At 46.7% G+C, this 288358-nt stretch overlaps 5 protein-coding genes across 8 annotated transcripts; 3 read left to right on the plus strand and 2 right to left on the minus strand.

Annotated features, from left to right (window-relative positions):
- Positions 1–14836: 14836 nt before the first annotated feature.
- On the minus strand, positions 14837–47774 carry LOC8040312 (caspase-1). 2 transcript variants are annotated; one of them, XM_040212419.3, is made up of 7 exons: positions 47452–47774; positions 47085–47127; positions 46879–47011; positions 37859–38006; positions 31607–31782; positions 22807–22930; positions 14837–19165 (listed from the first exon to the last, which is right to left on the minus strand). In XM_040212419.3, exons 1-7 carry the CDS (start codon positions 47498–47500, stop codon positions 18927–18929), a joined length of 912 nt encoding a protein of 303 aa, XP_040068353.1. In that variant the 5' UTR covers positions 47501–47774; the 3' UTR covers positions 14837–18926. The 2 variants fall into 2 exon arrangements, with proteins under 2 accessions (XP_040068353.1, XP_040068354.1); XM_040212420.3 differs by having other exon boundaries at positions 46879–46993; positions 47452–47703.
- Positions 47775–48162: 388 nt separating this feature from the next.
- LOC115329280 (MOB kinase activator 1B) lies at positions 48163–60491 on the plus strand. Of its 2 annotated transcripts, none has more exons than XM_029990836.3 (4): positions 48163–48274; positions 53972–54138; positions 55206–55433; positions 58600–60491. In XM_029990836.3, the coding sequence occupies exons 1-4, from the start codon at positions 48261–48263 to the stop codon at positions 58863–58865; spliced, it is 675 nt and encodes a 224-aa protein (XP_029846696.1). In that variant the 5' UTR covers positions 48163–48260; the 3' UTR covers positions 58866–60491. The 2 variants fall into 2 exon arrangements, with proteins under 2 accessions (XP_029846696.1, XP_029846695.1); XM_029990835.4 differs by having other exon boundaries at positions 48176–48274; positions 53935–54138.
- A 3385-nt stretch (positions 60492–63876) lies between these two features.
- LOC115329281 (roquin-1) lies at positions 63877–130761 on the plus strand. 2 transcript variants are annotated; one of them, XM_042292625.1, is made up of 18 exons: positions 63877–64331; positions 68034–68430; positions 70556–70848; positions 74211–74318; positions 75370–75570; positions 77024–77156; positions 78318–78543; positions 80025–80117; positions 87451–87503; positions 90637–90749; positions 99190–99276; positions 101660–101796; positions 112030–112235; positions 114801–114961; positions 116750–116848; positions 122654–122782; positions 123781–123907; positions 127110–130761. In XM_042292625.1, exons 2-17 carry the CDS (start codon positions 68058–68060, stop codon positions 123847–123849), a joined length of 2481 nt encoding a protein of 826 aa, XP_042148559.1. In that variant the 5' UTR covers positions 63877–64331; positions 68034–68057; the 3' UTR covers positions 123850–123907; positions 127110–130761. The 2 variants fall into 2 exon arrangements, with proteins under 2 accessions (XP_042148559.1, XP_040068352.1); XM_040212418.3 differs by having other exon boundaries at positions 63893–64331; positions 116753–116848.
- Positions 130762–222021: 91260 nt separating this feature from the next.
- On the plus strand, positions 222022–222723 carry LOC120841528 (zinc finger BED domain-containing protein 5-like). The gene has a single exon (XM_040212447.1). The coding sequence runs from the start codon at positions 222022–222024 to the stop codon at positions 222721–222723; it is 702 nt and encodes a 233-aa protein (XP_040068381.1).
- Positions 222724–277947: 55224 nt separating this feature from the next.
- LOC120841527 (protein ALP1-like) lies at positions 277948–278470 on the minus strand. Its single transcript, XM_040212446.1, has 2 exons — positions 278456–278470; positions 277948–278361 (listed from the first exon to the last, which is right to left on the minus strand). The coding sequence occupies exons 1-2, from the start codon at positions 278468–278470 to the stop codon at positions 277948–277950; spliced, it is 429 nt and encodes a 142-aa protein (XP_040068380.1).
- Between the last annotated feature and the right edge of the window lie 9888 nt (positions 278471–288358).

Consider the following 288358-nt stretch of genomic DNA (forward strand, 5'->3'; position numbering starts at 1 on the left):
TGGCAAACCTCACAATGGAGGCCATTGAACGCAAGGCTCTCGACACTTTCAAGCCTAAACCCAGAACGTTCCTGCGTTACGTGGACGACTGTTTCTGCGTTGTTAAAACCAGCGAGGTGGATCGTCTTCTAAAGCACCTGAACTCGGTGGATAAGTCGCTACAATTCACGGTCGAACGCGAAGACAAAGGTTCCCTTCCCTTTCTGGATGTACTGGTAACCAGGAGTGGCAGTGGGCTAAGCTTCTCTGTTTACAGGAAGGCAACTCATACTGGCAGATACCTGGGGTTTGATTCCCACCACTTCCGATGTCATAAAGCGTCGGTGGCCTCTGCACTCTTCAGGTGCGCCTTCGCTAACTGCTCCACAAAGAAAAGTCTCCAGGAGGAAATCAAGGTCGTTACATCGGATCTTCGCAAGAACGGCTACCCTAAACGGTTTATTCGTTGGATACTCGAGAAATCAAGGCAGCCACCCCTAGGGTGCAGGGGTCCCCCTTCCGATTGCGTCTATGTCCCCTACATTAGCCGCACCAGCGAGACCCTTTCCCGCGTCCTCGGTCGCTACGGGATTGCGGTGACTCATAAGCCTGTGTCAACAATCGGTCACCGCCTCCCCCTCCCGAAGGATCGGCCCCCCAAAGAAAGGGCCCAAGGCTTGGTCTACCGCATACCTGGCAAAGATTGCCCGGCCTCATACGTTGGCGAAAGTAAAAACTTCGCAGAGAGGCGTACGTGACACAAATATGATGTCCGGAAGAAGGATGTGGAGGTGAGCGCCCTCGCGGAGCACGCAGAAGCAGCCGGCCACACTGTCGACTTCGAGGGAGGCACGGTGCTGGCTTTGGAGAGGAATTGGCGAAAGCGGCTCTTCGTTGAGTCCTGGTTTATCCAGCACACAAAGGGGAACATGAATTGTTCTTTGGGCTCCCTGCCCAGCAGCTACATCTCGGGACTGCATGACGTGAGCAAAGCCCCCTACATCCGTATGTGCACTTAGGCGACACGCATTCTTTTCTTTTCGTCACTCACCCGTGAACAAGGGACCGAACTGGTCCCGAAACGTCGGGTAAATGTTTATTAAATTTTTGGTTAGACTCCCTATTTTTCGCTTCCTGTCTTGCCTTGTCCGTGTTGACTACGTCTACCTGATTTTTAACTGTTCTGTTTTGCTGTTTCCCAATCACTGCGTGTCTCGCCATTTTGTCGAAGTATTTCTGTATAAAATATGCATTCCTACAACAATAATTGCATGACTCAATGTTTTCGACTTAAAACAATCACATTATTCTATAGACGTTTTGTACGCATACCTCGTGCCATTTCGTACCGATTATTTAGCGGTGTAATATTTTGCTCTTGTAATAAAATGTTTTCTAGACCCGTTGCTATGTGCAGCTTTCATTTTAGCCAAGATGACACGCGTATGTGACTAAAAACGCGTTACGACGGTCGATCCATGCGCGTTGCCTTCGCTTCGACGCGCGCCCCCGATGGCCTTCCTTTGCGACGTCACGAGAAGAGTGCTACGGCCTTGTCTTCTAGGAGGTGTTGCTCCATGCCCCAAGTGAAAATGTGCAGCGGTGCAGTGATTGGAAGATATCGTTGGTGTGAAAGTGGATAACATACGCACACAGACACAGGTCTACACTACTGCCGCTTTTTGCTGTAGCGTTCGCGTTCGCCAGGATGGAAGGGTGTGTTTAGGCCTAAGGACCTGCGACCGCAGCCAGTGTTCCGAAGTTATTTACGGCCTGGAAATAAACGTTACTCGTTTGGCTTTCGCTCAAACGCCCAGTGTAGGTACTAACTGCCCCAATAGCTCGCCGCACGCGTCATGTTTCTGCTCTTCGCCTCTACAGGAATCACGCCCAGTGAGGTAACGTGAATAGGCAAGCGGTGATGCGCAACACATCTACACGCGATCGATCTTGATCGCGAGTGGTGCCTTGAATTGTGCTTTGCATAGTGCCACTCTCACACCTGCTATCAATCGCGCTCTACGCAGCTAGTGGCGGTGGAGTAGTGCTCCATCGTGACTGTGCTCCGCTGGAGAAGGTGCCTGGACGCAGCTGCTCCGACGCTTGTTTGTGTTCCGCGAGCACCCGAGGGGCTTAAGCATCTGTCCGCAGGCAGCGTGATCGCACTCGTACCCATGGGCGTTGGCAGAAGGTGAAAAAGAGGCACTTGCCCCTCCCCCCAAGCCAAAGTGCCTACCCCTCCCTCCCTTCCCCGGCTCTCTCGTGTACGGGGGATCGAATGATGTCGCGAAATAGCTTTTCCAGCAAACAGAGAAACCGAAAGCTATCCTAAAAATAAAATCCACACACTTTTGTTTCCTTTGGATCCTTCAACAATAAACACAAAAAAGAACAAGGTCTCCACTCGGTCAGTTGCGATCAGCCACGCCCAGCTGAAAAACAACAAAAAAAAAAAAAAACACATGGGGAGGAACAGTTACTTCCGAGAACACCGCAATCCTGTGTTGTGAGGAATCACAATCATTCGGGTGAAAGTTGGTGAAATGCCCCAAAATCAGAGCGGGATTCTTCCGAAAAGCCCAACAGAACAAATCGTCGTAGCTACGAGTTGGAGATCGCGTGCTCCCCCTTTGCTTCGTCTGCGTAAGGAGTGGAGCGAGAAGGGGGCCCTGGGGGAAGAGGGAGAGGGGACAGGTAGCTTCGGCATTTTTGGGAGGTTTCAACCCCCCAAACCAACCCCCTGTCTATGCCAGTGCTCTGTTTTGTATATGTGCCTTTGGGTTTTTCTTCTCCTTTGCCCGTATGACTTTTTTGCGAACAAATGACTTTTTAGCGAACAGCGACATTTGAGCGAATCGACGTTTTAGCGAATAACGGAGGTGCGCGTTAACCCATCCGCCATGCTGCGCTTACGCCGCTTCGCGGCGACAGTCTGCAGCGGCTCATTACAAAAATGTGAACTCATTTGGCCCACCTGAAAATGACACTTTAGCGAATAGTGAACTCATTTGAAGTGTGAAGTGTGAACTCATTTGGAAAGTGTGAAGTGTGAACTCATTTGGCCCACCTGAATGACACTTTAGCGAATAGTCGGACGCCGCAAAACGGCGTCCGACTGTTCGCTAAAGTGTCATTCGGTGAAACGTGGGCGTTCGCTAAAACGATCATTCGATCAAGTGAGTGCCTCCTGCCCGTAGCATGTTGCGGTCATGGGCAAGGAGAAGAGGGAAGTCAAAATTTGGGGCCAGGCGTCCTCTTTTGCACAGTGCAGTTCTGCGAAATTTTATTTGCACCATGTCAACAACGATACTCCCCCGGGCCACAACTCGCGCAAAAGAGGAGTGTCTGACTGTCCTCGTTGACGCCCCCGTGTTCACACACGTGACACTCGAATATCTGTGACAGGGTGGTACTTTGCTGTTGCTGGCTTTCTCTTGGCCCAGTTGCTTGATTGGGCCACATTCCGCACCCAATCCCACTTTTTTATATAACCGTGGGCTGATATGGGGGGGGTCAGGAGTGAAAATGGACATCAGAAGCTTTTTTTAAACGGAAAGCTGACAGTGATAATGACAATCTATCTTGTGCAACGAATAAGCATGTGACCTCAGAGCCGTGTCATGACCCGGAATCTATCAATGCACCTGTTGTCTCCGTCACACCTGATCATCCTCTGGCTTTAAAGAGCCAGCTGGACATTGGCTTTGCCCTCAACTCGACTCTCACAGGTACGTCAAACTCTTCTTTAAAGGGCAACTCCTGCCAAAACTCAAAATGAAATAAATTACTAGTATCGCTGTAGTGACACAAAATACGACCCCAGCCAAAATATTACAGCCGTGGGACGCCGCATTCTCAACTAATGCCGATAATAAAAATGCGACCGGCCGCGAGCCGCTGCTCCTTAGCGGGTGGCCAGCGGGTTGCCGATCGCTAAAGCAACATTGGGCCGTGACGTCAGTTTCATTCCCTCTTTTTTTCCTCCGGTCCGGGCATTGTGCGGAGTACGCTTCTTTGAGCCGCTAACACCACTTCTTCGGCTTGTGATTGGCGTGTTTAGCCGTTGTTTTTATCCGTAGCCCGTGTAGCTTCGGTATGCGGAGGGCAAGTTCGTCTGCTTCTTGCGCAGGGGGTAGCGGTGACGTCAGAACGCCGAGCCCTGATTGGCTGATCGCGACCCCCTATATTGAGTGTCGTCTGCTCACAACGTCGTCTGCGTCTGTCTTACCTTTCCTGCGACTTTCGGAAGTGCAGAGGCCAGATTCACGAAATGATCTTACGCCAAAAATGTGTGTAAGACAAAACTTTAGAACAAATTCGTATTCACGAAACGAAATTTTCGTAAGTTTTGCGCAGGTTACGACGAAATCCTACAACAACTCCAAAGCCGTCTTACGCACTTCTTACGATCAAATCAGCATGGCCGACAGCGTCGCGGTCGCGACGACCCACGGACGTTTATTTTTCTACGTGCGCTTCTCACGCGTCCCGACTTCAAGCAGCAAGAAAAAAGCAAAAAGTACTTGAAACGGACCTCTACGAACAAGAACGCTGGATCCACAAACTCCCGGGAAAAGCACCAACGGCCACGATTCCACCGAACGTGACCAAGCGAGCTTCGGCAGTTAGGCCTAGCAGCCACTCGGCGACCGTCTGCCCACGACCGGCTGGCGTGTTGAATGGAATATGCCCGCGCGACCCTTGTGAACCCTTCGCGTATTATACTTTGATCGCTGACCTCAATTTTAGATTAAGAGGTCAATTTCATCCTCTTGTTATCTCCTTGTTTCCCGAGGCAACGATGACTCTCGTCGGTGAAAAAGCGGTGAATCTCCGACAGACGCAGGAAAGGTAAAGCAGCCATCGCTTTGAATAGCAGACGTAAAGCAGATGACGTTAACTGCGCCAACCCGCCGACGCCGTTAAAGAATGAGGGGTCTCGCCGCACACGAAAGGAGGGAAAAAGGATTTGGGAGGGAACTTGCGGACACTACAACGCTCACCTCTTGGTTCTTAGCAAACAAACCTCGGCGCCTCGGGACACCTCGCCAGTGAGTCCTTTGACTTCCCTCCTTAATGCGCGTCTGCTAGTTGTTAGACACAAACAACGTGCCGTTCGAGTTATTTCGCCTGCCCTCTCTGAAAGGCGAAGTCAAGCTCGCTCGTAAAGACCTGCACTTCCGAAAGTCGCAGGAAAGGTAAGACAGACGCAGACGACGTTGCAAAGGAGCAGACGACGGTCAGATAGGGGATCGCGATCAGCCAATCAGGGCTCGGCGTTATGACGTCACCGCTACTTCCTTTCTCGTGCGCAGAAGGCGAAAATGAGCCCACTTGCGAGGCGTATAGCCTTTTGTTTTATTTGCTTGTGAGGACTCCAAGACTTGTTTTGGAATCCTGGGTGCTCCAACTCGGAGCGCCCAAGACTGCCCAGCTGTTCCTCGAAAGATGCTGAGCGCAATTTGTAGCGCTGTGGGCTGCTCAAACAACCCGCTGCGCAACACGGAGGTGCTTTTTCACGAGTTTCTAACGGGCCGGAAATTGGAGAAGGTGTGGGTGAACGCTGTTCGACAAGTGGACTTTAGACTTCGGCTTTTACGCGCCCAAGGAATGAAGAACAAAAAAAAAACACGTGTACAGCCAAGCACACGTGTGTTCGGGCGTCGCGGCCCGCGCCGGAGAGCTTCGAAGCTTCTTGTCTGGAACCGACCCGTAGCGCGAAAGCGAGAGGGCCCCCAGTACCGTGCGTCACTGGTAGCGCGGCGTAGAGCAACGCCGCTCCATCCATGGAGCCCCGATGACAATTTAGGCCTAGCGACGAGTACGGAAGACCGCACACACGGCGACAGCCGCTGAGTACGGTACTGAACGAGTTCACTCGTTTTCCAGTCGCTCGCTTTTGGGTATACAAGCGACGAGTACGGCATAGCGCACGCACGGCGGCGGCCGCCGAGTACAGCATCGTACGAGTTCACAGGTTTTCCAGTCGCTAGCTTTTGGGTTTACACACTAACTCTTGCTACATATGCTAGATAACTACCACGTATACAAAATTAAAACAAAATCAGCTTACCTCCTATCTTTAGACGGCTAGTGCAACAGAGGTAGGTGCCGCTCGGCCTGTGTACTTGTTGAACGAGAACGATCCTGACGTCACGTTCACATAGCGGCTGATTTCCAGTGTTGCCGGAGCCTCGAGCGCTTAGTTTCGGTTTCGATGGCCGTGCCCCAAACAAATCTTTGAGGCGTCGATATCTTTAAAACTACGCACAATAACGAGAAAAAAATTACACCTTGCAATTCAGTGACCCTGACTGCACTAAAAACAGTCATAATCCCAAAATCGAAAGTGTGGACCGGAGTTGCCCTTTAACTGTGGGAGTGTTCATGCAAAGCTGAGCTTGATCAGATATGTAATAACCAATATAAAGATAGGAACCAGCAGGCTAAAATTTTGCTCCAGTTCTGAAATGAGACAGAGCGAGCATGGCAAGCTAAGGGAACCCGCGTCGAGGAAATACAGAAAGTTACAATGGCAACTAACCCTCCGGCGGTAGCCCCGCAGTGCTAGCTTTCCAACACAGCTAACGCAGCTTTCAGATGTCTTACACGGACCACAACCCGGGAAATGCTTCGAATTAATATTACGAGCGAAGACAATTTTGTGCAGAAAATTAGAGTTGTAAATTTGAGCAGAGGCCAACTTGGGACGTAGCTTTTAAAAACTTGTATAAACGTCAAATACTGTTCAATATGGAAATAAAAAAGTATTGTTCATTGCTGTGACTTGCAACTTGTCTATAAAATCTTTGGGCTTTTTTATCTCTGAGAGAATTATACACTAAGTGGGCTGTTCTGTTGTTTTCCCACGACATATACCAAATGTTTTTTCTTTTTTTTTTTTATTTTGCCTGTACGTATCTACAAAAATGTTTTCGTTTTTACGTTAAAATTATTGATGCATTGTACTTTTTAAAATAATTGTTCCATAAAAAATGTGTGTATCTTGCAAGCTGTATTTAGGTCTTTTGTATTTTACTGTGGGACCCCCCCCCTTTCCTTTTGAGTGCACATGCCCAAAAAGGGCTGTCAGTTTGCCCCCCCCCCCCCCCCCCCAGACAAAATCCTGCCGACACCTGTGATCCTACCGCCCACAGTGGAACACAAAAAAGCTGATGCCAAGTGTAGTGCTTATTTTACAAATTCAGCGAATGAAGCGGAGTGTGAGGAAACATCCCAAAAGCCGACTTGCCATCTGCTGTCATCGTCTTCACCTGCAGCGACGATTGGGCACGTGCGTGAATAAATTGGCCGATGTGTGTGCTATGGCAGATATCAAGGGTGGTCTTTGCTGTACTTAGTTTAGCCCCTGCAATATGTGGTATGCACATATGCCCTCTATGTGATGTGCGACGGCAGGTGGGTTATGTTCGACAAATGTTTTGTTTCTCCTAAAAAGAAACGGAAGTGACGATATCGCCTCCGATTGGTGACAGGCTCAAACGATGAAAGAGGGAACTTTCGTCATTTGAGGATCTAGCCAATCAGACGCGATATCGTCACCTCCGTTTCTTTTTAGGAGAAACGAAACATTTGTCGAACATAGCCCCGGTGTCAGATTTGTCCTAGCTATGCTCACCTTAGAATGTCTGCAATGAATAGTATGCACACATGTCCACAACCCGCCGATAGCCACGCCCAAGTAACTTGGAGCCTGTGCTAGACATACTTCAAGCACTGGCTTTGCCTTCCTGACCTCCATCTCTCAATTGCGACTACAGAAAGCTGGCCCGACTGGCACCCACCATGGTGAATAGGATGAAGGGAGACCGATCGGGCAGTATGGACATTGCTTCAGCAACAGGATTTCAAAATGGAGCTGCAAAAAGATGCACTGCATGTTGAGAACCTACACAAATAAGCACTCTCATCTCAGTTTGTCCTCTTTTCAAATCCTGGTGGTGGTATCTTTTTCCAGAAGCTACAAAAATAAGCACTTTTATCTCAGCTTCTGGTCTTTTCAAATCCTGGTGGTGTTACCCACTTGCGAGGCTGTAGATGCACTAATTATCATTACAGAATATGGGCTCTTCTGGCCGCACGCCCTTCCCTGAGCCATATGTGCAGTCGAACTATGATATGCCTAATTTTTCTGAAACTGGTAGGAAAATATGAGTTAAGATAGTCTCAGGTGATCAGCATGGTCGACTATATGCAGCAGACCCGACACTAAAACTCCTTGGTGTATGACTGGTCGTCATCCTTGCACACTTTACAAACTATTTATTTCAGGCACAATACACTGGCGAGCAGTCATGCACAAAAGCAGTACACTGACAACGTGACATAAGGCATGCAAATAGACCCAACAAAATATATGAAAGAAGCGTAACGAGAAACTGTTGGCTAGCACTCTAGGAAGTATTTAGATAATGGTGCACAATCTGTCTGCAAGGATTATGCCACAGAAACTTGAGAAGCAGCGAGCTACTTGTGAAGGGACTGTCTCATGCAATTGGCCCTCTGGGACTTCTCTGCAAAGCTCCTTTGAGTCTGAGGACATAGTGTTTGTAGTGTGGACGAAACTCCGAGAGACAATAATCACAAATGGTGAGACGACGACAGTGGTTGTGACATGGGAGACGGCCGTAACGGTGCGACCATGGCGGGGCGGCCAAACGGCGCCAGTCACGTGGACACCGCTGAGTGCCGAGAGGAAACGTTGCTGACGTCACCCATTACGCTTTCCCGGAGTAGTAAAAATAAGCAAAAGAGGGCCATGGCGATGGCGTTTAGCTCAATATTGGCTACGCCCACGCCATAGCCTTGACTTCGCTGTTGGTTGCGTCACCGCCACAATTCACCCACTCGAGTCAGCCGATCTCGGCAACTTGGCGAGTTGCAAAGTTTGCCGGACTGTTTAAGAAACATTTAGACCGAACTCCGTCGTAATATTTGACATATGGTCTTCCTGGGTGGTATTGAAGAGGACTGCATCGTTTTTTCAAAAACAAAAATGAAGTGGAGTCGCCCTTAGACCAGCAGTCGTAAAATAGGCACCAAAAGAAATTTTATGAAACTAAAAGATGACATGTGCGCAATACATAAATGAAAAAATGAAAGACGTTTACAACCTTCTTGAACTCCAAATTAGAGCGCACCTCTTGAGGAGGGAAAGGGAGAGGACGGTACGTATAGGAGGGTATGCCCCTCCTCCTCATCCGTACCCTCCCTTCCTCCTCTCCTGCTCCCCTCCCATTTAGTGGTGAAGTTTTCGCTAAATTTCCTGCTAGATTTAACGGAAAAAATTCCCCGCTAAATTTAGCGGGAAACTTTTTTCCGCTAGCGGGGAAATTTTTCTGCTAAACTTAGCGGGGAATTTTTTCCGCTAAATTTTGCGGGGAAGTTTTTTCCCCTAAATTTCACAAGGAAATTGTTCCACTAAATTTAGCAAGGAAATTCTTCCGCTAAATTTAGTGGGGAAATTTTTTCTGCCAAATTTAGTGGGGAACATTTTCTGCAAAATTTAGCGGGGAATTTTTTCCGCTAAATTTAGCAGGGAATTTATTTTGCTAAGTTTAGCGGGGACATTTTTGCACTAAATTTAGTGGGGAACATTTTCTGCAAAATTTAGCAGGGATTTTTCCCACTTAATTCAGCAGGGAATTTTTTCCACTAAATCTAGCGAGGTATTTTTTCCGCTAAACTTAGCGGGGAATTATTCCCTGCTAAATTTAGCGGAACTCTGACGTCATTATGGGAAGCTTCCCATAATACAATGCGCAGTTATGCCAATGATGAAGCTGTTCAAACCGGAAATGGACGCCTAAGAACTGTGCACTAAAACAAATTACAAAAAAAAAGCACATCAGATGAAATTCACACAATAGTAAAGGCATATTACACAAAAAGTTAGAACCTCACTGAAATAAACGCTAAAGAAAACATCAATTCAACAGAATTTGGCGCTTAACGTGGACAATTGGGTATGAAATAAACATTTCCCATAAGATGCTCACCAGTATACACCTTTCCAAGAAACACTCGACCCCAGGGGCAGCAAACCGTTTTCGAGCCCAATCACTGGGTTTGAGGCTAGACTCTCACCTGCTAACCCTAAACGAGTGGACTGTGATTTCGACAGGCACAGCCTGCGTAGGTGCAGAAACGCTGCTAGCGGCTAGATTTTCGTCTTTTCCCACTGCATTTTGTGTTTTATGGTGAATGTATTTTCCCTAGGACATGAAGAAAGCATTGTACCACATCTAAAAAATCCAAAAGGCAAAAAAAAAGATGAAAAAAAACTGTAAACTATTTTTGTTGGGTACGCGCGTGACAGAACAAATATGCGACTGGGATGTTAGCGGTCGTTTTTCTTTTTTACGATGAGTTTTGACGGCGCCGCACGATTAACCGCATGTCAAATGACAGAGCACTTAGCTGTCGAAAATATTTGACAGCAGAAAATAACCGAAGGTATGCATTTTTCACGCTCACAAATAACGTGTTTACTGATGGACAGGCCAGGGACATACAGTTTAGCAAGTTTTAACATTCAAACAATTTGAACAATATATCATACGTACCACATGATGCAGCGTTATCCGAAAAGATTTTATTTGAGAAAGATCTCAAATAACACAGTCACAGTGGACGACAGTCACATCTTGACGATCGGACGGAATCCAAGATGACTTCGTTTTGGGGCACGTTTCAAGGAGAGCTTCCTTTTTTCACGACAGCACAGCACCAAGACAAAGGAACGAACGCGACTGACCCGTTTCCCACCCCAACCCGGACAACCATTTTTGGAGATGACTGAGGATTCTACGCGGATTATCTCTGGAAGGGGGGAGAACAATGTTCGCAAAATCCCTTCAAAGGTTGTTCAACGTCCTTCACCTCCTCCGTTTCCCGTGAATGTCGAGCAGAACAGCTTGAATGTCAGGCACTTACCAGCCTTATTTCTCCCAATAGAAGATAACACAAAAAGGGTAACCAGCACGCATAAAAAAAAATTAAGTGGAAACTTTCAAGAGGGGCGAGAAAACTTTGAATGCAAAACTGCAAGAACGTAGGTAGAGAACTGATGAGCAAGTCTTTACAGTCCAAGAGGGTGGCAGAAAATTTCTAGCTGATAGAGGGCGCAAGAGTTGCACCAGCCGCATCAGCAACATGGCGGCGGCCTAGGAGCGGTTTTTAGAAAGGTGTATACTGCCAAGTTAAATACCCTGCTACTAAGCTGGTTAAAAGTAGTGGGCAAAGTATGTTCCGTACTTTGGTCGCTGTACGGCCGCGTTAAGAGTTTTTACAACTGTGTAACGCGAAATTAGAGTGCAGCTCTTGAGGAGGACGAGGGGAGAGTATGCTCCTCCTCCCACTCTGCTCCTCGTCCTCCTTTGCTCCTCCTCCTACTCCGCACGTGACGTCATTTTCCTGCTAGATATAGCGGAGAAACTGAATTTGTTCATAGGTGACGTGATACCAAGTAATGCGACGACATTTTCCCTGCTAAATTTAGCGAGGAAACTGAATTGGGGTCGAGATCACGCGACGTCAATTTTCCTGCTAAATTTAGCGAGGAATTGAGTTCGTGTCGAGGTCCTGCGACGTCAAGTTTCCTGCTAAATCTAACGGAGAAACTGAATTTGTTCATAGGTGACACGACACCGTCATGTGACGTCATTTCCCCCCACAATTTAGCGGGAAAACTGAATTGGTGTTGGGGTAACATGACAACAATTTTCAAGCTCAATTTAGCAGGGAATTGAATTGCTGTTGAGGTCACATGACGTCAATTTGCCCGCTAAATCTAGCGGAGAATTGAATTTGTTCATAGGCGACGTGACACCAAGTCATGTGACGTCATTTTCCCTGCTAAATTTAGCGGGGAAACAGAATTGGTGTTGAGGTCACGCGACGTCAATTTTCCTGCTAAATCTAGCGCGGTTACGTTGACGGCGACGCCTCTCAACCCAAAACGGCACCTAAGAGTTGCAATCTAAAGAGGGTACTTCCCAGGGTTCTTTAATTTGGTATGCATTAGTTTGAATGACACGCAACCTTGGAAAAGAGAGTGACCGCCCTTGAAACTGGCTAATTCTCGATTGGCAGTTTTCGGCCAGAAAGAATATAAATTTCGAGCCGCAAATTGTGTTCTGGGTAGATGGGCTCTTGCTGGTCATGTTCAAATGAAAACCTCGGCAAGCATAAATACCCTGTCAGTGTCCCTTTAAGAGACACTGACAGGGAATTTATGCTCGCCGAGGTTTTTATGGCATTTATGCTCCGATCCATGTAACATGGACCAAGGTTGCCCTTTAACACGCGACATGTACACTCTTTAGCAATTCCTGAAATGGAGGAACCGGGGCTAACCCGGGTTTCAAGAACGTGTGACAGGATGTTAAGTAGCTATCTGCCGGACGTAAAGCGGATGCCCCGCAGGGCTTTCCGCCAAATGACACTTCAACTCACGGTAATGTGTCGTGACCAAAATGTGTGGACTTATTTCTTTGCTTAGATCTGGTCTATGTTGTGCCCACAGCCCAGAAACACTGGTCTAGAGCAGTGTTTCTGGACTGCCGACAGAAAAGCCAAGAAAACAAATTTTAAAACGAATGAACAAATTTCAAGATTGGGCCTGGTGGCGGTCTGTGAAGCTCCGTTGGAAAGTCGCCCACGTCAAGAGCCCATGAACCAGCATCAGTTCGCGGCAGCAGCACCACGGTGACGTCACGTCGCGGCTAGATGAATGGATGTTAATGGCTCTACCCTTTGCAACGGTCGGTAGCTTGCGCCACCTAGCATAATCTTCCCCCCGACGAAGAAGTCGCCAATTTTCCTCTGGTCAAACCTTTTCGGCGTTACCCCAGCACCGGACCCACTGGGAGACAGGGTTGAGACTTTGGGCGGAACCATGTGGGACGGAGTCCCAATTTTCATGACACTGCTCGTCAGCTGTACGGCTGACGATCAGCATTACCATTCCTCTAGCAGACAGTCTAGGTTTTGCCGTAGACGCCCAAAACCAAACTGAGCCGTGATATTTATAAAACCGTGCAATATCGAAAAAAACTATACCATGTAATTCAGGGACACTGCTCTCGCTAAAAACAACTGTAACTCAATTTTCAAAAAAATAAAATATTCACCAGAGTTGCTCTTTCATTAACTTTTAAAATTTTTGGTTTTAGGGTTAATGTTGAAATTGCGGTATTGACAGAAATTACTAATAAATGGCAGTACAATTAAAAATAATTTAGAAAAGGCAATTGTATTTGAGATACTAATAAAATAATATTCCCCCGATTTAAGAATTGCACTGAAGAACACTGCAAGCTCGGAAGAGTGACATAGTCGTCTCAATAATGTTGTCATGATCTCGGCAGTATCAACGTTGGGTGCACCGATGACACAAGTGACGATGTGATTGAAATGACCGTCACTCTTGTAAGCGTCTCTGTGGGCTGGGCTTGCGGCACTTTTATTGCAAAATTCTTAATAGGGGAAAAGAATGCGGAAGTTGATTAATATCTGAAACACCATTACATTTTTGAAAATTTTTTTTTTATATTGATGTGGCCTCCCAATAGTAATTGCCATCAATACTACAATTGCAATATGATCCTAAAACCAACAGTTCAAGTTAATTAACAGATTTCCTCCGCTGATTATCTTATATCTAATGTTCGCCGAGCTCAATAAATACATGGTAAAGACAGCACGCCCCCTATAAGAGCAAAAAAAGAAAATGCAAGTAAAATCATACAATCTTTAGGTATATTTGCATCCCTCATCTCATCAACGATCTCCCGTTTGTGTTCTTTCCCTCCCAAAGGGTGTACTGACTCGATCCTAATGGCTTAAAAACCAGAAGACGAGATCTATTTTAGGGTCCCTATCACATGAGCGAATGACGTTTTAGCAAACAGCGACATTTGAGCGAGTCAACGGTTTAGCACATAACAGAAGCGCGTAAGTCAAATCCCCCCCCCCCCCCCCCCCTTGCGCTGCGCTTATGGCGCTTCGCAGCGACAGTCTGCGGTAGCTCATTACAAAAATGGCAACCCACCTGGCTCACCCGTAAACGCTGCTTCTTGGCGGCCGACTATTCGCTATTGGTGAAACATGGGCGTTGTCTAAAACATCATTGGATCAAGTGAGTGCCTCCTTTTAAAACTGGTAAACGTGGTGTTGTAGTTGGCATTCCAGTTGCCTGATCTAGCTTTTTACATTCAAAGTTGCTCGTGCCCAATTTGATCAATGGCTGGTGTTTACAGGTTTGACCAAGTGTCTCAACCAAACCTCTAAGCTGTGTAAAGAGGCCTCGTGAATAAAGTGGGCATTTTATTCCGGGTCAGTGTAACATAAAGCTGTATATTAATGTTTCTTTCCGAGAAGCACGAGTTTTTCATATTGAAGGTCAGCTCCTATTCGAGCTTTTCAGATTTCCACGATTTCGATAAAACTGGTTTGCGTGTTACTTCTTGGGTTCCATTGGTATTCACATTTAATGCAGAACCCCAATTTTAGTGTCCACTGATACAAAAGAACTACCCTCGCTAAAAAAAGGAGCACAAGGGGTTTTTGTTATTACTGAATCTTGCACGCTAGTCCTCATATTTCTGACAATATTAGTGCCGCATGAAAGAGCAATTGCATCTATCGCCAAAAACATTACTACGGCATAAATCGTAAGGATCTCGACTGTAAAACTCTGTAAAACTGATCACTAACATAATGTTGGCCCACAGGCGAAATAGTCTGCCAGTGAGTCTGCAGTTTGTGTAAAACAAAATTTCATGCAAGTCACAGGGCAGAAATGGAGTGGAAGCCACAACACAACCCTGAGAAGTTCCAGGACACTCACAATTTTATTAGAATAAAAGTCGCTACAAATGTCTTTCATATCCTGCAGACCAGATGGTTTTTTGATGGCTTTCCACAAACCACCGCACAGAAGTACAGGGGTTAGGCCAACACCCTCTAGAACCTTGAGACCCGCACGCAAGTTTCGCGATGTCAGCTATGTCACTAGTTGTAGGCCATGCATGGAGCGTAAGCGAACTTCACCGCCGAACACTTGCAACAAAGCTCGCCAGCCTGCCCGGGTGCACTACACAGTTTTATTGACTTTGTGTGTCGTTATTGCCATTGGTGAGTAAAAGTTTAAAGTGACAAAATAATTTTATTGTGGACTGTAAAAACACACAAAAAAAAAAAGCCAAGAAGATTGCTCAACATGATGAAGGGGGAGCTTTCAGTTTTCACTTCATTATTCTATAGTCAGTCATTGTAACGGTTTTTGTTGGAACATTTCTAAAGCTAAACAGTTGTACCATACTTTCCGGGCTATAGTCCGCGCCCAGTGTACAGTCCGCAGCGGGCCAGTCTAGGCCAAAACAAAAGTTTTTGCTTACATGGTCTGCCCACCGTGCATATCCGCACCTGGTACTTAGTCGACAGGAAAATCTTCTCATACACGGAAGACCTTGACAGATGTCTGATTTCTTAGCTCACAAAGAAGCTTGTATTATACATAAATCATCATTAACATACTCTCTCCTTCACAAATTTCGTCACGTCTCCTCACAATGAATGATCTTGAAAAATAAAATTCCTGTTTAGTCCCCACGGATAGATAGTCTGCACAGCCAGAAATATAAACTTTTAAACATGTACAGCCGCAAACTATAGCCTGGAAAATACGGTAATTTGATTACTCCTGTAACCCACATATAATAACCACGCTAGCATTCCCATATGAAAGTATGTGCCACTCCGCCAGTGCGTCGGACAAGCCAAGCCGACTGTGCCATTCCTCCGTGCAATGGTCTACTACAGTGACGTAATGAAGCCGGAGTGCGGGCCTTATTTTTCTAGAAGGCGTTGGTCGAGCGCAGTACAAAAATAACCATCCACTCCAAAGAGCAAATGCTTATTCAATCATTTAGAGTAAAGCACCACAAAGATCTTCATGCAGCACTTCAAAGCAAGAAAATACTCTCCTCTCTAACCCTTTACAAAAGTGATAAAGGGAAGGAAGAACAAATTTATACAAAAGCAACTTCTATATACTTCGTCTTGCAAGTCCTGTGCAGCGCTATCAACGACGGAGGTGCACAGCATAGCTTTCCACACTGCTCTTATCGTACGAGCACAATGCTCCGCAGAATTTTCGAGAATGACTATAGAAACGTTCAGCCATCCAAAATCTACCAATAAGGTACTTGGTGGCACCCATTCCGAAAGACAATGAAATACAAAATGCCCGAAATTAAGACACGCCGCTCCTAACTCTTGCCGAGCTGACGGGCATCTGTATCAAAAGAGTGCCGGTTGGTGTAATACTAGCATAACTAGGGAGGCTGCCAGAATAACGGTCTAAGCAAACCAGTACTAAGCCTGAATTGCTCAAGTCATTCCTCGGAGGCTGTCTTCGAGGCTAAGTTGTGCTCGTCGCTTTTTCAAAAAAGGAATCCAGACTATACGCTCCCCACAAGGTAAAGTTGCTTCTCCTTTGGTGTTGCTAGCACTAGATTATTACGAAACAAAGACACTTGGGAACGAGCGCCAGCGGACCTGAGAAGTCGCTTCACGACGGACTGCCATCGAACAGGCAGGGTGAGTACTGCCTTAGAAGATGAAGTGCGTGAGCTAAAAATGCAGACCAGTCTGAACGTTGAAGGCACTCCCGTTATACAATGTCCCCGGTAGTTCCGAGACAAAAGTGAGCAATAGAAGGCAGCAGCAAGATAGTTCCAGAATATAAGGCCCCCTCGTGACTCGATGAAAAATTCCCAGCACAGTAAACTCGTCTCCGACCGTGGGGGAGAATTTGCAAGTTCCTCACAGCCACGACAATGCCCCTCCTTGAGCATGTGGTCAAGCAGGCTCGGAGTGTACGAGTCAAATGTAGTTGGACAAAACGAATTCAAATGTGCCGAAATTCAATGTCAAATTAAAAAAGCCCACACATATAAACTTGTTGTTACCGAAGCCGTGCTAGACCCACGATCGTCCAACTTGTTCGAAACAAAATGGCACGCTTACCAAAATCGTCAATTCTTTTAGACACTACGGACGAATACAACATTTTAAAACTGCCTGAACTTCAGTATCACAGCAAAAAAGGACTCCGAAAATCAGCGGTACATTCCCTCATAAATATGGCAACTTCACGCTATCAAGAAAAAGTTTGAAGCGTGTCCAGAGCATCCACACTGTTTCCAAAAACAAGACCGGAAATTTCGTAAAGTTCTTTGCGAGACAAAAGTTACAACAGTACTACAAAGACAATGCCAGGCCCAATGCTGAACTGTATAAAAAAACGAGAGACGAAGATTCAACGGGGTTTTCTCCACACTATAATGCTTTTGTCACGATACAACCAACCAGAAGATAAAAGAATGTCAAGCAGGTACCAACTAATTAAGAAAGCCAACACTACCGGACAAGGCACATTGAACGTAGGGCATGAAGCAGCCAATCAAAAATTAAGTCATGTAGTTCCGTTTTTCTCGCACAACAAATAAGGCGAAACTGCGACGAAATGTGTGTGTGTCTGCAGCACCGACTTGAGCGGTAAGGTTGGCTCTTTCGTCCCAATTCGCACGACCAAAACACGCCAAACTGCCGAATTCACGCTAAATACGCCCTACGCACCCAGCTCGCCTCTCCACGGACGGCTTCCCTGTAATTGGAGAGGACCGATTTGGAACGCTGCCCAAGAATGGTGCCCAGACGAAAAGCTGGAGCTAAAGCCGTTTGATAAGCAACGCTTCGGAATAACGAAACTTCGACCATCTTGGAGGTTAAAACCACTGTTGCCAGTTTTCTGGAGCATAATCTCAAGTCGCAGGAAACGCTGTTCTGTCCTCCGAAAACGTCGAAGCGGTTCATGACGGAGCAAGACGACTTTGCCCAAGCTCCCCGGAGTCGTGACCCAGACGGCCGCGTTTTCTAATCGTAGGCGTCGCCGATTGCGCCCGCTGGCAAACAGCATGGCAGCGTCCGGGAGACATTCGGGAAATGGAGTGTACACACTTTAATAGGTGTAGCTGTAGAAGGAGGGATACAACATTGGCTGTTTCAGATTGCTAGTACCCCTTCTTCATGTCGGATTTTACCCACTTCACTGGGACGAAGGAATGCATCGAAGGACAAAAACAAGGATGTTTAACCCAGCAAACGGAGAGAATAAATCCGAGATTTGTTCCGCATATTGTTCATTTTTCCAGATTGCACATCCGAGTGTCGCAGACGACCCCCACAGCCCAGAACGGTTGCCCTATGCGGCGCATCGGGCAGTAACACCCCCGGTCCTCTTCCACTCGCTTCGGCCGTGACAGCCAGGGGTCTGGCGTCTTTTGCGGTCTGACAAAAGAAACCCGGACTGTGGTCCACCTCTGTCTAATATCTGAAATCAACAAAGATGCTCCACAGTCTCTCATAGCTCCTAGTACGCTAGCTGTTGGGTCCCAATGTGAGCTTTACAATAAATCTTAAGACTGCAGAAACATGAAACCACATGAACCAATCAAAAACAAGGTCGCAATCCTGCTTTTTGTAACAGCGAAGTGATTCATCATAAAATCTCAAAAAGAAATGGGGGGAGCCATCTTGCTCAGCAGTAGGACTCAAATACCCAAGGGGCCCTTTTCAAAAGGAAGCCCGCTTTTCTACAGTTATCGTTAAAACAAAATGAGATTGGACAGAATCGGTTGGGTCTTCAGGAAATGACACGCTTCAGTTTTTTCTAAAAATGACGAACGCGCAGCAACGCTTTGTTCTGGCATGACTCTGCAAAGGGCGGAAGCTGCTGCCCTGGTGAGCCAATCGGGTAGTGGGATGCGCTGTCGTTACACGCTCCCTCTGCGGAGAGCTGCCACGTACCGGGTCGTGCCGAAACAGAGTAGGGCAGTCGACACGGCAGCGCCGCCCCTTCAAGACTTCTGACGGAAATAGACGAGGCGAGTGAGGGTGGACACGATGGAAGGTACTTGTTTCTTGCGGTCCATGACGGTGTCCCCCGGCACCGAGGACTCGTAGTAGAGCACCACCTGGCGGCACACCACCGTCATCATGGAGAGGAGGTCCGTGTTGCGTGCCCGCTGCTGGAGCACCTTGCACAGCGACTGGACGAACCATGAGCCCTGGGTGGTGTTGCGCCACGAGTAGAAGCCTGCGCAGTCGAGGGGTTCGCGAGCTTGGACCTTCGGAGACGAAGCTTTTGCGGCAACATGAAGCCGTGATAACTATAATGAGCCGCTCGCCCGTTGCAGTGGTAGGCCATGTGATTAAGGGGGGACACTACCCAGAAAAAAAATTTCTGCAAAAAAAGTTGATTTTGAATATTGCCGCCATAGTTGCATCCACCAACATCTAGAAAGTGTTCCCACAGTTTCCTTTGTTTACATTGCACAGTTATTATTTTATTAATTATTTTCAGTCCATTCATGGTAAAGAAAAGGTAGAGGTTTGAACATTTCGAATACATTTTTCTGAGTTCAGCTAGAGACTTAATATTTGAGGCTTATATGCTCAAATTTTATGGAGACGGTTACTATGAACTTAGATTTGGCATTTTCATGTTCCTTTATTATAAAAAATTGTAATTTGCAAAACTAGGTAAATGTGAAAAAGCTTCTTTTTTTTTTCATAAATTTATTTTCACTTGAAAAATGCATATTTTCTGAACTTACTTTTCATAGTAACTGGCACACAGGTATTCCAGTGTGCATTCCACCAGAAAAATATGTGGTTATCAACACCATTTCTCAACAATAGATTCATTGAGCAGATTCCATGCAAAGCTATGCCTTACTTCATTTTTGGGGTATAGAACCTCATAAAATTGGTTCACAGGGCTAAAACTTTTCATGCCCTCCTCCTATATGGCTACAAACACCAACTGCAAATAATCACGGCGATTGGGTGAAGGGTTCATAAGTTGACATTCCCAGGTAATGTCCCCCCTTAATTAAAAAAACTACTGAAAAGGAAAAAAAAAATTTTTAAACAGTCTTTAGGACATGCATGTCAAAAATAAAATTAATGCGAAAAAAAAAAATTTTTAGAGCAATATTGACGGTGCGAGATTTATTTTAAAATCTGCACGCAAAGTCCATTTCGTCACGGAATGGTCATATATTCTTTCCACCTCAACGAGATGGTCATACACTCCCTCCACCTCAAAGTGATGGCCAAGCCGATCCACCTTCCCTCCATGCACCCGAAAGGCCGAGAGAGAAAAAAAGTGGAAAGGAGGTGACTACAAACTAAATTGCGTCTCATGCCAACAATATTGCTCTAAAAAATTTTTTGCCTAAAACTTATTTATAAGCACACATGTCCTAACCCAGGGATGGGCAGTATTTCAAATACAAGTATTTGAAATACGTATTTTAAATACTTTTTGTATTTTGCATTTGTATTTAATTACAAATTGGGTAATGTATTTGACGTGTGTATTTAAATACTAAAACGTGGGTATTTCAAATACAATTGTAATTAAATACATATTTGTGGGCGAAAATACATCCCTCAAATTTATTGTCACTGTCCAGAGCAGGAAGAAAACTACGTTCTGCACCGAATGCAGTGTCTCTCAATCAAGCACAAGCGTTTAGTGACTTTGTGATCACGGTGCTAGTCCAGGGCAAGAATAGTGACGAAATCGACGTTCACAGGCAGACTGGCTAAATAAGTGCCTGTGAGAACTTGTGATGCTTTCCAGCCTGATTTCCATCCATATTTTTGCCTGGAACATTCTAAATGCGCGGGTCATCCAGATTTTCGTAGCTGGTGCGAGTTGCAACAATAAGAAATTCTCTAGCTAGTGCTGCGCGTCTTGGAAGTCTCGGTTCTTTGTTGGTCTATACCAAAATTTAATCGCCAAAAAAAAAAAAGCTGCTTGAAGCTCTGTACTTTTTCCACCTATTACGTCCAAGCTGATTACATTTATATTTCTATTACGTTACTAGAGCCTCGCACACTAACTCTCGAGTGTGCGATGCAAAATTAAAATGAGATACCCAGAAACCCGTTGCAGGTGCCCTGAAGTCGCTGACGCAAATTTTGAGGAATGTATTTGGAAAAGTATTTGGAGGAGGCCAAATACATTTGGTTGTATTTGTATCTTGTACTTAAATGCTTTTTTGGAAATGTAATTAGATTTGTAATTAAATACATTTTTGACGAAGTATTTTGTATTTGTATTTGAATACATATTTGCATGTATTTTGCCCATCCCTGTCCTAACCAAACTGTTTATATAATTTTTTTTTTCTTTTTTTTTTTTTCAGTGGGTTTGTAAGGAGCGAGAGTTCCGTGGCAAATTATCGCCAGGGAACAAGGTATTTTTTGTAAGACACCCATTCGCATTATCCTGCTTTTGTGACACTTTAGACTTCGAAACCAGCGCTAAAACACACCCAGCAATAAAAAGCTTTCGTAACTCGATTAGGCGCATTAATGGCATTATGAACGTGGAGCTTTATGATGATGCACAAGCAGAATGGGCATGGCAAATGCGCCCTTTTAGAACAACTCCAGTTCACAACGTCATCGAGGTAACTCTCAGGCTTCCGTTTCTATGCCGCTAGAGCTCATTAAGCTTTAATTTAACCTTCATTGACCACGCCTTCACAAGATTAAGGCATGTGCCTTCCCTCTGCTGCTGCTAGGGACTGTATCCACACCACCCAGAAGGCCAGCGCCCTTCCACCTCTGACATCACCACCATACTCCTATCACCTCTCTGCCGAGACTGCAGCCAAAGCTGCAAGCGTGAGGTAGCCCGCACTTGCAAAGCCAGGAGCGCGGGCTACCTTGCGCTCCTGGCTTTCAGACGTGCACTTCCAGCGCGAGCGCTCATTCTGCGGAAGGACGTTTCAAGGCGGTGACCTTGTGCTCTCGTGCTCGTGGCACTGACTGCGGTCCCAGCTTATGGGTGAAGGGAGTATGGCGGGTTCATGCAGCCCCGCCCATCTAGCGTTTGCATCGCCGCGGGCTTGTCTCGCGGCATCTTGCAACGAGCACGATGCTATGGTGCAGCGACACCGAGACGAACGTGTCTGCGGCTTTGTCAGAGACCCGCCTTCAGCATGTGCATGCTTGAAAGCTTGGGGTAGGCCAGAAGCCACCATCGATGACATAATGCGCAGGCCTCATTTTCTAGGCTTTACCAACTGTATACCTTTAGCGGAGGCGCACAGAGCGTGGCTGGCAACCACCGGCACTATGGCATTCTCTGGTAAGGAACCAAAAATAATGTTGGGAACGACGCTTCCGAGGACAATTTCGAGATCGCGGCTCAAAAGCAACGTTTACAATTTTGGTGACACAATGGGACGGTGGTTCTCAACCACCGATGTTTTGGGGACACCTTCTGGATCAGCAAAAGCGACGGGGGCACCATCCAGCAAGAGGGGAGGGGGGTACTAAGCGATCATGATGACAAAAGGGTAGGAAACGAAGAAAACTAATTCTGCGCAAAAAGACGTCGAAGCCCTGAAACGGTGAACAAGTCAACCCTACTCACTCAATGCACATAGTTTGCATAGCATGGTCTCTTTATCTTCGTAAAACAAATGGTATTACTAAAAAAAAAGAAAAAATGAAAGATTTACTTTTCTATTGGAACGAAAGTCAAGAGCTTCAGGGAGCCTAAGAAGACCTTTGGAGACGCCGGAGCGTCCGCATACCCCCGTTTGAGAACCACCGAGACAGAAGCTATCCCGATTTTTCTCGGTGTCAAAAACCCGATCCACGCCGAAAAAGCACCAGGAAATCGGGCCTCCACGTAACCGGAGGAAAGTTTACCTGGCACAGTGGAGAAGCACGTCAGGAAGTCGGCGTGGGTCGGGATTCGGAAGACCTGGGTGGGCGCGTCTGCGGTGTCCACGACTACGGGAACGCCGTCGTCCAGGCGGTCGCCGCGGCAAGCCTGCGCCACAGAAGTAGACATGCGTGCTTCTAGGCAATCTGTCACGTTAATTAGAGAACGGATGAGTGTTCTTTATGCATCTCTACCATAGATGCAGAAGCCCCTCTCAGTCGGGCTTCCATTTCCATAGGATTTACTGGTGAGGTTTGAAAGTGGATTCTGGGGTGTAAGGTGTACGGTCATGGTCCACTAAGTTTAGGGGAGAACTGTGACGTCTTGTTACGGGACATCACCATGGGGCATTTTCCCGCTAAACTTATTGGAAACATTTTTCCGCTAGGTGGGAAACTTCGATGTCACATGAAGCGTTTCTCTGCTAGATATAGCGAGGAAATTGTGACGTCACAAGGAAGCGTTTTTCGAATTATAACGCGAAAATTTACATACTAAGTTTAGTGGGGAAAGTGTGATGTTATGCAACACTAATGTTGCGCTGTCACGTGCCACGATTTCCCAGTTAAATATAGCAGGAAGCGGGGAAATTATGGTGACACATGGCAAAGTAACTTTTGCACCTCTGTCAAATTTTCAGGATTGTGTGAATATTAAAATTTTTTAATAGTAGTTTTTCTAATAATATGCTATTCCAGGGGTCTCCAAACATTTTGGCTAAGGGGCCAGGTTGGGGATCCGTAGTAGTCCAGAGGGCTGGAAAATAAACAAGTATTGTATTTACTGGCATAACAAACACACTTTTTTTCCAAAAAATTTACCCATATTTCGGGCGTTGGGAGGGGGGCATCGGCTTGGCCTACGACCCCTGCGAGCCGAGCGTTCATTATGCGGGGTAAAATTTGTGCATTTACACACTTTGCGCAAATGTCATTTTAGGTGCCAATATCACATGGCAGGGTACTGCGGCACGTCCCCCCCACTGACAGAGGTGCGCCCATGGCTGGTCGTGGGCGCACCACAGTAATCCATGCTGTATAAATTCCAAACCTTTTGCCGAAGAAATAGCACCCTACGAAGCTCACTCAGCACGAAGAGCAAGGTGACCGTTCTTAAGCCTAACCACTTTCAATCACTGTCCGAAAGCAGACCACAGACGACGGCGTGTTTGTTGACATCAATGCGTTTGATAGGCGAAGAATGTCCGGGGCTGGGCAATTCCTCGATTTAAGCTTCGTCAAGTGTGCGCGCCGCTCGGTTTCAAGGTTGATTACTCCCACAACTATGCAATTGCGGCCGCATGCAGCAATTACAAGAGGGGATTGGCTTGCTTGGCCTGACCATTTGGCGGCTAAAGAAAATTGACTTGGCTGTCTAGCTAAAGTGGACGCAATTCGAGACTCGTGGCACCAAAAATTGGAAATGCGTTCATTACGCGAGGGAAAAAACAAAAAGTCCAAATATTGGTACCTGTTTTGGAGGCTGTGTTCATTATGCGAGTAAATTCGGTAAATATAAATGAGGAAATACTAAATAAATAAACATAAATATGCATCTAAATACAAAATCTTAAACTAAAGTTAAAAGAAGTAATGTGGACGAACACATATTCCTTATTTTGAAATTGAATATGTTGCTAATTATGACATTACAAAATAATTGCGACCCAGAAAACTTACCACACATAGGAAGTTTCGCGTATTCATAAAGAGCAGAAGAATAATGAGAACAGTTGACTTGACAATGACAATATGCAACAGTTACAACACAGGACTCTAAGCATGATATACGAGAGAATACAAAAGAAATTTTGACACAGTTAAACAGACACGAAACAGGGGTACATTATAATACGGCCAAGAAAACTGCATTTCAATTAAGTTTTAACTCGTTCTTCCAGATATCTTCGTTCACCCTTTTGGTGCACGTATCAGCACTGCTTTTTTATGCGTGCTTATTTCTGCGTTGGCAGCAGTGGGCCACGAGCCGAACGTCGCCGGTAGGACCAAGGCTATCCACAAGCCTGCCGGAAGGCCTCGGCGGGCCGAACCTGGCCCGTGGGCCGGGGTTCCAAGACACTTGCGCTATTCATATATTTTGAAGAGTTGATCGCAGCGGGTCAGCCCCGTTGAGCGCACTTCTCACAGAGCACCAGTGTAGTGTGGAGAAGCAACATTTGCAGAGCTCGCTTCTGCGGGTGTTGCTTCTTTGCAGTGTACCGGTGCGCAGTAAGAAGCGTGCTCAACAGGGCTAACCTGCCGCTGCCAACACTTTGACAAATATGAATTTGCAGTCACGCGCTTAAGAGGAAAACACCGATTCAAGGTGGGATGATGCATGTGTGCACCTGGCATATTTAAAAAGACACAGAAACTTTGTGAATGTTATTATCTACAGCGTCTATCCCCAAAAATATTTACAGGATTGTTTTCACCACACAATTTAACTGCATTGCCGATCACGCTCATTCTCCGCCCAAACATAGCGCTAGTGCTTCGAACTAGATTGCAAAGTTTCCAAACTAACCGTTATCTCATTCAAAACTTAGAAGTGATTTTTCTGAAAATTTCAATCGGAAAATATGGCCAGGTTTTGCCCGTTTTCGGCTTATTCAGCTCCATGTACTCAAAAGCTCTGTCGGCCGCTGTTTTAACATTAAAAATTTCAGAAAATCACTTATAACGCCTGAATGAATTAACGGTTGGTTCTGCCACTCTGGCGGGACGAAATCGGGGTCTCCTGGTCTCGACAAGATTGTGCGTTCATCAGATCAACCGTGTACTTTCATGCCACGGCACTAGCGGTGGTGCTCGCGCCAAGCACTAGCGCTGGTGCTCGCAGCCGTGTACTGAAGCGTGCCTCGGGCTTCACCACTTTGCACCGGCGCGCTAGGAGCAGCAGCGGATGCGAGAAAGCGCGTCGGCAAGCTTGATGAGCTCGGATATTTTGTTCACACTTGTACATACCTGTCAACCTGTGGGCTTTCAAATTCATAAAACTCCCGCGGCCGCAAGGGGGAGTGTTTACGTGAAGCGATGTGCAGCTTAATGTCAGCCTTGCCACCATGCGAAACGCTTACATCACACGTGCACGTGCTACAGAATGCAAACTTCTCTCCCTTTTTGGACGGCATAAAGCACGGGAATTCGGACGTGTAGAACTTAGGAACACCTGAAAGTATCTCTTTTGAGGTTTGGAGTTTGCCATTGTGCCGCGAAGCCACCGCGACAAGGGAATGCTAAGATTACACGTGCAACAAACACAGACGCCGCACTTCTCGCCTCGAAACTGGCCGAAACAGAAAGACCCAACCTAGTCCAACCACGTCTGAACACGCCGAACACACAAAGTCTTTGGGCTTTGGATTGGTTTTGAATCCGTGGCCACCGGACAGACGGATAGTAAAAACCACGACGCTGCCGTGGACGGTACCTACCTCCCTCTTGGGGCGGTGCAAAATACCGCCAGCAACGGCCTTACAAAAAAAAAAAAAAAAAAAAAAGTAAGAAAAAAAAAAAAGATTTAAATTTTTTCATATACTTTTTTTTTTTTTTTTTAAATTTTGAATCAAGATTTGTAAAATCGTAAAATTAGTCCCAATTCATACATCTTACGAAAAATTCGGAAGAGTTGGCAGGTATGCTTGTAGGTCAACATTCCTTGGACACCAATTACGGGTCAACCCCTACTTTGGAAGTACCAAAAACAAATGTCAACACATACTTGAATAAATACACAGCCATGAAAGTTTAGACGAAATGAATACTAGTTGCCCAAGAGTCATTCCTCGTCTTGTCTCTCATCACGCAAGGGCACTACCAGTTGCTATGTTTTTTTAGATCACACTGTTTTACCGTGGTGCCCAAAAATGTTTAATCGGGCTCTGCAGTATTAAAGGGACACTGACACCCCAAAAAATTTTTTTTTTATTTTTTGCCAGGTGTTTTATTATGGTGTCGGAGGACTACCCAATTAATATTTTGCAACAGAGTCGCATATTTTTTTAATAAAGCCAAAAGACGCAACTGCTCGAAACCGAAACCCGACGGAGGTCGGAGAAGTGGAGAGAAGAGAGTGAGTGGCGGAAGTCACGTGGCTACACTTGACCGTGCGAGTCACTGTGGTGCGGTTTTTTTTTTTTTTTTTTTCTCTCCTTTTTGGTAGCAGACGACACGACATGAGGCGTGCGATGCGGCGTGCAGGAACTGCTCGCCGTGCGATTCTTTTGCAGTTATGATTGTTCCGCTCGCTGTTCTGTACTCCAAGATGAGTTATTTTGTACATTGAGGAGTTTGAGATGAGTAGTGAGTGCCCGTGGTGGGAATTTCCATGATCGGCTCCGAAAAGAATACACCCAAGATGTTGCGTGAAGAGCTGGCTCACATGTCCTGCATCCGAAAAAAAAAGGGGCATTGTGCGACAGAGTTTCCGAAAGATCAACGGGATCGGGACCAATGGCTGGCTGCAATTCCTGTAGAACATATACGGGCACCTCGGAAAGCGGACGCTACCTGATTTATATGCTCCTTGCATTTTGTGGAAAGTGATTACATTGAGTTTGCAGGTGTCAAAACAGAAATCCCATACCATTTAATTCAGCGAAGTATCGTCCACAACATTTGTTTGTTTCTTCAGTGATGATTGTAAAAAAAAGAAAAAGATATGTAAACATCGGAAAATGTTTAAAAAAAAATAAAGTTCCACGGGGGATCGAACTCGGTCCTACCGCGTGTGAAACGGACGTCTTTCCCACTGAGCTACCTGGGCATCTCTATTCTAGTGGATCTTTTTCCTTAGTAATAATTCAGCCGGTAAACTGTAAGTTGGAAAGTTTGCTGTAGATTTTTCTCTAGTAAAAGCACTCCCGGGTCGAAGTCGGGAAGCACCACGCTTTGGGGACATTCGCACCTAGTAAAGAAATCATACGCGTGCATATTCAACTCGAGGTAGACACGTCGTGCTTGACGTTTGCGCGAGCGATGTCTTCAGCCACGAGAAGGGAGCGACGGCTCGGCGACGTCTTCGTGCAAATCGGCTTGGTGGCCGGGCGTGTCGTACGGGATGAATACCAATTCTTTTGATCAGTCCCAAATTTCTCTTTTAACGGTAGACAGAATTCGCCGGTACCGCGAACGACAGTTCTGAAATAGAGGTCCCACGCCCGTCGTCCGCTGCCATCGCCGTCCCCGCGAGTCCCACGATACGCGAAACGACGAACGCACAGAATGCTTCCGGTTGTCTGTGGAACTTTTTGTTTCAATCAACGTATTTACAGCTTTTTAGAAGCCACAAAGAATGGGTTTCAAATTTTTTTCTATTTTTAATATTGAGTGTGTGCCTTCAGTGACCCACGACGTTGATTAAATTTAGTGGTTGCATCGATACCTTAGAAAACGGCCCGTGACCGCGAAAAAGAGAGTGAGCGAAACTCGAACCGGCCAGTTCTTGATCGGCGGTTTTCGGGCGGGGAGAAACCGAATTTCGAGCTGCAAATTCTGTTCTGGGTAGTTGAGCTCTCATATGTCACGTACAACTAAAAACCTCGGCGAGCATAAATACCCTGTCAGTGTCCCTTTAAGCTTCCGATACAACTTCTGCAGCATTACTTTCTCCCCAGTATGCAAGACTGCAACACCTAAACCCTCGAGCCAATGAACAGTACAGAAGCAGTAGGTTCAAGAAATACACTAGTCTTTTCAAATTGCCATCTTGCCTCTACATACAGCTGCTGCAGTTAAGCTTGAGTTACAAACGGCACAGTTCAGCACCGCAAGCCTAACCTGCTCGTCGAAGGCCTTCGGAACGCTCAGAACCGGTCGGATCCTCAAGCCCGTATACGACTGCAGCGCCGCCGCATACATCCGGGACCTTTCTACGCTCGCCGCTCATCGGTGCCTGATCCCATTGCCCCTTTCTAGCATGTGCCGCCTTTTCCACTGCTTGGTGGCGGGTATCTCGACGAGTATTTCTTGTTTCCGTACTTTATAAACTGCATTTGTTTATTTTCTGATCAAAAATACTGAACAAAAACTACTCTCATAAAAAAAATTTAAATAATTTGTGCCACTTATATTTTGTATTTCGACTAAACAGAAGGTCTTAGCGGCTCTGACTGCTAGTAAGCCCAGGACCAAAGACTTCAGATATTGCGCACTTTCGGCACCGCGGGTTGCCCCCGTACGTGGAGGAGGTTTCTGTGTCGTCCGATTAAAATATGACGCACTGATATTGAGTTACTGTCTCCGTGCCCACTGGCTTGCCCGGACCACAAGAGACGTGGAAACCGCAAAAAAGGTAGACGCTTAAATATGATTGCAGGGCCCCTTTAAAACACCGAGCATGCATCCCGTGTCAATAATAGGGAGTTTTAAAATAGCGCACGCTAAAGATTTGTGTACGCAAAGAATAGCGTCGTCACCACTGCGCATGCTCCGAACGCAAAACAGGTTTTGCGCTTTGCGTGTGCAATTTCAGCGTGCGCTATTTCTCGGAAATAGCGCACGTACGCAAACAGTCTTTGCGCTTCTCCAAGGAGGATTCGTGATGAGAAGTTGGCTAAAGCCAAGACGAGCACAGTTAAAAAATGGCGGCTTCGAGGATTATGTTGGCGGCTGCGCGGCTGCTTCGGTGGCGTCGTGAGTGCGACGGCGGCGGCATCCTCGCGACTGCGATTTTCAATACGAAACGACATTGTATGCAGTTTGGCAACGACCCCCGCCAACTTGATGCTTGCGACGCGTGAACATTTTTTGGCGGAGGCACGATGTGCGAAGGTCAGTACACGAGACCTCTCTTGCCGAGGCGACGCAAGCGGACACGACCTGTCAACCGCTCGCGTCGCATCCTCGTGTTTAAACAATTCTAAAATAGTACTCTGAACCAAAAAACTTGTTTGTTTCTAAAGTTACAGCATTTCGTGTGTGAAATAAAAATTGTGACTGTATCTTGGTGGCGTTACAAGCGCGAGCTGCTTGGGCTTTTGCGTCACGGCGGAGAAACGCTATTCTAAAACTCTCTTGCGTCGCGTGCGCTAATACAAGCACTAAATTTAGCGCTAGCGTGCGCTAAAATTGCGTACGTTATTCTAAAACTCCCTAATAAATCATTATTGCAATCCCTGTACGTTTAGACAGCCGGAAGTTAGCCTCAGTGGCCCCCTGCCGTCTCAGCTCTAGGTGAGAAATTTAGCCAGTGCAGTATCGCAGCTAGCCTGGAATCTTTAGCGTGCATCACGCAGTAGTGATGCACCCATCGCCACAATCATACCTCGGCAAACCTCACTCCTGAGGGCTCTCACTCACCCACATCTTCTGAACCATGAAAATTCACGAGTGTGAGTGAGGACCGTGAGGCAGTGAGGGCTATGTTGACCGTGAGTGTGTGAGGGGCGTGAGGGCAGTGAGGGTCAGTGAGGGTGAGTGAGGGGCTGAAGGTGAGTGCAACTGTGAGGATGAGGCTGAGTGAGGGGCTGAGGATGAGTGTAGCTGTGAGGGTGAGTGAGGGGCTGAGGAGAGTGTGGCTGTGAGGGCAAGGGCAGGTGAGGGCGACCTAAAATGCCAACCTCTGATCACAATAAGCACCCACCGACTCATTTTTAAGAGTTCGGAAATTAAGTAGAAGACATATCAAGTCCCTCATCCAGACACTAGCGCGCACCTGGCTAACCGAGACGCTCCCCCGTACCAACTGCTTCCCCAAGCACGCCAGTGCAAGTCGGTGAAGCCCACCGCATCACGTGTGCCTTCCGCATTTTCACTCTCTCGGACCTAAGAAGCACCCACGCCCCAGTTTTAGAGCGCAGCTCTTAGGCGCCCGTTTCCGGCTTGAGCGGCGTCGGCGTCGGCGTCGGCGTAACCTCGCGGTGCATTATGGGTAAATTTTCCCGAAGGAACCCGAGGTCCTCCCGAGGTCCTCCCAAAGGAACCCGAGGTCCTTCGGGAGGACCTCGGGTTCCTTCGGGAGGACCTCGGAAGGACCTCGGGTTCCTTCGGGAGGACCTCGGGAGGACCTCGGGCTCCTTCGGGAGGAGCTCGGGAGGACCTCGGGTTCCTTCGGGAGGACCTCGGGCTCCTTCGGGAGGACCTCGGGTTCCTTCGGGAGGACCTAGGGGGGGGGGGGGGGGTCACGTGACGATGACGTCATCAGAGATGATGCCGATGACGTCATCAGTGACATCACTGATGACGTCATCAGTCATGATGACGATGGCGATGCGAATGCCAATGACGTAATCGGCATCCGCATCGTCATCGTCATCATCACTGATGACGTCATCGTCACGTGACCCCCCAGGTCACGTGACCCCTCCCCTTGAGGTCACGTGACCCCCGAGGTCACGTGACCCCCCCTTCCGAGGTCAACTGATCCCCCCAGTACCCTTCCCTCCTCCTCCTCAAGAGCTGCGCTCAAATTCGGCGTTACAGGGAGTTGTAAACGGCTTTCATTTTTCAAGATTGTCTTAAAATTTTGGATAGACGCTTGATCGGTATTTTACGGCAACGACCTTTACCCATCACTGCATCTTTCCAAATGAAACAGGCACATGACCTCGGAAATGATTATGCCCACGTGGTCACGGCAGATTTTCTTTAATACACTCGCGCAAAACAGAAGTGGTACTTCCTTTTGAAAATCTGTTTACTGCAATACCCCAACTGAGCTTCAGCTGTGCAATTCAATGTCTCAAAAACAAACCGGGTTCGCATTTGTGTAAAGCAGATATGAACTTGAGTTAAACAAATGTCAACTTGCATGAAGTAAGTGTGAATGCAAGCGTGAACTCGCCTGTATGAAGAAAAGCTTCGGCTTCCCCACAAGACTAGGGCACTTGTCTCCCCGAAATGGCTCGAGCACGCTGTCCACCGGGAACTTGCCGTCCGTCCCGAAGATGACGTCCTTGTCACCGTGGCTCAGGATGCAGCAGACGAAGCAGTCGCTGCGGCTGTGGTCCTCGTTCCCCACTGCGAGGCAAGTCGCAGTGCCGTGAGGCACCTTGGGATCACCGCGACATCCGGCCGGCCGGTCATATCTGCTAGCTCGTTCTAGTCGGCAGCCCATTTGCCAATGACCTCTGACGCATTTGTTTGGTTCACTGTTCACCGTTACTGTACCACTGAACAAGCACCCAAGCAAAAGTTGGAGAGAGTTTCAGTAGGTTATTCCAATACCTCCCATAAAAATACCCGATAACGATATGATGCATACGCAGAGGCATTAACAGAAGATCAGCTATCATTATTGGATTAATTGCAATGATCCACTAAAACTCTTTAAGGGGGGACACGGGCTCCAATTCCCGATTTTTTTTTAAAAAGTGCATTTTTCAAATTTGTTATATCTGATTTCAGAAACTAATAATGCACCCTTCCATAAAATTTCATGCCCGTACGTCGAGTATTTAAGCAGATATAAAAGATTTTCGACAGGTCGGCGACGTGCCTCCTATCCCCGAGTCGTTCCGTCGCGCGATCGGTTGACAATATTCGCCATTTTCAAATGCCGACCGCTCCGCGCCCATTTGGCCTACCGCGATGTTGATACCCTCGTTGGAAGCGTCGTTTCTTCGGGCTTTTGTGACGATAGTAAACTTCGTTCGAGAGTAAGCATGAACAAAGCCAGAGCCCCCTAGTTGTCGGCTATAATTGGCTTGAAAACGAAACTCAAGCCTGGATTGGCCCGTGACACCCCAAGTGATCCGCTCGCCCGAATTGTTGTTTCGTCTCGTTGCTTCGGCCGAACGTTCGCTTCTTTTGCTTGCTCGTTATATATTTCTCAGTTTTATCGTTTTATCTACGGTCTCGTCGCCCCGATGCCGGCCGTTAAACGGCATTCCCTCCAAGCGCTTGGAGCTCGCCGCCGTTCTGTGAAACCAAGAGGCTCGTCAGGTGGACGCGTACGATGCGCTAACCCTAACGGAACCACGTCGGACGCGTCAGCTGCTTCGCTCTTGAGCGCGTCACCATCTCCCGGTTCGTCGCTTCAGGACCTGACCTCCGAACAACCAGCCGACGTTTCTTCGTCTCTTCCTGAAGATTATGAGGTTGTGGAGGAGCTCACGGCGATAGAGCGCGAGATCTCGCTACTGCAAGAGAGCGATCCCGCTGTGGATCCCACGGACGCTCCCGCTGCTCCCGACGGTGCCCCAACCGAAGGTTATCGTCTGGTTGCTTTATCTGCCATCAAGACACTCGTGTCCGCTCTTCTGTGCCCAGTGTGCCGTGGATCAGACCTTCAGCTAAGCGAGAGTGGCAAGGGAGTTCAGGCGCAATTCGTCATCGTCTGCCCAGACTGCGGGGACGTTGCTCGGACGCCGCACTCGTCGACCATCGGACACTCGCGGCAGAATGAATTGGCAGCATGGATTTCTCTTGCGTCTCGTGAATGTGGAATCGGATACACGAAGCTTACTAACTTTTTTGCCGGTATCAATGCTCCTTCGCCCATGCATCTCCGATCTTATCAAGATCTGGGAGAAAAGGTCCACGACGCCTCAGTGAGAGCAGCCAGCAACGTAATGAGCAAGGCAGCAGAAGCTGTACGAGAAACACGCGAGTCAGATAGCGGTGATTTGATGGACGTTTGTGCGACATACGATGGCACTTGGCATAAGCGTGGGCACACTTCACACTTTGGTGTTGGAGTTGCCATCGAGCTTGAGACTGGACTAGTTTTGGACTATTCTGTCCAGAGCAATTATTGCCATGGATGTAGCCTTGGGACCTGCGCAGGGATCTGGCAGCCATGAAGACTGGGCGGAGAATCACAGGGCAGTATGCCAGAAAAATTTTGCTGGGTCTGCAAATGCGATGGAGCTACAAGCAGCAGACGAGATCTTCCGTCGGTCCGTCCAACTCCACAACCTGCAGTATGTGACAGTGCTGTACGACGGGGACAGTAAAGCCTTCAACCATTTCAACCATGTTGCGGGACTTGATCTTTACGACAAGGGCATGAGGAAAGAAGACTGTGTGAACCACGTCGCCAAAAGAATGTAAGCTGGCATGGAGGCCCTAAAGAAAACAAAAAAAGGTCTCGGTGGAAGGGGCAAACTAACGAACCTTGTCATGAAGAAATTGTCCAGCTACTATGCATCTGCACTGAAGACCAGTGCCCCAGACGTTCCAGCCATGCAGAAGGCAGTGTTTGCCAGCCTCCTCCACAGCTACTCCACCGATGAAGAGCCCCGGCATCAGGCCTGCCCTCATGGAGAACATTCCTGGTGTCACTTCAATCGCCAGAAAGCGCTGGAGGCAGCAGGAGAGCCGACGAAGCCACAGCCACACCGCCCTGCCTTCTCCAGAGACATCGCAAAGGAGTTGGTGCCCCTCTACAATAGACTCTCAAGGCGGGACCTACTCGAGAGGTGTGCTAGGATGGGAACGCAGAACAACAACGAGTCGTTCAATGTTCTGGTGTGGAGGCGGTGTCCCAAGACGGATTTCGCCTCTCGAAGAGCTGTGGAAACTGCCGTGGCTCTTGCCGTCCTGGAATTCAACCTGGGCCCCAAGGGCTTTGAGAGGGCCCTTCATGAAATGGGAATCGAACCCGGAAGCCACCAGGTTCAGCACGCTGACAAGGCCCTCCAAGCCAAGGTCTCCAAGGCGAAGCAGAAGGCCCTCAACTCTTCGAAAGTGGCCCATAAGCAAAGGAAGCTGGCAGCAATCGCCAAGGCACAGAGGGACCAGGCAGCCGAAGGGGAGACCTACTCTGCCGGCGCCTTTTAGTGGACACAGACTGGGCCAAACTAATAAAGTAAAGGTGCTCAATGTTTGAATGCGTTTTTCTCAGTTTCACTTTTTTGCTGCAAACTTTGTAGCAAGGAATCTATCGTTTGATGGTAAACATATCCAGGTGCCTCGTTCAAAGTGTTTCTGAACTGAAATTTACTGGGGAATTGGGCTATCTACTTCATTTTGTTTTAAGTTGAAGTCATCACTGAGAAAAAGTGACATTTTGGCAAAATGGCATTCAAAGAAAGTGCATATCATTTTTGGAGACAGAATTCCTCTCCGAAATATTTACATTTTAATCATACAAATTAGATAGCCCAAAGCCACATACCCTCTACTTCATATCCAAGCAATAAAAACAGTGGTTTAACATTTCGTTTTCATACGATAGATTTCCTAAGGAAAGGTGCCACAGCCTCATACACAAATATGTAACTTTTTACATAATTCTCCTATAGAAGTCAAAGTTTGCACAGTGCCCCTGCATCTGCTCATAAATGCACTCTCCAAATTTCATTAAAATCGGACGAGGAGTTCAAAAGTTAATAATTACGCCAGTGTCTCCCCTTAATCACAAAACAATGGAGTTCTCTGACAGCAGAAGAGGCACACGGTAGGGTAGGTCTTTGTTTAGTCAAAGTGAATAGTATAGGAGTGGTATAGGGGTCATGCAGAACCCCTTAGAAGCAATCACACCCCTCTCGTCGCACCTGCTTTGCGCCTGCGATCTTGCGTCAAGCTTCACCCCTTTGCTCCAGTGCACATGCATAAAGCTTCAACGCTTTGCACCAGCTTCTTAGAGAAGCATCTGACACAAAGAAGCACGTTGGCTAGCTTGATGGGCTCAGAAGTTTGCTGGGGTGGTTGCTTGATATGTCTTTTGTCTCCATATCAAATGTTTCAAAAGTGTGGGGTGGGCACTTGTTGCAACATGGGTGCATGCCTTGTACTTTATGATAGGCGGAGAAGCTCGCTATAAAAAATAATGCAAGAGGTTCTGGCCACACCAGACATTTGAACGTAACTTGCCTTTCTGTATTGGTTTTCCACACAGTGAAACATATTTATAGCAAAACTGCCTAAGCTTTTAGACATCCCTTACCCTGGCACCAGGAATCAACTCAACCATATTGTTGTGGAGACTGCTTAGTATTGGTTCACGGAGTGTCAAGTGGTACGGGATGCCTTTTGTCCCGGAGGAAAGGGAACTATATTTCCCAAACTGAAGCTGGTTTGGCAGAAATTCCACGATTTTACCAGACTTCCCAATTTCCCTGACACCTCCTGGTTGGTGGATGCTTCCTCATTGTAATAGCAGAACAAGCATTCAAATCACCGACACAGCAAAGATACTGATGTATTAAGGAATTCCTTTTGTGCAAACTGACCTTACCGTACGCAGGTCAGTACCGGCAAATAAAGCATGAGCACTTCTGTGGCAACTTGATTGCTCTGTAGTGGATGTGCAACTGCACATAGAATTAACAGATGGAAAAGACAGGTACCTAATTGTCCTGGCTTTGCAAATTACGCTGAAACAACTTGGCAGATAATATACTATTGCTCTTTGAGGTGAATGGAACTCTCTAATGTTGGTGGGAACTCTCAACTTTTGTTTCTCATCCAAATGGAAACCTGGTTTAATGGTGCCTCAGGACCTTCAACTGACATGTTTGCCTATGCCTTTAAGCTATTTTAAGAACGTATTGACATCAAAACTGCCTCAAGATTTGTAGATATTTTTAAAAAGTTGTTGAGCATTTTTGTGTGTATAATATTAAAGTGTTTGATGTTTTTTTTTCTTTTGTCTGTGTTGTGACGCTTTACTGGGAAGGATAGTTGCTGCTGGCGGGCATCAATCATTAGGAAATAGGCTAAACATAAACATATTTGAGCGTAAAAAAAAAAGGCTCCAAGAAAACAAATGTTGGATGATCCTAGTGTTTTCCATAACCTTGCTTCGGTGTGATACGAAAAACTGCAGTGTCCACTCTGGGGCTATAGCCTCTCTGCAGTGCACCTGTGCACAAGAGAAAAGAGTGCTTCATGGAACTAAGCTCTCCTAGAAAGACCCCCAATAATGAGGAACTTCCAAGTATCGTCAGTGTTCGATACGAAGGTTGAAATAAATACTCCGCGCTCCGGATTGACCATCAAGTATTGGAATTTTGAACAAGCCTACTGTGAACATCCAGCTGTGTAGAGGGCATGAATGTGATTTCAGCGCACAGACTCTAATCAACCTTTGAATGAAGACGACGCATCAACGTTTACATGGAGCCGCACCAAGTCCTGGGCAAGTCCTATGCGAAGGTGGCGCCACACCGTGTCAAATCTCAAAGTTTAAGTTGCGTTTCCGGCACCAGCTGCACCACGTGACCACGTTTTCCAGTGCTTCGCACGCGGGGGGCCCTCTCGACGAGCGTAGAGATTACACCTGCCGTCTTCGACGTTGTGCGAGATGTTACAAGACGCAAAAGACATTAAAACCCAAGTGCTTTGGGCTCTGGGCCGGGCCGCCAGGTCAGCCTGGAACACAGGCGACGTGCATGCGCACGCCCTGGCAATCGAGTTTGTTTCCGACCGCTCCGAGGACACCTTCGCGCTTCGCCTCGCCAACCACGACCGGACCCCGAGGCCAAAAGGCTCAGGTACGAACGGCACCGAGATAGGGGGTGCTCGTTCTGCGGTACCATACAATGCTTGGAGCTCTCGGAGTCATTCACGCTTGCGCCAAAGCCTCTAGGGCTCCCTTGGATCAAAAGTCCTAATTCGCGAGACTTGGGCGGGGGTGGCCCTCGCCAAGCAGCTCGGCTATATTCCGCTCACATATGATGGCAATAAAAGCTTGTGTTTTTCACGGAAAAAAACTGGGTGACCACACGGGACTGCTCTCCGCCGCCGCCAAGGTTAACAGCCGTCATGTTCTCAGCTGTTCACTCGCTCCTGCAGCGAGTGCCTTCCCATAATCCTCTTCACTCCAGAATGCAATGTGACCTCCGTGTACATTGGGTGAATACGCAGTCCCGATCCACCTTTGTCTAGTGACTCGAATGTGATGCACTTTCCTAGCGCATTATGCCATTTACATGACCACATTAAATGCCAAAACTTGATTCAATGCGACTAAGTTGCATTCATGTAAATGCGTCTAGTGTCAGTATTAAGAAAGAGAAATTCCTATCTGGCACGGTGCTAACATCAACTCCTCACATTTCGGTGAAATGTATCAGAATCGATTAGGATGAGCATTTGCAATCACACTGTTTTAAGGCACTTGATGGTATTGCGATTCCAGCACACTCACGTCTGTCCAATTCAAACAGCATCTGCTTGACCTTGAAGTCCTGGTGTATGACGGTGTCAAACCCCAGAGCACTGAAGCGGAGGTAGAGGTTCTCAGCATCGAGATCGGTACCCCTCCTTTCACTCAGCTTCGTGTGGAAGTCAAAGGTCTGAAACAAAAAGAATAAAAAAGAAGTACTCCATAAGGAAATTTCAGTGAACTAGATCCAGAACCAACAAATGATCTTTTATGTGCGTCAGATGTAAGAAGATCGGAGGTACAAACGAAGTAGCAGGGCAAAATGAAATATGTGCATGATGCATCTTACGACATCTTGAAGTTAACACGCTGCAGAATGGCACGTTAGTTCGATGCACCTGATTTTAAAAGCTTACATGCCAAGCTTATTTCCTCTGAACTGATTAGCAAACATGAAATTCCGAAGAAATGTAGGAGCATCGTCTAGCTGGTTTTAGTACAATAAAACCATATTTTTAGAAGAGATTGCAAATATATCGACTATACAACGTAGAAAGCTTGAAGTTTTCTTCCAATGTGTATCTTACAGGTTTGACTGTCTGTCATATTGAAATTTCAAATATCTACTTGAGCCTGTGTCAAGACTGAAAAAAATTTTTGGATCGAGGGCTGAGCAAACATGGTCTCTATATCGACAACTTTAGGTTAGTCCCTTGGAACTTGTTGATAAAGCAGGTAGTATTTTTCAGAGGCATATGAATGGGTCCCCCTCATCTGATCTGTGTTTACTGGCTGGCATCCCGACACAGAAATACACCTTTGTTCTTAAAGGGGCAATGAAGACGATCTTATTAAATTTTTTTAAATGGTGTTTTATGCTTCTTGGGAACATAGAATGCTGCCCAATTTTTCGTAGACATTTGTGACGCTTATTTCTGTGCCTACAAAAGAAGTAAAGAAACCGAAACTGAACAATCTCCATTCTCGTTTCTGGGCCTCTGAAAACGGAGGTGACGTAGGGAGTGACGTCAAGTGTGAATAGTCGGTATCGGTAGTATTTAGGAGATCGAGAGACCGGTTACCGCGGTGGGTTATAGCAGCGCGGTGGCGCGGTCGTTTCATCGAATCTGTCAACATGGACGGCAATGCCGCTCTCGCGAGCGAGTTTGAGCTTCCGTTCAGTGACCCAACACAAACGGAACGGAAATACCTGTGTGGCGGCCTCCGCCATCACCCGACGGAGACCGCCCAGCCGGTAACGAGCGGCCCGCATGCCAAAGTGCCCATAGTTGCTCGTTGGCCGTTTCACGTCCAGCGTGGCAAAGAAAAAAACAATTATGCTGCTTTATTTACGGTTTAGTAATCATTTCCGGTCCGATTTATACTTGTTATGGTTATTCAAGCGGAAATTAGAACAGTATTCATAGAAATCGCGAACCAAAACGTGATCGAGGGCACGCCTCTCGTTTCGACCGATCGCTGACGCGTCTCTTGTGACGTCGCACTTCTTGGCCCCGCATCGGTCACGTGAGCTCCGCTTCTCCTGGCTTTTCCCGCAACTCTCGGGGCGTCGCCCCAGTCGATCTCGGTACGATTATTACCGCGACTGTCTAATTGATTTGCGTGGCACACAAGCGCCGGTTTCGGCTGAAATTTGGGCAAAGTGGTCTGAGACGTGTCTGGAACCCAGTTCAATCGCCAAAAAGATATCCAAAATTGCCTTCAGTGTCCCTTTAATATCTGAGAGTTAGTTGATGCTCGAACCAAAGCGGTCCTAGACTTTCATTATAGTATCCAGTTACAAAATGTTACGGTGTAACCTCTATTCAATAGGAGCCCCCTCCTCACTCTCGATTTGAAGGCCCCACTCTGACCAGCAATAAACTTCGGTTTGACAGGCAGCACCGTCTTGTGCTAAATTTTTGCAACTTCGCGACAGTCCACGGCCGCAATCATTGGATCCGATCAGCGACCCCGGAAGTGTATTTTACGTGGGGGGGCTAGCGGTCGAAATAAAGGGTGAGGTGTGTGTGTGTGTGTGTGGGGGGGGGGGGGGGGGGGGGGGGGGGGAGGGGGAGGGGGAGGGGGGAGAAAAGGGGGAATTAAAATTGAAAAAAAAAAAGTTATTACCAAGATCTCACTGTATATAGAAGGTTAATTAACATTTCGTGTACCGTGTGTCCCTACATTAATCCAAAATTCTCGTCACAAAGCAGTGACTTGTTAACACACAATTATTTTTATACATTAAGAGAAATGCGACTTTCTTTAGAACACGTCACCACATTGCAATGCTTTTGGAAATTGAATCCAAAAGCCAGCCGTCTCGGTGGCTCCGAGGCAAAGCGCCGCCTACGGATCCCCGGGTTGCGGGTTCGGATTCCCGCAATCTGACGGAGGCTTATTGCAGAGAAGGCGCCCAAGCTTTTGGTTGCACGTCAAAAGATCCCCAGGTGGTCGAAATTAATCCTCAGTCCTCCGCTGGGGCGTGGCAGATGCCCGTCGTTGGTTTGGCATGTAGAACCCCCAAATTTGACTTTGAAAACCAAATGCCCACCAAAATCGGTCAGGGGATTTGACATACTTTACCGGGAGTTCACGTACGATGTTTCGTTAGCCCTTTGAAGTGACAGCGCAAATTGGCGTGTTAACGTAGCGTGCTACGATTTAGTACAGAGGTACTCAAAAATGGTGGATTCATTTTTTTTTTTTTTTTTTTTGGAGAATGAAGACATAAATTTTTTTAGTGAAAGAAAAGAAGCATTTTTCTATGGGTAAATTTCTGCAGAATCTCTTTTTCGCGAAACTATCAAATACTTTTCTGGGCCACTAAGGCGTTTATTATGACTGAAAGAATGGATGGAATAAAAATAAAATACAATAATACATACCATTGCCTTCATTTCGATAGAATTAACGCCACAGTGGCTTAAAATATTATTTGGTGTTTACACGCAAAATTTTAAAAAATAAGTTTTTTTTTTGTTTACTTGAACTACCTTTATAAAATTTTACAGATTACTTCTACTATCTAACTATGTCTGTGTGCTAAATACCTTCGCAATCTATTGCAAAACTGTTTTAGGCGGTTATTTCATAGGGCCAACGAAACATCGTGAAATCCCTGGACTCCCTGCAATGCAGTTCATGCGACCTAAGATTTCACAATCCCTTCTTGCTTTGCTACCCATGCGCATACACAAAATTAAAACAAAATCTACCAGATTTTCGTAAATTCTGGTGACTCTTGGTACGATACAGTCCATTGCTGTCTGGCCGATATTTTCGGATATTGGAGAGTTTTAGTAGATCGCTCCCATGACTCCGATAACGATATCCCGATACTCTGCCACCGCCTCTTTTGCGCATGCATAGTATCGTTATCGGGGCTATCGGAGGTATCAAAACGATCTACTAAAACTCTCTATTTCCGGTGGCTGCTCCCCCTGACAAACTGCCAATTTCTTGTGTCCCCGCAACCACATATCAAGGAAAGTCCTTTCGGTCGCCATAATGATTAAAAATGTAAAACTTTAAATACTGTTTTTTTTTTTTTTTTTTAGCCTTGCACTTGTTAAAAAAAAAAAAAAAATCCTCTGATGTTCAGATGTTTAAAGAAACCGTCCGCGGATTTCAATGACAGATCTACAACCGCAGTTTCAGTGGAATGACAGGGCGAGGACAAGGAAGGCTGGGGAAGAGGAAGCAGGTGAGCTGCTAGAGACAAGGAAAAAAACATCCCTCTCGTTCCAGCACCTTCACTGGCGATGCCTTTTTTTTTAGGGGCGAAGCTCCTTAGGGTCTAGCCTTGACCGTCCGCCGTCGTGCTCGCATCGATCTTGTTGGTGCTCGTCCTCGTGAGCTCACGTGCTCGTGTAGGGGAAAAAAAAAAAAAAATTAGTCGACAGGATTTGTACTTGTGCGGGGAGACCTCGATGGATTTCGAGTCCATCGCCTTAACCACTCGGCCATGACTGCAAGACGAGTAGGGGCCTCTGAGATATGGTGGTAACTCAAGAGCTGGGGATGTCATGGATGAAACGTTGCATGTAGCCTCTCAACGTCTATACAGGAGAGGGCGCTGCGGTCAAATGCGTATATAATCGCGTTAAACTTTGCATGCATTGGCTCAACGTTTATTCGCGACTCCAGCAAAACGGACGCCGCCAAGCGGGAAAACCGGGAACCAGCCGGTCCAGGTCGCTCCGCGCCCCGCCGCGTCTCTGATGGCTTTCGCGGACGCGTACTGTCGGCGCGGCGGCGAGCAATGTAATTTGACGAAGGTCCAAAAATTTCTTAAGTTTGCCTGAGTGTTCATTAGTGTGGTGAAGCCTCAGTAGATTGTTTCTTTCCATCACGTGTTTGAAAGCCCGTTTATTTCACAACACACGGTCGCGTGCTTTCAATTTTTTGGATGGGGAGGAATCACGGAAAAACGTTTTGATTTCTCGTCTGTCTCTAATCACAATCAAAGTGACGACCGCTTGGTAACTGATAAGCGGTTTCTTTATAAGGATGTAGAACAGTAGACTGAGGTCGACAGACAAAGTGTTTTACTGGAGGGGACACCAATGTTGCAGTCAAGTGAATGGGAAGGTTCGATAGCTGCTTTCCTTGAGTTTGGTTGTGCTGGATTAGCTTCAGGTTAATTTGAGCCACTAACGCCGGCCGGTGCGTTGGCTATTCATCTTGGCGGCTTTTCGCCGAAAAAGACCACATTGAAGGAGTTGGGCTAATTTCGCAATTACTTGATTCAGAAAACCTGCTTGCTGCATATGATTAATGAGAGAAATTATCTGCTTTCAAAAGGTGGGGGACGCGTCTCGCAAAGATAGAAGCTGTCACGTCATTAGGATCTATCGCGCCTCCAATACTTATAACCCCTGTCGAATCCAGCAGCAATATACGTCTAAATTGCTCAGGTTGACCGGCCACAAAAAAAAAAAAAAAAAAAAATATTAATTTTATTTGTTCAGGATTTAAAGTCAAGCTCAATGCAGAGAGGTCTGAGTGAATCTCCGATGAAGACTCTCCTCAGCTTGTCCGCATTCGTCTCCGTTCTACCGGCTAGAACCATTTGGCTAAGTTTAAGTAGTATCTCTCTGTCTGTCAAATATACTTTTATTCAGCAGTTCACCCTAATAGTTAGTCAACTAAGTTCATATTTCAACCCGAAGAACATACTAATATCGCTTTAGTGGGACCATAGTATGTAATATAATTCATAACCGCATATTCATCAAAATGACTTCTCGATTGCTACTAAAACCTGAATTGAAATACGAGTATCAGCTGCTTAGTGAAGTGCCAGCGAGTTGACATGCTCCTTGGCTCAAGAAGCGCTTGCTTAATTTTCGTAATTTTCCTGCAGCCTGTGTTCTTGACCGAGCACACGACTGCAGCTGTTTCTTGAAACGCGGACAGGCACAAAAGCTCAATTTCGCGGACAGGTAAGTCGCATGATCGAGGCAATGCGAGTTAGCTAAACATTACTCTTGGTGGAACAATTTTGTAGTCATCGCCGCTTTCCTTAGATGATCAAAACTAATTAGAGTCTATTACTGTTTCTCCGGAGCCCATAGTTTCGGTTTTGATCGAAGTCTCCGCAGCGAAAGTTTGACATGAAAAGAACAAAAAACACCGGCAAAACAAAACTATGCTCGGCAAGTTTATGCGCACTGGCTAAACTTAACTGTCTCAGTTCAAATACCCATAAAATTGGGCATTCAACAAAAGAATAATTGTTAAATTGAATGCGCCACCCATTCAGGCGGCCCGGCCAAGCCGACGCGACCTGGACTCAGCCGCCATGTTTGTTTGGTGGTGGCACCCCCTATAGGTCGCTGGAGTCGCGAATAGACGAGAGGGCGCTGCGGTCAAATGCTCAAATGCGTATATAACGACGTTCCATACCACACATTCTCTTTCTGACATGAATGTAAACGAACGAAAAGCTCGGCATGCTGCGGCTCAGCGTCTACGCAGACAAGCACCATCAGAGCTTCACCCCAATCAACATCATTCACCACGTGGAGATGCGGTCAATTTTTTATTTCAGCATGTTTCCAGTTTTTATGGTCGTCTTTGAAAATAGTGTAAAACCGTCTGGGTGTATAATAGTGCGCCCGCCTGAACATAGCAGGCTGGCTCGGCAAGAACCAAATGGTGTTTCGGAAACCAGACACCAAATTACAGGCGAGAATGCCGTGATTATTTGATGTCTCCGATGACCACTGTGGTAGCAGCGCTTCAACACAGACTGCAGTGTGATGTCTCCCCTTACAACCTGTGTCGCTTGCTAAGACCTCCTCCTGCCTTGGGAGTTTGGGAAACTTTTTCCCCTCAACTTTCTACATCTGTAGGCAGTCCCCCATTCAAGAAGGGCTTTCTTCTCGCGCAGACCGTCTCCCCGCCCCGCGATCGGCTCTCCACACGGAAGCAATTACCCGGCCTTCGTGGTTACCTAGACCCCCAAAACAACAACAAACACAACAAAAACGCAGTTGCAAAAAAAAAAAAAAAATAGCTAGGAAAATATTTTTGTACTTTCTTTTTTTTTTTTTTTTTTTTTTTTCGGGGGGGGGGGACGTCATTCCCAATAGAAGCAAAACGAAGAAGCCGTCTGGCCGGGTGGACAAAAACAGTGCGCTGCGCGTTCTCCCGCATGGCCAACACGCCAGTGGAGTATGGGAGGGCCCCAGTCCCTAACTGTACTGCTATGCAGGCCGCAGGTGCCGGCTTTTTTTCTTCTTTTTTTTTTTCCTCCCTCCATTTTTCTGAAGCTGCCGCATTGTCCGCGGTTTACTGACACTTTGCTTTACTCCATTTTTTTTTTTTCTGGAATTTTTGGGCGAATGTCGTGCCGTGATTCGGTGGGTAGCCACCCGTAACAAAAACAGAGCCACGTGCTTGCCCTTAGCCAAGTACGTGGCTTGGCGGAGCTGAGCAACAACGGGAACACGGAAGGGAGTGGGGAGGGGGGTGCAGCATTGTTGAGTACGCCTCGAGCCAAACGCACGGGGGCTCATCATATTGCCCAGCACCCCCTGGAAAATGTCAGTGGGTGCTCAAGCCCCCGTTAACCCCCCCGGTTCCGGGGACCCTGGATCCGATCTTGAGTACGATCCGAAGCCCCTCGACAAAATTCAAGCTTCATGTTTCTTACCAATACCAACAACTTTATAGTATATACGTGCAAGACACGTGACACAAGCGAGCGCTGTTGCGCCATTTGCTTTCGAGAGCCAATCATTTCAGTGCTGCGCTGCCATTCGTTACCGAGGGCCATACGAAGAACAGACCTCAAGCGTTGGCGCATCTGACGCTACTCGTAAGGCAAACACATTGAGGTGGTTTAGATCCATCGTCCAAATGCCCCGCCAAACTGTTAACGCAGTGCTTGCGCCCAATCGTTCGGTAGAATGACCTGCTGACAGTTGCTCTTTTTAGCCACCCGCTGCATTAACGAACACCCGATGGTAAAGTTCCCGAATAAGAAAGGCAGCTACATATTCACCCTTCTCCTCCAATGCACACCCTTTTACCTTTAGTTTTTTTTCCTTCGCACTCATGTGTCAACTGAAGCGCCGACCGGATTGTTCCAAAATGGCAGGTGGCCCTACGCTTAGTTTCAACTCGAGTCAGAGCACAGGCACAGACTAAAGGACATGTAAGCATGCATACACAGACTAACAGTGCACTGTCATCGTGTACCTTTTGCGTTTGATTGGACGAGCCGCGAAGAATACACTCAAGGAAAAAACGACGAAACCTGAGAGTCTGCGTTTTCAGCATTACTCGATCGGCAACGTGGGACCGCACAGTTCACTGTGCTCCGACAACACAGGCACTGCTCCTCCTCCCTCGTGCATGCTCTTTTACCTTTATTTTTGCTCTTTTGAGCTCGCACGTTGAAAGGTAGTGCCATTGGATTTTTCCAAGATAGCAGGTGGTGTTCTTCCAAGGATGTTGTTAATTTTCCGTATAGACGGTGTTTAGCAGACCGAGGCGCCTCCTATTCATTTCCCCGCAGCAACCAACTTTAGAACTTCACCCATGGGGACAACAATGACGCAGCACGCCTCTGCCGTAGCCGAACACCGCGCCGGCGTTCAACTGGGGCTCGTGCTCTCCCATCGCCCAAGGAGATGTTCCTTAGTAGCCGCTCTGGCTCGCGTGAACAATGCATTGTGCACTGTGCACGTTTCCAGCATCTGTTTGGCACAAAGGCCGAAGTGGGTCAAGCTCGCATCCACTTGCAAAAGCAGTTATCTCGGCCCATCTTGTCCCGTCCCCCCGATGACACTTTGTTTTTAATGCGTCGGCATTAGTACCCACATGACAAGGAAAACCCAATGGCGTCCGGCTGTGGAAAAAAAATGGTGGAAAGAAAAGCACCGCGTAGAGAGGAGTTGTGAAGGTCAAAACCGAGAAGGAGGCGATGTCATGGGGCGGAAACCAGTGCGCACACGGATGCTGAGGCAAGTCTGAACATGCAGCAGCGTCGGGCAGCGGATGCCGCTGCCAAGCGTGCGAACAAGACAGAGAAGCGGAAGCAGCGCCTAGCTCAGCCATCCGAAATGCGGCGCAAGAAGTGGCAAGTCGACGCGGGTCTGCGTGTGACAGAAGCCGGAAAAAATTAAAGGAAGATCCATTGGTGGATCCTTAGGGAATGCATCAGCATGATCCACAGGAAACACTAACAGTAACTTTGTAACGAAGCCAAAGAGAGGCAGCAAAAAATAGAGGAAGCAAAAGAGAAAGCCAAAAGTGAAGGGGTCAGCGTTTGAGTTTCTCAAAGAGGTATGTATGTGACGTCCTGTCAGCACATTCTACGTTACACTGTGCCCGCGCTCCATCGGAAAGATGACGTAAAAAATCAAGTGCAGAGGCCTTGTGTTGGGTAAACACTGAGCTGTGGGGAAATCAAGTTGGACTGAGAGCCCTTGGAAAGTCGCAATCGAAGCAGCGGTATTTGTTTGCTTTCGCTCCGGGACACCGAACCTTGTTCGATAACGCGCCCCCATATCCGGCAGCGCGTTCGCACCGAATTGGGTCCGTACCCTGTTGTTGAAGATGACGCACTTTCCCCTGCGCGTGTGCTCCATGTTGTACTCCTCGCTCTCCAGCGACGTGGGCAGCGCTTGGAAGGCCGAGTCGCTCTTCTTGGGGAACAGGCTGAAGGAACAGCAGCCGCTGCACTCAACGCGTTCACTGGCAGCGCTCCGCTGAGGACGGGGGGCGGGAAGCTCCCGTAAGGTGTACTTACCCTCCGAACAGACCCTTGGCATCGGCTTGGCTGTTGCTGTTCGCTGCGACCAGAGAAGGAGCACCGATCTTAGAAAGGCCGAGATGTCGTTTCATTTCATTTCATGCACGCTTTCGGCTCAAACCTTTCGGGGACTGGCGTCATCGTGCAAAATGTCCGGGGAATGTCACAATACCGGAAAACGCGCACAAAGGTAATCTATCCGACGCCGGCAGGCAGCACAGGGGAGAGCCAAAAATGTGCTTTAAAGTAAAAACGTCATAGCCCTGGCTAAAAAGAAAGTCTGCCACTACAGTTGTGATGTGAGAGTTGAAGATGCGTTAGCGATGAACGCGAAGCATAGCGTGCGAGGTAACGGTATACTAACCATTTCTATCGTTGTTCTGCCCGAAAGGATCGTCGTTTTGATCTGCCATGTTGTCAACGTCCGGAGCACTAGAAGATGACGCAGATCACAGCTCACGATGAAGCGCTGTAGATATTATAAGCTCTTTTGAGCGTCGCGAAGCGCTTGACAATACAAAACACTCTCTAATCACACTCGTACGGTCGTACAGTTGCCGTCGCAAATGTGCATGTCCGGAGGCTGGAACCCAATATAAAAGGAGACTCGCATAATATGGGAGACAAATTGTGAGCTTCATAGTTTCTATTATGCCTTGCAAGGTGGCGCAACGTATAGAGGTGTTCGGTAGCGTTCGGTGAAGGTTCGAGGTAGTGAAAAACTAATCGTAACTTGGTAACTGGTAGCTGTTTGATTTGTAGCTTGTCTTACATAATTCTTTTAATATGGTGGCAATGCTTTTGGGACTTTTGGTCCTTTTGGTGGCTATTGTGCGACCTGCTAATACACCCTAAACCTGCTAAAGTCATTAGAGTCATTAGCGAGAGCTCGCGAGACACAGCGACACAGCTTTGTGTTTTTGTGTTCGATAACAATTCATTTAAGCGTCTAACACATATATTTAGTTACTGTTGAGATAATTTAAAATGTTTTAGATCAAAGTAAGTGACATAATAATAAAATAAAATAAAAAGTATTTTTTTCCAACACTCCCCCGGAAGTCGGCTTCGGGTCGAGATTATGAATCGACGCTCACTTTCGAAAATAACATGGTCACTTCCGGATAACACACCACCTTCGTGCTCGCTGAAGAACTCAAGATCTTGGACGAGATGAGCTTCCTTTTGTAAGTCCGACGAAGCAGCCGATCGGTACATCTCTGCTCGTTGGCCTTCGCTATCGGAGCTCGGCCACGGTCGCGCTGCGAGCCCGGGCGATTCATTTGAACCGCAGCGCTCGGATAGGCCTACGCCGAGGAATGCGTTCGGTCGGCTGCTGCTGTCGCAGCTGTAACTTGTGCCAAGGTTCACCGGCCGTTCTTCCCACATTACCATAGCCTTTAGCGCGCACTCCGCGAAGGTTACACGCTACACGGAGAGTTTCACAGTTTTCCCCGTCGCCTGTGACGTTCGAACTCGTAAATTTCTGCGTGTGGTCGAGTAATGTGAAGTGAGCTCTCTCGTCTTGAAGAGTACACAAAGCGTGACGAGAAAGTTTCCTCGAGTTGCACAATGCTTTGACAACGCTCACGTCGTGACAACCTCCACAGCGCGTGAAGTTTTAAAAACGTTTTTGGTAAAATCGCGTTTTAGCGTGCTTAGCAGTCGCCGCGATCAGTCGCTCATCGATGAGCAGGTATGAGCACCCGCTTTGGTCACGATCGCGTGAGTCGTATTTTATTTCGTGGCAGATGGTAGTCTTTTGTTGTTTTTTGTAGTTTTTTTAGCGTTGCGTTTGGCCGATATACGGTAAGATAGAACGTGCTTTGCATCGCACTCAAAGCAAGGGGTTAATTAAACCGACAAGAGATGCAACGTGATCCCTTGGTCTTTTTCGGCCCGTGTGTAGGGTTCTGCTCCGGCGTCACTGAACGGCACGTTCTAAACAATCTGTTTCATCCGCCTTATTAGCCACTTCTCCACCGAAAACGCGCACTGCCGTCATACTGTTTGTGCACCGGAGGGTTCGTGTTTTGTGTGAAAACGTAAGGGAGACTAACCACCAGCTCTGCGAAATGACACGTCGTGTGCAAACTAAACGTTATATCTCGTTTTATTTCTTCGGTATCTCCATGAAGACTTGAACCTTGCTTATGCCATCAAAGTAGTAGCAAAAATTGGCATCAAAAAGTGCACTCTTTTTTTTTTTTTTTTTCAAGGGTTAATTTTAGTTAGAAAGTTTCATGATGAAATTTTTGCAAATCTGAATGAGGTTTTAGTGATTGTGGCAGTGTAGACAACTACGTCTCTATAAAGGAGCAGAATGAATGCAGGTTCGTTGCCCACACATAATTAATGTTATACATTTTTTCTTTTTCTCTTGGAAACGACGCACCTTTTTTTAAAGTATGTGACAGTTGCTTGAAAAGCAAAGCTATTGTGACACTGATATAGCCGAGCCCGTTTGAATTGTGCGGTGGCTTGTGCCACCTAAAGAATGTTTTTAAGTTCAAACACCACGCTACTAAATTCAAGCACTTCAGGAGAGCTGTTTTGCCCAGTTTGTATCTTGACGACAAAGGTGCCTCTACGTAAATATTTGCGCACTTGTCCTGCCCTCTATTTGCGCCACCAGTCGGATGACCTCTGCCTGACTATCTCTACCTTTCCTGCTACCACTCTATTTTCCAGACCATAGTCCACCACATACGGTGTATACGGCGTGCAAGTTTGTCTGCTCTTTGCGCACCACGTGTGTTTGTTTACCTGCCAAATGCGTCCACATGTTTCTGTTTCCCCCTGACTTCAGCCAGCGATGGCATTCGCTGGCTGAAGTCGCATTCTCTATGCTGCCCTTTTGTTGGTACCTCGACCTTTTATCATACTGAAATTATCAGTGACATAACCTGTCGTTCAGAAAAATCATGGTGGCAATCATAGTGAATGATAATGACAGACAAATTCCTGTGCGGTCTGCACCGCAAAAAAAAAAAAAACAGACTTTTAAACATATAGTCTCTGGACCTAAAGTCTGCAGAATATGGTACTCTTTTTCCCTTGTTGTCTCATACCCTTGTGGTTTCACAACTAAGCCACCAATTCCTTTAGCTACTGTTGGTTGAAGCCCTTTGAAGCAGAGAACCGAGTGCGTGGCCATCCTCCTCTCCATATGCTTTATGCACTATCGATTTATCTAGCTCTGTACTTCTTGGTCCGCAGCGCTCTTGTTCTAGCCTCCAACACCAAAATGCTTTCACTCGAATTGTCGTAGATAACCTCCCCGGATGACTGCATCCCCATATCTGTCTTCCATGTGTCCTTCTCTGTTGCTTTGACTTCCTTCTTGCAGGGGGGTTGATAAGGCACATATCAGTGGCTTCATTTGTAGGGAGACCTATGTGTAAGGGCCCATCACTCAGAGAAAAATATATATGTAATTCAATTTGTAGAAAGAGTAAATAAACAGGCAAGCTGGTTGATGTTACATTTATTTGGAAAAACTGGAGACAACGGACGAAGGGGACAAACACGAAACGTCTCAATAGTCTGCCAATGAGACGTTTTGTGTTTGTCCCCTTCTTTGTCCGTTGTCCCCGGCTTTTTTCAAATATGTGTGTAATACAATGTTATTACAGCGTCAACTGTTAGTGGTTTGTTCCCCGGTTTTTCGACAATGTGAGCGTAAACTAAAAGTTTCCCTGCTAAATTTAGCGGATAAATTGACGTCACATGACCTATGCACCAATTCAGTATCCCCGCTAAATATGGCGGGAAAACACATCACGACCTTATAATCATTTGTTTATCAACAATGTATCGATGCTACATCAGCGCAACGTCATTTCAATATCAGATCACCGTATGACGCATGATCGGTGCAGTGTCAATCGATTGTCATCGTCATATCGTCGAATCAGCAGCACAGCTAACGCCATAAACGCATCACGCCGTGTAATCGTCGCTCAATTTTTTCTGCTTTTTGCACAGCGACTGCTTTTCTCGCTCTCTTTTCCTCACTTGCGCACGATAGGGATGCAGAACTTTGAATATTTGGGAAGTAATTGGCTGTCTGCAGCACATTTTCATTAATAAAGATGATAGAATCTATGAAACATCATTTTTGTGACCACCAAAACGCCGAAAACATGTTGATTTATAGAAACTTTAATGCATAGTCGCGGATAGCATGTGTTCTATTGGATCCACATCGAAAGCGCCTTGTAGACAAGTTAGAAAAACTCCAAAACCGTGCAGCAACATTTGTATCAAGTACTTATAGTAGAAATGCAAGTGTAACAGAAATGAAACATTACATTACCTTTTGTCCTTAAGACAGAAAAGTTTTCAACTGGAACTTTTGTCTGCAGTTTTTAATGATTTCATGTGTATTGACAAAAGTAGGTAGCGTAATTTCTCGAGAGATAGCCCGCCTAAAATCAAAATCAAATCGGGTGAAAATAGGGAGCAGGGTAACTTGAGTGTGCGATAAAAAACAGCTGAAAAAGTGATCGTTTTAGATTCTGTGACCTGTGGAACTTGCGATTATGGGGAGGGGAGATGAACCAAAGATGACTGTCTCTGTCAGTCAGCAATGCTTGCTTATTTCCCGCCATGGCTAAGGAACATTATTTCTACCAAGGTCCCCATTGGCCTAGGCCCAACACTGGAAGTAGCCCATCTTTTGTTATTAAAAAAAATACCATATCGCGCCAAAAATTGGGGGCGGGTTATCTTTTGGAGGTGGGGCATCTCTCGGGATATTCTGGTACTTTAAATTACCAACCTACGTCTCAAGTCGCATAGACCATTCGAGGAAGATAAAAAAAATTTTGTGTCATACAAATTATAAGAAACATTCACTTTTTCCTCAAACAATTACTGGGTAGAACGACTTATTTGAAGCCTATTTTATCCCTAATGATGTGGGACCATTCCTTTTAGAAGGTTGTCCCTATATTAAAATTTTTGTCTTTACATACACTTTTAGAGCGCAACTCTTAGGCGCCTGTTTCCAGGTTGAGCAGCGTCATTATCGGCGTAACCACGTGCGTTGCTTTATGAGAATAATGCAACCGGGCGTGACCACACATTGCGTAATGGAAAAATTTCCCTGCTAAATTTAGCAAGGAAATTTTTGCTAAATTTAGCAAAAATTTCCCGCTAAATGGAAGCGAAGGAGAGGAGGGGGAGAGGGGACATACCCTCCCCTTCTCCTCCTCAAGACCTGCGCTTTAATTCGGCATTACAGAAAATAGTAAACGTCTAATTTTTTTATGCGGTCTTTTTTTACAGTTTTTACTGTATATGGCATTACTGTCGTATTATTGTGTTTTGTTTTCTTCTTGAGGGCTCTACCTTCTATAATGGTTCGGTACTGCGGGTCTTTTCTGTAAAAATGAAAGGCGTTTACAACTCCCTGTGACGCCGAATTGGAGCGCAGCTCTTGAGGAGGAGGAGGGAAGGGTACTGAGGGGAGGGTATACCCCTCCTCCCTCCTCCTCCCTCGTGATCCTGCCTGCTACTCCTGAACGAAAGGGCTCCGGTTCGAGGCCGGTCGACGGACAAGAGATAGAAGTCTTTTCAAATCATTTTTTCGGAATAATGAAAATTCGGATTCATCCCCCCTGCTCATCCTCCCTGCTCCCCTCCTTTCTCTTCCTCCCCTCACGGGGGTCACGTGATTTCGGGGAGGAAGGGGGGGTCACATGACCTGGGGGGGGGGGGGTCATGTAACCTCACGGTTACGCCAACGGCGACGCCGACGCTGCTCAAGCCGGAAACGGGCGCCTAAGAGCTGCGCTCTAAAAAATAAACCCAAGTGGCTCTCAGCAACTCCTGGCATCTCCAGTATCACAGTTCTGTGCACGTGTGCTCTGGTTTCGGGTCGACTTTGTATGTTTCTCTCGGCAAATGCTTGACTGCACCGAAAAAGTTCACGGGTGGTGTCTTGGCTGTAGGACTCCTTTACAGGTAGCCTGCCTCTAGGGAATGCCCCCAAAACTTGCAGAAGTTACCGTCCCCTCTAGGTGCAGAAAATTTCAAAACTGTTCCATATTTTATTGAGAAATAATCACGGTTGGGAAATCTTGGAAGACGAGTTATTTGTAGAGATGGTGCAAACTTGGGGTGAAAAGTAAAAAAAATGCTCAAACTTGTTATTTTACAGAGGTTCACATTTGACTGAATCTTTATGAGGCTTGAGTTCCACAAGTCATACATTTTTAAACCCCTGAAAATACTTAAGAAATGAAGAGTGACGTGCACAGCTCTAACCATCACTGTATTTCAAGAGGTGTAGTAATGGCATGTGAGGAGATGTGAAAGGTGGAGTGATGGCATGTGCACCCCAAAGGTTGATGCATTTACCATGTTTTGTATATCAAGGCAGATATTAACTCTTGATATCAAAAACACTGCCCGGGTGGTGCAAGCCACCGCCCGATTTAAAGGTTTTAGCAGCATGCGTCCATTCACAGTTGCCTCCTTTGCTTCCAACGGAGGGCGATCCTCCAGGTTAACTCTCGACACTAAAAGCGCTACCCAGGTGGCACAAGCCACCGCCCGATTTCAGACGCTCAGTATACATAACCATCAGTTCCTGGTTCTTGTTCCTTTGCCCCCAACAGAGGGCGAGCCTCCAGGACTTTGGTTAACTATTGATTTGATAAACACTGCCCTGGTGGCACAAACTGCCGCTTTATTCAAGGGCTTTAGTTGTGTGCATCTGTACATGGTTGCATCTTTGTTCTCAGCAGAGGGCAGTTCCTCAAGACCTAGGCTTAGTGTTGATGTCAAAAACACTGCCCAGGTGGTGCAAGCTGCCACCTGACTCAAAGGGTTTATCCAGGTGTAATCATGCTTCCGTGGCTGTGTCCTTCCCTTAGCGGAGGGCGTTCCTCCAAGACCTTCAAGCCGAAGAAAAACATCCCTGAGGGCACCCACCAGTATGACCTGATGAAGCAGGCGGCGGCTACGCTGGGCAGCGGGAACCTGAGGCTGGCTGTCATGCTGCCTGAGGGGGAGGACCTCAACGAGTGGGTGGCCGTCAACAGTGCGTGAGCCTCTCTCTCTCCGCCCCCCGAGCGATACCGCCTAGATCCACTGAATGAATCACGCTCAAGCTATGCGGAGAGCAAGTCGTCTGCTGCTTGCACAGGAGTTGCGGTGACGTCAGACTTATGCCAAGCTCTGATTGGCTTTGACTGGAAAGATAGAGGGTAGACCTCAATGCTAGATGCGTTGAGGTCTACCCACTATTTTGTTCAATCGGCCAATAAGGGCTCGGCGTTTTGACATCCTCGCTACCCCTGTACAAGAAGCAGACAAACTTGCGCTTCACATTGGCACTGTTTTTTCCCATTGTCTGATTGCGCCGAGGTGAAGGAAATGGATTGCGCTCAGATTCACCATCGCAGCAACGAGTTTTGTGATTTTTCGATGCAACTTAAGAGTGTTTTTTATTTTATTTTATTGGAGATGTGAGCTATGAGTAACATTGGAAATATCTATTTTTATACGAGCAAGTTGTTCCAAAAGGCCTTTTCTGTTCTGGAATGTGAGGCTGAGACTCGCTTGTAAGCCCCTTTTTCCTCATGTTAAGCCGATTTAAAAACTGACAGTTTCAACCATTTGGTTTAAACAGGATTACTAAAATCGAAATCGGCAGGTCTTTTTTGTCTTTCCTCAGTGAGTGCCGAGATATCCAAACCTTAGCTGTATCGTATAGATGGCAGATACGAAACTTGAGGGATTACTCCTCAAAGAAGCCATCTTCACTTGCTTCATAGCTCGCATTTAGCTCTGTTTCAGCATAACTTGGACAACAGCCAAAGCTTCAGCCCCAGTGAGCCAATCAGATTGTAGGGGTGAGGCACGTGATAATGTATTCTCAGAGCGCACTCCGGCTATGAAGAGGTGTTGCGGGCGTGCTGAAATGGAGTTTTTGCCAAGTTATGCTGAAGCGGAGGGTTTGCAAGGTTATGCTGAGGTGGAATGTTTGTCAGATTATGCTGAAGCGGAGCGTTTGCCAGGTTATGCCAGAACCGTGCGAGACGCAGTGTTCGCCAGGTTGTGCTGAAGTGGAATTGTGGCCTTGTGCCCGTCCCTCTCTTCTGCCAGCGGTGGACTTCTTCAACCAGATCAACATGCTGTACGGCACCATCACGGAGTTCTGCACGGAGGAGACGTGCTCGGTGATGTCGGCGGGCCCCAAGTACGAGTACCACTGGGCAGACGGGCAGACGGTGAAGAAGCCCATCAAGTGCTCTGCCCCCAAGTATATCGACTACCTCATGACCTGGGTGCAAGACCAGCTGGATGACGAGACCCTCTTCCCCTCCAAGATCGGTGGGTGTTTTCTGGGGTCGAGGCCTCCGTGCCTTAGGGGGGAAATGGCACACTTTCAGAAAGAGCATGTTTCCATCATACCTGATCAATGTGGAGATTCACGGGATGTGTTGCAAACAAAGGCCCGTCCAAACAGGACACTTAGAAATCGCGAGGCAGCACAACTCCATTTTATGCCGTGTGGCGGTCCGTCTCCCTCTGGGTTTTTTTTGCTGGGGGGAATGGTTCTTTTCGTCAAAGTTCGCTCCTGTCCTTCACGGGGGCCTTGAGCATGCTCATCACGTGGGTCAGGACAGCTACTCACACTTTCTGTTGGCTGTCGGTCAATTGTTCAAGACCTCCGCTAATGTTCAAGTCTTGAAAACAGAAAAGGAAAGGACACGAGGGTGAGAAGGCGGAGGCTCTTGCGTGGTGGCAGAAGAGATAGACAAGTCACAGGCGCACCATTGATATGTGGCATGCGACATCAGGTCTGACGAGCACTGACGTAAAAGAAAAGCAGAGGAAGTGAGGAGGAAAGTCAAGATGTTTGCCCGGTTTGTCCAAACAGAAATCGGACTGCCAGACTTTAACCAGCTTCAACTTCCATGATTAATGGCACAGTTGTGTCGCCTTACGATTCCTGAAGTGTCCTGTTTGGACAGCTCTTAAAAAAAAAAAAAAAGGGCGACCGGTGCCAGAGATTGAACCCCGTTCACCAGCATGGAAGCCGAGTGCACTGCTAACTGAGCTACGGACCCAGCAGATAGGAATGGGAGGAGCAGGAGCAGGTGGTGTGAGAAAACGTGCATAGCGGGGAGGGAAAGTGGGCAAGAAAGAGAGAAGCAGAAACAAGTGGTGTAGAAAGAGTGTGCAGAATTGAGGAGGAGTGGAAAGGGCAGGAAAGCGCCATTACTCCTCTCTTGGGGACCCAAAATCGCTAAACTAACCTAATAAAAAAAAAAAAAAAACTGGCATCTGCTGTTTTTACGTTAGTCACTGACGTGGAAGCCGAGTCCGCTGCTGACTGAGCTATAGACCCAGCATACAGGAACGGGAGGAGCAGAAGCAGGCGGTGTGAGAAAGCGTGCAGAGTGGAGAGGGATAGAGAGGAGCAGAAATAGGTAGTATAGAAAGTATGTGGAACGAGGGGGAGTGGAAAAGGCAGGAAAGTTCACTTCCCCTCTCTTGGTGACCCAGAAAATTCAGCGCAAAGGCTTTGTATCCGGGTGGTGCTGAAGGGAAGTGTGCATAGCTTCATGAAGATACAATGGTGTTTCTTCTAGGGCAGGGTTTTCATAGAAAACCTTGCCCTAGGCACCACTTAAACTAAGAGTACCACCCACCCCAGGCATTGAAAGACTAAGAGACATTCTTCCCTAGCACCACTCGAACTAAGAACACCACCCACCCTATAAAGCTACAGCATTGATATGCATTTGGCTGAATGACCAACTATGCAGCCAATTCTTGTAACACAGAATGTGTTTTATGGGGTTTTGTTTATGAGAAAATTGTCATGAACGAGCTTCATAAACGAGTGGCGCATTGGAAGCGTTACACTTGTTAAGGCTATATATGAAGTTTATACATAAAGTTAGAGTCCCTAGCCGCGTTTACATGAATGCAACTTAGTCGCATCGAATACATTTGTCGCATTCAATGCGGTCATGTAAACGGCATAATGCGCAAAGAAAGCGCATAGCATTCAAGCCGCCAGACAAAGGTGGATCGAGATGGCGAGTGCGCATTCATTCAGCCCATGTAAACGGAGGTCGCATCGCATTTTGGAACGGGGCGGATTATGGGAAGGCGCTCGCTGCGGGAGCGAGTGAACAGCTGAGAGCATGGCGGCGGCCAACCTCGTCGGCAGCGGGGACAGCGGTCTCATATGGTCGCTGGCAATTTTTTCCCGAGAACAAACTCGAGCTTTTATTGCCATCATAAGTAAACAAATATAGCGGAGCTGCTTGGTGAGGGCGGCCCCCGTCCAAGCCTTGCGAAGTACGACTTGCGCGTCCGAAGGGGTCCCAAGGCTTCGGCGCAAGCACGAACGACACCGAGAGCTCCGAGCACTGTAGAGCACTGCATGGCAGCGCAGAACGAGCGGCTCCTACCTCGGTGTCGTTCCTGGCTGCGCGGGAGCCTTTCGGACTCGGGGTCCGGTTGGTCCGGTTGGTCCGGAGTGATCGGCGAGGTCTGGCGCGGCGAAGCGCGGAGGCTTCCTCAAAGCGTGCACACACACGTCGCCTCTGGTCCAGAGTGACCCGGCGGCCCGGCCTGGAGCCCTAAACGCTTGGGTTTTGATGTTTCTTCCGTCTCGTAACTTCTTCCGCAGCACCGAAGACAGCGGTATTCTGGTACACCAAAACAGCGGGCACGATCTTTACGTTCACTGAATGCGTCAAAAGGCCTCCACGTGCGATGCACCGGAAAACGCGGTGCGGCTGCTTCCGGAAATGCATAACTTCGAGCTTTGACATGGCGTGGCGCCACCTTCGTGTAGGGCTTGGTGCGCATTCATGTAAACGTTGCCGCGTCAGCTTTGTTCGAAGAATGAGTGGAGTCGATGCGCTGAAGTCGCTTTCATGTAAACGAGGCTCCTGTGGGGCTCGGACCTAGGTCGGTGCGGTGGCAATCAAATGCTATAGCCACTGGGCTACTTTGCAATGCTGGTCTGGAAGGGTAAAATCTTTCATTTGAATGCAAGTGTGCTGGCGAGAGTGGCAGGTTTTGGATGCAAGTAATAAAACAAAAAGTAAATATAATGTAAATAAATAACAAAAATGAACTAATAGAATAAGTAACAAAAATAAAACGGAAGAAAATAAATAAAAATAAAAACAATAAAACAGTTAAAATTAAATTAAAAATAAATAAGAGAAAGATTGAGAAATCTAGCACAAACCACGTACGGAGTGAGGTTTGTGCAGGACACATTTCGTGCTCCCTGGGTTTGTCAGCATAATCAACCCTGTATAGTTTTTGTTTTGTTTTGTTGAGCTTTTTAGTGTTGCACAGAGCCTTTTGGGCAGTGCTAGATCTCAATAAAGGGGTCAGACAAAGCCATTCTTTGTCCAGCTGTTTTGTAGAGATGGACGTTCCTCCTTCCCTAGGACTGCGTAGCGTCCGGAAACGTCTAAACTGCAGACGCAACCCTCTTAATTGTTACCGGCCTCTTCCGCAGGGGTGCCGTTCCCCAAGAACTTCTTTGCCATTGCCAAGACGATCTTGAAACGGCTGTTCCGGGTGTACGCCCACATCTACCACCAGCACTTCTCGGAGGTGGTGCAGCTGGGCGAGGAGGCACACCTCAACACCTCCTTCAAGCACTTCATCTTCTTCGTCCAAGAGTTTGGCCTCATCGACCGCCGGGAGCTGGTGCCCCTGCAAGAGCTCATCGAGAAGCTCACCACCAAGGACAGGGACAAAGACAGCAATCCTTCCCGCTAACCCCGGTCGTCCCAGGCAGTGCCCGTGCGTCCCAGGAATGTGTCCCAGCAAGCAGCATGCCCAGGGGTTCCCGCCCTCCATTGCTTTTGCCACCGTGATTCTGAGCCCCGGTTTGCCTCGCTCCTATTTTCGTTTGGCAGCCAATTCGCGAGAGCGGCACGTGGCGAGGCGTCGGCCTCGCCACGTGCCGCAACATCTCTCGCAGGGCGACGAAGGATGCAAGGACAACGCCGCAATGCGTCCTCCGGGAGCTGTTGTTATCATTATTGTTTTATTCCGCAATAAGGTTGTCTTGGCTTTAGCCTCAAAGGGTGTTGGGAGGAGATGCCCGAGTTTCAGACGCAGTTTTTCTAGTGCGGGCCATTTGCAGCGCCCGCGTCCGCAAACGTGTCCGACCCTGGCAGCGTAAAGAGGATCCAATCTGGTTGGGTCCTTGGATTAACAATTGTGTCGGTCGAATGAGTCATTATTTTCTGTCTATTCGATTTCGTTTTTTTTTGCCCGCAGCATCGCATCCGGCACGGAGTTCTTTGCATATGCGTAGGTTTTCACAGTTGCGTCGCATGGCTATTCCGAGAACTTGCCTGGACAAACTTGCTCCGGCTTCTGGTAAGCGAGAGCTGTGGCAGGCAAGACGAGAAATCAAGCACAACTACAGCTGGAAGCAGCACTTTTAATCACCACACGTGCTCTTAAGGAGGACCCTTCAAGCACACCTTGTGATATCCTTTTTCTATGCGGATTAGACTCAACTTTGGCTGCCAACGATCGGTCGCTACTGCTCATTTTTATAGCTGCAGGATGCATCTGATTTCTGGATGTCATCCGACCAGACTTGCGATAACGTTGCAGCAGTACTGGCTTCCGTTTAGTGTGATTAGGTCTGATCCTGACTCCCTGTCTGCGACATATATAAACATAACCAGATAATGGAAGACTGCGCGTCATTTGAGACTTTTCTTGTCATTTGGGTCATTTATTTTGTCATATTTTGAGACGGACGCTAAGGTGTAAAGGAACTTTCACATACATTAGAACACTACACAGCTGATTTTTTCGTTTAATCCCTCATTGAGAGCAGATAATAAATTATATAGATATTAATGGGCAATCATGGAAGACTCTAGCATCCCACTTGGCACTGAAATACTTTCCTCAGAGAGCACTAGATGCAAGATTTAGAAGCAAACGTAGTGCACCCCAGCTGATTTATTGTGCCCCTATGACACCCTGCACGAAGTGACCTTATACGAATGGAAACGTCTGGCAGCATTGGTTGGTCATTGCGAACGTGCTCGAGAGACGGAAGTTGTGCGCGTCGAGGAAACTTGGCTCGCGATGATGGGACAAGGAAAGACTTCAGTGTTTCCAGAGGCGGAAACCACTGCTTTTTATACTGGTACGGTTCCGCGAAGGCAAGCGGCTACTTCCTTTTGTACTGCTCGGGAGTTTGTACACTGTAAAATGCAGCAAAATCGCGCGTCACAGATTTTTTTAAACAGGGACATAATTTATGGCTCGGTTTGCTGACGTGCACGAAAGCAGGGATTGGTGATGCGCGAGTGTTCTTCGTGTCAAAACCACCGACATGGAACCCTAGAATGTAAATAAATTATTTGATCTACAGTTTAGTCTCACCTTTCTCATGTTTGTACCTAATAGTAATATTTATTTTGGTTTGGGAGAGTCGCGGTGCCAAAGCAAGAAGTTCATACAGTCGAATTTCGTTAATTCAAACTTGCTGATATTTCAAACTAACATACAGGTCCCATCTGATGCATCTCTATGGGAGGAAACTCCCAGTAATTCAAACTTTGCTTTATTCAAACAAATTTTCGGTCCCCCTCGAGTTTGAATTAACGAGATTCGTCTGTACCATGAAGGCATGCTAAACGGTGCATGTCTGAGGTGTGATTTACTCAATTGGAAACTTGGACCATCCGGGTTTCCTAAAAAGTGCCCGGAGTCTTGTACACGACGTCTTGTAGAAGCAGCGAAATTGGAAAATGTGGTGAGTGGACACTTATGATGGGGCTGAGCAACAGAATAGCATTCGCAACTCCAGCGACCTATAAGGGTCGCCGCTATTGGGCGAATATGGCAGTCTTATACAGGTCGTATTGTGCCATGTGCCAGGTTGACGCACAACTCGTGGGGGGTTTCAGCAGGCAAGCATTAGACTTGATTTGGTTTGCCCTGATTTTTATTTCCTGCAGTTCAAACCTGCGGCGATGTGTAGGCGTAAGTGAACTTCCAGAGGCTCGACCTTCTTTGGTGAAGTGAGGGAAGGACTGGTGGGGCTGATGATCGTTGATAAACGCACAATGTCTGGTTCACGTGGTAGCATAGGTTGCCTTTGGTGCAACCTGGGAAATACACTGATACGACAATAAGAAGAGTGTCACCAGGACAACTGTTCCCTTGTGCCAACCGCCGACAACATGTGATCGGTGAAGCCGCAAGGGACGCACAGAAATCGTGGAAGGACCTGTTTCGTTCAGTTCAGTGTTTTTCCACTAGCTTCTGTCTCTTTCGCTGGAGTTGTGAACAGGGGAACAAGGAGATAAAAAAAGCAGAAAGGATTTAAATGAGTTAATGAACAAAGACATATGTTTAAATTTCAGGAGATGTAGACAAGGGTTTAAGTAATACTACTCTCCCTCTACCAGCCTCTGTCTCCCTGTCTGCATGGCACCATTTTTGAGCGAAGGAATTGGAGCATGTGGGTTTTAAGGGCAGGGTGCATTGTACTGCCCACCTGAAAGGTAAAGGATCTGTCTCAAGCTCTGGGTGGCGGACTGGGTGTTGCTATACTCCATTTCATACTTAGTATACAACGCTGTCAAAGCTGCTGACACGAGTGCATGGCCTCATCTATGGTTTCGATGGCACAAGAAAGCGTGGAAATGATCCGCGAGATCAAACCCTTGCTTGCACCAGCAGCTTTGACAGCGTTGTACATTAAGTATAAAACATGCCTTGCATGTGACGTCGTATAGCATTGTACCAGCCGCCAGCGCTCCGTACCATGCTCCTGTGCTCAAACCTTCTGCAGCACACATTTGGCACCATAGAATCTCTTCTTGGCAAAGCTTGCTGAAAAGAGTGAATTTGATGGTGCGAAATATATGCTGCAGCAGGTACGGAGCAATGGAAGCTAATGTTACCTCAATGCAAGCCATGTGACGTCAATTAAAACTTGTTGTTGGCCTAGTTGGTTCATGATGCAGTATAGAGGTTTTTTGCGCGACACAAAGGACAATTACAAGTGAGTAGACACGGACAAGCGCAAACCTTGTACTGCCCACCTGAAAGGTAAAGGATCTGTCTCGAGCTCTGGGTGGCGGACTGGGTGTTGCTATACTCCATCTCATACTTAATATACAACGCTGTCAAAGCTGCTGACACGAGTGCATGGCCTCATCTATGGTTGTCCGTGTCTACGCTTGTCCGTGTCTACTCGCTTGTAATTGTCCCCTGTGTCGCGCAAAAAAACCTCTATACTGCATGTGACGTCAGCTTGCACTGACGTCGCATTGCATACTTCGGACCACCATGAAAGGGAGGGGGAGGCTGCTTTTGTAGGAATTATGAGTGATGGGTTAATCTTCTATTATTTTCTGGGATGAGAATAGTAACATCTGGGCAAATCTGGGAAACAGAAGAGGGTCCTGGTAAGAGGGGAGTTTTTTCCCCTCTGGGTGCAAATTATGTATAATTACCAGTGTCTCTCTGTCTTTATTCTTGAATTGAATAGAAAAGGAATCTTAGATTGGATAATGAACATGTTCAACTTTTGTTGTACATTTTTTCATTTGTTGTTTAAACTCTTTTAGTGTTGTGATTGATTTTGTTTTTGTATGCTCTACATTCGTTCCGTAGTCGGGGTTTTGCTGGACTTTTGCTTTTCTGCCGGTGCTGAGCGCTACCGAGATATTTCTTTTGTGATAGCACTGCCTTATTTGTGCTTTTTGTGTGTACCACTCCTGCTAGAGCCTTGACGAGGCGAGCAATATTAGTAAAAATCAAAGGAATGTCGATTGGTGGATTCTTAGAGAATGCGTTAGCACGAGCCATGGGGAAATGCCACACACGTCCCCATTTGGGAAACCCTAATGCTGACCGCTTCACTTCTCTGGCTTTCTCTTTTGCTCTATTTTTTGCTGCCTCTTTTTGGCTTCGTTACGGGGTCACTGTTGGCGTTGTCCAAAAGGGGACGTGTATGGCATTTCCCAAGGGTCATGCTAATGCATTCTCTAAAGATCCACGAATCGATCTTCCTTTAAGTATTTTGCCGCCTACTTGAACCAGTGCGTCACACTCCATCTTGTAGCACAAACCAAGGCATACGCGCCACTCCGCACACCTGCAAGTTCAGACTCGCCCCAGCATCCACGCACGCATTGGCTTCTACCCCGTGACATCGCCTCCTCATCACCTGGCCAACCTGGCCGCGCCGCGCGCGTGTTGGCTTCCACCTTATGACGTCGCCTCCCTCTCGCCCTTGTCCTTCGCTACTCTCCTCTCTGCCAACACCTCCTAGAGAATCTCTGCGCGGCGCGCTTCCCTTTCTGCTGTTTTGTCCGCAGACAAACGCCATCTGCTTTTCCCTGTCATCTGGGTACCAAGTACTAATGCCAACGTTAACTATAGCTAACGCATTAACAATAATAATAATAATAATAAAATCTTTACGGATAATTGCCCGGAGATCAGTGAAAATCGGCAGAGCCGTATATGAAAATCGGCTGAAAAGGAGGGGAGTGTCAGCCAGCGAGGTGTACTAAAACCCTGCTAAAACCCTTTTAAAGCAGGACCTACACTCCTGGAAGCGCCTGTGGCCTGTGGTCTGTAGTACCGTAATAAAAGGTAGGAGAATACGCGTATTAAAAACGAGCAAATAAATATGTTCACTTATTGCTTCAGCTAGATGGCGTCAGCTACAACCCAATAGGTAGGAGGCAGCCATTTTTATATCCATTTTCCTACGATCTACAATCGTTTTATTTTTGTTTGTATCGTGTGTGTCGATGGTCGATGGCGGTCAAAGTCAGTCCCAAGGTATCCAAGGAGGTCAGCTCTCAGTGCGCACTGTACCGGTCTAAAGCGCTTTAGGCCGGTCGAGTTAACCGGCGGCTGGTCCCCCCCCATCGCCAAGAGTTGTGACCTGAGTGCAACCAGAGAGCCCGTGCAGTGCGCCGCCGACCATCGGTCCTACGGGTCCCACCTCGGCGTACCTCCCGTGGCCGTCGTGCGCTCCCTGTTGTGATGTGTTCCGCTCGCCAAGTATGAAAGGCAAACGCTTCCACCTCATCGTTCGCCTCAAGTCGCTCTTCTGGCTCCCCAAGCCGTAACGGGCTACCCGTCGCTTCTCGCAAGCCCCTGGCCGCCGAGCCATGTCAGCTAGGAGCCGCGCGCGAGCTCGCACAAGCCGCCGTCGCTCCTAGCGCCAACATACCGGGCACGGTGAGACTCTTCCCGTTGCGTACCGACCCGCGAACCTACGCGGCTCGGTGCCTGGCCACTCGTTCCGTCGAACGGCATTTACGTCGACTGGGGAGTCGGTTGACGTAGAGAGGCTACGCGGGGTCCGATAAGCTGTCTCGGCGCTGCCAGTGGAGCTGACGCCTCAGCCGATCGTTCCTCGTGGTCGTCTGTCGCCTGCCGACAAACTTGTGGACGAAACGTCGTTCTATCGTGTCTGTTCATGTCACGGCTGTAGAAGTCCAGACCTGACCCTTTCGGGCCGTCTTCTAGGCTTTGGTGCCACCGAAGACTGCTCCAGCCTCTTTTGGCCTCTCACTAAACCCGCTATCAACCAGACGGCGTTTGTGCCAAACTGGTGCAGATAAAAAGTCTCCAGGAATGAAAAGCTGGTCGTGGAACGGCTGTTAGCGAAACGGTACAATATGTAGTTCGCAGCTTGCCTGTCTGATTTGCCTATTTTCCTGCACTTTTCTCTGAATTAAAATCCGCGAACTTAGAAGGATGCTACTTTTGCGCTGCATCTCTCTTCGCCGCGTAGCTCAGTGCGACAGTGTTTACAGTGGCTGTTATGTTGCCGTGCCATTGATTGAGGTCAGAAATCCAGTTCGTTCGATCCTCATGGTGGTTCAGGGGTCTCACAAGCTTTTTCAGTGTATCTTTTTATGTAGTCATCAGAGTGGCAGAGCGCTGAAAACCATTCCATTAGGAAGGTCAGGACGGATGTCAGGGACCAAGTGCAGCAAATGAAGAAAAGCAAATCTTCATCAGAGCACAAGTTTTGTTTGTGCCCAAATAATACGGTTACAAATCTGACCATGTTAGCAGATTCCAGCAGCTTTGTATCTTACAAGCAAATTTAAGTGTGATTCAAACATTTAAAGAACTCGAGGTGAACTGGGGAAGGGAGCGATTGCTTACTGGAAGCTTTCTTGGAATGTACAGTTTTCTGGGCCCCGTTCGGTGTTGTCCTCAATATGCCAGGGGTTATGATCAGGCCGACACTCCCCCACTCACCTCTATGCCTTACCCAATTCCTTAGACAGCCATCTTCAGGAAGGTGGCCACAACACTCGTGAGCGAGACGCAGAAATGGTGGGACTCGTGTACCATTCCTTTGCTTTTAGACCAAGGTTTGCGCAAATGAAATGCCGCATATCGGCCAGTGTTAGCTTTGATGGGTTTTCTCTGTCAACTCTGGACTGGCCTGAGGCAGAACTTTGAGAATAGGAATAGGGAAAGAGAAAATTCATTTTGGAAAATCGAATTACAAGGGTTGGTGGTCTTTTTATATTAAATAGAGCACTGTGCGGATAACAGTTTGATCATCGGCATCCGATCTGCACCCCCAGACTTTGTGTCCGCAATGTTTTTAAATGATTGTTTGTATTCGTGTCCTATCCGCATCTGAACTGCATCTTCTAAATTAAGCAGTGCATCCAACCCACAATCCTTGCAATCATTTTAAGTAATAAAATCAACTGTGAATGAAAAAACACATCTGGATGTACTACCTTATAAGTAGGGTTCCGTGTTTTCGGATAAATCGGGGAAACTCAGAAAAACGCCCTTCGGTTAAATTTTGGTCAATTTGGATTTATCTGATAAACTCAGAATTTCAATGTTTTTTTAAATAAACTAAATAAAGACGGTATTTTACAATTAATTTTGCCTGGAAAAATGCCATCCCAGTTATCTTCCAAATCTTAGATCATTGACAAAAAGGGTCTTATCGCTTATCTCAACAAGGTTCAGGACGACATGTCATTGTACTTTCAGGTCACGACAATAGCCTCTGTATTTGTTTCCAGTGACTACTCCAGGAGTTTATTTTTAACGTGTCGACGTTTGTCGAAGCCACAGATATGTGCAAATTTCGGTGTGGGACAAATTAGTATTGCCAATGGCAATGGCACCAATGCCAAATCCAGCTGAACAAACATTGATTGATATAAGTGCATTTTATTTTTTTTTTATCTAGCATACTTTTACACCCGGATATTATTTATTTATTTTTCAAAGAAAACACTGCAAAATTAAGCTCTGAATTTCTGAGATTTTGGAATTAAACAAAGATAAACTCTTATGAACTCCAAGTTTGATGAAAAATAAACTCTGAAAACACGGAATCCTACTTCTAAGTCGTTTGCTCATCTTCGTTCCAAATTATTCTGGTCGGAATACGGTGAAAGTCATTTTATCACATTCTGTTTTATCGTTTTTATACTATGACCGATCGCCTTTCCAGAGACACTTGGCGTCGCTAGAATCATGATCGCACTTACAAGATCGTCCTGGGAGTCTGACTCTGCCCAGAAGATGCACTAAAAATAAAGAAAATATAAATATTTCTTTTCTTTTTGCTTTGTAACACCCACTTCAAGTAGACACATATTTTTTAAACTTAAAAAATTAATAAAGGACCTACTAATAAGGTTCTGTAATTTTATTTGGGTTAAACAACAAGAAGTGGGAGAGGAAAGGCAGTCACTTCAGCAAAGGACATGTATATACGTGGTAAGATATGCGAGTATACCACTGGGAAAATATCATAGTATTCAATAATGGCAGCACTTCCCTTCAGTTTCAGTTTTAAACTTGAACCCACGACTGTATGCTCTCGGCCACACTCTTAGCAGTAAGTTGACATAGGTCGAGAAAACGAAAACACGCACACATGCCACGGGGGGAACGAGGCTTCTTTTACTTTCTTGTGTCTTCTACATTGTGGGTTTTCATTGCCCGAAGAACGTTTTTTACTCATTCCTGGGACGATTGATGCCCCTGAATTTTGTACTTTCTCTAGGGACAACACTTTTTGGCAAGATGAAACAGCCTAAATGGATATTTGGTGAGAATTGGGTCTTCTCATAAAAAAAAACAATTTTTTCCTTGTTTTGTATATTATTTTAAAGGGCATTTGCTCCTGCAAAACGTTCGATAATGCACTTCATAGTATAATTAACTCACTTATTCACATTACACTTTACGGTTGCATACATTTATGGGCCAACTCAGCAAAAATGTAGATCTGTACATCATCCTCATCCAATCCCCATTCGCAGCCCCTGGGATCCGCAGTCCGCTGAATTTGAATCATTTTTATCCAGATCTGCCAGTTGACTGCAGATATCTGCGTATGATGAGCGGATGTGCAGGGCTCTAAAATTAAATCCTCAGGAAATGGGGGCAGTGTCCAGCAGTCTGTGCTCCCAAGTAGCTTTGATCTGTAGCTGCGGGGAAAGTGAGCTTTCTGTCGCTCGCTTGCAGAACTGCTTGCAGTTGGTAAAGTGCATCGCAAGACTTTCATGCGTTTGTTTTCAAACTTGTCAGAAGTGCAGTGCCAAACCATGTTACAAGGATCAAAGGAGACACTTTGCAGCAGGTGGGAAGCAGACTATATGTGAACATCTGCTTTTAGCCTCCCTGGCGAGCTTTCGTTGACTGTTTTCCGACATTCCATCTGCATCTTGAAATATTAGTGAACATAATTTACTTCAGATTAAGGATGCGAATGCTGGCTCCAATTTTTTATGAATTATCAAATTCTCTGTGGGGTGTATAGCATAGGCTTGCATACTTTGTGTAGGAAATTCGTGCCCGGTGAAAGGGGCGTTGGACTCAGCCAAGCTTTGTTGGGATGTGCGTATAAATCGCCCATTCGTGCGTCCATCCCGCGTGCAGGGTGCACGCGTTGCCGGCCGGGAGATGCCCGTGCAGGCCCCGCAGTGGACCGAGTTCCTGTCGTGCCCCGTCTGCTGCCGGGCGTTTGACGGGGCCGAGCGGCGGCCCACATCCCTGGGCTGCGGCCACACGCTGTGCGGGCGCTGCCTGGGCCAGCTGCAGCGCCGCCTGTGCCCCTTCGACCAGGCGCCCATCGGCCGGGCCCTGCCGGAGAACGGGGCCCTGCTCCAGCTGGTGGCCGTGGCCCCCTCGGGGCCCCTCCCGGTGGCCCCGCCCGGGGCTTTGGCACCCCCCACCGCAGCCCCGCCGGGCCTTGAGCCCCCGCAGCTGGCCGCCTTCCGGCTGGCCTCCCGCTGCATCCAAGAGATGGCGCTGCTGCTCAGGCCGGCTGCACAAGGTGGGCCAGCCGCATTTGTTGCATATATTGCTAGGAAGGACTCGATTACACCTAGTTTCAAGTGCGAGCGTAGCAGAAATTACGAAAACAGGTTCCGAGCTTTCGGCATCCCTGCCGAGCAAGCCGGCTCGTGCAGTGCAAGCATCGTACGGGGCAATATGCTTGTGCTCATAGCTTCGGCTCTGCTCACAGATTAAAGGAGCTCTGCAATGATTTTAACGTTGAAAGAATTTGCATCTTCTATTTTCAGCATTGTTTATCTTGTCACAAAAGACAGAAAGCACATCTCCTTCCTTCAAAATGTTGCGATTGCGCCGTGTAATCGCGAGGCAAAAATTATAATATTTCTCTATCTGCAGCTGTGAGCGGCGGCCATGAGAACCACGCAGCATGGCGTCAAAGGGGGACTTGCAAAAAAAAAAAAAACGCAACTTGTGCAACTATCTTCTTGATAAAAAGTAATTTTTCTATAAATCTTCTCGTTCCAACATAAATACACATGCATCAAAAACCTGGTATCATTGACAAAACTTTAATTATACAGAGTTTTAATGGCGCCGTCTATCCAAGGTAAACAAAACCGTTAGCTCTATCTGCTACCGCGAGGAGCCGCCAGAAGCCGGACTGTAGACGGACAGCCGCAGTGGATGGCCAGACCTGGACGTGCATGTTAGCACTTTCCTCCTTTCGCCATGTTGATCGCTTGGCGCAAGCACATGGTCATGTTATTCACAAGCAAGTGAGTTCTTGCAGCTCACTGATGGTGCTAGAGAGAGATCTTCACTGGAACCCCTCACGTCCCTCTTTCATGTCACAGCGCACATGACTCGGAAGATGTTGAAGGAGTTGAGAGGTGCTAAAAATCTCAATCTTTGTCATTGTTTTTTAATAAAAACTAGGACACGCAGGCAAAGGCGGTTTTTGTTCTTTTTCTTAAGAAGGGTTGAGACACTTATTTAAGCAAAGCACTAAAATGGTTGCACAGCTCCTTTAAGTTAAACAAACTACGGTGTGGATCATCCGAGTTTGGTTTAACAAACATGTCACATGACACTTCGCATCCCCCGTGTCAACTCACAAAAACAAAGTATCTGTAAGTCCGTGGTATGCACGATAAATAGACGAAATTTCCCTCTCTAGAAAACGAAAGTGTGAGGCCTACGAGCCTCCAGCATTAACCAGGCGGCACCGCCACTCCTCCGATCCTAACGCCACCTCTCGCCTTTGGGGCGGTTTGGGGGATTCACCAGAGAGGAACCAACAGCAGAACAGGCATCTGCCACATCCAGCCCCGCTACCGTGCCACTGCCAGTCTGAGACACGCTACCGTAGTTGTCACATGGTGCCTGGAACACGTCTTTGACTGGTGCTAGTCCCGAGTTCCCATTTGTGGTCCCTCCATTTCTGCCCTACGACATCACGCTTGTATTGAGCGCTTCCATTTTGCGATCCTGGTGGCGGCACGCCAGCGGAGCTGGATATATACGACAGATGCCTGTTCTACTGTAGCCACTTATCAGCTCGTGGAATGGTGCGTTGACAGAAAGGCTTGCATTTGCTCCCCTCCTTTGCCGGAACCTCTGTGACCGAATGCCAGGGGTGCGGCTTCCAACAGTAGGACGTGCCGGCACCCGTGATGTTATTTGTTTTCACTTCTGGACCACCCTCGACACGTGGGCACTTCTGCACGCTAAACACACTGCTCCGAGACTTGCTCCACGGAGCATGGTCTAAGCCAGAGGTTCTCAAACTTTTTGGTCTCACGGAACCCCAGGAAGCCTCAAAAACTGCTGCGAACCCTACCCCCCCCCCCCCTCCATATTTGCCGACCGAGGAGCAGCAGATGCACAATTGTAGGCAATTTTGCTTGTGTTGCTTCCCTTATATCCCCACCATATCAATCACAATGTCAGTACAAAGCGAGATGAAGGCGCTTTGCATGGTCCTGCCACGCAGCCTGCAGCGGGGGAGGGGGAAGGGGGGGGGGGGGGTTGCAATCTGGGTGTTCGCGGAACCCATGAGACCAGCTCGTGGAACCCCTGTGTTCCCCGGAACCCAGTTTGAGAACCCCTGGTCTAAGCGATCCGAGAACGTCCTGCAATGCGCTCTTGCACTCGCGTTGCAGGGGGCTGCGGGGGCTGGCTGAGCCGTCCCCTGCAGCGCAAGCTGGTGACGCTGGTGCACTGCCAGCTGGCCGAACCGGAAGGTCGTCTGCGGGCGGTGCGGGCGGCCCGCTCCCTGGGCGAGCGCTGTGCCATGGAGCTGCTGCTGCAGCACCAGAGCGGGCAGCAGCTGTCGGCCTCCCTATGGGCGGCTGTGCGTGCCCGGGGCTGCCAGTTTCTCGGCCCCCACATGCAGGAGGAGGTGCTGCGACTCGTGCTGTTGGCCCTCGAGGACGGCTCCCCGCTCTCGCGCAAGGTACCCACCCTTTGTGCAGCTCGTGCAACGGATGTCGTTCCGAAGTGTTTTAGGGGCGAAGCTCCTTAGGGTCTAGCCTTGTCCGTCCGGTATCCGTGCTCACATCGACCTTGCTGGTGCTTGTGCTCGTGCTCGTGAGCTCACGTGCTCACATGCTCGTGTAAAGCAAAAAATAAACAATGAAAAAAAAAATTGTTTGCGCAGTCGACAGGATTCGAACCTGTGTGGAGACCCCAATGGATTTCTAGTCCATCGCCTTAACCACTCGGCCACGACTGCGGGACGAGTAGGGAGCTCTGAGATGTGGTAGTAGCTCAAGAGCTGGGGATGTCATGGATGAAACGTTGCATGTAGCTGCTCAACGTCTGTACAGGAGAGGGCGCTGTAATCAAATGCGTATATAATCGCTTTAAACTTTGCATGCATTGGCTCAACGTTTATAGACGAGAGGGCGCTGCGGTCAAATGCTCAAATGCGTATATAACCACGTTCCATACCACACATTCTCTTACTGACATGGATGAAAACGAACGAAAGGCTCGGCATGCTGCGGCTCAGCGTCTACGCAGACAAGCACTACCAGAGCTTCGCCACGATCAACATCATTCACCACGTGTAGATGCGGTCAATTTTTTATATGCGATGGCATTTAACGAGTAAACCCCACACTCTTTTGCATGCGTATAGGGTGCTTGCAGGAAAACGTCACGCAAAGCTCTTCCGGCTCCATATCTCGGCCGGAATTAATCTCGGTGACATTCGTCCTCTTTCGTCCTATGTCCGCTGCGTCTTTCTATGCGCAGAAACAGTGTTTCCCAGATCGCTCGAGTTTTTTCGCATCGTGATCGGTTGCACCAGCAAGGCAATCGGCAACATGGAACATTGGCTGGCATAATTTATACGTACAGATATATATTTGAACGACGAGCCGGTGCTCGAGATGGTGATTTGTTGGCAGGCAAAAAACAGAATAAGTTGGGGTTTAAGCGTTTCAAATATGGCCCTGATTCTACTTTTTGAGTTCTGTTGTTGAATGAACCGTCTGGCTTGCTTCTGCATTTTACCAATGCCAAAGACAACTCTAATGAAGAATCGCTTACATGCATGTGAATATGAAAAATAGGGAAAAGTGTCACTGACAAGGCTGGAGACTGCCTATTGGCATTGAATGTCATCGTTTTCAAAAATGCTGCTTGATTGCGTGTCCGGAAGTGACTTTGGGTATAGGAGCCTTGTATTGGCTTGTAACCAACGAAGCAAGTACAGTGCCTCTTTCATATACCAATTTGAAGAAGAAAAAAAAAATTGAGAGCCCTTCCACCTTGTGAAGAGGGAACCCCACGAAGCTGGCGCTCTGAAGAGTGTGTGGCATTGCACAATGTCAGGGGGTAGAGAGACGTTTTATTATAGCGCGGCTACGCCAAGCACGGCGCAGGCTCTAGTGCGCAATATTGCGGAATGTCAGGGGGGAGAGACGTCGTGCGTGGCGAGTAGTAGGGGGGGGGGGGAGAGGGAGAGACATTTTATTATAGCTTGGCTACACCAACCACGACACAGGCTCTAGTGCGCCGTGCCGAGGAACACGCGGCATTGCGCAATCTCGGGGGGGGGGGGGGGGGGGGGAAGGGAAGGGAAGAAGACGCCGCGCATAGTGAAGAGTATACACGACTCAAGAAAGAGGCGGTGGCGGTGGAGAGGAAAATTGTTTGCTTGTCGCCGGAGGCAATCTGCCAGAACCTAGCCATAGACAGCTTTGCTGTAAAATGTGTTTCGCTTGACATTCGCAAAGCAGCGCTCAAGCTTCCCCCCCGTCCTCCCTTTTTGTGGCCAAAATTGGGGGGGGAAGGAGCGCCTGGGTTCCTAGAGTTCCTTCCTTGGCTACGGGCCTGCACCCTGGGCTCCACCTAATGAGTTCACTAGGGCTTCTCTAGTAACTCGACCCAAAGGGATTGTCGTGCCAACAGACAGGCAGACCAGGGCACTATGAGCCTGTCGCCTGCTTCAGTCGTGCATACTTTTACTCCTCACTGCCTGAGTCACCGTGGCAGTTGGGGACATGACACTGCGTCACAGGATATTGCTGCATGATATGTCTGCTAGGTCATTGAGATCCTTGTCCCATGGCGTGCGAGCTCTTCAGTTGTCTCTGGCTCTGTTTAAGTTCACATTCATTGAGCTGTGTATACCGTATTTACTAACAAAATGAATGCACTCGCATAATGAACGCACCCCCCACAACGGGTACCAATATTTGGACTTTTATTTTCCCTCGCGTAATGAACACACTTAAAATTTTCGGCACCATGAGTCTCAAATGGCACCCAACTTAGCTAGTTACCATGCCCACCAAGCCAATTTTCTTTTGCTGCCCAGCGGTTAGGCCAAGTTAAGCGAAACCAAGTTGCTCTTGTAATGGCTGCTAGTGCATAGTTGCGGAAGTGATCGCATTTGACGAAGCTTGGGTCGAGGAATTGCCCAGCCCCCGACATTTTTCGCCTATCGGTTGCATTGATGTCAACAAACACGCCGTCGTCTAAGGTCCGCTTTCAGGAAATTGCGAAGATGATTATGCCTAAGAGCGGTTGCGTTGCACTCTGTGTTGAGTGAGCTTTGTAAGGTGCTTTTCCTTTTGGCAAAAGGCACACCAAAAGCGCCCTAAAGAGGTTCGCAATTTATAAAGCATGGTCACTATGGTGCGCCCCTGACCAGCCGTGGGTGTGCCTCCATCTGTGAAGACGTGCCACAGTACCCTGCCATATCATATTGGCACCTAATATGACATTTGCACAAAGTGTGTAAATACAAAAAATTTACCCCACATAATGAATGCACCCCCCAAATATGTGTCAATTTTTCAGGGAAAATAGTGTGTTCATTATGTGAGTAAATACGGTAGGTTTAATGTGCAGGCTTCATTGAGGAGAGGAGTGGACAAAGCTGCGTTTTGCTTCTGCATGTTTTGACTGCATTTAACAAAGAATTAACTTGGCGCTCTGCCCATTAGCGCACAACAGCAATGGTGGCGTCTTAATATCTGTGCTTTCAGGATATGTGATTCATTCTGAACTCCAGGGGAACGGTTATCAGCCAGAAAGAACCAGGGAAGCCCACGAGTTTGGAAAATCGTTGGTGAAAATGGGAGTGTCCCATAAATCGAGATCTGGTATAATTCTGCCGCTCCCTATTGTTGCGCATGCGGAAGCTGATTTCTATCAGCTCTTCAAATTGCTTGACATCTGGTGCTCTCTCCCCACCGAGTTTGTTTCTCGTTTAAGTTCCGAAAGTCATAGTTAAGTTTCGAGAGGTATGACGCTTCCTGTTGCCCTCGGTCCTCTCACAGTGCTCTCGCTTTGCGGTTGCAGGTGCTGGTGCTGTTTGTGGTGCAGCGCCTGGCTCCGCACTTCCCCCAGGCCTCCAAGACCAGCATTGGCCACGTGGTCCAGCTTCTCTACAGGGCCTCCTGCTTCAAGGTGGGAAAGCTTCTCTCATGCTCTTCGAGCCCGTTTACGTGGCGACTCGTCTGTTTAACGCACTCGGTGTATAGTAAATGAAAGGGAGGAGACTAACTGCATGGTGTACGTGACAAACAAGCAAGTGGGGGGCAGTTTACCTGTATTTGAGGGATGTATTCCAAAGTGACCTCGATCTCGCTTCAGAACAAAGGTTTTGTATCTTGGTGTCCAAGAACCTTCCCTCGCTTATAATCACCGAGAGGATGAGAATTGCATGTCGTTTTAGATGCCCGGCCTCCCGCGAGCTCTCGTTGCCTAACACTGTGCTTTGGCTGCTCATGCACGTTTGAAGCTCACGAGACGGCAAGATGTCGTCGAAGACAAGTAACTCGCGCCGTAGGCGGTACAACTAGAACTCCTCACTGTCGTCCCCATCCCGTCGGGGACCGTGGCATCATCTTATCCGCGTTATCGCGCGACGTGGCATACTGGAGTAACTCGGATCCGCTGGAGTAAGATTTGGGACACAGCCAAAATGACACAAACCACCAGGCTCGGTACGGGCAGGAGATGACGACGCCGGTGTTCCCTCTTACGTGCCACTGCCTCGTGCGGGTGGGTAGCGCCGCAGTTATGTGGAACAACCTTCTCTTGACTTTCTTTTAATTGTGTGCTTTTTAATCTTTAAAGGGGCACTAACGTGGATTTTGAGGTGAATGTTTCTGATGCAAACTCAATCTACAATTTGTAAGCGTCTCAGAAAACTAAAAATTAGTCGCGCGTGCCCGTTTCTCCCATTAAGAACACAACCAAGTCTCGAGACCCCCCCCCCCCCCCCCCCCTTTTTTTTTAACTCGCCTCTCGGATCTTGGAACTGTGGTGACACTCGCATTTCCTTGTCATTTTTGCCGGAATTTTAAGACCGCCCACCGGGATCACGACAACCAATAGCTTGGCACGCCAGCTCCCACGACGTAACTTGTTTGGATGCACGGGCTCGATGAAACATAAACACACCAGCCGCGGATACGGCCCAGCCGCCATACCAACGCCGGTCGTGTTCTTGCAGGTGTCTAAGCGTGAGGGGGACTCGTCGCTGATGCAGCTCAAGGAGGAGTTCTGCACGTATGAGGCGCTCCGCAGGGAGCATGACGCCCAGATCGTGCAGATCGCCACTGAGGCGGGCCTGCGCATTGCTCCCGAGCAGTGGTCCTCCCTGCTGTACGGGGACACCGCCCATAAGTCACACATGCAGTCCATCATCGACAAGGTGCCCGCCTTCTGTCCCGCTTCGGTCCCCTTTTTAACGTGGCGTGTTTTGTCGGTCTGATTTTGCGAGAAGATCGTCGTGAAGGGTCGTCACGAAAGGACCATGACGTCATGTAATGCCACGACATCACTTTGTGGCATCTTGACGTCACGAGGATGTCGTCGCGGTGTCGGGATGTATTGACGCAACACGTAACATGTGCCTGGCTGATTCGCAGTACGCTCTACGCTTCCCAGTCTTTGTCAGTTGGTGTACTGTAATTATTCAAATAACAGTCAACATTTCTTTTTTTTTTTTTGAAATGTCAAAATTTAAGCATTGACCTACAATTGTTATTGGAGAATTTCGACCTAGATTCGTGACCAAATTTCACGACCCTACCAAGCGCATAAAGCTAACGAGTCACTGAGCTGGCGTCGCCGTAGCGTCGCACCGCTTCTTGTTCAGAAAGCTTTTGGGGCAGGAAAACAACTAAAACAGCAGCAGCCGGCGGGCCGCCGCTCACGCGTTTCCTTAGGGCGTCGCATTTCACGCCCATTTAAAGAAAATATGGAGGTTTCGCTTCTTGTTGCTCGCAGCGGTGCTCACGCCTTTATATTTGGTCTTTCGTCGCTTCGCCCGTCTTAACCTTCTTTCGTTTCTTCTTGTTAACATTTTGCAATGGTGTCAGTAAGGTATTCTGGCAAATTTTTGAGGATGTTGACGAAGCTTACGAAGCCTCTGACTACGATGTGTCTGGAAATTCTGACGATGAATTTCGGCATCGTGCTGTGATTTAGCTCAGAACACTGTAAATAAAAGTTTATTTCATTATTTTGCCCAAACTTTCCTCTGTCCCTTAAAAAAGAAAACAAGAAAGGTTCACTTATATTTGTGGCCAACTTATATTTGAGTAAATACGGTAATTTCTTTTTAATGTGAAACATTCTTTGGATAGGTGTTCAACATTTCCTGAAGCCTGGATAAAAGAGTGGCCATAAGGCTCGACACTGATTGGTTCACGGATGGGAGAGGAGGAGTGAGGTGCTCGACGCTGATTGGTTAATGGGGAGGCCATGTGACCAGGAGTGGAGTGAGGAGGAGAGGTAGGTTAGGTGGGAGATTAGGAGTGGGTTAGGGGGTTCTGGAAGATCACCAGGTTTTTCATTTCAAGTGTACACATGCTATGCGTTAGATTATCTGATGAAGAGTGCCATAAACGTAGGTAGGCGTCCGGCTGAACAGGCTAAATGTGCTGCTAAACGATGATATAAACGTTGGGGATGCTAGAATGTTTCACGTATGCACGTATGCAATGCCTAGCAATTTGCCATACATTTTTTGCACACTTCTGGATCCATACAATGCACACGTATGGATGTAGAATTCAAGGAACAAAGTATGCACAGTGGGTGGCTGCCAGCAGTCAGTTGTGGCATTTGTGACACATTTCCATTCCCACGTTTCCGTGCAGTTGCAGAGCCCGCAGTCGTTTGGCCAGAGCGTCCAGGAGCTGGTGATAGCGCTGCAGCGGACGGGGGACCCCGGCAGCCTGTCCCTGCTCAGGCCGCACCTCGAGCTGCTCTCCGCACTCGACCCCAGCCCAGGTGGGGGTCGCCGTCAGGGAGTCGCACACCTTCCCCTTTCTTGGCGCAGCGCAGCATTCGCTATTCCAGGGGACTCTGAGCTGCAGGGCCACCCTTTATCGCCATAGTGCCCAGAATGCATCTCGGGCCGGTGTCTTTATCACGTCCACAAATGTGGTCTCTCAACCTCCCCCCGACGACGTCGTGGAAGCGTTGTGCCGTTGCCCGCCACGACCCTTGATTGTAATTCACAGCCGAGGTGGATGAGGGAGACGCCCGTTATACTGCAGGTCGCTCTGCGGTCAGACATGGAAGCTCCAACAACCAGGAGGTGCGACGCCGCGATGACGGCAATCCTTGCGTCATTGTGGCGCAAGTTTTAAGTTTATCCTTGGAAGAGTAAGAGTACATCAAATAAACACCGTACCCCCGGAGGAAAAATATGGTTCAGAAAAGATGACGACAGTGGCCAGTTATTTCGGAGAAACATGCACTCTAGAGCCAGCATCGTGCAGCTTTGGAAAGAAATTGCAGAAATTACACCATTTTGAATAAAAAAAAATAATGTAAACAAAAGTTTCATTTTTTGCACGCAGATACTGCAGGTTTTTTTTAGCAACAGATCACAAAAATGCGGAAAGGAAGCTCACAGCTGCAATCCCTACAACATTTTGGTACAGAAACTTCAAAAACTGGCTCCTTGCATCAACTAATTATCAAGCGATGGTTTTCCCAAACTGAGATTTGAGGCCGAAAAGTGAAACTCGGATAGACGCGTTTGAAAGTTCAGAGGGCTGCAGCACTTTAGGCGGTGCCCTTAGGTTGAAAATAATTCATTCCCGAAAAAATTATTTATTTACGGGAGTGAAAGTTTTTGATAGCACTCCCGGGATATTTCAAAACTAAAAAAGAATACTGGAAAAAAAAAAATTACGATAGTAGCTTTTTTAAAAAAAAATTGAGCGAAAGGTCTGTTTGAAGTCTACGGTTCCTGCCAACTTGGGAAATGCAAGGCATGGCTTATAATGTTTGCACTTCTTTCTTCATGGTCCATTCCTTGGCAAATGCCACATTCTCATTGGCTGTGGAGAGATAATGAGATACGCAAGACACACTCCACGCCCCGTGTTCCTGAAGCCGTCGGTCGGAGTGCGCACTCATTCCCGGGTGTTGGGTATGCAGAGGCGTCCTGGGAGGAGGTGGGCCACAGCGTGGAGGCGGCCCACGCCGTGGTGCACGGCCTGGTGGGCTTCCTGGGCTCCTTCGGGGGCCGGGGCGGCAAGCCCGGGCCGGACGCCCCGCCCCAGGGCAAGTACAAGACCAGCCTCTGCCGGGACCTGGCCCAGAGGGGCTCCTGTCCCCGGGGCGTGCACTGCACCTTCGCCCACTCCCAGGACGAGGTGGACAGGTGGGGCCCAGCAAACGCCGTCCCAACCTCCGCGCGCGACGCCATAACGTTCCGAGAGGGCGCCCCACCCCCGAAAGATAACCCGCCCCCTGTTTTTGGCACAATTTGCCGTTTTCTTTTAAACACCAAAAGATGGCCCACCCCTAGTGATCGTAGTGTTCGCATCGACGACGGCCTTGGCGTGAACACAGCTACTTAGCTGGGGCGAGATATAAGCGAACATTGCTGACTGACAGTTGGTCATCTTTGCTTCGTTGACCCTCGCCGACGATAAAAAGTTTGACAGAAAAGGGTAATCTAAATATAGTTTTTTTTTAACTTTTTTCTCTTGGACACCAAACATTAGCCCAGTCCTTATTTTTACAGAACTTGTTCTCGATTTTAGGTGGCCTATCTGGTAGGCAGGGGAGGGGGTTAAGAAGGGAGGGAGGTGACTGCTGCTTCCTCAGTCCCCAAGGCATTGTTTTTTTTATGGAAAACAACAACATACACGGGCTTTTTTTATGAATAAATGTTTATGGTGAAATGACAAATATTAGGTCAACAAATTCGCCCTTGCATTTAAGGCAGTTTGATGGTCAGTGTGGGTATCTAAAGCTGTGGGTAAAATAGTCGCGAGAGATATTATCTGGTCATTTTGCTTGCTATGCGGGGACAAAACACTAAAGGTTCCAGCCTTGCAAGCAAATGGTTGCTGTAAGTTTGTCCTCGCTTCAAGTTTTAAGAGTCAGCCTCCCATTCTAAACACAGAAAAAGGGCGAAGAGGCTCAAAATGTAGGTGAACTAAACTGCATCCTTGTACTTGAGGGCTCATGAAGTTATTTCTGGGAAGAATGGTGTAAAGCGAGAGGTAAAGAAACAGAGAGGCAAGGCTTACATCTGCTGAGCAGACTGGAACGCTAGGTATTTTTTCCCCATGGAGCTGGTCGCGTCACCTCAAGATCCATATTGCGGCTATTTACCCTCCATGTCACGTTTTTCGTAACAACATTTTGTGACATTCTAGTCGTAGAAACCAGCTCACAAAAAACGTTCAGCCTTTCCACCCTGGTGAAGAAGGAAGATCATCGAAGCTGTACGCTCGTCCCGTGTGTTTCTTCTTCGTCCTCGTCTGTTTTGCGCGCTGTTTCCTACGATCAATTCCCACCAACTCGCCCAGCTATCCATTCTTCTATTATAGCTGGAAAGGTGGCTCCCATCTATGAGCAACGGCGGCTACCAGACCGGTTGTCTGGTTGCGGCCGTCGCTCATAGATGGCGTTAGCTGTCCAGAGTTTTTTGTTGTTTTGTGTCGACATTTGTTTGGTACTGGACACGAAACTGGGGAAACTAGTGCTTAACAGCTCTGCTGTAAAAGCTTTAAAAATGCAAATATCTTTTTTTTGGGAACGTAGTGCCCTTTTGACAGGCACTAACCATGCCGGTAATTGATCTGGGACGTGTTGCAGTAGGGGACACTGAGGGTGTGGGTTTTTGCGCAGGTACCGGGGGGCGAGAGGCAAGCGTGCCCACCGGCAGCCGGGGGTGGGCCCGCCCCGTACAACGTCCCCGGCCGGTCTGCACTCCCTACTCGGGTGAGTGGGGACTTCGCAGCATGTGATGAAGCTCTACGGGAGTCAGTTTGATCGGTCAACGAAATGGATTGATTCGACAAAAGCCAGCTCAGTTAGCCGATGAATATGGTCGATTGATTGGACTAGCTTTTGGCAAGCCAGTCATAGTAAGGATGGTCTCGACACCAACAGTGACACTATTGTCATCAGTCAAGGTAACTGATTAGTTGATTGCGCTGGCCTTCGTTTAGTCGATGATGGTTACGACGATGACGACATCAACACTAGCATCTTCAGTCAAAGAAAAAAAAACTTTCGGCCTTTCCACTCTGGTGAAGAAGGAAGACCAGCGAAGCTGTACTATGGGGGGAATGTAGTAATACCCGGCCACAAGTTGGCAAGCCAGAGTGGAAAGGCTGGAAAGGTTGCCGGGATCTGCGAGCAACGGCGGCGGCCAGACAACCAGCAAACGCAACACTCTGGACAGCTACCGCCATCTATGAACGACGGCGGCAACCAGAGTGTTGTCGACATTTCTTTGCGAACGGACATGATCTTGGGGAAACTAGCCCTTAACAGCTTTGCTGTAATACTGATTGATTGAGTGAACTGGCTTTCGGTCGGTCGGTTGTGGCAATGACAATGGCATCGACACTATCATCTTCTGTCAAGGAAGCTGACTGGTTGATTGGACTAGCTTTTGTTCAATCGGTCACTGTAATGATGACGACATTGACACTACATTATCTTCAGTCAAGGAAACATTTTTGATGCCTGTTCAGGCATTTTACTCCTGAGTACCGATCCAGTTCCCATTGCTTTTGGGTGTGCTGGGACAGTGGAGCTCCCTTTTCCTCTTGGGGAACAGAAATTTTCTACTTCTTTGCATGTGATTGACTCAACGCCCTACTAAAAAATATGAAGTGCTTATTTCGATAGGATATTTTGCGGTACCATACACTCTTATGTATATTAATGCGGTTCTAGGGGCTAACAAACGTTTCTTAATTTTTTTTTATAAATATAAAAATAATACACTCTAGCCAAACCTAGATACTTGCATTCTACATATAATAAAGTACAGTAATTCCTCATCATGACGAAATCGCTTTTTTCGAATTATCGCTTTCATCAAGGTTATCGCTTTCATCACGTGGTTCCAACCGAAATGCACACATTTGGTTTATTCAAAGTGTGTTGGAGGCCGACCACGCTTATTACGAAGGCCGCAGTGCCAAAAGCACGCAAGCCTGCACGGGGGTGCACGGAGACCTTGCGTTCTCTCCCCCTCCTCTACTGAAGCAAACGAAAAACTGGAAAAACAGAGTAAACGGGTGACGGAGGGCAGAGCGCACAGAGCTGGCAGAATGCCGCTTCGATGCCGGTGCGCTGATGCCGGCAGGCAGGGAGCAGCGGGAGCAGTGTCAACGTTCTGACGCTACTCACGGTGCCCATGGCCAATTCTGCCCAATTCCTATCGGAATCGGGTCAAGGGAGCGATGGAGCCCGGAGGAGATCATCCCTTCAGGAGCTAGGATCTCTATCAAGAGCCCCCGATGCGTGCGCCTGCGTGGTCGCGCATGCAGCGAACTACATACACACGTTCGTTGTATAAGAGATGGGAGGTTTTACCGAAAGTCGCTTAGATCTGCGAGGTTGAGAGAAAAGTGGCCGGCCCAAGTCCGAGATCGCCAAAGAATTCAACATTCCAGCATCGGCTGTTTGACATTGTCCACTGTCCACCATATTGCAGAACAAGCAAGACATATTGGACAGGTTCGAGAAGTTTCTCATGCAAGAGAGAGCATGCTTGCGACCTGAAGACGACAGACCGCCAACTGCTTCGTGCACATTGGATTTTTCCTCGCGAGCATGCTTGCTGAGCCAGTGCATGATTTCCAAAGCTGCAAGGATCTCTACAAAAGTGTGTGAAAACATTTTGGCAATGCCACCGAGGATAACTTTGTTTTTTTTCGCACTTGTTGACCCAGACATTCCCGTTGTTGCTCCTGCCATGGATGCTGCAATCATAGACCTTGCGTGCAGCCAGGGTGAATGCGAAAGGACGTCGGAGAGACACTTCGGGAAACGCCGACGACTGCGGAGACTTGAAACGTCCTACGGCGGTTTCAAAACAATGTGGAGTGCAGCGGTGGTGATAGTGTTCATGCGATGCCTGGAGCAGTTCAAGATCTGATGCCCAGATGAAATTATCGGCAAACTTCACTTAATTATTTTTTTACTCAGTAAAACTGCCGTGACATGCTCATAACCAAGGTTTGTTTGTTTAAATATACGGTCGGAGTGTCTCGTAGTGTTCCCGTGCACCTTCAAGACTGCTGGCACTGTATTTTTGACTCTATTGCTTTTATTGAATTATCGCTTATTTAGAATTTTTTTGCCGGCCTGTTGACTTCATTATAACGAGGGATTACTGTACATGCATACCAGATTTGGTTCTGATACATAGAACAATATTAAGAACAGAAATTCTTGTGCGTAAACAGTGAAGATACCCCAAAATTACATTTACAAAAATGTGTTTGAATGTTACCATAGATATGTGGCTATACTCTTTCGCGATGCAGAAATCAATATTTTGTTCATAAATTTCCGTGACAAATTGAAGCTACCTGCATAACTGCAATGGAGAGGAGACGGCTAGGCCTACTCGTCAATGTAAATGTGACGGTGGGCAACGTTGAAACTTGAAGAACCAAGCAGAGAAAAATGGCTCAGATTCATGCCGTTCTGGGTTGTCTCGAGGTCTTCAAACATGCATTTGACTAATTTTGTGATCGTAACTGGCACTACAGTAATTATTTTTATACATCAGATATAAAGATCCAAAAATAATACAGTAAAACCTCATTATAACAAAATGGATATAACAAACTAATGGATATAACAAAGCAATCATAATTCCCCTTGCTAGCTAATAGTGGGAAGAAATGGACAGTGGTTATAACAAACTAATGGTTATAACGAAATAGTTACGGCCGCTCCTTCAACTTTTTTGTGACGAGGTTTTACTGTAAAGCAAAAATCCAAAAATAATAAAACAGCATAAAACCCAAAATGAAAGTTTTTCCAAAATATTGCAGTTTTTTGACCTGCATCTCCCCTTAATTACGTTAGAAGGAACTACAGTGTAGACCGCATATAACGTATGTCGCGGGAGTCGCGAAAATCCGCACTATAAGCGGTACCGCGCTATAACCAAAACATCAATTTTTCAGGCCAAAATGCATGCCATCAGACAACTTACCTTTGTAAAATAATTTATTTTATGTTAGATGAAAAAAAAGCTTAGTTTGAGGAAAGTCTTTATTTCAACAGACTAGTACACTTCTCTCTCAAGTGTGTCACACATTTTGAAAGAAATGAGCGACTTTTGCCTGGCGCAGCCTTTTAACGGCATCGCGGGTTGCGGACGGACGTTGCAAGCGTTCAGGATTGCTAACCCTAATCACTTTTCTCCGGCGATGAAAACGCGTGAAAATTCGCATCCTTTATACGGTACGTGCCAGTAATACCTTCGACTTGAGCACACTGCACAGGCATGAAATGCTCCAAATAAGAAATCCGGGCGATGTTCGAAAACAGAAATGCTTAGAAAGCATCACTGTAGTCGAAGTAAACAAACACGACGACACGGGCGTTTCTGCCGTCTTGAGAGTGCCGCCACGACATCGCCGCATGAGTAGGTGGATCTTCCCTTCTAGTACGTGCTGGGTTATCATAGCCACACACAACGAAAATTCACAGTCAAGGATAGCGCTTTTACGCGGAACGATGAGCTTCTACCACGCCGCCTACGTCGACGATCAAGACCGATGCCATGTTTGCGGATAGAAGTAGTCGGCCGGCCGGCCCGCGACCGGCATGCAACGCGCGCGAACATTTCTCCTCGACCTGCGATTGGTCTGTCGTTGCGGTTGTTTCCAATGCAGTGGAGGGATGCACGCACATGAACGACACGTGCGTGCGTCCCTCCGTCACTATATCAACTGAAGCCTCTCTCTTCGCTTCTCCCCGCTTCTTCAAGCAACCTCCTTGCCCCGCGAGTGCCGCTTGCGGCTTGCGCCGTGATCTAGTGTCGCACAGGGAAGTGTGCTCTCTGCGTCAGTCAGTCGGCGCGGTCGGCGGGCTGTGCCAGAAACCATACTATAACCGGTATTTCCCTTTGCGCGCCTGCATTTTAAGCAGTATGTAATTACATGGAGTTCTATGGGAGGCGAACCGGTGGTTTAAAAAAGCCGCGTTATACCCGGTCCTGCACTATAAGCGGTTACGTTGTAAGTGGTCTATACTGTACTACTACTGTGAGTCACTGGGACATCCAGGCTTTGTACGTCGTGCACAAAGTGACTCCGGGAATTGGCCAAGGTGCGATTCAGGCAGCTCGGATGTCCTGGCATCTTGCAGTCATAACTTGCGACGAAGTCAAACGATTCTGTGCAAATGTGCCTCGAGTATTAGCGAAGACCTCGCTGGCTGTTGTGGAGCAGGGGTATTATTTTGTGTCATTGTAGCAGTCAGTCCAGATACTACAATAGTTGAACAATTGCACTGTGTTGCTCCGTCATCAAAGCGCGCGAAAGTTGCGGGAGTCATTTCCCGGTGTTACGCTCTCAGTTAAATCGGTGCACTTTTGTTGTTTAAGTGGCAGTAAATCAATTTTATTACTTTTAGACGTCTTAGAGCTTTCAAACTATGTCAGACTCCTTACTGTTACCGCACGTGACGAATGAAACAACAATAAGGGCAGGTCCAAACGCCTGATCCTCCACCGCCGGTTTTCACGCAGAAAAGTGCCACTCTGCATATATTTTTCTCCCCCTCGTTGGGCCCCTGTAGATCACATTTCAGTAGGGGAGGGAGAATATTCGAAATTTCGAATATGAATCGAATATTGTACATTTCATATTCATATTCGATTCATAAACTAAGTCTTTGATATTTTTCAAATGTTCGTAGTAACACAAATATTCAAAATTAATCGAATAGTCAAGAACGTATTTGCAAGCGTAAGTTTTTGCTGTTGGTTTCAGTTTCGGTAAGCAAGGCCCATTGACAGCGACATAGCTGCATGGCGGCTTCAACCTAAACTGGTAACATTGGTGTCGATAACGGTAATCTGCGAGTTTCTGTTCCCCTGTGGCTCCTGACATTTTAAACTGTGCTCACTTCGCGTTCGTCCACCCGTGTTATGGCGGATGGAGGTGACTGTGGGGAGCCGTGTGCGAAGCAGAGGAATGAACGAGAAACTGCACCAAAACGAAGAGAGAATAGTGCTATTTGGAAATATTTGGAAATATGGCACAATGTACGGCATGCGAGTCAATGCTTAAAACGCCCACAGGTACGACAGCGCCCCTTGTCAACCATCTCTGAGTACATTTTGCGTTGTTGAAAGAGTATCGTGGAATTACCGCTGGTATGCCAGGAAACGATCAACCGACGCTGACGGACTTCGTGCTCCGCATGGAGCCCCTGCCAGAGTAGAGGATGCGAGCGCTAAATAACAAATGGGCCGCCATGGTGGCGCTTGATTTACAACCTTACAGCATTGCGGAAGACCGCGGCTTCAAAGAACTTCTGACAGAAGCCGTTCCCAACTATCGCCTACCATCTCGCTCTACACTCTCGTGCGTGCTTGTGCCATGGATGTATGATGACACCCGAAAGAAGGTTTAAGCAGAGCTCAGCAGTGCCTTTAAAGATGGCACTACCGCTGTTGCCTTCACAAGCGACATGTAGACATAGCGCGCTAACGAAAGTTACGTGAGCTTCACCTGCCATCTTCTCACTCCAGAATTGACGATGAAGCGGTTCACATTGAACACTCGACAAATGGCTGCCAGTCACAGTGCTGTGAACATTACAACTATTTTGGCCAAAATGTGCCATGAATGGGAGATACCCAATGAATGTACGAAGTTCATCGTAATGGTCAACGGCCGCAACATCCGTGCTGCAGTAAGGAGACTTCCGTTGACTGAAAGAGCGTGCTTCGCGCATACGCTTCAATTGGCGATTAATGACGCAAGATCCCGTTCACCGTCCAATGATCGCCCGTGCAAGAAAGTGAGGCATATTGTGGTACATTACAAGCACAGTTCATCAGCTCAGTAAAGGCTTGAGGAGTGCCTAAAGGAGATAGGAAAGGACGCACTACGTCTGGTGCAAGACGTGGAGACTAGATGGAATAGCCAGTATCTAATGTCTCGCCTTCTGGAACTCAAAGAAGCAGTCACTGTGGAGCTTGCTACCTCGGACTGTGACAACAATGGACTTGGTTCATCAGAGTGGAAAGATGCTTCTGAATATGTACAAGCATTGAAGCCATTGTTTGATGCCACTGTTATTGCCAGTGCTGAAAAGTATCCGTCTTTGTCTTCCCAAGTTCCTATAATTTTTCGTATGCTCCACTGTCTAGGTAACTGTGCTGGGGCATCAGAATTTCCTGCAGAACTGATAAGATCCATCAAGGCAAGGTTCACTCTGTATGAGAAGGGCAAGGAAGCATGCCTTGCTATATTCTTGGACCCACGCTTCAAGTCCACTATTTTTAAAGCTGGAAAGGAAAATTTATTATGGCTAAAAGCTCTGGTGCTTTAGTAGCATCACATGAGTAGCCTTATGTGATGCTACTGAAGAAACCCAGCCGGAAGCTGCTCTACAGTCACAAGAGCAAGGCTCAATGCCGTCAGCAGATGTTTGGCAAGCATTTGACCACTTAGACAAAAGTGACATGGAAAGCCAAGTGGTTTCAGCTTCAGAATGGGAAGTTCCAGCGTATGCGGAGGAGGCACTGCTAAAGAGAGAGGGTGATCTGTGTGAGTGGTGGCGAACTGTCGGGTGCTTAAGATATTCGAGTCTGGTGAAGCTTTGCATCAAATACCTTGCAATACCTGCCACTCCAGTGCCGAATGAGAGAGTATTTTCTGTGGCTGGAGGTGTAGTTTCCGCTCGAAGGGAGCGCCTCCTACCTGACCATGTGCAGCAGTTGATTTTTCTGCATTACAGCTTGTAATCTTCCCTATAACTAGAATTTTCGTTTTTGTGTTTTTATTCTCGTTAAGATTAGAAGTTGTCATGCAAAAAAATCAACTAAAACTCTGCAATTAAAAAATTAAAAAAAAAAAAAAAAATTATTTGCAGTTTTGGCATGTGAAAATAAAAATGCTGTGAATAAATGCCCCTGCCTTCGACTATCCAATATTCGAAAATATTGATATTTGCACAACCCTACATTTCAGCCGAATTCTTGGAAAGCGTAAACAACTTCCTAGCGTCCCTTTGAGTGCTTATTCGCAGTATGTGAGAGAGAGCGTATGTCTTCCCGCAGCCTGCCCCATGTGGTTGATCCGGCCGACGGAGAGGTGGTCTTTCCTGCTGACGGTGAGTGAATTGACGTCTTGGGGGGTCCACAGGAGCCAGCGGGTCATTCTTGGGGCGGAGAGACTCATATTCTGAACTACCACTGATCATTTGTGACAACATTAATATTTCGTGAGGGCGGAGCACTCCACAGTTTCACAAGGTGACAAGGGAGGAGCTTAAGTTGTCTCGCCTCCAGCGCAAACTTACCACATTTGACTGTGCTTCGACATGTCGTTCACCTTGAGCTTGCTGCCGAGGCACAGTGAAAGGCATGGAGCGTGGGCGTTTGAAGGGCAGGCCTGTCGTTCTTGCTCTGTCGGCGACTGTATGTAGGATGAGCATAATCCACAGCGTAGGAAACTGGACACGGGGCAGGGGGAAGCGGGAGCAGGGTCGAAAGAAGAAGCAAGCTCGGCAGTTATTCAGTTCAGCTTACAAATGCGCATTTATTGAAGTTGAAATTGGACTTACAATCGACTTGCAATAGCAAGCCCCAACCCTGATTGAGCTAGCCCAGTTAAATTCCTGCGTCGGTCACTGCACCTGGCAAGTTGGAACAAGGCAGGTGAAGCTTGATGCACGTGCCGGTACAAAGCAGGAAAACTCCATGTGTGTCCTTCGTGTATGAAAGCACAGCACACCAGAGAAAGGTGAAAAGATTCATGAGAGATTGCAAAAATCTGAATCCCTTTCAAGGCTTGTCTGGTTCAAGGTCGTGCCTTCCCAAACAAGTGTCACAGTGTAGAGAGGCAAAGAGGAAAAAAAAGAGGGACGCCAGAGCAACCGGAGGAGCTCTTCAGCTGCAACCAGGCTCATCGCGTCAGCCGCGTGTTGTGGCCATTATTGGACGTAGCAGTAACCGGGAAGGGAAATGTGACAAGCGGGAAATTGGTGCACAGTACCTCTGTGGAGCTCAATGCCGCCGGTGTTCACGTAAATAACAGCTGGGAAAATCTATAAACTGAGAACATATTAGTGAGGTTTTGCTCTCCAACTACTGGATTTTGGCTGCATATTCACCGGCGTAAAATTTAATAAATTTGACAAGGGTGGATTGTTTTGCGGGAACAAAATTTTCTACTGCGCCTAGGGTTGTTTATAAAACCTGTGTATGAGTTAGGATGACTGTTATATGCTGGGAGTTTCACAAAATTTAAGCCCAAACGTTTCTGGGGAACTTGGACATACTAGTACAGATAAAAGATTAATGGTGTGTTTGCCGCTGCAAATAGGACATTTAGGGAGGGTCGCAGTGCTTGAGATATTTAAGCAGTAAATTATTTCTGAATAATTACTCTTTGAGCTATTGCAGATAAAGTAGTTTAAATTATGAACTCATCTGGCATCATTTAGAACCACTAAGTAATTGCTTTTAGTTGCCTCTCAAGTGAAATATGTTTATTAAGAGAGCTACGTTGGTGCACTTAACTCCTCCTGGACCATAGGTAAAAATGCCTGTTTTATGTGGCTTTTTGTTAATGTTTTTTTATTCCTAAAGAAACTATCAGGTTTACAATATGATGCGGTACATAGAAATGACACTAAGTAAATGTCCTTGCGAATGACACAAACATCAAAGCAAACATTTAATTTATAATACAGATTTTTTTTTTAATTGGACCAAACTGAGTAGAGATAGTATGTTGTTTATATAAAAAGAGAGTGCAAAGCAAAATCAATATTTAGTATAAATGTTTTTTGTTTTTTTTTGGCAACAAAAAGCTTTGCAAAAACTAGAGTGCTGTATGAGTTTTCACCTCAAGGACAGTAGTAAAACAAGTTCGGCTCATCGCGGAGCATTACTAATTTCCCCCTTTATCTGGAGAATATGTAGGTGCATTTTAGAGAAGATATATCTCATCAAGACATACACATATCAAATGCCTAAAGCATCGCTTCTTCCTCCAACAACCAAATCTTGTGAGAACTACAACTTCATGCGGCATACGAACAGTGTGCAAAACTTGCTTTTTTCTTGAGGTGGTAATGAGTATAGCTCAAAAACCACCAAAAGTCTAGTCAACCCTCACGACTGACATGCCTTTGGGCAAAGCTGCTTCACAGTGTGGTGAAGCACAGGTCATCAGAACTGAAATATGGTGGCCTGGCTCGCTCATCAGACCCAGTACTGCTATCCGAGTCCGAAAAACCTTAGAAGGCTTGCGGTTGCCCCGCTTGCGAGTGCGCGCCCGACCCGTGCAGGCGAGCATGGCTGCCAGCAATGACGACGTGCTTCGCTTAGCTTAAAAATTGTCGCCACGTGGAAAGAGAAACACGGAAACCGATACAGTAGATTTCAAACTTCCTGCAAGGTGGGCAGCGAGAACGGATGCTCTGTGGGAGTTTTGAAATGGGCATTCTATCGATTAAGTGTGATAGACGGCCTATGGGCGTAGTCGGGAGAGTTAAGAATTGTCAACAACCAAAGGGACAGGGGTACAGGATACAGGAGGGAATGAAGAAACATTACCTATACGAGGGCTAGGGCGACAAAAACACCAAATGTGAATACACCATCGTGGTTTCGTGGCTGCTGACCCTTTTAATTGGAACTTTATTTTTACTAATTAAAGGATTCATTATAAAAAACAATTTTAGCTGCCTAATTATGCCAAACGTTATGCACGCATTCAATTGATCCTTTGGCAGTGACCAATATGTTCTGAAACGTTTTCTGTGAAGTGCATTGTTTTCAGAGAAAAATTTCAACCTTAATTTCTTAGTATACCTCGTAAACTCACACGCTCAATTTTTTTTCAATTGTTTTCTATTTGCCAAATTGGTGAAAATTCCTGGGTACAAGTCGTTTACTATAATGGATGTCTCCAGGTTGTCATCAATCAAAGGCAGCTTTTGCTTCATTCAGTGGTGCCACCTCCTAATTGTCTTGGCCATAAGCACTTGCAAACCCCATTCACTGTGATTGCTTGGGCCTCTGATTGCTTCAGCCTTTGGTTCCTTCAGCCCCTGCATCTTTTTAGAATGAATTCGTGTGGAGACGTTCGCACAACCTTGTGCTAGGAAGCATTAGGCTAGCTTGGTCCGATGCTTGCGACACTGAGCGGCAGGTAATGGAAGCTTCCTGCAAACAGCCAGCTTATTTAGGGCGTCCAGACGATCGGCAACGGAGTGGCGTCTTTGGCGTGTGCAGGGACCGTCCCAGGTAGGGCCCTGAACCCGGAGAGTGCGGCGTTCCATCCGCCGACCAATGGGGAGCCCCCTCAGGCCCTGCAGGAGGCGAAGAAGAGGCAGCAGCAGAACCAGGTGACTTCCAGGCTCGCACCGAAGCCGCCTGCTGTCGTACGGAGTCTGTGGCGTGCGGTTATTCAGAGCTTCCATTCAAAAAACTTAATTGAGGGGCCAATTTTTTTTTTTAATCCGATGGGTTCTTTTTGCGTTGTGTGACTCGTGCTTCCAAGATACCGTATTTACTGTCATAATGAACACACTTTTTTTTTTTCCGAAAAATTTACCCATATTTGGGGTCAATTTTCGTGGTAAAAATTTGGCATTTACACATTTAGCGCAAATGTCGTTTTAGGTGCCACTATGACATGGCAGGGTACTGCGGCACATCTCTACTGATGGAGGCGCGTCCATAGCTGGTCGTGGGCACGCTACAGTAATCATGCTCTATAAATTGCAAACCTTTTTCAGTGCCTTTTGTCAAAGAAAAAGTGCCTTACGAAGCTCACTCAGCACGGGGAACTATGCGGCTGTTCTTAGGCCTAACGACTTTCATATTTGCTGTCTGAAAGCGGACCACAGACGACGGCGTGTTTGTTGACATCCACTCGATAGGCGAAAAATGTCCGGGGCTGGGCAATTTCTCGACCCAAGCTCCATCAAGTGTGTGCGCTGCTCAGTTTCACAGTTGATCACTTCTGCAACTACGCACTTGTGGCCACTTGCAGCCATTACGAGAGGGGCTTGGCTTGGCTTACCTAACTTGGCCTGACCGCGTGGCGGCAAAAGAAAATTGACTCTGTGGCTAGCTAAATTGGACACAATTCAATACTTGTGGAACCGAAAATTAGAAGTGCGTTCATTACGCGAGGGGAAAAAAAAAGTCCAAACATTGGTACCCGTTTTTGGGGGGTGCGTTCAATATGTTCATTATGCGAGGAGGCAAGCGAACTATATAAGTTGCCAAGATATTGTACACCGCTAATGAAACCAATTTTGTTATTGCTAACAAATTTTTTAATCCATTCCCTTGAATGGCCTAACACAGGGGGAAGTATCAATTGATACATACTAGTCTATCTTAAGGTGGGAGGTGGGGACGAAGAATGAACTTTCTTAATTCTAGAGATACCAGAATGAAAATTTTAGGGCATGTTCATATCCATAACGTAAGACTAACTGCAAAGTTTCATGAGACTGTGATCATTCATTCTCAAGTTATAAGAGTTTATCAAGATGGGTTATGTGTGTCCCTTATCCCCGTCCTAGAGAATCTGCAAAAGGCAGTGGCAGTGTGAAATTCGTCATGGTGACCGCTGGATAGGTACTCCAGGGCAAAACAGAGCCCTTTTTCTAAATTCCTTTGCAGACAAATTTTAGCACAATGTTGCAGTTTCAGTTTTCGATTAAACACACATTCATAATTTTTTTTTTATTTATTAAAAATTTCTAGTTCAACTTTTGAAAAAAACAAGATTGTCATGCCCTCACAAAGTTATTTAGGAACAAAATACAAAAGACAGCACGCAAATCGGATAAGCAGTTCCTGAGATATCACTGGGATGAGCAGCCACGTCAGAGACAAAAAATCCATTTTGAGCTAATGGCGGTTGAAATTTAGACAAACTTTCTGCATTAGAATGACCCTGCAGAGTAGCTGGAAGTGTCATTGTGCTCTTTCTTCTTGTTCTGCCTCTCTGTCTTCTCTTGCTGTTGTTTGCTGGCCTTGTGCATGCACTGGACATCTTTCTCGGCAGCTCGCTGGAGGGCTAGATGGGCTGGCTGGAGCCCCACTGAGACCGAGATCTCTGTTGTAGCCTTGTAGCATCCGGCGTTGAATCTGAGTAGTGCTTCATGCAGTGCCGTTTCAACAGCAATCAGCGATGCATGCTGCTCCTTGGGCATCAGGGACCACAGAACAGAGTGGAAAGACTCAGATGCATTCTGTGTCTTTGCCTTCAAGCAGCGTTGGAGAAGAGAAATCTGTGATAAATGTTGGTAGACGGACAGCATAGCTGCAGCGACGTAGTCTGGGAGCTTGTGCTTATGCTGGGGCTGTGGCTTGCCCTTTGCCTTGGCAGCTCTATGCCAGCACCAGGGTTGAGTTTCCTCCGGGCCAACTTCATGGTGGGGTTCCTGGTCAGTCGACGTGACTTGATGGTATGTGGCCATTACTGCATGCTGCATCGCAGCCACATCCTTCGAATTGTTTCGTAGGGCCCAGCCATAGTGGTCAGTTAGCTTGTCGATGAGAGCCTTTGCCAGCCTTCCCTTGCCACTCAACGGCTTGTCGCTCTTTTGTACGATGTTGCGCAGTGCCGTCCCCGTCCTCTTCTGAACGTGATTGAGGCACTCCTCCTTCACGATAGGCACTAGCCCATAGACATTCTCTTCCACGAGTGCAGAGAAGGTCCTGCTGTCCCCATCGGAGATGAGTGTCGTGTAACGCAAATTGTGCTTCGAGAGAGACCGGTTGAAAAGCATCAGGGCTGGGTCGACCTCCATACTTCCAGATTTGGCGTCTGTGTTTTTCTGGCAGACGTGATGCATGCGCCAGCTGCTGTATGCTTCATCTCCAGGCTTCGGTCCTATCTGGCATCCTAGGCACAGGTTGGATAGAACAACAGCGTCCAAGATGAGGCCTGTATGGTACTCGATCACTGATCGAACGCCGATGTGGGACGTGTACCCACGCTTGTGCCATGTTCCATCGTACACCATAGTGATGTCCTTGTAGAAGCTTGCATCCATCTTTTTGCAGGCTGTCTTCACAGCAGCGGCTGAATCGACATAAGACTTGTCTATGCACAGGGCCTCTTGCTCTCTGAAGGTCTTCTTCAGGTGCTCCTGGAACGTCTTGTGGTGGAGGCCTCTGTGGGAGACATTCACGACAGCCCAAAAATCGTTGAGAGCTTTGTGCCCCTTTCCAATCTGCTTTATAGCCATTATGGATCGGATGTTGACTTTGAAGGCCATCGAGTCCTGTTGGCGTGGTGAACTCCAGGAACTTGCAACAACGCCACAAAGTGTGCATATGACCTCGAGTTTTGTGGCCAGTCCCAGCTTGGTGCCCTCTTGTACAGTCGATCCAGTCCCCAAGCAATGTTTGCACACCGTGCAGAAGAGCAGGTTGCTCAAAATGTCTATCTGAATGAGGCAAAATTTCCCACCTTCGCACGTAGCAGTGGCAGGTGTGGGATCGGGCTGCATGGCTTGAGGCATCCTTTGGGTCGCTGGCATAGCGCCAAGTTCGGCTTGAACAGTCTCGCGATGCTTTGCGGCAACTTCGATTTCGTTGCGCGTCAGAAAACCGGTCACGAGATGGACGCTGGACGATGCACTCCGACTCGCAGTGGGCGCCAGCCGAGCGCTGGAGCCTGCACTCTTGGAAGAAACTGCAGCGGTCGATGTGCTCGGGACATCACGCATACCTGCCGCGACAGCTTCTTCCTTGGCGGCGACAGCAGAGGGCACGGAAGATCCATTACTGGAAGCGTCAACGTGATGAGCATTGGCGGCACGCTCTGCGGCAACTTTCAACTTCGCCATCCTGATTAGCTTCATGGAGCGCTTTCGCACACCGAACGCGTGCACCGTCTTGTATTTCGTTTTACGCATCGTGTGCGGTTAGGAAATAGATGGGCAAGCAACGAGAAACTGCTCAAAGTTCAGCGGGAACGATCGTAAAGAAGGCGAAAAGTGAAGCGGAGCTGACAATACGGGGGGCAAGCAAGGAGACCACTGCCGTAGCAGACGATGCGACTGGCAGCGACGGGAGAAAACAAAGAGGAGGACGCGCGCCGCGGCCAATAGTAGCCACGTGCTCCCCCGCTCGCTTCGGGAGCGCGCGCTTTGTCCAATCACGTTGTGCAATTGTGACATGGCAAAACGCCGACCGCGTGAAAACCATAAGGTTGACTCCATTTTGAAAATCGGGAGAAGGACGAGAAAGAACAGACGTTCAAAACAAGATAAAAATGGCGGCCGTCGGCCGAATAGGACGGGAGCGCCGATAGCGCAAACTTTTGGTTGATTTTGGCGCTTGACTGCCACTTGAAAGCTACTCAAGCCTTGTAAATATTTTATTTTTAATATTTTCCCGGTGATTTTAGTGGGTATAATTACAGAGAAGGTAGATTAGGAGATATACAACCTGAAAATATGGTTTTCAAAAAATTGACTTTTTCGCGATTTTTCAGTTTTGAAGGCCGGCGTCCCCCCGTAACCCTTTGAGTGTCCTGCCCAAATGTGCTCGGGCACATTCTTGTGTGGTTTCAGTTTGCTCTGCGCCCCTCTCAACTGGGCTGTCAATTTTTTTTTTATGTGTAGTGGGGTGCATGAGCAAACAGTGAAAACAACTTTTGTAATGTCACTTTTTGATGGCTTGTAATTTTTTTTGTTTGGGCAATTTTAGTTTTGGTGTGCTCCTTGGTTGTTACAGAATGACAAATCTGTCGCTCAACCTAGCACTTCATGAGCAACACTGAGATCTAGGATTTACTAATGAACTTGGTATTCGACGACTGTGAAAACAAGGAAGTTGCAATTCCGAATGAATAAAGGCCGGATAAAGCTGCTCAAAAGAACGACCTCGGGGTGCGAGGTCGAGGTGCCACTGCATAGCACCGTGTTTCGAAAAGTACAGTGCGAGAAAAATGTACTAGGTTGGAGGCACAAATCAACTCTTTGCCCATAAAATAGGGTGTCTTTTATAAATAAATATTCTTCACAGAGCATGCTACAGAGTTACTGAGATTAACATTCGCGTTCGGCGTGCAGGTAGGAAAACAAACCCGTCCTCAAAGGGTTAAAAATCAGCCTGGTCAAAAGTTAATATAAAAGCATACTGAATCGAAACCTCACATTCAGAAATAAGTTAAACATGATCAACTCAATCTGCTCGTGATAATCGCACGCTTGTATTTTGAATGGCTTTATTTTTAATTTTTCGTTCCAAAGGACTAATTCCAGCGAGCGCTCGATGATCAGCCATTGAAGAGTGCAACGCATCACACTCGTAAGTGACGTCACAGACGTGACATCACGTAGTCTAGCACGGGCAAAGCTGCTTGGGGGCTGGCGTGGTTATGAACTATGCCATTTGTCGTCATCGATGCATTACAACCTGACCGCTTTTGGTTGCCCCTCCCCGTTCCCTGCAAGAGTTGCATAGGCCGGGAGAGAAGGGAAATCCGGTTCAACGGGGCTTGCGAACACGCAGCTTGTTGCCATACTTCTGCGGAGTGGCGCTGTTTTTAAGTGCATGGGGACACAACAGTGTTTGGCTTAGTCCTTTTTTAATAATGTTTCAATGTCTTTTCGAGCAAAAGTGGTGTGGCCAGAACATAGATGACATTTAGACAGTGAAATAGGCGCTAGAATTTCGTTGCAGTATCCCTTTATTTATAATAACCATGCTATAGTAATAAGGATGTTCACAATATAAATACAAAACAGTTGTGCTTGTGAGCAGAACTAAAAGGAGTCTTCATGTTGGATATTTTGTGGAAGTAGGACACACCGTTGCCACACGGCTGAAAGATTTTCAGTGCAGGAACATCTGCACTTCCGGGGCCGACTATTTGAGAGGAAGTAATAGAATCGGCCACTCTTTTGGATGTCGACGTCTGCATTGTTTCATATTGCGCACGGAGTTAAATGGAAGAAAGAGTGCGCTTAAACAGGCTGTGTAGGCACTGCTGCCGCAAGCACATGCCAAGAGTATATTGGAGCATTCTTATGTTCGAATACTAGTTTCGAATAAAATACAATTTGACATTCACTTAGAAATAAACTGGGATGTTCATAATTTCTTATCTGTAGGTAGCGATGGGTTAGCCTTGTGAGTGCGCTTCTCACCGAGCACTTGTGCATTGCGGGGAAGCAATACCTGCGGAGCTTGCGGGTTTCCTGGATACAGTATAGACCACTTACAACGTAACCGCTTATAGTGCAGGACCGGGTATAACGCGGTTTTTTTAAACCACCAGTTCACCTCCCATAGAACTCCATGTAATTACATACCGCTTAAAATGCAGGCGCGCGAAGGGAAGTACCGGTTATAGTGCGGTTTCTGGCGCAGCCCGCCAGCCGCGCCGACGACCGGAGCAGCGAGCTCGCTTCGCTGTGCGACACCAGATAACGACGCTGACGCAAGCTGACGGCGCGAGCCGCAAACTGCACTCGCGGGGCAAGGAGGTTGCTCGAAAACGCGGGAAGAAACGAAGAGGGAGGCTTCAGTTGCCATAGTGACGGAGGGACGCACGCACGAGTCGTTCACGTGCGTGCGTCCCTCCGCTGCGTTGGAAACAGAGAAACAAACAACCGCAACGACAGACCAATCGCAGGTCGAGGACAAGTGTTCGCGCGCGTTGTATCATGCATGCCGGTCGCGGGCCGGCCAGGCCGCCAGGCCGGCTGCTTCTATTCCGCAAACATGGCGTTGGTTGTGATCGTCGTCGTAGACGGCGTGCATCTCATCGTTCTGCGTAAAAGCGCTATCCTTGACTGTGAATTTTCGTTGTGTGTCGCTATGATAACCCAGCACGTACTAGAAGGGAAGATCCACCTACTCGTGCGGCGATGTCGTGGCGGCGCTCTCAAGACGGCAAAAACGCCCGTGTCGTCGTGTTTGTTTACTTCGACTACAGTGGTGATTTCTAAGCATTTGTGTCCTCGAACATCGCCCGGATTTCTTATTTGGCGCAATTCATGCGTGTGCTCAAGTTCAAGGTATTACTGGCGCGTAGCGTATGAAGGATACAAATTTTCACGCGTTTTCATCTCCGGAGAAAAGTGATTAGGGTTAGCAATCCTGAACGCTCGCAACGTCCGTCCGCAACCCGCGACGCCATTAAAAGGCTGCGCCAGGCAAAAGCCGCTAATTTCTTTTAAAATGTGTGACGCACTTGAGACATAACTGTACTAGTCTATTGAAATAAAGACTTTCCTCAAACTAAGCTTATTTTTTCATCTAACATAAAATAAATTCTTTTACAAAGGTAAGTTGTCTCATGGCATGTATTTTGGCCTCAAAAATTGATGTTTTGGTTATAGTGCGGTACCGCTTATAGTGCGGATTTTCGCGACTCCCGAGACATACGTTATATGCGGTCTACACTGTATTGCTTCCCCGCAGTTAACAAGTGCCCTGTGAGAAGCACACTCAACAGGGCCTACCTGCCAGGATTATGCAAGAGTATATGTTAGGCAGCAATGTCTTGACAATCCCCATTCATTATTTTTTTTTTATTGAAAAAAATATATTTTCATTTAGAAAGCCGATTTATAAATCTCCTTGATTAGGATAGTGGCAACAAATTTGTCGATTACATGCGACACTTTAAATAGTAATATTAAAATTAACTGAGCTTAGAAGTGCTCAAGTGGAAGGCTGGGAGCAACCTTTAGGGAACATATAAAATAGCGCAACAGAAACAAGGACAAGAAGTAAACAGGACAGGCGCTAGCGCCTGTCCTGTTTACTTCTTGTCCTTGTTTCTGTTGCGCTATTTTATATGTTTTACTAAGATGAACCAACTAGCCCAACAACGTACCTTACAACCTTTAGGGGTTCAGTTGAATTTTTGTTTAAGCCTCGTGCACTGCAGTGAAAGGCTTGGAGAAACTATTTGATTAGAAAATTTTTGTCCAAAACCACGTGCGCTTTGAGCTCAGAATTTACTGTTGGCACGTGCCTAGTCTTTATAGTATTTCTTGAATGCCCAATGTTTATTTTGGTTTCTCACAATGAGCTCCTGGATACTCAGCTCAAGTGAGTGAACTTTTACTTAATTAACCAAATGTTTTTATAGGTCCTTTTTATGAAGCTTTTGGAAAGTCTTACACCCTCGCAAGTTATCAGAATACAGGGAAAATAGTCTGTGCATTATATTTTATTTCTGAAACAAACACAACCTTGAATTCTCGTGCTTCCTGGATTTTAAGTGGCTGCAAGTTGGAATGCACCATAAAGTACCGAACGTGCACCGCCGTTGCAATAAGCCCCACCTTCTGCTTTTGAAACATTTGAAATACAAGCAAAGGGCGTATAAAACGCCCACCCCAGCAAACTTGTGAGCCCACCGAGCTGACCAAGGGGCTACTTTGCGTCAACTGCTCCACCGAGAAGACTGTGCAAAGTGGCGAAACTCTATGCGAGAGTACCCGTGCAAAGCAGGCTTCAGGAGAGTGGCACGGCTGCTTTAAAAGTTGAGGTTTCTGCCAAACCCTTATGCCAACAAAGCATTCCATCGAATCAAGCAAGGGCCTACTCTACCATGTGCCCCTTCTGGTTTTCTGCTCTCAAACCTAACGAGTAGTCATCTCCCTTTTTTCGGGATTATCTCCAACTTTTGCCCGTGCGCTCGCTTCGTATCTGATGGTAGATGCGTCTCGGGAAGTAATGCCTTTTTTTTTCTGAAAAAAAGTCCTCCTTTTGTATCTTTCCGGGCGAGGGGGGGGGGGGGGGGTTTGTGCCTTGAAGGCCTCGCAAGACTCCCGCCCTCTCTTGTTTCAGGACATAGCGAGCCAGAGCCTGGCAGAGCTGCAGCAGCGCAAGCAAGAGATCATGGCCAAGCTGGGAGAGCCTCAAGAGCTGCAGAAGGTGAGCCTGCCACAAACTCGCTGAAAGTGCTGCGGCCCGGTGAAGGAAGCGAAATGGCCCCGTCGGCCATATTCGAAAAACACCCGACCGATTATTGAAGCATGTGGGAAAAGGCCCTCTAGGAAAGCACCGACGCACTAGCAGAGAAAGGCGTCACCGGCCTCCTTGATTGCAGTAAACTCTCACTTGAGCGGATGTCGGTTTAACAAATATTTCAGAATAACAAACTTTAAAGAAATCCCCTGCGGTTTTCCTATGCATTTTATACAAAAATGTTTTAGTTAAACGAATTAGTGAATTTGGGAACAGCGAACAAACTTGATCGCCGGACCCAGGATTATTTTTGCAATCAGTTCAACGAAGTTTTGTGCTCCGCAGTGCTGGCGTAGCCGATGCCCGCTGCCAGCACTGCAGAAATGCTGGCGTTGGGCATCTTTGCTATCGGTTCCGTTCGGCCATCTTAGTTTTGAGTAACAAGGTCAGGACGGCAGTTTGCGCGGCCACGCATGAGTACGACAAAACGGAAGCGGTTGTCACTATCAGACAAGCTCAAAATCCTTCAGCGTCTGGACGATGGTCAAAGGCAAGTGGATGTTGTGAAGGACTATGGGATCTCCCCATCGACGTTGTCAGCAATAATGAAGCAAAAGTCGAAGCTTGAAGGAGAAACTACATTCAATTCCAACGGGAAACGACTCTGCACGAGGTATTTCGAGCCAGTGTACAATGCCGTTGCGGTACGGCTGGCTTCGTCACAGCAACAAGCTGTGCCAGAGGAAGTGCGAAAAAACATAGACTCTCTGGACAGCTTTGTTACTTCATGCGCCTTAAGAGCACCGGTGCAAATGAAAATTACAGATTGTTTTTCAAAATGAGAAAGGCAGCAACATAACTGTTATGCACTTTGTATATATCGATATACATGACTTCGTAAATTGCATTTGACACTTCTGAATTGATGTATGCTGTGCACTATGCTGTTCCCTATTCTAGTGTATAAATATTCAGTTTAGCGAACTTTCAGTCAAGTGAACTATTTCCTTGGGTCCCTTGAAGTTCGCTCAATCGAGAGTTTACTGTATTCGCAAAGCACCGACACTTCCGAGCTTCTACTTGCTGTCGCCTCTCGGTGCAGCCATGTCACCGGGCAGCATGCATTCACAAAATTAGCCGTCCTTTAGGCCATTTTCCAAAGGCGTTCTAAACGCACAGTAGCATTTGGAACACCTTTAGTCTGCGCACACCTTACGTGGTCCGCCAAACACCCATGAACTAGCTCTAGAACTGGCAGACGGCCGCTGTGTAATGGCAACTAATTTCCTGTTGGCGCTGGGCTCAGTGCTCTTGTTCTGCAGCCGCGTCCCTCGGTCCTCCCGCTTGGCTTTGTTTAGCCCGCCCTTGTCGCTTCTGCACCCCTTTGGCGGTACACAAAGCCCAAAAGCAAGGGCCTTTATAGTATGTGGAGTCCGCTTTACTGCCCACAAGTGCATGCCGAGGAAATTCTCTGCTTCAGGAGCAGTTGCCCGTTGCATGTTTCATGCTGCAAGCTCTAATGAGGCTACATCCCTGGCTGGGACATAAAAGTGCTAAGGGCAAGCATTACAAGTGCTACGCATTTTAGGCGTTTCCCTCCAATATTGGTCGTTGACACCGGAGGGGTCTTGTTGGGTTCGAGGTTACTTTAGATTCAGATAAATGTGGTGTTTTGGGCTAAGACCGAAGCAAATAGACCATTCCGGAAATATGTGGCACCCCCACCGTCTGCTCGACGCATTACGACCATCTGGCGCAAAGCACCAGAAAGACCGCTCGAGAATAGAAGACAAAGCTCACTCTGGTTTAACATTTTGCTATTTCGGAATGTAAAAAAAAGGTAGAAGGAAAGCAGAGCACCTTGTTTTGCATTCGTTTTAGTTTTCGTGTCTTCTCAACTCACAATAAAAGGAGAGAATGGATCGTGCCGCTTCCAGGATGTGCGACGCATCCGAGTCGGCCCGAGCGTACATCAGAATGGCTCCATGATTCTCCGCGCTCTGCAGTCGAATGTGGAATACTAGCAGCAATGTCTCCCAGGATTTTCCGGGACACATTGCTAGTAATCAGAGCGTTTGGATCAATGACCAACATTGCTGACTGGGAAGTACAGCCATCTTTGCTTCATTGCCCCTCACCACGGCAACAAGTTCGGTAGGGACGCGTCACCTAAAAATAGCATTTTTTTGGCTTTTCTCGATTGTGCACCGAAAGTTAGCCTACGCCTTGTCTTCACCCGATTTGCTCTCGATTTTAGCTGGGCGATCTCTCAGGGTATTGCGGTATTAAGGTGGTCGATTAGAGTTGGTTGCCGCCGGACGGGCGAATGAGTGTCCTCCCTCGCTTGCAGGTGCCGGCCTTCTCGCCCTGGACGTCTGCCGCCCTGTTCGAGCATGCCGCTGCCGGGGCATCCTCCCCTGCCCCGGTGGCCGTCACCCCTTTGGAAGTGAGCCCGGACACGAACAACGGAGAGGAGCCCTGCCATCCGTAAGTGTACCGGATCGACACTCTGGTGCCCAAAATATGTCTCCTACTGCTGCGTCCCCGTTCCTAGTCTCTCAACTTCCGTCTCGAGACATCGTAAAAGTGTCGCGCCATTGCCTGCCACGGCCCTGGCAGAGTCGGAGCGGTGGCAGGGGGTGTGGCAGACACCCGTCCTATGTAGGCCGCTCTGCTTTTGGACAGTTCGCGGAAGCTTTGGCAGTCGAAGGCTGGGACGCCACGACGACGGCGAGTTCCGCGCGTGCTCGCCTTTCTTGCTGGCATTTCTTGAACCGACAGCTAGGATTGCAATGTCCGACAGTGAAATATGCCGGCTTTGTGGCCTCGTTTGTTGCCATGTCGAAACAACTTTCGATCCATCTATTGTTTGGGAAGGACGGTAACGGCACCGGTTAAAGACGCATTCCCGGTGTACCACGTTGCCTCGGTTAAACATAGAGTCACCGAAACACCGTGCTCAAGGTACCGGCACTCTTTTCTTCCACCGTCCAATGCCGGTGCAATGTTCGTTCGTTCATTTGCGTCACGTGACATCCGCTTACATGACACCTGCTGAAGGGGGCTGCCATATTGGTGCCCGGAGCTGCACGGGCACCCTCGTGCACCGGTGGTGGCTGCGGTGTCAGAAGATCATTGTGGTACTGCTTTGCCCCAATCAAACTGTTTTTAGCGGGCTGGACGACGAAGAAGCCTTTTTGCGTTTTCCGTCTGGCGTGTCGGCAGAAGCTGGTGAACTTTCAACGTGGTTTGGACGCGGAAAAATGGCTGCAGTGTCCAAAGGCTCCACAAGGTTAGAGTTAGGGGCATGCAAACTGACGCAACTAGCCCGGTGCTAGCCGCGTGTACGCACGTAAGGAAAGAAGTAGCCGGCCAGAAGACTCGAAACCCAAGTGAGCTTTATCCATAGCTTCCCCGCTGGAGGTGATAATACGCGCCAGCTTAGTGCATCCGCCTTGCGTGCTCACATGGCGTGCCGCGTCATAACGTGCCACGTCATGCTACGCAAACGATGGTTCAAATTGAATAAAGCTGTCATCTCCAGCATCAAGAGAACCAGTTGTCATGACTTAGCTTATGCTGCAACGGCCGTGAATGAAGCGGCACTATTCGATTCAAACCCACCATGGAAGTTGCTGTCTTGCTTCGTCGCCATTTCGCTGCCACCCTAGAAAGATATTTCACACTTTTTTTTTTTTAGTGAAACTTTGAAAAATGGCAACAAGATAACTATAGTTTTGGAGCCGGTGAATTGCACAAAATTAGGGGAAGCCATATTTGCCTTTAAAAAAATGCTATCAGGGCTGAGGGCTTCTCAGATTCTAATGTAAAAAGCCAAAAGACAAAAAGAAAACAAAAAAACTGTGTGGCAAATTTGCATATGTGAAACATTCTGGCTCAATCGCTCAGCGGTTACACTTGATAGCCAAGTACGTTGATGTTAGTCCGTGTAGCGTGGGATTGGTTTCTAGTGTTCAAACTCTGGTGTCTAAGATCTTTGCTCATGCTGTTCATCGCTGAGGTTCCGCACAGCTAGACGCCTATGTTCACGGCACTCTTAGTGAGATTACTTAAGGGGGTACATGGCCTGGGAGGGTCAACTTTTGAACCAATGTCTCAAATTGATTCAAACTTTCAGGGTGAAATGAACCCCATTAAGATTGATGACATCTAAAGTTTCAGTCTTATCGGCCAACTCTACAACATACTATGCTTAACAAACTCCAGAAAAAAGTTACTTTATTAGGAAATGTATTTAAGCAAAATAATAATTGCAATCCACAAAATGTTTGGTTTAATGTGAAGTACAATACCCATAGTGCAAGTTAAGGTAAAAATTAATTGTAGAAAATGCAATTCTACAGAAAAACAACAACGCTCAAAAAGAGCAAACAATTTTAACAAATTTCTGAGTTTTAAAATATTCAGTTTTTTTCTTGAAGAATTTAGCTTTTTCAGAATATGAGTACCTTAACTTGTTCCTCAGGAAATTTCAGTCAAGGACAACACTGAATGAAATCTTTACACTTTCAAAATGTCCAATGATACAATTCCTCATACCACATTTCCTGCCAAAAAGTGAAACTGAGAAAAATGCATTTGAAGTTTCAACTTTTGTTTTCTTTCTTTTCTGTGGGTCTGAGGTAGCAAAATTCACCTGGCGCATTGTTAGAACCTTCCTCTTTGACACTTTATTGTTCCCCTGGCTATAGCTACCAATTTGCGTCGTTTGTAGGCAAGCTAACTTTCGTAGCAGGCATTTCTTGACAGATAAAATGACAAGAACTAAGAGGCAAATAATACTAAGGAAGAGCAGCAGAGCAGAAATATGATCTAGAGTGGAAGATACTGTGAAAGGGTGTTACTGAAGATGGCACAATATCACATCACCGGGCAGGACCAATCGTAAATCCCGTTTTAGGTCTCAACTAATAAGATTGCTCATACCAAATTTTCACAATTTTTTTCAGTTTGGATATAAGGTGTTCTCCTGGCCATTGATACTTTTAAACTTGAAAGGCTTCTACGGGCTAAATCCAGAGTAAATGGCGCTTCCAATGAGGGTGAGATGTTCTGGCTATGTTAAACGAGTATAAAGCAGTGCTAAATAAACATGCAAAAAACTTGCTCCCTGCTGACTTGGAGGGCTGCCGACATGTCGAAAATAATTCATTGTGAGATAAATCCTGCATGTTTATAAATGAAAGTTTCTGAAACCATTCTTTGGAAGTTAATAAGCACAAACATATTATTTTTGAAAAAAAGTTTTTTCTGAAAATTTTGAATTCCGAGGCCATGTCCCCCCTTAATGCGTACAATACCCACTTATGGCAGTTCCTGGAACGGCGCGATAGCGCTAATCACTCTCCCGTTAGTGCGCCCTCGCTCAATCATGTGAACACCTCCTCCTCACCCACTCCTAGCCACGTGACCTCCTCCCGTTAGAGCGTCAAGCTACCTTCGTCGGTGCACAGGTGGTCTATCTTCTCAACCACCTCTAGCCATGTGACCTCTCCTGTTAGCCAATCAGCATCGGGCTTCCTTCATTCCTCCTTTCTTCCCCATCAGCCAATCGGCAGTGAGCTTTGCGGTCGCTTCATCCTTTTGGGTTTCATGAAATGCTGAGCAACTAGCCAGAGAACATTTCAGGTTAAAAAAAAAATGCTCTTATGTCAAGTCACAGGTTCCCCTGCCCCTGCCAAACGGCTAACTTTTGCAACTTGATTTGATCCGAGCCTCACTGCGCACTCTGCAGTGTGTTTCACAGTAATGGAACTGCCGCGCCATTTGCGCCCAACTGCGCCATAACTAACCTGCTACATGCTGCTCCAAAGGTCGCATTGGTGCAGCATGTCTGTGCCAAAAGGGAGCTGTTCACGAAAAAGAATGTGAAAGTGTCTTGCACGTGGTATGGTTGGCGATGCCACTGAAAATGAAAAAAGCCCAGTTGTTGTTTTTTCGGATGCATAACTACTATGTGCAAAGAGTAGGGTTGTGCGAATATTCACATTTTCAAATAGTAGTGTCAAATAATAAGCACTTTGATAATCGCTTTAAAATGAACTGCAATATACATATTTTTCGAAATTTGATCGAAACGTTTAGCTCCCTATAGTGCGCTTCTCCTGAGGTACAGGTGCATTGCGGAGAAGCAGTACCCTATGGAGCTGACACCGCAATCTCGCGACTCTCTTCGCCACAGCGGAGCCGCACACTTAGGCGAAAAACACACCTTCAAAGTAATCTGGTGCACGTGCGTGCCTAATGTATTAAAAAGAGTGACAACAATTGATTGTTAAAATTTACATTGCAGTAAAATCTTCAAAAATTTACCTGTGGCTATTATGCAACCTACCAACCTGTGTCTTACTCTGTCTAACAACCTGTGTTCATTATTTATGCTTGGTTCTTTTTTTTAAATTCAGAGTCGAAGAAAACATTTGCATATAGCGAGAAGGTTTATAAATCTCCTCAATTAGGTATGGCTAGGCTCCTTTATAGGTTTCATTTCACATAAAATTTGTCGTTTATTTGATATCCCAGTGTAGGTATTTTACTTCCTGAGGTCACAATATAAAAGTATATCTAAATTAAATTTAACAGAGCTCAAAGTGGGCAATTAGAAGCTTGGGAACAACCTTTGCAAGTTCAGTTGAATTTTCGTTGAAGTATGGTGTAATGGTAGTGAAAGGCGTGGAGAAAAGCGTAGCAACTATTTTATTTTTAATTAAAAATATTTGGCTGAAACTACTATTCATTTTGAATTTGCTTCGAACGCAAAATCCATTATTTGCACATGCCTAATGAAGAGTTATCAGTTTTTGTGCCAACGATGCTCATATCGATCGCAATGAATACCTAGCGCTATTAATTGTGATCGGTTAGAGTAACTACAGTAGAACCTCATTAATTCGAAGTCGGTCGGACAGCGAAAAATATGTGAATTAACCGGATTTGCGAATTATCTAAAAATGAAAGAAAACGACAAAAATTGTGCGTAAAGCTTTGAATCTTGAAGGAAACATTTTATTCAAAACGAGTAGTCAATACGAGGGAATGTCACTCAAGTAGTCATCGATATGGGACTGCTGCGCCCTGTAATTAGCGGCGCCGACTATCATATCTTCAAGAAGTCTAACTAGGTGCAACATCTCAAAATCATCTCCGTTACATTCCACAAAGCTGCGTACGACATTCAGCGACTGTATAACTTCCCCTAGAGTGGGACCCGAGGCGGCTCATCATCGTCATCAATCTCTGCCGTCACACTGTCAGTGATCTCGCTCTCAAGGTCCGCGTAGCAGGTTTGCTTTTTCTCACCCATGTTTAAGTAGTCTGTGAACCTCATGCCAACCGACTCGTTGTCCCTGTCCTTGATGCGGGAGCAAAGCTCCTTTTCCTCATCATCAGTCCCAGAAACAATACTGGCACTAGCACTGGCAGTATCCCCAGTATCATCCTGCTCTACGGCCTGTCGTTCCTTCGAAAATCCAGCGTGTTTGAAGCACCTCTGGATGACTTCCACCTTCACCTGTTTCCATGCATTCACGACCAGGCATATAACCTCGGGAAGATGGATGAAATAGCCCCTGCCATTGTTCTAGCAGAGCAACATCCGCTTCAGGTGGTGGCATTAGATCTTCTGCGTATGAAGAATAACACCTCGGTCCATTGGCTTCGACATGGATGTCATGTTTGGTGGTGCAGTGACACCGAACACGACAAACACACAACAGTGTTCGGTGGCACAGTGACCACAGCAGCGCAGCAACAAGAATACCGATCACTGATACTGATCATAAACTTCACGTGAGGCGAGAGTGGCAGCCTGCCCCAATGCCTGCCCAAGCTCGAAAAAACAAATGGACTACTGAGCGCACGGACCAGCAAACAAGAAACAGAGCAGCAAAGACGTGCGCCATGTTTATTTTTGCTGCCGAATCCGGATGCTAACTGGCGGCACCTAGCAACTAAAAATTTAACCTGTCAGACCAAATCGGCGAATTAACCAGGTAGGCACGCGCAAAGCGCTCATATTATCCGACTGGAAATTTTGCGAAGTATAGAATTATCGACGTTCTACTGTATCTGTTTTGCTTAGCTGCTCTATGAACAGTAGCAGATAGAATACAAGCGAGACCGGCGTGATACAAACCTTACAAAGTGAAAAGCATATTTTTATGTCAAACACAGATTGAAGACGTCATCGGTACTCCTAATAGGTTAATTTTGTTTGTTATTCTTGAAATCTTATTATTGGCAAAAGAGAAATACAGAAGCTGTTATAAGATTCTTACAGCGAAGCTGTTAAGGGCTTGTTTCCCCAATATTGTGTCTGCAAGCAAACAAATGTTGACACAAAACTCCGGACACCTACCACCATCTATGAGCGACAGCAGCAACCAGTTTGCCAGCTGTCTGGTTGCCGCGGTCGGTCATAGATGGCGGCAGCCTTTCCAGCCTTTCCACTCTGGTGAAAACCAGAGTGGAAACGCTGAATTTCTCTAGGCGTTGTCCTGGAGGTCGTCCTAGAAGTCGTCCTGTAGGCTGTCCTAGACGTCGTCCGAGAGGTTGTTCTCGAGGTCGTCCTTGAGGTCGTCCTAGAAGTCGTCCTGAGGTCGTCCTAGAAGTCGTCCTTGAGGTTGTCCTAGACGTTGTCCTCGAGTTCGTCCTAGAAGTCGTCCTTGAGGTCGTCCTAGACGCTGTCCTAGACGTCTTCCCTGAGGTTGTCCTAGGCGTTATCCTCTAGGCATCATCATCTAGGTCATCCTAGAAGTTGTCCTTGAGGTCGTCCTAGATGTCGTCCTTGAGGTTGTCCTGGACGTTGTCCTCAAGGCATCGTCCTTGAGGTCGTCCTAGACATTGTCCTCCAGGCATCGTCCTAGATGTCGTAAAGATAACAGCTTCGCTGGTCCTCTATCTTCACGTGAAGTGAAAGGGCTCTACATTTTGATGCATAATGTGCCTGTGCCTCAGTCAGCTCTTTAACACTGTGTGGTGCTTAGCTGATGGGGGCAGTAATGTGGGAACAAAGCAGTAATGTGGAAAACATTGCAAAATCACTGCCGTATGATTGTTCAATAAATAAATAAATATTTGTAGCAGCCAGATCCCCCATAAATATGACACTTTAAATAGTCTCCCAACACTTTAACAACTGCAGTTTTTTCCACAAGCTAGCTTTGAAAGAGATTGTATAAAATTTTCTGACATGCAAGCTCCAAATCGTCTGCTCCAAAAGTAGAAATTTCTGCTCCAAAAGCCGTTTTCCCTGCTACAAGAGCTGCTCCAAATCACCACTTGTCAACTCCCCCACTGGTTTCAGCTCCTGCAATAGAGCGGGCCTGTCTTCACACCCTCCCATAGGCTAATGATCGAGACTGCTAATGTAGAAGTCCTACAGTTGTGAGAGATTGTTAGGAAAGAGAGTAAGAAAAAGGGTTGTAGACTGTGTCTTTATGTAGAATTGATGTGGGGTTTGCCGAAAGGTCGAGACGGTCTGGGGCTGCACTTGTTTGCAGCTTGAGACCAAACACAGCAGTACTATAGACGGTTTGCACTCTTGCTTCAGTCGTCCCTTGTGTCGAGGCTCGGGCACACACGACGGCTTTGTTTCAAATCATACCCGAGTAGATCCGAGTTATTCCCACGGGTCATATCACGTAATAACTACAGACTGATAGCAGCACGCAAAAGATACACGGACAAGGGAAGGCACTCATCCATTCCTCTCTTTGTCTGTGCATTTTTTTGCGCGCCGCTACCAGTTTGTAATCACGAACCAACTTGTCTGCATCACTACACTGACACGTAATAACTAGAATTTTTTAGAATTTCATTCAGTGTTTTTTTTTTTTTCCACAGATTCAGTGTTTTTTTGTATAAATTGGCTAAGGTTATAACTAGGGTTCCTCGTTTTCTGAGTTTATTTCTCGTAAAAACAGAAAAATGTTTTTCTGAGTTTTTTTTTCGTAATTTGGTATTTATTGGAGGTTATTTGTAATAGATTCCTAATTCTCCGAAATTCTGAGTTTAATTTTTGCTGTGTGTGCAATTTTTCAAACTTCAGTATTAAAATAAATATTATCTGGACACAAACCAGCCATAAATTCTTAAGAACTCACTTGTGTCGAATAATATTTGTTTGGATGAATTGGGCATCCGCACCCTTGTCGGTGGTAATAGTACAGTCGAATCTCGTTAATTCAAACTCGAAGGGGACCGAAAATTGTTCGAACGAAACAAAGTTTGAATTAACGAAAGCTCATTAAATGGAGTACTTACGTGCAGCGCTGCATTGGGCGGCGCATGTGCACTGAGCTAACACATGAGTGACGAGTTCCAGGACATTTATTTTCACTGATCACAAAGGGAAGTAATCCGTAATGCGTTCCTGTGGGCGGTTCCTCAGTCGTGAATCAACAAAGATCACTTGGAGTTTGGAGACCAGCTCTAATGCGGCATCCGCATTCTCCTGGCAAGAAAAGTAGCGCGGGGTGGTGTCTGGCGCTTTGAGTGCTCTTCGTGATGCTGTGTTTCTTCACAATTTCCGTTTTGGAAAGTGCGCCTTGGTCAACTTCTTACAGTATCTTTACCTTCATCTTGAGCTCCTTTGGTGGGCGGTACGTGCCCCGGCTGGCCACGACGCTTGGAATCGAGATAATGTCAGTTGCGCGCCCACCAAAAACACGCCGAACCGCAGCAATGCGTAACTGCAAGGCAAGAAACGGAACTGTCGGGCTCCCGCCGAAAACGCGCCGAAGAGCAGCGGCACAGCACTGTCACCGTGCAAGAGAGCACTGCACTGCTCATCGCAGCATCCAAGGTCACCACGTGATCGGTTGTCGTGGTTATTTGGAACTGGAGACATTGGAGACGCTGCCTCGTGAGTTAGCCCGCTCCTGAAGGCATGCTCGGCGGCGCGGGATGTTCGAATTAACCGGCGCGAACGTTTAAGCGTTCGAATTACTGGACGTTTTTGCCGATTGAAATACATATAGTGTAGTCCGGACCCCAGCGTCAGTTCAAATAAACGGAAAGTTCGAATTAAACATGTTCGAATTAACGACATTTAACTGTAACTGCCCCACGACAAAACTTGCAAACAAATATTGAATAAATGTTGATACTTGGCAATCACTAAAATCCTTGGCATAATCTCTGGAAAATATGTTTTCTTTCCGTTCCATTCCACTGCTCCACCCTGCTGGTGCATGGGGTGGGGTGGCGAGATAGAACCTTTAGCTGCTTCCTCCCTCCTGGGATCATAGCTTTCCCTATTGTAAAAACACAACCCTGCCTTCCTCCGAGAAGTGCAACCTGAAAACAGGTGCAATGGCTTTCGTCAGGATCCATAATTACAATGACTCTTTGTCCTGCACGAAACTTGGCGAGATAAATGGGGAAGCCCATTTTGTCGAGTGGCTGCCTATTGAAAGGAAACTGGAGAGGCCTCTCCTTAGCACCTCTGACCCTGTGCTTTAAAGGGATACTTCAACGAAATTTGAAATATTCCCGTCGTGTTCAAAAATAGGTTGAATATGATCCACAATATCCGTAAATGACAATCGCACATTTGTATTTTGAGCCTGGTGGCTGTATTTTTCGTTATAAACGGCCCACTCTGTCCAGCGCTCGGAGAAGGCCCAGCTTAGAGCACGTGACATCCAACGCAATCGTGACGTAGGTCGTCTCAAGACGAGCAAAGCTACGGCGAGGCTGACGTCGAGAGGATGGCCTAGTCGTTCCAGCCACTGAAGTGGCTGCTTTTGTACAAATTTTGAGTGACGGGTTAATCTTCTATAATCTTTTAGGGGGACAATAGCGACTTCTGCGACACACAAAAGGCATTCTCGGGTAGAGGGGAGTTCCTCCTTCCCCTCTTCTCTCGTCGTGGCCGGAGGCGAGACGACCTCCGTCACTAGCTGCCAAAGTTGCTAGACGGGCATTACAAGCGAGGGGTTAGTGACATCCACCAGGTGCTCTTTGCTAATCGTTTAATTTGTTTTAAAATTCCTTTTCGTGACTTTTTTACCAAGATATTGGTATGTTCAATTTGATGGTGCTTTTTTGAACACATATAGACCAAAAAATGAGCGCCGAAATTTCGTTGTAGTATCCCTTTAACCAAGCTTATTTGTAGAATATCATGTTTTTTCATTTTTTCCTATTGTGACATTGAAATGAGTTTTTTTTAATAAATATGAATTTAGAAAACATTTTGCCGGCGAGTGTTTTTTCGGATTTTATCTGAAACCACAGAATCCTAGTTATAACCAATTTACACAATAAACACCGAACCTGAGAAAAAAAGATTACACCCCCTAAAGACAAATTAACAAAAAAGGCCCTGAATTAACCTCCCCCCTTCCCCCTGAAAACACGAAACTCTAGTGATAACACAGATAAGAGCGACAGTGATGGCGCAGGGGGGCTGGTGTAAATTTACCTTTTTTTTTATAAACGCCTGAGACTGGGTGACGAACGTGAAGAAATAAAAGTGGAAGGAACAGGAAAAGGACGGCTGAAGGAAACGTCTCAACGTCTCCATGTTTGTCACCCATTCTCGGGTGCTTAAAGAAAACGGTAAACAGATAAAGAGCGACGTCGTACACGAGTTGGTTTTCGAATGCCGAGTTACAAAACCTTTGGACTAAGATTGAGCGAGTTGTGGACTGTTGCCAATTTAATGTTTGTCCGCCTCCCCTCGTTGCGTTCCAGGTGCCCCTCAGAGGAAGACCCCTTCGTGCCCTTCGACCCCCCGCTGGTGTCCAAGTACGGGCCTATCTCCCGCTGCGCCCGGTCCCTGGTGCGGGGTCCCGCCCCGATCCAGGTGACCTCCCAGCGGGGTGACCTGACGAGCCCCACGGCTGCCCTGCGCCACCCCCTGCCGTCGGCCTCGGCCGCACCCTCCCTCTACGCCCAGGGTGAGGCCCCCCACTGTGGAACGCGTCGCCAACCGGTGCGCTTGGCACCCCTTACGGCCCGTGCATTGAACGTGGCCGAGATGTGGTAACAGTAACAATAGTAATCTTGATTCGTTTCACATCTTCAAACGAGGGACAAGAACAAAGAGGGTCCAGGCTCCCCTATAGCCGACGATTCCAAAACACAAAAAGGAAACAATAGGACTGTGGTCGTGCACGCGCCAACATACGGAGGCTCTTGAGAAAACATTTCTCCGCTCGACTCGATCGGCTCCTGAGAGCATTGGATTACGATACCTGATTCAGGTGTCGCGTCGTGGGCGGTACTTGCCGCACTATTGTATCAGTTCCAGGCAATATTCAGGTTGTATAACATTGGATAATAACCCCGTGGCCCACCAGCGCACCGCGGATACCGCTCTCTTGTCGGGTTTCGTAATGCCTCGCGATTTCACCAGTTCATGCCACCGGGAGGTAACCCTATGCACAGGGGTATAAGAGAATACAGTGCAAGGTCACTGGGGAGTCTAGGTAGAGAGAATTCAGGACAGAACTGCCCCAGACTACGGAAACTGCACGGAGACAACTTGGGACCAGCGGCCGGAACAGACGCCGACATTGCGTGTTTATGATTATTCTAAATTTGGCCATGTAACAATCAGTTAGATAAATTAGATAGTTTAGTAGAATGCATTTCCCTACAGGACACTGAAAAGGAAAACGGCATGTCACTTCAAGCAAACAAAATAATGCATAGCAAATTGCAGGGCAATTGTGTTGCACATGAAATGCGTGGCGTCTATGCTCTCGTCGCTCTTCATCGGTTATTTTAACAACTGGCTAAACGTGTGGCACATACACACTATAGGAATTCCCCGAATAGAGATACCGGCACTGACTCAGGTTTCAAAAACGTGTGACAGGGTGTCAAGTTGTTATCTGCCGGGCACAGGGCGGATGCCCCGCATGGCTTTCCCACCAGATAATACCCCAGCTCTCGGCGATGTGGTGTAACATGCTGGAAAGACACTCACTTAATAATATCAGTGGTCTGGGTTCGATTCTTGCTTGGTGCAAATGCTTTTTTTGCTGCAATAGCCTGTTCCCCCCACTCAAAATTGTGGCAGTGTCTGAAATCGGGGTGTGATGTCATCACTCGGCTCAGCCAATCGTCATGGAGTTAATTGGTGGTTTCACTTTTCGACTTCACATGTTTCTAGAGCCCCCCCCCCCCCCCTCTCTGACAAGACAAAGCTCACGTTTCACATGAAAAAATGAATTGTTACGGAAAACAAAAGTCTCGGGCACAACAGTGGAATTGTTACACTGATGAATAATTTGCCTACCTAACGGTAAAACAAAAGAATTACGAAAAATGCACATACCTGTGCCAGCATGAATGCATCAACGCCAACACCCTTTCCAACGTCTCAAGAGACGGCGCGTCACGCTCTCGGACATCGCGATTTTGGCAGCCGGTTGTTGAAGTTCCGGTAAAAGTCGGAGCAAATGCGTGCATCGCCGTCATCACAACGTCCCAACTCCCGGCTGCTGTGAGCCTCGTGAACTGTCGAGCTAGAGAGCGACCTGCAGCAGAGAACGTGTCTGCCACACCTACGTCCACTGCCGAGCCACCGCCGGGATTGCAGCGGGCAACAGCATGACACCTCCAGGACGTCAGGCGGAATTCGAGGAACCACATTCAAAGAAGCGGCAATCACAACCGTTAGAGACACGTTTCATCGCTGTACCACCTTGTGAGGTCCCGTGTACGGCCCTACTGGAGGCATTAATGGCGACTGAGATGGCTTCGTTTGTTCTAATGCAGCACTGCACCTCTACGGGGTTGCTGGATCAAAGCTAAGCCTGCTCCGCCGTGCCCAGTTTTAATATTTTTACTTTTTGTTTATCGACTTAAATACATCTGTTTTTGATTATTGATTCAAATATGAGTATATTCGATTATCGATTTGAATATGAGTGTATTCGATTGTCGGTTCGAATACGAGTTTATTTGATTAGACCTTCGCGTAAAATGGGAGTATTTGAAAAATGAATAGCTCTGTATAGAATCTTTTAGGTTAAACGAGACATCTCAGCTTCTACAAAGCTTAAAAACACACAGGTGTATTGTAAGGCCTCTATTTGATGTTAGAAAAAGTTACGATTTATATTTTCCGGTGGCCGAGCATGATGCAATTTTCTTCTATTTTCTTTGAACTCCTGGATAAGCCTTTCCGGGAGCTCTCGTGGCTCCTACGGTTCTTCAAGGCACTCAATAGTGGCGCTGGTGTTTGCAGAATCGTTCATTCCAGGAGCTCGGTGAAGGATGTCCATGCACTGTCCCTTGCTTTACAGTGAAATACCACTTGAACAAACTATTCACACGAAACAAACTTTTCTATGATTCCTCGGCAAAACTCCACTGTGTCATATGCATTCAGTTGAGTGGACTTCCACTTAAGCAAACGTTTTCTTGAGGTCCCTCAAAATTTGTTTGATCGGTGTTTGACTGTATGTGCCACTTCTCTCTCTCATTCTCTGAGCAAGTGTGCGTGCTTACAGGCTTTGCGCTCCCCCTGGCTCTGGTGCCGGCAGCCATGGGCGAGCCCCTGCTGTCGCTGGTGGACCCCCCACTGGTGCTGAAGCCCGTGGCCCCCCTGTGCGGCCCCCCGGGCGGCTTCCTGGCTCCCCTGAGGCCCCTGCTGCCACAGGCCCTGGGAAGCGTGAGTGCCCGGCCATGGCCGTTCTCGGCGTCCCACACCTGCCGTTTGGCTCGTTCAATTTGCCCACACCTGTGCAGAAATGGGTGGCGCGGTGCAGTCAAGTGCAGGGCAATGTACTTCAGGTTGCGCTTTCAGACAGGCTGCACTCATTAATTGTACATGGCAGTGTGCACCGAGTGCAGTTGGTGCCAGGGGTTTGCCCAGGATTCTAATCAAGGGGGGGTGTCCCAATGGCTCGGGGGGGGGGGAGGCGATGTGAGGCGAGGCTAGATAAGATATAAAACTGTTTCTTTTTTAGTCCACTAGCTAAATTACAGACGTCTATTAACCAAATGCTCATACCCGTAATGTATGTTTCCCTTTCTCTATATCAGGGGTTCTCAAACTTTTTTGTCTCACGGAACCCCAGGAAGCCTCAAAGACTGCCGCGGAACCCTCCCCGACCTCCATATTTGCCGACCGAGAAGCAACAGATGCACAATTGTAGGCAATTTTGCTTGTGTCGCTTCCCATATATCCCCACCATATCAATCGCAATGTCAGTACAAAGTGAGATGAAGGTGCTTTGCATGGTCCTGCTGCGCAGCCTGCGGCGTGGGGGGGGGAGGAGGAGAGGAGGGTGAGGGGAGGGGGTTGCAATTTGGGTGTTCACGGAACCCATGAGACCAGCTCGTGGAACCCCTGTGTTCCCCGGAACCCAGTTTGAGAACCCCTGCTCTATATATACACCTGAGAGGTGGTGTTTTCTACTTAATCTGAAAAAAAGAATTTTATTTTATTTTTTCCTTTTTTTTTTTTTTTTTAGATTCCAAGGGGGGGTGTCCAGGAAAACTAGGGGGGGGGTCTAGGGAAATCCCTGGTTGGTGCAGAAGGTGCGGGTAAATCGAGCGCAGCAGTTGTCTCTGGTATTCGTCCAGATACCTTCTGAATGCGACACCTCAAACCATCTGAGGTCGTGTTCATACAATCCTCCTGTGCACACGCCCATTGGCATTGATTTCGTCCCGATAAGTCGCCCATATGGAGGCTGGTCGGCACGGCTGTATGCAGCGCAGTAGGGCAACACTGTTGGCACAAACAAGCAGCCCTTTATTTCTTCTGAGAAATAAAGGGCTGTCATCGAAACTACCGAAATAAAAAGCACATTACAGTAAAACCTCGTTATAACAAAATGGGATATAACAAACTAATGGATATAACAAAGCAATCATAATTCCCCTTGCTTGCTAATAGGGAAGAAATGGACATTGGCTATAACAAACTAATGGTTATAACGAAATAATTACGATCGCTCCTTCAACTTTGTTATAACGAGGTTTTACTGTAGATGTTTATGTTTAGACAGCATAAGGTCGGTCTGCCTTTGAGGTGTGGCAGCACTGGTTTATGCCGTAGATGAGAAATATAGCGAGTGCAGTACGACAGCTAGCCCGGGGTCTTTAACAGGCATCACACAGTAGTGGTACTTGATTGCCCGCCAGTACAATGCTCATCCAAATCGAAACAAGCAGAAGTGGCGATTGAACCCAGAATCCCTGGGTTCGGCAGCCTGAACTTCCAGCTCACAAATTTTCCAAGCGGCAGTGTGCTAATGCCCTCTGTTACTTGTGGTGGAAAGGGCTCTTTTGGGACGTAGACCTAGGAGGTAGCGCAAGCATGGGGTGCTTTTGGATCGCTCGTAACCTACCGAGGGGATTCCGCGTAAATCTTTTCTCCCTGGTTGTGTAGGGCTAAACGCAACACTCTTGCGTTTGTTTGTTTGTTGACGCCGGCCTGCCTCCCTCCCAGCAGGGTGCCGAGAGTGGCGGACGTTTGCGGGAGCGCCTGCAACAAGAGCTGCGCCTGGTGCAGCAGAGCATCGAGCACCGGGAGAAGATTATTGCCCAGGTGAGCTCCAACCAGTCATGGCCGGTACAGCAACTTTTTGGCCGTGGCCGTCTCATTAAAATCCAAATCAAGCCGAATTCAAGCGGCCGTCGGATACTCGCAGAGCATTACCCAAGCGCCTCAACACCCGGTTGCTTGGCGTAGTGAAGTCTGGCGTCAGGGGGCTGCAAGCACGCTCGTACGTATGTGTCTGCAGCTCTCAAGTTTGAGCAGTGCGTCCCAGGTTGTGCGTCATACTGTTCGCTCATGCCGCTCACAGACGCCGAACTGGCACAATCATATTGGTCGATATAAGCCAAAACCAAGAAAATCTAAAAAACATGCTTGTTGCATTAATTTTAATTGTTTTTTTTTTAAACGCTTTGTTCGATGGTTTATGCTGACAATAGCTCATGCACGATCGTGGCTCTTGCGTGGTAGCATGTCTGTTTGTGCCAGCATTACGCGGTTCCGTCTTTTTGACGTGCTCGCACCCCCTAGTCGAGAGAAACAAGCCTCTGCGGGGAGTGTTTGTGAAAGGCTAGGGAGAGGAGGACAGGCATATACTTCGAAGGAAACGGGGAGAAGCGAAATTTCGGGGTCAAACCTGGGCTTTGCATCTGCAAGAGACAATCCTATCCCGCTGAAGCATTGGCTTTGATGGGGCTTTCTTTCAATGACGCTGCGCACGACTATGCTTGCACTGTAAAGGCACAAGATGCATACCAAGTTTATCTGTGTTATATCGCCGCGAAGCAACGCGCAATACATTCTGTTTTCACGATAGTGCGGAAAGGAGGTATAAATAGAGCTCGTGGCAGATCACAGTATACGACTGTCTACCATTGATTAGACTACAGAGTTTCAGACCTTCACTTCTCCCTGTGAGTCGAAAGGGTGACACGGCATAAAGTTCCGCACAAATGCTTACCCATAAAAGATAGCTTATCCTGCGTTTATGACTAGATATCTGCAACATGGAAAGTGCCGAATCGTTGCTTGCCCCATCAGATTCGTGCAACGTCTGGCGGGACCCCTCTTCCTCTTTTCCATTATGGCCGATCCACAGACGGATTTATCACGTGACGATATGTCCGTGGTTCGTCCGTCTCCCAAGCACATTCACACGAAGGAGACGACAAGCCAATGCCAGTGGGGATGAACCGAACCTGCTCGCCATCCCACAGTGTCACGAAACTCCAACATCGTACCGTGGCACCATTGTCCAAGAGAGAAATCGACGTTAGCTACCGCGATAAAGAATCATACGCCGCTGTTACTTACAGATTGAGACTAAACACCGTGATAGGCTTCGCTTGAAGCGTCACTAGCTTTACTAACTCAAAGCATGAGTGAAACAGGCATCCTGCTTGAGAAGGGTTTGGCGTAGAAGCGACGAAGTTTTGGGCTCGCGGAGGTGCGTTTGGAAATGCCTTCACGCATTCCGCGCTTGTGCACTACACTCAAGTACACCACAGCCCCAAGAGAGGTCTTGCTCGGTGAAATCCTGATTGGACGTGCAAGAATTATCGAGGCGTGCTAGATGAATTTTGACGGGAGCTTCTTGACACGTACCTGGAGGAGTACTGGAACCTGCGTCGTGTCAGCCGGACAAAGTTTCGGCAGTTTCTTTCACGCATGGAACCAAGAATCGTGCCACAAAATGAACCAGCGAATGCACAAAACAGAACGATTTGCCATTTTTGTTTAATCATCCAGAAACAAAAGAAACAAGAAAAGCACATACCGTTGCCAGACTAAACGCTTTTCAAGTCAATCTCCCGCCAAAAACCCGCGAGTGGAAAAAAGCGCTCGACTTTATCAGTCTGCGCGTCCGCGGACGAGGAGTGTATCGCAGGAATCGGTGACGTGCCAATCACATGATACATGGTCCGCGGACGAAAATTGCAATTCGGCCCGTCGTGTGAATCGGCTATTAGTAGTGAATATGCTAAGATTTTAAATTTGGCAGATTAGGAGGGAATGCTGAAACATGCCTGTAGCTGGTTAAGTATACCTTGATGGATGTAGGTTACAATTCACCAGCTTTTCTGCATCTGCATGTCCTATTGGTTCAGTTGGCATGCCTGCCTGTTTCCTCCCAGTTCCCAAGACTGAAGTTTCTTTGGATGACATTTTGTCAGCTTCTTTATAACATTTTAGAAAATTATGTTTCCTCTTAGAAAAAATTAGCGATTTTCTTTTTACGTGTCACAAACATGCAATGCTCTCATACCTTTTCTGTTATTCACATTCTACCTGTATGCCTCTTATAAAAACTTGCCCATCGCCCCTCCGCCACAACTGCCGATGGCCTCATTGTCATAGAATACCAGAGGCCCTGTTGGTTTCATTTATAGCCATTAAGCTAAAGTTAAGGTACCGACACTCCATTCCTCAAATGTCTCGTGGGCACTGCCTTTGTGTCGCCTATTGGAAAGCCCGGCGATAGTTATGCTTAAAAGAATATTACTTCCTGAGTTTTGAATATGGTGTCAGGTAGTCACCGGATTCTGAAAAAGTAGTGCCATTGCCTTCCCTGCCTGCTGGCCGGACACAAACAGGCACTAACATACAGACCAAACATCGCAAGGTGATAGGCCGGTCAATCTCAGTTGGCATGGCAAACACCATTTCGGTCTATTCAAATCTTAGAGGCTTGAAAGGGGTCGTTCCGAACCAGTCACTCCAAGATCGCCTTAGAGCATCGTCGTACCGAAAGCGTTCCTTGCCGACATGAGCGTTTTTGGCACTGCACATGCAATCAGCTTATCAAGCACGCTCATCTCCACAGCTCTCTTACAATGGCATCGTTGTTCTTGCATATTTCAAGACAGGAAAATAACTCTTCAGTGTCGCCAAGCACAGACGCCGCACGTGGTGGCAGTGCGAAGGTGTGCACCTGTTTTGCCGGTTTGTGGATTATGAAATCATGGCATTCGGGAAATGTCATTATAAAGCAGTCTGTCACTGGGAATCATGATCGGCTCACTAAGGATGGAGAGGTCGAGGACAAACTGCTCATTCCATGAACCAAAATGGCGACTGTATGGGGAACTTGTCGCTACTTTCCTGCAATCCAGTGACTTCAGCGTCGGGAAGCTCAGCCGATGTCATTTTGCTTCGTAGCGGACACTTCTGGACGACGGCAAAGGGTTTACTGCGATTTCAGATGGAGTTTTCTTTAACCGGTAATATTGATTTTATGCGACAAAATGGCTGAGGTGTCGTTGCTCCGAAGGGGACCTCCCTAAATATTTTAAGACTGAGAACTGCGTATCAGCAGGGAAAAAAATATTTTCAAAAAGCCCCATTTGAAACTTCCGTTCTAATCTACGACGTAAATGGTAAACTGGCGCACTCCTTGCCTTTTTGGATGACTTCAAATGGGAAGTGTCATCTTATTTTCTCTCTTCCTCTTGTCGATCACGGTAATCACACATGCTCGTGTCTGCCAGCTGGCCAATAGGCACTTACTGTACTGTGCGCTTGCCACAGGAACTCTCTCCTGACGCAGACATCGCATCACTTTTTAGTTAGACTTTCTTGTTTTAGTGCTGTTCTGCTTAGCGGGTGCCAAAGGATTTTTGAAAAGGTTTGGCGACTTTGGTGAGTTACGCTATGGATATCCCAAACGTGATCCCTAAGCCCGAGAGGTCACATGACATTGAAAGAAACAACTCGTCCAAGCCTTTGCCAACTTGCCCGTCAGCCTCATCCCATTCAGCGTCCTCAACACGGCTGCCTTGTGCCGCCACATTGGAAATAATAATAATTAAAAAAACCAAAAAAACCAGGTGACGACTGATGCCTCGTCACTAACACTTCCCTTCTGGTCTCCGAGTTTTTTATATTTTTAAGTCAGCGACAGTGCATTGACGATTGTCGTAGAAAGATATTTGTTGAATGTCATTATTAATTGTTACAGATGCGCAACTCACAACAGCTGTTAACTTCTGAAAAATGCCTGCGCCAACTACGTCACCGAAACGAGAAGCGAGGATCCGCGTCTCCCCTTCCGATTTTCGGGAGGAGGACTAACGATCTTTGATCGCTGTCTTGCACGCTAGAACTTTTTTTTTGGTCATATTGTTACAAATGACAAATGATGAGATGGCAAATAACTGAAGAAACAAAGTGTTTATTGGGGCAAACTTGTGTCCAAAACAAAATAGAAGGTTAGCATCATAGGCGTCGATGTCAGCGAAACAGCAGAATCGAGCGCTAAGGCAAGACTGACCCCGGCTCGCCACACAGAGCCCCTTTTGTACAGGCGAGGGCTTCTGGAACAGTCGGCGTAGAAGGTTCGGCGTGTGGAACATTCTAGCCTCGAATAAGCAACAGGATTCTCGAATTCACCAAAACGCGACATTTACAGAAATAACAAAAAGGTGCATCCGCTATCGGGCATCGAACCGTGGCCGTTTGCGTGGGAGCCAAACAAGATGACGATTCGATCATGGCCGCGCTTGCTCGGAGATGCGCAGGGCAATAGCGGAGTTTAAGTAGACCGTTTTCGCAGTTCGCTAAGCGCCTGCGTAGTGCCATGTAATCTGCCACAAGACATTGCACCATGCAGACAAGGCTGGCGGTGCGCATGCGCAGCTGCGGCGTTTTTTTTTAGGACACCGTAGCAGAAGAGAAAAGCGATCCACTGCAACTCCCTATCACACGCTTTTTTAGTGTTTGAGACCATAAAAAGTATAGATGTTGGGGTTATCAGGGGCCCTTTTTAAAGTAAACGCCCTACCTTGAGAACGCTTTCGTTCTGTTCTTCCGGGCCCCAACCGCATGTGTGGCGACATGTTCTTGGAGGCAGAAAGTACCGTATTTGCACGAATATAACGCGACCACGAATATAACGCGAGGGCAGTTTTTGATGCCCCCAAAAAGAAAAAAAATATTATTACTATTATAACGCGAACCGATGCCGCGTCAATTTCTCGCACTCGGGGGCATAGCAGAAGTGAAAAGTCAATGGAAATGGAAGAAATATCAGTTTAGGTTTTGACTGCACTCATCCTCACTGCTCAGGTCCTTCCGTTTACAATCCATTTGGCGACTACGCAGGTATGCAACAGCACGGCACCTGCTTGTCTGGTAGTTCTTTTTTGTTCCGTGGGAGCTCCTCGGCAGCCCACAATCCAAACAAGGCGCGGAAGCAGAAGCACCAACACACAAACACCAGACCACTCTGGAGCAGAAACTAAACAATGCGCTGGCAGAAAAAAGACTGCTGAACCCGATACACGATCACACTTCTTGTTCTGGTCCCTCTTCGTAAACAAATGCCTCGTGTCGCATGATTGCGTAAACGCGGTCGGTGGTCTTGGCTTGGCTTGTGTTGATTTGACTTGGCCCGGCTTGGCTTGGCTCGAATTGGCCGGTGCCCGCATTCCCGCATGACGCGCGCGCGTGCAGCGTGCGCGCGTTGTAAAAACACAAAAGCGGTAAAAATGCTTTTTTATGTTTTCTATTCGTCCCTTCACGTGGCCCAATGGATAGAAAATGCCCCTCCACACCCCCACTTCTTCTTCCATTGGATCTTTTGCATTGAGCCGGAGGGGTGACTTTCTCCTCTGGCTTTCACCAGACTCGCGCGCCTCGTGGCTGAACTCGATTCCGAATATAACGCGAGGTGTGTTTTGGAGCACGTAATTTCGGAAAAAAACTCGCGTTATATTCGTGCAAATACGGTATGCGCTCAAGGTGGGGTGTCTACTGGGTTTTTAATTTGTCGCCAACCATGGGGGCCCTCGTCGATTGGCCCACATGGAGCGTGTCGGCCAGCGGTCGGTTGCAGCGTGTGTCCGTGGCGGTGTGCAGTGCGAGGACGACCTGGGGGAGCTGGGGCTGTGCAAGCTGCAGCTGCAGCAGCGGCAGGAGCGGCCTCAGGTGCCCACCTCGGTGGGGCCCTGGATGCTGGAGCAGCTGGAGCAGACGCCCCGGCAGCAGGTGGGCGGGGGGGGGCTCTGCAAGGGCCGCCCAGGGGGTCCGTGAGGTGGGGTGGGCCAGTTTGCCCGTCGGCGCGGGTATCCGAACTAGAATGTATAAAAGCCGCAAGAGAGATGTTGATGTGGCGTGACCCCGGCGTTCCACCTGATTCCGCTCAGAAGACGTAAGCCTTGCCTGTCGTTTTTTTTTTTAATGCTTGCCTAAAACAAGCTTTTCCGAAAATAACTTTACACGTTAAGGTGCACGAATCGTACACCAGGATCAGGTGTATGGGGACAAGAGCCGACGAAAAAGGTCCATGGGTCATAGATGGGGTTTCATGCTTTCAGTGAATATCGATAAACCCCGAAAATTTGGCCCCGAGCCGTTTCTTTTCAAAATCTGGTAGATCCAAAAAACTTCGCAATGGAGCTTTTCTTTCCTGAGAAAAGACCAAGCTTCTCCGGAAAAAAATCTTCAACTACTACTTCATTTTGTGTTTACCTCAAACACACCCACATTGAATTGTTAGCGAGACTCCTTTTTTCTTCAGAAACTTAGACCCCTTATCTCGTTTTTTCTTTTATTCATACTGGAACATTTTCCAAGTATTCTGGGCCCGAGCAGGTTCTCTGGAGGTCGGGGTATTCCGTGCTCATGTTCTGTTTCTTGAACATAAGGCCCAATAAACACTGATTTTTGGTTCGACACCAAAAATTTACACCAATGAACACTACATCTGGTGCAAAAAGTAAACTAAAAAAAAACCAAATTCAAAGGAAAATAAACCCCGATAACACAGAACCCTGGTCATAGACTACTAGTTGCTAGAATGACAGATTTAGTGAGTGCCATAGGTGCATGAGACGGCTGAGCCCGACTAGTGTTCTGAATTTAGTGAGGGAGCCAATGAAGCCGTTGCATCGTAAACCCCGAATCGTCGTCATCACTACTGTCACGAAGCCTCGTTTCTGGCCAGCGTCCTTTTCCCGACACCCTTGTGCAATGTCCTTGTGCAGGAGGACATAGAGCAGATGGAGCAGCACTGGCTGCAAGAGCTCGAGAAGGACGAGCCCTGGGAACCCTGAGCAGACGAAGGTGGCTGCTCACGAGCATCTGCTTGAAACGAACCGCTGCACTAACACGGTGAGACGCAAGAAAGAAAGCCGACGTGCTGACATGAGTTTGCTCGCGTAGGCCAACCATTCGGCGTGTACCCTCATAGACATAGCACAAAGAAAAGCTGAACTAGCAGGGGTGTTGAAGCAGTGATTGGCAGCGAGACAATTTTCTTGTTTTTTAGGACAAATGTACGGATGACAGTTGACGTAGCCTACATTAGTGCATAACTTAGAGCAGTGGTTCTCAACCACTGATGTTTTGGGGAGGGAGCCTTTTGACTCCATCTGCCAGGAGGCAGAGGGGGGGGAGTATTAAGAAGTTTAGCAACGAAGGGGTAAATGAAGAAAAGTGGATATGTGTAAACCCTTTGAAGCTCCAAAATGGGGAATGATCAGCCCATTGACCTGGCACACATTGTTTGGTCCACTTAGTATTGTCGGACAGCCAGCATAAAAAAATAAAAGTGTTACATTGCCCGGCTTGAACCGGTGGTGAAGGGTATGAGGGCCTCAGAAATGCCTTCAGGGACCCCAAAAGGTCTGCAGACCCCCATTTGAGAACCACGTCGGTTAGAGCAGTGGTTTTCAACCATTGATGTTTCACGGGTATTTGTGGATCGGCGGAGATGATGGGGAACCCCGTGTGTGATGAGAGGAAGGAAAAGTTATGGGTTAATTTTTATAATTATTTAGTAAATGAATATAACTATGGGCTACTGTGAAGTAGACTTCTCTCATTGCCACACACACGAGAAAACTTGCCCGAAAATTGGAATGTTTCTTTTGAATCTGACTTTTATTGCCGAGCTTGACTGATGAGGCAGTGCTTCGCATACCCCTAGAATGCCTTCACGGACCCCAAAGGGCGGACCCCCATTTGAGAACCACTGGCTTGGAGCATGGGGATTGAAAATCGGAATAAAAAACAAAATTTTGTGTTTATGAAACTATTTTGTTTTAACGCAGAATGTTTTATATGAATGGCACCTAACCACATCCAGTTAACTGCCAGCAAGGGAAGTCGACGGGCTGACTGCGAGCTGAACGCTGACGCAGCGCTCGCCTCCCCACTGATTGGACAGCAGTGCCAGCCGAACTCTTCTGAGTGCCTCTTTGAGTGCCTCCGTGTAGCTCCCGGCGGGTGTAAAACATCCCGTGTTAGACACACAGTGACGCTCCGCTCCGTGAAACAAGCGTGCCCCGGGCTTCCCCAGAGAAAACTAGAGAGAGAGGACGGCAGAAAAAAAGAGAAAGCGAGCGTTCACTTTGCCGCGATGGGCCGAGGTACAGTTAGAACGTTTGGTTCTCTTTTGCTGCGAGTCGGCGCCAGGGCTCCGCCCCGTGCTGCCGCATTCAAAATGTTTTTTTTTCCACGCGCTCCGTCTATTGCGTCTCACACTCCAACAGTCTCTGAGAAAGTCTCATTTATACTGCAACCGCACAAGATGGTACCTACAAGTACGACATCCATGGAGCGCTTACCTCGCACGACACAGGGCCGCTTTGCGCCATCCAGTCTCCACATGTGTATGCAGTTTCTCTGCACTAACACATCACATTCTGTGTTACTATCGCCTTTGCTACGCTGGTAAGGCAGAAAGGCGACTTTGTTTTTATACATCAGGGGTTCTCAAACTGGGTTCTGGGGAACACGGGTTCCATGAGCTGGTCTCATGGGTTCCGCGAACACCCAAGTTGCAAACCCCCCACGCTGCAGGCTGCATGGCAGGACCATGCAAAGCGCCTTCATTTCACTTTGTACTGACATTGCGATTGATATGGTGAGGATATATGGGAAGCAACACAAGCAAAATTGCCTACAATTGTGCATCTGTTGCTTCTCGGTCGGCATATGGAGGGCGGATTGGGGGGGGGGAAAGGAGGGGGGAGGAGGAGGAGGAGGGTTCCGCAACAGTTTTTGAGGCTTCCTGGGGTTCCGTGAACCAAGAAGTTTGAGAACCCCTGTTATACATTATGGCGTGTAAACTGAGTAAAATACTTTATCTGCTGCGTATTTCAGCATGTGTTATTCTATTACTCTTACATGCACTGAGGGAAAGCTTCCATAAAAATCAACTTTTTCTTTTGAAAGTTTTGTGTTAATACCAATCAGAAACCAATCAAGTAATGTACTTGCAAAATCAGAACAACAATAAAAAATATGTGCAAATAACAAAGTTTGGAAAGTTTGTACATTTTTTTAAAAAATAACTTGGTGGTTAAAGGGTTAAGGAGGAAAAAAGGTGGGAAAGAGGGGTAAGGCACGAAGGACCAACACAAATCTCCAAGCACAGCTAGGTGACAGGTGTGCAACAAAAAAAATCCGCCTGGTCCTGGTATCGAACAGGGGAGCTCTCTATCTGACGTCCGACTCCTGGTTGGTTAGCTCAGCTGATAGAGTGCTCCACTGGAAATGGAGAGGTCCCTGATTCGATACCAGGACCAGGCAGGTTTTTTTTCTAACTACGATGACGATTATTATTGTCATTGTAGTTCAAGTGGGATGCCAGGTTGAGGCCAGTCTTGCTGCCACCCGCTACGAACCCAGACACCCACGCAGCTCCAGGAGCGCTTCCAAGGGCGTGTACTTGCGACGGTTGTTTGCTGCAAACTAGATCGGTTGAGGAGACCTTCGTCTATACACCTCGGCAAACGCAGAATAACTCGCACTCATTAAAATAGACGAGCTCAACGCAGCTGCAAATCGCAAAATATTTCAGTTCTTTGCTTCGCTATTATGCAACGGAATTGTGATATTTCAAAGGAATGAGGCGGTTTTTCTATCCCTTTTGGTAAAGTAAACAATGTAAAAACTAAGAACTGCAAATTTTTTCGAAGTTGAAATTGTTGCAGTGCCCTTTGACGGTTTGCTTACCGGAGCAATTCAGATTGGAGGCAAAATTACTCTAGGTAGCAAGGTCACTATTTTATATGATAATAACTATAAAACCTAAAAATCACTATTATTGATAAAACGTGGTTCGTAACATTTTCTGCAGTGTAAAAATATATTGGTCGTTTGAGTAAAGCCACTACTTTTGAAAAAACGTCCAAAGTTGAGACAAAATCACATCAAGTTTTTGACACATTTCACCTTCTGGCACTTGGGATTTTCTTTTGTCTGTGAATTCAAATTGAATTTGACCCAACGCAAATACCGCCTTACGGTATTTGCACTTTCTTACTGAAGGACGTGGCCCCTGACACTGTCTGCCTTTTGTTGGCAGGAAGTTTGCTGACCGCAGACTTACCATGGACCCACCACGGACTACAATGAACCATGGCGGGATCGAGACGTTCAGCAAGGACCATGTGCAAGCCTGCTTAGATGACCCTCGGCTATGTTGCTCCAGCTTGGAATCCTGTCACCTTCCAACTCGTTCCCAGCTAGCTCCGCATAGCAGCGTGTTTGAGAGCACTCGGTCTAGTTATTTGGTTTTTTTCAATGTTTCGAGTTCTCGCGGTGCTGTTTATCTCGACAATGTAAGGAATGGAAGGGGCATTGATCTGAGCTGCAACAATAACAACTCCGAGCTTCTATCTAACACTTTCCGAGCTGAGACTCCCATGGTAGTTTGAGCTTGGATACTACCGTGTTGTCTTTGCACTGCGCGGTTGGCTTCGTGCCGAGCAATATTAGGTCAGGGCTCGTGTAAATGCATTGGGCGAAGAATGGTTAGAAATGTCTACGAAAAACCGACCTCAGCATCCTACTAGGCTGATTGATTCGGCCGCTTTGTTACACTACTTAACGACATGGCTGCATCAGGAGCTTAGTGGATAACCTATACTAGTGTTGATTGCGCCATATGACCATTTAGAAGCATTCTCGAGTCTGGCTTTAGCTGGCTCTGAGAATCTTCACCTGTGCTAGATAGCACTGCATTTTGAACATGACGACTGGGGGACAGTTGGAGGGCTGATCCCTCCTCCCCCATTACGTCAAAAGCTTACAGTTGGCACTACCGGGCTTAGCGTTTCACGACTGAGCAGACGCTTTCCAGCACCGCTTTAGCCAACGAGAAAGCCTTGCCGATGACCTCTTCGCATCTGGGAGAAAGCACTTTTGCCCCTTTGGGGATGGAATTACCTTGACTCAAAGGAGTTGCCAAGGGATGTGCTATGCATAGCCATTTCCGTGTTTGCATTGAGGCGTAGTGTATTCTACAATGGACGAAAGGAGACAAACGAGATATTCTCGTAACATTTGTTATTTCCTTGCACGTCACCTATTATTAATGGGCAGTGCTTCACTATATAGCTTTCTTTGTAAGTGTGCAGCCTTTGTTGCCTGTGGCAGCGTTGTACTAGTGTTTCGGTGAGGAACTGTTGTCTCGTGCATAGGTTTTTGTGTGCATTCTCGTACGCACTTTTCTCCGCTGGATGGGGTTGGAACCTTGGGTCAGGGAAGAGATGGCCTGCCTGCGGGGAGGCCAACTGGACTGTCTTTGCACTCCAGTAGAACTCTAGAGGTTTTGACACTTCTCAGTTAGGGTGCATTTGAACGTAGTCCCTGAGATATATTGGGCATAAATTGCACCTCAGCTCGTTTCTCTTGGTGAAACAAACTACTTGCAGCGGAAAGATGTAATTAAAACTTGGATTTGGGCTAGTCTGTCTATACTGGAAAAGGTTAAAAAGCGTGAACAGAACTAGGACAGTGAAGACACGAAGCACCTACCCTGTCGTCTTTGTGTCTTCACTTTCCTCGTTTTGTTTGTGCTTTTTAACCTTTTGCATGGGAAGGTGGCATTTCAGAAAAGGGCACAGTTGTGTGTTCCTTTTGCTTGGAAGATGCTGACATTAAATTCCAGCAGGAAGGGAAGGGTGTACACATCAGACCACTCGTCCCACTTGACCTGGCCTTGCGGGCTTTTCTTGTGGCAAGTTGTAGACAAACTATTCTGGGGTAATGCGTCAGTTGTAGTCATGACGCATTAAAAAAATATTGACTCTTTTGGCATTTACCTTCTCGAGAGAAGTCGTCTCAAGGGGGTTCTGACAGGCGAAAACCAAAGTTTTCCTTATAGGCTAAATAAATTCTTCATCCATTAAAAAAGAATAATTGTGACAGTGTGGTAGAAAACAATGCAATATCTATATCGTAAGTGCCCTTTGAATTTTGAACTCCCATCGCCGAGAATGACGGTTTCCGAGAATTTCTTACAAATGCTGATTCTTAAAAATCATAGTTCTCAGCGGTGTGGGCATCATAAATTGGCTCTTACAGCATTGGTATTCCGTTGTAAACACGGTGTTATAGGGCCGTTTTCCGTAAGATGAGCATAATGTTACTAAAGGGCGTTATGAAAAACCATGGCACTAAATTTAGTAAGTCCGGCTGATTAGTTATCGCTAATTAATAATGTAATAATTATAAGGAAAGAAATATGTGTCCTTCACTGCACATTTTTGTTATCCCGATTTTATTCGTAGGATTAAGATACTTTTTTTTTAATGTGTGTCTTAATCTTTATTGAGCCACTACAACAAAAATGGATTCCTGCCCGTCATATACTTTTTAAGCTTTTTTTGTCGCTGGTTCTCTTGGTACCCTTGCCACTTGGATGCAAACAGTGCTTCATTTTATTTATGATGAACTGAAGCCATCTAAGAAGCAAAGTACGTCGTTGAGGCTATGATCTGTAGGGCCGAAAATGGCGGCGTTTTTATGGCTGCATCTCTGCATAGCGTACAATGTTACAGAGGGTATATTCCACGCGTGATTTTGCCGTTGCCTTGAACATCTTTCCGTTTTCTTTTGTAGTCCTCTTGTTCCCTTCTGGGCAGTATCACAATTTTATAGGGCCTTTCCCTCTCCAGTTGTTATCAAGATGATTATCTGTGCCAGTCACCTGTGCTTCTAAACACATAGTGTAGTTCTTACAGGCGAGGGTCGATTTTACCGGCCAATTTAAAAGTAGCTTCTGACCGTTGATGACGGGCGTGAAACGCGATTGCTTTTTGTGGTATCTTAGCGTAACCGGCATATAATGTAAAGCTAGGCTCCCGGTAAGTTTGTATCTTTTTATGAGGGGTGGGGTATAGATAGCTGACCTGTTAGTCATGTGTGGATTCATCATAGGCCATCTGGTCACATGGGACGGTTCGTTGGAGGTAAACTCCATCATTTGGTTCAAGTAAGACGCGTATAGACCGTTCCAGTTACCACCTTCTGTGCGCTGCCATCTCTGTTTGCTGGGCTGTAGAATGCGTTCTGATCAAGCGCAGTAGCGTCGTGTGCGGAATATCCCAGCCCAATGGCTCAGCACCTTTGGCTGCAGTGGTAAACGCTGAAAAGGGGCATAGGGACTTGCAACCAACAGGCCTCATCTATATCTTATAACTTTTTTTTTTTTTACTTTTTTGTAATATTTTTATTTTCTCCCTACAGAAGCCATATGATGTCGTTAGTGACCGCCTTCATTTTGCGATTGAGGTCGTTATCAGAAGCTAAGCAGGATCTCTTTTATAATTATGTGACACCCAGCGTCCTGAGTAAGAGCAACTGAAAAAAATCCCTGGACTGGTGCAAGACAACGAACCCATCCGAAGGATGGACTAAGGAATGTTTCTAAAGGTACACGAGCAATGTTGGACAATGTCAAACGTCCACGGAAGCATTTGGTAATGAAAGCCATACGGACAAGCAAAATGTTTTGACAGGCAGTTGTGAAAATAATGTGGATTTTTCTTGTTCTTTGGGATTCTTTTTCTCAGCATTTTGGGCGTCTTTCGTCTGGCCTTTGTTTTCACATACTTTTAATGAGCGTAAGCTTTTTGACTGGACATGCTTAATGTATTTTTTCACTTTTTTTTTGTTTTGTGCAACTTAGACTGTTAAGGCCCGTTCACACTCTTGCGACTGCTTGCGACCTCTTAAACCTGGGTTCCTTAAAACTTCTTAAACCAGAGAACACACTGGCGCCATCTATTGGGAAGCAGTGTAAACTCGGCGGTCCGGCATATTTTTTTTTATTTCTCGCGCAATATCCTTTCTTTTTTGGCTCGAAAAACTTTTGTCAATGTTATAAACGAGCCTTTCTATGGGTATTACACACATTTGACCTCGGAAATCCCGCAAAACCTTCGCTTTTGTGGAATGCAGTTCTAGGGTCACCGCATAGATGGCGCCACAATGTCAGTGTGTTCCCTCATTCTAGAAACATTTAAGAAGTTGTAAGAGATCTCGTCTCTCTCAGTCGTACTCCGTCGCAAGAGTGTGAACGGGCCTTTAGTTGTCATCTGAGACGTTGTCTGCCCCTTTTTCTCCCTACTTCGCGAGTTTCCGTTTTTCGAGCCACAGTCTCAGGTTTCAGTCATCATGTATATCTTTGCTGGTTTTCCATTGAGTTGATAAGAACTTTGTGACATTGCCTTATCGATACAAAGCAAATGCATCACAGAAACGGGAGATGTTTTTTGCATCTGGGTATCGTGTTTCCAGTGACCAGTGCCCTGTGATGAATTTCCCTGTGATGAGTGTTTTGCTATAACAAGCTGCCTCGTTTTCAATACGGCTTTGATGAGCGGACAAGTGACAAACGGGCCATATCCCATGTTTCCCCATGGGGACTGCATTGAAATATAGGAAAGGGAGGTTGCCAGCCACGCATATCTTTGTCTATCTTGATAGGGGCTGTCCCATACTGCCATCTTGGAAACGCAAACGGCAGGGAAAGCATTGAAGGGTCTGGCATCTCGGTGTGCAGCTAATACAATTGATCTGTTTTTTCTTTCTTTTTTTTTTGGCCTATGACATTGAGCAAAGAACAAAATTAATTTATTGAGATGAAGGGGACAGGTGCCAATTGCTTTGGGGCATCTCAAGTCCATTGTGCAACGGACAAACTTGCCGTACGACTGGTCTCTTGTTAGCCCGTGTCAACTCGGAGACATCTTGGCAATTCGAGAAACATGCTTGTTTTTTTGTTACATATACCAATCTCTGACGATGGGGGGATTAATTTGTCTTGGGAGTTATTGCTGGAAGCCAGCTTGAAAACAAACTTAATTCTTTGCCAGCTGTGCAGGTGTTTTTGCAAGGTAGGGGTCTGGTTGTTGTGGTCAGCTGCTCAGCAGCACTTATCAGCAGGAATGGTCAACCTCTACAGGTCAAACACTCGACAGCATTGCTGTAGAGGGGGGCACGCACTGAGATCATTGGCCTTAACGACTACAGTGGCGTACACTTACTTTACTAAACAGCTTTTACTTCGGAGGTATTTGTTTTCCTTAGTGCCCGCACACGATAGTGCTGGAAAGCAAAATGCATCTTTTGATGTTAACCTCCTTACCACACACAAAGAAGACATCCCGTTAGATTCTGGTTGGCTTGGTTTACAGAGGGCGTCTGTTGAATGCTTTCTTTCTTCGAACATATGTGCAGTGGTAACACCTGTACAAAACTTGTATTGTCCATGAATCTGCATTTTACTGAACAATCGGTTATTTGCACTGATGAATGCTTCTGGGCCGGTGATTCAGAATTGGACATCTTTTGCGGTCCTCGGAATGATCCATGGTGGTGTGTGGTACTGGCTGTCTTCTGCTGCCGAACCAAGCTTGGCACAAACAGGGAGTCCACTTGTAACCGTAGGCTATTTAAAAAAAAACAACTAGGTGTTCACTGCAGCGGGTTGGAGGCCCAAGTTCATTGCCTGCATGAATTCGTATTGGTCGTGGGTGTGGATAACTTCTGCAGTGCAGAACAGGATCCCTAATGTATCTGTGTACAGTGCAATCCACTTGTAACGATACCACACATAACAATGTACTGCTTATAATGGTCAGTTTCTAGAGTTTCTAGACTAGAAACGGTCAGTTTCTAGTCCAGATGCAATGATAATCGGTTATAACGATTGAACTTTCGTGTTTTCTCAGTATCGTTATAAGTGGATTGCACTCTATGTGGATGTTCATACTTTTTTGAGCTTGCTGGAAGCTTGCATTTGACAAGTTGTAGGTACAAACACACATTGTTGCAGTGTTTTCACAGTAAGCATTGTTTCACTTTTGTCCCAGCACAAGATAGCAGAGCGCAGATTTCTTCTACACAATCAGTTCTTTTATTACCTGTACACTGTTTTGGGTATGAGTATGGGGGAGCAGTTGGAATCATGTTTTCACCTGTTGAATGACACTTTGCTGCATATAGGGTTCTTGCGATGTTTTGATAATCGGGCCTCTGATCGATAATAAGGTAATTAAGGAATCTAATTTCAGAACAGACTTGAGAAAGCTTCCGTCAGCTTTTCATGGGAGCCACAAGCTTACATACATCTCGAATAGAAGCGTATGCTCCAGCACACAGACTACTAGCCACAGAGACACGGCTCATTGCACCCTTACGTTTTCGGGTAAGCTGGCCATGACCTGCGAGGAGCATGTAGTCCCAGAAAAGTTTGTATAGCGAAAACATTGTTTGGGTGTCATCAAATTTCTAATCTAATTTTTATATTGTCAGTAGACTTCCGTGTATACTTCTGAATTCCTGTTGCTTGTTAAATGTAAGACGGGTACTTTGAATCTTCTCTGGCTTCATCGCCAGTGCTGAAGAATGGTGAAAATGCACCAAAAAGGTTATTTTTAAGTTGGTACCTGTCCGCAAGACAGCGGACCTCGTGCAATGGAGTAGTCAAACCTTGACGAGGCATTTTCTGAATTTCCGTGAAATTCGCCTGTTGTGTGGGTTGTAACTACTTTGTTTTTACACTTGCATTCACAGGGTTATTCTTATTTTAGGATCACAATAACTTGTCGACAGCTTTGCTGACCTCAGACAGTCATTAAAAACATAATGTAATTTTGATTTCCGTGAAATCAAAGTTCCCATGGGAATCCCGTGGTGTTGTTTTTACCAGAACCATAGGGAAAGCGGCCTTGGATAGGGCAGAGGTGCCGACAACGTTCTCGGAGTTTGTCATACATTGTGAACCTTTCGTGCGATTTGCAGTGCACAGGCAGACTTGTGCTCATGGGCAAGGTGGCAATCATGTGCGAGTTCCGACAAAAAGCGTGTGGCTTGCTCCTTAGTCACGAAATGTGCCCAGATGACTAAAGCGAGTAATAACTGCAGCCATAAGGCCACCTCATGAACTTCTCTTTGATTACCATAAAAGGCTTACTCCCGACTGCTTGTTTCTGATGTTTTAGTGTTTTTCATAGGCAAAAAAGTTGTCATTTTAACGTTTTTCATTGCAACAATGACTCTGTAACAACGGGATACATTTCTCGGTCTTTTTATGGCGGTGACGAGTTTATCTGCACTATGTGTATTGCCTAAAGTCACTGTCGAATGTATATTCTGTTTGCCTTTTGATGTTGATGTTATAAAATGTTTAAAGATGTTCCCGACTCCGGCTCATTCTTAAGAACAATCGCACCTGACTGCATATTCTTTATAACCCTATATTTTGGTATGATTCAAAGTACAAAACTGGACCCCGTAATAATTTCTACTGAGAATGAATGTTTTGAAAAAGGGTACTTCAAATAAAGCATCGATTCCTTCAGGATAATGTTATCAACAGTGTCTAGTGATAATTAGCAAATTAGTTATAGAAAAGTCCCTAATTAACTTTTTGAATACTTGGTTAGCCATCACATCCCAACAGAGATTTGCCTGTCGTGAAAATATACTGGGACGTTCTTTGGGTTGCCCGTCACGAGAGATCGCGCGTAAATGAAAGAGGAAACCACATGCTCTCTCAGCAGTGCGAAGCTGTGGCACCATGGAAGCAATGCTAACCTCGACAACATAGCAGGAAATGAACGACTACACTTGTGGACCACATGCCGTTGCATTTTGGGAGAAAGGGCACTTCATGTCCAGTGCCCCTTTCCGGTAAAACCCAGCGTTGTTCGAATTCAAGAATTCACGTAATTGCGGGGCGACCACGAAAAGGGGCGTTCCGATCGTCCCGATGGTATCGGCATGGTTAGCTTGCACAATTTGCAAAGGACCGCCGAGTATTTGATAGCGCTGAAATCCGAGTTGACTAAGGCCCTAGAGTTGACTCGACGGCAATACCCTCCTAGAATTCATACGTGCAAACCTGAAAAAAAAAAAAAAAAAAAAAACTATTTAGTCGGTAATCATATCCTTTCCATCTGGTTTCTCTCGGCATTACGGGCGCGTGGACGACAGAAGCTGTGGCCATCGCGTTGAGGTGGAGGGAGTTTATGACCATCTCGTTGATGGGGAAACAGAATAGGGCAGCTACGGTTTTCGTTAAGAAAACGCCGAAGCTGCGCATGCGCGCCGCCAGCTTTGACTGCATAGTTCAAGGTCTTGTGGCGGATTACGGAGCGCTATCCGGGTGCTTAGCGGGCTGCGGAAACGGTCTACTACAATTCCCCACTATGACCATTCCGTGACGTAAGGGACTTTGCGCGCATAATTCAGACGCAACTAAAATAAATCTCGCGCCGTCAATATTGCTCCTAAAATGAAAATACATTTTTTTTTGACACGGGTGTCCCAACCAGACATAAAAAAAAATTGTTTTCTTCCATTCTGATGTTAGCCTGAGACTGAGGCAGAAAAAGAGGAAGTTTCAAAGTAGAAGAAAAAGGAACAGTCGAGGATACGTCTCTAACACAGCTAAAGACAAGTTTATTCGGTCACCCTCTTATATACACTCCACAATCTTCACCACAGAACCTTCGCGACCTCCAAGAAGGTTCTGTGGTGAAGATTGTGGAGTGTATACAAGAGGGTGACCGAATAAACTTGTCTTTAGCTGTGTTAGAGACGTATCCTCGACTGTTCCTTTTTCTTCTACTTTGAAACTTCCTCTTTTTCTGCCTCAGTCTCAGGCTAAAATCAGAATGGTTAATTTCCACCAGCTCGCCTGCGCACTCACTACAATATCATTTTTTTCTTCTTTTTAGTGGCCCTTTAAAAAGACACTGGCACCCCCCCAAAATATTTTTGTTTACTTTTGGCCAGGCGATTTATTATGGTGTCAGAAGAATACCGAATCAATATTTTTCTACAGCGTCGCATATATTTTTAATAAAGTAAAAAACGCAACTGCTCGAAACCGAAACTGGACTGGGAAGGGGAGAGGTGGTGGAAGTCACGTGGCTATATTATTTCCGCCAATTAACGCATTCGAAGCTTTTTAGAAGCCACAGAAAATGGGCGTCACATTTTACTTCTATCTTTAATATTTTGTGTGTGCCTCCGATGACCTACGACTTTTAGCCCCTTCCCTTGGCAAATAGCGAGCGCTCGGCGAGCGCTCGCCGAGCGGATTCTTGTTTCCCTCGCGAGATGCGAGCAATCTCTCCGTGTGCTGCTCGTAAATCTGGAGCCAGTGGGGCGCTCGCCGAGCGGCTCTAACCGCTCCGTGGAAAAGGGGCGGAGCGCGTCGAGCGGTCCGGAGTAGTTCTCCGCGCAGCCTTTTTCGGAGGAATACGATCTGTAATCGTCTCTCGCAACGTTTCAGTTTCGTTATCGACATTCCCGCGGGGGAGTGAAGGAGTTTCGCGGCTTTTTTGTTTCGATTGCTGGGTGGGCTCTCTTGGTGTGCTTGTTTTCGTTCCCCTCGTCATGACCGACTCGCCCGAGCATACTGCGGCGATGACATCGTTGCAGTTAATTTCAGGAGGTCTAATAAAACGCAGTGACAGCGACGAAGATACCAGCTTAGCTCCAGCTCGAGTGACGACGAGGCAGCCGTTCTCGGCGAAGTGTTTGCCGAGTCGTTTGGCTGGCCAGCGAAGAGGCCCAAGATACCGCCTTACGCCGAAGGCGTGTGCGCATACTTGTTCGTTTTGTGGTCTCTGTAATGTACTTGGAATAATTAGAAGACAATACGCCAAATACTACGCAGATGGAAGTCGCCTTCAGAGATGACGATCGCTTTACGGCATACGTGTTTCTAGTTGTCTTCATCGGGCTTATATAACTGTAAGGAAAAATAAATTCTGCCTTAACGACGGGGTCATCGTTAGTCAAGTAGTAAACAATCAATTTTTTTGTCAAAGCATAAAGTTCCGATCAGAACTTCATGATTTCAGCAAGATAGCAATGGGAACCGCAACTGTTCAAAAGCGAGAGCAGACGCTCTGGAAGCGGCAGCGCGTGCCACTCGGATGGATCACGTGACAGATCGCTCACGGAGGCCGACCGCTCGACGAAAAAAAAATTGGGTCGTGTGTGTGTTTATACAGCCTAGAACTTGGTCTGCCTCACAGGAGCGACGAGTCTCCCAGCTGTAGATGAGAAATTTAGCCAGTGCGGTACAGCCGCTAGCCTGGGGTCTTTAACGTGCATCACGCAGTAGTGATACACGACCGCACGCCGGTACGATGACGACCGCTAGCGCGGAGCGCTCGGCATTTGCCAGGGGAAGGGGCTATTTGTGCCTAAACCATAGGAAACGGCCCGTGACCACGGAGAAGAGAGTGAGCGTGACTCAAACCGGCCAGTTCTGGATCGCCGGTTTTCGGGCAGAAAGAAAACGAATCTCAAGCCGCAAATTGTGTTCTGGGTAGTTGGGCTCTCATATCTCATGTACAAATAAAAGGTGGACGTTTAAATATGATTGCAGGGCCCCTTTGAGACTACAGCCAAAGATACGAGCGCGAGCTAGCCCGCGCTCGTGGCATTAAGACGTGCCTTTCCACTGGGTGACCCAAGGAGCGGCCAGGCTCTTTAAATCGACCATAAAATTCGGTTTCTCAGCCTATCGCGCTACGACTTGGTGCAGCGTTGCCCCTAGATAGTGCATTTTTTTTTTGTAAACTTTGCAAAGAGCGAATTTGCCTGAGGAAAAAGTAAGGGAAGAAAAAGGCTTAACTCCTATGGAAACGCAGCGAAGCCACCGGTCTTCAAACAACACGGCGCCGTTTCGCACGGGAGACAAGAGATGGCGCAAGCGGTCGCGACGCCAACTGCCGCCAACGAACGAGCCGGCTTGCATATAAAAATCCGTGCATATAGCGAGCTTGCATATAAAAATCCGCGCGTCTGCGCTTGAAATTTCCAAAATGACGCGATTTAAACCGAGTTTGAACGCCAGCCCGATGCTAGGTGCAGCCCACTCGGCGGAGCAGACGACGCGCGGGGCGAAGGGGGGAGGGCATTTCTTCTCCCTCCGCTCTTCCCGGTGGAAGGGCTGCCCCACCGTGGGCTGCCCTCTGAAAACGACGACAGCCGGAAGCAAGGCAAGCTGGGAGTGGGGCAGACTTGTACCGTACGCATTACGAGTAATCAAATTACATGTAATCGATTACTTTTTGGAGTAATTTTGTAATTAGTTGATTACTTTTATTAGACAGTAATCACAAGAGTAATCTGATTACATTTTGAAATAATAAAATTACTTGTAACCGTTACAATTTGTCCACGGGACCCCCCCCCCCCCTTTCCCGGCACACGTCTTTTTTTTTTTTATGAAATGACAAAAATAAAATTGTTTTGTTTTTGTTTTTTAACGGAAAAAAGAAAGATTTTTGCGGAGCTGTAGGAAACGAGGTCAATCTATTTTTATGTACAGTTTCTTTGGAATGTCCGTTTTTGTTTGTTTTTTCCGAGCTGGGACTGGGGAGTGGGAAGCCCCAGGGAAGCCATAGTGCGTGACAAAGGCCATTCAGGGCGAAGTTTGAGGAAGCAGAATGTAGCTTTGTGAGTCCTTCGTTCAAACTAGCCCCCTCACGCACACACACACACAGAAATAAAAAAATAAAAAATCCTGCTTAGGGTACCTACTCGCAGCCCGTAGGAGAACCAGAACCGAAGAATTCCTAAAGGGGATGCAAAATATAACAAAGGCAGTTGAAATATTTCCCCATTTCCCCCATGTGGTCTTTGTGACAAGCAATGTTTCGAGTTGAGAAGTGGTCGGGGCGATCTCTTCCGCTAATGGATACTACACATGATCCGTTTCAAATCCTGGAGCGAGCTCATCCACATGTGAATAATAAAATGAGCGACGCAAACTTTGAGCGACAACCTTTGCTCAAGCTTAACAAGATTTAGAACCCCCTCCGCCCCGCCCCCCCCCCCCCCCTCCACACACACACACACACACACACTGGCGAACGCCCAAATCATTTCAATCGAATTCTATGCTTGTGTTTGCATTGTGAAGGTGCAACGACCACGAAGAGGGAGCCAGTTTTTCTTCTTCAATACTTGTGCAAATGTGAAATATAGGTTGAAAGTAGTTCATTGTTATGAGCGCTAAAGATGTGTCTTCATACAACAAAGTAATCAGAAAAATAACGATTACTTCTTTAAGTAATGTCCAATTACTTTTGCCGTCGAGTAATTAAGTAATCTAATCGAATACTTTTTAGACAAGAGTAATAGTAATTGTAATCTATTACTTTTTTTTAGTAACGTGTACAAGACTGGAGTGGGGTCGCCTTTTTCAGAGGCGCAGGTGGACCGGGTGGACGGCGGGTGAATCACTAAAACGCGTGTTCGCCGAGGTTTTTAGTTGTACAGTACATGACATATATGCGAGCCCAACCACCTAGAACATAATTTGCGGCTCGAAGTTCGGTTTCTTTCCGCCCGAAAATAGCCGATCAAAAACTGGCCGGTTCGAGTCTCGCTCACTCTCTTTTCCGTGGTCACGGGCCGTTTTTTAAGGTTTCGACGCAACCAACCAAACGTAATCAAAGTCGTTGGTCACTGAAGGCACACACTCAATATTAAAAATAGAAAAAAAAACATGAAACCCATTTTTTGTGGCTCCTAAAAAGCTGCAAATACGTTGATTGAAAAAAAAAAAAAAAGTTCCACAGAGAACCGGACGCATTCTGTGCGTGCGTCGTTTCGCGTGTCGTGGGATTCGCGGGGACGGCGATGGCAGCGGACGACGGGCGTGGGACCTCTACTTCAGAACTGTCGTTCGCGGTACCGGCGAATTCTGTCTGCCTTGAAAAGAGAAATTTGGGACTGACCAAAAGAATTGGTATTCATCCCGTACGACACGCCCGACCACCAAGCCGATTTGAACGAAGACGTCGCCGAGCCGTCGCTCCCTTCTCGTGGCTAAAGGCATCGCTCGCGCAAACGTCAAGCACGGCGTGTCTACTTCGAGTTGAATATGAACGTGTGCGATTTCTTTACTAAATGCGAATGTCGCCAATGCGTGGTGTTTCCCGACTTCGACCCGAGAGTGCTTTTGCTGGAGAAAAATCGGCAGCAAACTTTCCAACTTACACTTTACCGGCTGCAATATTACTGAGGAGACGACCCCTCACTACTCATTTTCCAACTCCTCAATGTACAAAACAACTCATCTTGGAGTACAGAAGAGCGAGCGGAACAAGCATAACTGCAAAAGAATCACACGGCAAACAGTTCCCGCTACGCCGCCACGCATGTCGTCTGCTGCGCAGAGGGGGGAAAAAAACCGTACGGTCGGGTGTAGCCACGTGACTTCTGCCACTCACTCTCTCCTCTCCACTTCCCCGACCTCCGTGAGCGGGTTTCGGCTTCGGTTTCGAGCAGTTGCGTCTTTTGGCTTTATTAAAAATATACGCTACTCTGTTGCAAAATATTAATGGGTAGTCCTTTGACACCATAATAAAGCGCCTGGCAAAAAATGAAAACAAAATTTTGAAAAAGAAAAAAAAAAGAAAAAAAGAAACGACTGTCACCGGTCAGGTGGGTTAACATCATGGGCGTACCAACCCGGGGGGGGGGGGGGGGGGGGGGGGCAAGGGGGCGCTTGCCCCGCCCCCCTTCCCAGTTCTCAGAGTGGGGGGGGGGGGGGGGGCAAGGCATGTGTTTTGCCCCCCTGAAGCAGCCGCCACTGGGCAGGGCAAACACTGGCCGGCGGCGCCCAAGGGATGCCAAGGGCACCGCCCCCCGTTCCTAAGAAGGGAGGGGGGTCAGGTTTTCCCCCCCCACTCAAAATCAAGTTGGTACGCCACTGGTTAACATTTTTGTAATGAGCCGCCGCAGACTGTCGCCGCGAAGCGGCATGAACGCAGGCCGAAGGGGGAAGGGGGGGGGGGGGGGTTTAACGCGCATCTCAGTGATCACGTGTGACGAAATGTTCCTACAGCGTGCAATTCGCGTAAAGGGTGTCGATAAAACGTTCGTGTCGACGAAACATGTGTCTATGAAACGTGTGCCCACGAAAAGTTGTCACAAAACGAGTTTTGGCGAAACGAATAGGGACTGGGGGGGGGGGGGGGGAGGGGAAGGAGGTTAACACGCGCTTCCGTTAATCGCTAAAACGTCGGTTCGCTCAAGTGACGCTGTTCGCTAAAACGTAATTCGCTCATGTGATATGGACCCCTGTCCTCCATTGCACCCCCGGTAAGGGAGCCCCGGGAAGAGGGTGTTCCCATACGCAGAGGTCTACTGGAAAAAGTGAACACGAAAATAAACGACACAAACACTAAAAGGTCTCTTTAGCGAACGTCGACTTTTCTTCAAAACACACTTTACCGAATAGTCGCCCGCCGCGAAGGGTGGGTCAAGTTGGTTAAAGGACATACGCAAAGGAAAAACACTTTTTAAACAGCCTGGATGTGAAAAGGAAGTCACTAAACGAATTTCCAACGCAAGAGAAAAAAACAATAAGACTATATTTATGGCTCGAAACGAATTTGTAGTTGGCGCCACGGAAAAGGGGCCGCTATTTATCAAAACTATTTCACTCAATAGTTCCCATAAAAAAAGAATACTGTCTCTGATATAGCAAGCTGAAAGGTCAATCTCACAGAAAGATGCTGAAAATAATAATAAAAAAAAGGCAGCTAAAAAAGAATGAACGACGTTTACACTTTTCTGAAATGCCGATTTAGAGCGCAGCTCTTGAGAAGAAGGAGGGAAGGGTACGGAAGGGAATTTACCGGGAAACTGTGAGGCAATTTCCCGGTAAATTCCCCCGCTAAAATTAGCGGGGAAATTTTTTTAGCCAGATTTAGCGGGGAAATTTTTCCGCCAAATTTAGGGGGGGGGGGGGGGAATTTTCCGCCAAATTTAGCGGGCAGTTTTTTTTCCACTAAAATAAGCGGGGAAATTTTCCGCCGAATTTAGCGCGGAAATGTTTTTGCTAAGTTTTGCAGGAAAATTTTCTCGTTTAATTATCTTGGGAAAATTTCTCCGCTAAATTTGGTGGGAAAATTTTCCCGCTAAATTTAGCAAGAAAATTTTCCGACAATATTTAGGCGCCGTGTGAAGTCACGTGTGACGTCATTATGGGAAACGTCCCATAATGCAACGCGCGGTCACGCCGACGACGACGACGCTCAAGCCGGAAATGGGCGCCTAATGGTACGTTTACACCCGAGAAGAAATCCGCCGCCGCGGGAGCGGATCCTCTCCCGGCGGCGGCGGCGACGGGTGGGTTGCGTTTACTTTTATTTCCCTCGAGCGGCGGCGGCTTCGCCGGCTGCGGCATCTGTTCTCGGAACATCCCGTCAAATATGACGTGAAGGCGCGAGAGCTCCCACCTCGGCTGTTTCTCCCGGACGTTGCTGCTCCCAGAAGAACGCGTACTCATGACGTAGGCAGCGTCGCGCTGCGCAAGGATGTCACTTCCGGCCAGCGAAACGCCTCGTTCGGCGGCAGAAATAGGTCCCAGACCTATACGGCTCGCCGCCGCGTTTTCCGTTCAGCGTTTTGCCCCAGCGGCAAAAGCTGGGCGGATTCGCTGGCGAATCCGCAATAGACCGATCTCACCAGCCGTTCGGCGCATGCGTGACGCCGCCATAACTTTAGTTCACAGAACGCAGGGCGCAGTGCACGAGATCGTTCGTGGCGTCTCGTGCTAGAGTTCCCTTGATGCATCGCGGCAGCGGCGGCGTAGCTAAACTGGTTGGTGAGATCGGTCTGTTGTAAACGTACCATAAGAGTTGCGCTCTGAAAATTATGAGCCATTCCACTCTGTGAAGGTGGATGACTAGTGAAGCTGTTTAGCAGACGACACAGACCCGCCCCGAGGGGCCGGAGGAAACTACCCGTACGAAAATGTTAGATCGGAGCGGTTCCAGTTCGGATCCGCGCGGTTCTAAACTTGTGGGCAGTTCAGATTCGCGCGAATCCGATCTGGTATTGCGCGGTTCTCGGTGTAACCAGTCGGATCCAGTGAGACGCAACGCACTGGAACAGCACGGTGATGGGTGGATCCGATCCGTTCCCCTTGGTTCCAGTAGGGTCAGTATATAGGGTCTCCTCCCAGCCGGCGGGCGCGCACATGCGTGGCTGGAGGAAGGGAGGGGGGCGGTCGGTCGGGTAACTTTTGCAGTCTCTCGCAGGTCACGTGTTAGGGACAGGCGCATCCGCTACGCAGGCGCTGCGAGCGGCCGTTTTCCACACGCGCGCCTCGCTTTGTCTGTTGCAGTCGGCGGCACCGCTCCGAGAGTTTAGGTTCTTCGCTCTCGTCGGACTCTCGGTCGGCGCTCGTCCGGTGGCGACGTTCACACTGCGGGCGCACGGATACTGACGAGCCCGTCGTTTCCCTGGATGGATACCCACTGACCTCGTCTTTGAATCTTCATACAGTGTGAAGCTGCCGACCTATTGCACTTTGGCTCGACATCTGAATGCGCTGGTGTGCTTGGTGACAATACTTGGACAACTCGGATACCGCTTGCCCGCCGGAACTTCCCGATGCGCTCAACACTAGATACTGTTCTTGTGCGTGCTGTGTGTGTGCTCTGTGCACCGTGCTTAGTGATCAGGGCCGGTTTGCTCATCTTGCGGCCGCGGCCGCGGCTGCGGCCAGGAGAAGGGACAGAAAATAGACAGGACGACGTCTCCTGACGTCGTCCTGTCTATTTTTTGTCCCTTCTACGATTTGATGCTTCTTCTCTACCCGAGTCTCAGGTTATTTCAACATGGTTAAGAATTGTTGTGACAATAAATTTGAGGGATGTATTTTCGCCCACAAAATTCTATTTAATTACAATTTTATTTGAAATACCCACGTTTTAGTATTTAAATACACACTTCAAATACATTACCCAATTTGTAATTAAATACAAATGCAAAATATTTGAAATACTGCCCACCCCTGCTCAGAACCAAACCAGAAACGGAAGCAGAATCGCCTCAAATCACTCTGTCAAGTGTGAGCCCGCAGCATGAAGCGTGCATGTTCATGGTTCTCATCCTCAGAGTAGAAAAAGGTAAGTCGATCTCTGCTGATTCGTAATTTTTATTCGCTGCTCCGGTCTTTGCCCTGTTTCGTTGGATGATGCCTCAGAATGTAAGATCGGAAGAAGAGGAAGCCAGCTGGGCTTAAGACATGTTTTCTCTATCGCAAGAGAGCCAGACCATAGGCCAGATTGACCAGTGACACACACCATGTCTTCGACCGATAGAGTGCTCACACTATAGTCGGTTACAAGCTCGACCGCAAGCTGGGAGATTTCAGAGCACACATTCGTGAAGACCACCACCAGGCTAACACCGGCGCCAACCCCTGCCACACCACGGGGGTGCTGGACTCTGCGTTGCCGGTAATCCGGGCAGCTAGTCTGCAAGTCAGGTCTATGTTGTATAGCATGATATGTCAATACAAGCTATTGTTTCAAGCGAAAAGAACAAAAACTACACTCGGTTAGTGCTTTATCTCGATTATTCATGCACAGTTTGTCACAAATCCAGTACGTGTTCTCCGTTCCATAACTCCATGCTTCGGCCTTGTCGTCTTTTTCGATTGTTTGATTTGTCATATGTTAGCGTCCTTTTGGTGTTTTGTCAAGCTGATTTACTCTGTGTGCTTCATAGCATCGACTACATGCGTAAATACGTGCCCTATAATAGCAGTCTGCAATGTCAACACGTATTATACATCTGTTTTGGACAATTTTAGCGCAGTGTTCAACGCCATGGAATTCTAAAGAAAAACGCTCTAGCTGACATATTTTGTAGCGTGAGCTACACTGGCCGAGGTTGAGCAGTTTCGCGTGGCTCGCATAATGAGCCGTGCTCCGTGCTGCGCATACGCAGGGAGCAGTGACGTCATACGGCGCACAGCTGGCGCGCCGGAGCCGCTGCCGCCGCGCGCGCCTCGCCGGTCTGCGCATTCCAGAGGAGTGACGTCATAGCCGCGGCAGACGCACTATACTTCGTTTCAGCTTCGGTCCGAGCGCGGCCGATGTTATGAGCCGAAGGGCCAATCAAACAGCGAAAGAGGTTCAACGTCATGGCGTGCTCTCTGCAGTTGATAGGACCAACCGGTATTCGCCGTCTATCTGTGCGTGCTCCTCCGCCAGCTGGTATTATAAAGCGCAGAGAGCACGCCATGACGCTGCGCTTTTTGCGGTGTTTGATTGGCCCTTCGGCTCATAACATCGGCCGCGCTCGAACCGAAGCTGAAACGAAGTATAGCGCCGCCGCGTGCCCAGCTGTGCTCCTCCGTTACGCAGTAGCCAAGTCTGACGCTGCACCGGAGCCGCTTGATAGCGCCTCTCATTTTGTGCGCATAAGCTCACGCTGCGTATATCCTGGCATAGCCGAGCTAAGCCACCCTCACGCTGCGTATATCCTGGCATAGCCCAGCTAAGCCACTGGAATTATTGTACTTCCGATTATAAAACATCGAAAACTTTTCATTCTGCCACAACACTAAGAAATATTAACTCTTATAATCGAGAGCGGAAAAAAAAATCGCCTTTGCTTTTTCCATAGGAATGCATTACCGGAAATTCAAATTTAGACTAGTTGCTGTCTGCTTCAAAATGCAACAGCACAGTAGCGTCACCGGAACCTCTAGCGTTTATTGTAATAACTCTATGCTTCCAACTGCTCAACGAGGCAAACGCTTGTTCATTAGCAGACTTGGCTTTGGACCTAAACTCGCCAGGAGAGTAACGCGGAGGAAAAACTTGCGCCGCAAAACCAGAAATGATCGATTTGCACCACGCCGCCGCTCGTTTCGATCTGGAGGAGTATCCTACCGGCGTGCTAAATTTCTCGCTCACGTCAGAGACACCAGGTACCTCCTTGGGGTAGTTTAACTTTCCACTGCCTAAACATCTAACAAGAAATTGCTTACGGTGTATTCGCACAAAGAAGGCTTTCTACGCAGAGAGGAGCAGACGTCATCGCGTTTCAGTCACGTCCGCCACGTCACGAGTGCTCGCCAATCCCCGTACTACGCCACTCCCCCGAGAGCTTGGAATTGTCCAACCGTCCCGCCAAAAAATATTATGACGTCAAGGAAAAGTTTGATGCTGTGTGTAAAAGGCATGGTGGAAGTTTGAAGTCGTCGACTTCTTGCACTCACAGAAATAAGCTTGCCAGTCTGATATTTGGATTAATATTCCTTTCATCGATGTAAATAGGAGCACCATCCGACTGCCAACTTTGACGTTGTTGGTTGAGAATGCAGCGAATTCCAGCAACCCCCGTGCTTTTCACGAACACCAACAAACGCTGTGTCTGTTGTAATCGAACTCATCGTTCGACGCCATCTTAATTTCTCGCCGGAGCGATGGGGCAATTTGTAGGAAAGGTACAGTTTGTCCTCAGCTCTCTGCAGAGTACGTTAATTAACAAGCGTCGGTGACGTGGCAAACGTATAACCTCAAAACACGGTGACGTATATTCCTCTACGGAGAAAATCTACGTCATGTGAGTACACCACATAAGCAATAGGACACTGTCCACTTTGACCCAATTGGTGTGTGAACACAACGAACGGCAATCTTGGATGGATGGATGATATCGGCTGTACCCTTTATATCGCGCTGTAGCTTGCCTATAAATTAAGAACCAAAAGTATGATTTCTTTCCTTCGTCAATTTGCTTGCCCTCTGCAATTTCGTAATTATCATCAGGCGGTGTGGGATATCACCAGGATGGCCTTTGGGGTATCGGGCAACAAAACTAAAAACTTCACCCCCCGTCTCTCCCCCCGACTAGGAAGTCGCCAATTTTCCTCTGATCAAGTCTAGTCGGTGTTACCCCGGCACTGGGCCCACTAGAAGACACGATGGAAAATTTGGGTTGGAGCCACGCGGGAGGGAGTCCCAATTTTCCTCAGTCCTGCCTATCCCCAGCTGTATCAGTTAATTGTAAGTCATTCAATTCCCCCTTGATAATATCCACGTCTTCCAATCTCCCCCCCCCCCCTTTTTTTTTTATTGAAGCGCATTTATCGTACATTCTTCAATTCTCGTCTGCAAACCCCAGCACTCCAGCTAAATCCGTCGCCGCCGCCGGGAGTGTGGGAGCTAGCCCTGTGCACCTCAACACCACATGTTCTCAACGGGAGATTGTTAGACATTTTATTTTATTATTTAAAAATACAAGGTTTTCTTTTTATATCATTTACCACAAGGAAATCTATTTTAAAATTGTCAGACAAGGGTCCGAGCGCATTGCTTGAGAAGTGACGAAGTAGCGAGCGGTCAAACTTGTGATCCTCGACAGGTGGAAGAAAGGTTAGTTCTGGCCTTTGCTGCTTCAATAATAAATAACATGAAAAAAAAAAAAATGAAAAAAAAACAAGCTTGCCGTTTGCGTTTTTTTTTTTTTTTAATTTCAAGAATGGATCCAAAATGATTTATTTTTGTAAAATTAAAATATTGACCTTAAAATTGTGTTTGAATTGAGATGAAAACATCCAGATACGTTTTACACTTTGATAGCAATATGGGACCGTTCGGCTGGGCCAGGGGGCGCGCTAGAGCGATACCGCGCCGTGGCCCAAATTCGCCCCACTTAGTCATTCGCTCGTCCCATCGCGCTGCCAGTTGCAATGGCGGGCACCGTGTTGAAGCTTCCTCTCCGTCAAAAAAAAATTTGTGACCATGTTTTAGGGAGGCGAACCTCCGCAAAGAAAGGTTGCCTGTGTGTCAGGTCTCCAGGGTGGAGGAAATAATCCAGGCATAGGAATATTTGTCGTTTGCGAAGTGTGTCTCGCTAGTACAAGACAGCGTCGACTGTAACATCCGCCTCGAGATAAATGCTCTTTTTCGTTATGGTTTCGCTAGCTCGTCAAAGTCAGAGCTATTCGGACAAAGATGAGTATGCAATATTGTTTAAATCGTCTTTTCGCGCACAGCTGCGCTGTCGCATACGCACCTTGAACTCAGGTCAGTTCTCGGAGTTACCGGCTGATGGAAGCACGCCGCACCTGTTCTAATTCATCTGAATGAAGTTAATGACGAGGCACGTACAGCCTGATCGCAACACTGGGTCAAGTTCTAATAAAAAAAAATAAACGAAACGGTACGTCCATAAGGCCTCCGCTTTTATTTTGAGCGGGTACAACAACATGTATATGTATTACTACGCCGCAACACCTTGCTGTAATTATAATGCAATTCAATGCAAAGGTGCAAGGTCAACCTTGCTGTGCTTGCGCGCATCTGTCGCTGCCGTCAAAGCGGTCACTGAGAATCGCAATTCATGTACGTCCGTCAGTAACCCACTTTTAATTTTATTAGTGAAGAGGGGGATCTCCGATCGGGGGACTTGCATTTGCGTTGTTAAGTGCCCCCTTTTTTTAACATATTTTTATGTGACCGCAGAATGATAACTATGAACACTGTTCCGGTTCACAACAAATAAAAAAATTTGCGTCACTATTTGTTTTGTTTGCTGTTTAGGTACAATTAAATTTGATATATCTTGAGCCTGTGTGCTAGAAGAGGATCGTCAATATTCTTTCGCACTCTCTCTCTCTGCAAGAAAATATTACTTAATTTTAAATTTCAGTCATTAATGCTCAGTTACTGGCCTTTTGTGACGTGTCCTGTCCTTGTCCTATTTATTTTGCTTTCAGTTTATACATTTCACATTGCCAACACACTCTTATTGGTTGACCGAGGAATGTCCGGGTTTGATGTATTAAAGTTACTTGGAAAGTAATTATGCCTGTTGTAGGTTAACTACATCATTTTAATACTATATAAAAAAAGAACTAGAGTACGGCCGTCAGTGTAAAGCCTGGTTCAGACAGTTGCGTTTGACTGCGTTTTACTGCGTTGCGGCAGCGAGAAACCAGGACATCCCTGCTGCTTATATCGCGTGCCAAGATGATTCCTTGAATTGGATTCCACGCTTCATACGAAGCACAGATGTGCCGGTGACTCGCTTTCGGTACTCGACGCAACGCAGTCAAACTCACTCAAACGCAAGTGTCTGAACCGGCCTTAAATCTCTTTTCAACTATGCGCTCAAGTCAGTGCTCAATACGGGCTATGATTATCTGCCTCATTTGCCCTCATATGTCTTTCGCTGCTTATTCCCTTTCTCTTGTAAGCATCAGGGAACAAAATTGATAGACACTACTGTGAGAGCGCATGTGAGCCAGTGTGTATATTAACAATTTGGATGAATTGCCCGAGACTGGGGCGAAAAAAACTAAAAATATCAACCATGTATGAGAGATACCTCTTTCTGTCCACGGTTGATGTTTCTAGTTTTCTGGACCCAGTCTCCACTAATTTATCAAAATGAAAAATTGGCTAGTAAGCAAGGTGAGCTGGGTTCTAAAATTTAAACTTGCTTAAAAAAAAGTAAATGCATAATCTGATTTATTTTGTCGACACCCACGGGGAACCATCCCAGCTATTGCATCAGGAACATCTAACATCGCCAACGCGCTCAAATTGGTCGACCCAGGGATGTTCTAGTGTCTAATTTTGTGACGCCCTTAGGAGGTAATTATGCCTGTTGTAGGCTAACTACATCATTTTTATATTATATAGAAAAACTAGAATTCAGCCGTCAATTTCTTTTCAATTATGCGTTCAAGCCAGTGCGCAATAGGGGCTACGATTATCTGCCTCATTTTCCCCCCAAGTCTGTTGCCGCTTACCCGCTTTCTCTTGTTAACATCGGGGAACAAAATGGGCGGATGAGCAAAGTGAGCTTGGTTCTCAAATTTAAAGTCTTTTATATATATATATATATATATATATATATATATATATATATGTATATATATATATATATATATATATATATATATATGTGTGTGTGTGTGTGTAAATGGTAAGTGCATATTCGGGTTTCGTTTGTTGACAACCATGGGGAACCATCGTAGCTATTACATTAGGGACTTATCGTAGAACGTCAGTGTCGGATTGCGGGCCCCACAGGCGCCAGCTCTTATACCGCCCCCAAGCAACGCAAAACCCCTGCATGCTCTCGCGTGTGACCTACGAAAAGTTCCTATTAATGTGACAAGCAAGCGTAGCTGCATTACTGGATCACGCGACAAGATAGAGAAACAATAATTAAACCTGTCCTCCGCACAGCTGGCGATTCATGCTTCTGGCGATCTTTCTTGAATCATGCACCTCCCAGGAACCAAACAAAACTTTTCAGGAGGCGGATATTTTTCTGTTTAATACGATGCTGTGACATTTTGAGTACTTTTTGCATTCGGTTACGAAGCGCGAGGCCAGCACGACAAGCGCATCAGCCTCCCGCGTCGTCTGCTCCTCGTGCTTCTAAAAAGTATCGGCGCGCTTCGCCAGGGGGAGGAGTGGCGCTGCGTATGCGCGGCGAAACTTCAGCCGCACAGCCCTATATCTCCCAAAACATTGTTCTCGCTTCACTTGCGGCTACTGGCGGCTGAATATCCGCCTAGCTTTCATCAAGGCGTCGACAAGCCGGGAGAGATGCCAGCTTTTGACGCTTATTCCTGCCAGCATTACTTTTACCGAAGCGAGAAAAATAATTCCAGAAGCACCGAAACACCTGCTGCGCAAGTCGAGACGACTGCAGACTGACTGTGGTGTCTGGGAATCGTCAGATCCATACAGCGGCCACACGATCAGCGACGATGTACTACACCAACGATGATCTTGATTGTTTTATTCCAAGTCCGAACAAAAAAGATGCGATAAACGTCATTAAGGATGGAAAGAAAAATTAGTAATCAAAAGATTCATGACAAGGTCTATTGGGGAGACGTACCTAATGTTCAAGAAAGCCAACCCAGAGACTAAATTAGGCATAACGAAATTTTACTCGTTCCGTCCGAAGTGGATGAAGGTGAAATCAAAACAAACAGTTGGGCTGTACGAGGTTTCAAATTTGTTTTTCCGCCCTGAAATGTTTGCGCGAAAAAACCACAAAGCAGGAGCTGATGTCTATGTGACTTTGTTCGGACCGGACACTTGCTTGTTTGGGATGCGAATGCAAGGAATGCCCGAACACCCGTAATCTTACGTTAGAACTTTTAGGAAATGTTGAAGAGGAGCAAGTAACATTCTGCGCGCAGGAGAAAGGAGATCTAATCGATAAGACAACTCAACCACATGTCTTTCTTGAAGAAATTCGAAATTAGACTATTCGGTTCATTACACATGATTACATTCAGGAACTTCAAAGAGGTAAAATTCGGCTCGTGAAAGCGGAGTAACGAAGAAGCGTGCTTCATTTTGATTTTGCCGATAATTTCCGATAATTGAACCGTTTCACTACCGAATGAAGTTCGAGAGTACCATTGCCAAAAACACCAGCCTTCGATTTTCACGTGCGTCACATCAACAGCTAAAGGCCCGTGGAGCTTCGGCGTTGTGTCGGAAGATCTCTGCCACGACTCATCACACGCACTGCTGGCAATTCGAAGGATTGACGAATGGCTGGAAGACAACGTTCCAGTTTATTCAAGCGTCACATATATTTTTCTGATGGAACTGCAGCTCCATCTTTAAAAACCGATACCAGCTCTTCGAGTTCAAGCACAGTGGCTCTGATAAAGCTAAATGGTTGTTCTTGGCATCCTGCTATGGCAAGAACTCGTGCGACGGACTTGGTTGCTTACTCAAGCTCCTCGCCACAGTGCCCAATTTTCGGTACCGAGACAAGGTATTAATAAGGACGTCGCGGGGTTTCGTCGAAGAAATCGAGAAACAAACAAGAGACATCGTACTTTTGAACTTACCAAAAGAAGACGTAGAGACATTCAGGCAACACAAGAAAGAATAGTGGGCATCTCTAGGTGCTCACAAAGGGATACGCTCTTCGCATGTTTGGTTCAAAATTCAAGTCCCTGTTCAAGAACCTGAGATGACATTGGCTCGAAGTTTTTTGTCTCGTAAATATGCGTTCATGAAAGGAAGTCAGTGAATAAGTGAATGCTAAGCGAAATCGCATTTGTAACCTGGTAAGGCGTCTTTCCGGGGGGGGGGGGAGGGGAGGGGAGGGGGCGGGGGTTAATTCAGTTGCGTGTGGAAGCACCAGCCATGGTAACAAGAAGATGACTGATGAAGAACAGCACAGACTTCAGTGAATGGTTATTTTAGGTATGAAATCCCACTGAAATAACTTTGGAATATAATAATTTTAAGCACCTAAATTTATGTTTTCTTCAATTTCTAGAGATTGTAATAAGACTGTAATTAATTAGTTCAAATAAAAATGAAGCATAAAGAAATAAACCTACAGAAGAGTTCACATAAATCTTGCAATTCTGAAGTATCCTTGCGCAATCTTAAATAAGAAAAAGATGCCGCCAGGATATCGCAGTTTATCGCATACGTAGAGTATATTAGAATTCTAGTACAGGATTATTCTATTAGTACACTGTAGTCTAGGAAATATTCACTGGCGGCCATAGTTATGTGCGCTACTACTGAGCGCGTGCTGACGGCGCGCATCCACAGTTCTTTTGCAACGTGCATTCCAAAGCATCAAGATTGCTGTATTTGAGCGTCCGCTAACACAGCACGCTCAAATATGGCTTCCAGTCCGTTCCAATAAAGAGCTTCAGGCAGGCACCATCTTCGGATATCGTGCCTATAGAGAGTATTCACTGGACGCCATATTTGTGGGTGCTGTTTAGAGCGCATGCTCAGAACGAGCTCACATTACTAGGTTGCTAAGACCGGCAATCTTGATGGTGCGGAATGCACGTTGCAAAATAACTGTGGAAGCTCGCAGCCAGCACGCGCTCAGCATTCGCGCACACAGCTATGGCCGCCAGTTAATACTCCCTATACAGTTCGTGTCCTCGATTTCGAAAGACACGAGCCCATGCGTGCTGCGCTGTGAAGATCGAAGTCTGGGCTGCGGATTTCTAAACATCAGGAAGGTGTATACTACAGTTCGTCTCACCTTAGCATGGCCTATTGTTAGCCGCGCATGCTGAACGCGCGAGCTATTTGCTTCGGATGAAACCGCGGCGGTTGCACGTGCGCTCGTGCAGCGAGTGCTCCAGCATAGCCTCCTGTATACTGACAAAGCCTGGCAGGTCGCCACAAGAAGCGGCCGCCGAAATTGAAAAAAAAAAAAAAATGTAGAGCATAGAGCGGCAGACAACGGATGAGAGGAGAGCCACGTGACGGGCGCCCCGCTGCGGCGAGACGCCGAAACACACTTCTCCCGAGCGATGGAATGTCCGCTCGATCTCCTCGCGTTCCTCGCACTACCGCTTCTTCCTCGTTAGGTTTGAAAACCGTGTTTTGGGTCCTCGCCGCTGCAAAAGCTGTGGCTTACGTGCAGGCTCCACGAGAAATTGCTCTTTGATGCTCTGTTCTACCAGATGCTCACGCGGCCTTCGCAGTTAGTCCCTGCTAAGGGGAGACGACATATAAACAATTGCAAACATGGCATCTGGCCGCCGCCATGTTCCCGTTCGTGTGAGCAAGCACGTGCAACTTCAATCATGCCAAAGCTACGTTCACGCAAACGCTGCACGTGCTTACACATATGGGGCACTGGTCGTGACCAGCGAGACGCCATGTTTGCAAACGTTTATACAAGCCGGAGTTTTATTTAGATTTGTTTCAGAGATTTCTGACAGCGTACCTAGAGTTGACATTTCATCGTTGTGTTGAGTACGTGTTATTAATTTGTGCATTTTGAGCGGGTTTATTTTTTGTGCTTTTTGTGTTGTGCAAATCCACTCCTATCTTGGTCCTGTGTAGGACCGATAGTATTTCAAATAAATAAATAAATAAACAAATAAATTTTGCCATGTCTCGCTTGGGGCGAAGTTATTTTCCGTCGAGCAGGCGGGAAGGCGAAAATGTAGGCGTCTGGTGACAGCGGTCACGTGCCATCGAGGCGACGGCTGTTGCAGCGCAAGAGTGCGGATCAATCGGGTGGCCTCGAGTGCTAATGAAGACGGACGCCCCACAGCGAACGCTGCCAACGAAACCAGTGCGGTGAATCGTCGGCAGGCACAGCAGCGACGTCCCGCGCACTTGTCAACGACATTAGCGGTAGTCGGCCGTCCAAGAGCGCGCGTAGCACCAGCGCCGGGGAGGAGGGAGTCCGAACAAGCGAGCGGATACAGCGCGCCGGCGCAGCGTGGGGACACGCGGAAAAAAGAGAGCCCGATAACCGAATCACGGGAAGGGTGCAACATCCGTACGGAGCCTCATGAATTGCGGCACGGCGAGCAGCGGGGCCCCGGTTCTGATTCCCATAACCGGATTGGCCGCTTGCTCAACGCAAAAATTTGGACCTCGGTGTTCGGCCACCGGAGATAACGTGGTTACGGCGCGCCCTCCAACTTGGAACCCGGTTTGGGGCTCCGGCCAAGAGACGTGAGTTGAATCGGGCTTCGATCCGGCCGCCGCCGCCGACGCCGCCAACCCCGCGGGAAGGAAAGGCGAAGCCGCTTCGGCAGTCCCGATGCTGCTTTCGGGCAGGTCAACGGCGACAGGACCGGCGATGGAGGAGCGCTTTCGTGCGCCGCCAACGCCTTCACCGACGCGGCGCTGTCACAATATGGAAACAGTTGGACGACTTTGAGCGTCAGCACGAGGGAAGCATGGATCCGGCGACCCTGTCATAGTGAGACAACACCAACTGTTGGAAACATGGTTTTGTCGCCGAGAAATCGTATTCGCCGATTCGTTCCTCGACAGTCGGAGAACAGCCGGCCACACCGAGTGACAGAGCCAATGGCGCGGCCAGCACAGAAAACATTTCGCCCTCGAGTTGGATTACCTTTTTTGTAAGCTGTGCGGCGTGGCCGTAAATGTAATGACATTAAATGTAATTACAGGCGAAACCAAAGACAGTCATGTACTTCCTGTTCCATGAGTGGGGTGGTAAGATAGGGAAAATAAGAAATAATATAAGTACGATCCTAAAAGAAGAACATTTCGAGGGCGTATCGAAGGACCTGAGGGATCGTCGAGGTCGACATTGTTTTTTTCCTAAAGGATCACAAACGGGTAGAGTTATGCCCCTTAGGGTGGTTGTAAATGCAACTGTAACATTACACAAGGTTGTTTCCGTGTTTCTTCAAAAAAATTACCGCATATCCATGTGGTGAATGATGTTGATTGGGGCGAAGCTCGGGTGGTGCTGATGATACTGATTTTGGTCATAGGTAGTGCTGATGGTGCCGTTTTCATTCATGTCAGTGGGATTTGATTGGATTGGATTGGAGTCTGTGGCTCTCCCCTTTGTATCGGGTGATCAACAGTAACGGATACTGGATCTAGCCTAGTCAGTCGCGCCTCCCGCGACTTCCGCTTCCGTTTGGTGTTCCGCTGATCGGTTGCACTCCCTCCGCCGATGCGTCTCCCTCCACCAGACCTCCAGCCGCCTCTTCGTCACGTCTACCGCCGATCGAACGCTCTTTTGTTCTTCCTCTCCCTGTTCTGCACCGATTCGGAAACCCAGTGCTACTGGTAGCACCTTTGCACATGGGACCGGTACAATGTGCCGGCACTGCAGCACCAGGTGCTCCGTCGTCTCGTCGGTCTGCCCGCAGAGTGTGCACGTCCTCTCCTGTCCCTCCGTGAACCTGGCCCTCCACACCCGGGTCCGTAATGTGCCCATGCGGGCCTCTGCGAGGAGTCCACTGCCTGTCGAGTTGTCGAACCAGGGCTCTTTCCCTATGGCCTCCTTCTCCGCGTAGTACATCGCGAGGGACGGCTTCGTCGCCGCTCCCGCTCTCCATCTCTCCGTCACCACTGCTCGGATGCCCTTTCTGATTGCCACTGGGCCCTCCCGGTTCTCGCCCGCTGACTCCAGCCAGATCGGGTCGAAACCATAGCGGTCCCGCAGCCTTCGGAGGCGGTGCATCCATTTGGTGCCTCTTCCCTGGTATATCATGTAGCGCAGGGTGCGGTGGGCCCAATTCCCATTTGGGAGTCTGTGCACTCTCCTCTCGTACTGTGCTTTGGCGCTGGCTTCTCTGGCCTCGAAGGACGACCAGCCCAAGTCCCCCTGGACACCCTCGTTGGGTGCTGTTCTTGAAACTGCCGAGGCCGTTCTTCCCGCATCCCTCTGTCTTCTCTCCAAGAAGTCTCTTGTTTGCAATGAGAGGACGAGTACGCCATTTGCGTACGTGAGTCCCGGAACGATGGCCATCTTCCATAGACCCCTCACCACCTCGAACCTGTTGAACGTCCAGGTGATCTTCTTCGCCAGGACTCCTTTCCCCCTTATCGCTCCCAATCTCTTCTCCCGTTCATGGAGCTTCAGGTAGTCGGGCTCCGCAGTCAGGGTCACTCCCAAGTATTTGACCGTGTTTTGACTTGTCAATTTCCCTCTCTGCAGGTGCCACCGTTGTTCCTCTGGTTCCCGATTCGGTTCACCTCGGTCTCCCCAGGCTAAGACCGCACTGTTCCTCTGGTTGAAACGGAGTCTAAAGTGCGTGGCGAGCTCCCCGCAGATGTCCAGGAGCACCTGGAGGCCCTCAGGCGAGCCGGCAAGGAGCACCACATCATCGGCGTAAATGAGGGCCTGTATTCTCTGCCGCTTCCAGGCTCCCTCCACTCTGTATGATAGGTCGAAGCCCACACCCGACTGCTCCAGCGCTTTCTCCAACGGTGCCACATACAACATAAATAGCAAGGGGGATAGTGGACATCCTTGCCTCAGGCCCCTGGGTACTGGTAGACGCCAGGTCATGTGGCCCTCCCAATCAATCCGCACTGAGACCCCAGCATACAGTGCCTGCAGCAGATTCACATCTGCCTCGTTTATTCCTAGCCCTCGAAGTTGACTCCAGAGTATGTTCCGGTCCACCGTGTCGTATGCCTTGGAAATGTCCAGGAAAGCTGCGTAAAGTGGTCTGCCCTCCTGGACTGCCACTTTGATGCATTGTGTTACCACAACTAGGTTGTCTTCTATGCATCTTCCTGTTCGAAAATCGTTCTGTAGCTCTCCCAGCACTTCCGTTTCCTCGGCCCATTTCTGCAGTCTAGCTCTGATAATCTGAGTGCACATTCTGTAAAGCACTGATGTGATGCCAATCGGCCGGTAGTTACCGAGATCAGCCTTTTCGCCTTTTCCCTTGTACAAGAGCTTCATTCTTGTTTCTTTCCATGTCTCCGGTACTTGGGCATCCGCGAGGATCTCTGTGAGGTTTTCTGCCACCAAAGCTCGCATTCTCGGTCCCAGACCCTGAATAAGTGACATGGGGATCCCGTCTCTTCCCATTGCAGTCTTTGCGTCGACCCTCCGTGCCGCTCTTGATAGCTCCCCATCTGTGGGTCTTACTCTAAGCTCTGCCGGCGGCCCCTGGTCCTTATTGTCCACATCAGGGATTTCCTGATCTCCCTCCACAGACATTGGTTCTTCTGCCTCGATCATGTTCCCATACCATTCTCCTATGAGGGGGATGCATTGTATACCCAACATCTCTGCTCCTGTTTCCGGCTGTTTCAATATCTGGGTGTGGTTCGTTGACCTAGCCTCCCCCCGTAGTCTCCTCCAGAAGCGCTGTGGTGCACTCTTTCAAGCTCTCCGAAGTTCCTCCATAAATCGTCGATCACACCGTTGTATACTGGCCCGGATACATGCCGCTGCCTTCTGCTTGCAGCTTCTGAAGAGATCCCAGGCTCTGTTGACCTCTCGCCTGCCCCTCTTTACGTTTTACGCGGTGGTACCGGCTCGCCTCTCTTCTTCTCTTCACCGCCGTGTCCACATCGTGGTTCCACCAAGCTTTCGGTCTTCGCTTCCGTAGGGGTCGTGACCGGATCTGCTCCTCCAGGGCCTTTTTCATTGCATTTTCCGTGTCTTCATATCCCTTGAGAGGTATGCTCAAGCCCTCCAGTGCTGTTGCTATCTTCTCTATCTCCCTCTCTGTCGGGTGTCCTGTTCTATGTTCCTGTTTCCCCTTTTCTGTTCTGTCCACATGCGTCTCAAAGATCAACCTGAGGCGATTGTGGTCGCTCCCCAGGTTACCCAAGCCATCCTCATCTATCTTCATGCTCGTCAGCCTGTCATATATTCCAGGTGAGAGTAGACCATAGTCTATGCTTGAGCATTGATCCCTTGCTGTCCATGTGACGGTTCCCTCACATTTGTACTCCAGGTTGCTTACCACCAGGTTGTTTCGTCTAGCTAGGTTCATCAGTCGCCTGCCGTTGGCGTCCATCTTCCCATCTAGATCCTCCAGATGTCCGTTAAGGTCCCCCAACACAATCACCTCGTGCTGCCCCTGCAGCTCTTGTATGTCTTGCATTAGGCATTCCTAAATTTTCTGGTTCATTTCTTCTTGGCTCCCTGACCAAAAATACACCACTGCTATGGCCACCGGTCTACCCATCAGCTTTCCCAGCATCCACATGTGTTCTTTACATTCAGGGGTCCTTCTGATCCATTGTTGCGTTTTGATCCAAAGGCGCCCAATGCCCCCTCCTCTTCTGTCCTCCGTTGTTCGGTTGCAGCCCTCCCACACAAAGTCTTGGTCATGAGGTGGTACCTCTTCCCCCCTAAGGTGAGTTTCACCCACCCCAAACAGGGCTATCCGCTTTTGCCGCATGTGGTTGTATATCTCTTCCCATTTCCTTTCTGTTCGACCCCCCTGTATGTTCAAAAAAGCAAGATTGATTTTCTCCCTGCGTTTACGTCCTCTTCTATGTCTCTTTTTTCTGGTGCCTTTACCAAACAAATTCAAACTCACTCTCCTTAGTCTCCCCTGCTCCGCTGCCTGTCCTGGCCCCTCTGCCCCTGGCTCGTCGCGTCCTTCATCTAACCGCTTTCAGCTGTTCCATCCAGGCTCTCAGCAGCGCTTCCAGTTGATCTCGTTTGCCTTCTTTTCTCCTCGGTGTTTCGGGCCCCCTTGGGGTCTCTAAAAAAGCCCGAAACTTTGCACTCATTCTCGTCATCACATGTTCTGCCGCCTCCTTCGAATACTGTGTCCCTTGCAGCCAACCTGGTCTATTCCACATTCCCGTCACTGGGACGAAATCCACTCGTGGGCCCATCTCTCTGCATAGTCTCCTCAGGCTGTCGTTAAGTTCCGTTGCTCTCTGCAAGGTCTCTTGTCCTCTTGTTTGTATCATAGGTACCGCACATATTGCATAACAGTGCCATTGTGACTTCTCCAGCAGTTCTTTCGGTTGGATCCTTGTCGTTTCGATCGTGTTGGTGACCTCCTGTCCACTCGTGACATCCTCCATGCCTGCGTGTATGACTACGAGGGCTCTTTTTCCTTCATCTAGTTCTTTAAGATCTCTTGCTTGCTCCAGAGTTTGACCCAAAGTTGCCCTTGACTTGAACCACGTCTTCATTCTAGCATCCTTCACCTCCTCCTCCAGTACGGGCTTTGGTTTCTCCGCATTGGCATCGCCTAGCAGGAAGGCTATTTTTGTCCTTGTTCCTGTGTTGTCCGTCTTTTCTCTCTCCGTGGTAGTCACTTCCTCAGCTTCTGTCTTTTCTTCGTTTTCTACCCTACTTGCGTTCTCCCCATTCTGGTCTATCACTTCGCTGTCCCCGTCTATCACCTCCTGGGTTTCACTTCCCACCTGGGAGTTTCTTCGACCTGTCGGAGGTGCCATCAAACCCTCTTGCCTGACCTGGCCTGTCTCCTGTACCCTCCCTTCCCCTTCTTGCATCATGTGCGGGCTCGGGGGCCTCCTTTCCTTCCTCGTCTCACCTTGCATTGTCTCTAGTGTGTTGATGAGCTCTGCAACTTGTTTTTCTAGCTACTCCCATTTAGCTTGTTCTGCTGTCCTCAAAGTTTTCTCATCTTCGAAAAGCGTCTTGAGACACTCCTCTCGTTCTCTCCATTCTTCCTTTGCCTTCATCAGGGCATTCTCTAAAATCTCCTGTAGTACCTCAATTTTGATGCACAGCGCGCATCTGTAGCGGCTTGCCTCTGCCTCCTCGAGTGCTTCAAATGGCGTCGCCTCTAGATCTACCCATCGGTCGCATCCCTCGCACTTTACCATCCCTCCACTGTCATTCTCGGTCGTATTCGCTTGTTTCGTTGTCTCCTTGTTACTTGGCTTGCTGACCTTGTTATCTGTCTTTCCTTGAGGTGTGCCTTGGGGTGTTTTTCTAGTTCTTGTAGTTTTTCTGCCTCCTCGCTTATCTCGATCGGAGTCACTTTTCGCTCCTTCCAACGGTCGCATCCCGCTTATTTCCTCCCTGCCAAAACGTTGATCACCCCTCAACGCCGCCGTGAGGCAAATTAGAATCTTATCACTTTTCAAAAGTACACACGCATCAAAAGCACCTCTGCAACTCGTTCAAAATTACTTATACTACGACACAAATTTGAAAATTCGCACATCGCGCCGAGGAATCGCGTCTTTCACTCTGCGCTGTGTGGTTTTCTTCTTTTTTTAAGAAGACAGATGGGATGGCAACTCAGAACGTACCCCCTACCCTTTTTTTTCTTCTTTTTCTTGATACTGATTTTGGTCATAGGTAGTGCTGATGGTGCCGTTTTCATTCATGTCAGTAGAAGAATGTGTGGTTTTTTCTTTTTTTTTCTTTTTGCAAGAAAACAGATGGGATGGCATCTCAGAGCCCCCTATTTTTTCTTCTTTTTCTTTTTTTTCTTTTTTTCATATTTTTTCATTTTTTTTTGCTCTCGCTGCTGAGCTCACGAGCAGGGGCGCGCCGGACATTTTTTTCTTTTTTTTTTTCTTGCTCTCACTGCTGAACTCACGAGCAGGAGCTCGTGAGCTCCTGCTTGTGAGCTCACGTGCAGGGTCACGCCGGACGGCGGACGGACGTACGGACATGGTTAGCCCCTAAGGAGCTTCGCCCCTAAAAAAAGTTTAGGACATGGTCACTTAGAACAATCTCTGTCACCAAGGAATTCAAACGAGTTGATCGAACTACTCACGGATCACCATGAAAAGGAGTGTAACATTTTTTCAATGAAAATAAAAGTCTCTACTACTCACTGGAAAGGAGGCGTCTACTAAAGAGGTTGAAAGAGGTACTGGAGCTGAATTTTGTTAAATTTCAATCACAATCGCGCATTTTCATAAATAGTTTTCTTGCTATTCTTGGGCATTACTTCCAGTCGACGGTTGCGGAATATAAAGGAAAAAGATATATAAGAAAGAGGGAGTGTGCATAAAGTTGTCTGTTGCACCGGCATTAGCTGAAATTTACCTGAACTCCTTGGATTGTGTTGTGTCTGATAGGTTGCAAGAGTCGCCATGTAATATATTGTTTTTAACCATACATGAATCTGTTTGAGGACATGGTGATTTGCTCTATTCGCAAAAGATCGTTCAAATAGCCTAACAACTTTAATGAGGTCAGTAGCACTTGAGCTTCAGTTTACGGCGGAAAAGCCCAAGGGTGGAGCCTTAACTTTTTAGACTTGTTAATTCATACTGAAGAAGGATTTTGCTGCGAGTATGGTAAAGAAAGTTCAAAACCAGTGCTATCAAAAATAATGTTTTATTCAAGAACTGTAAGGGTGGGGGTAGTTATATAATTAACCAGGAATGCACTAAACATGTATTTACTTTATGACTCAATCGTTGGAAAGAGAGGAAAAGAACGAACAATGCCTGTTATGAAGATGAGTTCATCAAAAGACAATTATGTCTACATATCCCAGACAAAAGTGAAGATGGAGAGAAATCGAAGAACAAGTTTTCAGTAATCCAGTATTACCATTAAGTATCACACAATTGAAAGCAATTACAAAACTGGAGTAAACACCATCTTCAGTTCAGTTAAGTAGACCTACTCCATTTCATACAGGCTCGAGTGGATGCAAAAGAGCCCACCGTGAGAAGTCGGTCCCTTCGAGTGGTCTATGACATACCTTTGACTTGTTGTTTTAAGTACGTAGGGCAAATTCCAAGGTGTATCAATGACAGGTTAACGGAACAGAAAAGAAACGTAAAGAATAATGCTGCAAGTTCGAAATAAGCTACACACGTGGAGGAATGCAATAATTGTAGTGCAAACTTGTCGGGAACAGAAATAGTACACGAAGAGGTAGATAACATGAACAGAGTTATAAGAAAGACAATCCTGACAAAAGCAATAGGAAACGCTCAGTGAGGTCTCTTTGCAACTTTGTAGTAAAAGAAATCCTTGCAACTCTAGTTGCGCTATGGCTTGGTTGTCCCTTAGTTGAAAATGTTTTGGTTGTCTCCCTGATGGTCTTGTCTATATACTAGAAGTTGGGGTGCGACGTTTCAGTCAAACATGCGGCTTTGCGCGTCCCATATTAATCAATCTTTTTTTTTGACAACAGAAAGGTATTATTGCGATCAGTACGTTTATTTCTCTTGGTCGGCTCCCTTCAGTTTTTGTCGTAGAAAGAAAACGTTAGGTCGATCATCCCTTTGTGAGTCAAGGCTGTCTTGTAAATATCAGTGTTTAGAGAGATGCGTCAAGGGTGCAATCTTGGCTGTGTGTCGCGGACCAAAAGGTTTTACTTTTTTTTGCGTGTGCGTGACATTTTGAGATAAGAGTCTATAAGCTTTTCTTCTACACCAAATGTATCATTGCGTATGTGTCATGGTTCAAAAGCATTGTATATAGTTTTTTTTCTCTAACCTCAAGCGCTCTAGAACTTTTTGTTTTGTTTTGTTTAAACCGAGATGTGGTTGTGCTTGTGGGGGCTTCACCTAGTTTGTTTTATGACGTGGGTGAGGGTCGTGCTCGCCACCTTGGAAAGCAGGGTGTTCGGGGGTTTTGTGGAGGTTGCAGTTCTGCAGATAAGGAGGGCGGTTGAATAAGAGTACCAGCTGAGTTAGAGACGTTGTCTGTTTCTGGTTCTTCCTCTTCCATTGTTACACAAATTCCTCCTTCTGCCCCAGTCTTGGGTTAAAATCATCATGGTAAGCTGTGAATGTGCCTTTACAAAAAAGGATCGAAATGCTTTTCATTTGCTGATAAATTAGCTTACCCTAACCGAGGAAAACGAGATCATTTCTGATTTCATGATTTACGCCATTCCCTGAGGCCGTTCTACGTTTCATGAAATTTTAATTTCTGCTGTAATGGACGCTATAGTAAACTATACCTCAAAGCGTTTTGTGAAGCGTGCCGCTCAGCTGTAATCCTTTAAATATTGGGACTCACGGTTCGGCAGTCGCAACGATCGGTACACTAAATGTTTCTAAAATCTTTTTTTTTTTTCTACTTGCCTTCTCTCTTTTTGCTTTATTTGCTTAAACGTCCTGAGGTTTGAAAACAAGTTTATGTCTCTCCAGCGGTCGTTTTTTTAACACTTTCAACGAGTAAGTAGGCATGCTGTTTGTTGTTGTTCATTATTATTATTATTATTATTATTATTATACACTTGTATTTTGTCTGATTCGTCTTTTGTTAATTATCTAGCGCTTCGCTGGCGGTTGGGTTTTAGTCATAGAAGCCAACTTAGGCTTTGACTAACCCGATACGAAGCATTGAACTCTTCGCAAAATAAACCTTTTTTCTTCTTATTTTCAATATTAAAATTAAGATAATTATTACTATATTATTATATTATTATTAGTGCAAATAAAGAAGAAGTCCTCGATAGCAATCGTTCTTTTCGATGGCTCTTCATGTTTCCAGTACTAATCAAATATTCCAGGCTCCGCTAAAACCGCCAACCAGTCCGCTATCAACGCCAAATCCTGACGTCTTCATTGACACAGTACCTGATCTGCACCAGGGCTCCATTGTTCCAATCGGTTGTTTACTCGGAGGGCAAGCCTTCTAAGCGTCGACATGACTGGATTTCATCGGGTTCTCTTCACCAGCTTTCTAAGCCCGACGCTTTTCTCAAGCCGAGTGCACACATCAAGGCAACCGGCGTGACAATACGGCACGGTATTTCTCACCGTTTGTTTTAGCCTCTAATGCCATGTTTTCTCTATCAAAGTGTGCCAATTGCCGAGAAAAGATCGTCAATGATGGTCGACACATGTCCTGCGCCAATTGCAATATTTCGTACCATGTAGGAAAGCTTTGCTCTGGAGTTACAGACAGTACCTTTAAAACCATGGGCACTGAAAAGGGGGAGATTTGGCCCTGCCGTCCGTGCCGAAAGTAGAGTAGTGGGTCCGCTTCTCAATGTGAGGTGGGCTCGTCACAATGTGGATCTCCCGTGACTGGCGGGCACTTTCCATCGCTGGAGTCAGAACTAGAATATTTGACGTCCCTCAAGGCCAACGTTAACACCCTCCTCGCGTTACCAGCCGAAATAAACCAGCTCTTGGACTAAAAACCTCTAGTCAAGAACCTGAAATCTGCACTAACAGAGATTAAAAGGTTGGTTGACTTTTTGTCGGAGAGCTACGGCTCTCTGCTCTTGACAGCCACCGCTAACGCATCATCAGTGGCAGAACTCCGCAACAAGACCATGTCACTTAGAGAGGTATTTACGGAGCAGTCCAAGACTACTAAACATCTCCAGGACAACTTAAATGACAGTGATTAGTATAGCCGACATTCAAATCTCGAGATACATGGGCTGCCTTATTCTTCGAATGAGAACTTGATCATCATTATCGATGAGCTGGCCAGTAAGCTCGGCCTAGCTGATTTCCGACAAAGAGACAGAGCGACCATGCACCGGCTACCATCTCGACTTGACATTCCTCCACTTATACTGGTCAAACTGTCTACGGCAGCGCTAAGAGATCAGTGGCTTTCCACAAGAAATACGCTGCAGCCTCTTGCAGCAAACGATTGTTTACCCAAACCCTTTGTCAACAAAAAACCTCACCCGCAGGAACAAGGAGCTCTTTTGGAAGTTACGTGAGAAAACAAGAGACGTGCTTTACAAATTCACATGGGTGAAGAATGGTAAACTCTTTGCAAAGAAAACATAATTCTCTCCTGCAGTGCGCATCCATCGGGTTGCTGACCTGGAAAGAATTGTTTAGCTCTTTTCTTGCCAGATAACAAGGTATCGGTTGACAACAACATCGAATTATGGAGGTACAGTTTTCTAACTGCTCACACTTTTTTTATCTCTTTAACGTTTCTTGGACACAGTCAGTGATAGCACTTTTGGTTTATTACATGATAACATCAGGAGTATTCGCAAATAATGGTATGAGTTGACACTGACTGTCAAAAATGTAATGTCAATATTTCATGTTTTTGTCCTAACAGAAACCAATGTTGAAGACGTTTCTTGTAATGAATTCCAAGTACCAGGATATCATGCACACTTTTTCACACGTCCGGTTGGCCGAGGGGGAGGAATTGCTATCTTTGGAAGCGATTTCTTGGTGTACTGAAAAGCTTAATGTTGATTTCGTTAATTGTGGGTCCCTCTTGATAAGAATATGGAATTCTAAATGTTATTTACTTTTGCTAGCCTTCTACTGACCTGCTTAGTCTCATTCTCTGAAGTTTTTGGAAGAGCTCAGGAATAAGCTCTTAACTTTTCAGTCCATGAATGACATCTGTTTGGTAGGCGACTTCAGCATCAACACGCTTTTATTGGCAAATTTTGGTCTGGAGTGTTTGATTCTTGGTCCCACACGGGAAGAACGTTTAGCCGATTATATTGTTAAATCATGCCTAGACCATACCATGTACACTCAAAATTAACATAGCAGCGAAATCGGCCATAATAGAGCAGAAGCTTGCTGACCATTACTACGTGGCTCGCAAACTTACATCACAACTCACTCTTAGGCCGCCGACGTCTGTAACACAAAAAATAGAAATGTTTCATCGCGCACGACTTGATAAGTTGCTACAAAAATACGATTGGAATAGTCTATTGTATATCCAAGAATTCTACAACGTCCACACTAGGTTTAGTAAAGAGTTCCGCCTTTTTAGATGGCAGGCTAGAAAACTCATTACTGTGAGGCGGCGTCGAACCGACCACGATTGATTAACGGATGATATTCTGTCATCTATGAAATCTAAAGATGCGTTTTGGGCCGGTTGTCGCCGATCTCCAAATAATGCCCGATTGAAGGAAGAATTCCGCATAATGCAAAACCGCGTAAACGCGCCTGACGAAACACGTTTTATTTTTGTTTAAGGGGTTTTTAACAGTAATATAGAATACTTGCACCAACAGGTCGCCAAGCCGGGTTCAATGACACATTTATTTTAATTTCTGCCGGATCGGGCAGGCCTTCGAAAACAAACTGATCAAGAAGGTTCATATGGTTTTGGGCAGTGTTTATTATAAACCTCTGATTTCTTTGCGAAGTTTTTGTTTGGAAAGCCGATATTCATAACCGGCATTAGACAACGCGTGGCAGCGAGTGACACAAAAAATGAGGAAAGAATGGTAGAAAAAAAAATTCGAGCACATTATTTCAGTGCAGTTAAGGGGAAGTATCCAAGTGATTTGCATTCTACGGGGTACCGAAATATTTATCTCACATAATACTGGAGAAGACAGGCATGGACGTGTCGAAGTGGTTAATCGCGGGGGAATTTTCACATTCTATTTTGGTTGTAGTGCTGCTAAGATCAAAATCCTTTCCCGCCGAAGGAGGACTCCAGGTTGCCAAAGAAGAACACCTAATTTCCTTTGTTCATGCACACACAACTCGCCTCGAATGTTTAATTTAAGCGACCTTGCTTCGCTGTTTGTGTCAAGGATGCAATACTCTTTTGGAGTATAGAAAATCGGGCAAACTGATCCGCAAAAACACAGTGCGGAAATATGAGGCTGATATAAAAGGAAACCGTCCCAGCATATTACTTCGAAACCATTTTTTGCCCGCTAGTTTTGTCAAAACATATGACGGGAATGGTTTCGGTAGTGCGTCAGCAAACCATATTTTACCGGTCGTTATTTAGAAGATTGAAAACGAAAACAAAATGTATAGCGCAGGCACGTATTGGGAGGGGGGGGGGGCCTGCTCATTACTAAATGTTGTATGAAAAGAAGGGGGGAGAGGAGGCCCCAGCAAAATGGAAGATTTCGGGGGGGGGGGGGGGGGCCCGGGCTCCATGGGCCAGCCACCTGGCTGCGTGCCTGGTATAGCGTAGTGATGCTTTGTATATGTGCGTGTGTGTTTGCGTGTGCGTCAGTTGTTTTGTTGGTGCGGCGTGGCAGTGATGTTGTTTCGTCAAACGTGCTTTTCGAGTGAAGAAACTTCCGATTTCGAACGTTTATCAACTCTAGTCCAGCAACATTCTGTTTTCAAGGAGCTCGGGCAGAGTTCGCCAAACCCATCGCGATAAATGACACTTCGTCGTTTGTTGTTCGTACTACATGGCGAGTGGCCCGTTTCTTCGCGGTTAATTCTATCATCGAGTTTTTACAGGGATAGCTGAAAATTACGTCCTATGTTTATATTGTAGTTGTTAATGTTGTCGGTTGTTTTCGTTCTAGTTGGCGTGGTAGGGCGTAGGGTGCCTGTTGTCAATGTTGCAAAATCCTTAAAAAAGACTGCCCGCCGCCCGCGGGAATCGAACTTGGCTTTGCTGCGTGCGAAGTGGAGGCCTTACTATATGGCTGCTCCACAGTTGTTTTTAAGACAATTTCTTGACTGTTTGCACAGTGACATAAACAGATCACGTTTTCGTGATAATTTGGCTAATGCCACAATTCTGAAATCTTTTGGTGTGGCCATACACTCGGTGCTAGGTTGATGAGCCGTACTCATTTATTTTCAAAAGCACATATGTCCAATAGAATATTTATATACCGGTTTCACATCAATACCAGCGTGGAACAGGCCATATGGCACCACCATATGGCCGAAGAGCATGATTATATCAAGAGGAACAGTATCAACTTCTACTGACAGAAGTCGCATTCCCTGGGGCGTCGTTATAAAAGTATTTTTAATAGCCCTCTAAAAAACGCCCGCCCCTCACCCCCCACCCCCTAAAAAAACAAACAAAAAAAAACCCGCACAAATGTCGTTGTCAAATATGTTACTAAGGTTGAGGCATGGGCGAGTTGGTACGACAGACTTCGGAATATGAAAAGAGCGCAAAAAACGACATGCCTGCGTTTTTTGCGCTTTCTTTTTTTTATCTTCTGAAGTATGTCGCACCAAATCGCCCAAGCCTCTACTTTAGCAACGTATTTCTAGTACACTGGGCCATTTTAATTGTTTTTCTGTTTAGCCATGTTTCATAGTCCCCATTTACGCCATCGCCGTTTAAATGCACGAAGGCTCTCCTATCACATCCGCCACAGGCAACTTCCTCCAGAGATCCTGCTACACTTCGCGGTTTTAAACCATCACAAGGACATGGAGTCAGGATGTGCAAGTTCCTCTCTTCAGAATGGCACCGACAGGCTCGCTTCTACAAAGAGTGCCCTTTTCTCATACTTCATGGCACTACAACGAATTCCTACAGGAGCAGGAACTGGCGGGATTACCGCGATCTTCTTGATGCCACTGTGGAATTTCGTTGGCGGCTTATGATATCGGAATTGCGTGCCTCAACACCAAGGAGTGACTCGCAAAACAAGAACCCCATCTATACTCTGGGTCAAGTTTCCCTGCGAGTGAGCATCTGTCGTGTTCTGGACAGAGGTCCAAAATATGCCGTGGAACCAATGAGGTTGAGGGCGGAACTTCTGAGCCTCGTCAGGGGTGTCGCAAACAAGGTTACGGGAGTTGGATCCGAGAGGTGCGTTTCAGATGGCGTGGACGTGTTGATCAGGCGCAGTCCTGGTGCTGGCAAAGTTCCTGTCAAGCAAGTGGTTTCTTTTTGTAGAGGTAATTCTTCGTCTTTGTTAGCGTCGGATAAAGAAGGGGGGTCCTTTGCCCTCCCAGTTGACCTCTGTGAGGTCGAGGCACGTGATGCTATATTGACTGTGCTCCAGTCTAACACCGACATTTCCCTACAAAAAGTTAAATCCGTGGCTCAAAAAAAAACAAACAAAAAAACTTTGTAGGATGCTAAACCTTGATCAGTTTGTCAAAAGAATGGACGCAAACAAACAGTTTAGTTTCAAATTATTCTTACTGCTGCGACGCATAAGGTTGAAATAATGCGTTATGGCCCTTTGCGCTTTACGGTCTCGAAGCCCGGCACCTGGAAAAAAAACCTGTCGCATTGTTCCTACAAAAAGGATCGAGTCTGTTAAAGACTCACGATTCTTTTCTTGCGAGTAGCGTAGACGAAATAATTTTTTTTCTTAATGAAAACCAACATACATGTTATATGGTTATATGGCTTGCTCGTTTGACATTAAGAATTTACTACTTTTTGCCTCACAATGAACTTTTTGCCTGCATTTCTCACTGTATTGACAGGTTTGGTGCAGTTGCATATCAAAATACCGCTGGAATATCAGTTGATGGTTTTTTAGAGCTCCTTGACACGTACCTTAGGTCGATCTTTGCGACTTGGGAGGGTAGCATCTGCTTGCAATGCAACGTTAAGGGGTGTGTATTGAATCTTGCATCGCCCCCGTTCTTAGCGACTTGTTCTAAGCAAGCATCGATCGCATCATTCTAGAACACATCGAGGGTACCAAAGCTGGAAAGGTCTTTAGCTATGTGTATGATTTTTTAGTCCAGTTGAAAAGCGATGCCCTGCATCGAAAACCGATGACTCATATTTTAGGCATATTTTCTGAATGAATTTCGCCGGTTGTTCTAACTAATGAAGTACCTGAAGCTGGATCAAGACTTTTGTGCGCGCCTCCGAGGCGAGGTTCTTTTGTTCGCCGCCACATGCTTCGTCTTGTGGAAGTAACGGGCCATTGCTGTCGGTAGCCGGTGCCGCAACGGAAGCATGTTCTTGATGCTGCGCCGTCTTCGCACCCTCTTGTTGGGCCATCTCGAGGTCGCTCTCTTCGTTCTCGGAGAGCAAGAGTTCCTCTGCCGTTGGAACACGGATTTTGTCCGTGTCGAATGTTGGCAAGTTATTTAGAACGTGCGATGGTGTGTCGACTAATGAGGTGGCCAATCCAGCCCTAGAATCACCGTATAAGCTTGATTTTACTGTTTTTGTTTGTTCTCCGTTTCCAGTAATCTGTCTTGTTCTCCCGTAATCTGTCTTGTGAGGTGTGAACAGTGTTTGTGCATTACTTGTAAACGTGCCGTCTATTGACACTTGTAAATATCTTAATTAAGTTATTATTTTTATGAACCAGAAGTTCTTTAAGACGTCACAAAGCCCCTTGATGCGCTTGGGTCTGCAAGTAGCGTCAAATGCCCCTCTGCACGAGGCCGCAGCACCACCGCGACGTGATGGTGCTGGATTAATGGATGCTAACATCTGTACCCTTTATAACGGGTGGTAGCTTGCGCCACCTAGCCTAGAAATTAAGAACCAAAAGTATGATTTTTTTTTTTTAATTTGCCAATTCGCTTACCTTTTGCAATTTAGTAACGATCAACAGACGGTGTGGCCACCTTCTCACCTCCCTCGTAGAATGGAGGGAAGTACGGCGCACGTGTGTTGCGCGTCTCAGCTACAGGGGAGCAGGACCGCGGGCGCGGTGATGCGCTCCGATAAGAAACCGAAATCTAGAAACACGTCCAAATGGAGCGTTTTTACAGAACGCTGTAAAATGCTTCCCCGGCGTTATATCCCTCCAAAAATAGTTGATTTAGTGGTTTTCGATGATGCTCTACAAGTTTCTAATTGAAACCATATGTCTATCTCCACTAATTAAAAAGTTAATTAACGAATTTTAATTAATTAGCCGACTTATCGCAAAGATTAGCCACCCACATAATGTCCGCCTGGCCGTATAACCCACCTGCACAAACCGCATTACTGTATCTTTCACATTTTTTTTAAACAAATGTGTAAGAATAGAAAAAAAACAAAAAAAAAAAACACCCAGTATAGATGCTTATATACCTTTCTTTTTTCTTTCTTTTCAGGTTTATCATAAAAAGTATAGATGTGATAGAGGAAACCCTGCCTGAGTCGTTTTTTTATTTCTGCTGGTCCTGCTATTTAAGCTTCCATGCTATAACAACCTTAATATTTGTGTTTACTTGTTGCAAAAGTCTGAATAAATGTGCATCTAAATCATGTTCTTTCAGCTGTACCGGAAGTTTTTTCTGATTCACATTGCCGTACGCCCCTTTAATGTCTAGAAATGCTATCCATAACGGTTTTTTATTACTCCGTGCCACCTGTATACATTGAGTGAAAATAAATAAGTTATTCAATTTTCTATCTTTTTAAAACCTGTTTTGCTCTTTTATTTTTCTCTTTACTGTCTGCATCGCTAGTCTGTACAGGACCGAAGTTACTGTTATTGGGCGGTATGATGTAATAATATCATTTTTGCTTGCCTTTATATAGTAATCTCACTCTGCTTATTTATTTATTTCCTGAAATACCTTAAAGGTCCTTCCGGGAAGGACATTACATAAGGGGGGGGGGGGATAAGTACATCATATATGAAACACACAAGAATAATAAAATAAAAACATGCACAACAGTGCAAACAAACAAGATATCGTAAATTAAGCAACAAAAAAAAATAAAATCTTGCACAGCAGTGCAAACATATAAGAAATCGTAAGTCCTACAATACCTAAATGGCTGCTGATAAGAAAACTAAAACTATCAGGGTTAATCTCGGTGACGATGCGCTCTGTTAGATTATTCCACCACACTGCTGTTTTGGGAAAGAATGACACAAAAGAGAAGTGCGGCAGGTGAAACGGTCAATCTTACATGAGTGAAAAAGACAAGGTGTAATGAAACAAGACTGTGTTAGGGTGCATTGACTGAGAGACGGTGCATAGTAAATGCGATGAAAAAGGCATAAGCAAGAAAGCTTGCGTCTTAAGGCCAGTTCTGGAAGGTCGGCTTTCTTGTTTTAATAAGATGCCGCTGAAACGTCGGGAATACTCAGAAAAAATAAAGCTCGCGACACGGTTTTGAAAGGCTTCTATTTCAGTGATCAAATATGCTTAATAAGGATACCAGATGCTCGATGCGTACTCAAGTTTCGGCCGAATCAATGAAAGGTATGCAGTTTTCTTTAAGTCAGGAGGAGCACAACAAAGTGTATGTTTCAGGTAGCCCAAAGAACAATTGCACGATGACAACAATGACCGAATGTGTACCTTTCAGGAGAGATGCGAGTCGACGTGAACACTTAAGTATTTATAAGAGGAAACCGACTCAGCAACGTTAGAATCAATAAAATAGTTATGAGAAAAAATGTTTCTTTCCTAACAAATGAGATGAGTTTGCATTTAGAAGGGTAAAGCTTCATGAGCCAAGTCGAGCACCTCAAGGATAAGTTAGTGAAGTCATCTTCGTTAGAAGTTTGTCTGTATACAGCGCAGTCGTATGCAAAAATACGGATTCGGGAGGAAATACATGACGGTAAGTCATTACTATATGTTAAGAAAAGCAAGGGTCCAAGGGCGGAGCCTTGAGGTACGCCCGAAGACACAGGAATCGAAGTTGAACTATGAGAGTTCAAGACCGTGTACTGTCTTCGGTCAGAAAACCGGTCTTTGATTCACAGGATGATGTTACTATCTAATTTTAGATGGGTAAGTTTTTGCAACAGACGCTGATGTGGGACCCAATCGAACGCTTTGGCGAAAAAAAAAAAGAAACAGAAAAAAACATCAATTTGGGAACCGAAGTCAATACAAAGATGAATATCATGAATAAATCCTGCGAGTTGAGTCTCGCAGAAACGACCCTTCCGGAGCCCATGCTGGTTATTAAAAATTAATTGATTTTCCTTTAAAAAGCGAATGATGTTCGAATGTAATATATGTTTAAAATTGTTTGAGGCTATGCTTGTAATGGATATGGGCCGATAGTTTAAGGGGGAGCTGCGTTCACCTGATTTAAATAACGGGATAATTTTACCGACCTTCCATTCACTGGGAACTGAATGAGAAAACAAAGAATGTGAAAAAATTGCGGACATTATGACACTGGAAATTGTTTTAGTATTCAGTAAAACCTTCGAGTTAATTTCGTCTTCACCACTCAAAGAAGAAACCTTCAAGTTATCAATTAGTTTTCCAACACCAGATAAATTAATCGTTATGCTTTCCATTTGATCAGGTTCAAAAAACGTATCCAGAATAGACAAGGCCGTATTCTCACATCAAAATACTGTAGAAAAAGCAGAATTTCAAACACGAGCACTTTCGAGGTCTGATAGTGAATTTCCTGATATTTCAATAGGATTTAATGCATCAGCAGATAGATTTAGGATTTATTATTGTCCAAAATTGTTTGGGGTTTGTACGCAACATATTGGGGAGAGTGAATTGGTAGTAAGAATTTCTAGTCATAGCAACTTTTTGTTTATATTCTGTTTCGCACTCATGGTATGCCTGCCAGGTCGGAGGGACTGTCACGGTACGTCGCACGCCTGAATAGACGTTTATTTCTTACTCCCTAGGCGCCTCGGGCTTGCATCATACCACGGAGAGACATTTGACGTCTTAATGATAATAACAGGAATATGCTTATCAATCAAATATTTCACTTTATTTTTATTTAGTTCCCAGTTTTGCTCAACTGTGTGGCTTTCAAAGTTATGAAAGGAAACGACTTCATAAAAAAGTGCTAGTTCGCTGTTTATTGCATCGTAGTTATCCCGCCATAGAACGGCCATAACTTCTACTGAGTTTACGAAAGGTTTCCTTTCTTGTTACTGGCAGAATAATTTGCGCAAACAGGACGTTGTGATCAGATAAACCTGGAAGGGTAGTAATTGAATGAAACAAGTCGGGTTGTGTAGTCAAGTTGAGGTCAAGAATATTTGAGGTCGAAGTAGTGGAGCGTGTTGGTATTGTTACAAGCTGCGAGTGGTTGAAGTCAAGGCAAGCCTCGATGAAACTTTCACACTCAGCAATGTTACCCTGACAAGAAGGATGACTTTGAGACCAATCTATAGATGAATAATTAAAATCACCGAAAATTACAATTTGCCAGGAAACCGTACTGAAAAATCACAAAGTGTATCATGAAAAGCTGCAACAAAGCCCAATTTATAATCATGATGTCTGTAAGAGACCCCAAACACAACAGTGGCATATTTTGTTTTTAAGGAAAACCATGTACTTTCTAAACACATGTCAACGAAAATACGTGTACAAACTATGCTTTTCCACAAGACACAAGAATGTCCCGGAACACCTCGTCCTCAAGCTGGACAGAGTGCGAACTTGTGGTTGGCGCTTGGTTATTCCCTAACAGCGATACTCGCTCTTCCAAAGATTTGATCGTTGCTTCAGTCTGTTTCTGATTCGCTTCTAGTTTCTTAATACTGTTCAGCATTGTTGTTTGACCAGTTTCTATTTTTTTTTTACAACAGCAATACCTGACGCGAGCTGCTCTTCCTGCAGTTTCGACATAGGTCCGGGCTTCGATTCAATATCACTAGCCGAAAGAAGTATCCAACTCAGCCACCGCGATTCGAGAATTGACAACAGCGTTCTGCTGAGGTTAGCACACCAATGATGAGTTAGTAGGAACTTTTTGTCGAAGGGACACGACACTTCAAAGTGCAGAAGGTTTTGGAACGAAAACATTTTGCATACTTTATGTAACTAACCTGCAGCATTAAGCCGTGTGAGTAAGGCATTCCGTCCGTGTCGTGCCCCCTTTCCCAGTTCCCCTGTAGTTCGTAATCATCGGGTACCTCTCCTACCATTATTAGTTGATCAGTTGCCTGTCTTAACTTTAATTTGCTTCTTGTGCCTAGTGTCTTGACTAGTCTCATTTGTATGCCACTTGGGCCCGTCGCCGTTCCAGCAGGTGCTTTACTTTCTGCTCTGTCCCATTCCCCCGTGATCGTCTCAGTTGTCTCGTTATTGTTCTCGTCTTGTGCCGTATTCCTGTTTGTGTTCTGCCCACTCTCCTTCGGTTCAACTTCCGCGAATGTTGCCTCGATTGTTCGTCTAATAAATTTCCTTGCCTCCTCGCCCTCTACACTTATCCCCTTGTGTGTGGTCTATGAACAATGGACCCCTTCTGTCTTTTTCCCCTGTGCATTGATGTGCCCCCAGAACCTTTTGGCTGCATTCCTACCGTTTTGATTTACCTCCATCATCCACTGCACTCCAATTCTACCAAACTTGGCCTGGATTAGAGCAGATGCCTCTTTTTTCTTTCCTGGAACGTATTTCATTTCGATTCTACCTCAGCGGGTATGTCCTCCTTTTCTTGGCCCATCTGTGTTCGCTTGCCTTGAGGCCTCTTGTCGCCCTGATTTCGCCGCCTTGACTTCACTGCCCAACCAGCTTTTTGGTGTGTGTTTCCTTCTCCTTCTTCCTTTTTGTTTGATGTTGAACTTTTCTAACTCTCTTTTAACAGTGCTTACTAAATCGTCATATGTTCATTCTCTCTCTGGTTGTCTAGATACTATAGCCTCGATCTGTTCTGATACTTCTTGTAGTTGGACATCGTTTAGGGTCGATATACTTTCTCGTTCAAGAATTTGTGTTTCTGGCCCTACTGTACCAAACTTTATTTTAAGTTGATTATGATCACCTCCTAAGCTTTTCTTGCCTTCCTCGTCTATGTCCATGAGTCTTAATGTACTATACAGTTGGCTAGCCGTTACAGAGCAATCAATTGTTGAAAGCGAATTGTTTCTCACGTTATTCATCTGTCGCATCTTACTTGGGCGTTAAGAAGCACTCGATCAAGAGCATCGCAGAATTATTGTAGAATCCTCCTTGTAGGATCTGTATATCCTTCGAAGTTTTATAAGTGTGTATTCATGACTCTTAAGATAGTAATTTTCTGATTAGTGCCGATTTCTCCAGCATTTTTAGAAATACACGTCAAGTGCTGTGCATTTTTCCTGTCTTGAATCAGTTTCTGTTTTTAGATATACAGATCCTGTGAGCGTGTGTAAACCTCTAATATTACCTTTTAGCCACATATATTTTCTGCAGCTTTTGCTCACCATTTGCCAGCCCTGTCCTTGCGCTAGAACTCGCAATCTGTCTCATTTCCGTTCCCCTTTATATCGACTGCATCCCACCCCAAAATAACCTGCCAAGACGGGTGGTTCCTTCATATCTCTAAGGTATGTCTGCCAATTCATACAATACAATATCTTCATAATTTAATTGTTCCTCAATCTTTCCAGTTCATTCCATTTCTGCCCCCCCCCTCCCCCCCCCCCCCCCCAGCATGTTTATGCTTCTTTTTTACAGCGGAGTTGTTAAGGGCTAGTTTCCTTAGGATTGTGTCCACCAGAAGAGAAATGATGACGCCGAACTCCAGACAACTACCACCATTTATGAGCTACGGCGGTAACCAGACAGCTGGTTGCCGCCGTCACTCATATATGGCGGCAACCTTTCTTCGGAGGAAGAAAAGCGGGAGCGGAACGAGCGGCGATGTGCGCAGCAGCGCGAATGGTTCCGCAACCACTGCAAGGCCGCTATCACCTAAAGTTCCACTGCGTCGAGCACTTCAGATTCAATTGCAAAAGAAGAGCGGATCGCTCGCCTGGAAAGCCACCGCCGAGAACAGAAGCTACAGCTCTGCCGCTCTTCCTTCTTCACCAGAGTGGAAAGGCTGAAAGTTTTTTTCTTCTTCTGCGAGGTTTGCGAGGCCATCAACAGCATGTGGCTTAACATGATTTTCGTACAGGCACTGCCTTGCCTGTTGGGAGCAGCGCCAACAATCAACGTTGCCGAAATCCCGGCCTTCCAGGTTCCGGCATCTGACAGTCATCGCTCGGATTACGGAAGTCATCGGCTGCAACCAAGTGTTATCGTCTTCACAACGCACCCTGGTTCATCCGGGTTAGTGACGTCAAGTTGTGCAGCGTCTATAAAAGAGGATCCTCAAGACTTCTTCACCAGTGGGCACGGCGAGGCCATCAACAGCATGTGGCTTAACATGATTTTCGTACAGGCACTGCCTTGCCTGTTGGGAGCAGCGCCAACAATCAACGTTGCCGAAATCCCGGCCTTCCAGGTTCCGGCATCTGACAGTCATCGCTCGGATTACGAAAGTCATCGGCTGCAACCAAGTGTTATCGTCTTCACAACGCCCCCTGCTTCATCCGGGTTAGTGACGTCAAGTTGTGCAGCGTCTATAAAGGAGGATCCTCAAAACTTCTTCACCAGTGGGCACGGCGAGGCCATCAACAGCATGTGGCTTAACATGATTTTCGTACAGGTTAGTCACCCTGTATCATGCTTTAAGAGCGATTTTGTTTCTCTAATTGTTGTGCCGTGCCCACGGTCACTATGTGAAATTGCAGTTGATTGCTTCGAAGTATGTAAGCTGTTATTATGCGGTGATGTTGAGACTAACCCGGGACCGACAACTGAAGAGATGTTTCATTCGATAATGGAGGGTCAAGCCGAAATTAAAAAGGAAGTTTCCGATTTAGTTATAAAACAATCCGGTACCGACAAATCGATTGCCGAAGTCTTATCGAAAATTGCAGGTGTTGACAAAGTATTACTTGAGTTACGAGCTAAATCCCTTGAGGTCGACGCTCTTAAACAAACTGTCAGCGCACTCGAGCTGGCAATAGCAAAACAAACTTCTCGGTTGGCCAATTTGGAAGATCGGAGTCGACGTTCAAATCCTGTCATCTTTGGAATTCCAGACGAATCAGAGGAGACCGAGCGAGATTTGAGGGGAAAAGTAATTGATAATATTTTCTTAAGGCGGCTGGACGTTACTTGCACTTCTGTAGCGAGGATTCATCGCCTTGGTAAACACGTGGGAAGGCGGCCGATCATTCTTTATCTTCAGGACTACAATGAAAAGTTAGAACTCCTGCGAAATACAAAGAAACTTAAAGGCGCAAACATTTACATTCAAAACGATTATTCCCAAGAATCCCTTAACAAAAGGAGGCTACTATGGAACAGTTCAAGCGAAGATAGAAAGAACAAACTAAAGGTTTTCCTTGTGAATGACAAACTTCGAGTTGCCAATGATCTGTATGAATGGAACGAATTTACAAACGAGCGCGTCAAGTTATCCCCTTCCAATGAACAGCCTGTAAATGTTTGACAAGAATTACCTCCTGTAAACAAACAGTTTCGTCTACTAAACATGAACGCACAAAGCATTGTCAATAAAACTGACTGGTCGAATTAGTTCTTTTGTAATCATGACCCCCATGTCACGGTCATTACAGAAACGTGGCTGAATAAAAATGTGTCAGATAATGAAATTTTTCCTGAATCCCACCAAGTTTTTCGTCGGGACCGTCCCTCTCGTGGTGGCGGAATTGCAGTCGTAATCAAGTCATCCATTTGTGTAACAACATTAGAACAGATTAGTAATCATGAAAGTTTAATTTTACGTCTCGATATCTGGGGTCGAAAAGTTCTCCTTTGTGCTGTGTATAGGCCTCCTTCTGCTAGTCCAGATTATTTAAATCGACTTTATGATTGTTTAATAAAATACAAGGGTGAATCGATTCTTCTGGTTGGGGAATTTTAATCTCCCCCATATCGACTGGTTGCGATTATCTAGCCCATGTGATGACGAGATTATTTTTGACATAATGTTTGCAATTGATATTTGCCAGGTTGTTAAGGAATTTACACGTGAGCAGGGCTCGAGCCGCTCAATTCTTGACCTTATATTTGTTAGTAGTGCATTCGCTGATTATAGCGTAAGACTTGAGGAAAGCAAGTCTGATCACAAACTTGTACTATTTGATTGCTATCTTAACCGATCTTCGCCAAAGAAAAAAGTAGTTACTATGGTAAAGGATTTTTCGAAGTCTAATGACGAGAGTGTTTTGGATTATCTCGACTACTGTTTCAGCGACTTCGTTGAAGATGATGTGATTTTGCCATGGGACAAGTTCGTTTCTATATGTAACTATTGCTTGGAGAACTTTATTCCTGGTCGACGTAAATGCACGGGACGAAGAAATCCTTGGATTAACCGAAATATAATTCATCTTACACGCAAAATAAAAAGGTATAAAAAGAACAGTTCCGACAAGGGAGCTGTACATCCCCTACAAGCTGAACTGGCTAGTCAAGTCAAAGAAGCAAGAGATAAATATTTTTCGTGCACCCTTTTAAACTTCATAAAACATGATCCTGCAAAGTTTTGGAACTATCTTTCAGAAAAAGCTAAACCGATTGACCAGCTAAAAGTTAACAATATCACAATCAGTGACAAAAAACAAATCGCCGAAGAATTTAACCTATACTTTCAATCTGTGTTCTCATGTACAGATATGTACACTCCAGTTGCCACCGCTGTAGCTACACTGAACGCCGATTTTATCTCCTTTCGTGGTGTCTTTGTCATGTTATTAAATCTGAATACAAAATCGAGCAGTGGGCCTAATAAGATACCGAACGCCTTCCACCGTAGATATGCCGAATCTATTTCACGCTTTTTAACAGTCATTTTTCGTGCTTCTTTTCGTTTAAGTGTGCTTCCGAATGACTGGCGAACAGCGCGTGTAGTGCCAATTCATAAGGATGATCATTCTGTTGTAAGCAATTTTCGTCCTATTTCTATCACTAGCAACTCATGCAAACTTATGGAACATATGGTTAGTAGTTATATTCGAAATTTCTTGGAAGAGAGGAGTTTGCTGACTTCTTTTCAACATGGTTTCCGGAGGGGGTACTCCACAATTACGCAACTAGTTACCACAGTCCATGACTTTGCTGCTACCCTAGACAAGTCTGGACAGGTCGATATTATTTTTTTAGATTTTTGTAAAGCATTCGATAAGGTCCCTCATGGTAAACTTATTTTTAAACTAAAGCGTCTTGGGCTACCACCAGAGATAGTTAACTGGATAGGATCCTATTTGTTCAGTCGTAGCCAGTTTGTTGAAGTTGGTGGCCATTTTTCCGGTACCCTCGATGTTTCTTCTGGTGTTCCCCAGGGTAGTGTAATAGGTCCCCTGCTATTTCTGGTCTATATAAATGACATTGTATCAACTGTGAGTACTAACGTTAATATCCGCTTATTTGCAGATGATTGTGTTTTGTTTAAAACCATATCCTCTGTTGGTGACCAAAAAACGCTTAATTCTTCTCTTTCTCTAGTCGACGATTGGTGTAACGAATGGGAAATGCAACTGAATTCCGCGAAGACTGTTCACTTACGCATGACGAGGAAAATTAAACCTTTGAAATTCACATATCAAGTAAATAATGTTGCAGTAACCGAAGTAAGTGAATACAAATATCTTGGAGTAACCCTAACAAGCGATCTACGATGGTCAAAGCATATCCAAAACATCAGTTCCTCGGCTTTTCGAAAATTAGGTTTCCTACGACGCAAGTTAAAAAATGCTCCAACCTCTGTTAAACTCCAAGCTTATAACTCCTTGGTAAGGTCAAAAATAGGATATGCTAATATAATCTGGGATCCAAACACAAAAAAAGATGCATCAAAACTTGAGATGGTCCAAAGGAGAGCAGTTCGTTTTATTTATGGAATGTACAAGAGACTCGACTCCCCATCCTCCTTAATAGCGGCAAACAATATCACGTCCCTGGAACAGCGTAGGAAAATTGCAAGACTGAAGTTCTTGTATTTACTTTATAACAACAAGCTGTGCGTCGACTCAAGTTTATATATAACCTCCTTATCTTCCAGAGCCACTAGGAACCACCATCAGTTTTCTCTTCAACCAATATTTGCTCGAACCAACATTTTTAAGTTTTCATATTTTCCACGCACCATATCAGATTGGAACGCCCTCCCTTACAATATATTCATAGCCCCTAATTTTAATAAAGCACTTGATGATCATTCTTTTTAGGTATTGCCATTGTGCTCTTGTGTTGTGAACCTTTTTGAACATATGTTGTACAAACTTTTTTCTCCGTTGATTGTTAGTTATGAGAGTGTTAGTTACTAAACATTATGAAAGCCATGTGTAATGATGGTTTACAAGTATTTTGTACCCCACACCTGCAAGGGCCTATCAAAAGGCCTGCAGTATGTAATAAATAAAAAAATAAATAAATTCCTACTTGCATTTGAACCCTCAGCTACTAGCGGGCTTTGCCGACTCCTAAAAAAACCTTTGCTATACAGCCCATCCTCCGCCCCAACCGCATCCTCGTCAGTTCCCCATAGTGGATCCGTCTCGGCTGAACGGGGGAATCGAATGCCCCTCCCTCCCTGTTCACATTCATGACTTCATATTCGTTCTTATAGCTACGTCTCTTTGTGGTCCTGGTAGCCTTTTGGACTGCTTCCTCTGTATCTATACTTCTCGGCCCCTGACTTCCGGAAAGGCGCACATTACCATATGCACCATCCCAGGGGTAATGACCCTAAACCGCTTCACACCCTCCTCGATGTGTGTGGCCAGGTCCCTTCCCCTTCTACCTAGGACGTCATTCAATTTAGCATGTATCACCACAAGGTTTTTCTCCTCCTTGTTCACAGTCAAGATTACTACTGCCGTTTCCATCACATCTTTCATCCTCCTGCCTGGTAGGGCTATAACCTTTACTCTCCCATCTCCCCCCGACCTTGCTGGCAATCCACGTTGTGCACCTAGACATAATAAAACACCCTACCACCGACACTCTCTGCCCCCTTCTCTTTTGAAGGGGCAGAGAGTGTTGGCGGCTGTCGGAGTAGGGGGGGTGCCGTTGCACCACCGTACTGTACTATCGGGGAAAAATGAAATGCGAACAGAGGAGCGCGTGGCTCGCGGTACATGCTGCGCCGCCTGGAAGTGAGCCTAGGAGCGAGGGTGCGTGGCCTACTCCGACGTGTTCACGCCCCTCCCTCTGCGCTCCCCAAGCTTCAGCAGTGCTCCTCTTAGTGCGCTGAAAGCTATCACCGCTATCTTTGCTGGCTCAGCGCGTGCGGTGCAAAAAAGCTCGCCGCACTCGCCGAGCAGGCAAAGATAGCGGTGACAGCTTTCAGCGCACTGACAGGCGCACTACCGAAGCTGGGGGAGCGCCAATCGAGGGGCGGGAACACATCGAAGTAGGCCACGCACCCTTGCCCCTAGGTTCACTTCCAGGCGGCGCAGCCTGTACCGCGAGCCACGCGCTCCTCTGTTCGCATTTCATTTTCCCCCTATAGTACAATGGCCCCGCTGCCATCGCCGCCACACTAGTGTCTATGTCCTCTGCCCTCGCTACAACCGGCACTACATAAATTGCCCCTCCCTCCGTCTCCTTTCTCATCGTCTTCTGCAGCTCACGTCCGACCCTTTCTAGCTCCTTTTCCACCGCCTCTCGCTCTTCCTTCTCTTTCGTTAACATCACCTCCAGTTGCAATTTTATTGCTTCATGCTTACCTTGGCGCACTTTTGCGTTGCCTTCACCTCCCCCAGCTGCCCTTTCCAGGCCCCCTCTAGCGCCTCTCGCTGCTTTCTCTTCCTGTTAAATTCTGTGCGCATAGGTATCTTTTAATTCCTCCAGCTTAACCGCTCATTTTCGTTCTATGCTTTTAGAGCGCAGCTCTTAGGGGCCCGTTTCCGGCTTGAGCGGCGTCGGCGTCGCCGTCGGCGTAACCGCGCGGTGCATCATGGGAAATGTCCCATAATGCACCGCGCGAGCCCCCACCAGGGTCACGTGACCTCGTGGGGGGCACGTGACCCCCGAGGTCACGTGACCCCGGAGCATCATGGGAAATGTCCCATAATGCACCGCGCGAGCCCCCCACCGGGGTCACGTGACCTCGTGGGGGGCACGTGACCCCCCCCCCGAGGTCACGTGACCCCCCGAAGTCACGTGACTCCCCTGAGGTCACGTGACCCCCAATGACGTCATCGTCACTGATGACGTCACCGGCATCCACATCGTCATCGTCACTGATGACGTCATCATCACTGATGACGTCACCGGCATCCACATCGTCATCGTCATCATCACTGATGACGTCACCGGCATCCACATCGTCATCGTCATCATCACTGATGACGTCACCGGCATCCGCATCGTCATCGTCATCATCACTGATGACGTTACCGACATCCGCATCGTCATCGTCATCATCACTGATGACGTCATCAGTGACGTCACTGATGTCGTCACCGGCATCCACATCGTCATCGTCATCGTCACTGATGACGTCACCGGCATCCGCATCGTCATCGTCATCACTGATGACGTCACCGGCATCCGCATCGTCATCGTCATCATCACTGATGACGTTACCGACATCCGCATCGTCATCGTAATCATCACTGATGACGTCATCAGCGACGTCACTGATGACGTCACCGACATTCGCATCGTCATCGTCATCATCACTGGTGAAGTCATCAGTGACGTCACTAATGACGTCATCGGTACCCGCATCGTCATCGTCACTGATGACGTCATCAGTGACGTCAGTGATGACATCATCGGCATTGGGGGTCACGTGACCCCCAAGGTCACGTGACCCCCCAAGGTCACGTGACCCCCCCTGGTTAGTTTAACCCCCCCCCCCCAGTGCCCTTCCCTCCTCCTCCTCAAGAGCTGCGCTCTAATTCGGCGTTACAGGGAGTTGTAAGCAGCTTTCACTTTTTAAAACCTGCCCCTATATTTTTGAGCTATGCCCGCTTCTTCCGTTCTTCTTCGAGCTCATCATTCAGCTCCTTGACCTGCATCTCTAGCACAGCCCGCTTCTCTTTCTCTTCCTTGAACTCACCCTTAAGTTCCTCAAACTAAGCCACGCACTTTCTTTTATACCCTCGTAAAACCGACCTGAAGATTCTCACAAAGACGGCAAGTGAAGCTACCCAACACCACGTCAGCTAAGCTCTCGAAGTCGGTCTTTTCTAAATAGAACCATCGCTTGCACTCTTCACACTCTACCAACTCCGCTTCTTTATTATCCTTCCGTTTTTTGCAACTCATCTCCCATCAAAATCGGAGCAAAGTCCGCCAAAATCTAAACGAATCCTGACCCTAATGGCCTGCCCGGCTGCCGGTGTTTACGCTAACCTAAACAAAGCTGAGAGATGCTCCACCGAGTGGCCTGCCTATGCTTCCACTCGATGGAGCGTAGGCGGGTGGAGCATAGGCTGCTCACCGTGCAAGGAAGCAATTAACATAATTACTGATGCGACCAACTATCCCGCCAAATATTCAAACAAAGCCCTGTCACATAATATCAGAAAAAAGGAAAGAACTATAAAATGTTGTAACCTACTGTCCCTAACGTTATTTATGTGTGTATTTATTATCCAAGTTCAAGTTCAAGTTTTATTCGCCTCAAAGACGTTCGTTCGAACGTATCCTATGCACGTATAATCACGCTAGAAACAAATAAAAAGATATCGAATTTTAACTTAAATGATTCGGGGAGCTTCCAAGAACACGTCCCGCCAGTCCGAGCCATCCGAGCGGTATACGTCGCCCAGTGTTGCTTGACTGAAGGTTAACCCGCTTGACCTGGTAAAGAGTAGCTTGTCGCATCTTTAAAATCGGTTTTAGTGGAGTACGTGGCTTCACTTTGACGCAATATTTTGGCTGCGATCATATTTCGTGCCACTAAAGCAATACCAGTTCTTTATTTTGGTTTCGTTTTCTACCCGAGTCGACCTTTGAGATAACTTCGCTTCGCTTTCACTTACATTTCGGGCAGCCTGTTGCACGAGTTCCAAACAGTCGTATAATCGCGAACCGCATGCAGGTTCGCGATTATCGCGAACGGACTGACTGACGGACGGACGGACGGACGGACGGATGCGGCTGAACCATTTGAATCGGGCGGCGACTTACGCCATTTAGCCAGTGTTCCTTTTTTAAATAAATATTTAACGTTGAGTTACATATCTGAAGATTTATTCTTAAAAGCTATATACAATCCGTACGACGGAGGCGCCTCTATACAACCGGGTGGCCACACCTCCCACCCTACAGGTCGTCCGGAAGGGAAAAATGAAAATATTCATCCTTCCCTCGACCTATGAAACGATTCAGATAATCTCTTCTTGGTTATCTCCACCTTCCCCATCTCTATATTTTCCTCACTATCTCTAAATACCAGCGCGTTTGTTAAATTAGTCGCCTCCTCAGCATCTACGAGGTGAAGTACCTTACAGTAAAGTATCAAGTGCTCAGCCGTCTCCTCCTCCTCTACACAAGCTCCACACACCGTATATACTTCCTGATACCTAGCTCTATATGCCTTAGTCCACAAAACTCCCGTCCTCGCCTAGAAGAAGGAGTTCCCCCTAGAATTGTCGAAGATGAGCTCTTTAGTAATGTCCTTCTTAAACGATCTGTACATTTCCAACGCCAATTTAGTCCGCATGGTTGCTTCCTATAATTTCCTCTCAGTTTCTTTCACTCTCTTCTTAACCTTTATTTTCTCATCCCCCTACCCTGCTATTGCCCATTTATTTGAATATAAGTTTCCCATTCCGCCTTCTTTATTTTGTATCGACGCTCCTCACGTGGAAATGGCCAAGTACTCTTCGTGCCCATCGTTCTGCTTCAATTTCTCTTTGCCTATCCTAATATTCTATATAACTGCTAGCTTTCCTGCCCCCGAATGAGGACCAACCCATATCACCCTCTGCACCTTGGTTCGGTGTTTCACCATATGCTCACAGAGACAGTCTACCTACGTAGACTGTCTCTGGGCACTGTGGAGCTATAACAGCTACGAGGTGGTGAGTGAGATCTTGAAATGAGTTTTGATTCCGAGCCTGACTTTACAAATGGAGTCATGGGCATGACACTGAACGTCCAGACAAGACCAGAAATAAAGCATCGTAGCGACTCTACGTTGCTTTATTTGTAGCCTTTTCTGGACGTCTTGTTTTATTCACAAAACTGCATCTGCAAACGCCAAGCTCGGAACCACAACTCCTTTCAAGATCTCACTCGCCATCTCGTACCTGTTACTGTTCCACAGTACTCTATTTTTATTACAGCTGCATTTCTGTTCTCTTTACCAGTTACACATTTGGCATGTTCATTAAAGTATTCTATACCCTTGGTAATCTTTACTCTTAGATAGCTGTATTTATCGATGAGCTCAACCTCTAATCCTTGAATGTTTAGCTCCGCAATTCCGTCATCATTGAACACCATGACCTCTGATATGTCACTAGTGAATTCTAAGACTAACGCGTGGCCCTCTGCGCCACATATATTCATTAAGGACTGAAGTTCTATGTTGGCATCGGTCATTAGCACTATGTTACCAGCATACATCAGACCTGGTAATGATTGTTTGATCTTTTGACCTTGCCTGTCGTATGAAAGGTCAAACCTAAGGCGACTTTTTTCTAACTTTTCCTCTAATCCTCTGAGATACAACATAAACAGCAATGGCGACAAAGGGCATCCCTAATTAATACCCCGTAATCTCTCTATTGGCTTTGTTCTCTTTCCTTCCCGTGTTATTAGTATCATCTTGTGTTTGTAAATATCCCTTAAAAACTTAAATATTTTATCGGCAGCGCCATTTTGTAGTAAACGTCTGAAACTTCCCGCAGCGTGTAAATATTTGGCTCGCGTGTCACGGCGCACACTGTTGTAAACAAGACGGCCGAGGTAATAATTACAGGTCGAAATTTCAAGAGCCCTGAAGCTAGATAGAGTGAAATGTGACCGAACGACCATCAAGACAGGCGGTTTGTCTCTATCTTCTTGAACATGAACTATCGTACACGTTGTGTGCCGTAGGACGGAACCATATTTAAATATTATCATTTTAAACTCAGTGCGAAGTATAAATAGGAATAAAAAGATGAAAATAGCGTTTCTTATTTTCAGCGTCAAGACAGGTTTAAATCTCACTTGGAGTAGACTGTATTACGAGAATCTTCCAATGAGACGTTTTCCAAAACTCGAGAAGTTCAGCATCAATGCCCAATTGATCACTTTCTATTGAGTTTATTAGGGTTAGAACATCGTAAATAATGTGGATGTGAAAGTTCATAACCTCGTATTTTCTGGCGATATTCGCACAATTTCCGCTGCATATGGTTGGACATCCATGTGTCATGACCAGGACGTATAAAATAAAAGCTATCTATGGGTCAGTATTTATCATGAGAATGCAGCATTTATGCCTCATTTCCTGTATAACGCTGCGATGACCAAGAGCGGTGATTGTTCCTTTACTCTAACCCTGGCGTCACCCGGAAATATTGTATATTTTTGTAACACTCGAATTATTTTTATGATTGCGAATAGAATGATGGGCGCAAAAAATTTATTGAGTCACAATTCGGATGATTATCGGACCTTACATTTGCCGGGTCAAGGAAATTAACGAGGTAATATTTTTTATAGGTTTTGTCTGGCTCATAATCCTGCTAAACATGCAGAGCTCCAATCTTGCGATCAATGAAGAAACGAACGGCGGGGCCCAAATAGCGCCGTGATGAAAGAGATGTGAAACGTTCGTATTCGTATTCGAAAATATTAATATTCGCACACCCCTACACAAAACCCGATATCGTAGGGTGAGGCGCATTTACCGGTTTGTCGTTTTTTTCGCAACGTGACCAATATCGTCGGGTGAAGCGTAGTTACAGGTTTCTACTTTTCTCATGTGACAATATAGCGCATGTAAAACAGACGTCCATTTCATTTTTCAGTGTGGTATGGTAGGCTGATGCGCAATTACGGGTTTCTTGCTTTTTTCGCAGAACAGGCACTTGTCAGGTTATCGTAGGGTGAAGCGAACGTTTGGGTTTCTCCTTTTCCAACACTACACAATATCTAAGGGTGAAGCGATATTTAGCATTTTTTCTGTTTTCACAATACAACATAACTGTAGAGTGAACCACACGAATTTCTCGCTTTTGTACCATGCACGAGATCGTAGGGTGAAGCGCATAGTGTGTCCTGTTTTTTCGCGGTTCAAAATACTTTAGGGCGAAGCACACTTACATGTTTCTTGCTTCTCGAGAGCAGAATATCGTAGGGTGAGACGCACTTACGGGCTTCTCATTTTCCCCCTATGTCAGTATTATAGGAAGCACCCTTATGAATTTCTCGCTTTTTTGGTACAGTTTTTCGTAGGGTAAAGCGCAAGTAACGCCTTTGATGTATTCCACTGCACAAAGTATCGTAGTGTGAATACCCTTACAAATTTCTCGCTTTTCCGCAGGGCACAATATGTAAGGTGAAGCAAACTTACGGGTTTCTCGTTTTTCAGAAATATCAGTATTAAGAATGAAGCACCCTTATGAATTTCTCACTTTCCGTAGTGCACTTTATCGTAGGGTCAAGCGCTCTTAAGGAATTTTCGTTTTCCCACTGTGCAAAGTACGTGGGGTGACGCACCCTTACGAATTCTTCGCTTTTCCACAGTGGATATTAGTGTAAGGTGGAGCGAACGTATTGCTTTTTTGTTGTTCCCCCATATCAAGATTGTAGGGTGCAGCACCCTTATGAATTTCTCGCTTTTCCGCAGTGCACTTTATTGTAGGGTCAGGCGCTCTTAAAAAATGTTTGGTTTCCCGCCGTTCAAACTATGTAAGGTAAAGCACCCTTATGAATTTCACGCTCTTCCGCAGTGCACCCTATGGTAGGGTCAAGCGCTCTTAAGAAATTTTTGTTTTTCCGCTGTACAAAAATACGTAGGGTGAAGCACCCTTACGAAGGTTTCGCTTTTTCACAGTGGATAATAGTGTGAGGTGATTCGAACTTATTGGTTTTTCGTTTTTGCCGCTATATCACTATTGTAGGGTGAAGCTCTTTCTATAAATTTCTAGCTTTTTCGCAGTGCACTCTATCCTTGGGTCAAGTGCACTAAGGGTTTTTGGTTTTCTCGCTGTACAAGTAAAGTGAGGGGAAGCACCTTTACCAATATTTCGCTTTCACTCAGTTCGCAATAGTGTAAAGTGAAGCGAACTTACGGGCTTCTCGTTTCTCCGATATTTTAATATTGTAGGGTGAAGTACGCTTATGTATTGTTCGCTTTTCCGCAGTGCACTCCACCGTAGGGCCAAGCGCACTTAACGGTCTTTGTTTTTCCGCTCTGCGAATATCGTAGGGCAAAGCACACTTGTGCATTTTTCGCTTTTCCACAGCGCAGAATAGTGTAATTTGAAACGAACTTGTTGGTTTCTCGTTTTCCCGCTATATCAATATTGTAGGGTTAAGCACCCTTATGAATGTCGCGGACTCGAATTACACGCAGACGCATCGCGTTCCAACCGGCAAGTGAAGTGACTTTATTCAGGCCACCGATAATATAGGCAAGTAATGGAAGGAGCAAAAGAGTGAAAGGGCGCTTCTCGTGACCTCTACATCTCCCCTTCAGGAAAAAGACACAAACTTGTCTTCATAAATTAAGTCTCTCGGGCGTCTTGATGCGTCGCTCGAAGCGAGAAACTCGGCCCTGTAGCTGGGGGCACAATGGTGTCTGCGGCGAGGGCGCCCCATGGCGTTCTGATGCTATGCCCATCACCGGGGATTCCGCTAGAGACAGCTGAGACCCAGTGGAGTGCTGTAGGAGTTGCGGAAGCGGCGATGTAGCAGGACGAGGCACTGGAGGCAAGGTCGATGCAGCTTTTGTGTCGGAGACCGGTGACCTGGCAGACTCCTCTGCAGGCTGAGATGGTGTGAAGGGAACCAGATGACGACGGTTCCGTTCAAGTATGCCTGTTGGCGTCTGTAAAACGTGCGAGCGAGGCCGGCTTGCTGGCCCCAGGACACGCGCAGCTCCAGAACATCCGCGAGACAAACATCTTCCCCGGAGACAGCGGACGAAGTGGACAAGCCGCGTGGCGCATGTTGTAGCCCTGCGCCTGTCGGCGTCGGTCAGACGAGTCTCGCTGGTGGAAGAGCGTACTTGGAGGCGATTGAGGGATCAGAGTCTCCTCGAGCTTCAGCACTGTGGTCTGCAGCCGTCTCCCCACCAAAAATTGAGCTGGGCTCCATCCACTTACTCCCGAAGTGTTGCGATAGACGAGCAGGGCCACGTAGGAATCCTTCGTCTCGGCCAGCAGGTCCTTCACTGTCCGCACCATGCGCTCAACCTCCCCGTTTGCATGCGGGTACCGGGGGCTGCTGGTTACGTGATGGAAGCCATAAGAAGAATCGAAGGAGGTGAAGTCCCTTGAGGTGAACTGTGGCCCGTTGTCAGAAACGACGACAGTAGGAATGCCGGAGCGTGCGAAAATACTTTTCATAGCCGCTATAACAGCCAAGGAAGACGTCGTCGAGAAGGCAATCACCTCTCTGTCGCGCGAGTAGTATTCTATCATCAGGAGGTGGTGGCGTCCACCTTGCTCGATCAAATCAGTCCCACCCAGAACCAGGCCTGCTTGGCGCTGTATCCGTGTCTGTGCGCAGGTCTCGCAGTCAGCCACCAGCTGTTCCAGTTCAGAGTTGAGTGTCGGCCACCGCACGGACTCGCGCGTCCGTGCCTTGCAACGACCAATTCCCTGGTGGCCCTCCTGCAGTCTGGCCAGCATGTCGCGTCGGGCACAGCAGGAACCAGGATCCGGTTGTTGCAGAGCAGTAGCCCCTCGCAGACTGTCATGTTGCTCCTCGTGCTCCAAAAGCGGCGTAGATAGGCAGGAACTTGCGATGCTCGCCGTGAGCACCCACGCTCGCAGAGGCGAGCCAGATCCACGCAGGTTCCATCTTCCTCCTGGTGTTTGCGCAGTTGCTCAAGACCCGGAGGAGTGAGGTCTTGCCATCCCTTCATGATGTTGTTCACGAAGCGCTCTACATCGAGGGAGTCTACTTCAAACTGGCAATCTGTGTAGTAGCTGGAGCCCGGGAGAGGGTATCGGCGGTGGCAATAAGCTTTCACGGTACGTAGAGTACCCGGAAGTGGAAGCGAAGGAGCCTCATCCGCAGCCGTTGAATTCTTGGAGGGACGAGGGCTAACTCGGCGTTGCCCAGAAGCGTGACTAGAGGCCTGTAATCAGTCTGGACGTCGAACTGGATACCTCGTACAAACTACTCGAATCGTTCAACTGCCCATGCCACGGCAAGTGCCTTCTTCTCTGTCTGGCTGTACCTGGACTCCGTCGGAATTAGCGAAACGACTTGCAAACGCCGCTGCACTTTGCTCTATGGAGGGTTATTCCTGCAGGAGAACTGCTCCGTGGCCGTAAAAGCTGGCGTCGGCGGACACAGTCGTGGGGTATTTAGGGTCGTACCGGGCCATGCAGGCGTTTGAGCTGAGCAGCCCTTTCAGTTTCTGGAAAGCTTGCTGCTGCGCAGGACCCCAAACCCATGTACTAGTCTTCTGAAGAAGAGCCCGGAGGGGTGCTGTCGTGTCCGACAAGTAGGGAAGAAAACCTCCTAAGTGGATGGCCATCCTCAGCAGTCGTCGCACTCGAGATCTGCGAGCGCTTTTCTCCGGATCGGAACTGATGTTTCTGTCTCTCATCATGACGCCAAGGAACTTGACTTCACGCGCCGAAAAGACGCACTTGGAGCGGTTGAGCTTGACCCCGGCTGCCTGGAGACACTGCAAGACGTTGTTCAGGCTACGGTCGTGCTCAGCCTGAGTGCTGCCGAAGACCAATATGTCGTCGATCATGCTTACCACGCCCTGGAGGCCTTCCAGGACGCGGTTCATCTGTCGCTGGAAGTATTCCGGCGCCGAGCAGATGCCGAAGGGGAGGCGTCGGAAGCAGAATCACCCGAAAGGGGTGATGAACGTAGTCAGTTCCTGGCAGCTTTACCTGATGGAAGCTCGCCGTTGCGTCGAGTTTGGAGAAGAGCTCGGCTTGGTTCAAGTTGTCCCAGAGTGTGCTCGACGAAGGGGAGTTTGTGTTGCTCTCGCAGGACAACCTGGTTGAGGCAGGTCAGGTCGACATGTGTTTGGCAGTCGCCAGACTGATTCGGAACGACGACGATACTGGAGCACCACTCCGTGGGGCCGTCAACACGGCGAATGAAGCATCGGCTTCAAGTTTTGCGAGTTCGCACCGGACAGCGTCATGAAATGGGAGGGGAACCCTTCTTGGCGCGCTCAACGTAAATGGTCGTGTCCCGGGTTGGAGACTGATGACGTACTCCTCTCGTAGTCCGCCCAACCCGTCGAAGATGTCTGGGAAAAGAGGCCTGCGCTCCTGTGGCCCTTCGGAGCTGGTGACAGCATCTGCGAACCGGACGACGCCCAGGGCCTGGATTGCTGGGAAGCCAAGTAATGGCGTGGTCGATGCTTGGCAGCACGCAGATACGCTGGACTGTGGTCGTTCCCTTCCACGTGAGAGTGGCGTCGAACGTGCCCAAAACGGTAAACACGTGGTTTCCAGGTCCCATGAGCTGGCCTCCTGCTGGTTAAAGTCGTACAGGGAGGCCTGGGAAAGTCTCGGGTACGGCAGTGACTTCGGCGCCGGTGTCGATCTTGAAGTTCACGGAGTGACCGTCGACGGAGACTTGCGTGAACTTGGCCAACGGGCGCGCCGTCACCGCGTGCAGCTGATGAGAGCCAAGTCGGTTCCGCTGTTCGGAAACTGCTGTGAAGGGACCTTTCCGCTTCCAGCGGCTGCATATGGTGTCCCGTGCAGGGCAGTTTGCACGGAGGTCAGCGGTGCGGCCGCAGTAACGGCAAGGGTTGTCGCCGCCTGCTTGTCGCGCGCCCCGTGCTTGCCAGTGCGTGTGCTCTTGCGCTGTTGGGTTTTCCCGGAACGCTGTCGACCCTCGGAGTCATTCTTGCGCGTCTCGGCGAACACGTGACCGGGAACAGACTCGGCGAAGAGCGTGCCACGTGCACGCCCGGAGTCCTCGTGGACAAAAGCCTGGAGGCCGGCATCGTCCAGCGATAGCTTGGGACTTCGGCAAAGTTATTCGACGAGTGTCTTGCGCAAAGCCCCACGTCGAAGCGGTGCCTGACGAGTCGGTCTTCAACTGCCGTCGACGCGTAGCCGCATTTTTTGACGAGCGACCGGGGCCCCCTGAAAAACGCATCCACGCTTTCGCCGGGCTCTTGTATGCGACAGTGAAACACGACGCTTGCGATAACTCGTTGGTAGGATGCGCGAAGTGGTGTGTGAAGGCTTCTTTGACGGCGTCGAAGGACAGTAGTGCTTCCAAAGACAAGCCAAGTGTCTCGAATACGCGCCGAGCCTCGTAGGAGCCCATGAGGTAAAGAAGAGTCCGTACCTGGACTTTGCCGGCGGCGTGGTGTAGTCCCGAAGCGAAGCGAAAGTCTTCGAAGACCGTAATCCATTGCTCCCAGGTGTTGGGGTTCGCAAAGTCGAACGGAGGCGGCGACGGGAGGGACGTGTGAGGGGCTGTCGATCGGCTGTCCGATGCTGGGCCTTGTGTACTGCTGCGTAGTCATGCCGGCCGTGTCGAGGGAGCGAGCAAGCGAGGTGAGGCGAGGCGAGGCGACGCGAGCCGAGCAAGCGGGCGGGCGAGCGGGCGGGCGAGCGTTAACGCCGCTGCTATAGTGACCGCTCGAACGACACGCAGACGCACCACGTTCTAACCGGCAAATGAAGTGACTTTATTCAGGCCACCAATGATATAGGCAAGTAGTGGAAGGAGCAAAAGAGTGGGCGGGTGCCGCTTGCGACCTCTCAATTTCTCGCCTTTCCACAGTGCCCCCTATAGAAAGCGAGCAAGCCGGCCGTGTCGCGGCGGTCGCCTATTGTTCGCCGCGACCTGGCGGTAGCCACCGCAGGAGCATCGGGCATCAATGGCGACGAACAGCACGGCAGACAGTGTCCCCGTCGTCATTACGACGGAATTTAAGGCGGTTACGAGTTCTGAAAGTTCCTTCGGAAGCCGGTGCCGCCGGCTCAGATTCATCGCCAAGTAATAGCAACGAACAGCACAGATGACAGTGGGCGACTAAGAATCCGGAAAGCTTCTTCGGTAGCCGGTGCAGAATCATCGGGGGGAAGCAGTGGCGATTAGCAGCACAGCGGACAGTGTTCCGGGGGTGATTACGACGGGGTTTAAAGCGGTTACGAATTCAGAAAGCTTCTTCCGTGGTGCCAATATGACGAAGAGAAAACTGTTTCATGAATCTGGCCGCGTGTGCGACGTGAAGGAGGTCCGTTTCGACGGACAGGTGGATGTCACGGAGCGCCTTACTCTGCAAACAAAATTAAACGCGCCCGCAAAAAAATATTTTGTTGGCGTTGAGTGGACTGCGGTAATTATGTACGTTTATTTCTGAATCAGCTTCACAATAACTGGGCGATTTGTTTTCGCGCCGTTCAGCGATTCTCTTTGCTGTCTTCCTGTAGGCTGATGGAAACATCCAACGGTAGGCTTAGAAGGGCGACCGCATTCCGCTTCTCGATTCCGGTGAAGTATTTGCTGCATACTTTAGAGTTTGCCGTCGGTGTCGATGCTGTTCCATCGTCGCTAGAAGAGAAAAAAGTTAATTGTATTATTCGTCAGCAGCTTAAACAAAGCGCGAACTGGAAGGTAAGAAACACCACTAACCTGTATGGACGCACAAGTCGTACCCAGGTCGCGCAGTACTCTGCCTCGTACGGCTTCGAAGGGACGATGTAGTACTTCGTGCCGTGTGCGATCTTGCCGACCACGCAGCAATTGTTGCGGCTTTCTTGGTGCGGAATAGCCATCTCAGAAATTACAGCGCTAACCCACTACAACGCACAACCAACGCAGCGACTGGCAGAAGATGCCCGATGCAACGGACCCGTTTGCCGCTAGGGGCGCCCTGGTCGGGGCTTGAATTAGATCCGCACGGTTCCTATGGTAGGGTCATGCGCTCTTAAAAAGATTTTGTTTTCCCGCTGTACAAACATAAGTATTGTAATGCACCCTTACGAATGTTTCGCTTTTTCACAGTGGATAAAAGTGTGACGTGAAGCGAACTTGTTGGTTTTTCGTTTTTGCCGCTATATCACTATTGTAAGGTGAAGCTCCCTTATGGAATTTGTAGCTTTTTCGCAGTGCACTCTATCCTAGAGTCAAATGCACTAAGGGTTTTGGTTTTGACACTGTACAAATATGGTGGGGGAAAGCACTTTTACCAGTATTTTGGTTTTCCACAGTTCCAAATAGTGTAAAGTGAAGCGAACTTACGGGCTTCTCGTTTCTCCGCTATTTAAATATTGTAGGGTGAAGTACGCTTATGTATTTCTCGCTTTTCCGCAGTGCATTCTACACAGGGCCAAGCACACTTAACAGTTTTTGCTTTTCCGCTGTGCAAATATTGTAGGACGAAGCACCCTTACGCTGTTTTCGCTTTTCTACAGCGCAGAATAGTGTAATGTGAAGCGAACTAGTGGCTTTCTCGTTTTTCCGTTATATCAATATTGTAGGGTGAAGCACTGTTATGAATTTCTCACTCTTTCCGCAGTGCCCTTATCGCAGTGTCAAGTACAATCAAGGGTTTTTCGTTTTCCCTCTGTTCAAAGATCGTAGGGTGAAGCACCCTTACGAGTATTTTGTTTTTCCACAGTGCAGAACAGTGTAATGTGAAGCGAACTTGTGGGTTTCTCATTTTTCCGTTATATCAATATTGTAGGGTGAAGTACCCTTATGAATTTCTCACTCTTTCCGCAATGCCCTTATCGCAGTGTCAAGTGCACTCAAGGGTTTTTCGTTTTCCCGCTGTTCAAAGATCGTAGGGTGAAGCATCCTTACGAGTATTTTGTTTTTCCATACTGTTTTTCCGTAATAATGTAATGTGAAGCGAACTTGTGGGTTTTTCGTTTTTCCGTTATATCAATATTGTAGGGTGAAGCACCTTTATGAATTTCTCACTCCTTCCGAGGTGTCCTTTATCGCACTGTCAAGTGCACTCAAGGGTTTTTTGTTTTCCGGATGTTCAAAGATCGTAGGGTGAAGCACCCTTACGAGTATTTTGTTTTTCCAAAGTGCAGAATAGTGTAATGTGAAGTAAATTTGTGGGTTCTAGTTTTTCCGTTATATCAATATTGTAGGGTGAAGCACCCTTATAAATTCCTCGCTCTTTCTACAGTTTTCCATTATCGCAGTGTCAAGTGCACTCAAGGGTTTTTCCTTTTCCTGCTGTTCAAAGATCGTAGGGTGAAGCAACCTTACGAGTATTTTGTTTTTCCACAGCGTAGTATAGTGTAATGTGAAGCGCACTTGTGGGTTTCTCGTTTTTCTGTTATATCAACATTGTAGGGTGAAGCAGCCTTATGAATTTCTCACTCTTTGCGCAGTGTCCTGTATCGCAGTGTCAAGTGCGTTCCGGGTTTTTTGTTTTCTTTTCCCGCTGTTTAAAGATCGTAGGGTGAAACACCCTTACGAGTATTGTTTTTTCACAGTGCAGAATAGGGTAATGTGAAGCGAACTTCTGGGTTTCTTGTTTTTCATTATATCAACATTATAGGGTGAAGCACCCTTATGAATTTCTCGCTTTTTCCGCAGTGTAATTCATCGCAGTGTCAAGTGCACTCAACGGCTTTTCGTTTTCCCGCTGTTCAAAGATCGTAGGGTGAAGCGCCCTTACGAGTATATTGTTTTTCCAGAGTGCAGAATAGTGTAATGTGAAGTGAACTTGTGGGCTTCTCGTTTTTGTTTTGTTATATCAATATTGTAGGGTGAAGCACCCTTATGAATTTCTCACTCTTTCCGCAGCGTCCTTTATCGCACTGTCAAGTGCACTCAAGGGTTTTTTGTTTTCCGGCTGTTCAAAGATCGTAGGGTGAAGCACCCATAGGTGTATTTTGTTTTTCCAGAGTGCAGAATAGTGAAATGTGAAGCGAACTTGTGGGTTTCTCATTTTTCCGTTATATCAATATTGTAGGGTGAAGTACCCTTATGAATTTCTCACTCTTTCCGCAATGCCCTTATCGCAGTGTCAAGTGCACTCAACGGCTTTTCGTTTTCCCGCTGTTCAAAGATCGTAGGGTGAAGCGCCCTTACGAGTATTTTGTTTTTCCACAGTGCAGAATAGTGTAATGTGAAGCGCACTTGTGGGTTTCTCGTTTTTCCGTTATATCAACATTGTAGGGTGAAGCAGCTTTATGAATTTCTCACTCTTTCCGCAGTGTCCTTTATCGCAGCGTCAAGTGCACTCAGGTTTTTTTTTTTTGCTTTTCCGCTGTTTAAAGATCGTAGGGTGAAGCACCCTTACGAGTATTTTGTTTTTTCACAATGCAGAATAGTGTAATGTGAAGCGAACTTGTGGGTTTCTTGTTTTTCATTATATCAATATTATAGGGTGAAGCACCCTTATGAATTTCTCGCTCTTTTCGCAGTGTCGTTTATCGCAGTGTCAAGTGCACTCAACTGCTTTGCGTTTTCCCGCTGTTCAAAGATCGTAGGGTGAAGCACCCTTACGAGTTTTTTTTGTTTTTCCACAGTGCAGAATAGTTTAAGGTGAAGCGAACTTTTGTGTTTCTCATTTTCTCAAAGTGAAAAGTATTATGGGGGAGCATACTTACCGGTTCCCGCTTTCCCGCCGAGCAACATATTTAGAATGAAGGGCACATATGGGTGTTTCGTTCTTCTGCAGTGCTTATTGTTGTTGTCTGTTTTGTTTTGTTTTCCCACAGTGCAGAATAGCGTAATGTGAAGTGAACTTGTGGGTTTCTCGTTTTTCCGTTATATCAATATTGTAGGGTGAAGCACCCTTATGAATTTCTCACTCTTTCCACAGCGTGCTTTATCGCAGTGTCAAGTGCACTCAAAAGTCTTTCGTTTTGCCGCTGTTCAAAGAGCCTAGGCTGAAGCATACTTACGAGTATTTTGTTTTTCCACAGTGCAGAATAGTGTAATGTGAAGTAAACTTGTGGGTTTCTCGTTTTTTGTTATATCAATATTTCTCACTCTTTCCGCAGTGTCCTTTATCGCAGTGTCAAGTGCACTCAAGTTTTTTTTTTGTTTTCCAACTATTTAAAGATCGTAGGGTGAAGCACCCTTACGAGTATTTTATTTTTCCACAGTGCAGAATAGTGTAATGTGAAGCGAACTTGTGGGTTTCTCGTTTTCCTTGACATAAATATTGTAGGGTGAAGCACCCTTATGAATTTCTTGCTCTTTCCGCAGTGTCCTTTATCGCAGTGTCAAGTGCACTTAAAAGCTTTTCGTTTTCCCGCTGTTCAAAGATTGTAGGGTGAAGCACCCTTACGAGTATTTTGTTTTTCCACAGTGCAGAATAGTGTAATGTGAAGTGAACTTGTAGGTTTCTCGTTTTTCTGTTAGATCATTATGTAGGGTGAAGCAGCCTTATGAATTTCTCACTTTTTCCGCAGTGTCCTTTATCACACTGTCAAGTGCACTCAAGGGTCTTTTGTTTTCCGGCTGTTCAAAGATCGTAGGGCGAAGCACCCTTACGAGTATTTTGTTTTTCCACAGTGCAGAATAGTGTAATGTGAAGCGAACTTGTGGGTTTCTCGTTTTTCCGTTATATCAATATTGTAGGGTGTAGCACTCTTATGAATTTCTTGCTTTTTCTTAGTGTCCTTTATCCCAGTGTCAAGTGAAGTGAAGGGTTTTTCGTTTTGCTGATGTTCAAAGATCACCGGGTGAAGCACCCTTACGAGTATTTTGTTTTTCCACAGTGCAGAATAGTGTAATGTGAAGCGAACTTGTGGGTTTCTCGTTTTCCCGTTAATCAATATTGTAGGGTGAAGCACCCTTATGAATTTCTCACACTTTCCGCAGTGTCCTTTATCGCAGTGTCAAGTGCACTCAAGGGTTTTTCGTTTTTCTGCTGTTCAAATATCGTAAGGTGAAGCACCCTTACGAGTATTTTGTTTTTCCACAGTGCAGAATAGTGTAATGTGAAGCGAACTTGTGGGTTTCTCGTTTTTCCGTTAATCAATATTGTAGGGTGAAGCACCCTTATGAATTTCTCACACTTTCCGCAGTGTCCTTTATCGCAGTGTCAAGTGCACTCAAGGGTTTTTCGTTTTTCTGCTGTTCAAATATCGTAGGGTGAAGCACCCTTACAAGTATTTTGTTTTTCCACAGTGCAGAATAGTGTAATGTAAAGTGAACTTGTTGGTTTCTCGTTTTTCCGTTATATCAATATTGTAGGGTGAAGCACCCTTATGAATTTCTCACTCTTTCCGCAGTGTCCTTTATCGCAGTGTCAAGTGCACTCAAGGGTTTTTCGTTTTTCTGCTGTTCAAATATCGTAGGGTGAAGCACCCTTACAAGTATTTTGTTTTTCCACAGTGCAGAATAGTGTAATGTGAAGGAAACTTGTGGGTTTCTCGTTTTTCCGTTATATCAATATTGTAGGGTGAAGCACCCTTATAAATTTCTCACTCTTTCCGCAGCGTACTTTATCGCAGTGTCAAGTGCACTCAAGGGTTTTTTGTTTTCCCGCTGTTTAAAGATCGTAGTGTGAAGCACCCTTACGAGTATTTTGTTTTCCCACAGTGTAGAATAGTGTAATGTGAAGTGAACTTGTGGGTTTCTCGTTTTTCCGTTAGATCAATATTGTAGGGTGAAGCACCCTTATGAATTTCTCACTCTTTCCGGAGCGTCCTTTTTCGCACTGTCAAGTGCACTCAAGGGTTTTTTGTTTTCCGGATGTTCAAAGATCGTAGGGTGAAGCACCCTTACGAGTATTTTATTTTTCCACAGTGCAGAATAGTGTAATGTGAAGTAAACTTGTGGGTTTCTCGTTTTTCCGTTATATCAATATTGTAGGGTGAAGCACCCTTATAAATTTCTCACTCTTTCCGCAGCGTACTTTATCGCAGTGTCAAGTGCACTGAAGGGTTTTTTGTTTTCCCGCTGTTTAAAGATCGTAGTGTGAAGCACCCTTACGAGTATTTTGCTTTCCCACAGTGTAGAATAGTGTAATGTGAAGTGAACTTGTGGGTTTCTCGTTTTTCCGTTAGATCAATATTGTAGGGTGAAGCACCATTATGAATTTCTCACTCTTTCCGGAGTGTCCTTTTTCGCACTGTCAAGTGCACTCAAGGGTTTTTTGTTTTCCGGATGTTCAAAGATCGTAGGGTGAAGCACCCTTACGAGTATTTTGTTTTTCCACAGTGCAGAATAGTGTAATGTGAAGTAAACTTGTGGGTTTCTCGTTTTTCCGTTATATCAATATTGTCCCAGGTAGCACGCCAGAGGAATGCCCAACTTGGGCAAAGGTCTGGCAAACATAAGGGCCCAACTTTGGCGCAGTTAGGTTTTTGCACCATGGCATTCATCAGTGCCAAAGTACGGTGCCTAACTATAGCCTTAGTTGGGCGATCCTATGGCATGCCAAAGTTTGGCTCTTCTCCGGTACGCCAGAGGAGTGCCAAAGTTGGAGCCATACTTGAGCCATAACTGCCATAGTAAATCCTAATCTGGGAATTCGGGGCGTGCCAAGGTTTGGCATTTCTCTGGTCTGCCAGAGGAGCGCCAAAGTTGGTGCCATACTTCAGCCATAACTGCCAGAGCAACGCCTAATTTCGGTATTTGGGACGTGCCAAGGTTTGGCGTTTCTCTGGTCCGCCAGAGGAGCGCCAAAGTTGGTGCCATACTTCAGCCATAACTGCCAGAGCAACGCCTAATTTCGGTATTTGGGACGTGCCAAAGTTTGGCTTTTCTCGGGTCCGCCACAGGATTGCCGAAGTAGTGCAATACTAGAGCTATAACTGCCAGAGCGATGCCCAATTTGGGTATTTTGGACATGCCAAAGTGTGGCGTTGCTCTGGTCCGCCAGAGGAGCGCTAAAGTTGGTGCCAGATTTGAGCCATAACTGCCATAGTAAAACCTAAACTGGGAATTCGGGGCATGCCAAGGTTTGGCGTTTCTCTGGTCCGCCAGAGGAGCGCCAAAGTTGGTGCCATACTTCAGCCATAACTGCCAGAGCAACGCCTAATTTCGGTATTTGGGACGTGCCAAGGTTTGGCGTTTCTCTGGTCCGCCAGAGGAGCGCCAAAGTTGGTGCCATACTTCAGCCATAGCTGCCAGAGCAACGCCTCATTTCGGTATTTGGGACGTGCTAAGGTTTGGCGTTTCTCTGGTCCGCCAGAGGAGCGCCAAAGTTGATGCAATAATTCAGCCATAACTGCCAGAGCAACGCCTAATTTGGGTATTTCGGACACGCCAAAATGTGGCGTTTCTCTGATACGCCACAGGAGTGCCGAAGTGTGCCATACTTGAGCCATAACTACCAAAGCAACGCCTAATTTCGGTATTTCAGCCTCGCCGAGTTTGGCTTTTCTCTGGTCCGCCACAGTTGTGCCAAAGTAAGTGCCAGACTTGAGCCATAACTGCCGCAGTAAATCTTAATTTGTCGATTCGGAGCATGCCGAAGTTTGGTTCTTTCCTGGCTACCCACTGAAGTGCCAAGTAAGTGCCAAAAGTGGTAAAGAAAGCCGAGAGGCCAGCCCAAGTTTCGAATATCTCTGGTGTGTCACAGAAGTGCTCTTTTACGCGTCCCAGAAGAGAAATAAAATAAATAAGCGTTGGAAGCACGATAGTAACATGTCATCACCTCCGTTCCCAAGCAGCACGGCAATACTTTGCAGTATCGTGCCAGTGCCGGCCGAAAGTCGGTTCCAATATCGCTCAACTGTCCAGTTTTGCACCACCGTTTGATACCCGGCAGGTATTGCCGTACAGCTGTTTCGCCCCGGCCTAGCGTTCACGTAATATTGTGCGAAAACCCTACGATGCGTCTGCTTCGTATTGGCCGAACGTCGTGCAAGTATGTGTACGTTGCATGTCATTTGTTGCATATCCAATCACTTATACGGACAAACAAATTGTTTTCGATCGCTCCCAGAAGTTTATTAAACAACTATCATTACACACAGTGTATTCTCAACATATTTACAAGGTCACACTTCTCTGTAAAACGAAAAGCAAATTATAAAATACAATTAACACTGTCCTCATGCCAAGCAAAACTCATCACACGTAAAACCGCGGAGAATGAAAGGAAAGCAGGACGACTATCAGAATCATGCTGGCAGTGCACGTACTAATAAAAGAGCGATATCATGTAATCCTTGATAGATGCATAATCCAACTCAGGCACCCCACAAACACATTCGAGGAAGAAGGTTGCGCACATTCAACTGACGTCTCGTCGTCGGCGAAGAGCAGTTTTTGTCGAAGCGTGTCCAACAAACACATCACAAGTATTCCACGAACTCCGGTGCAAAAAATGACTGTTACCGAAAAATTGGCATGGACGTATTCCGACCGTTTACGACGAAAAAACACGGCCGCGTCTGCAACGCACGAAAGCAACAGAACACTGAAGAGCCCAGTTCGAAAACCGGACCTACGTGGCCTGCTTATTTCTATAACTAGGCAAACGGCGAAAACGACAGCCCCGGAGATCCCATCAGCGTGACAGAGAAAGTCACGTGACAAATTTTCGTCCAAACGTTTTTGTCCTACGCGTCCTATGTAGAGAGGTCACGCTGAGTCACGCGTTTCGCTTCATCCTTTTGATTTGCTTAAAGCGGCTGTCGAGCTCGCTGACAGCCACACGAAGACGCAAAACCAGGTGGGGAGGATTTGCAAAAGGCGAGGTCGAAGGGGCATCAACAACGCATAAAAGGAAAGGCCGCTTCTGCCGGTGACCTTGTCGCCTTGCCTAGTTCGGCTTCAAGTACGAACTCGTCGACCCGCATGGACGTCAGGACACCAATTTGACATTGACAAGGCATCGACCTTGGAGGGGGATAAAAGGTGGGAACCGAGGAAGCTGCTGGAATCTTGGTTCATCCAGAACGACAAACGCGGAAGTGATTCATCGCTGGTAAACAAGAACCGTGGCCCCCTGCCGGACGTGTACACAAACTTTATGCCTAAATAGCCGAACTTTTTTGTGCGACTCTCACTCGCTCTGTGCTCTACTGAAGATGCCTCCCGCATTGGAGGCGCAACGTTTAATTAAATTGTTATTTTTGTTATGTCAAGCCGTTTTTGTTATTACATAAATTAGGAGCGCAACCGGGACATTTTCTCCCGTGAATGACGATCGGGTGCTTGGACTCCGAAGCAGCTCTTTCGGGGTTCATTTGATGTTCTCGGAGTCGGTCATTGAGGCATCGCCCCGTTTGCCCGATGTACCTGGTCCCGCAGGACAGGGGGATCGCGTACACTTCCTTCGCTTCCTCTCCTTCCGCCAAGATTTCTCTTTCCGGTACTCCCACGGAGCGGGCGGGTTTCGAGGTTGAAGCCGAAAATAAAGTTCGCTCTTTCCACTTTTTTTTTTGCGTTTCCTCCTCTCCTGCCCTCCTTTCCTCCCTTCACCGCCCTCCCCCGAGGGGCCAACGCGGAGAATGGATTAGGAGACGCCTCCGTTAATCCGGCATAACCCGCCGTAGAGGGGGCGTGCTGCTTGACTAAAGATTATCTCGCTGCACAAAAAAAAAATAATAATAAATAAATAAATAAATAAATAAAAAAAATAAAAAAGAAAAAACGTCGCGGGCAGCGATTTAATGCGCTTTGCCGGATGCGTAACGCTTCGCCCGCCTTGAACAAGCTGGTATGCATAGGACTAACATTTTTCGAAGCGCGGCAGGTTTAGTGTAGGTCCTATCACAATGGTCCTGCAAGACTTCCCTGTCCGCCACAAGCTAGCCAATAATTCAAGGACATAACGACGGCAGCGTATTCAAACAGTGTAAAATAAAATGTATATAATATTTATAAGAACACCATCGTCTTCACTGCTTGGCTTTCAAATTTTTAGCGCCGCAAATAATCGTAATCAAAATATTTTTATAATTGAAGACCCCTCGTCGTGCATCGAACCCAAAATTACGCTTACCTGAAACATGATTCGGCGCGGGAGCAACTCGAGTCACCGTAATTTTTTTTTTTTTAACGTGGATTTTGTTTTTTAATCTAACTGAGGTACCACTGGCAGAACACGAATCGCATACTTGGAAGGATCTGAAAACTCATATAGCTGGTTGAGTGAATGCAATACTATCGTATTCGTTGAAGCTCGATTTGTTGATTCGAACTTCAACAAATCACACGCACCCATTCTCCCTATTTCTGTTTACCCAGTCATAGTCGTTCCCTCACGATGCAATACGAGTACAAGTAACGGCAGTTTATGCAATGTTGACGATACACAGCCGTGATCGCACGGTTTTTAGAAGCGCTATAGAACGAGCACAAGCGTCTAATTTCGGTACTCTGATTGATTTCTGTCTTCCCGCCGTGACACCACACGACAAAAGCGATTTCGTTCCGTCTGTGAAACTAGGAACAAAGAAATCAAGATATAATCCCGTAATAAAACAACGCGAAATGGATCTCTGAAGCCAATACCCAACCGTTCGCGAGGTGACTGGGCAAAAGCATATATTACCTCCGTGCATTTACCCTCTGCGCACCGCCAGAGAGAGTCATACAAACTCCTTTGCGCTATTATCAACACGATTGCGTTTGCAAGCCGGTAGGATTCGTCCCTTTTGACTTTCATAACCTCTATGGAACCAGAAAGGTAGATACTTTTCTCCATTGGGTTGGTTTGCCCGGGGCCTCCAGTTATTTACGGCCAAAATCACACTAGAGGCGCTTCAGCAATGTTCACTCTGGTCGACACACGTGCTCCTTAAAAATGCCTGTCGTCAACCCTTTCCCAAAAGATACTTGAAGAGCCAATCTTAGAGACCGACGGATAACGAGGCCTTAGACCTCAAAGAAATTATAACACAAATTTGGCGTCGTCATTCCCAAACCGGTTGCCGGACGAAATCCAGGGTTGGTAATAGTAACGTAAGATACGTACGGCAGAATTCCCTGCCATAAATAAAACGATTTGGCTAACGCCAATGTAACGCGAAATAGGTGCATAGTGTTTTGCGATAGGAAGCGTAAACCGAAAAAAAGGAAAAAGAAAGAAAGAAAGACTGAAGAAAAGGAGAAATTAGAACAAAAACCTCTGGTGACTTGGCCAAAAAAAAATTCTGTTCATGTGATTTTTCTTGTCACGTGACCAAACAAAAAAAAAAAAACGAAAAAAAAAATAACACGAGGAAAAAAACCATCCCCTGCCCGGTTTCGAAGCTAGGCCCTCTTGATCGTGAAACTAGCGCGCTATCCGTTGCGCCAACATAACTTTTTTTTTTCTTTCTTTATTGCAAGTTGCGCCAACATAACTCTGCCTGTAATGCTCACGCATTCCCACATCATAGGCGAAAGCTTAGGTGCCTTCGCAGTTTTTCATGCATGTGTTATTTTTATTTGTGGCAAGAGTTCACGTCCAGAATGCTTTTAGAGTTTTCGACCAAAACGAGTTTTCTTCTTCCGAGTCACATTCTAGAACCAGTAGACCGCACTGGGTCGTCCGGCTAATCAAGCAGCTATTTTCAAATTCTCTGGCGTGCCCGTCCTCGGATCCGAGGTCGCCGTTTGACAAGCTTAACTTTCTTCCACCTTTTAGCCGGAACCCCACGGCAGCTTTGTTCCGTCCCCACTCCCTCTCGAGAGGATGGCTCGCCCCGAGGCTAATCCCATTCTCTAAACCTCTTTTCATCCAACGCTTGACCTTTCCCTCCCCGTCCCCCAGCTTCGGGACAGAAGGTTTTTCTCTGCAGAACGTCCCGTTTGTACAGCGGCCTTTAAAGTTCAAAGATTGTCCTGTCTTTATCGTCCCTTTTGTGTCTCCACTTTTTAATGTTTAAAAAGTATCAACACGCTAAAATAGTACAATTTCCGGGATTTCATTTTCATCCCCCAAGTGTGATGCGGGAACCGCGCCATAGAGCCACGGTCGTTTCCGCACTTTGTTATCGCTAGGATTTGACAGTGCTCAATCACGATGCAAGACACGCACAGAGCCACGCTCGCTTTTGCAATGCGCCGCCTAAAGGGGTGTCCAAACAGGACACGACTCCGACAAATCGTGAAAATTGAAGCGGGCTTGAAGCGGACGCGTCCGCTTCAATTTTCACGATTTGTAGGAGTCGTGCGTTTTGTAGTGTCCTGTTTGGACACCCCTCAATAATGATATATCTTGTTGAGACGTGCGCACAGCACTTTCTGTAAAGGCGGATTCACACCGGGGATAGCAGTCGCGCGATCCAACTAAATCGCATCGCAAAAAAAAGAAAAAAAAAGTAATTAGTTGGTCAATTTGGCGTGCGCGATGAGCGAGTCCAATGCCTTCGTTGGCGAGTCGCGTCTCAAAAACTCTCGCTCCGAACGCCGTTGGTTGGCTCGGCCTCTCCGCGACTAGAGTGCATCGCAAAACGTCGGGTCAGCAAGCGACTGCTCAAAACCCGTCACTTTTTGCCCGCGATGGTCGCTTTTGCGATGAAAGTTATGGCGCGACTAGATCGCGTCGCCGGTGTGAACGCGCCATAATGTCGAACCAGTCTCACGGCGCGTCCCGATATTGGCTTGTGTACCTACGCGCGAGTAAAACATCTGGCACAATTTGCGTTTGCAAAGCCTGCTCCAGCCGCGTCAAAACATTCAGCCAACCTTTGGACTGCAGAAATCAAGAGACAACCAAAATAAGATAAAGTTGCCAGCCGAATAAAACTTGATTTCTATTTAATTAAGATGAAGACCACCCGCGTACATCAAATACCTCATCAGCCGAACTCCAAGGCAGTAAGCCTAGTTCTGGCACTTGTTTGGCACCTTTGGCCCGTCGCTGCCAGATCACAGCCAAACTATCGGGAAGCGAAGCCTAACTTGGGCACTCGCTTGGCGACTTGGGCCCAAAGATGCCAGATCTCAGCCGAACTACAAGGTAGTAAGCCTAACTCTGGCACATCTGTGGCGATTTTGGCCCGAATGTGCCTGGTGACAGCCGAACTGTCAAAAAGTGAAGCCTAACTTTGGCATTAGTTTGGCGATTTTGGCCCAAAAATGCCAAAGCTCTGCCGAACTACAAGGTAGTAAGCCTAACTCTGGCACATCTGTGGCGATTTTGGCCCGAATGTGCCAGGTGACAGCCGAACTATCAAAAAGTGAAGCCCAACTTTGGCATTAGTTTGGCGATTTTGGCCCAAATATGCCAAAGATCTGCCGAACTAACGGGCAGTAAGCCTAAATCTGACATTTGTTAGGCGATTTAGGCCCGAAGATGCCAGATAATAACCGAACTACCCGGCAGCGAAGCCTAAGTTTGGCACTTGTTTGGCGAATTAGGGCCAAGATACCCAGACTGTTGCCAAGGGAGGTCAGGTTTGGCACTACTTTGGCTTCTTCGGGCTTTTTAATGCCCTAAACTGCCAGACGCAAGCCAAGTTTTGGCCCAGAACTCGGTGCTGCCTGGGGTAGGGTGAAGCACCCTTATGAATTTCTCACTCTTTCCGCAGTGTCTTTATCGCAGTGTCAAGTGCACTCAAGGGTTTTTTGTTTTCCCGCTGTTTAAAGATCGTAGTGTGAAGCACCCTTACGAGTATTTTTGTTTTCCCACAGTGTAGAATAGTGTAATGTGAAGTGAACTTGTGGGTTTCTCGTTTTTCCGTTAGATCAATATTGTAGGGTGAAGCACCCTTATGAATTTCTCACTCTTCCCGGAGTGTCCTTTTTCGCACTGTCAAGTGCACTCAAGGGTTTTTTGTTTTCCGGATGTTCAAAGATCGTAGGGTGAAGCACCCTTACGAGTATTTTGTTTTTCCACAGTGCAGAATAGTGTAATGTGAAGTAAACTTGAGGGTTTCTCGTTTTTTCGTTATATCAATATGTAGGGTGAAGCACCCTTATGCATTCCTCGCTCTTTCTGCAGTTTTCCATTATCGCAGTGTCAAGTGCACTCAACGGTTCTTCGTTTTCCCGCTGTACAAAGATCGTAGGGTGAAGCACCCTTACGAGTATTTTGTTTTTCCACAGTGCAGAATAGTGTAATGTGAAGCGCACTTGTGGGTTTCTCGTTTTTCCGTTATATCAACATTGTAGGGTGAAGCAGCCTTATGAATTTCTCACTCTTTCCGCAGTGTCCTTTATCGCAGTGTCAAGTGCACTCAGGTTTTTTTTTTGTTTTTCCGCTGTTTAAAGATCGTAGGGTGAAGCACCCTTACAAGTATTTTGTTTTTTCACAGTGCAGAATAGTGTAATGTGAAGCGTACTTGTGGGTTTCTCGTTTTTCATTATATCAATAATATAGGGTGAAGCACCCTTATGAATTTCTCACTCTTTTTGCAGTGTCGTTTATCGCAGTGTCAAGTGCACTCAACGGCTTTTCGTTTTCCCGCGGTTCAAAGATCGTAGGGTGAAGCACCCTTACAAGTTTTTTTGCTTTTCCACAGTGCAGAATAGTTTAAGGTGAAGCGAACTTTGGGGTTTCTCATTTTCTCAAAGTGAAAAGTATTATGGGGGAGCACACTTACCGGTTCTCGCTTTCCCGCAGAGCAACATATTGTAGGATGAAGCGCGCATACTGGTGTTTTGTTCTTCTGCAGTGCTTATTATTGTTGTCTGATGTGCACTTACGAGTTTCTCGTTTACCCGTAGGACAAATTATCGTCAGGCGAAGCTCGTTTAGGGATTTATAACGTTCCCACAGAAAACTATATCGTAAGGAACTGCGCACTTGTCAAGTGCCGAGCAAAACTACCAAGATTGTGTTTGTAACCTTCATGCTTTGCCTATGCAATGCACATTAAAGTGACGACTAAGATGTTGACAATGAAGGAAATTGAGTCATTTCTTAATAATTATATATTTCTAAAGATGAGTGTGGAAGACGACGGGGCGCAGGGCACGTGACAAGCACGAGCTGGCGCTTGACAGAGCATGTTGCGCGAGGTTGGAGCCAGGCAGGAACGATGAAGTTGGTCTGGCCCATGGCGAACCCCGGAGCACTCCGCCAGCGAGGTTTGGAGCAGTACCGGTGGGAGCGCAAGCCCTGGCCATTCCGGCCTGGGCCATGACGATCCCGGGGTGGTTCCGCAGCGAGACACGGGCTATGATAGCCCGGGACAGCAAGCCTACGCAGCGCTGGCGTGGGAAGGACGATCCGCAGGCCTGGAAACGAGATCCTACTGAGAGCTCTGAATGACAGGCGACAACCATGGTCAGTGTCCCCGGAGTGCCGGCTCTCGAAGGCGGGCAACTGGGAAGTACAGTAAACCAAATCGCTGTCTTCTCGGTATGTTGTGTCACTCCCTGGGAGACGAGCGATGCACAGACCGATCGGGCGGCGATTAATATAGAGAAACCCAGAAATATAAACGTCAAATTCGTGTCCAATTATTTTTTTTTACATGTCTTGGCATAGCAAAGTGAATTGAAGTTGTAATTAAACGAGTAAAGGAATCAATTAATTTTTGAGAAACGTAATTAGTAACGATAAATAATTACTTTTAAAGCTAGATAAAATCCAGCACGAGTCTTTTTTTTGGGGGGGGGGGGGGGGAGGGGTGAGAGGACGGGCGCCCCCGCCCTCTCGCTCCATATTGCCCCTGGTGTATACTCTACATTCTGATTGTCTTGTGAGCGTCGCCATTTTGTTGCCTTGTCCAGAGCGGCGGAAAGTGGCGATAGTAACGACGATTAAATGCGACTTCCCGAGCCTTGATCACGTCGTTAGAACGTGAGGGCGACTTTGTTTCGCTCTGGCGCGAACTTTACAAAAATTTCTGCAGGACGGAAAACCACTTCTTGCGATTTATAATAATGCTTCATGCAGCTGGCAACAATGATTTTAAACAAGTTGTCCGAAGTCTTCGCTCCGAAGCATAGCGCATTTCAGTGGCTCTACGCGGATCATGGCCACCGATCTGGCCGTGCGGACAAGGCGCCATGCCCAGTGTTGCCGACGTATTAGCCGGTCTCCTTTAACTAAAGGGAAGCCGGCGGCCACGGCGAACGGCGCGTGTGCACACGGTGTGAACAATGCGATTAGGCGCGGGGCGAGCCGTCCCAGTCCCCTCGGGGCCCCAGTTGCTATTCCCCGGCTTCGGGTTGGGAGGGGTGCGGACATAACGGACGCACAATGCGGGCATTACACGCGGGGGATATGTCGGAGAGCGGCGTGAGTCAAAGTTCAGCCCTACTTCATTTGCAACCCGAGCGCTGTTCTGCCACCCCGCCGGAAGCGTCGTGTTGGGACGCAGGAACGGGCGTTCGGGGGCGGACAAGCGGCAACAGAAACATTCCGATAAAAAATAAAAAGATAAGAAAATAAAAAAAGGAGCCATAAAGAAGCTTGCAATCAAAATCACGGCGCCGAATTCGGTTGGAGGCGCCGCCGAATAGAATTGAGTTGGGGGCACCGGTGGCGCCCTCTCGAGGCGCAGACGCGTACGGCTTGATTGAATAAAGTGGCAAACTTTTGCCGGCGCCGGCTGATCTTTCCTCACTGGCCCAGTGTGAATAACGTGTGCAGGGTGCGTAACGTGGTTACGTTCTCGGGGCTACCACGTTGCCAGGAGGCAGCTTCCGAGCAAACAGCGGCCCGGCTGTACCCCTTGCCGTGCCCTCGGCGCGAGTGGAACACGCAATGTTGGACATGACCTGTAAATTGCACCCTCTGTGGCTTCGGGCCTTGCAAGCGGGGGATCACGTTAGCGAGACAGGATAAGAAAATAGCACGTTTAACTTGAGGACTGGTTCCGGTCGGCACCACGACAAAACAGCACGGAGAAAGTCTTGTTGCAACAGAGTTCGGCAGTATCGCGATACAAACGTATCTTAATACATAGACCTTTTGCTAAATCACCCAAGCACCAAGGAGCATGCTGCGAGTGTAGCTACACGCGCTGCGTGGGCTGGCGTCAACAGTAGTAACTTTTCTAAAGCAAATGCCTAAACAGATGGCATCTTGCACACGCGTTCATCAGCGCTTCATTTTTGGAGTTTTACTTCAAATCTTTTATACGATTAATGCCAGCGTCTGTGTGGCGTGTACGTACATTCCTAGCATTCTCCTTGATGCTTGGGTAATTTCGCAATAGGTCTATAGTAGTTTAAGAATACATTTTGCATTTCCACTTTCAGTGTCGCGATACAGTTTTTAAATATTATTTGCCTTTCTGCATTAAAATACGTTCCGGGTGGATTCACGGTATCGCGATTCAAATCAGGGGTCTATCTCGTCGCTGTTTTTGAGAAATTTCTGACCTGCAAGCAAAAAATAAAAATCAAGCTGTCGTTTTGCATGAACGAGCTTGTGGGTGCTTTAAAGGACGACTCCGGTGCACTTTCTCGATTTTGGGTTACGACTGATTTTATTACAGGATGTGTCCCTGAATGACGAGATGTAATTTTTTTTCTCTCGATGCCTTATGTTTTGTAGATATCTGGTCTTAAAGTTTTGTCTCGGGGGTCTCCATCGAGACCACAACTACTGGCTCGAGCATGAAGGCTACTCTTGTGATTAGCTGCATGACCATCGTGTGACCTAGATCTGGTTTCGCGGTTCCGAAAAGCGTACGAGTAGCCTAGTCGCAAGAACAGTTCCGATCAGTCAGGTAATATGTCTATGGCTGTTTTATTGTTCTGCTTCGTAGATATCAAACATCTGTAAGGCCGCCCGAAAAGCGAGTTTGCCACGATGAATGCAAGCTCAGAACGAGCCCCCCCCCCCCCCCCCCCCCTATTATCTTCTGAGAAGTACTTCATTCATGGGGGTGTGCAATGCATTTTGCAGAAGCGTTGTGGAAGCCAATCGCAAGGTCGCGCTGATCAAGAGCAAACTAAACTATGGCCGCCGGTGAATGCCACCTTCGGCACCACGATGCGCTCGAGAGGGCAGGGAGTCATTAGGGAGTTTTATTAGATCGTTTTCAAAGGCCCGCTACCGCAAGAGGCGCGTGCTTCAGAGCATGCATCGAAGTGGCGCCGCAAGCTCCCGCAGAAAACAGCGTGACCAGAAAACACGACCTACTAAAACTCTCTTCTAGAGAGTTTTAGTAGATCGTGTTTTCTGGTCACGCTTTCAGCTGTTTCACCGTATTTTAGGCGGAGGTGGGATTTGAACCCGCTACCAACTAGGCCGCGCAGACACGATTGTACGGCTTGGGAACGAGTGGCGGTTTATATGTTTAGCTATCGCGTTCCAGTCTTAAAGGCGAAGCTTCATCGCCCTCCTGTAATATTTTAATATGGGTTTTAGAGTGGATCGCGGTTTCTCATTAGCGTAATACCTTGGTAGTGGTCGTATTTAGTCTGCGTAAATCCATATCACAGATTTATTTTGGTTGGACTTTTGACCATTACTCTTTAAATTGGGCGTTGAGGCTTTTCCATCGTGCAACTTTTTCGATAGAAACGTCTTTTGTTTATTGTACAGACTTAAAAAAAAAATATGTTCCCGAACCAATTGTTCCATGAGGTCAACTATTATCGAAGATTGCGAAAGTTCACGCGCTGCCGGTACAAGCTTTGAGCGGAGTTTACACGGAAGAAAACCCCGGGGAGGGACGTATCGGGTCAACAGCGGACGTCGTTGTCCCCCCTGCTCCGTCGTTCACACATACGAGGTGCCGAGGGGAGAGACATCATCTTTTGCAGTCCGATTCAGCAGATTTCCACCCGTTACACCACCGCAGCGGGTTTAGCGGTTTCTATCTACGTTTGACATCAAAGCATTTAGCGATAAACTATAGTCGAAAACAAGCCGATCCGCCACCATGCCGGCATTATTCGTTCCGCCCTCCCTCCCTCCGCCGGCGAGTTAACGTTACCGAGCCGCATCGCAAAGGCCTGACGTTTTCGTCGCGCGATGTGCGCGCCACGGGCAAAAAATATTTTTTTTTTCTTGTGTGAATGCCGCGTTACGAGTTGTGAGAATCGGCCCGCCATCACCGTGAAAGGACGCAGGAACAGGCCCTTTTCTTGGCGTGTTTGCGTTTGCACGTGTGCCCCGGTGTGTGGGTGAACTGGCGACGCTCATGCGAGCTGGGGCAGGGGACATTTTTGAGAAGGAAGAAGACGAGGAGAGCACGTGGTGGGACCCTTTTGAGGAGATTCGGAAATGAGCTTCGCTTGTAAATAGACGTGTTTTTTTTCTTCCCCCTATCCGCGGAGTCCTGTCTGCTTTACTCTTCCGTCAGCGACCATCAGCTGCCTCCGTCGTCGGGTCCCGGCGCAATCTCGAAGAAAGAACATCTTTACTGGCGCAGTCGACAGGATTGCGTCAGCGGACCCCGGCGGCGTGATCTTCACAACGGAATCGGCGGACAGCGACTTGACGCGGCACTGGTGGAGCCTTCTAAAGAGAAGACTGGACCACCGAGCTCCTTGAAGATTGGACCACCGAGCTACTTCGTGGTGACAGAGCTACCTCGGACCAGATGCCGTCCCACTCCAGCGAGGAACGCCCGGGTCTACAGCTCGGACATCATTTTCGTGCCTGACTATTCTGAGCAGCGGCCTCCGTCTGTGATCCAGCGGCAGTCGTTGACCTTACGGTAAGGTGATTCTTTGATGTGTGCCCGCCATGGATACAGACAGTGCAGAGCGGCGAATGCCGGTTCTAACGCCCGAGCAGAATGGGGGTCGGAATAGGAATGTTGACGGGCCAGGTGAATCGTCACCTTCGAGTGGATTAGGGGCAAACTCGCAGACACAAGGGGAGGGGAACGGAGGATTCCGATCACACAGCTTAATTGAAAAGGAGATAGAACTAGTGAGGGAGAAAGAACGGCTAATACGTCTCGAGCTAGAGCTAGAACATCTACGCTCAGGGAACCGAACACGAGCCAGTGGAGGCGGCATGGAGTTCAACCTCCGAGATGAAGTTTTTCGCTTTTCGAGATTAATGAAGGGAGTGCTGACTCCCATGCCGTCGTCCGACATATCAGTTCCGAGCTGGTTTGATGGCGTAGAAAACGTCTTCGAGACATATGAAGTCCCTGAGCGGCTCAGAGGATATCTTGTGCGACCTTATTTCACGGAGAGCATGCGTGCACTAGTGAATAGGATGAACACGGGTGAGAGAAGTGGGTATGGTGCGGTCAAAGAACGGGTCTTGTTAGAGCTCGGACTGTCGCGAGCTGAGGTCTGGAGGCCCTTTATTGAAACCACCACTTCTCTCAAGGAAAAACACGAGAACCCAAGGCAGGGCATCGTACCTGAAAATTATCGGGTGAAGTGTTTTAAATGCAAGGAATTGGGGCACCATTCCCGCCGTTGTCCCCGGACGAAGACACCAGAAGTAGAACTTCTGTTTCACAAGAAAAGAGTAGACGCCAAGAATGTCACCGTGGAGGAAGATTGCAGCCGTGAGCCCGACAAGGTGACGACCGTGGTGGGCAAGACCGGCGGTAACAACTTGGACCACCAAGGTCAGAAGAGGTGGGACCCATCGATTCGCGAGGCGCCTCAGATTCTGTTACAGGCCGACGACACGGAGGGGTCGTCGAAGACTAATCGCGGCTGCGTGTCTGTGCAGGCGGACGTTGACCGCAGAAATGAGCCGAACCTCTCGCGTGCCTGGAGGACGTCCCAGCGAGCCGAGGATGACCACGACGAGCAGGTGAACGTCGACGACGAAAGGCCGTGCACTTGGCCTGGGCGTTTGGCATCCCGGCGATCTGAGGACGACCCATCTGTGAACTTCGACAACGTCGAGGCCGGTTTCGACATCTTACCTGAATTGCACAAGTTCCTACAAGCCAATAACGACCACGTTGAGAACATGGGCGGCGGTTACAAAGAAGAACCGAGGGTATCTTCCAAGAGGCGGAAATGCGGGCAAGCCGAAGATGACGACGGCGAGAACGTGGACGACGACGAAGGACTAAACTTATCGCCTGGGCGGCAGGCGTTTCGGCGAGCCGAGGACGACGATGGCGAGAACGTGGATGACGACGAAGGACCGAACTTCTTGCCTGGGCGGCAGGCGTTTTTTCGAGCGGAGGATGATCACGACGAGAACGTGAACGTCGACGACGAGAAAGAACCGAATATCTTGCTTTGGCAGCAGACGTTCTGGCGAGCTGATAATGACCACGGCAGGGAAGTGGGTGCCGGCAAGAAGTCGGACATCTTGTTAGGGTGGCTGACGTCACAGCCGGCCGGTGAAGATGTCAGGGAAAGCGGGGACAGCGACGAGGACACCGTCTTCGGGATGAATATGTCCCAGAATATAGCTAGGGACGCCGATGAAGACTCAACCACCTGCCAGCCGGCCACGTATGAGAGAGCTGGGAGTGCAGAAGACGTCGACAACGGCGACCGCCTGCGAGGCACCTTCCGGATTCGTAAATTAAGACAGAGTATAAACTGTCGTCGCTCTTGCGCGGAGAAATTCCGGAACCAGCTACACACCGTCCGATTTAAGCCCCGCCGAAATCTGGGTGGCTTGAATAACCTGTCGGCAAAGAGACCTAGGCTAGGAGGCTAGATGCTGCGCTAGTCTCGGCGCGAGATTTGTCACTGTTTTGGAGCCTCGGCGGGCACAGTAAGAATCACTTTACTGGCGTGTGATTTGCAGTTTGGTGTAAATGTCTTTGATAGTTTGGATTCTGACGGGTTGAGTCACAAACTCTGTGTAAGGTGTGTCTGATATGCGTATGCGTTTGAGTTCAGTTGTTATATATTATTTTTGACATTTTGGGTCTAAAAAATATACTTGGTCGGGAGGTGTGAGAATCGGCCCGCCATCACCGTGAAAGGACGCAGGAACAGGCCCTTTTCTTGGCGTGTTTGCGTTTGCACGTGTGCCCCGGTGTGTGGGTGAACTGGCGACGCTCATGCGAGCTGGGGCAGGGGACATTTTTGAGAAGGAAGAAGACGAGGAAAGCACGTGGTGGGACCTTTTTGAGGAGATTCGGAAATGAGCTTCGCTTGTAAATAGACGTGTTTTTTTTCTTCCCCCTATCCGCGGAGTCCTGTCTGCTTTACTCTTCCGTCAGCGACCATCAGCTGCCTCCGTCGTCGGGTCCCGGCGCAATCTCGAAGAAAGAACATCTTTACTCGAGTGTAACACTTTCTTTCCACATTTAGGAAAGGGGGCAAATTTTGCATCTCCAGATCCGATTGACGGTTAAAATAATACGGGTGTTTCCACCTCGACGCCGTGAGATCACTCAAGAAAAAGGCGCCTGGGCTGGACCAAAATATTGCCAGGTATCGTGGTGAATTAGAAGTAAGTGGACTTCATTTAAATGTCCAGGTAATTTTGTCTAAGTAGGGACTAAAGATGTCGAAGAAAGATCCGCGCTGCACCATGGGCAAAACAACTGTTTCAATCTGATTCACCTAAGTAAATAACAACACCTTGACAGTGTGTGATCCCAAGTACACTGCGTGAACATCACAGCCTGCCGTGTTTCACCTTACCGGAGCTGTACACCGTACTCGTGAAAAGTAAATGAGTTGCGGTTACAGTTACTTGAGATGAAATGTAATTAAGTTATACATAACAGTTTTACACTGTCACATCTGTTTTACAGCTCCAGGTATTTCTAATGAACTACCGAAATGGTGCGGGAAGTATTTAGATGTTTAAATTTTAATGAAAGCTATATCATATTTTGACGCCTTGCGCAAATTCCTAATTGGAATGTGCCATTTAACTAATGTAAATATTTAAAAACATAATTCGTGTGTTTTTGTGTGACTAGTTTGCTACTTATAGCCGAAGGCGATAACGTCATACTGAAAATATATTTTCTTTCTTTCAAATGCCTCCCCCCTCACTTCTTTTTCTTTATTTTAAGGCCGACGTACAACCTCGGTTTTCTGCCGGGAAGATAATCTTCTGAGCGTTGCCCTCTCCTAAGCTGCGAGGGGAGCCAAGTTGGGGCAAGCTAAGAAGTGGAGAGGATATGGGAAAGGAGGAGGCGGGCAAAAGTGGAAAGCGCGAAGAATACGTCGGCTTTTAAGGTCTCAGTAGCTGGCGATTCATGCTGTATATTGTTACCGCCAATGTAGGGAGGCGACTCACTTCCATTGGCTAGCGTGAGCGTCATGCGGCCATGGGGCCATAAAAACAATCAATTACATACCGTCTTGAACAGTATAGTGGACTACACGTAGAGGAAAAAGAGGTGGAAGACAACAAACAGTGGTTTCCAGTAACGGGACTATTGAACTCGCTCCGTTGCTGCCATTCGTTTGCCGATTTCTGGCTTCTCGGGACTCCAAAATTTGCGGCAGTTCTTTCGTAATTTTTCAAAAAATATCTCCATACATATGCAATACGTATTGGCATAGATAGTAACCGTATAAGTTTCGATACATAAACGACTGCACCGAGATTTACCTGCATATTCAAGGTAGGACAACTTTGGCAAGTAGGGCGAAAGCAGAGTCGCAAATGTTTACTTAATACAAAGCTGCACAAATGTTGCTATTTTTATGGTCCTCTCATACACTACAAGAGCCGCCATTATTTTCGTCAGCACTATCTCCCGTCCAGGTTTTTGCTCACTCAGGGAATAACACATTTGCCACCTTGACGGTTCCACCATATAATAAAACTTTTCTGCTACTAGACGAATCAGGCAGTGCTATCGTTCGTTACACAGAAGAGCCGTTTCTTTCACACTTGGTTGTTAAATTATAGAAACGCGAGCCGCGTATTCTTCCGCGTCTGTTCATGATTCCAATGAAATCGAGGCCACGTAGTGGTAGCGTCGAGATGCTTCGAAAGGGGTCCTTTCGCCACGGCAGTCCGCTTTTGCTGCTTGGTCCTCGTAGACAACAACAATTACTTCGTTCGATTCACGTGCGCCTCCTGCACCGGTGCAGAAAAGTGTAAGGCGGTGTACTTCCGGTCCTATCTCAATACACATACCGGAAGCAGACTGCCCCACACGTGTCCGCACTGCTGCAGGAGGTGCAGGTAAATAGGGCAAGACTATTATTTCCCGTGCGTATTAAAATTGATCAAAAAATCAAAATTCAGCGATGCCGCAACAAAATAAAGAATGAACTAAAACGTCAAAACAGTTCAGCAGAGCGCCTTTTTTTAGTGTCTACGGCCACACGCGTGGACGTAGCCGAGTCGGTAGGAGGAACGTCATGTCTGCGATGGACGCAGTCCACCCCCCCCCCCTTTCTCCTCCTCCCATCCCCACCCCTTCTCCCCTTCTTCGCCTCCCCCAGTCTTGGTGACGCCAACGAAAGAATCGACTTTTGGTTTGGTTGTTTTGTCATGTGCTCTACAGCCTACGTGATTGTCCCCTCTGAACTACGATGTTGCCAACTGCTGTTCTTGACTGTTTTTTGCGCAACCCATTTCGACTGATTTTTGTACTTTTTTGAAGTGTTCTCCTAACACTTCTTCCCAGTTTAGTGCTCTCTACGTAAATTTGATGCACATAGTGTTCTTTTAATTGTTATTTTAACTTGTAAGTGTTGATTGCTAGACCTTTGTGCACTAGCACGATCGTACCTCTGACACGTCTCTTATTTTGGTTGCCGGTAGTTCGATGGTTAATTACACTGCACGACACTGTTAGCGCGAACAGTACATCAACGATATTTTGAATTTTACTTCGAAAGGGTTTTGACGAGCATCAAATTTTACCTCTTAGGTTAGTGCCTCAAATGAGCACTCCTCATCGCACTAATAGATTAGCTAACAACGTTTTCGTACTAAGACAGAAAAAGAAATTTCGTTGGTTTGTGAGCGCTAACAGTGCAGTGTACATGGTCAAGCATTTTCCATCCAAGAATTGGGTGCATCTAAGTTTTGGTGTTTAGTGGCTTCAGGATTGAGAACGCTTTCCTGGGGTGTCTCACATCCTGCATGATTTGAATGTTGTCATTTTGCACGTTGGCAGTAAAAATACCAGCGATAGTGCTAGCGTATACATTGATAAGTATCACCAACTGGCCATGAGATCTTCGGACGCAATCCGATGATGCAGGTAGCCTTTTCAGAAGCTTTTTCAGATGGGCGAGTGGGTTTCGTTCATTTGGGGAGGAGAGTAGCCACAGTTCTGAGATTCTAACGTTGAGCGAACGGTACCTAGACGTTGAGCCCGCTACTGCAAGAACTCTGCCGCTAGAAGCTCCTTGTATCCATCAGCGGTCTGCTGGACTCTGGTGGTCCGGTAGAAATACCTTTGCTTTTACTCAGCAAGATGGTATCGTTGTTTGAGCATCGCTCTTTTTATTACGTGTTCGTTCCTCGTGTTTTCTCTACTACTCTAAAAAGAAGAGATGTGTGCTCATGAACCGTAGTTCTGTTCATTGTGGAATAAACGTTTTCGTCAATTTTGATTCCTTCAGGTTCCCTGATCAAATGATTGCAGAAGTTTGGTCATGAGTGCAATTAATGCATGTCGTTCCTTTCCTGTGCATCTTTCAGAAGGTAGCCAACTTACTTATAAGAGGAAATACTCTGGGATAAACATGTGTTTCAGCGATACTAGCTGATTTATCATGCAGCTTATAAATGGCAGAAATTTTCTTTAGAACGCGAAATGCACGTGTAGGTTTCCCGCCGTGATTGTACGTGAAATAGGTGGAGGATCTTCTCTACGACGCTTCCCCGCATGGTCCTATGTTTAAAGGTAAAGCGCACTTGCAGGCTCCGCGCTTTCCCGCAGTGCAGAAACAATGAAGGTGAAGCGCATTTAATATTTTCTTGCTTTTTTGCACACCACATCATTGTAGACAGAGCACATTTGCGGGTTACTCAGTCTATCACTTTCCCGCTTCACAATTTTAAAGGAGGAAGCCGCTCTTTTAGGGGTCAAGTTCGTTGCTGAGTTTATCCCTTTACCGCAAGGCGGATTGTTGTAAGAAGGCACATAAAGTGGAAAGAGCAGAGTGTAACATAAAGTGTAAGGAGGCGACAGGAGTACAATGTAGGAGTTTGCAGAGTATTCAGCGAACCCTAGGATTACAGTTTATATTCTCTTTTATATTTAGAATTGAATGGAAAGTATCGTTTTTGTGCTTTTAGAGGATGATGCTTTTTGTTCTGGGCGAACTCTAAGAGACTGTTCATCTCACCTTGTGTGTGTGCTGTGCATGTGTGTGCGCGTGCGTGTGTGCACGTGTGTGCATCTGTGTGTGCGTGTTAAATGGTTTGGTATTGTAGGAAGAGTTTTAGTACAGATCCCTCAAATGGGTGTTATTGTTCTGTGTCTTAGAAGTGTTTGAAAAAAAGGTGCATAGAAATCGGGCCAGCTTTAGGGTGAAGGAAATTGTTTATGCATATATTATTTTATCGTATTTTATGCATATTGGGACGTTGTTGGTGCTTTTGGGAGGTGGGTATAAAAACTTTCGATGTAATAAATTTTGTATCTAAGTTTGAGACGCTGTCGGTTCTCTTTCTTCTGTCCATTCTACTTTGTCTTCAAGTTTCCCTTTTAGTCTCAGGTTTTAAACATCATGAGTATTACGCACCAGCTCACCATCTCTTAGACAATTGTTTCGCTAAAGGAAAGAATCTAAGAGTAGCTGTGGGCCTCGTGATTGATATACCAATTAGGGGGCATAGAAGCCCCTTTCTACCTTACTTAAATATTATACATTTCTAAGTGCCTATGTTTTCTGCTTAGTTCCCTGCTATAAAATATTTCTTATTGAGCTTGTGTAGCACTTTCTACGTTTTTAGAGCGTACTGTAAAAGAAATCCGAAACCAGTAATGTACTGCTCTGTTTCATTCCAGTGCCATATTTAATAATTAAACTCATATTTTTGGGTAAAAAACAGATATTTCACGCATTCAATACCTTATACAATACTCAGTTACTGCCAGTTTAAAATTTTGTCGTCTCTTCCGTATATACCTTTGAATGCGTGCTGAAAACAAATAAAATATCAGAATTTCACCGTTCTTTGTTGCTAAGGTTATACGAATGCCAAAAATTGTGTTTCCTAAGTTTATAAGCGTGTAGTTATAACTCTGCAATACTACAGCAGTTTTATCAGCCTCGACCAGGCGAAGCGATAGGCTACACAAATGCAACAAAGACCGGGATGCCGCGGTAGCAGTTTTGTGCGATCCTAAAAGAAACAAGGAGCGGGCTGAAAGACACGTCCATTCGAGAAGCCGAGCTCAGGGAAATACTGGCGGTGGCCAAATACATTCAGAGCAGCCCGGTGACAACAAGCACGGCCGGAATCTTCACGGATTCGTAGAAAACGATCATCAGCATCAGGAGCAGCAAACCTAAAGGCCACACTGCCAAAACGGTCCAGAAAAGATAAAAGTAGATGTACTTGGTATGTATGTATTCTTGTTAAAGAAGTGCACAAAAGACTAGGACGAAGTAGGGAACAAGCGAAACAGGCAGACACTCACTCGCAACTGGCAGTTTCTTCAAACTTCAAAGGGCGCATAGATAAAAGAAAGGTTCTCTTTCTCACCCCTGCCTCCTTTTGCTCATGCGCGGAACACTTCCCAAACCGGTCTTAAATCTAAAAAAAAAAAAATGCAGTGAAAACCTCCTGGTCATGAATCTTAACTAAAAAGATGCGGCACTGTCGAAGATAAATGCCTTAACTTAGCATCTGTTATGCAATTGAACGATGACTGCTGCAACTCTGCCCCCGGGATTTTATTTGATAGGCCTTCAAAATTTGTATTTCGCTTTCTGGATTCTAAATCTGCAACGCATACAGGTACCAGCGAATATGGGACAGCACCTGCACCCCTCGCAGTGACCCGCAAAATGGCCTGACGGTGTTGAACGGAGCGACGCACAATGGTCCCGTAATCTATCATTGGCGGATAGTTCCTTCTGTCCAATATTGACGTTTCTTCTCCGTGGCAGGTGGTAAGCCGGACTCTTGAAGCCTTTTAGCAAACCTGCCGGCACTTCTTCCATTACTCCTAAAGGAAAACCCGTGTCCTTTAATTCCTTTAGTTGATCTGTAAAGCTTGTTCCTAAAACATGGAAACTTGACTTGTTAAGCGCCGAAACAAGGTATGACATAGAGATGCCTTTCTTTAACAAGTTACAGTTGGCAGACTCGTACGACAGGTGGACTTTCCTTGAGTGGAGACTGCAAGCCCAACAAACATGTTTGCATAATAAACGTTGGGATAAATTAAAAAAAAAATATAGGCAACCATGTGAAGGTGCATGGAAAGAGAACTTGAGTCCTTTTCCAAGGTTGCTGAAGAGAGACCAAACGCGCTTAATGGCTTATTTTCTGACACATGCACCCTGGGCGGATTTAGAATCCAGAGGGCAAGGGAAATATTGGAGGCCTACCAAATAAATTCCCGGGAGGAAAGCTGTATCAGTCATGCTTTCATTGTATTAACAGATGCTGAGGTACGGTTTTTATTTTCGACATTGCCGCATGTATTTAGTAAGGATTAATAACCAGGAGGTTTTTTCCGGGCTTCTTTGTTTTGAAGCCAAAATAAACTGTTCCGCGTATGAACAAAATGAGGTAGGAGTGAGGAACATACACCCTTTTTTTTCTGTGTGTGCAACCTCTAAAGTTTAAGCTTGTGTAGCACGAGGGTCAGCGGCACCCGTCCCGGGTGCCGCTGACCCTCGTGACGCCACTGGTTCAGCGTACAAAGCTAGACTTTCGTTTCAGCTGGCAAGCTCGGCGGATGCTATCAAGCAAGCTACATGCTCAGCTACCAAGTGGACAAACAGATGAAGCCTCACACCATCTGCAAAACTCTGCTTATGCCCTGCATGACGGACGCCGTCGGTGCTGTCATAGGCAAAGAGCACGTAAAAAAATTGGACAAAATACCATGCTCGAACGACACCGCACCACGGAGAATCAAAGAAATGGCGTCTTATGTGCAGGATCAAGTAATTGAAAAATTGAAGTCGGCTGGGAAGTTTTCCCTTGCCATCGGTAAGAGCTGCGACGTATCCGGGTGCTCACAGCTAGTAGCGTTTGTGCGCTTTGTTGATGGCTCTGTCATTGCCGAAGAGCTTCTTTGTTGTCTGGAACTCGAGACCACAACAAGAGGTCAAGACATTTTCAATGCCATTAACAATTCTTTTTTTGTTTCGCGCGGTCTTCGTTGGGACATGTGTGCAGTTGTGTGCACCAACGGTGCTCCAGCCATGGTTGGAAACAATGTAGGTTTTTTAGGGCTCATTAAGAAAGTGAACAGTGCCGTAGCATTCACACATTGTGTGCCTCATAAGGAGGCTTTGGCATCAAAGGAGTTAAGTCCAGCGCTTGCGAGTGCCATGCAACATGTTGTCAAAGTCGTGAACAGCGTAAAGGCAACGCCTAAGGCCAGTCGCCTCTTTAAGGTTCTGTGCGAGGAGATGGGTGCTGAGCACCAGCACCTACTCCTGCACACCTAGGTGCGCTGGTTGTCGCGCGGAAAAGTGCTCGCAAGTGTGTTCGAGCTTAGAGAGGAGCTGAGTGTTTTTTTCGCAGAAGATGGGGCGCTCGCAGATCCTTTTCACGACTCTTTTTTTGTGACTAAGCTTGCCTATCTGTGTGACCTGTTTGAGCACCTGAACCAGCTTGACAGCAGCATGCAGGGGATGGGCACAAATGTCTCTTCTGGGGACAAGGTGAGAGGTTTTTGTAGAAAGCTTCAAAGTTGGTTGAGCCGGGTAAGCAGAGACGACTATTCTCCTTTTAAGCTGCTCAATGATCGTGCAGGCTCTGGGGCAGTATCTGGGAGTTACAGAACCACGATCATGGCCCATCTGAGAACATTAGGGTGCCACATCAAGAACTACTTCCCAGAATCTGCCCCAGACACATGGCTTGTGGCCCGTTTTGTAGCTGACGTTGCTTGCTTGGCATACGAACGTGTCAAAGCTGAAAATGAGTTGATGGAGCTTCAGGAAAACACAGTGATGAAGGCAAGGGTTCCCACTGTGAGCCTTGAGGCATTTTGGTTGGGGACTGCAGAAATGTTCCCTCTTCTCCATGAGATGGTTGTAAAGCTTCTATTACAGTTTTCTACAACGTATGCATGTGAGCATGCTTTTCCAGGCTTGCATACCTGAAAAGTAAATACCGGAACAGGTTGAATGTGGCCGCAGATATGCAACTCGGTTTAAGCGCGACTGTGCCACGTATTGATGAACAGACCAAAATGAAGTGATGCGGCACCTTTGTTTCATGTTCTTCTGCTACGTAGCGATAGAAGGCACCTGTTTCATGCTCCAGATGTGTTAACCTACTAACGTCACCCCCCCCCCCCCCCCACGCTGGAAGGACCCCTTCCAGCGTGGGGGGGGGGGGGGGGGGGTTCTATCACTGCCAGCGGTCCGCAAGAGGTCCCCGACACATCCATGGCTGAGAACCACTGATCTAGAAGATTCGCGTACACTCTTAGCCTGAGCGTAAAAGATAAGGAGGCCCGAATGACCCTGCCTGATCAGTCGCGCCCTGGCTCTTTCCCGAACGTCCTGGGTCGAGTATTCGAGATGACGAGTATAGACCAGTGTCTGCTCTGTTCCATGGGAGCCGACATGTTCGTTTATGCTGACGTCATGACACAGAAGGGGGGCTGCGTTTTTTGAAAGGCTCAGTTTCTTTTAGAAACCTTTGCCCATATCGTATACTTCGTTTCAGCCTAGGCCCGAGCGCGGCCGATGTTATGAGCCGAAGGGCCAATCAAACTGCGAAAAAGGCACAACGTCATGGTGTGCTCTCTGCAGTTGATAGGAATAGCCGGTATTTGCCGTCCCTCTTTGCGTGCTCCTCTGCCGGCTAGTCCTATCAAGCGCAGGGAGCACGCCATGACGTTGCGCTTTCTGCGCTGTTTGATTGGCCCTTCGGCTCATAACATCGTCCGTGCTCAGACATAAGGTGAAACGAAGTATAGTGCAAGAAGGTAAGAAATGCACAGTCACGAAGCTCCAAGAACCGCACCGACGCCAAGAGCGTTGTAAAAAGCAAGAATATTGTTTTTTGCGCAGCCGACCCTCTTTACAAGAGCCTGCGTTTGAGATTATTATTTCCCATTTTTGTCGCTGGGGGCTAGGATATCGGACACTGGTCTATAGTACAAGAAGAGCCGATTGGCCGTACTGCCGATTCATTCGCTGATTTTCTCTCGCGATAACCAACTCTCACGCCGACGCACAATAACTTGTTACTGCCGCCCCCGACGCTCGCTGCTGCTTTCTCTGCGCGGGTTCACATTTTTCGTTTCTGGCACAAGTTCGGCCAAATTAATTCTTTATTTCATTTCGTCTTCTCCTGCCCCATCGTCTGTCATTCGTGCCCATATAAATGCAAATGTGGCAGATATGTAGCACTGTGGACTTTCATAGCAATGAGGTCCTTCCGATCACGAATGAAGAACAGGGTGTTTCCCGCCAAAGCACAACTTCTCACGCACGAAGATGGGTACAAACTTTGCATGTGACTCCATTTGTAGATATAGTGTTTTGTGGTGAAAACGTGGAACTGCTTAAACAGTTCCGGAGTGCTTCTGATTAAATCTAAACCAAAAAAAGCCATTCTTGCCTTCATGCTCATAATCACACAGACAAATTACCGAGAAGACAGATATCCCTGGAACAGCTGGTGTCTTTCAGAAAGTGTTTTATTCAGCGCCTTGAAGTGTTTTAAGTACATAAAAAAACATTTTGACGAATGAATGGTTACTTTCCAACCTCATGGCCCATAGGGTGTTTATAAACCAAACGGCTTGATGAGATTAGTGTAGTGAAGAAGGTAGATGTGCTTGGATTTTAGTGGTACCATAGAAAACAGCTCTTTTTTGTTTGAGAGGTACTCTTTGACTAAAAATTGCAAGTTTGCAACCATCTCGCCAGTAAATTTGGGTGCGAAATCAATATCAACAATTTTTTTGAAGGTTAGGTATACTTGCCGGACTAAATGTTTTGTGTCAGAAACTTTACGGCCAATGAATACAGGCACGAGGTGCAACCTGTTTTTGTTTTTAGTTTTAAGAACTTCACCAACCAAGTTGGTTTTTTTATATTAGTTCAAATGGCTTGCTGGTTGTGAGAGAATCCAATGATTTGAAAGATGCTATCGTAAAGTGTCGGCACTTCAGTAAGAACCAGCCGTATGTGTATATAAAGTTGCGTGCTAGAAAAAGTCGTACGAAACAGGTCATGTGCAATGCAAGTGGGAAGTCCCGTATTACACGCATGAAAGAAAAACTTTAGGCTTTTATATGGACTGTTCTATTTCACTCCTTCAACAGAACACCCAATCTCTTCAACCTCCTGGACAGCCAAGTCATAACTTTGATATAGTTTGCCTTTCATCAGCCGATACGGCTCCTCTTTGAATTACCCCGCAGGGGGCACCTGTGAAAGCAGGTGTTTGGAGAGTGGCGTCTTCACGGACCCCGAGCCCCGCAGGGGGCGCCTGCACCTTAGGTGCTAGGCGCTTGGTGAGTAGCGTCACCACGGACCCCAGCCACGTGGGCCACCATACCCGCACGCAGGGGGCACCTACTTTAGTAGGTGCTTGATGAGTGGCGTCACTACGAACCCCGAGCCATGCGGGTTCGCCCACCCACGTCTGGCTGTGCGTGGCGTACCCGCGTGTCCGGGGAAAAGGGGACCCTGGTGGTTGAGCTGAGCCCGGGGTATGTTTGGACCCTTCGGGGCCCCCCGGGCGAGGCAATACACCGCTTCGACCCCAGCTTCTCGTAGACGGGTGTCCTGGCTTGGCCCGACCAGGATGATTCAGTAAGTCGCCTCTTCTACCCTCTTCTTCCTTCTTTCACTTTTCCTCCCACCTCTTTCACTTTTCTTCTGCGCTCTCTTCCTTCCTTTTTCACCTTCTTAGGCGGCAAGGGCTAACCTTGAGTGGAAACAGGTCCTGTCCCCGCAACCACACTAGGGTATAGTGCCCGGGCAGCACTGGTAGAGTAATTGTGTCAGCCAAGCCTTTCTTGTTATGGCACATTACCTACCCCCTCGTTGGGCTCCATGGTGGGCGGTGCACCCGGGCACTGAAATTCCTTCCTATCTTTATGGGTTCCAGAACTAAACAAACTGATCGGGCCCTGAAAAGGACCCGCACCGAAGTCCTTGACATTTCCACTAAGACCTCTGATCTTTTCAAATTTTCAAAGTTTCTTGTTCTGCACTCTGAGGACGAAAAGCCATTGGCTAAACTTTCTTCATTTTTAGTACCCAAAAAGCTTGAAAATATTATCGGTGCGAACTTTAGCGCCAAAAAGATGGCATCAGGCGACCTCCTTGTTGAGGTAAATACAAAGAAACAAAGTGAATCACTCTTAGCCTTGAACTCTGTCTCAGACTACAAAGTCAGTGTGACACACACACAGAAAGTTGAACACCGTCCAAGGGGTCATCTCTGAAGATGACTTGCTCGACTTGACAGATACAGAGCTAGTTGAGGGTCTCTCCGGACAGGGAGTGGTTGCAGCACGACGCATCACGATCCTTCGCGACGGCATAGAACATAAAACCAGGCATGTCATTCTGACCTTCGACTCCCACGACTCTACCCACTAATGTAAAGGCAGGCTACCTTCAGTACCGTGTCCGGCCTTATGTGCCGAACCCTCAGCGCTGTTTTAAGTGCCAAAGGTTCGGCCATGGGTGGCGCAACTGTAGGGGCAGCGAGACCTGTGCCAAATGCTCTAGTAAGGAGCACGTCGCTATGTGTGTGAGAATGAAGCTCAGTGCACTAACTGTAAAGGAAAACACCCAGCATACTTCCGATCTTGCCCGTTATGGAAGCAAGAAAAAGAAATTTTCACCTTGAAGGTTAATGAAAACATTTCCTACATTGATGCCAAAAAGCGTTTTGCCTTTGTTTCCAAAGGCTCGCATGCACAGATCGTACATAGGGGACCGGTGCGGCGAATAGTTTCGACTAGAACACAGACGTCTACGGACGATCTGCGCCTCCCGTCGAGGTCTCCTGCGTCCTCGGGAGCGGTGCCAGTGACACCGCTTTCGAATCGCAAGGTGGATGCTGCCTCCTCAGCATACACCTCAGGGCAGGGGCTGACCCCCCCTGCTTCACCTGGCCCTTTGGCCCCTAAGGGCCGAGGCCTACCCCCTCGCACCTCTTCTCCCCAGAGGAAGCCCGGGGAGTCGCCGAAGCAGACGACCTCCAAGGGTCAGCTGCTGGCGGCAACAGACGAGCCCATGGACGTAAGTGGGCCCAGGTCCGAGGAGGATGCTCCCCTCTCAGGATCGGAGTCGTCTCTTTCTGTCGCCAGTGACCCCACTTGGAAACAGAAAGATCCTACTAAAAAGCAGAGTACCCCACGTGTAAAAATAGATTTGAAACCTTAACGGATCTCCCTTTCAGGTCACTTTTATATATATATATATCAGTGTGTCGAACCGAAAAAAATACGGGTTCGGTTACGGTTCAGGTTCAAGTAAATGTATTTTGTTCCGGTTTAGTTCCGGTTCGATTAATTCGATCCGCGAACCGGTTCGCGAACCGGTTTGGGGCGCTTAACCGGTTCGCGAACCGGTTCGGAAATTATAAATGACAAATTGCAACATCAAAATAAATTACAAATAAAACATCTGAAATCAGCACATACGAAACGGGATACATCGTAGTGTAAAGCTCAGGGATTTCTACCAGGAATGGTTTCTTTATGTGCACTCAAAGGTAACCTCACCGACGTTTACGCATTCGGACTTAATCTGATTGGGTCCGACGCAGTAGCTGTAAAATCCGCGACCTCCTTACAAACCCACTTACGAGTAGAACTCGCTAACTATCCCGCCACCTCGGCGTGTAAGCAATTGAAGGAACAGTGGGGAGAAAATACAGCTTTCTTTATTTGAACTAGCCTTCGGTAACTCAAATTAGACCCTTAAAGAAGTTTTCATTAAACAAGATACGGAATATGAAAAACACTTCACGGAACGCAACGCCAGAAGGACGTAATAGGATAAATATTAAAATAGAAGAGTTCGCTGTCTCACAAATATGTTAGCTTCTAAGTGCCTATACGAAACCGGATGCATCGTGGTGCTGGCTTTCGTCAGCGGCCGCCACTCGCACAAAACTAACTACACCGCACACTATATTACCTGGACGTCTAAAGGGATGCGGGAGAAGGTAACCACTTCTGTTCCAGTGACCACGTGGTTACTATGAGGTGCTGCTTTATTACGTAGGTTATTCTCTCGCAAAAAAAAAGAACTTGCCACTGATTGATCTTTTTTCAAAAATAAATATATAATTGTATTTAAGTGGCGTTAAAATTGGTATCATTGTTATTGGTATAAAGGCGAGCGACTAGGGTTTGTATCCCTGTTTTTTTTCCCCGCATTTATCGAGTTTCCGGTACGAAAAAATACGGCATGTAAATCTTGACACTTCATAGCTCGATATACTCTGACCGGTGGTTGGGGCAGCAAAGAGCAGATATAATTCATGAATGCTCATTTCAACTGTAAATAAAATTTCTTTCTCTCCCTCAAACATTATCAAACTCCACAGCCTTTTCTTTTCTCATTCCGATGGAAGCAAGCTTCAAGAACTCGCGCGTTCTAGAAACGTGTTATGAAATGAGCACACAGCAGCATTTAGGATTTACGAGATTGTAGGAAAATGAAATCCCGTGACGCGATTTTTTTTTTGCACAACCTTCCAATTCTTTTTCTTCCGTGCAAGCCGCGACTAGCGCGATACTGGTTCCTATGTCAAGATTCATGGATGCAGCGTTTGTCAAGATTCATGGATGCAGCGTTTATATTCCTAAGACTGAGTGGAGAAGAAAAATATTTAAGCGAGGTGTGTGTCAGTTCACGGCACTTAAAAAACAAATGGCATTGATAGCACATTCATTGTCGACAGCGCGTGGCCGAACCGTTTTGACATGAGCCGGTAACCGTTATTTTTTTTCCGGTTCAGTTCCGGTTCGGGTTCATCGCGATAACAACATAACGGTTCGGTTTCGGGTTCAGTTCCGGAAAAAATACCGGTTAGGTTCCGATTTTCGGTTCGGTTCGGTTCCGGTTCTACACCCTGATATATATATATATATATTTTTTTTTTCGTCTCTAAATGGCAAAGAACTATAGTATTATGCAGTGGAATTTTCGTGGTCTTTTCTCTAATATTGATGACGTAAATTTTTTTTCTTGATGAGCTTCGACCTGTCGCTATATGCCTACAGGAGACTCATCTCGAGGACACACAAACAAATGTTCTACGTCGTCATCAGGTTTTTAGAATGGACCGTGCATCCCATAGCAACTCCTCTGGTGGAGTGGCTGTGGTGGTGCAGAGTGGTATTGCCTGTGCTTCTGTTCCTCTCACAACCTCTCTAGAAGCAGTGGCAGTTCGTATTCTTCTTGACCGCCTTATTACGCTTGTTTTCCTTTACTTACCACCAAATATTCCACTGCATTTACATGACCTGCATGGACTTGTAGCGCAACTTCTGCAAACTCTTTTAATCTTGGGGGATTCTAACGCCCACCACCCCATGTGGGGTAGTGCTCGCCAAGACTCCCGTGGTGGTGTCATTGAAAGATTTTTATTGTCATCCGGCCTTTGCCTTTTAACTGGACACGATCCTACATTTTTTTAGTGCAGCTCATAATACTTTCACTTCCATCGATTTGTCTCCTTCATCCCCAACTTTACTTCCCTGTTTTTCTTGGAAGGTTTTAGATAACCCTTTTGGGAGCGACCATTTTCCTGTTTTTTAGAAAGTACTGTAGCATCTCCTTCACCTTCAACACGTATCCCCATGTGGAAATTAGACAAAGCTGACTGGGCTCTTTTTGCATTGGAAGCAGTGCTTGACCCAATTGAACGTTTAGCTATGACTCCGGAAAATGCCACCTTGTACGTTACTGACCGTATCATAAATGCTGCTTCTGCCTCCATTCCACAAACATTTGAAAATCTTCCTAAGCGTTGCAAGCCTTGGTGGACCAAAGACTCTTCTGTTACGCTTAAACGTCAGAACAGGGCCTGGGGCACTTTCTGCCGCTACCCAACGGTCTGGAACAATATAGAGTTTAAAAAATGTAGAGCAAAGACTCGTTAGACAAGGAAACGAGCTAAGAAAAGCTCATGGATGAAATATGTTTCCAAGGTGAACAGTTTTGTTACTACTAAGGAGGTGTGGGACCGAATGAGGAAAATTCGGGGTAACTACCTCTTTTTTAGGACGCCTCTTTTTCCCTCGGCTTCGCCAACCTTGAAAGACCAGGCAAATGTTCTTGCGGAACATTTTTGTGAAGTGTCTAGCTCATCTAATTATTCGGCAAAAATTTAATAAGTTCAAAGCTGTAGCAGAAAAGTAGCCAATTGCTATGTCAGGATCAGACACACTTGTATACAACCAGCCTTTCACAGTGTGCGAACTCGAGGTGGCCCTTGGGTCAAAAAAGCAGTCGGCACCTGGTCCTGACAAAATCCACTATGAAATGTTGCGGCACTTGTCTCATGAATCTCTAGGCCATTTGTTAACCTTTTTTAATCATTTGTGGATGGCTTCTGCCTTTCCTCAGTGCTGGAAGCGGGCACATATAATTCCTCTCCTAAAACCCGGTAAAGACTCTGCTTTAGCAGCAAGTTATCGTCCCATTGCAATGACAACTTGCCTTGGGAAAACTTATGAAAAACTAATAAATAGACGATTAGTACACTTTTTAGAAACTGAAGGAATTTTAGATCCCACTCAGTGTGGGTTTAGAATGGGGCGATCAACATTGTATCATCTTGTTCGCCTGGAAACTTTCATACGTGAAGCGTTTGTTCATCTACAGCACTGCGTTTCGGTATTTTTTGACCTAGAGAAAGCATATGATACTACTTGGCGTTACGGGATTCTAAAAGACTTATACGCACATGGTGTCCGTGGCCGCATGTTGCGCTGCATAGGGGAGTTTTTGACTAACCGAACTTTTCAGGTTAGGTTTGGTTCCACACTTTCGGATGTTTTTCCTCAGGAAAATGGCGTCCCTCAAGGGGCTGTATTGAGCGTCAATTTGTTTGTGGTGAAGATAAACAGCCTTGCTGCAGTGATACCTCCATCAGTTTTATATTCATTATATGTAGATGATGTGCAGATTTCCTTTTCGTCCTGCAATCTCTCAAGTTGCGAGCGGCAGCTTCAACTCTCAGTAAACAAAATGAGGGATTGGGCCGATGAAAATGGTTTTAAGTTTTCATCTGAAAAAACAGTGTTTGTGCCCTTTTCACTAAGTCGTGGGCTGTTGCTTGATCCTTCTTTGCAGCTCAGTAGCCCTGCAATACCTGTAAAATACGAGCACAAATTTTTAGGGGTTATTTTCGACAAGAAACTTACCTTTCTGGCTCACGTCAAGGAGCTGAAGCAGAAATGCTTGCGGTCGTTTAACATTCTCAAAGTACTTTCACACACATCCTGGGGGTCTGACAGGCGATGTCTCATCCGACTGTACAACTCACTGGTCCGTTCCCGTCTGGACTATGGTGCAATTGTGTACTGATCAGCACGGCAATCTGTCGTAAAAATGCTGGATCCGGTCCATCACCTTGGCCTTCGACTTGCCACAGGAGCATATCGGACATCGCCTGTTTTGAGCCTGTATGTAGATACACATCAAATGTCACTAGAGAAGCGCAGACAATATCTTAGCTCGTGTTATGGGTACAAAGTGAAATCTGATCCTATGCATCCATCAAACAATTCGGTTCACACCTCTATGTTTCTGCGACTTTTTGAAAACAAACCTAGCATAATACGCCCTTTAAGCTTCCGGCTTCAGAGCATTTCTACCTCCCTGCAGCTGGCTCTTCCTGAAAGTAGCTTGATTAAGGAAACACAAACTGTTGCCCCTTGGAAGGCAGTAAGATTGTCATGTGACTGGTCGCTCACAAAATATAATAAAAGGTCAGTTCACCAACATGTTCTTCACAAGGAATTTCTTGCATTACAAGAAAAATATCAAGACTATGTTCAATTTTATACTGACGGGGCCAAAAGCTCGTCTTTCGTATGTTCCGCAGTTTATTCGGAACACATTAGTAGAGCGAGACGTATTGACAGTGTTGCAAGTATTTTCACTGCTGAGCTTTACGCTGTGCTCATGGCGCCTGAACACATCTTAGAAGACCGTGTGAGGAAGGCTATTTTGTTCGTAGATTCCCAGAGTGCTCTACTGGCTGTATGTTCTCTTACCGTTACGAAGAATCGCCTCGTTCAACAAGCACGTGTCCAAATGCATTGCACTCTCCTACTTGGCCTTGATATAAAACTATGCTGGGTGCCAAGCCATGTAGGTATTCCAGGTAATAAGGCAGCAGATAGATTTGCTGCCTCTGTTAATAGTGGCCTAAAAGCATCAGTCGGCCTACCTTATGAGGATTTTAAACCAGTTATTAAAAACCAATTTATGAACTTTGGGAGTTAGAATGGAATCAAGAAACAGACAATAAACTACATAATATCAAACCTTGTTTAGGATTATGAGAGAGTTCCCACCAGAGGAACCGGTTTCACGAGGTCTTGATGTGTCGCTTGCGTATTGGACACACTCTTTTAACGCATCTATATTTACTTTGTAATGATGATACCCCGCGCTGTGAGCGTTGTGGCAAAACATTGACTCTCCTACATATTCTGTGACAGTGTAGGTACTTGGATCAAAAACGACGAGTATGTTTTTCCACTATTTTTAGATCCCATCTTCCATTTCATCCCAAATTTTTGCTAGGAAATGAACCTCTTGTACCTTTCAGTAAAGGTTTGGAATTTCTTAAAATAACATGCTATCTATACCTGTTATAACCCCTCCTTTTTCACCGTGTTTTTTTTTTTTATTTTCAGATAATTTTTTATTGATTATAACTTTTATATTTACCTGAAATTCATATCCATATCTTTTACACGATTCATGTTCATACTTTTATTGCATCACCAGCTACTATAGCTCTGTCTTCTCTCTAACCCTTTTCCTGCAATAGTGTATGCACCTGGCGCATTTGGGTCTAGTTGCTCTCGCACCATAAAACTCCAATCAATCAATCAATCAATCAATCCTCTTTGAATTAGAGCTGTCTCAGCAATCGACAGTGGCGGATGCAGGTGGAAGAAGTGAAGTTTTTTGTAAAGCCTCTAACGAAGTGAGATTCTAAGCTGTGTCCGAGCACACACATGAAAAAGCTTTGATGTGCAGGCCATTACAAATTATATTGGACTCAAGGTCTGGCATATCGCGCAACAAAGAGCCGAACACACTTTTAAATACAAGTGCCCGGATGTCTTTCTCTGTAAAAAAAAGAGCCAGTTGAATCTGGCCTTTGGTAGATCCGTTGTGACTTTTAAAATTTGCCAGTGTGAGGTAAACGACAACAAGCTCGCGTTTCTTCCTTGCGGAACCCAAAAGATTAACAACCCCGAAACCATCCTGGTACAGTAATATTTGAACGGTTGGTTTTACCGCCTCAAAAGAAAGTATTGGACTTGTAGACTGAACCACCTGAAACATCTTGTATGCAGCGGGGGTAAATGACATCGATAGGATTAATATCAAGCATGCAGTCAGCAACTGACCCATTCTCAAGCAGGATTTTTAGAGTTTCCAGTACGGGAATGTATTGAAACGTGCACTCTCTTTTGTTCCTGTCCCGTCCGAAATGGGTCTTCATTAGTTAGACATCCGAAAACTTTAGTGTGAAGCTTTTTTTAATGTTCGCTGTTGAACATTTTTGCCTTTAGACTGCCGAATGCATCGCGGCTGCTTGTATAATTAACCATTTTCTTTGCCTGAACGATGCCTAAACGTTCCTCAACTTGTCAGGCAAGGCATTGAGCATGAACTCCTTACTGAGATTATGCACATTTTAGATCTCTTGCCATATATGTCGAACTGTGGAAGCTGGTAACTTTAGGGCACTACTGCGCATCCCACGAGCACAGTATTTTTCAACATTACTGATTTAGGGTTTTATGACGCTCAGTATGTTTTTAATTGAAGCCATATGTCTACTTTTACTAATTAAAAGGTCAACGTGCAAATTTTAGTTAATTACTTGCCTAATCGTGACGATTAGTTCCTTATATTATGCCCCCGGCCGTATAACTTACCTGCAAAAACGGCATTATGGCGCGTTCACGCTGGAAGCGGATCCTGAAACGAGAAGCGGATCCGCGCGTTCTCAACCGCAAAGCGGCTAGGATCGAGCGGTTGGAGCGCGTTTTCGCCAACCGCTTCGTGACCGATTCCTCCCAACCGCTATCATGAACCGCCAAGAGGCAACCAATCACATAGCGACGATGACGTGACGTCGGCGACTTTCGAAACAAGATGGCACCTGTCGCTGGTGAGGCGTCCAAGGCGCTGTAGTCCTACGTTACAGCAGAGAAATCAACGGAAAAATGTGATGTTCACGTCCGTCACTTGAATCCGCCGCGAAAAGAATTGACTCGTAATGTCAACGGGCTTCGCACCGGGGATTAGGTTCGGGTAAGAGTTTGTTTATTATTCCGGGTGCCACAGCACCACGGTCCACCCCACCACTTTTATCTTCAAAAATGATAAGAGCGAATAACAAACAAAGTTGCCATGTTTTTTTGTGTTTGTTTTGCACGCTTCGCTAAATTGAGACCAGGAAATCATTAAAATTGAGACCAGGAAGTCGCTAAAATATTCGCTGAATTCCAAAAGCGTATCAAACCCTTTTAAAGTATGTGAACCTCAAATAATCATGTCTCAGGTATTTCGAGAGGTTAAACGTACACTGAAAAACGACTAGGACGGTTTATATTTGTAATGTTTTATTTGGGAAACGACTAGGCGGTAAGTACGAAAGTACGAATAAGAAACGGGTAGTTGGTAATTTTAACACGGAAATAATGACTGTTATGTCTTAAAGAACAGCTCAGCGGAACAGTCTAGGAGAAGAAGAGTTCTTCCTCGATGGTTACTGCACTCAAGTCACCTAAATCTGCCCATGTCGACGGTTCGTTGCCAGCTTTGCAGGCTTCAGCTGTGCAAATTCGGCCAACAACTTCTTCTGGAAGTTCACAGTCGAAACACGTCTTTTTGTGCCTTCGCCATCGCCATCGCGGGAGCCATCCTGTTGTGGAGCCTCGTCGTCACACCTCTTGCTGTGACACTGTCAGTGAACGACTTCTTTACCACGCCACATAAGTGGTCGGCAGTAACAAGGCTACAGTGCTCAGCGACGAAAAGTGCCGCCGTACCTTCAGCTTGATTGATGAAGGGATGACAGCCCTCACAAAGGGGAACTGAGACTGCGTCGATGACACACACGCCTCGGCGGTTTTGTGTTTCTCTGTCAGCCGGTGCTTCCCGAGATCAGAGTAGTTGGTCCCAAGTTCACACCTGCAATATTTGCACTCGGCAACTTTTGTCCCACATTTCTTGGCCTTGCAAACCAGCCAGTCGCACAACATAGGATCCTTGAGCAATTCATCTCTGAATTTCTGGCTGTACTTCACTTTCGGCATCTCAGCTTCAAAACGCGAACCGAAGCTTTCGAATCCGAAACGATGCAGCGAGGCTAGCGAAGCGGCTGCGCTCTTGGCTGGCGGTAACAACGTTTGGCGGAGAGCACGTGGGTACGTGGGCGCGGGAGAGATGATCTGCACACTGTTAACAGCGCTGACAATTTTTTAAGCGAGCCGCTAAATTGAGCACATGTCCAAAGCAAACTCGACTAGAGAAGCAAATGGGTTTAGCCCGCGAGCATCTCTAAAATTGTTCAAAATAACAAGATTACGGTTGAACACCAAGTTCGCTAAAGCCGCTAAATTATAAAAATCCGTCGCTAAATGTACAGAAAATCGCTAAATGTAGCGACAAAATCACTAAAATGGCAACACTGAAAACAAGGGGTGAAAACTGACCTTCTATCCCGAAAACAAGGTCAGCCTATTCATGCGGGAAGGGTCCACTTTGAAGAAAAGGTAGGGAACATCCTCTCGAGAGTCAGCAAGGCGCAACTAGCTGGGCTTTGCTTGTGGGCGAAGTCGTGGGAATCGCAGGCAAATTTCGAGGGTCCATGTCTCTTTTTTCGCTGCCTGAACTCGTGATGCGTGCGAACATCCTGAAGAAAAATCTCCAGAGTACCAAAATGGCAAAATGTTGGCTTCGAATCGTGGATTAAAGTGAATTTTGGATTGTAAAACAGGGTTGCCAAACGCAAGTCTCAAAAGGTCACGCGTGATCGCCGAGAATCCGCCAACCGCCTCTCGCCAACCACCAACCGAATCTCGTTGTGTCTGAACGGGGTCGCTCGCGGACCGCATCAGCAAATGCTTCGCGAACGCGGATCCGCTTCCAGTGTGAATGCGCCATTAGTGTAGCTCTCACGGCGTTTAAAAAAATTATGTTAAATTAAAAAGGAAACACCGTGCAAAAAGTACAACAGTTATTTGCCCGTCGAATAAAGGAACTATTACAATAGTTGTCACGCTTACACTAGCGCCTTCTTGTTTGTGGTACTACAACAAAAACAAATATAGATAACCTGCACTTACTGCAGAAAGTATTCCTATGTTTAACAGCGAATGCACCGTACCGGAGCCATCCAGCTCCATTATTTAGAAAATCAAAATATTAACCATGCAAAATGTAAAATAAAAAGAAAGTTGGAAAACACTTACGCTACCCGTAAGGTGAAACACTAAGACAGCAGAGGTGTGACGTAAGAGCAAATAAGGTGTCACCTCGGAGCAGATGGACTGAATGAACAGTAAAGGTGCGAGCGCGCACCAAAGAGTCCGCGTAGGCGCTTCGTATTAAACCAAGTAACACACCGGACAAAATTCTATAGCGTTTTAGAACCAATGAGGATGTATTAAGTAAAGAGCATTTCGTGACCCTGGTAAACTATTTTCTTGAACACAAACAAGAACTGCCTTGCGGTGATTGGAGAACACCTAAAATCGCGCGCCCAAGTTTAAAACTCAGAGATGAAGGAAACTGTCCCTGTGTGCATGAACTGTTCACTGTCGCTGTTGTGGCTGCATAAACGTCCTATGAAATGCTATTGGGCACAAACACCGCCTTGTAGTCACCGAAGAACACTTCCAAAATCGCGCACTTTTCAAGTATGTAGCTCCACCTAATTTCACGCCCATGTGGTTTCGCCGGCTCAACACCCACCAGGCTTTATTCGTCTTATCACCCGAGAACCTTTCTGGCACAATCAGCGAAAACGCTTTGTGTTCATTGTCTCCATTATAATCAGTCTTATGTTTATGTTTCTACGTACAATCATGGTGTCACGTGACGTCAGAGTGTCACGTGACGTGATGACATCAGGTGTCTCACGGTGTCCCTTGACGTCATTAAGTCGTGTGGCGTCACTGTGCAACGTAACCAGGCATGATAATGTCACGTCAGGGTACAAGCTGACGCCAGGTAAAAGGTGACGTGATGCGCGGCATGACGTCAATATGGAATCTTTTGGCGGAGTGCCGGAAATGTCCTTCGTCGATATGAAGCGCGGTCGACAGCGTGAATCCCGCAAAGTGTCCCACTAACAACTATCGCAGTAAAAAAAAAAAAAAAAGGAAAAAAAAGATATTAGCTTGATTGACAGCCCAATTCATAAATGAGCCTCGACTCGAAACTCGATTCTAAACCCAACTCGAGGCCGGTTTTGCGCTTCCTACACCGACCTTGACTCCAAACGCTCATTAACTCGAGGAAATACTCGACGCCTCCCTAGAGAATCTCAAGGTAGCTCCGGCGCTCCCTCGAGAAGCTCCTTGACTTCAGTTGTGTGTGCGGCATTGCGCACACACAAACGGTCCACTTGACGCGCTTCCTGCGCACGTGCAGTACCCACACACACCTCGTGCAGAAACTGCGCCTTTCCCCACAGCTCATGAGGGCTTGTATGGAAACAGCGCGTTGGTCTTATACGCAGCATGAGCTCAACTAGGAGGAAGAGTTATGTGAATCATTTGGAGAGCATAATGTTTGGCAGCCATCCAGAGGGTCAACATGTAGCAGTATCTTGCCTGTCAGTACAGCATGACTGCTGACTGGCAACACGCTGTACGAAGAACCAACATCGGCGTGCGTTCGCACAACCACTACTGCGTGGTGCACCTAAAGACCCCAGGCTATACTCCGTTTCACCTAAGGATTGACCGCAGCCTAGGCTAGAAGCCGAGAGCGTCACGGGACACCTCGCTCCGCGCGACGCCTTGAACACCTTTGTGTTCGAGGCATTTTAGAGTAGAAACAAACCCTAGTATCCCTTGTCTTGCTGCGCATGCACACGCTTCACTGGCACATGTTCAGGTTGAGCAGCATTGATCAAAAGAAATGCACACTTTTATTCGTTTTTCGATGTATCGTAATAGTACGTGTATATATATTATTTCACTTTTTTTTGGTTTGCATAAACGCGTAAATCATATTTCCTTTCCGTTTCGTATACTGCACCTAGTCAATTTTGTACGTGCAAACTGAATTATTTTATTCGCACGTAATAAAGCCGAAGAAAAAACAGCATAGTACCTCCAATATGTCCTTTACCAGGAAGAAGGGGAGCATAGCCTTCGACCACACTATATTTAAAGAGCAAGTGCTTCGGGTTGTCTATGTACGGGATCTTGGTGTCTTTGTGGACTCGAGATAGGATTTCCGCCTCCACGTCTCTCGCATTGTCGATCAAGGACTTCGCCAACTGGGTGTATACAATTTCGCGGCTGACAAAAACATTTCGTCGCTCTGAGTGTCTTTTATGCCTGTATTATGCATTGGTTAGATCACGCCTCAAGTTCGCGTCTGTGGTTTGGAACTCTGTAACGATGTTACATAGTAATCTTATTGAAAACGTTCAGCGTAAGTTTATAAGGATCTTATACGACCGATATGTCGGCCGCCGCCGTTTCTACAATTTCCATTCCCTGCTCATTGACCTCGGTCTAGTGCCTTTGCACGATAGACGAATTGCAAGAGACATGCATTTCCTGCGTCAAATCGTGCACGGTTCTCTTGATTGTGCCCAGCTGCTGATGTCGCTGAGGTTACGGGTACCATCAGGGAGGACATCAAAATACAGAGATACGTTTTATCCTGATGTGCGGGCCACTTGCCCAATGACATATCTGCAACAGACTCACGATGCCTTTTTTGGTGAAACAGACATTTTCGCCTGATTGTGTTTTTATCTGATACTTTTATGTATTTCTGTACAGGACAGTGCACTGCTGCCCAGGCCACTTGGCTGTTTGCAGGCACGCAAATAAACCGCATCTATCATCTATCTATCTATCATATTTTCGCGACATATTTGGAACCTTGCATCCCATGACCCATTATCAAATGCTAATTTAAATTTTGATATATCTTATATCGACCCTGAAAGTTTATTAGAAGGGAAAAGTTTACCACAATAAAAACCCACCTTAAAAAAACATATATATATATATTTTAAATTATTATATTAAATTATTTTTCGTCATATTGCCTTCCCATTGGCCAAGTTCGATATCTTACCTGCACAAAAGGAACCGGTGAATTATCGGGAGTTACTCTCTTCGAAGTGGCCATCTAAGGGCACTTTGAAGAGATGTTCCTCATCGAAGTAGAAAAATCTAAACCTTTTTCTACTTCTGCTTAAAACTACTTATAATCGCTCCCAAACGTTAATAACTGAATAAACTTGCCTTAGTTGTTTTTTCTAGGCAATGGGAGTCCCCAATAAAATTCGAGAAATATGAGCATCGTTTATCCCCTCAACTCAGAGCCAGAACAAGCGGCCAGGTGGCCTGGTGCCTATCCTATACCTTCAACGTTAATCATGCCCACGTGCTAGGGTTGACAAAAATTTAGAAATCAAGGAACAGTTACTCGGTGACTGAATTACAGGGCCCGTATAGACCAACACGCGGTGCTGACGTCCCGCTCCTGCGGTGGTGCTGCTATTGGCATTGCGCACGCGCAGACGGTCTACTTGACTCGCTCCTTGTGCACATGCAGTGCTCACACCTCGTGCGGCAACTGCGCCTTTTCGCACACATCGTGAGGGCTTGTATGGAAACAGCGCGTTGGTCTATACGCAGCATGAGCTCAACAGAAAGGAAGGGTTGTGAGAATCATTTGGACAGAGTAATGTTTGGCGTTGGTCTATACGCAGTTAACGTCGTCTGCTTTACGTCTGCTAGTCAAAGCGATAGCTGCTTTATCTTTCCTGCGTCTGTCGGAAATTCACCGCTTTTTCAACGGCGAGAGTCACCGCTGCCTCGAAAAACAAGGAGATGACAAGAGGAAGAGATTGACCTCTTAATCTAAAATTGGGGTCAGCGATCAAAGTATAATACGGGAAGGGTTAACAACGGTCATGCAGGCATATTCCATGCAGCACGCCAGTCGGTCGTGGGCAGACGATCTTGGCCAAGGACCCTATAGAGCACCGCTGCGCCGAGTCGGAGTGCCTGCTAGGCCTATCTGCCGAGCTCGCTTGGTCGGGGTCAGTGGAATCGTGGTCGTGCATTTCCCGGGTGTTTGTGGATCCAGCGTTCTTGTTCGTCGTGGTTTATTTCAAGTACTTCTTAATTTTTTTTCTTGCTGTTTGTAGTCGGGACGCGTGAGAAGAGCACGCACAAAAATAAACGTTCGTTGGTCGTCGCGACCAAGTAACTGAGCGACGCTGTCGGCCACGCTGATTTGATCGTAAGAAGTGCGTAAGACAGCTTCGGAGCTGTCGTAGGATTCCGTCGTAACCTGCGCAAAACTTACGATAATTTTGTGTCGTGAATACGAATTTGTTTTTACGTTTTGTCTTGCGCACATTTTTGGCGTAAGATCGTTCCGTGAATCTGGCCTCTGCATTTTCAAAAGTCGCAGGAAAGGCAAGACAGACGCAGACGATGTTGCGAGCAGACGACGTTGCAAAGGAGCAGACGACGCCCAGATAGGGGGTCGCGATCAGCCAATCAGGGCTCGGCGTTCTGACATCACCGCTACCCCCTGCGCAAGAAGCAGACGAACTTGCCCTCCGCATACGCATTTCAGCATTTGACCGCAGCGTGACATGGATGAAAACGAACGAAAGGCTCGGCATGCTGCGGCTCAGCGTCTACACAGACAAGCACCACCAGAGCTTCGCCCCAATCAACATCATATACCACGTGGAGATGCGGTTGTTTCTGGTTAGCATAAGCATGAAAATTACATATTACTTCTCCTTTTAATCTACGGCACCTAGTCATTTTTTTCGTGCAAACTGAAATATCTTATACGCACGCAATAAAGCCGAGGAAAAAAAAACATTGTACCTTACACATTTTCGCAACATATTTGGAACCTTGCATCAAATGATCCGTAACAGCAACCGCTTATCAAATGCTAAATTAAATTTCGATATATTTTATATCGAACATGAAAGTTTATTAGAAAAGAAATGTTTGCCATAATATCAACCCGCCTTTAAAAAAGATATACTTTTAAATTATTTTTCGTCATATTGACTTTCCAGTGGCCAAGTTCGATATCTTACCTGCACGAAAAGAACCGGTAAATTATCGCGAGTTCCTGTCTTCGAAGTGGCTATCTAAGAAGCCTTGAAACGATTTTTCTACTTTTGCTAAATAGTACTTAGAATCACTCCCTAGCAATAATAACTGAATAAACTTGCCTTAGTTGTTCTTTCTAGGCAATGGTAGTCGCCAAAAAAATTCGAGAAATATGAGCATCGTTCATTCCCTCAACTCAGAGCCAGAACAAGCGGCCACGTGGCCTAGTGCCTATCCTTGACCTTTAACGTTAATCTTACCCACATGCTGGGGTTCACAAAGTAGAGAACGCGTGCTGAGCTCAGACATTATTAGAGTTGGGCTAATCTCATCACCGCACTGGTTGGACACGGGCCGTTACCCGTGTGTCCGCCGAGGCATTCAGTGTTACGAGCTGAAGTCGAGTGCTCATGTAGTTCTCGTGTCCAATCCATGCATGAGCCGCGCACGACTGTCGTCAGTCGGGTATTTCGATTCCACAATGACGTCATCCAGCTTTGCAAAGGTGAGACTGAAAGAAATAGTCCCCTTTCATCTTCGCAATTTCGCAATTCCACCACGAGAAAGAAGTTTCCGAATCAGTGGCGGTATGTGCGAGTAAACTTGTGCCAGGCTGAGACCAGTACAAACCGGTAAGGTCATGAACATTCCAACCCGATAACGTTTCAAGACCCCTTTAAAGGAGCAGTAAAATGATCTTAATATTCAAAGATTCGGGTGCGTGTCACTTTTGTTTGACTTACCTTAGCACAAGCAAAAAAAAAAAAAAAATAAAAACACGCTTTGAGTTTTTTTGCGAGTGTCCGGAGAAATCGCGAAGAGGAAAGGGGACTATTTTACGTCCTGCAGCTCCTTGTGCCGGCCAAGAAAACTACGCGCGTGACGTGAACTGGTTAAAAGTGTATTGAGTTTGCAAGCTCAGTAAGGTGTCTGCTCGATTTGGGGCCAATTTTTTTAAATGTTGTCGTGAAAACGTGAACATACGCGTCAAAAGCTTGATATTCTTGACTTTTATTACTCAAAGTTTTAGTGGCACCATCTACCCTAAGCTAAGAAAAGCACTCCCTCCCCACTTCCCATACCCAGCGACATGAAACTGGATGTCTTCGGGTGCCCCCCTCGAGCCGGTTTTCCGGCCGGAAACCGGAAAACGGTGTGTAGTTTAGCGGCTCATCGAACATAAATCTGTTTCACCTTTATTTCTTTTTTTTTAAACAAACACTAAGGCATTTAGTCAAAAATCGTTTATTGGTTTTTATTGTACAACGCCTCCCCGCGACGGGGGGAGGAGTGGTGAGGGACATTCCGTGACCCCTTTGCAATATTAAGCGGCAGTTCTCGAGTAATTGGTGCTCTTCACCCAAAATGCATCTCTTGACTCGTGTCTGCCGAGTCAAGAGAAGCAACGCGTAAAACGATCTATTATTGGACCTTCTGACTCGTTGGACCTCTTGACTCGTTGGACCTCTTGACACAAATTGGACCTTTTTACTCGTTGGATCTCTTGGCTTGTTGGATCTCTTGACCCACATTAGATCTTTTGACTCGTGTCTGGCGAATCAAAAGCTTAAACAAGTCAAATGATTCATTATTGGACTTTTTGACTCGTTGGATCTTTTGACTCGTTGGATCTCTTGACCAGAAGCGGGCGGTGAAGGGCTTCGAAGAAAGTTGGAACAAAAACAGCAGGAAAAGAAAGAAAAGCCAAACAACAATGAATGACGGCTTTTGGGAGGCTAGGAGGTGGTGACGGTCACTAAACTGCAACGAGTTGGGATCCCGCGAATAATAACGAAGCAAAAAAAAAAAAAAATGATGATGGGAGAAGATGATCCAGTGGGCTCGTAAACGACAAATTTTGGGATCCTAAATGGGTGGCTATGTCACGGCGTTGTGCGTTTTCCATCTCTATCGGCTGGTGACCAACGTAATCTCTTCGTGCTGCATGCTTGACTACCGCAGGAATTTCTCAAGAGGTTTGCTCGCTGTACTAGCTTGAAAGTCATTACACAAATGCACACGCGCACACTAAAAGTGCAAAGCCGTGAGGCACTCTGCGATTGATTGGACTAGCTGGTAATAACATGCACAAAAAAGTCGACGCACGCCATGAATACGTTTTGTTTTCACCATTGCTTAATGGGTCCTGTCAGCTCGTAGCGTCGGCTGCACTTTAGCTTTAGTAGAACGTAGTTTAAACGCGGGAAGCAAAAAAAAATCTGATAATATTTTTTTTTTATAATTTCGAATTAGCGCAATGGCGGTGCAAGAAAACATATCCACATGATGAATCAGACTTTATCATAAACATACTGATATTTGTAGTGGCGTGCGTGCAGTCATGTATGGCTACAGCGTGATGCACGTTAAAGACCACAGGCTTGTAGTGGTACTGCACTGTCAAAATTTCTCGTCTACAGCGTAAACCAGTGTCGCCGCTCTTCAAACGCAAACCGACCTGACACTGAATAAACACAAACCTCAAATATATTTTTTGTGATTGCGTGTTATGCAACAGCGTCTTTGTGTGTCACCATATTTAATTCTGACGTAGCCCGGATAGAGGAAATACGACCTTTTTTTTTCAATTAGCGTTCTATCGACATGTGCTCTGTTCTTTTTTTTTAAATTAACCTTCTATTGGAATTATTTATTTTATTTTCGTCGGGCAACGTCTATCGTGTTACACGATGTGATAATATTTAAAAAAATATATTCTGCTAGTGAAGGGCAGAATGACCGCATGCGCATAAGCCATCACTGCATACTTCAGTTGAGTGAGCGTATTTCACTTGAGTCGGCGCTCGATTCTTAGATTCGTAGGTGAGCTTTTCTCAGCATCGGACAGTTTGGCGGTGAGCTTTTCTCCGATGAGCTTTTCTCCAGTGAGCTTATCTCGGGTGAGCTTTTCTCCGGTGAGGTTTGCTCCGCCGCCCCGCAGGTCGCGCAGCGGCACATCTTTGATAAACCGTTATTATCTACCTGAGAGTCTACTGATATTGAAAATGGTGCCTAGTGATAACATCTACTGAATAGACCTATTGCTATTCAGGCGCCGCACGTGCCGTCGTCTGCAGCAGTAACTGTTCTAAAGCAAAAACCTAAAACAAATGGTATCTTGCACGCGGGTTCGTCAACGCTTTATTTTGATTATTTACTATGAACCTTTTATACGGGGAAGGCCTGCGCGTGTGGCGGTGCGAGCGTGAAGTTTTTGGTTACACACACGAAACATCCTAGCCATAATAAGCTTCGCTGTAAAATGCTCGCCGTATACTATCTCTCCGGGCATAAGCTCAGCGATTTTTAGATCCTGCACACATCGCCACTCAGATCGTTTTTTCGCCTGCCTTTTTCGTTTAGATGTTGGCAATTTGTCTATTGCCTGCTTGCTAGCCCGTTAATTATTCGTGACTCCAGGAAAATCCAAGTCACCTAAAGACAAAGGTGACGCGTTTTGAAAGCTGGTCCTCTCGCCCCGGTTGTATGCTCATTCTGCTTCGTCTTCGCGGTCAATATTGTTTTACGGAAAAAGAAGTCAGCTTCAGCGACACCGTGGCGAAATGAGGAGAATCCCTTCCGGCCCTCCCCTAGCCGCGGAAAAATCGCGAAGAAGAAAGGGGACTATTTCCCTTTCTTCCTGCAGCCGCTTGTGCCGGCCAAGAAAATACGCGCGTGACGAGAACTGAGTGAAAGAGTTAGCAAGTTCAATAAGTACCTGCTCAATTTGAGGATACTTTTTTTAAGTGTTGTCGTGAAAACGAAAACAGACGCGTCAAAAGACTCATATTCTTGACTTTTGTCACGCAAAGTTTTAGTGGCGCATCTACCCGAAGCAAAGAAAAGCGCTCCCTCCCCAATTACCAAAGCCAGCAACACAAAACCGGTCTCCGGGTAAATGTCTCACATCTTTTTTTCAACAAAAACTATGGCACTTAGTAAAAAATTGTTTTCTGATCTTTAATGTTCAACGTCTCCCCTTGCACTAAAGGAGGACTGGTGAGGAACTTTTCGCGACCCCCTTGCATTATGACGCGGCAGTTCTCGAGTAATTGGCCCTCTTGACCCGCATTGGATCTTTTGACTGGCGTCGGCCGAGTCAAGAGACACAACGCGTCGAAAGACTCATTATTGGACGTTCTGACTCGTTGGATCTCTTGACTCGCCGTGGATCTTTTGACTCGTTGGACCTTTTGACTCGTTGGACTTCTCGACTCGGCGTGGATCTTTTGACTCGATGGATCTCTTGACTCGTTGGACCTCTTGACCCACATTGGATCTTTTAACTCGTGTCTGGCTAGTCAAAAGATACAACGAGTCAAAAGATCCATTTGGCAGCAGCGGCGGCAGTTGACTACGTACTTATACTGCACATCTTAATCACAGGTTGGTGCACTAGCTCCTTGCTGGGATTCCCTTGTCATTTTCTTGCTTTTCCCGCCGTTGCTGCCACTGTGAAAGTGCTTGTCTGTAATCAACATGACGGCTAACGTCGTAAAACTTTTGAAGGACTTTAAACAAGAAATTCGCGACATGAAGGTGGCAATCGAGAGAGAACTTAAAAAGGAGTACAAGGACCTAAAAAGTTCGATTGACTTCGTGAGTCAGCAGTTCGATGATTTGTCGCAGCGCTGCTCGAAAATCGAAAAAGAAAATGCAGCACTTAAAAAAGCAAATGCTGCGCTTTCCGTTGAAAACTCTAAACTATCTGATGAATGTAAATTGCTCAGGGAGCAACTTGACAGTTCAGAACGAAGATTAACTGACCTCGAACAATATTCAAGGAACAGGAATATTGAGATCAAGGGCCTTCCGCCCGCTGAAAAGGAAGACCTACCCGCTGTCCTAAAGACGCTCGGTGACATTATTGGCGAACAAATCGCCGAGTCTGACATCGACGTCTACCACCGCGTGCCGAGAAAAGACAGAGGATGCCCAAACATCGTCGTACAATTTCATTCTCGCGCGAAACGTGATGCGGTGATTGAGGGGGCTCGCAAGAAGCGAGTTTGTACTTCTGACCTGGGTCTTTCAGGCCGCTCTCCCGTTTACGTAAATGACCATCTATGTCCGGTGCTCAAGAAGCTACTTGGTCAGGTTATCGCACGAAAGAACGAAAAACAATGGAAGTACGCTTGGTCGAGGGAAGGCAAGGTCTTTGCAAGGAAGACAGACACGTCGCGTGTGCTGCGTGTAACTTGCACCCAGGACCTGGACAAGATCCAATAGGTGCTGACCTCGGGTATCGTCTTTTCTGCCCTAAGCAGACATGTCTGATAACATGTTGACGCCATCAGACGTAACATATTTACCGAACTAAAAAAAAGTGTACATCTTTCTTTCATTTGAATACACATTCTGCTCGGAATAAGGACAATGACTTGCAGGGACTGTTTTCTTGTTTTGGCTTTTCTTTCGATGTTGTGATGCTTTCCGAGACGTGGTATCAGCAGGATAATGAAGTGTTTAGGATGCCTGACTATGAAACTCTGTACCTTAACCGCTCTGTCAAGAAGGGGGGTGGCATATTATTAATAATTAAGAACACATTGAAATTCGACGTAATTCAACATTTTACAAAAATAACGGACGATTTTGAAATCTTAACCATTATGTGTAATCAAAACATTTTTTCTGTCGTGTACCGCCCCCCTGGAGGGAGCATATCTGCTTTCCTATTGTTCTTGGATGATTTTTTGTGCTGGGTAAACGAGAATAGATATAACCTGGTCTTAGGTGGCGATATTAATATTAATATGTTAAACGCGACGACAACACAGGGTGAGCTCGTTAGGATATTAGACTCAAACGCTTGTGTTAACACCATTACTCGGCCAACTCGTTTTCAGAATGATTCTGCAACGCTACTTGATGTTTTTATTACAAATATAGACACTCAAAAACTAGTATCAGGTGTTATCGGGGTGAACGTCAGCGATCACTTGCCCATTTTTCTCATGACTACTCAAAACGCAATGGTTGAATCATAAAGAAATTCACACTCTTACATTTCAGGACGTTAATCCACTAACATTAGAACAATTTCGCAATGAACTCGCACAGATATGCTGGGATATAGTATATAGTAAAACTACCCCTGATGAAGCGTACGACACGTTTTTAACCTTGTTTAAGTCGGTTTATGTAAGATTATTTCGTCACAAGGCATCAAGAAGAAAAAAGTCAAGGAAACCATGGATAACGAACAAGTCGTTAAAACTAATAAAACAAAAAGATGCTCTTTATCGGCGGTTTTTACAGACAAGAAACTCAAATGATCTACATGCTTTCAAAGTTTTTCGTAATAAAGTGACTAGTTTTCTTAGAAATGCAAAAAGGAATTATCTTCACAACCTGTTCAATGCCGACATACTAAAATGAAGTGACATTACGTGGCAAAGACTGAATACAGTGCTTGGTCGTGGCCAGCAACACTCACAGTGTATTCAAGAGTTACTTTTAAATGGCCAAGCAACATCGGGAACGGCGCTAGCTAACTCTTTTAATGACTTTTTTGTATCGCTGGCTAACAGCACATATGATCCGCGTAGTTTAGAATACCTAAAAGCTAGAAACCGTGAAAGTGCGTTTTTAGGACCGACTAATGCTGAAGAAATTTATCACGTGTTTCTTTCATTCCGTAACAGTAACTGTTGTGACGCCGATGACTTGCAAATTCGTCCAGTTAAGTACGTCCTAGATCTAATTTGTCCTGCACTTGAACATATTTATAACCTGTCATTTATACACGGCGTATTTCCAAAGCGTATGCAGTTAGCGAAGGTGAGCGTTTTGTATAAAGGGGGTGACAAAAACGAATTATCAAATTACAGACCAATATCAATTCTTCCCGTTTTTTCAAAAGGTCTAGAAAAATTAATTAATGATAGAATGACTGCTTTCTGTGAAAAACATAGAATAATCACAGACTTTCAATTTGGCTTCAGAAAGGGTCGTTCAACCGAGTCAGCACTCCTGACACAAAAAGAATTGATTCTCCATGCTATTGAACACAAACTGCTAACACTAGGGATTTTTGTAGATTACTCAAAGGCCTTTGACCGAATAAACCACGTTACCTTACTAAAAAAACTCGATATCTATGGCTTCCGAGGGGTATTTCTAGATTTGTTGAAAAGTTATCTTCAGTTTCGTTTCCAGAAAGTTGTTATAAACAACAAGATGTCCGATATCAAAGCGATTCAATCCGGGGTACCCCAGGGTAGCATTCTTGGGCCCTTGTTATTCAATATATATATTAATGACGTAATAAATATTGATAATGATACCCAATTTGTTATGTATGCCGACGACACCAGTTTATTTTTTAATTCTTCCGATATTAAACAATTAATAAATCATGCAAATAATGTTCTCGATAAATTAAACCAATGGACCCTGTTGAATTCACTAGCTATTAACAAGTCCAAAACAAAAGCTGTACTTTTCAGACCTAAAAATCAGAAAGCAAATATTGAGAACCCCCTCATGATAGGGACTTCAACTGTGGATGTTGTGCCCTCAGTTAAAAGCCTAGGAGTTGTATTGGAAGAACACTTAATTTGGAACAAACATATTGAAATAATTGATAATAAACTCTCTCGCGTCGTAGGTATTCTTACAAAGTTGCGGTTTTTTCTACCCACTAATATAAAATTGCTTATCTACAATTCCCTGTTTCTTTCTCACATCAACTACTGCCACCTAGTTTGGGGGATTACAACCACGTCAAACCTTACTAAACTCTTTTTACTACAGAAAAAAGCCGTGCGCGTTATCACTGGCTCTCCCTACGATGCGCATACCGAACCACTTTTCAAAAGTCTTAAGGTACGTCCAGTTAACTTTTTATATAATGATATACTGCTCAAGAGGTACTATGCCGGCAAAAAACTAAATAACAACATCATAGAACAATTATCTAGATTAACAAGAAACACTAACATTTATAACACACGTCACAATGAAGCATGGATCATTCCTCATGCACGTACGAATTACGGAAATCAATCTTTATGTTACACATTACCATTTTTATTAAATTCACTTGATAATTAGAAATGAAAAATAAGTGTTTCATGTTCCATGCAGTTTATATATCTAGATCTATTGTTTCACCTTGCATCTCTTCGTGTGCATTGATTGTTTAATGTTTAGTAAGTGATGCTGATGTTGCGTTACTTGTTTGTTATTGTGTATTATTACCAGTGCTGTTGCCGAATCTTTTTTGCTTATTTTTTACACTGCAATGGGACTATGCATATGCAGAGGGGGCTCAGACCCAGTCAAGCCGCACCCTTGCGGCTTTTTGTCAGAGCTCCTTGCATCACTTTTTTAGTACTTTGTACTTGGTGATGTTAAATAAACTTTGATTTGATTTGATTTGATTTGATTTGATTATTAGACCTTTCGACTCGTTGGATCTTTTGACCAGAAGCGATAACCCAGCACGCCCTACAAGGGAAGATCCATGTACTCTTGCGGCGATGTTGTGGCGGCACCCTCAAGACCGCTTATGGTCAAGAGGTCCAACGAGTCAAAAGGTCCAACGAGTCAAGAGGTCCAATAGCCACGTGACAGTCGAGTCGAGAGGTCCAACGAGTCAAAAGGTCCAATTCGAGTCAAGAGGTCCAACGCGTCAAGAGGTCCAACGAGTCAAAAGTTCCAATTTGTGTCAAGAGGTCCAACGAGTCAATAGGTCCATCGAGTCAAGAGGTCCAACGCGTCAAGAGGTAGAACGCGTCAAGAGGTCCATCGAGCCTTATTTTTATCTTCTCTGTTTATAATAATATTGCCATTAATGACTGCTTGTGACGGTTACTGACTGTTCGACCTATGTTAATTATATTGGAGAATTCAAGTACTACATAGGGCCATTGGAGACAAGTAGACAGATACTGCTTGCTACAATGTATATGTATTTGAGTGTTAAATAATCGATAGTGCCTGGCGACATATTTTGGACTTGTAGAACTTAATATCTGTGTTCCAGTCTCTCTTTTCTAGGACTCATTTAGGCCATTTCTGCGGAAGTGTCTCTCAAATTTCCGAGATATAAAATACAAATGTACCTCAGCATCTCGCGTTTAGCCTTCCCTTTCATGTATCTCAGTGTTTGTAATCGCAAATACTTTCTTGGGTAACTTTGTCCAGTCCCGGGTTCTCGTATGTTCTATTAAAAATATGAGGCACTACTATTTTATGCTTTAGTTTTTATTCACTGAGTTCACCGAATCACTAAAGAGGTAAATAACCCAACATGGGAAGAAGCTCAAATATCATTAGAGGGCGTCTTTAAACGAGCCCAGATTATGCCACTTGGCGTCCAATAGAGTGTTGCAAATGAATGCGAGCATTGGTCTCCTTGAAACGTTATGACCAATGCAAGCTATAGCGAGTTAATTTGGGCCGTTGGGTTACTTAAAAGCAGGGAGCAGCCACAAATACTTTTGCTAGCGATATGTAACTCCTTTACTGCTCTTTAATTTTGAAAATGCTGTAAAATAAACTATGAAACTGAACGTTTCATGATTAAGCATTTTTGACACGAATTACCTAACACTTGTCTGTCGATATCATTTATTTTTAGTTGAAATTACGCGATGGGTTAGTCGGTTGGAATTGTAAGATGGTGGGTTACTTGATCAATCATTTTTAGAAAATTGGATCATAGAGATTGAAGTCGATTAAAGAACTGTTCGCGTCGAAAAGCAGGTCGATCTCTGAAGCCAATAGATCTCTACCGTGTCCAGTGCTAGGCCATGGCGAATGGAAAAATCACTAACTTTACATGCCATGCTCCGCCAGGGCAAACTGTCTCTTCAAGTTCTTCGAAGACCAAGCACTTCAACATATCAAGGAAGCTATTTTAACGAGACGTGAACAAATTTAAACAATTATTACAACTTTTGAAAATGATGTCACAGAAATTAAAAAAGGAAAGAACTATGTTCAGTTATCCTGACGTCAAAGGCCGTAATAGTGCTTTAGTGTGATGGTAGACGTCGAAATAGCAAATAACTATGGACATATCTTTCGTATGTGACGAAAGATGTGTTCAAAACAGTTTTACAATTATGTCGAACCCGGATGTCAAAGTAGTCACTTCCTAAAAAAAATAAAAAAAGGCATCTCAAATCGTGAAATGTTAAGACCTTTCCGGTTACGTGTTCGATATTCGTGAGTGAGAGCAACACGGGAGATGCAGATTCAGGACTTTGTGGTCAAGAGTAGAAGAGAGAAGGCACACAGGTCCCTAAAGATGACAGTTTATAACAACAATGATTTCCGGTGTTTACAAATCCAGTGCCCAGCATGCGATCCCCACAGCCCAGCGCGCGCGTATGTGTCGCTTCAGAAACCAAGCAAACGGGTCATACGCACGAACACTGATTACATCACCGGCCAGAAACGATGTATCAAAGAAGTGTTCGTGAGATCCCCCCTGCCATGTGGAAGTCTTCACAGCTCAACTTTCTGCTCTTTTTTCGGCATTTTTCTTCTCCGCCTTTATTGTTAGCATCTCTGTTGTCTGTTTTTTTTAATGCGAGAGCATTACCTAGCTCAGTCAGCGAAAAAGCCGTCGGCAAAATACGTGTCTTGTCCAACACAATCCAACATAATAATAATAAAAAAAGAACTCTAGTTACGTGATATCTTTGGTCATGTGATCTCTCTGGTCACGTGACCAAAGAAAAAAACTTCTGGTCACGTAAGCTCCCTGGTTACGTGAGCACGAAACCACCCCCTGTCTGGTTTCGAACCAGGCCCTCTTGATCGCGCAACTAGCGCGCTATCCGTTGCCGAAACACAACTCGGGAAAAGGTAGTGCTCGCGCATTCTCACATCGTAAGAGAAAGCTTAGATGCCCTCAAAGTTTTTTTTTTTTTTGCCTCTACTTATTTCACACCCCTTGCCTGTACATATTTCACACCAAGAGATGCAACGAGTCAAGCTATCCAATATTGGACCTTTTGACGCGTTGGACCTTGACACATCGAGGCACGAGTCAAGAGATCTAATATGGGTCAAGAGGTCCAACGCGTCAAGAGGTACAACGAGTCAAGAGATCCACGGCGAGTCAAGAGGTCCAACGCGTCAAGAGGTCCAATATTGGACCTCTTGACTCGTTGGACCTCTTTACGCGTTGGACCTCTTTACTCGGAATCCCTCAAGACAGGAGAAACACTCGTGCCGTCGTCTTTCTTTACTTCGACTACAGGGGTGCTTTCTCGCTTATGGCCTGAATGTCCAACGAGCCTGAATGTCCAATCGGTCACGTCACAGGCGAGACGGAATGTACAACGAGACGAAAGATCCAATCGAGACGGAATGTCCATCGAGTCTGAATGTCCAACGAGACGAAAGGTCTAATCGAGACGGAATGTCCATCGAGTCTGAATGTCCAACGAGACGAAAGATCCAACGAGAAAAAAGATCTAACCGGGACGGAATGTCCAACGAGCCTGAATGTCCAACGAGTCTGAATATCCAACGGATATAGAATAAACCTTGCAAAGAATTTAGAAGACATTTTTTTGTTGAATTGTAGGATTACTGATAGTTACGGCGGTGAAAAATGCGTTCAATGAAATGGGGAACCGGACATTTCGGTGCGGAGATATCGATACGCGAATTGCGATTATTTCGGTATGTGGTCGCTTCGGCACCGGGCTTTTCAGTACCGAGATTTTTGATGCACGGCTATTAATTGGGTTGTGTGTGTGTTTATACAGCCTAGAACTTGGTCTGCCTCACAGGGGCGACGAGTCTCCCAGCTGTAGATGAGCAATTTAGCCAGTGCGGTACAGCCGCTAGCCTGGGGTCTTTAACGTGCATCACGCAGTAGTGATACACGACCGCACGCCGGTACGATGCTCATCCAGATCGAAACGGGCAGGGGTGGGGCTCGAACCCAGGATCCCTGGGTTCTGCAGCGCGAGCTTTCGCTCCACGTGCTCCGAGCTGGTGTGCGCTAGACCACTCGGCCACCGATCCCCCCATGCACGGCTATTCTGGTGTGCCACTGAGCTCGTCCCACTGACGTTGCTTCTGTGGAGTCCCCAAAATTAAATTTAAATTATGCTCGTGTATTTTGTAGACTTCATAAAACCCCCCAAAAAGCAATGCATTTATTGTTCGTTTTATATATCTAAATATAAAGATGGTTTCTATAATGAAAAAAAAAAAGACTTTTAAAAAGTCACACATACTACAAGATTAAAGACCGAACTCTTTGACCATTGACAATCTGTCACGCGTTTGATTTTAGAAGGTCGTACCACTGAAGCGGAAACAAATGTGGGACCCACGAAAGTTCTTAGAATCGTTAATCGTACTTATTCTCAGCCACAGTTTTTCCGTATTTTACGAGTTGCTGTATTTTTCTTATTCGTGTCCCTAGTTCCGCAAAGATGATGTCCCTCGCAAGAGAGAAAAACGCCTGATTGAATTTTAAGTATTATAAATATTGTTAGGTGAAGTCGGTGTAGTATGTGTAATTACACTAAATTGTAGTTTTTTTTTGTGTTTTTTTTTTCTTTTCTACGAAACGAACGTGAAAGTTTTAGACATTTCTGATTGGACTTCTCGGTCCCCAGAAACAAAAATTCAATCCTCATATCAAAATCAGTGATAGAATACAACGTTCCTTCCATTAAGCCTTTGTGCAGGTAATGTCCTCAAGTGGTGAGCTTTTGTCCGGAAGATTCGGCACATTGACGCTTATCGCGACGATTAGTTTCGCATGCTTCTGCCACCAAAGCGATTGCTGTCGCAGTGAACCATTTATTAAGCAACAAGTAGGTAATATTAATAATTCATGCAATACTTCTTAGGATTGGCTTCCGTCGTTTCTGCCTCTTCTGGTCACGTGGCATGCAGCAATCGGACCGATACGCGCCCCGGTAGCATACAAAGGCTGCGATCGGATTTCAACTGGTTCTAACTCTGTCACAGAGCCGCTGCGACAGTGGGACCGTGATTTATTCATATGCGCACATTACAAGTGCACATATGACCACGGGATCAGGAAGTCAGCCCCTCGCTCGGTCTTCCCAAATTCCATAATGCTAGAGTTGCGAGTGAACATATTCACGAAGAACCCGACTTTTATCATTTTGAATAACCCGGGTACGATTCACTACGGACCCTTGCGAATCCTGAGAGCTGCATTTTTCATCCTCTCTTTTTTGGAAAGAATGTCTCATTGTGGACCCCCACTGTCACCGGCAATATACACACCCAACCCTAATCAACTCTTTTCGACAGTTCGACAAACGGGCATTTTCGCCCCATTCTTCATTCTGCGAATCGGCCTAGGGCGAATTGCCCTATTCGACGCGTTGTCCTTCTTCCAGTTGTCCAGAGACCAATAGAATTTCGACGAAGTGACCGGATTTGTGGTGCAATACACTTCTCCTACAAGAATAGAAAGCCACATGGAACGATCTATTGTTATATTCACACATGATGCAGGCTATTAGTACATCCGGGTGTGAACCTTCTGCTGCAAGCCGAGATAGATCGGTTCGAGTCCTTTATCAGCAGTCAAGCTCCCACCTACCAAGACGTCATGAACTACCTCGACAGAATGGCGAGCTTTGGAGTGCTTCCAGAAGCCAGTTTAATTTCATGGGCTTCTGAAAACCACTATGTCACATGCAAAAAAAAAAATAAAAAAATTGCGTACTGCGTGATACTAGTATTATCGCTCTACTCACTGACATAAAAACCTATTGGCAGGGAATGCATGCGCATGTAAACTACGGACGACTGCAGTGTACAGTGAGTAGCTGTCTGTTCCAAAGATAAACGAACAAAAATAAAAATGTGTCAAATTCACACAATTGTTCTGCATTTACTCAGAAATTGTCGGGTCACACCAGCCGCCTCCCTAATGCATTTATAGGCGCATTAGACGTAGATTTTATTTTTAAAAGAGATATCTATATTTTTTTTTATTAGTGGGAAATTACGCTTGTGCAAACTCTTGATGCCTCGCACCTACAGCTCCCAAAGCTCCATTAAAAAAAATATATGGACTCTGCGCCTAGTCGGTGGTGCTGGCGGGCGGTCATGTGTTTACAATGCGGGTCTCCGTATGTAGCTTATCTAAAGAAATTAAAATGGGCAGGGATGAGGACTGAACTAGAGATTCCTGGGATCTGAAGCGCGGCTTTCATAGACGTCCCCCAATTGCGATGCACTAGAACACCCCGACATTGCATCCCTATTATATATTTAAAATTGGCTGACCGATGTCATCGGAACACTCCAAACATTTGAACTGTTAATATAAAAGGAGCGTTTGGCGTCGTATAATCCACACCTTTAACCGATAGGTACATAACTGCGCATCGACACTCAGCTAAGTAACCATCAAGCCTTCCTATAGATGAAATTATCATATTTGTGTCTGCTCTGTTGCTTTGTCGGTCCGTCAACGTCGGCTTTTGTGGCACGACATTTTAGTATGATGAAACTACGGCAATGCCTGCAGGAAAGCGGACTAAATATACACACAAGTCTCTACATTTAAGAAGGCAAATTATTTTAGCACTATTCTAGCACGTGACAGGCGAGACGGAACGTCCAACGTGCCTGAATGTCCAACGAGACGAAAGATCCAACTGAGACGGAATATAAAACGAGCCTGAATGTCCATCGAGACAAAAGATCCAACCAAGACGGAATATCCAACGAGCCTGAATGTCCATCAAGACGAAAGATCCAACCGAGACGGAATGTCCAACGAGCCAGAATGTCCAACGTGCCTGAATATCCATTATTGGATCTTCCGTCTCGTTGGACATTCAGGCTTGTTGGACATTCCGTCTCGTAATCGTGCTTTCTTAGCATTTGTGTCGGGAAACATCACCCGGATGTCTTTTTTTTTTTTTGCGTATTTCATGCGTGTGCTCAAGTTCAAGATATTACTGGTGCGTACTGTATTTAAAGGCGTCTATGAAGGATGCAAATTTTGACGTGTTTTCATCATTCGCGAAAAGTGATTGGTGTTTTGTGTTAGCATTCCTTGAACAATCGAAACGTCTATGCAGGGGTGGGCAGTATTTCAAATGCAAGTATTTGAAATACGTATTTCAAACACTTTGTGTATTTTGCATTTGTATTTAATTACTAATTGGGTAATGTATTTGACGTGTGTATTTAAATACTAAAACGTGGGTATTTCAAATACAATTGTAATTAAATACAATTTTGTGGGCGAAAATACATCCCTCAAATTTATTGTCACGACTCATTTTGCTCATCCTAAGACGCGTCCAAAGCTGCTCTTTCTTCATCTCAACGCCAACGGCAACAACAAACCAAGGAGCTCTTCATCTCTTCATACACCAGTCCTGCGGCAGTTCGCGTCTCGCTCACCGCGGGCGCCTGGGCACGCCGGGCACGCATTGTCTCATGTGGAGATGTTGGAACTGCCATATATAGCTCCTACGTAGCAGAGTAGCGCAATCCTTTGATCCGCGTGTTTCGCCGACAACATGGCCGACAGAGCAGCTCGGCGCGAGTCACGTGGTACTCAGGGTTCCAGGGGGCGGCCCGCCCTATGGGAGAATACATGGAGATCGACTCAACACGGCTGATTAAAAATAAACGCCGAGTTGACACTTTTCGAAACTAGTCTGTCATGCAGTTGGTAAAGCACTAAACACTTTATCAAAGTTTCCATAATATTGGATGCGTGTGAAAAGTTTGAGAATGCAATTTCCAAGGCGATGGCGTTCGAAGCAGACGATTTTTGTGCGCAGTGGAGATGGACTTTCTGGGTTGGCCGGAGCGGGTCACGTGAACGCTGTGACGTCGCCCTGACGTTGACGCGTGTCTGCTGCATGATGCCGCTCATGCAATTTTTTTTTACAAAAATGACGTCCTCACTTGGCACACAACTCGGCGCAAATTATTCCAAAATGTTACTTTATTATGTCAAAAACTATTCTCGTTCCGTACATCTCCGTACACCATTAAGCAATGCAAAACGTCACGCTTGCATTGCTTAATATCACAACTCAGTCAGCGTTTTTTGGTCTAAACAGATGTTTCGGCATCGCCATTCGCTGAGCTGCCTCCGTAAGTTGCGCTGATTGGCTCTCCGAATTTTGTGCGGAAAAAATAGACGCACAGACTTTTTTTAGAGTGATACCCAGAAAACCCATTGCAGGTGCCCTGAAGTCGCTGACGCAAAGTTTGAGGAATGTATTTGGAAAAGTATTTGGAGGAGACCAAATACATTTGGTTGTATTTGTATCTTGTACTTAAATGCTTTTTTGGAAATGTAATTGATTTGTAATTAAATAAATTTTTAACAAAGTATTTTGTATTTGTATTTTGATACATATTTGCATGTATTTTGCCCATCCCTGCGTCTATGTGATCACGAAATCATATTTCTACGTGTTTATATCTCTGCTAAGATTACATCGTATCTTGCAATCGTAGAAAAGGCATGTGGCGAGATTTGTGCTATCAGTAAAGTCGTGTTTTAAAGTCTTGATCGTCCAAGACTGTGTACTGCATCTTTTTTTTTTTCTTTCATTAACCCCGCCCTGCGTGCCTATCCTGACAACATAAAAGTTAATAAAGCTTGAGCCCATAGAAGACTCTGTGCGTTTCCTGCTACGCCAGTGAGTGACAGCCTGTCCCCTTCTTTTTAGAGATACCGCGGAAACGGCTGGCGGCGGAGGAGAAGCGGATGTCGTGCTGACGACCTGCTGCGCTTCGTACCGGCGTATGGGATCAGACCCATGCTGTCGCTGTAGCGAAACACATCATCATCGTCATCACTATAATCATTATCATCATCTATTTTCCTTGAGGGCCCGTGGGGCATTATAGGAGGAGATGTCAATAAAACAAAAAAGATAAAACAGCAAACACAATTATAACACTGTAATCTAGCTAGGTAGGTTAGATACGGAGAGGGTAATGGCTTCAACAAATTTAGTAGTATCATTCATTGAAACGATGTTGCGAGGTAGTGAATTCCAATCCTAAATGGCCGAAGGTAGTGTGGAAGTCTGGTGAGAAACAGTTGATGATCGAATTGGACGTAATTTACATAGGTGATCTAGACGCGGGAAAATACGATGGGCAGGTGATAGCAGTGATTCTTTCAGGCGGCAAAAATTCCATGGAGGAGAGAAAGGCGTGATACTCGCGGAGAAGGGAAAGTGAATGAATTAAGGTTAGCTGATTGACTTAATCCTGATATGGTGAGTAGTTATAAATAAAACGAAGGGCTCTGTTTTGGACGCATTCTAGATTATTTGCGAGGTAGGACTGCCATGGAGACCATATATATGAGGCGTACTCTAACTTCGATCTTGTAAGGGTAGTATGCGCTAGTCGCTTTACGGAGGGTGTAACAAGTTTGAGGTTACGGCGCAAATATTCGAGAGAACGGTTAGTATCAAGAATAACAGAAGTTGTGAGCAGTCCATGATAGGTCAGATATGAGATGAACACCCAGGTATTTATAAGATGAGCATGCTATTACTTGAGTGTTAGTGAGGTAATAAGAAAATTGTGTGGCACGCGAACTGCAGGAAGATGATAGGGATCTATATTTATTAAAGTTTAACGTCATCTGCCCTTTTTCACACCAATGAATTACAGATTCAAGGTCTTCCTGGAGAGTATGATGATCATGGTATGAAAGAATGGGTCGGGGGTAAATGACACAATCGTCGGCGAACAGGCGCGCAGAAGAAGCTATATTAAGATGGAGCTCATTAATATAGATTAGGAATAGGAGGGGGCAGAGTACGGTTCCCTGGGGACACCGGACGTTACGGTAGAGGTGGGAGATTTTACATTGTTGACAAAGGATTATTGCCCTCGGTTAATTAGGAATTCAAAACTCCACTTAACAACGAAGGGGCGAATATTAATATCGTTAAGCTTAGTTAAAAGACTTTGGTGTGGAACTTCGTCGAATGCTTGGGAGAAGTCAATAAAAATGGCGTCGGTCTAAATATTCGAATCGAAGCTTGACTAAATATCAGTAAGGAAGGTGGTTAGCTGGGTTTCACACGAGTTTGATTTACGAAATACTTGCTGATGTTCAAAAAGAAGGTTATGAGAGTCAAGAAAGTTTATTATATTTGAGTAAAGCATATGCTCCATGAGCTTAGATGGAGCACTAATGAGAGAGATGGGGCAGTAATTACTATAAGTTGGCGATCACCAGTTTTGTGAACAGGTACTACTTTAGCTATTTTCCAGTCACATGGAACTATAGAAAGCGTGAGCGATTGTGAGAATATGTCACAGAGGAAATATATTTAGTGTTTGTTAATACCTTCGAATTAATTTGGTCGTCTCCAGACCTCGAAGAGACCTTTAGGTTGGCTATTGCTTTCAATACGCCCGCGTGGTCAATTATGGTAGGATTCATCTGAGGGTGAGATAATTCCTTTCAATTAGATAATGAATACCCAATTGAATATCGCTCAGCTGCGATGTGTCCATGGCTATCGCGGTGATGAGAGGCGCCGATTCAGAGAATATGCCGGTGGCATCGGCGCCACCAGCGCAGTAAAACCCTCGCCTTGGCAGCGGGTGATCGGCTGAGAAACGGAAACGGAATGGCAGACGCACGCATGACGTGCTACCGTTTCTTGATGTCATCCAAAACGCATGTAGCACGGGTCGGCCGTACGTACGACAGCTCAGTGTTCTCCAGCCAGATGTCAGGTGAGGCAACGGCAGCGTTCCCCCACAGCGACAGCAGCAATTCTAATTTTGTGAAATACAAGCTGTATAAGAGTTTTACCTCACACTCCTACATCCAGAAGGTGTAAGCAAGCACCTTCATTCTGAAGCTGATCGCCCAGGTGCTAGAGAGCGCGATTTTCACACCTCAGTACTACCATCGTTGGAAGTTGCCATATATTAACGACAACGTGTCTTTGATGTTGTAAAACAAAACACACACACATACATGACGCACGAAAGGGTGACAGGAATGTAGGCATTTAGGTATCGCCCAAAGATGATAACTGTTATAATATCTTTGAAGCAGCATGCCATTTAATGTAATATCCCTTTCAGTCGAGTTCTGAGTTGAACTTTATTCAGCGGAAAACGGAGCCCCCTGTTGTGACATTATGCAAACTGTATTACACACTACTCCGTTTTACCTTGCGTCCGGACGCAGCGGAGGAGCTATCCTAGCGAACCCCTCTCTGTGGAATTAGCCCGTGACACGCTTTCCGCTCGTCGCTGTGCCCGCTCTCCAAGGTCACGTGACACTCATACGGCCTTGGATTGGCTCCGATGGCTCGTAGCATCCGCTTCTCCCGGACCTAAGGTGAAACGGGGGTAACGCTAGCGCTTTCAACTGTCATTAAGCCAACGATCGTTGGCATCCTCCAACTGTCAATGAGCTCAACTAAGTTTTCCGAAATTACGCGGTAATAGGCCTAACAAACTCAGTTGAGGTGCGAGTCACGGGAGACAATTGAAACCAAAACGAAACAAAAACTGATATCAGATTACTTTTTCTTAAAAAAAAAGTGAGGCAGATGAATTAAATGCTTAATTTTCATTCATTATCAACGTTTAAAACAAAATATAATTAACTTCTTTTTTGTTTTTAAAGAAACGATAATCATAACGTTTCACACGAATTCCAAGCAAGAGATACGAAACAAAACTCTTATCGGTATCGACATCAGAATGGCCGCCCCACTGATCTGAATGACAATTGCTGGAAAAAGACAAGCGCTGAAAGACTAGGACAAGGTAAGGAAACGACGACACAAGGGGCACTCGCAACTGAAGTTTTATTTATGAAAAACATAGTCTTATATACACTTTAAAACCCCCCACGTCACTTTCCACGTGCCCACTCTATATCTAAGAATAAACGCTCTTCATAATAATAATAATAATAGTAATAATAATAATAATAATAATTTTTATTTCCATCCTTTATGATGGTGGGGCCCAAGAAAAAAAGCTGCAGTAAGCGGCTTGACGAGTCCCTCTGACAGAGTCACGGAAGGTTCGCTTATGACCTTATCTGTACCCTTCTCCTTTATTGCTGTCATGTTCTTCCGAGGGGACGAGGGCATGTCGAAAAACAAAACGACACATAAGTAGACGAACAAAAATTTAATTTACTCGCAAGCACAAAAAAAAAGCAGAACGGAAAACAAAATTATAAGCGGAAGCGAAAGAACAAAAATAGAGTGGTTAAATGGCTACAGTCAACACAGTCAGTCTCGGTCGCGAGCTGAGAACACTCACAGTTTCGAGCGTCGATCTTGCTTGGGACGGAACCAGGGGTGCTATGTTGCGCTTTTTGCACTCCCAGGAGACTTGGAAGAGGGAAGTGACGTCAACGACACAGCAAATGCAGATTGGATGTTCACAGAAGAAAACGAAATCAACACCCAATCTGCGTTTGCTGTGTCGTTGACGTCACTTCCCTCTCCCTAGTCTCCTGGGAGCGCAAAAAGCGCAACATAGCCCCCCTGGCCTTGTTCTTCGATGTTACCGGTGTGGATCCAAACTTGCTAGGAGCTCTCGGCCTTCCAGCACCGGTTCGATGGTGTCGCTTGACCGACCAGGTACGCGGCCTGGGTTGACGGGAGGGTTGCGAGGCCACCCCTTCGCGTCCGCCTTCGAGCTCGAAGTCCAATGCTCCGGGCTTCTGGTGCGAGCAGCAGGCGCGACGACGCTTCGGCTCGATGGCGGCGAGAACACCTGGAGCGGAGCCAGGGTTCACCAGGAGCGAAGCCTGGGCTGCCGGGAGCGTTCGCGTCTCAGCTGCCGCCCTTCAGGTTTAGTCGTCGAATGTCCTCCGCGAGCTTCTCCTTTCCCTTTTGCACGAGCTTATCCTTTCCCCTTTGCTCGAGCTTGCCCCCTCTTCGTCTTTCGCCTTCACCGTCACTTCAGAAACGTGACACTCCCCCCTTCTTCAAGAGCCTCACTTCCTGAGGCGAATAGCGGTCAAAGTTCTGATCAGATGTGCGTCACGTCGTTGACGTCGCTTGTCTTCCTCACAACGCTCACCACACACACACGCATAAAAGCATCAACGTACACATAAAAAGCAAAATGAGACATGATAATCGCACCAGTCTTACAGTGTTTGTAACACTCTGGAAACCTTTCTGTAACTTTCCTTTAACTTTGTTCCAAATGAACTCAAAGCTTCCTGGTGCATTATATGAGCTAGTCACGACTCCTCACACGCGACTCACAAAGTCAGCCCCCACGTTGTCTCTACCCTTAATATATTCTACTTGAAAACTTTGATCTTGTAGCATCATACTCCATCTCATCACTCGACTGTTGGTGTGCTTGGCTTTGTTCAAGAATTCCAAAGGCTGAAGGTCGGTCTGGACTCGGAACGTCCTACCCTACAAAAACCACTTGAATCCTCGCAACGAGTTTGCGATCCGGTGATATCTTCCCTAGTTGAAGAATTGTTTAAAGGAAACTTTAATTTTTACCGTAAGCTGTTACTGGACGTTTAGTCGAAGAAGACAAGAAAACGGAAAATCACCATCTTGATTCCAAATAACTGGCCTGAAAGTAGCGAAGCGATCATCACGAAAGTTCGAAACCCCGAAGTTTGGTTAGAGTTCAAAGTCCACGTAGGACTCACCTACCAAGTGAAAGTTTATAAAGAATCTGAAACCGCCATGACAAAAGTGCGAAATCGAAAGACGAAAAACAAACAAAAACGACGCAGCTTATGACTCGCAGCAAACGCTACAGACATGCTGTGTACAGTGTCCTGCCGAAATGTCAGTATTAAATTGGCATTCTAAATCTAAATTAGCTAACCGCCCAACCTGGGCCTTCGAGCTGACCAGCTCGGCGCAGGACCTAACCGCGTTTTGGCGTCACACTCAATCTTTACTAGGCTGGCCTCAGCAGGGTCGGACTCAACGTCTGAGCATTTAGTGCTTCCGGGTTGTTTTTGTATCCGGACTTGCTTCCGCACCTTTTGGACCACTCGTCTCTGACGCCTGCTTATCTGGCATGCGTCCTGTCTCAGCCCAGTGATTCCTGTTCGGCGACGAAGCTTGCGTACCTTGAAGCGCTCTCTCCGCTCTCCTCTGATCTGCACTACGTAAGACATTTGACTTTGTGGTGCTCCCGCAGGAACAACGCTGCGTTTCGTTCGACGAGATTCAGTCAGAGACTCCTTTGATGCGGACTTTACGCCGCTATCTCGTTGTCAGGATTCCGAAGCATCACCGACTAGAACCCCCAGCAACAATTCATTGGCTACGTCCACCCCGCTGGGCATCTCATTTTTCACCGTTTCTAGGGTGCAGCTTAAACCACCGTAAGGTTTGCAAGCCTCCCCGAATAATCTCATTTCCCTGTCAGGCGCCTCTGTGTCTGCACTAAGGGTACGGGTGAGTGTTACCGAGTCACCCTCAAGTTTCTCATCCGCGTATCGCTTTTCAGCTGATGCGCACATCGCTTCTTGAGCTGAAGTCACTGTGGCGTCCAAAAGCCCGATCATCTCTTTCAGGCTACGAGATTCTGCCTGAAGACGCGACAGTCGTACGGCCGTCTCTCTTTTACATTTCTGCATTTCTGAGGAATCTCCGTCACCTCCATTCTCCGTCTCTTGCCATAGCATTTCCCATTCTTCACATTCCAGCTCCCACTCTTGCTTTACGAACGAAAGGTGACCTTCTAGCCACTTCTTCAGTGACACCTCGTCCATTTCCAAGGACTGCCCGAGTTTCGTTACCCTATTGAGTGTGTCATCTTTTCTCATCCATGCTCTTTCGTCGTCTACAGATTTCTTCAACTCTGGCCCAGCATAGCCCAGTTCCTTTTCGACAGCCGTTAATCTCTCTACCTCCATGACCCTGGATGCCTTTCGCCTTCCGACGCTCCTCTACCTCTCAGAAGAACAAGACGTCAGAATGGGCCATTATCCTGGCAGGCTCGCCAATTGTCATGTTCTTCCGAGGGGACGAGGGCATGTCGAAAGACAAAACGACACATAAGTAGACGAACAAAAATTTAATTTACTCGCAAGCACAAAAAAAAGCAGAACAGAAAACAAAATTATAAGCGGAAGCGAAAGAACAAAAATAGAGTGGTTAAATAGCTACAGTCAATACAGTCAGTCTCGGTCGCGAGCTGAGAACACTCGCAGTTTCGAGCGTCGATCTTGCTTGGGACGGAACCAGGCCTTGTTCTTCGATGTTACCGGTGTGGGTCCAAACTTGCTAGGAGCTCTCGGCCTTCCAGCACCGGTTCGATGGTGTCGCTTGACCGACCAGGTACGCGGCCTGGGTTGACGGGAGGGTTGCGAGGCCACCCCTTCGCGTCCGCCTTCGAGCTCGAAGGCCAATGCTCCGGGCTTCTGGTGCGAGCAGCAGGCACGACGACGCTTCGGCTCGATGGCGGCGAGAAGACCTGGAGCGGAGCCAGGGTTCACCAGGAGCGAAGCCTGGGCTGCCGGGAGCGTTCGCGTCTCAGCTGCCGCCCTTCAGGTTCAGTCGTCGAATCTCCTCCGCGAGCTTCTCCTTTCCCTTTTGCTCGAGCTTATCCTTTCCCCTTTGCTCGAGCTTGCCCCCTTCTTCGTCACTCGCCTTCACCGTCATTTCAGAAACGTGACAATTGCATAAGTCTCATGAATTTCCCTTGTAATGTTTTTGCTGTATTGCCCACCCGCTCCCGCGAGTGAAACCACCGGTCGGCCATTTTGATCGTAGAGGATTTGTGGTTTTGCTAGCTTTCAAGTTTCGGGTATTCTACATCATCATCAGCTTCCACCAGCTCGCCTGCGCACTCACTGTCGTTTCACTGAAATTACATACAAGGGCGGCCAATTTCCCTATTAAAAATCCAATCAAAGATCGTGGAACGCCCTCCTTTCTGCGCCGTGACGCAGAACACCAGAGGGGGCCACCGGATGGGAAGGCCGCAGGGGAGGGCACGTGACAGCCAATTACAGGTGATGGTTTCCCGGCAGACTGAATTTTCGAATACGTGTACCTTCGAAAAATCAGTCCGCCAATAAGCCATCACTCGTGATTGGCTGTCGCGTACCCTCCCCTGCTGCCTTCTCGTCCGGTGGCACCCCGCCCCCCCCCCCCCCCCCGGTGTTCTGCGCCACGGCACAGAAAGGGAGAAAGGGTGGCGTGCCAGAATCTTTGATTATATTTTTAATAAGAAAATCAGGTGCCCTTGAATATAATTTCGAGTTTTTTTAGGATGATTAAAGCTAGCAGATTAAGTTATGCGATTAAGCAGACGATCTCAGAATCCACTTGAGTGCCCCTTTAAGCTGTTGACCGAAATCAATTTTGTTGCTGCAAATCCCATGGAGGCGAAGGATTTGTAGTCTATAAAGGCCTTTTTGAACTCCAACGTTGGTTTGCCAGGGGGACGACGCTGCACCCCTTTGTCCCGGACACCCACACCAGACGGTCCCATAGCATGTCAGACAAGGTCTCACCAAAGTTGCAGTGTTCAGAAAAGCGGCACAGGGCGGTGACGAAATTTGCGATAGTTTCTCCAGACTGCTGGCTGCGCTTATGAAATGCAAACCACTAAAGTCACGGTGTGAAGTGGGCGGTGAGCTCCGACACAATGTCTGCATAGGGAGTCTACCAGCACTCACGATGAGCATACGACAGTGTAGATTGTCGGTCCACAAACACTACACAGGACTGCGCGTTTTGGGGACCCCTCGACAATGTTGTGCGCGGTGAAGAAAAAGCTTAGTCGCTCCTTGTACAGGGGCCACGCTTCAACCCTGTCCGTGTCGAACTCTTCAAGATGTCCCAGCCACCTCATGATGACAATGTTAGGCTCATCCTTTTCCGCCATGTGCTCTTGTCGTACCCAAGTTGCCACGAAGCTGTCGTTCCTCCAAAAAGTGTGGTTGCGTGCCTCAGAGTCTGAGGTCCTTCATTCTCGTCGACGCCCAAAGCTTTATTCAGGCAGCTGACTAGGCCGTGCAGGAAAGAGGAGTTAGACAAGAGGCACGTGGTTTATGACGAGTCCCCGGAATGGCAAACTTTTCAGTAAAATCAGCTTGACTCGCCTTGGCTTGATTTCTGCTGGCTCGCCGATGTTGCCAGACGCACACACACAACACTCACGATGCTAGATTCCGTTTCACTTTAAGTGCAAGATCCAGGCTTTCAATGCTGCTACCAAGCATGCACGTTCATGTAGTGGGAGCATCGTTCAGGGCAACATGCTCATGTTCATAGCTTACGCTTCACTCGCACATGGAGTATGTGAAACCATGGTCCCTGTGTCCACTCTAATTCTCTAAGCCAGTAGTAGGCTGGAATTTATCCGTCACTACAAGAAGTTGGGAGTGATGCCGAGAAATCTGGGAGGGTTGTCACACGCACGGAAGTGACTGATCGACGTGCAGTTCCCTGCAAGATGATGTCCTGGGCTGGGTAAGGTTTGAGTATGTTGGATGTCAGCAGGAACATGTGGTTACACAGGATCCGTGGGGACACGGTGGTCGCGTTGATTGTGGCCATATGTGCCTCGAGTGTCACTGCTTCCTGAATGCTAGCCAGTGCCAATCTCCAAAACGTGGTCATGACACTGCCTCAGCATCCCAATGTTGAGATACTGGATCTGGTAGCAGTGGTCTAGGAGAGCCAGAAGAATCACTGTAGTTGAATAGAAACATTGCAACAGATGCATCAGTCCTCTAGGCATAAAATATCTTGCACCTTAGACATAATTCTCAAAATTGGAGATTCAATAGGAAGCAGAGCAGTCAAAATTTCACCACGCAACATTTTCCACGGAGCTAGTGTTAAACATTTCTTTGAAACTTCACCGAGTGGAGAACCTTCTATTGCTTCTGAACATAGTATTTAAACTTATAGCAGCTGTCACTCTCATCTCGTATTTATAAACAGTTATTTAACCATTGTCACCTCATTATTACAATTCGGAAGACGATCAGTCTAGTTTTAGTCACATCAAAGCCTGTTCAAGAATAACTTTACAATGTTGGCAGCAGCTGTATCAGTCAGTTTTGGGTGTCATTCAGTAATAGGAAGACAAGTGATGTGTTTTCAAGAATGTTTGTAAATTTGTGAGTTTCAAAAAGATTGCCTGAATTTTCTAAGAGCTAGAATAACCATGTAATGATATCTATTCTAATAACCTAAACATCGATGTTTCTTAATAAATTGTATTTAATTGCAATAGGCTTTTTTTTTAAGTATTTACCACCCAGGTTCTGGTAGCCGCGCTGGAACATGATGTCTCAATGACCTGCGGGAATCCTGGGGCAGTTTGGTTATCCCGTGTGTATTTAACCGTTCAGTCCATGGTCTCGGCAGCGCTCACGATCTTCGGCCTGTCGCGTCCGAGGTCGGATGCGATCACTTGGCAGTGGAGTGCCCCACGACGAGCAACTTGGCGACGGTTCTGTCCTGGAGTATGGCTGTTCAGTCACAGTGGAGTATGGCTTTGCAGCGCCGACTCACTTTTTCACTGGGATGGTTAGGTGCACACTAGTCACTTGGCCAACCAAGCACTGTACGTAGGGCGGACACACATTCACAAGGTACCCAATGACGTCGCCGGCATCACCCAAACGGCCGCTTGTAGACGTAGTACGTTGGTAGGTACGGCAGTCAGTCTTCAAACCAGCGTTCATTTGCTGAGTATGCTTGGACGTCGTGTGAGCCACTAGTTTCTGTAGCAACAGTACTCACCTGTTCGATAGAAGTCATACCGCGGCGAAGCTAGCGAAATGCGTCTACGTCGATAACTGCCTTCTCAAGAGCCGGAGACGCTCGAACCAAGATCGACCCATACCGCCCCGATAGCAACGGCGGAAGCACAATACGGCATTCAGGATCCCTCGCAAACGTAGAAGTGAACATCAGCTCGAACGTGAAGGACAGCCACAGCAAGCAAGCATGAGCGAAATCACCGAAACAATCGATAGCAAGAAGCTGTCAGCTGGGTCGGCTGGGTCAGCTGCGCGCTAGCTCAGGAGGCTCGGAATACGGATTGGCTTTCAACGACCTTACATTGGCTAATACTTTTTGCCCGACGTTTAGCCACAAACATTTAGTTTTCGTCATAAGCCTGACATATTTAAAATTAGTGTTCGCAACTCTCTATCCCGGTTTTCTGTTATATTTTGTTGTCCCAGCAGACAACACAAGAAAAATAGAGATGCCCGACTTTGCCATGCACTTTGCCAACTTTGCGACCGCAATCGTAATAAACATCACCTGATATATTATTTGAAATAAAACGTTTAATTATTTCTAAAAACAAGCTCCACCTTTCTTTTTTTTTAAACAAATAACTATGAGACAAAAGTTTTGTGCATATTTTACACTTGAAGTGTTTAATATACTCGCGTTCTGGCTTATTAATTCAGGATGCCTAATCCGTTGTCCGTTTGGTTCCTTGTCCGCTCGTTCGCCTGCTCGTTCGCTGCTCACTCTCGTTCATCGCTGTTATTAATCTTCTCTTATACTTATCTCTCTTCTTCTTTTACTTTTATTTCATCATTTAATAGCGTGTTATTTTCTGTGCTGTATATATATATTCAATCTCGTGTATTTTTTGTATATATATTTCGCATTCCGTAATAACTTTGACGTGAACGATGTCCGCCGGCGCGGAGGCAAGCGCGAGCAAGAAGGGGCAGCCTCGCGTCCAGTGGGACGTGCACGAAATCTGGGTGTTGTTGGCAATCGGGGAGACCTCCGAAGAGCCAAGAGGAACTTCAGTGTGTACGCCGACATGGAGGCGAAACTGGCCGAGGCGGGCTTCAAGAAGACCGTCGACCAAATGCATCAAAAGATCGAGAACCTGTCGAACACGTACCGGTAAGTTGAATGTAGCCTGCTGTAGTGACTGATAATAAACAGAGAGGAGCCTTGTTCTGCCAGACTGCCTCCCGCGCGCGCTCGGTACATTCGATAGCGTTTTGGCTTCTCGTGAGTCTGGGGTCCCCGGGCACGCAAACCCAGCCAAGGCGCGGCGAAGGGCAGCGAGGGCGTGTTGAAGCCAGGGCATTCGAAGAAGCGTCCTGCCGTTCTCAGGCTCTAGCAGTGGGAAGGACGCACGCAATACAAGTGGCAGGAGCGGCGACCAGGGCGATGCCTGCCTACCCGCGACAACTGCATTGCGTACCTCAAAATAGTGGGAAGTCCCGTATGTAGGCTGACTTTCCGGCTGCGTTTCGTGAGGCCCGCTTCAGACGGGGCAACTTTCTCAGAAATTTCGGGGTTGCTAGCGGGGTTTTCCCTAGATCGACACAAATTGCTGGGATCGGGTCCGGTTGTTCGGCTCGAAACAAGCGAGCAACTTTTTGAATTGGCAGCAGCTAATCAGGGACGCGATAATTTCACGATGAGTTTGTATTCTCAAAGTCATTTAAATGTATAAAAAAACACATTTATAGCGCGCAACTGTGTATCAAAATAAATCAAGAAAAAAAATTGATGATGATAGCGTGATCACGTCATCAATTATTGCAACTCCATCGGACTTCAAATGCGCAGTGCTGCGTGATGTGGCAGCACCATGTTTCATATCATCAGCCTCATCTGTAAGTGGAATAAAACAACTAGCATAATATGTGCACATCACCATTCCGAGATTGTTTTTACGCTTATTTCAGCTATACGGGTAATTTCACATATGTTGAAAATTTTCACCGGAAACCTGCCACTCACTGTAATTTAATTCCCTAGAAAACACCAGAGGACCTGCACCATCTCTGGGTCTGGTGGTATCACCTGGCCTTTTTACTGGGAAGTGCATCGGATCCTGGGGTCGCTGCCTGTGAATGACAGCAGCCTGGTGGAGGAGAGCGACTGCTCGGAGAGAGCCACACCTGCAGTTTCGGGGGAATGCATCTTTCAGTTTTTAATCGTGGCTCTTTCTTGTGTACATGCTTTGTATGTGTTGTGTCCTTATAGGGAGCCTGTGTGCATTTCTTGGTGAACCGTACCATTGTGCGAGCCCTAGATGGATATAGTGGGTGGGCGCTTTGTATACACCAACTCTTTTACGTCACGCTGCAGCAGTGGTGCGTCGTGTGCACTTCTCGTCTGGTGTGTGGGCAAAACAAGCCAGTCGAGCCAGGCATTAATAATACATTGTTTTAGAGCGCAGCTCTTGGGCGCCTGCTTCCGGGTTGAGCGGCGTCGCTGTCGCCATCAGCGTAACCGCACGTTACATTGTGGGACGTTTCCTATAATAACGTCACACATGACGTCACATCTGACATCACGAGGGTAACATTTTCATGCTACATTTGGCGGGAAATGTTCCCGCTAGATATAGCGGAAAAATTTCCCGCAACATTTAGTGGGAAAATTTTACCCTTGTGACGTCGCACCTGACTCCACCCTATTTGGGAAAATCTCCTGCCAAATTTAGCGGGAAAATTTAACACCACATGCAACACACTCCTCTACACTAGATTAAAGTACATTACAAAATCGTCGCACCAGTTCGGAGTGCCCCGAATTCTCTCTGGGTACCGTCGCTCAGGCCGGTGTTGCCTGCAATTCCCGGCCAGGAGCACTGACCCCCACGTCTCTTTCTACTGTTTCTGGCTCACTACCCAGCTCCGGCACTTGGTCCACAATCTCTGTTTCACGTGCCCGCACCGACACTCGATCGGACACTCTAAAGCACGGAAGCACCAGATTGATGTCTTCCATGCCAGGAACAGTAGACTCGCATGGCCTCAGGTGGTCTAGGTGCTGTCGCCAATTGAATATACCACCAGACGTTTTCATTCACAATTGGTAGGACAAAGGCGCTGCAGGAGACAGGATGAATCTTTTCAGCCAACGGTCTCCGGGGTGGAAGTTCTTGACATACACACGCTCACCAACAGCAAACTGACATGCTCAATGACCTCTGGATGACAGTTGCCTGTACTGTGCCCTATGGATATTTAGCTCTGTAGAGGGCTTCAAGAAATCCAGGCGTGTAGTCAGGTGAAGTCCAAGCAGTAGTTCCGCTGTACTCTGAAGCGAGGTGGCATGTTTTTGTATGTAAGCAGAAAACTAGCCAACAAAGGATATATTGCTCATGTATTTAGAAAGAAAGTGTTTCAATAATTAGGTTGCTGTGGTATCTGATATCATTGGTCTTCCATTCATGCTAAATGCTCCTTGATTGGACTTCGCCAGAGGTTATTCACGCAGCTGCGTCTTGACAGAAATGTCTCATGCACGTCAGCCGTCTCACGTGTATTGCTGTTGATGCTGGTGTTGGTGTCAGTTATTGACACAATAATTTAAAATGGTGGCAGAGCTGTGAAGCCTTTCTGAAAGCCTTTGCAGACTGGGGGAATGCAAAGACTGTGACTCTACTTTGTGTATATACCAGTGCGCAGCTAGCAAAGAAATGGAGTTTTAGTCAATGAGACTCTTAAGAACTCGGCAACAAATGCACCTCAAAGGGTTTGTATCGCTCTACCAGCTTATCGCTTTCACTGCTTTCCTGATGTCATGGACGTCACGGCTTAACGAACTACTGTTTTCTGAATGGCGCATGCTTTTTTTGAGAGCGGCTCCACCGAGGGGTGCCAGCCTCTCGACGTATTTAACTGCTCTTCAACTATCACACTTTATGTCGCATGGTTGTGCTGGTATCTGCTTTTGTCTGAATGGCGCATGCTTCTTTTGAGAGCGGCTCTACCGAGGGGTGCCAGCCTCTCGACGTATTTAACTGCTCTTCAACTATCACACTTTATGTCGCATGGTTGTGCGGGTATCTGCTATTGTCTGCATTAGTTCCTGTGCAACAGCGTGAGAATTCAACTGTCCTCTCGCCGGAAGGCAGAACCGCTGGCACAAAGAAGTGCTCAGACATAAAACCGAAACCTAGAAACTCATCAAAATCTAGCTTTTTGTTCTGGACACCATAAAGCCCTGTATGTGCTTTATACATTTCTAAAATGAATTAAGTGATTTCCGATGATGCTGATAAAGTTTCTTTTTAAAAGCATACTATTAAATTTACAAATTCAAAAGTCGTTACTCGAATGTAAATAATGAAATTATTACACCAAAATTGTTTTTTCTGGAAGTGGCCTTTTGTGTGCGCTGCATGCTTTTCAGATACAATTTGACTCTCGTCTCAAGAAACACCTTGCATGGTGGCTGCGGGCAATACTTGGCCACTTGCAAGTTCATGTTCTTCTATGTGCAAAGCTCGTCTTGCAAAATTCTTCACAGCTCCTTTCGGAGACGCAAGGCAGCCCCCCCGAGGAAGACGTTCACTGGGAGCGTGCTGCAGATGTTGAAAATGAAAGCCCAGATGCCAGCACCAGTGCTGGCTTCGACTCTGCTATGGCTTCGAGAAGAAGTAGCGGGAGCATCTGTGGCGGCGACGGACGAGACCCAGCCGAGAGGGCCAAAGAGGAAGAGGCAGAGCCCCAGCACTGCTGCGGTTCAAGTCATCATGGACCGCCAAGCACAACTGCTGGCAAGCTATGAAGCGGCACGCAACAGGGAGTTTGAGCTGAGGGAGCAGGAGCTGGCTGTCCAGCGAGAAGCATTAAAGGTACAGCAGGATGCTGTGAAGACACAGAGGGAAATGGCGAAGTCACAACAAGACCTTGCGGGTGCCATGATGGCGTTCCTTAATAAAGCCTCCAAGTAAACGGCCATTCTGTGCAGGCTCATTTCGGGTGGTTATCATTTGAGTCCTTTCTCGTTTCGCCCTTCTCACCTGGCCCTTTTCAAAACAGACATTCTCAAAAATATCTCGCTTTGACCCGTCGCACTTGACTCTTTCCATACCAAAATCGTTTTCTTTTTGGGTAATATTAATAAATACATTGATATATTTTATTCGTGGGTGTGTGTGTGTGTGTGCCACGCTACAGGCATACTCTCTTTGCTAAGGATTTTAGCAGTGCGTCGAGGTCGTCGTGAAAAGCTACTAGCTGTCAATAAAACAGACCAACTATTTATCGCAGCCAGATCACATTCCGAAATGTCACGTTGTTTGAGGTCTCTCGACTTGGGACAATGCCACCACTTCTATAATGCAGTGGTTCTCAAAAGGGGGTCTGCGAAGGCATCCTAGGAGTCCGCGAAACCCTGCCTTATCAGTCAAGCACGGCAATATTCGTTGTCTTTCTTCACGTTGAGAAGAAATGTTCCAATTTTCGGGTGAGCACTTTCGTGTGTATGTTAATGAGACAAGTCTATTTCACACTAGCAGTTAGTTATATTCATTTATTAAACCATTATGATGATAACCTATACCTTTCTATTCCCCTCACCCCCAACGGGGCCCTCCATCATCTCCGCCTTTCTACAAGGGGTCTGCGAAACATCAATGATTGAGAACCACTGCTATTATGCACGCTATTTCTAATCAAACGAAATTTCCAAATTAAATGTTCATCGCTTTTTTCTTTCTTTGTTTGCTTAGAGGAAGGGAAGCAGGCGTCATTGTACGATTCTCAGTGTGTACCTCTACATATGAGATATATCTGATGGTATGTTGGGGGCCCAAGCAAGGTAAGGCTTATCAACAAAGCCGCGGAGGCATAACGACGTTAGAATCATGCCGAACTATACTCCGCGACAACTTTTCTTGGCAATGCAGTGGAAGGCACAGGCCCGCGTCCCCTCTCCCATTTTGAGTGTACGCAGGCTCTCCTCCTCCCCCATTTCCGGGGAGAGGAGGAGAGCCCGCGCACACTCAAAATGGGAGAGGGGACGCGGGCCTCTACCTTCCACTGCATTGCCAAGAAAAGTTGTCGCGGAGTATAGTGCCATTCGGTCGCAGCGCGAACGGGCGAAATGAGAATGGGTCCAGTTGCGAGGAATACAATTTGGATCTTATGAGAAGGTTCAAACAAGGCGGACCAAATGAGAATGGGACGAAATTCGCACGGTCAAAATGCGAATGGGACGTTTTCAGATAACGGGCAAAATGAGAATGGACCCAGTTGCGAAAAACACGATTAAGATCTTATGAGAAGGTTCAAACGAGAAGGACCAAATGAGAAAGGGACGAAATGTGCAAGGCTCAAATGCGAATGGGACCTTTTGAGATACACCCGCTCATTTCAGTCATCTCAAGTGAAGAAAGTACTAACTAGGTGGTCCAAGCAATTTTCTTCTGTCTGACTGAAACCCACCACCGCCTGTACTTTATTAGGTATAAGTCACCCGTGACATTTTTGCACTGTTGTTGCCTGCTTTAAAGCCACTGTGCTCCCAATACTGTGAAAGCATCAGGTCACGCCGTTTTTGTTGCATGCCAGCTAAAGACGTCTCTGGATTTTGTTGCACTACTGGAGCAATTCCTAAATTGCTGCAGTGCAGTGCAGCCTTTATTGTGCAACTTTAGCGCTGGAGGCCCATATCAGTATTTTCTGTAGCAATAGACCTTCATATAATTATTAAATTCTGCAAGGCGAAGGAAACTGCTGACTATGAAATAATCTCTACCTCAGCATTTAATGCAAGGCATGATGCTCCATTTCACCCTTATGACAAGGTTGCAGCAGACACGAGCCATTGGATTCAATTCAATGCCATGCAAGTGTCTTGAGGGAGCACAGGAGCTTGGTCAGCACTCAATTGGTTGGGATCACTCGTAGCAACAAAGTCTAGTGCGATTTGTGCAGATATTGTTAAAGAAAAATTTCACGGATGACTTTCTCTCAAAGTAACTACCGTATTTTCGCAATTCTAAGCACCCCCCCCCCCTCTTTAAACATTGCAGGTGTAAAAAAAGGGGGTGCTTAGAATCAAGAAATATGGTATCAAAATATGAAGTATTTCAGAGCTGTGGTAACAGTTAAGAGTGCAGATTTCTGCCTCTGAAGCTTTTTGCGACACTTGGTTAAGTGGAGGGCAATAATTACACGCTAGAGATATAGCATCTATAGGGTCATTAACCTGCCACCAAATATAAGAAAAATATCCAATGATTTAGGTTATTTCTTATCTAAATCATTTGATATTATCCAATGATTCAATGATATCCAATAGATAATCATAATCATTGCATACTTATTTCACATATTGATATGTACTTGTGACTAAAAATCTGCCAAGTATTACAAAGCTTTTTATATTTTTCGTAAAGAAGTTCAGATATAAACTGGAATAATTCAATCAACAAAATTTGTTTTAAAGTATAAAAGCCACATTTCATGGTTCCCATGAAGCATTTACTCGGGACACGGGAGGGCATGGTCTCTAAGTATAGCACGCTCCAAAAGCCTATTTGTTTGGCCCTCAAAAGGGCTTTTTTTGGTCGGTACAAGGCTACATGTTACTGATGGTACAGCACTGGCCTGTCTAAACATCTGTGCTGTCTGCATCTGTGCAAGACGACTCAAGTGCACCCGAGGGTGCACCTCAGTTGTCTTGCAGAAATGTAGACAGCACTGATGTTTAGACAGGCCAGTGCCATACCACCAGTAACATGGGGCCTCCGTTGTGCATCACGCAACAGGGGTTCAGTGCTGCAGCCTGGAACGCTGGTGCAGGTAGACAGCAATGGCGTTCCTGATCCTCTGTCAGGGCCGGATTAAGGTAGAGGCTAAGGGGGCTGCAGCCCCGGGCCCCCGACTCTCTGGGGGTCCCGTTGCAGCTCGTAGAAAAGAAAAAGCCGAAATTTAAAATTATTTTGGAAAGCGATGTTGCTTTGCCGCAGCATTCGAGAAGAGGGAACGCGCACTTCGCGTAGCACACCCCTGTCCCTGCACAAAGCCGGCCCTTTGGTTGGGTGACCGGCCCCTGAGGGTGCTTGTCCGCTTTTTTTTTTTTGAAAGCGGCTTCGAGCAAACGAAGAAAACACGTGAGGGGCCCCACGATCTGGGGTTTTCGCTCCTCTTTTCTTTTTTTTATCAGGAAGGGAAATGTCATAAACACCTCCCCCTTCACCCTACTCGGGCTCGTGTCTCGTGCGCGAAAACACGTGTATTTGAGCAGCGCTTACACTTTGAAAGTGCGGCCTTTGACGCTGCTGGGGAAGGGAACAAAGCCGCATGCCGCCTCCGCGGTGGTCTTGCCGGAGTGCTCCCTAGTTTAAACCAGACGGGAATGGTAAATCTTTTTATTTTGAGGCTATTTCGGAGCGTTAGTTTTACGAACAATGGTGGCCCTCTAGGCAAGTGCACGATTGTTTATGCCGAAGGATGCACACATAATTCCACATCGCGAGAAGCTGAGTCAAGGTGGCGCGGAGTAATTCCTTTTCGATACACGACTTTTTAGGGAAGCGACAGTTTTGTCCGTAACAATGAGCTTGAAAGCCCTGCCTATGACAAGCCTGTAGAGGTACCATCAGCCCCCAAGAAAAAGCAGCACATGGTAGTAATTTTCAGGATTCCCAGAAATAAAAGAAAGGGAACTCTTCGAACAGCCTATGAATGACGCTCTTATAGTTACTGGACTTTACGTTTCAGTTGCAGATTGGCCAATTTCGACGAGACGATATCTGAATTTTCAAGCTTGAAGAGTCGCAAGACGCCGTTTTGAATGTAAAGTTAGTTCGCAGTCAGATTTTTGCTAGTTGTGTTAACAATTGTTGTATTTAAGACACCGTCACAAACACTGTTGTTTATTCCCTCTTTCATTTTATTGAACGGAGACATGTAAAACGGTCCAACATGATGGCCCTTTGCGTTCCTTTGCAACGTAGGGAAACTGACAAATCACAGATATCACTGCATTGTGTATAATATGCGATATGTACGCATTGTATAGCTAAAATCTGCATTGTAAATATTGTTAATACTTGTATATTTGCGGTACCTTTTTGTACTTTCATTCAATTTCGAGCGTGGTTGTTTGAATAAAATATGTTTCTTATGGAAAAGGTTTTGTTCTGCACTTCGGTCTATGTCTACGTGGCAGAGCGATCATTGTTGATAATCGAAACTCAACAAGTTATCCCTTAGACGATAATCAAACGCGAGCTGTAATGAATGTGTCGATGACACTGAAAAGTATAGACTCTACTTTCAATTGATTAAAAACTAAAGAGAACTGCAGTATTTCCCAGGTTCATCGCCTTAACCAGACCGCATTATCATCATCATCGTCGCCATCATCATCATCATTAGGGCCCCTAAAGCGTCCTTAGCCCAGGGCCCCGAAATGCGTTAATCTGGCTCTGTCCTCTGTCCGCTGTCTGCTTCGATGTCCGTGGCGCAGACCGGTTGGATGTGGACGCCGTCCACACGCTGGGCATCCCTGAGCCACTGGGCCTCAACGCCATCGTTGAAGTGTTCGCAGATATTGTTGAGGACGCAGCAGGCTCGTACGATCAGGCGGGCGTTGTTGACGTCGCACTCCATGCGTTTCAGGAGCAGGCGAAACCGTGCCTTAACTCGACCGAAGGCATTTTCAACGATCCTGCGTGCAGCTGACAGCCGCTTGTTGAACCCCGCCTGCGTGGAGTTGTCCGTAACATCCTTCCGCGTATACGGCTTCAACAGGTTGGACGTAAGCGGGAATGCTTGGTCGCAGAGGATCAGTGGTGGCACGGCGGTCCCATTGATGGTGATCATGGGCTTCTGGAACGTTGGCCCTTCCAGAATGCCTGCCAGTGCCGACCTCCGGAAGACATGGGCGTCATGGCACCGCCCTGGCGCTCCTACGTTGACATACCGGAACCGGTATCATGGTCCACCAGGGCAAGGAGAATGATGCTGTACCTGCATAAAAGCATGGCAAACCACTCAATTAGTCTGCTGGGTCACCACATAATTACCTTCCCCAATAAGGTAATGGAACACACTGACTAAAAAAAGTGAAAGCCGTTTACAACTTCCTGTAACGCCGAATTGGAGCGCAGCTCTTGAGGAGGAGGAGTAAAGGGTATATTCCTCCTCCTCCCTCGTGATCATGCCTGCTAGTCCTCCTCCCCTCCTGCTCCCCCTCCCTCTCCTTTACCCCTCCCCCCGAGGTCACGTGACCCCCCGGACCATACTAGACAATGAGGGGAGGAGGAGGAGGGGGAGGAGGAGGAGGGCAGAGGTCCGGGGGGTCACGTGACCTCGAGGGGACGGGATCACGACCTTGGGCGGGCCGTCACGTGACCGGCGGGGGGAGGGGAGTCACCCCCCGGGGTCACGTGACCTTGGCGGGGGAGGAGGGGGGAGGAGGAGGAGCGGAGGGGGAGGAGGAGGAGGGGGAGGGGTGACGCCGACGCCAACGCCGACGCCGCACAGGCTGGAAACGGGTCATGTGACCCCCTCCCCCCGAGGTCACGTTGTGGTGTGCGAGAATGGTGCGACGGTGGGGGTAGAGAAGAAAGAAGAAGAGGAAGAGAAAAGGAAGAAGAAGACGGAACAAAAAGGGCCGGTTGGGCAGGCGGTGGAAGCCGACCTTCGGAAGCCTGAACAGACGCCGTCATCGACCCTGGGACTTTGCGAAGGGGTCCCGATCGACGTCGACCTCCATTCTTCTCCCGCGACGAGCAGACACAGAAGGAAGACGGCTGACTGTGAGTGATGCTGACGAACACTGACTGAGTCACCTACGTTGATCTGTGGATATCTACGGACTATGACATTTACTCTTGCTTCGTGTAGATAGTATTTCTTCTTCATTTATTCCAGTTTACTTTCTTATTTTTCCTACGTTTTCTTCCCGATTTCTTAATTTTATTCTAATTCTCAAAGTAAAACTTGTTCATATTCACAAGGTCTCCTAATTTGAAACGACCCTCTATAACATACACACACTCAGGTGTTGTGACGGATAGCAACGTCACAAATGGTGGCAGCGGTGGGATGCTTCAAATAATTTCGACATCCTAAAGTGGTGGGAGCAACCCTCCTACTTGCGAGCCTTGTGAAAATGAATCAAGCAACCTCAGGCCCTGGAGAAGGGAATGGACAAGCAATGACAGGATCTCTGGGGGCAACTGTACTGGCATTGGGAGGAATGGTGCCCATATTTTCCGGGGATGGTAACGGAACCTCCGTAAACGATTTTATTTTAGTGCTCGAACAGGTCGCACAGATGGGTGGCTGGAACGACACGCAGAAAATAGGAATTGCCAAGTGCAAAATGTCAGGGAGGGCATACGAGTTCGCGTGGCATGAAGAGAGGATGAAATCCGTCGCATCATTTACAGACTTCAAACAGTTGCTCCTTGGACGATTCGATAGCGAATCACGAAGCGCTCGACTTGAGAAGTTTATGGGGGCTCGTCAACAAGCAGATGAGGATGTCAGAGCCTTCGCGACCCGTGTGCAAAGACTGGGGCAGCGAACTTTGGTCCTTTACGAAGGTGAACGGGCCAAACAGAAGGAGGACGCTGCTAGAGAATTGTTGGAAGATCAAATGCTCACGCAATATGTGCATGGCCTAAGAGATCCAGTGAGGCGGTTTGTTCTCTCTAGAGATCCTAAGTCCTTTGAGGAGGCTGTCAGCGTAGCACATAAGGAGGAGAGGAATGACCAACAGGTTACATCAAACCAAGCGGTACGGACAGTAGCTGCAAATGACTCTGAACTTAAAGAAGTGCGAAGCCGTCTTGAACGAATCGAAGCAATGCTGCAGGAAGGAACGGCAGCTCGGGAGACTAGGGACCAGAGTAGTTCGAACTATGCACAGAGATGTTACTCTCCCAGGTGTTTCAACTGTGGACAACTAGGCCACATTGCACGAAATTGTCAGGCCTTGATGTTTCGAAGTGATGGAAACACGGGAAAAGGACGGGGTCAAAGAAAAGATGGGCAAGTCACGGGGAGACGCCAGGAAAACTAGAACGGCTCCTCTCAAATGACCCCATCGAGAAGGCAGCCGATACGAAAGCGGGGTCAGTTAGATTATGTGGTGAGAGCAGTCCAATGGTTCAGTGCCAAGTAGGAACAACAGTGGCCGAATTTATTATCGATACTGGATCTAAGGTAACGCTCATGAAAGAGTCTGTGTTACGAAATCTTAAGGGAGGTGCTCCTTTCAGCCTTTCAGAAGCGCATGCCCACACCGAACTGATTGGAATTACGGGGAAGCCATTGAAAACGAGCGGTTGTTTTGACGTTCCTTTCAAGATAGGAACCACTACGTTTCAACATCCCTGTTTTGCATGCGCGGACGATGTTATGCTTCCAGTTGCTGGAATATTCGGCCAAGATGTTGTGCGAAAGTATGGCATAGATATTCTGGCATCGGAGGGCATTCTTAGGATAGGAGGGCAAAGCGTCCCTATTCTTAACTGGAGAAAAGACGACGATCACCCCGCACTATCTGATGTACCATCAACCGAAAGTGTACGTTCTCCTGTATTTCTTACGAGGGAATGTGTAATATCACCAATGTCGGAGACGATGGCGCTTGCCAGAGTGAAGCATTTGATGCCGATTTCAGGAGATGGTGTTGTAGAGATGCGCGAAATAGGTACACACGGACTATTACACTCTCAAGAAAAAAGGGTGCCAAAAGGTGTATTCTTACACCCTTTGTCCCATATAATGCACCCCCGAATTTCAATTCGACGTACAGTGCCCTACAGTCGAACAGAGGGCCCGAAACTTTACGAGGGGCTTGATAGCCGTGTGGTACAACATTTTAAATTGCTAAAGTACGTATCAAAGACCACATAATGAAAACACCGAGTTTTTACAGTAGGGCCAAGAAAACCCCGATTATATTTTTTGTTGTCAGTAAAACGTACATTAGCTATTTTAATAAGTTGTACCACACGGCTATCAAGCCCCTCGTAAAAGTTCGGGCCGTCTGTTCGACTGTATGGCGCTGTATGTCGAATTGAAGTTTGGGGGTGTATTATATGGGACAAAGGGTGTAAGAATACACCTTTTGACACCCTTTTTTCTTGAGAGTGTAGGAGCAGATGTGGCCGTTCGAATCAACAGCGATGGCGAGGTACCGGTGAGAATGGCCAACCTGACATTACAGGAACTTCGTGTAGCCAAGAATCAGCTAGTTGGAGATTTCATAAGTATTGTGAACGAGGGGTCGACTGGAGAGCCCGTTTTGCGTTGCAGCGCACAGGCAAGAGAAGGGTGGCGTCCTACTGAGCAATTCGATCTTGACCATCTGCAAGAGGAAGAAAAAACGTCAGTCCTAGATCTTCTTACAAAGTATAAGAGCGCATTCTCTCTTCATAAACTAGACCTTGGACGTTGCGACGTGATAAAGCACCGCGTGCCAACCTTAGCAGACGCACCTGTATACAGAAGAGCCTATAGAATCCCTTATGCAAAGAGAGAAGATATGGAACAGCAGGTCAAGGAAATGCTGGAGAAGGACATAATTGAACACTCGACATCCCCGTGGGGCGCTCCTGCTTTGTTGGTACAGAAGGCAGATGGGTCATTCAGGTTTGTGATCGACTACAGAGATTTGAACAAAGTGACTCGAGTTGATCCTTACCCACTGCCCAATATTGAGGAAACGCTTGCTCTCTTGGGGTCTGCTCACTACTTCTCTGTCGTAGATATGGCCGCCGGTTACTGGCAAATAGAGATGGAACCGAGCGATAAAGAGAAGACCGCTTTCAATACACCAAGTGGGCACTATCAGTGGAAAAGGATGCCAATGGGATTGGTTAATAGCTCCGCCATTTTTCAGCGTACGGCGGATGCAATTTTGGCTGGCATTCTTGGGAAGACATGCTACGTCTATCTAGATGACATCATCATTTTCAGCCAGAGCTTCGACCAACATCTTAAAGATATCGAGACTGTCCTGAGGAGACTACAAGCGGCAGGACTGAAATTAAAACCCTCAAAATGTCAATTTCTTAAACAAGAAGTGAAGTACCTCGGACACATTTTGTCGAAAAACGGGGTTCGACCAGATCCAGAAAAGACGCGCTGTGTTAACGAATTTCCAAGACCAACAACAGTCAAAGAAGTTCGCCAATTTCTTGGTCTCATTGGATATTACAGGCGTCACATACCAGAGTTTGCCGAAAAAGCCAAACCTTTGACTGCGCTCACGTCAAAGAAGGTCACTTTCAGCTGGAGCACTGAAGCTGAAGCGGCTTTTGAGGTTCTGAAACATGAACTGACGCAAGCTCCTCTGTTGAGGTTCCCAGACTTTTCGAAACCATTTATTCTGATAACGGACGCTTCTCAAAGTGCACTGGGAGCCGTGTTGACGCAAGAGTTCGAAGGAAACGAGCACCCCATTGCATATGCAAGCAGGAAATTGAATCCGGCCGAACAAAAATATGCAGCAACGGAACAAGAATGTTTGGCGGTAGTCTGGGCAGTCAAGCAGTTCCGGTGTTACCTGTATGGAAGAAAGTTCAAGGTGTTAACCGACTGTCGTGCACTCAAATGGCTGATGAACGCCCGTGACCCCAGTTCTCGTTTATCACGCTGGAATTTACTGCTGCAAGAATATAACTTTGAAGTGGAGCATCGGGCTGGAAAAATGAATCAGAACGCGGACGCATTAAGCAGAGCTGTGGTCAGAGAAGTTATTCAATATGAACCACATTGTGATGTCGATCGTTTTATTGGTGCACAGCGAGAGGATCGAAAGTTAATCACGCTCATCTCCAAGTGCGAAGAGCAACCGGATAAGACGTTCGGATGCTATGTTATCGACTCTCGAGGCCTTCTTTGTCGGAGAGAGCAGACTACGTTGAAGCAAGACCGCCTTGTGAAGAACCGAATTGTTGTCCCCGAATCGCTTAAAAATTACGTGATCCAACTATATCATGACACACCTTACTCTGGACACCGAGGGACGGGTAAGACGAGTGAAAGGGTCCGAGAAAAGTACTTCTGGCACGGAATGCAAAAGAAAGTACAGAACTACTGTGCCCAGTGTGTGTCGTGCATACGTCACAAAGCGTCCCACAACAGAAGGCGAGCCCCTCTACAAGTATTCGAAGAGGTTGCACACCCATTTCAAAGGGCAGGAATGGATATTGTGGGGCCATTTCCGACTACGACGGAAGGAAATCGTTATCTTCTGGTGTTTGTAGACCATCTTACCAAATATTCAGAAGTCGTCGCGATGCCAGACCAGAAAGCCGAAACTGTTACTAAAAAGTTTGTGGAACTCGTAATCCTTCGCCATGGGGTGCCTCAGCAAATCTTGACAGATCAAGGCCCTAATTTTACATCAAGACTGTTCCAGGATGTATGCACATTGCTAAGGATACGGAAGCTACAAACAACAGCATATCATCCCCAGTGCAACGGAGCCGTAGAGCGACTTAACCAAACCTTGGTCTCAATGCTATCCCACTATGTGCGTGCTGACCAGAAAGACTGGGACCAATGGATTCCATATTGTATGTTCGCATACAACACAGCCAAACATGAAAGTACAGATGAGACGCCTTTCTACTTACTATACGGACGTAACGCTGATTTGCCGGATCTCTTATATGAGCCACCACCTGTCAATTACGATACACCTCAGAATTAATGCCATGAACTACGTCACAGACTTACAATGGCTCATGAAACAGCACGAGAGAAACTAGCCAAATCAGCTGAACACAGAAAAGAACTGTACGATCGAAATTCGCAAAGAGCAACTTACAACATAGGCGATCTCGTGTACATTGAAGTAAAGGCCGTTAAACGAGGAATATCAAAGAAGCTGTTTCCTAAGTGGGAAGGCCCGTACCACGTGATTAAAAAACTATCTGAGGTTACGTATTGTGTCAAGAATGCCCGCACTGGGGAGCGGAAAGTGCTCCACGTGAACAGGATGAGGAAAACGACGGCAGGCGAAACGCGAATCCCGGAGTTAGCAGACAACCACCACAAACGCTCTCAAGACGAGAGATGCTCTTTCTCATCCTTACCTCACAATTTGGCGCCACGGGGACCTGCCGGAAACGAAGGAACAACGGTCGGGTACCCAGATAGAGAGCAGATCGCACCGGGGATTTTCGAAGAGCTCGACGTGACCGGGAGAATGACCACCAATGGGCAGCAGACAATGCCCCCAATGTCTTCGGTTGAACGTATAGAAGAGTTGCCAATGGCACCCCCAGAACCTTCTGGAATGTCCCATTCTTACGCCCTCCGCAGTCGGGGACCAGTGTGAACAGAGTTCTCTTATACTGACAGATAGTTACCCGTGGTTGTTTTAGGGCGCGACATAGTGTTGAATTCTTAGTGTGAAAGTTAGTTTCCCGCAGAACTTAATTGAATGTTTAGGCGGTTAGTTGAAGGTACAAAGGGGATTCTTGTTTCTAGATGTCTAAATTTTCTAGAAGGAAAATTTTTTTTTTGGGTTGAGCGTGTGTGGTGTGCGAGAATGGTGCGACGGTGGGGGTAGAGAAGAAAGAAGAAGAGGAAGAGAAAAGGAAGAAGAAGACGGAACAAAAAGGGCCGGTTGGGCAGGCGGTGGAAGCCGACCTTCGGAAGCCTGAACAGACGCCGTCATCGACCCTGGGACTTTGCGAAGGGGTCCCGATCGACGTCGACCTCCATTCTTCTCCCGCGACGAGCAGACACAGAAGGAAGACGGCTGACTGTGAGTGATGCTGACGAACACTGACTGAGTCACCTACGTTGATCTGTGGATATCTACGGACTATGACATTTACTCTTGCTTCGTGTAGATAGTATTTCTTCTTCATTTATTCCAGTTTACTTTCTTATTTTTCCTACGTTTTCTTCCCGATTTCTTAATTTTATTCTAATTCTCAAAGTAAAACTTGTTCATATTCACAAGGTCTCCTAATTTGAAACGACCCTCTATAACATACACACACTCAGGTGTTGTGACGGATAGCAACGTCACAACGTGACCCGCCCGGATCATACTACACAATGAGGGGAGGAGGAGGAGAAGGAGGGGGAGGAGAAGGAGGAGGAGGAGGGGAGGGGGAGGAGGGGAGGAGGAGGAGAGAGAAGGGCGCGGTTACGCCGACGGCGACGCCGACGCCGCTCAGGCTGGAAACGGGCCCCTAAGAGCTGCGCTCTAAAAACACTTTTTTTAAACCACACTTTAGCAATGTTGGTCAGACAGTTCCACTGACTCTGTCTTCAAGCGGCAAGTTCCCAAATAGTGATTGGAAGAAAAAAAAATTGTAATGTGGCTAGAAACTATGTGGTCTAAACTCGGGAAGGCTAGGACATGCAGATTCTGTACTGCTAATCCAAACATAATCTCTTACAAAATGGAGGCTATATACGGTTCCCTTTCGGAAAAAGGTACTTACCAGCCCTTGTATTTTCGGTAGTCGGTGGCGTCCGCTTGTGGTGGCTACACAGGGAAATGGTAACCGTCAAGTGCCCCTATGGCCTGCGGAAAGTCCAAGGTAGCTTCAAACTCCCGGACGTGCTCAGCAAGCTCGGCGGCCCCTACCGTCTTCACCCACTCGGGCTCGAGAGCGGAGAAGACGACTGTGCAGAACTCCTTGTACAGCTCGTTGACCGTCGAGCGTCCCAGGCCGAACAGGTGGGCGATGGTCCTGTCCTCAGCGGTGGAGCACAGCTTGTACAAGGAAGCGCCGACTCGCTTCTCCACTGATATGGTCGAACGCATGGCAGTCACTTCACGCTCCATGTGAGGCCGGCACACATCCACGAGGTACCGAAACGTGGACGGCATCACACGAAAAGACTGCTTAAAAAAATAAGCAGGCAAGTTTGGCAGCGTATCTTCAAACCACCGCTCGTTCCTCACGAACGCCTGGACGCTGCGCGGCACGGCGTCAGTCACTGACGCAGCAGCAGCGGCAGCAAGCAAAATGCTGTTCGCAAGAAGCTCCCCTTCGAGGAGATCCGCCTCCCTCCTGGCAGACCTGATGTCCACGCTAAAAGCAGACAAACTACTTGTTTCCAGAGCGGGCACGTACATAACACACGCAGCACACGACAGTACGTCCATCGCAGCGGCGGCAGCCGGATCAGGGTCCACGGGGTCCACCGCAGGGTCCATCGCACGTGGAAAAAGGGGAAGCTCGAACGGAACAAACAGCGACGGCAGCCGAAGAGAAGCAAAAGAGAACGAGCCACGGCGTCACGGCGCTGAACAAAGGAGGGAGCCCACTGAGCAAGCCAAGCAAGCCAAGCCGCCAAGCGGCAAGCGTCTCATCAAAAAGCAGACTTCATTTAAAAAACACTTTGCGGTGTTTTATAAGTTTCGTCTACCTGAAACAAAATATAAAAAATAGTTTATGGCCGAATTACCAATCGTTACTGCAAAGGCATACTCTGTGTGACTGATTCGAATTAGCGAACACAATCGCAATGAACATCACCTAAATGTCATTTTAGTTGTCGTCTGGCAGGTCCCATCTCGAATGTCATTTGAAAACCTGAATGTCATTTGGTGTAAATGCCATTTTAGCTGCCGTCTGACAGGTGTATAAGCTCGTTCGACAACATTCATCGAAGAAGATTTTTGAGACCCTCTGTAAAGGGGGGGAGGGGGGGGGGGGGTTGAGCCTTGCCGTTGAGAACACGTGGAAATTTTTACAAAAGCGCAGTGCAGCAGAAAAAAGCCACAACACGTCGAAAGCAAGTTTCGCCGGTCTCGCGTCGTGATCCAAGGTTCCTTGGCACGCCGAAATACTGCGTCTCTGTAAGATTTTGTACTGCTAATTTGAATGGCATAAGCGTCTAGTGAAAAAAAAAAGGAAACGCGCCGCTGATGCCGCCTTTTTCTTCTCCTCTCCCCCCCCCCCCCCCCCCCCCCCCCCCCACACACACACACACACTTCCGTCACCACTGGCACTGGATCAAGCTCGTTTCTGAACCGCAAGTGCCGCAAGTTACGAATACAGTAGTCAGAGTAAAAGTAACGCTGCTCTAGAGGGCTTCACGCACATTGTACTCGCAAAACACATCCACACGGCGTCGAAGCGAATCTTGATTAGTATCCAAGCGCGCGAAGGCACAGAGCTAGACACAGCACTTCGGCGTGCCAAGGAAGCTTTGATCAGGCCGCAACACCGGCGACACTTGCTTACGACGAGTTGTGCCTTTACATACGGCTTCACGCACATTGCACTCGCAGAACACATACAGACGGCGTCGATTCTTGATCGTTATCCAAGCGTGCGAAGGCACAGAGACGCATCACTTCGGCGTGCCAAGGAAGCTTTGATCCCGCCGCAACACCGGCGACACTTGCTTACGACGAGTTGTGCCTTTACATACGGCTTCACGCACATTGCACTCGCAGAACACATACAGACGGCGTCGATTCTTGATCGTTATCCAAGCGTGCGAAGGCACAGAGACGCATCACTTCGGCGTGCCAAGGAAGCTTTGATCAGGCCGCAACACCGGCGACACTTGCTTACGACGAGTTGTGCCTTTACATACGACTTCACGCACATTGCACTCGCAGAACACATACAGACGGCGTCGATTCTTGATCGTTATCCAAGCGTGCGAAGGCACAGAGACGCATCACTTCGGCGTGCCAAGGAAGCTTTGATCCCGCCGCAACACCGGCGAAACGTGCTTTCGACGAGTTGTGCCTTTTTCCAGCGACACTGCGCTTTCATAATATTTTTCACGTGTTCACAATGACAGGTCTCAACAGTTACATAGAGTCTTAGAAAAACGTCTTCGGCGAATGACGACGAACGGGTAGAAAACGTG

This window comes from Ixodes scapularis, unplaced genomic scaffold (genome assembly GCF_016920785.2).
Source record: "Ixodes scapularis isolate PalLabHiFi unplaced genomic scaffold, ASM1692078v2 PGA_scaffold3__209_contigs__length_174095766, whole genome shotgun sequence".
Lineage (NCBI taxonomy): Eukaryota > Metazoa > Arthropoda > Arachnida > Ixodida > Ixodidae > Ixodes > Ixodes scapularis.

Bases quoted from the DNA above. Each gene is read 5' to 3' on its own strand.
- LOC115329281 (XM_042292625.1), top strand. From the start codon at position 68,058: ATGCCCGTGCAGGCCCCGCAGTGGACCGAGTTCCTGTCGTGCCCCGTC. The intron at 87,504-90,636 runs GTGAGTGAATTG...TGGCGTGTGCAG, and splicing joins GGTGGTCTTTCCTGCTGACG to GGACCGTCCCAGGTAGGGCC. The intron at 114,962-116,749 runs GTGAGTGCCCGG...CCTCCCTCCCAG, and splicing joins TGCCACAGGCCCTGGGAAGC to CAGGGTGCCGAGAGTGGCGG.
- LOC115329280 (XM_029990835.4), top strand. From the start codon at position 53,943: ATGCTTCCGTGGCTGTGTCCTTCCCTTAGCGGAGGGCGTTCCTCCAAG. The intron at 54,139-55,205 runs GTGCGTGAGCCT...CTCTTCTGCCAG, and splicing joins CGAGTGGGTGGCCGTCAACA to CGGTGGACTTCTTCAACCAG. The intron at 55,434-58,599 runs GTGGGTGTTTTC...CCTCTTCCGCAG, and splicing joins CCTCTTCCCCTCCAAGATCG to GGGTGCCGTTCCCCAAGAAC.
- LOC8040312 (XM_040212419.3), bottom strand. From the start codon at position 47,500: ATGGCAGATCAAAACGACGATCCTTTCGGGCAGAACAACGATAGAAAT. The intron at 38,007-46,878 runs GTACGGACCCAA...TTTTTGTTTCAG, and splicing joins GCGTCATCTTCAACAACAGG to ACCTTTGACTTCCACACGAA. The intron at 19,166-22,806 runs GTAAACTTTCCT...TCGACTGCGCAG, and splicing joins GTGCTTCTCCACTGTGCCAG to GCTTCTACTCGTGGCGCAAC.
- LOC120841528 (XM_040212447.1), top strand. From the start codon at position 222,022: ATGCTCAGCTACCAAGTGGACAAACAGATGAAGCCTCACACCATCTGC.